The sequence below is a fragment of the Haliotis rufescens genome, unplaced genomic scaffold (genome assembly GCF_023055435.1).
Source record: "Haliotis rufescens isolate VD_foot unplaced genomic scaffold, xgHalRufe1.0.p SCAF_37, whole genome shotgun sequence".
Classification (NCBI taxonomy): Eukaryota; Metazoa; Mollusca; class Gastropoda; order Lepetellida; family Haliotidae; genus Haliotis; species Haliotis rufescens.
The window spans coordinates 105433-393790 of record NW_025964079.1 but is presented as its reverse complement, the minus strand read 5'-3'; the positions used below and the strand labels follow the sequence as shown (position 1 = coordinate 393790).

Below are 288358 nucleotides of genomic sequence, written 5' to 3'. Positions count from 1 at the left end.
GAGCTGATCAGGACACGTTGTTCACTCCGACGTCGGCGCACTCGTATAAAACGTGACAAAATCATGTGTCTTTATAGTCAGGCTCCGCTAGACCGTTTACCGGTCGTCTTGCTACTGAGTGGTCATCTTTTGGTCAAGTACTTTTTAATGTGTGTGAGTCTAGATACGACATTGGTCAAGAACCTAGAATTTTGGGGAAGTTTAGAATTTCCTTGCCCAGTCTTTAAAACCTGTGAGCGGGTCAGTACCGATTCTTTCTGGACAGGGGTGTACAGTTACGTAGAAGATTATTGTTCGCTTTGTCATGTTTGTCAAGCAGCAGGAAAGCCGAACCAGGTTATTACCCCGGCCTCTTTGAAAATAGTGTCAATTGTGGGCAAGGCTCTGGTATGATACTGTATTCTAACACGTGTCTACTGTGTCATTGTATCCGTGAAGATCCGGGGTAGAATAGGTCTTCAGCAACCGATTCTTGTCGGAAAAGGCGACTATGCTTGTCGTAAGAGGCGACTAACGGGATTGGGTGGTCGGGCTCGCTGACTTGGTTGATGCATGTCATCATATTCCAATTGCGTAGATCGATGCTCATGATGTCAATCACTGGATTGTACTGGTATAGTGCTCACAAACCGGGATTCGAACCCACAATCATAGGTTTCTGCACAGCGAATCACGGCGCCTTAGACGAGTCGGCCACCCGTGCCCCCGAGAGGGACTGGGATGTTTGAATCCCGTATGAGCAAGAAGCTAGACATGAATTTCTAGGTTTTTCCCTATTTCAGTTGGTCTCTGGTAATACCTCTAACAATCTCATTAAAATCAGATCTAAGTTCTCGCTGCCGCTAAAGAAAGATCTGAGGACATCCCATTACGGATCACGTCATAACGACCTTTCTGCGAACTTAGATCGACCACTGAAATCAGCCAATTAGAAAGCAGCTTTCACGAGCTTAACGGCACTCGGTTCAACATGGCGACTTCCATTTCAGACTACGCTTGAAAAATATGTTGACACAGTTGTCGATTATAATTTTGAAAACTGAACAAACGAACATTATGGAATGTCTTATATATGGTTGAGATTGTATGGCAGAGTTTCCCACGTACCGTGCAACGCCTCTTCCGTTCAAATGTTTATCCCATGGAAGCGAGAGATAGACGATGATTTTGACGGAATCAGTCGTACGGGCCGTAACTGTCGTTCGGAATACCCCGTGTTAACGTTTTCGAGGTTGCATGTTTAGAAAACACATTCCGACTGTCACTTTCACAATCTGGTAAGCGACGCTTTGATTGGTCGGATGAAAGGTCGTTCTGACGTGACCCGTAATGGGATGTCCTCAGATCTTTGTTTAGCGGCAGAATTTTAATGAGATTACACGTCCAAGGGCCCTTTGTAGACGGTAAAAGACAAGTGGTTAGACGATAATCCGTCCGAGAAGTTGCTGAGCTACGTGGCTTAGATAGAGGATAGGCTCTGACAAGCTACCAATTTAGCTAAGCAATACTTGTATACTGCTCATTGCAAGGCTAAGGATCACTTTGACGAGAAGGTCGTGCTAGATATATCGAAGCTGGTGATCAAGTATAACTCTATCTGCCCATCCAACGTCCTTCCTCAAAGGTAAGTTCTTTGGTCCTTACAGAGTTACAGGCCAGGTTAATGATGTAGGGTATGTTACCCGTACACCTGATCAAGGCAGGAAAGTGAGATATTGTCACGTTTATTTGCTGAAGGCGTACCGAGCTAGACGTGCCACGCAGCCAGTCAGCGTATGTTGTGACGGCCAACCTTTAAAACGCGACTTATTTAAGAAGTAAACCCTCCCCACAGTAGAACAAAACACAACCACATTTTCTTCACAAGATGTCCTTTATGCGGTAGAAATTGCTGTTTATGGTTTCTTTTAGTGGCAGACACGCTCTAAAAGATCAGTTTGCATATTGGAATGCTTATTTTATTACAAATGCAATGTGCTGACACAGGCAACCTTAAATAGAATAAAGAAATAATAAGCAAAATTGTTTAAAGCGAGTTATGAGCAAAACTCTGTCCCAAACATGAAAAAAATCACTCTGTTTTCATTTTCAAAATATTACAAGACTGAAGATAATGTAACGTGTATATTGACAATCATGTAGTTTGTTATTTTAAAGCCTGACTGAATGCTTTAGGAGTATATAAAAAGTTTCACAATTGACGTTGGTTTAAAATAATATATGAAAATTCGGTAAATGTGATCCCATCCCCCACCCTGTTAAAAAAAATCCACAAATATAGAATTTCATACTAAAACCATTTACAATGACAACATTTACATTCTCGTACACCAAATTGTTTACTTACATGAAACGTTTAAGTATCTTAACTATATAGGCTTGAGAAATTTGATTTATCCAATATGGCGGACAAAATGGCATCCAAATGTCCCTTCAGGAAAATGACCATATTTCGTCTTCATTTCGGATTGCATGAGAATTATAAATGTCAAAATTTAGGTTTCAACCAGAAACTGCATTAGCGAGCTATTTTCGCGGATGCTGTACACTATAATTGTTAATCATATTGACTAGAATTGTCAATCTTGTCACTAACTCATTAACAAATTTTTCGCCTATGCATTAAGATGCATTAAGTCACTGTCACTGTCACTGTCACAACAGCCACGTGGCATTGACTTCCTGCAAGGCTCACACAGAACTTTCTGAACAACGCGAACATTCACGTTTTACCCTGGTCGGCATTTTCTCCTGATATGAACCCAATCGCAATGTATGGGATCACCTTGACTGACAGATCAGAAGACGACCAGCGGCTCCAGTCAACAGCTACATATCCTTACAATTTCTCTTTGAGGAATGGCAGCGGACTACCCCCAACGTCATCCGATGTTTGACGTCATCGGTGCGTCATCGTGTTCAGGTCTGCACTAATGCACAAGGTGGACATACTCGGTAGTAATTTGGTTTTGAATGTGCTTTCAGAGATGTTAAAGTCATGTTGAACAAGCGGTATTGTGTCTTGCTTGACAACGGTATAAGGATCTATACCGAAACGTCGCTTTTCACAGTATTATAGAAGTTGTTATCCATAAAAATATTGTGTCTATCTTGTCATCCGTCAACTGCTAAGTAATGCCTATCAAACAAAATATATAAATTCGCAAAAAAAGTATTTCGTTTCAATCGCGGATGGAATAAGCTCATAAAAGAATCGATTACATTTGAACCATTATTTGTCGTGCCCCGGCTCTGGGGTGGATCAGGTATGTATGCATCGTACGGAATGTGTTAGCATCTCCACAGCGCCACGTCTTCTTCATCTGCTTTTCCGACCGCCTCCGTGGTCTAGTGCTAGAGCGTCCGCCCGGAGAGCGGAAGGTCCTTGATTCGATCCCCGCCCGCGTCATACCAAAAGATGTTTAAAGATAATACTGGTTGTCACTCTGTCTGTTAAACTGCAGCATGGTCTCTCAGTGGATTTTCACTATAAATCGGCATCAATCCGGACTAGTACAAGCAGCCACAAACACACACACACACACACACACACACACACACACACACACACACACACACACACACACACACACACACACACACGCACACACACACGAGAATGCACAGTCTTATTAAAATCAGACCTTAGTTCTCGCTACTGCTTAACAAAGATCTGAAGACATCCCATTAGGGGTCACGTCAGAACGACCTTTCATCCGACCAATCAGAGCGTCACTTGCCAGATCATCAAAGTGACAGTCGGAATGTGATTTCTAATCATTCAACCTCGAAAACATTAACACGGGATATTCCGAACGATAGATACGGGTTTAACGGCTGAATCCATACAATCTAGACCATCTATTAGCCGTTCCAGAATGTTCTTTTGTTCAGGTTTCAATTTTGCAATCGAGAATTTGTCAAGTATGTTTCGAAGCGTAGTCGCCAATTTGAAATTAGTGCCGTAAAGCACGAGAAAGCTGCCTTCTGATTGGTCATTCCATTGGTCGGTCAAAGTTCGCGCAAGGTCGGTCTGACGTGACCCGTATTTGGATGTCCTCAGATCTTTGTTTAGCGGTAGCGAGAACTAAGATCTGATTTAAATGAGATTCGAGAATGCACGTCGCTTTATAAGTGCAATAATCTTGGACGCGACTTTAAACCCCATTTCGCCTCTACGCATCTGCTGTTCCTCCAGATTCGCACTACTGTCCACAACTTGTCCACATCCTCACTTCCTCACATGTACATGTTCGCTCAACAACGCAACATTAAGCCATATATCTCCTCCAGATAAACATGTTTTATTTACTAAATAGGAATATTTTTAAAAAACCATGAACGTACATATTTACTCCCCAAAATTTTAGCCATATATATTTACAAACATTCCAAGGTCACTTTCCTGAGCCTTCTCCCTAACGCAGACATAATACACTGGTGGTGTTATTCGTATTGCTGTTCCAAGCATTTGCTGTTCGTTGGGCATAAGTGCACTTCTTGACATTGGACAATAAACTGACTGTTGTTTTTTGTTTGTTTTTTGCTTTTTGTTTGTTTCGACTGTTGGCATCCTCCCTCCTGCTCAGTGTGTACGCATGTCGGAAATAACACTTAATCCTCTTCGATCTGTAAAGAAAACAGATTAAAACAATAGGTTTCAGTCGTTTCAAAAATATACCTGAAACTTCAAAGCAAAAGAGATGCTAGTTTGTTTTAGCACAATGTTGACAAACTCTATCAATAAAAACTGGACAGGTGTGGTAAAAATATAACAATAAGCTCATCATTGTATAGGGCATTGTAAATTGTAAAATTGACGGTAGTGCTGCAATCTGATTGGTTGAAAAACGTTGTTAAATGGGATTGGATCCACGAAATCGTTCTGACTAATATGTCCACTTTGAAGCAATACATTTCTTGAAAAGTATCTTTTTGCTGTCAATCCCAATTTTGAAAACAATACGTCATAGCATTCCCGAATGACGTCATTTTTGCCTCACATCTGTGAGAATTCATTAGGAAAATTACTGGTTACCTTTGTATCTTACAATGTCGATAAACATTATGTGTTTTCAGATTTGTGTGTGTTGTTAAGTATATTGTATCGTAACATTATAATATCTTGATCCTCCGGATTCGAGGAGGCATCCGTGTTTCAAGTAATTGTTCCGTAATCAATAAAATTTTAATGTATCTGTAATTATTTACAAACTATGCTGTCATTAATGTGGAAAATGTGAGATGGAGAGTCGATTCGTCAATTCCAATTGGTCAATCAGAAGTTTCAAATATCAACAACCACCTCTGACTGAAACAACTGAGTTTCGATCGCATCACCGTGGAAGCTAATATTTCAAACAAAATACTTCTTCCTCAATCATTGTCGGGCGGCATTTTGAAATATTGATACGGTACGGGTGTAGGTTATAAAATGCACAGTTGTGATAACTGAGCTCGGTTCCAAATTAAATAAAATAAAATATACAGGTAATCGAGCTGTACATTGAAGATATGCGTGTCTCCTAAGTTCAGGGGCCACGTGTAGACCAGTCGTCTAAGGCGCCCCAATTCGGTGTGCAGAGTCGCGTCCCTTGGGCACGCCAGAAACCTATGATTGCGGGTTCGAATCCCGGTTCGCCCCGATTATGTTTTTAGGTTTGTCAGCACCATACCCGTGCTCGTTGGTTTCACTGAAGTGGTAAACGTCTGAGACCTGCATCACTTCGGGCTTTCCTCCCACATCAAGCTGACACGCTATCATATAATTCACATACCGTTCAAACCGGCGTTAAAAAGCCAACTCACTCACTCCTTTTCACATGTATTGCTAATTGACCGCGAATATCGGATTTGTAGAATCAAGTCACAATGTAAATCAGTTTCAGTAAAACTCTCATTTTGGAATAGGCAACATGGGATTTGATAACATTATATTTTCAAGCAATTTCCACCTTTGTATAACTTACTGCGATGGCAAAGCGGGATGGCATGTGTCTTGAGGTGATGGAGAACTTGGGTCCCGGACTCAGCCAGGATGGCGGTGGTGTTGCGTAACAAGGACCTGGGGAGTTCTTAAAAAAAACAAGAAAGGTAAGAACATAGCCTTACAAATATGTTAAGGTTAATTCTCACGATAATGTATGATCGAATTTTATAACAAGGAAGAACGCCTCCGTGGTCTTGTGGTAGAACGTCCGCCCGGAGAGCGGAAGGTCCGGGGTTCGATCCCCGACCGCGTCATACCAAAAGACGTTAAAAGATGGTACTTGTTGTTACCCTCTCTGGCGGCATTAAGGGGCTAAAACAAGGACTGGTCGGCTCGGAGTCAGTATACTGCGTCCGAGTGGGGTATTCATGTTAAACTGCGGCATGGTATCTCAGTGAGCTAGCACTATAAATCGGCATCAGTCCGGACTAGTACAAGCAGCCACACAAACACACACACGTACATGCACGTCGCTATATAAGTATATATATACCTGGACGCGACGTTAAACCCAAATTTCACCTCACCTCACCTCATAACAAAGATAAGAATGCAAGGTCTACACGTGTAGGTATTGCTTTTCACACAAGCAGACACAAGTCGAGAATGGCATTGTCCCAAAGACCGGTCCGGAATGATATTGTCCCAAAGACCAGCCCGGAATGGTATTGTGCCAAAGGGATTTTACTGAAGAATGCTTCACTAGCACCATATGATCGAAAGCAATCTGTGAATCATGTGTTGCAATGTGTGAGCTGATCTCACAACTTACCCTTCCAGAGTAGATCGTTGCTCATACTAAGTTCTTGTGTGTTTGATAAATCGAACATGTGACGGTCGTAGTGATAAAGAATGTTACGGACTCGAACATGAGTAAACATTCATTCATTTACTTAGTGCCCACAGTGTTGGAACAATTTCCTGATAACCCCCACATACACCAAACCCGTACTCACTCACCGAGAAGTATAAATCACGTTGTCTTGATCCGAATGAGAAGGAGGGGCCGCGATCTCTCTCCGATGGGGCCATTGGTATGTGGGCACCTGGCCCTGGGTTCCCCATCTAGCAATAAATGGGGTCCATTGGATGAAACCAGACATGAGTAGCACGACAGTGGATCTATATATTTGTCACCTGTAATCACCAACTGGACAGGTACCGCAATTCCTAATAATATCTGCAATTCACATTCATTAAAATATTAATGCCACCTATCAACTTTAAGGAATTTTGGCTAAATGTGAAAAAATCCAGTTGATGTATCGCCGCTATTAAATGTATGTCAGGTATATCACGCAGTATTTGGAAGATAGGTACCAGATGTTTACCACTTTGGTATGACGCTGACAAACTGATGACTACCAGGGTTAACCTGATATTCGAACCCTTGATGCTGGAATCCACGCCTGAAGGACGCAGCCCTAACATACGTCACCTAGCAGATAATATATCAGTTTATGTGTTTTCAGATTTGCGGGTGTTGTTAAGTATTTTGTACCATAACATTTTAATGTCTTGATCCTCTGGATTCGAAGAGGCTACTCTTAAAATAATCAATAAATGTATCTGCAATTGTTTGCTATCATTAATGTAGAAAATGTGAGATGGAGAGTCGATTCGTCGATTCTAATTGGTCAATCAGAGGTTTCAAATATCAATAACCACCTCTGACTGAAACAACTGAGTTTCGATCGCATCACCGTGGAAACTAATATTTAAAAAAAAAAAACTTCTTTCTCAATCATTGTCAGGCGGCATTTTGAAATAATGATATGTACTGGTATAGGTTATAAAATGCACTGAGCTCGGTTCCAAATTAAATAAAATAAAATATACAGGTAATCGAACTGTACATTGAAAATATGCTTGTTTCCTAAGTTCTGAGGGCACGTGTAGAGCAGTCGTCTAAGGCGCCCAAATTCGCTGTGCAGACTATCGTTCAAACCGGCGTTAAACAGCCAACTCACTCACTTCTTATTACATGTATCGCTAATTGACCACAAAAATCACGTGTTTGCAGAATAAAGTCACAATGAAAATCAGTTTCAGTAAAACTCTCAGTTTGGAATAGGCAACATGGGATTTGTTAACATTATATTTTCAAGCAATTTCCACCTTTGTATAACTTACTGCGATGGCAAAGGGGGATGGCATGTGTCTTGAGGAGAAGGAGAACTGGGGTCCCGGACTCAGCATGGATGGCGGTGGTGTTGCGTAACAAGGACCTGGGGAGTTCTTAATAATAAAACAAGAAAGGTAAGAAAATAGCCTTACAAATATGTTAAGGTTAATTCTCACGATAATGTATGATCGAATTTCATAACAAAGATAAGAATGCAAGGTCTACATGTGTGGGTATTGCTTTTCACACAAGCAGACACAAGTCGAGAATGGCATTGTCCTAAAGACAAGCCCAGATTGGTATTGATCCAAAGTCAAGACAGGAAAGGAGGATTTTAACATGTATGCTGTTTGACAGTGCGGAATTCTTAACTGTGGGTTTAATTGTGCAGAAAAACTTCTCTGCCTTTTATTTACTCGCGTTTGTATGGGGATGAGTTTTACGTGGTTTTTTTCACAGATCTGACAGAAGAGTTTCACTCGTTTGGCTTCCAGGGCAAAATAGGTTCTCACTGCACCACGACTGTCTGTGAGGAGACAAAGGATGGTATTGTCCCGAAGACAAGCCCGGGATGGTATTGTCCCAAAGACAAGCCGGGAATGGTATTGTCCCAAAGACAAGCCCGGGATGGTATATTCCAAGGCAAGCCCGGAATGGTATTGTCCCTAAGACAAGCCCGGGATGGTATATTCCAAGGCAAGCCCGGAATGGTATTGTCCCAAAGACAAGCCTCGAATGGTATTGTCCCAAAGACAAGCCCGGAATGGTATTGTCCCAAAGACAAGCCCGGAATGGTATTGTCCCAAAGACAAGCCGGGAATGGTATTGTCCCAAAGACAAGCCCGGAATGGTATTGTCCCAAATACAAGCCCGGAATGGTATTGTCAAAAAGACAAGCCGGGACTACCAGGGTTAACCTGATATTTGAACACTTGATGCTGGAATCCACGCCTAAAGGACGCAGCCCTAACATGCGTCACTTAGCAGATAATATAACAGTTTCCCCTCACCTTAATACTGTAGACTAAACCCAGCATATACGTGACATTGTTTCAATGTTGAAATTTGATTTATCTGAGATTCCTACGTTGAAAAACATTGTATCAACTTTGTTTCAACAGTGATCTTCGATATGTGAAAGTGTGTGTTTGGTGGTGTGTGACCACCTGGGCCCCCTTCCTAGCAATAAACGGGGTTCAGTGGGATGAAAACAGCATCATATTGGTGCCATACATTTTTCACCTGTAATCAACAACTGAACAGGTAACGAAAGTCTTTAGTATTCCTGTAATTCGCTTCCATGAAAATATTAGGAGATGCTAGAATCCACCCCAAAAGGACGCCACTAAGCAGACAATATAACGGTTTCCCCTACGTTTCATTTGTAACAAAAGGCTATTTACCACTAAAGGCTAAAGGCTATTTACCACTAAAGGCTAAAGGCTGCTTACCACTCTGGAAACACCTGCACGAAGGATTCTGACAGAAGAATGACTGTCGGAGTTAATTTTAAAAAATCCAATCTACGACAAAGGCGTGCAAATATACAAAGCAAGTTAGACCAAACCACAGGAATTAAACATGGACGTTCCCTGATGTTCCCAGCTACGTGGATACGTGCACGGGATCTCGGTCTCAAACGTCATAAAATATTCCAATATTACCCGATCACCTCTTTTCAGAAAATCTGCATTTTCCATACATCCCCTGCATGACCTGCTTGCTCCTGCTGCATCAGTAGATGGGTTCCTCTTTGGGTTTGACCTTTCAGGCGTAGTCATTGCAGGTTGTCTGCAAAAAGGATATTTTTGAATACATTTGAATATAATTTTACGGTTATTAAACACTCAGGTAGGTTATACTAACGGAAAAAATAAACGTGACTCATATAAAGTGGTGTCAATGGTATGTTTTTGAACATAACATCTTATTAGGTCATTTATCTGTTTTATCAATGTTTCATAATAACTAAGTCAATTAGAGGGGGAGATAACTTATGAGTGAGTGAGTTGGGTTTAACGCCGCTTTTAACATTATTCCAGTTACATCGCGGCGTGTCAGCTTAATGTGGGAGGAAAGCCCGAAGTGATGCAGGTCTCAGACGTTTACCACTTCGGTGAAACCCACGAGCACGGGTATGGTGCTGACCAACCTAGAAACATAATCGGGGCGTACCGGGATTCGAACCCACAATCATAGGTTTCTGGCGTGCCCAAGGGACGCAACTCGGCACAGCGAATCGCGGCGCTTTAGAGCGGAAAGTCCGGAGTTCGATCCCCGGCCGCGTCATACCAAAAGACGTTAAAAGATGGTACTTGTTGTTACCCTGTCTGGCGCTCGGCATTAAGGGGCTAAAACAAGGACTGGTCGGCTCGGAGTCAGTATACTGTGTCTGAGTGGGGTATTCATGTTAAACTACGGTATGGTATCTCAGTGAGCTAGCACTATAAATCGGCATCAGTCCGGTCTAGCACAAACACACACACGTACATGCGCGTCGCTATATAAGTGCAATAATCTTGGACGCGACATTAAACCCCATTTCACCTCACCCAATATGTAACCCTCACCTGTGAACAGTCACATTCTTGTCTCCTGAACCTAAGATGCTGTCTACAACAAGGAAGGCGTGCCTGACGGTGACGTGGAAGGAACATTGCGCTGGACGTCGGAGCCGGATGTAATTCTCCCTCAACCGGTTGCAAATGGTTCCACCCAATGCACTAACTGAATATGGTTGTCTTGTTTACGTAACGTCTTCAAAACAACGGGTTATGTTTTGGACCTGAAGTTTGCAGTGTTTCGGTGACTGTTTTCAGCCTATTAACGTTTTGATATCATTTGTTGTGTTTTCGCCAAATATAATTTTCAAGAATATACTTTCTTTGCCAGGCAGTTTATATAAATTGTCTTCTTCATATGCAGATCTAAGTTGAGGCTTACATAAACTGAAACCCGGTCATCGGTATAAGGACCTGTACCGAAACGTCGCTATTATAGTAAATATAAAGGACCGCCCCCGAGGTCTAATTGTACAGTTTTTGCCAGGAGAGCGAAAGGTCCGGGGTTAGAACCCCGGCCGCGTCATACCAAAAGATGGTAAAATATGGCACTTGTTGTTATCCTGTCTGGCGCTCGGCATTAAACTGCGACAAGATATATTAATGGGCTAGCACTTTAAAATCGGCATCATTCGGATTGTATTCCTTGGCTTTCAACAGCGGTCTCGTAGCTTTAAAGAATATTTTTGAAGTTTATTTTGTATAATCATATCCAAATGTATAATAAAGAATATTAGTGACACGAAATATTTTTTGAGACTTTTGTTGATATTTTTTAAGATTTTGCAAACTCGGAACTACTTTTTAAGTCGCAATTATAAGGGGTGGTGAAACGTCCCTGCGTGTTAAGTAGGGAGATTTTACGTTTCAAGGTTTTCTCTCATCGAATGACGGGGAAAGAAGATATTTTCACGAGTGGCGTCCCCTCGATGAGAGAAACATGATATTTCAATCGAAACATGAAATATCCTGTTTATTATATGATATTTGTGTATCTTTCTAATGGAACAGTATAGTTTTTCATCACAAACGTAAACTTGATATTTCACTCGACACATGAATCCTCTATATGTGTAACCAAACTGAACTTACTTCTACTTTGAAGGAAGCCCGGCAGAGAGTGTCTAATCAACTTCAAACCTGTATTGCAGCGGAGGAGGCACGATACATGTTCAGTATATTCGCTGGGTTAGTACTCCAGGCCATTGTATGCCTCGCCTATATTTAGCGGGGTGTCGGTGACGACCTTCAAGAAATGGGATCGACCAGTCTATGGAAACCTAGAATCGACATTGTCGCGTCGTCGCATTGTCGCGCTTTTGTAAAAACAAAAAATAATCAAAGCGCGGCGAAATGCGACAACACGACATGTGGTCAGAGTTTGGCATTGTCGCGATGTCGCGCTTTGATTAATTGGCTCACTTTTTGCTTGGTTTTGTAAGAACGACAACGCGACAATGTCCCTCCAGGATTCCGTAGAAGTCTGCATACCGTTGTCGGTAACAAAGCGTAATGACGTTGCTCTATGTAATGTCGTCCCTGGAACTGAATAACGCTGTTTGATGTAATGCACCATTTATTGTATTCAATTGTATTCAATTGGCTGAAATCAATATCGATCTGTGGAATTATTTTTCTGGCGTGATTTGAAAGGTTGTTCTGTCATACCACCACCCGGGTATACAATAACCGCTATTAAAACACGAACGCGGTGACTCAACACAGCAACACAACAAACATGCCGAGTCATAACATTCGGATTTCTTCTTTGAAAGGGGTCACGGGTGGCCCAGTTGTCTAGAGCGGCACAGTTCGGTGTGCCAGAAACCTATGATCGTGAGATCCTGATTTGCCCGGACTGATTCCAGATTTGTCAGCTCCGTACCCTTGCTCCTGGGTTTAACCTGCATCAATTAATGATAATAATAATAATAATAATAATAATAATAATAATAATAATGCATTTATTATGCGCCAGATTCCATTCACCAAGTGGATGCTCAAAGCGCTACACTATTATTACTCCGGTCAATGGATCAGTGAGCACTCGATTTTCGTTCTCAGCTCCTTGGGTAGTATACAACCCAAGCTGCCTGTGAGGCGCTAGAAGGTTCACAGCCACATTACCATCTCATCCTACCGGGTACCCACTCACTGCTGGGTGAACAGAGGCACATTTCGAACAAAGTCACTTGCCTCAGGAGACACCACATGTGGTACACGTACATCACTTCGGGCTTCGGGCTTCTGACATGCCGTGACAGAACTGAATTACTGTGTCTGTGTGCGTGTCTCCTTGTGTGTGTGTGTGGGGGGGGGGGGGGGGGGGGGGGGGGATGTGCGTGTCTGTGCATTGTACGCGTGTGTCTGTGGGTCTGTGGGCGTGTGTGTGCCTGTTTGTGTGTGTGTGTGTGTGTGTGTGTGTGTGTGTGTGTGTGTGTGTGTGTGTGTGTGTGTGTGTTGTTTCACTATTCTAATCCGGAATCCTCGCGGGGCATACGTATGTAAAGCCGTTGTTCCTTTTATTATTTTGTTTTATTATTTTGTATTTGGTTCATACGACTGACAACGTAAAACGTTAAAGTTGGAAATAAAGTCAGTTTGCTCACCTGAAGGTGGTAAGTGATGTTTCACGTTCAGAACTTTTTCAGAAATATCATGGGAATTGAAATAGCATTTTAGTTCAATGTCTCTTCCCGTCATCAAACAGAGTATTTGGCGTTTCTGTCATATAAATGTTTATCTTATCTTGTGATGTTGTATGGTTGACTACTCCACCTGTACACGGTCTTCGCAACTCGGCCATTTTACCTGATACAAATACGATGATCCGAATATCGTCTATTGATTATATATATAATGATAGAACACAGTATTTTGTATGACAATATATTATCGATATCTCACTTGAGTATAATAAATTGAACATTTGAATTTTCTAGTGTTACTGGTGGAATATCAACTTTATGATGTCCATGTGTCCAATAAAGAAATTGACTTTGATATATATATAGAATGTTGAAATCCTATATATGCTCACAGAAGAAGGCAGAAGAGGTTTACTATAACATTAAAAATAAATGGAATTCTTATAGTCAAATATCGATGATGTATAGAAGGAACTGAAGGGATTAATATAATAAAATAATATTTCAACCATGGAATTTTACAACACTCTTGCGATATAATGGCACCTGTTTTGGTTCATGTTTTATTAATAGTTTAACCAGTGCGTAAAGCAATGATATGCCCGCTTCACAAGAAAGGATCTTGTCATGATATGCAGAACTACGGAGAATTTCACCGCTGCCAGCTATTTGGAAAATATTGTTATTGTTTCGTGGAGATTTTTCACTTACAAACCTTTATATAACGATTTGGATTTGAAAATGGGGAAATGTTTATGAAAAAAATAGAAGAAGCGCAACCTACCAAATTTCGCTGGTATTGCATGTTTTTTCAAGAAATAATTAAAAATGCGGAGAAAATGTTCTTTATAAAAAGACAAATATCCAATCCCGTATCATTGCCACTCTAAGCAATCTTCGAAGTGTAGATAAAAAAACCAACCTTTTAATCGTTTTGTTGAGATTTCACCATTCCACGCGAGATAGCGAGCCTTATGAATGCTTGGCAGAGTTGCGTCCCTTGGGCATGCCAGAAACCTATGATTGTGGGTTCGAATCCGGATTCGCCCCGATTTCATGTTTCTAGGTTTGTCAACCGGGTTTCCGGTTTTACCGAAGTGGTAAACGTTTGAGACCTGCATCACTTCGGGCTTTCCTCCCACATCAAACTGACACGCCGTGATATAACTAGAACAACGTTAAAAGCGGTGTTAAACCCAACTCACTCACTCACTATACGACGACGTTAAGTACAGAACAATCACGTCAATAACCGTCGCCCACCCGTGACAACCCCTCACTAAGTCACATGAATTCGAACCACACATCTTTGACACAGGTTCCAGACAGCAATTCTCACAGTCCGTATCACCCCTGGCAACAAGGTAGTATCTGTGAGTGAGTGAGTGAGTGAGTGAGTGAGTGAGTGAGTGAGTGAGTTAAAATTTAAAGTAACATCGGCAAAATTTTCAGTAATAATAATACAAAATGCTGTATAAAACCTGTCGACAAATAGACAGCATAACAACTAGGGCATCAAAGATTTCCATTTAAAACTAGCAAGCAACATTAAAATGATAACAAAATACATAACAACATATGATAAAAACGGGACTAGAGATCATGGGGATTTACAACACCTATGCTACCTGCATGGTACCCCAGCCGGATTTACACCATCCGCCAAGTCTACTGGCGATTGTTAGAAAGTGTAGCCAATTAAATTATACGAGTATGCTATGCTTAAAACCATGGTGGGAATAAAATACCTAGAATGATGTTGTCTTACATACTCCCATACTCTCTCAGGGGGACAATCATTCACCCCACTCCCCATCAGTTATCAAATTTACCAAGACCAATTTTACGATATTAATATAATAATTACAAAGCACGATATTCAAATCGATGGAAAAAGTAATACAGTCAAGCGAGACATGCTAGACTGATTCTTTCATCGCAAGGGCTCCACGTCGGAGGGTCCTCACCTTTCAATAAATATTCATGTGTGAATCGAGAAGGGCCGACACGACATCGTCTCAGTAGGACTTTTTCAAATCTGGACAGACATCCAAGTAGGTGAAACAAATAGCTGGTTTGATATCATGAAGTTTATTTATACCTACTTGGGCGTCCCACTTGCATAAGATCTTTGATGTAACGTCTAATAACAGGCTTATAATCACTATATGGAATACGACGTGGTGTCACAGATTTGTTGAAAGCTGCTATAGATGCTGCATCAGTCATTGTGTTTTCAACGATTCCAACATGGCAGGGTAATCAACTAAAGATGATGTCGCATTGGTCAGTTGCATAGAGTTACATTCCAAAATATCAAAAATCCGCGGATGAGTCGAGATGACCTTTTTAGTTCCTGTAAGCATGACAGTGAATCGGAGAATATGACAAAATGCTGCTTGTATAGCCTTGGCATCAGCGGTGAATATGGAGCTATTATCTGGGATTCCAGAAAATATACTTTTTGATCTAACGACAGTGGCACTAGGAGTTTTGCCACCATCCTTGGACCCATCAGTAAACATAGAGCGGTAACAATCAAATTCGGATCGTAATTGGATATATTTTTGTCGAAAGACTATTTTGTTTGTTTCCGATTTTCTAAAATTAGTAAGTGTCAGTTCTACCTTGACCAGTTGCCAAGGAGGTGTAGATAACAGCTGATATGGCGCGATAATATTAAGATCTATGTAAGTGGCTACTGTATGTGGCTTAATTCTGATCTCAAGAGGCGGAGCCACTTTGTGTTTAGTTGGAAACTTTTCTTCATACATGGGATTATATGGATTATATGCAGGATTTGTTTTAGGAAAGGTACATCATCCCCTACGTGCGGACATAAATGATGATGACTATGCTTGTCGTAAAAGGCGACTAACGGGATAGGGTGGTCAGGCTCGCTGACTTGGTTGATGCATGTAATCGATCCCAACTGCGTGGATCGATGCTCATGATGTCAATCACTCGATTTTCTGGTCCAGACTTGATTATATACAGACCGCCTTCATATAGCTGGAATATTGCCGAGTGCGGCGTTAAACAGCAAACAAACAAACAAACCTAAATGATTGAGCCATAATCCAGTTTTGAGCATGAGCGATCTGTACAGATGGAGAAGGGTTTTCTGATCCCCTCCCCATTTTGTGTTTGATACGACTTTCAGTAAGTTAAGTGCTTTCGTACATTTTGGTTTTAGGTATTAAATATGTGGCAAGAATGTCAGATGACGATCGAAAATAAGTACCAGAAACTTGGCCTCCGCAACTACTTTGATTGGATTGCCGGATAGCAATAGTTCTGGGTTTTGTGTGGTCTGTATTTCCTGCAGAAATGTATTTAATTAGTTCAAGCTTTAGACAATTTAAAACCATTAACAACCGACCATTATGTATTTTATTGAGACACAATTGCAATTGCAATATTTCCAGTTGAGATATCAATTTTCTCCAATCGTCTCTGTTTTTCATTTGTTGTAGTGAAATGAGGAAAGAAAATGAGTCTACACCCCTTTTCCGCTAGTCAGCAATATTCCAGCTATATGACGTCGGCATGTAAATAATCGAATCAGGTACAGACATGCCAGCCATGGGTATTATTAGCAACGTCCCACGCCGTCACGGTACAATGACATTCCAAGCCTTTCCACCGATTCACTTTGGTCGCCTCTTCCGACAAGCAATAAAGTGCCGTGTCCCGATCCACAAAACGTTGGTAGCGTTACATCTTATAGTTACTACAGTAAACTACGGTTATAACGAACACGTTTATAACGAACTGACTTAGATAACGAACTTATTTTTTAGTCCCGGCCATTTGTTATATATATGCTGTATATATGCTTATAACGAACTACGGTTATAACGAACTAAAATAAGTGGTCCCTTTGAGTTCGTTATAACCGTAGTTTACTGAAATAGTTTGTCAGAGACTTACGAATCTCGTAATGCTACGGACGCCTTGTGGATCGGGGCGGGGTGGGGTTGGGGGGGGGGGGGGGGGGTTTAGTCAGTGGGACCAGGGAATCGTGTTTCGCAACCACTGAAAGGTCGACCTTTGTCGCAAGGAAGACCCATCTGACTTGTGACACCAGTTACCAAGATTATGTTTTTGAACATGTTCGTCTTGGCACATGCGTTTGTTTTCGCTGTACGACTTTCAGTGGGGTGAGTCCTGTTCGTCTAAAATGATGCTTGGTTGGATCAACGAAGTCTCTTAGAACTGTTTCGTAAACCGCCAGAAAGCAATTGCAGATAAAAGACACACTGTAAGCCTGACCTAGACAAATAATTACTGATGCACAAGAATTCCGGCATCAGACACCTGAAGCCTGTCATCCTTTAGGTACGGATCACGACGTCCGCTGATTGAAAACGCTGGTGAACGAGGAACATTGCCTGTGCTGATTGGGGGGTAATATGTACCAGGTCCAGGGTTTTCTGAAGCACATGTAACAGACGGCAAAAGGCGTTCTGTTGTTGAGTCAACAGTTCCGTCAATCTTGTGTTCATTTTCTGGAAAAACTCTCCTTGTCTTAAACTTAACCCGAAATTCTGGTTTGATTTTCTTGTCCGTTAGAGCTTGAGCATTGTGTGTGCTTTGGTAGATGCTTTCTTTCCCGTGTCTCTCCCCCTTCCAGCTGGCGACTGTTGCAACGGGGAGCGATGATACATGTCTACCATCATCCTTGTTGCTGTTGTTTAAGTCATCTCCGTGTATTAACATCATCCGGTTGCTGGTGTCTCGACCGCAGATGGAGAATCCAGCGCTTCTGTAAGCAGAGATGTTGTAACAAGGTCCGGGGTTGTCGTTGAGGACGGTGATTGGCCTCCTATTCTGTCCTGACGATCTCGTCGTTCCTTTTGGGTCGGGGTAGTCATAATCGGGCAGGAGCCCCTCCCTCTCCAGGCGTCTCTTCTCAGCCAGACCAGCTTTCTTCATCTCCCTGATGGCGGTCCACCTCGCCTCTGGAGTGGCGCTGGACCATTCCGGGTAGTTCATCTGTTACACAGAGATGAAACAAGAGTAAGTACGCACGGACCTTACACATGATACATTTGTCCTATTGGCATGCGTGTTTTATTATCTATCACTCCTATCATTCTCTATATGTCGGGGGGGCACGGGTGGCCCAGTCGTCTAAGGCGCCGTGATTCGCTGTGCAGAGTTGCGTCCCTTAGGCACGCCAGAAACCTATGATTGTGGGTTCGAATCCCGATTCGCCCCGATTATGTTTCTAGGTTTGTCAACATCATACCCGTGCTCGTGGGTTTCACCGAAGTGGTAAACGTCTTAGACCTGCATCACTTCGGGCTTTCCTCCCACATTAAGCTGACACGCCGTGATATGACTGGAATACTGTTAAAAGCGGCGTTAAACCCAACTCACTCACTCACTCATTCTATATGTCGGCGTGAGGAAGGGCCAATGGTCTGAGGCGCCACACTTTGCTGTTCAGAGTTGCGTCCCTTAGTTGTGACATCACCTGATGATCGTCGGCTGGAAACCCAGATGTGCCCCGATACTAATACTTGGTTCGCACTCAACCCGGGCTCGTGGCGTTCACCAAAGAGAAAAACACGGTGAGAGTTCCACGAGTGATATACAATACTGTTCAAATGGGCGTGTAATACAATTCACCAACACACAGTCGTTTGCTTTCTAGATGTATCTGTCCCATCCTTTGTTCCGCTGTATCTCTCTCGCCAAACTTCATATACTTCATATATAGGCAGGAATAGTCCCCGGTAACTCCATACATCGTATATTAGCCGCCTCCGTGTTCTAGTGGTAGAGCGTCCGCCCGGAGAGCGGAAGGTCCGGGGTTCGATCCCCGGCCGCGTCATACCAAAAGACGTTAAAAGATGGTACTTGTTGTTACACTGTCTGGCGCTCGACATTAAGGGGCTAAAACAAGGACTGGTCGCCTCGGTGTCAGTATACTGTGTCTGAGTGGGGTATTCATGTTAAACTGCGGCATGGTATCTCAGTGAGCTAGCACTATAAATCGGCATCAGTCCGGACTAGTACAAGCAGCCACACACACACACACACACACACACACACACGTGCATGCACGTCGCTATATAAGTGCAATAATCTTGGACGCGACGTTAAACCCAATTTCACCTCACCTCACATCGAAGATTGATGATTGCTGAATTATTCGACATATACTGCCGACCAAAAGAATTTATACAGTTTAAAATGGACCAAAGAGTTACAAACGTTATCAGAATGTTACTAGGATGAATTTTTAAAACAGTCGGACCCGTGAAGATCCGAGGTAGAATAGGTCTTCAGCAACCCAAGCTTGCCGTAAAAGACGACCATGCTTGTCGTAAGAGGCGACTAACGGGATCGGGTGGTCAGGCTCGCTGACTTGGTTAATTAACGCATGTTATCGTACCCCAATTGCGTGGATCGGTGCTTATGACATCAATCACTGGATTGTCTGGTCCAGACTCAATTATTTACAGACCGCCGTCATATAGCTGGAATATTGCTGAGTGCGGCGTTAAACAACATACAAACAAACAAACAAACAAACAAACAAAACGAAAACAGCCGCCGAAACACTGCAAACCGACACCCGTATTAAATACGGGTCAAATCACCACCTTATAACCATTTTTATTTGTTCTATTCAGCCGCCATCAAACATTGGGGTATTTTTACTTTTGCCCGGCAGTTTACATTCTTTTTATATGTTAATGGGGGCGGTCGGGTAGCCTAGTGGTTAAAGCGTTCGCTCGTCACGCCGAAGACCCGGGTTCGATTCCCGACATGGGTGTTTTTTAGTGTTACTCGTGGAATATCAACGTTATCATGTCCATGTGTCCAATAAAGAAATTGACTTTGATACATATAGAATGTTGAAATCCTATTTCAAGAATACATGCTCACAGAAGAAGGCAGAAGAGGTTTACTAGAACATTAAAAATAAATGGAATTCTTATAGTTATAATATCGATGATGTATAGAAGGAACTGAAGGGATTAATATAATAAAATAATATTTCAACCAGTAAATGGTATGATTATTTCAAAGTTTCGTTACATACTGAGTTGGAAGAAACCTAAATGGCAGATACAGTGACCGAGTCAATATGTTGAATTCTGTGAGGGATATACAAGCGGAATTCCGGGAGATCTTACTATAACATATGGGGCGGTCAGGTAGCCTAGTGGTTAAAGCGTTCGCTCGTCACGCCGAAGACCCGGGTTCGATTCCCGACATGGGTACAATGTGTGAAGCCCATTTCTTGTGTCCCCCGCCGTGATATTGCTGGAATATTGCTAAAAGCGGCGTAAAACCATACTCACTCACTCAATCACTCTATCTGTTAATGTATCTCTTTCTCGTTTTATCAGTCTCCCCGTTCTGTCTGCTAGTGAGCCCCTCTTACCTTTACTCTGCTTGTTGCTTGTTTATCTCCTTCCCTGTCGTTATACCGTCTTCAACTGTACAGAGTGTCTCCCTGCTTGCACGACTACCTGGCCGGTACAACAAGAGAACGAGTAGCTGCTCTCGTTCATGTTCAATCAACCGTCGCTATTATTTACACGCACAAACATTGCGTTGTCAACCTGTAGTAATTTGAGTACTGCGTCATTTGAGCGGTTGAACAACACAGATAACCTGTCCATTGATCGCGTGACGTGAATGTCTTTGTATAGAATACAACTCTGCCATGCGCTGGTGCCACGGTGGATCCAGGATTTGAAAAGGGTGGTGGGGTATATGATACCCAAGCCACATACTGACCTGACCGAGGGCCTAAGTTAACATGTAAAGTGTGGAGGGCTGCGCGCACACTCCCCAATAGCAATATTCCAGCTATATGACGGCGGTCTAATTATAGTCGATTCTGGACCAGACAATCCAGAGATTGGTATCACGAGCATAGATCCACGCAATTGGGATACGATGACATTGCATCAACCAAGTCAGCGAGCCTGACCACCCGATCCCGTTAGTCGCCTTTACGACAAGCATGGTCGCCTTTTACGGCAAGCATGGGTTGCTGAAGACCTATTCTACCCTGGATCTTCACGGGTCCTTTTGTTGGTCGTAATCTGTGTGACTGTACAGAAAGAACACTATCTGTTCACTTAAATATTCCAGAAGACTTAGTTGGAGAATTAAATGTTAAAGAAGACATCTCGTCATCAGGTATGGATATCGAAAGACACCCACAAGATAGTGTGATGGAAAAGCTAATAACCATGGTTATAATTCATTTAGAATTATGTAAAAACAATAACTTGTTCATCATCAGTGGAAGATTTGGAGAAGATAAACACCCAGGATGAAATACTTGTAAAGGAGAGAGAGAGAGGGGGGGTATCATTCTGAGCCATATGTCATTCCGAAGATTACAATGAAAATATATTCAATTACACGCAGTTAACACAATAAAAAAAGGCATAACATATTTACAACTACACACAGTTTATCAAATTCAGATACCTAAATGAAGACAGATAGTCACTAGAAGATATATATCAAAAGATGCCTTAGTTTGTACAGATACGAGGCGAATAGGAGTATAATAGTTTCCCAGGTGTGTTGATCCTGATTGTGAGTAAATTTTGTTTCAGTCCCAAATAAGAAAGATAACATTATCTGTTTCGTCTTGCATTTCAAAATCAACATATTTTTTAACGTCAAGTAAGTCAATGAGAGAAGAGAAAAACGCCTTTCTATCTGAAGTCCTACGTAGGAGATAGTAAGTCCTACGTAGAACATAGTAAGTCCTACGTAGGAGATAGTAAGTCCTACGTAGGAGATAGTAAGTCCTACGTAGGACATAGTAAGTCCTACGTAGGAGATAGAAAGTCCTACGTAGGACATAGTAAGTCCTACGTAGGAGATAGTAAGTCCTACGTAGGAGATAGTAAGTCCTACGTAGAAGATAGTAAGTTCTACGTAGGACATAGTAAGTCCTACGTAGGAGATACTAAGTCCTACGTAGGAGATACTAAGTCCTACGTAGGAGATACTAAGTCCTACGTAGAAGATACTAAATTCATAAACGACCAAGAAGTAAAAGTTTGCATTTATCAATATATGCAGTAATTGTCCAAAGTCCAAGGTTCGAAATAGTAGATTCTGAAGGAGATCTTTTACCAAGGCCCTGGACGATGTGTGCAAAATATCTTTGCGTGCCTTCCAACAAAACGCCATGTTGACCCGGGATGTCATAGAGAAATTCACATCCAAAAAGGCTGGTTTTGAGTATCATTCTCAGCCATATTTGAAATTGGATGAAGATCATAACTATCTAATCCTAGAGATCTTAGGGAGTTAATATTTTGTCTTGCTTTCTGACAGTACTTTTCAATTCTTGTGTTACAGGACAGGTTATACGTTAAAAGTATTTCCACCATTCACCGTAGAGACAGTTGTAGTAATGTGTGTATTACCAAGTTTACAATGACAGTTATACCCCTTGCGTTTTGCTTTGGTGAACACAATTATTGCACTTTTTGATGGATTATATGTTGGGCCTCACCTTGAGGCATATGCATGTAGAATATCAAGGGATGTTTGTAAGCCTCTCGGTGATGCGTTAATAAGTGAAGTATCGTCAGCAAGCAAGACTGTAGGAATATCCATACCATATGCACGAATGCCACATTGTGCTTTTCTAAGGGCTGTAATGAGATCATTTATAAAAACAAGAAAAAAACCAAGCAGAGATTACTCTGCCTTGGCCAACACCTTGTTGAACCATATATCTGTCTGATTGTTCACCTTGGTGGGAAATATAAGCATAACTATTTGTATAACAATTATGTAGTAATTTCCATGCATTACCTCTTATGCCCAGTTTATGTAGTTTGTAAAATGATCCATCGTGCCATATCGTATCGAATGCTTTTTCATTATCTAAGAAAGCTGCATAGTCTGCAGAGTCCCTTTGTATGTAATACTGAATGCCTTCGATCAAAGTAAATACTGACATAATAGCTTGTAAATACTTGTAAAGGTGTAAGCTTATTCGACTATGCTATTTCCACTGCAGGTACACTTAATTATGTTAGTAATTTCTTTCTTCGAGACTTTTATTCTATTTTATCAGATGCTCATGGTCCTATATATCTAAACATAAACAATCGTCAAGACGATACTGCCTGTCAATCAACGCCTGCTATTGACAGGCGCACGGACTCTTCATGCGACTACCGTCTCTGCAACAGCAGGAAATCATGTCAATTTCAAGACACTATCAGTGAGTGAGTGACTATGGTTTAACGCCGCTTTTAACAATATTCCAGCAATATCACGGCGGGGGACACAAGAATTGGCTTCACACATTGTACCCATGCAAGGAATCGAACCCGGGTCTTCGGCGTGACGAGTTAACGCTTTAACCACCAGGCTACCCGACCGCCCCGAGATACTGTCAACACTGACGATTTGGATACAATACTTGATAAACTAAATATGTTTAATTCTAATGTTAACACTAGAAATATTTATCGGATATTATTGAAAATGTTAACAAGGTTTTTGTTTGTACTGCACATGTGTCCTTTGGTGTAACAAATGTAAACCCTTAACCCCCTGTGAAGCGACGCCCCAAAATATGGTTGGGCAAGAAATATAAAGTTAGTCGAGGGAATATTTTCAATCCAAAACTACTTTCCATAGCAAAATAAAACGTATGAAAATAAGCAACGTTTATTAAATGTATGTGAGTTAGAGAGTAAGGTTTTTACGCCGCTTTTAGCAATATTCCAGCAATATCACGGCGGGAGACACCAGAAATGGGCTTCACACATTGTACCAATGTCGGGAATCGAACCCGGGTCTTCTGCGTAACGAGCGAACGCTTTAACCACTAGGCTATCCGACCGCCTTGAATGGAAGTACATCCTAAATGAGAACTTTACGTAACAGTTATAATCGACACAGAAATACTTTACAAACTAAAAAGTCTTTTTGGAAAATTCTACGAAAATGTTGCAACGAGTCGCAGTTACCTCCCTTGGCAAAATGAATATTTTAGAATTGAGAATTATAGTGATAATGACTCATCGACTTATGAGTTTACTGATCCTGAATCTTTTAACTTTGACCATTGTTATGTTTTAGACAAAGAATTTACATCACTGGAAATTCAAGACGCCATCATTAGACAGAAACAGGACAACGCCTGTGGCCCTGATGCAGTCGTAAACGAATAAATTATAAATCCCCCGAGGTTATGATGCCTGTGTACGTTAAACATTTTAATACAATTCTAGACACACGTGAGTTCCCTGACCAGGGGCTTACAGGTCTTATGAGACCAATGTATAAAGGGGAAGGATATCCATACAAACCGGTAAATTATCGTCCTATTAGTCTAATTAGCTGTCTCAGTAAATTATTCACTGGTCTTCTAGGGTCTAGAATAAACACTTACTTGGAAAATGAAAACATTCTTTCAGAAGCACAAGCAGTATTAAGACATTAAATATTCTACCATTGATCACATATTCACACTCCATAGCGTAATCGAGTTTTTTCAAAGTATGAAAAAAGAAAGTGTTCCGCTCTCAAGGAGGCCGTAGTGAACTTTTTTGTATTTTCATGATTCAAATAAAACTGTTTTCTATAAAAAAGACAGAAATCACTTAATTGTTTTGAAACTTATTGTAAATTGTGGAAACTAACTGTTAACACTGAGGTCCTTATTTTCGGTGGTGCTAAAATTGACAAAAGAAGGAAATGTATTTTGAATGAAAATTATTTGGATTTTGTGGATGAATATAAATATTTCAAATATTCCAAAGCAATAATAGTTTTTTTAATCTGTTAAAACTCTGTGTGAGCAAACAACGAAAGCAATGTATCTGTCTTACGTAAAGCACGTTTCCACAATCTTTCAATGAAATGCCAACTCTATCTCATCGACGCGATGGTAAAATCAATACTACTGTATGGTTGTGAAATATGGGGCTGTGATCATTGCAAACTAATTGAAAAGTTTCATGTACAGTTTCTCCGAAAATTATTACCGGTAAAGAAAAGTACACCTTTAACAATGCTCTATGGAGAACTTGATAGAACCCCACTTTGTCTAGATTTTAAGTTAATAAATTTCATTTCGAAGCTTATGTCAGGTAAATGTAACAAAGTATCGTTTGTATTGTATTGTATTTAGTCTTGTTTAGAGACTCAATTGTAACTCAACGGACTTATAAATGGTTGTCTTATATTAAAACATTTTTGGATAAATCAGGTATTTACTATGTCTGGATATCACAGAGTCTTAAAGCATCCTCCTGGTTGAAATCATATGTCTCTAAAACCCTCTCTGATAGATATTGGCAATCTTGGAAAGCGGATATTTCAAATTCTAGTAAATGCTCCTCATATCGTATTTTTAAAATCGCAAGTAAACTTGAAACATGTTTAATAAACATCCCTCCCCAGTTATCCTTTTAATAGCTCTTCTTTAGGACATCTTATCACCGCCTGCCAATAGAAACCGGAAGATGGAACAAAAACTTCGTTGAATTAGGAGATAAACATACTGTGTTTTCAATGTAGAGCTAGGTTACCTGTAGATTTAACCGCGCTAAATTGAATTTGGAACCGAACGCTCTACATTGAAAACACAGTATGTTTATCTCCATTCTGCCATTACTAAATAAAACGCGAATTCTTTGGTGTTAGCAAATATACTGAGTGAAGCGGCATGGGTTGAGTTCAGTGTTTTAAATGGGACAATGACTGAAAATAGTACTATTCTATGAATATTAGCTTCCGCGGTGATGCGGCCGTCAAACCAGCTGTTTCAATCAGAGGGGGTTTATTGTGATTTAATAGCCTCTGATTGACCAATCAGAATCGAGTAAATTCCAAATTCATGGTAGAATGATTATTTGTGTGGTAATTTTGACATCGGAGATGAATTCCACTACATCTGCAATGAACAAAGGGACATGTACATCACAAAACACTATTCCAGAAGACCAATAATGTTACAACTCCAGCAATTATTTAACCGACCCATAAGATATCTGTCCAAAAGAAACTACATAGATGTGTTAACATTACAATGAAACTTGTAAAAGTTCCGGTAAACCATTATCCCCCGCAATGTAAAATACTGTTTGTACCTCATAATATGCCGATGCACTCGGCCTGAGAGAAATAAACTGCTGTTCTGTTCTGTTCTGTTCTGGGACACGGCGAGAAAAAACGGTGCAAACGATGACGTCAGTTCTAGTACATACAATGATGTCAGTAATAGACCGGTAAGTAATCAATTGTTTTATTATATCGACATTTATTTTTAAAGTGTTACCTTTCTTCCTGTTATAAAACATTTGAACGTGACCTTCTTCAGAAAGATCGGCCTCGCAGACACCATGTTGTGCCAGCAGACGAAGTCACGTGATATGGATTAACCAATGAAATTCTTTATAGAGGTATCACAATGTTGATTTGGGAGATTGCGTGTTACCGTACCCCGACGGTGAAGAACGTTTCTCAAAATTCCATTCAAATGATTATCTGGTCCAGAATTGATCGATAACAGCGTATTTACATGCAGCCACCTCCATCATTGCTGAGTACGGCGTTCAACAACCAACAAGCTACTACTACTACTTCAGTCGCTACTACCGTTATAACACTAATAGTACTACTACTACTACTGATAATAATAATAACAACAACAATAATAATAATAGAATAATAATAATAACAGGGCTACTACACACAACTTCAAAACAGTCCGTAATGATCATTTCAAAAACGACCCGTGAAGATCCGGGGTAGAATAGGTCTTCAGCAACCAATTGCGTGGATCGATGCTCATGATGTCAATCACTGGATTGTCTGGTCCAGACTCGATTATTTTACAAACCGACGTCATATAGCTGGTATATTGCTGAGTTCGGCGTTAAAGAACAAACAAACATTTCAAAAGCGTAACTGACTTTAAAGAAAGACAGGATGCAGCTCCCAATCACAAGTAAAAACCAATGATATAATCTCAAGTCTCGTGCGAAGAGGGTAGGTAGGGTTATCCTGCCCTGAACTGCAACTGACTTCTACATTTTACTTTCTGCTCCCACCTACTGTTATGTCCTTCCTGTTAGTTTCTACCATCAACATTTTACTTTCTGCTCCCACCTACTGTTATGTCCTTCCTGTTAGTTTCTACCATCAATATGTACATAACTGCTTCTAGACTAGACTATTGTTATATATATATATATATATATATATATATATATATATATATATATATATATATATATATTGAAGACAAGCCACTTCCCTCTATACTATCAATATGAACGTAACTGCCCCGAAACTAGACTATTGCTAAATATATGTATTGAAGAAAAGCCACTTCCCTCTCAATACCAAGTGTTATTCTAAATCATTGATAATGAGTATCAGACATTAACATTAGCTCTCTGTCCCATGGCTATAAAATTTTTGATATTGGATATAATCTTATCGTAAACTGGGATTTTACATTCTGACAAACAAGAAGTTATCTTTGGATTTGCGCTTCACCACAAGATCTTAGTGACATCCAAGATAGGAAAATTCACTTGTTTAGATTCCAGAAAACATCTAAGACCTCGGTTATTTCTGAAATAAATAATTTGTCTTGAATTATTTGTTTGAAATTTTAAATAAACTTACTAGATTGCCTGATTAATCGGAGATTCTAGTTGGATTACGGATACCTTGTTATCTTCTCAGTCATATTGTCTGATTAAATAGAGATTATTAGCCGAGTGTGTTTTTGTATTGTAAATATCCTATATTAGGAATAAGAATTTTATTATGCGCGCCTTTATACGAATGTTTTAATAATCGCTTTATCATATGATACATTTTATAAATAATCGAAGTTTATTCACTATAATTCACTATAATAACTTTAGATACTGCGTAGGAATATTATGGAAGCGTATTAGTGCCACAGTCTAAAAAATATATCATCTACGTATAACATACATACATCTACGTAAATGATACTTTCATCAGATGATACTTACACTTATGTAGATAATACTTACGTACATGATACTATAATTTACGTAGATGATACTTTCATCAGATGATACTAACACTTACGTACCTTACAATACTTACGATGATACTTACGTATACTTACGATACTTACGTAGATGATGCTTTCATCTACGTAGAAGATACTTTCATCTCGGTATCAATATTTTCTGGAGTAACCGAGACTTGTTCCTGGTCAGTTAGTTTTTACCACCGGATTAATTAATAATGACCGTTTGTTGGACTTTCTACCTTGACATGTCTTTCCTGAGGTATTATCTAAACATTGCATTAAGTAAATCTTCATTTCAATATGTCGAGTTGCTGCAGAATGACACACGCCATACTCTCTTACAACCGTAATAAAGAGAGGAGAGTACAAAAATGTTCTCCAAACTACAAACAAATAAACTATAGGTCATTATTCAAAATTTTAGCGAAATTATTCATCAACCATAAGATAGTTAAAGCCGGAGGAATATCTTGATCTCCATTACGGAAATTAGGTTTAAGAGGCAAAAAGTGCATATGAAGGGCTGAGAATCTTTAAACTATAAACCTATAACCACTGGCGGTACAATTCTGCAGTTTGTGCTTTTATTTTAGCGTTAATAGTTTGACACGTTGAAAATAAACAACCAACATGATCTCAAACATTTAATAAAATTAACAGTAATAAAGTAATCACCTTTATTAAAAATATAAATGTATGTATCAGACCGGGGTTACAACTGCACGATACGATACGAGTAACGATACGTACGATAATAATATCACAAACGGAGATGAAAGTATCTTCTACGTAAATGAAGAATCATCTACGTAGATGAAAGTATTATATACGTCGATGATAATTTCTTTTTACACTGTGGCACAAATACGCTTGCATAGAATATAAAGCCTTAATGAACAACCTTATTTCTTATATAGTGCCAACTGATTTGCATCAACGGTTGTTATATAAGCACTCACGCATAGGAAAAACACTCGCTAATGAATTAGGGAACTTTCTACAATACTTTTGAGGAAGTGAAACCCACATCTATGAAAAGAGCGCACTAAAAGTAGTTCCCATATCAGTACGATATCAAACTGACACGTTCATTCCTTCTTTTATTACCGGACTCTCGACAGCATCCTTTCAACTCATCGTTTCATATGTGTATGCTGCATCTGAACATTTTCCTGTATCTGTTGTTCTCTTACAGGTCGCCACCTAAATCGCTATGAACAGCGCTGCACTCCAACAAGCTGTCTCCAACTGCATGGGGACTGCATTCAGGACGGACTTTTTCTGCTGATACTGATGGTGAAGTAAATGAAGCTTACACACATGTTTAATCATTCTTAAAGGGGGACTTGACTCGGGCAAAGTGGCAGTCCCAGCAAGTTTAATTTGATCCACTTCGTTCAGAGACCACAGTGTCTGTCTTCTGACAAATGGCGAATAGACCCCAGAGTGTAGTCCTCCTTTAAGGTGTCTGCAACGGTTACATCAATTCTAAATCCTTGTCAAAGGCTGATACATGTTCTTTAACCAGCACCATTGTTCCAAATACTCGTTTGTGGTTTTCCTGGCTTGTTATGGGTAAATATGATATGGATCTGTCTCATGTTTATGGTTTGGTCTTCGGGGTTCTGTGTTCTTTGATCAGAAATTTAACTGTGTGGGATATATGAATAGATGATGAATTATCAGGCTTCAATCACAAAATCCTCAATCCCCCCCACACAACCCTTGAAACTCCAGCCTCAAACCTCCTCACTCCCACACAACATCTGTACTCCTGCCTCAAGCCTCCCACACAACACCTGAAACTTCAGCCTCAAACCTCTCGCACCACACCTGAAACTGCAGCCTCATGCCTCCCACACAACACCTGACGCTCCAGCCTCCTGCCTCCATACAACACCTGGTACCCCAGTCTTTCGCACAACACCTGAAACTCCAGCTTCCTACACAACACCTGAAACTCCAGCCTCCACACAACACCTGAAACTCCAGCCTCCCACACAACACCTGAAACTCCAGCCTCCCCACAACACCTGAAACTCCAGCCTCCCACACAACACCTGAAACTCCAGCCTCCACACAACACCTGAAACTCCAGCCTCCCACACACCACCTGAACCTCCAGGATCCTGCCTCCATACAACACCTGGTACCCCAGTCTTTCGCACAACACCTGAAACTCCAGCTTCCTACACAACACCTGAAACTCCAGCCTCCACACAACACCTGAAACTCCAGCCTCCCACACAACACCTGAAACTCCAGCCTCCCACACAACACCTGAAACTCCAGCCTCCCACACAACACCTGAAACTCCAGCCTCCACACAACACCTGAAACTCCAGCCTCCACACAACACCTGAAACTCCAGCCTCCCACACACCACCTGAACCTCCAGGATCCTGCCTCCATACAACACCTGGTACCCCAGTCTTTCGCACAACACCTGAAACTCCAGCCTCCACACAACACCTGAAACTCCAGCCTCCCCACAACACCTGAAACTCCAGCCTCCCACACAACACCTGAAACTCCAGCCTCCAGCCTCTCGCAAAAACACCAAAACTCCATCCTCCTCCCTCCCTCACAACACCCGAACCTCCAGCCACCTACACAACACATGAAACTCCAGCCTCCCACACAACACCTGAACCTCCAGGATCCTGCCTCAATACAACACCTGGTACCCCAGTCTTTCGCACAACACATGAAACTCCAGCCTCCAGTCTCTCGCAAAAACACCAAAACTCCATCCTCCTCCCTCCCTCACAACACCCGAACCTCCAGCAACCTACACAACACATGAAACTCCAGCCTCCCACACAACACCTGAAACTCCAGCCGCCACACAACACCTGAAACCCCAGCCTCCCACACAACACCTGAAACTCCAGCCTCCTGCCTCCATACAACACCTGAAACTCCAGCCGCCACACAACACCTGAAACTCCAGCCGCCACACAACAATTGAAACTCCAGCCTCCCACACAACACCTGAACCTCCAGCCTCCTGCCTCCATACAACACCTGGTACCCCAGTCTTTCGCACAACAAAAACTGATTTTTCGGATATTTTATTTTGGGATTTTCAACTCTAAACGATCGAAGCATTGAATTTACACCTTTATTTATCTGTGTGTCATGCTTTTTAATTGCTAATAGGAATTGATTAACAGCAAAGTGTCATACTTGATTTTTCACTGTATATTGTTTCACATGTCGTTGATTTATTGGAAAATGTTTGTGGTTTTCCTGTTTTACAATTCGTTGAGGTATTTAGTGTTTTGATCAGGATTCTCTCTCTCATCATTGGGGAGGTCGGGTAGCCTAGTGGTTAAAGCGTTCGCTCGTCACGCCGAAGACCCGGGTTCGATTCCCGACATGGGTACAATGTGTGAAGCCCATTTCTGGTGTCCCCCGCCGTGATATTGCTGGAATATTGCTAAAAGCAGCGTTAAATCATACTCACTTACTCACACTCTCATCATGCCGCCACGCGGCAAGGGTTGGACTGTTTGCACCTGTTATTATACAGATTCTGACGAAAGTCAGTCGACGTGCTGCTGCGTCTCGCCCTCCGAGAAGGTTAGTAATGGCGGGCCCCGCTACCCGTTTGACTGTACTGAATCTGATATTCATGCTGCTACTACGTGCCGGGGTAGAACAGAATTCAGGTCCTGGGCCACGTACAGGGATCAGAGATGACCTGGGACCCATTAACTGAGGTAATACTCGTCAGTTACGTTTGACAACAGAGGGTGGCTCTGCAAATCTTGATTCAGTCATGGACGCCTTGAGCAGCTCAAACAAGGTTGACGTTGTCATGAAATCGATCATTGAGTTCGGGGGTAAACTTGAAAAGATGGACTCAACTCTTGTATCTGTTACTACTCATCTCGCCGAGGTGAAATCAAAATGTGAGAAATTGGAATAGGAAAATGAGAATCTAAAACAATATGTGTATAATCTTGAAGATAAGGTTGATTACCTCGAGAATCAGAGCAGAATGTAATATTATCTTCCACGGGGTAGCCAGGGCGGCGAATGGCGAAACTTGGGACGACTGTGAGAATGTAGTGAGTGAGATCATTAAGGCTAAAATGGAAACTGGGTGAATCGCATATTGTTATCCACAAAACCCACAGAATCATCCCGATTCCGGGGTAGAATAGGTCTTCAGCAACCCATGCTTGCCGTAAAAGGAGACTATGCTTGTCGTAAAAGGCGACTAACGGGATCGGGTGATCAGGCTCGCTGACTTGGTTGATGCATGTCATTGTATCCCAATTGCGTGGACCGATGCTCATGATGTCAATCACTGGATTGTCTGGTCCAGACTGGATTATTTACAGACCGCCGTCATGTAGCTGGAATATAGCTGAGTGCGTCGTTAAACAACAAACCAACCAACCACAGAATCATCGTTGGAAAAGCGATCATAGCAAAGATAGCGGACGATCATAATCGGAAACAGATTTATGAAGCGGCAAAGAAACGCAAGAGTTTCAATATGTGGATTACGGATGATTTTTCAAGATTGGTCAGAGAATAGCGGAAAAACCTTAAACCAACGATGAATGAGTGAGTTGGGTTTAATGCCGATTTTAACAGTATTCCAGATATATCGCGGCGTGTCAGCTTAATGTGGGAGAAAAGCCCGAAGTGATGCAGGTCTCGGACGTTTACCACTTTGGTGAAAACCACGAGCACGGGTATGGTGCTGAAAAACCTAGAAATATAATCGGGGCGAACCGGGATTCGAACCCACAATCATAGGTTTCTGGCGTGTTCAAGGGACGCAACTCCGCACAGCGAATTGGGGCGCCTTAGACGACTGGGCCACCCGTGCCCCCAAACCAACGATGACGAAAGCCAGGAAAGAAAATCGTAGAGCTGTTCTGCGCTTTGATAAACTGATTATTGATGATCAAGTTTTCACATGGGATGTCGACAAGGATCGTGTCATAGAATTAGAACGGCGACGAGGTTCCCGATCTGCACGTGCAGACAGTCAGCAGAATGTCAACACTGATTCACGTAACACTACATAGGAATGTGGCCGGGCCCACAACAGCGATATTGACAACGATGATGACACTGTGTCTGTGAATGATGACGTGTGTGACTGTCAATTTGTTTGTCATTTTGAGTTTATGTCAAGGAACACTAATGGTTTAAGGAGTAAGTTGGATAATGCTGAATTAATTGATTTTTGTTCACAGTTTGACATTTTTTGTCTTCTTGAAGTTTGGAGAAACTGTGAGAAAGACGTGATTGCAACAGTGTTCCCCGGTTATTGTGTTTAGATAAATTACAGAGACTACAATCCGCGAGGCGGTGTGGTTGTATGTGTTCGGTCTGAACTTGAGCGCTATATCAAATATGTTTGTCTAGATTTCACCGATATTATATTGGTAGTTTTTTAGAAAAGTTTGTTTAGTTCAGTATAAGATTACATCTTTGTATTTACATAGAGACATCCAACTGGCCCCTCTGTGGTAACGGGGGCACGGGTGGCCCAGTTGTCTGAGGCGCCGAGATTCGCTGTGCAGAGTTGCGTCCCTTGGGCATGCCAGAAACCTATGATTGTGGATTCGAATCCCGGTTCGCCCCAATTACGTTTCTAGGTTTGCCAGCACCATACCCGTACTCGTGGGTTTCACCAAAGTGGTAAACGTCCGAGACCTGCATCACTTCGGGATTTCCTCCCACATTAAGCTCACACGCCGTGATATAACTGGAATACTGTTAAAAGCGGCGTTAAACCCAACTCACTCACTCACACTACACCACAAGGGAGTTTCGCCAAAAAATGTTGGGTTGTATCAACTAGCTTAACTCGTTAAATGAATTGCTTTATCGATTTCTGTTAATAGTCAAGGCCTATATTTCTTTCAGCTGCTTCAACACTATATCGACATAAAGAAATCTCATAACGTCACTATATTGTTCCAACTGTGTATTATCTCCCGGGAATAATTTCAGCCTAATACGTGTAGCTGCAACCCCTGTCAACGTGAACTTGTTCACCATGTGCATAAAGTACATGTACTCTACCCACGACATCTCGAACTGCACAAGCAACCGCCTCTTTCATTTCGACACGGGTGTATATTATTCATGTCAAAGTAAGATCCTACTTACTTACTTATATTGGAGATTTTACGTGCGCTTTCCGACTGCAGCGTATTTCGCACGCGGTGTGTAAGATCCTTCCTTCCTTCTTTCTTTATGACGTAAACGACGGTTTTTATGTTACTTCCTATTTGCTACTCCATGAGGTGAGGTGAGGTGAGGTGAGGTGAGGTGAGGTGAGGTGAAATTTGGTTTAACGTCGCGTCCAAGATCATTGCACTTATATAGCGACGTGCATGCACGTGTGTGGCTGCTTGTACTAGTCCGGACTGATGCCGATTTATAGTGCTAGCTCACTGAGACACCATGCCGCAGTTTAACATGAATACCCCACTCAGACACAGTATACTGACTCCGAGCCGACCAGTCCTTGTTTTAGCTCCTTAATGCCAAACGCCAGACAGGGTAACAACAAGTACCGTCTTTTTACGTCTTTTGGTATGACGCGGCCGGGGATCGAACCCCGGACCTTCCGCTCTCCGGGCGGACGCTCTTCCAAGACACATGGGTACAATGTGTGACAACATTTCTAGTGTCCCCCGCCGTGATATTGCTGGAATATTGCTAAAAGCGGCGTAAAACCATACTCACTCACTCACTCTTAAGGCGACACCATTGTCTTGCTACACTTTTCCACTGTCTGACAAAAGGCGGTATCTTACTTACTTACTTACTTTGGAGATTTTACGTGCGCTTTCCGACTGATTCGTATTTCGCACACGGGCCTGGCCAGGCCATTTAATGTGTTTCCGAAAGGGGCGAAAGTGGTGTTTGCAACCCAGGAGGGGGCTTTAGGGGTTGCTTATATAAAATTTTGGAATTTTGAGATTTGGAATAGATGCCGATGGGGTTTGGGAGGAGAACTCAGGGAGCCGGGTGTGGTGGTTGTTTATGTGATTTTGATTTGGTTGTTTATAGGCTTTTTAAAATGGATGTATTAGCTCCGTTTTGATTAAGAATACGCCTAAGGCCTTGAAGTTTTCTAGTTTATTTTGTGGGTTTAGTATTGCTTCTAGAGTGAGAGCCTTGTTTAGATTGAGGGTGGTTCGGTGTGTTAGGTAGTGTGTGCAGTGTATGAGTGCGTGTTCTGGGGTTTCTGGTTGTTAAGAGTGTGGGCAGTTACCTGTAGTGTGTTTTTTAACTTTTTTGAGGTGGTTATTTAGGTTGGTGTGTCCTGTTTGGAGTTTAGTGATTACTCTGTCGATTTTTTTTATGGATAGAGAATTTTTTGTTTGGTTAGAGGTTTTCTGAGTACTTTTTTGATTTGGCTATTTGAGTTTAGATATAGGTTATGCCATTTTTTTGGTGATTTTTTGCTTGTTTACACTTTTGATTTGATCTGATTTTGAGATGAGTAAGTTTAAGCTTATTTCTGGGATTTTGAGGGATAATTTAGCTGCTTTATCGACGTTTTCATTACCGTTCATTCCTACGTGGGCGGGGATCCATAAGAATGTTATTTGTTTGCCTGCCTTAGTTAGGTCGTTGGAGCTTTTAAATATTTGGTTTATTAATTTAGGTCGGTTTTTGGTGTTTTTGTTTTGGAGGGCTTGCAGTCCACTTAGGGAGTCGGTAAGTATTAGGATTTTTTTTGTGGTTTTTGGATTCTTGATTATGGAGGGCTGAGGCCACGCCCATTAGTTCTGCCGTGAATATTGATTGATTGTTTGGGAGTCGGAAGGATTGTGTGGTTTTAGCTGGTTGTGCGATATGGACACCGAAACCTGTGTGTTTGGAGATCGGATCTGAGGATCCGTCTGTGTAAATGTGACACCAATTTGGCCAATTTTCGTGTATGTGTGCTAGTGTGGTGGTTTTAGCCATGTTTGGGTCGGTTTGTTTGTTTATTTGGCTAGCTAGTGTTGTGTCTATTTTGGGTATTTTAAGTTTTGGGGTGAATATATTTGATTGTTTGCAGTTTTATTTAAGATTGTTTATTTGGTGTTCGTTTAGGTAGTTGGTTATCATTTGGGATATTGGGGTAAGTAGGGGGTGTTTACGAGCTAGAGCTTGGTTTTTGGGACTGATGTTTTTGTTTATTAAGTTTTGGATGAGAGGGTTGGATTGGGACGCGGCCCAGAAGTTTAAGCTAAGCTGTTCCCTACGTAGACTTAGTGGCATTTCTCCTGTTAAGGCCTGAAGTAAAGTGTAGGAGGTGCCATGTTGGGTCCGTGTGATTAGTTTTAGAGCCTGATAGTGGATTGAGTCTAGTTTTTTAGATAGGGAGTTGTTTAGTGTGTTTATTTTGGCGCAGCCGTAGTCTAGTTTTGATCTAATTAGTGATATGTAGAGTGAGAGGAGGGTATCTTTGGAGGCCCCCCAGTTAGAGCCAGTTAGGCATCTTAGCGTGTTTAGGTCTTTACTGCATTTAGTTGTTAGGTTTTGGATGTGAGCATCCCAGGAGAGATGTTCATCAAAAGTTAGTCCTAAGAATTTGGTTGTTTTTTTTTAAATTTGATTGTTTGGTTGTTTAGCTGGTCCTATATTTTTTTTTATAGTTTTTGTATTAGCCCGTCGTGCCATACCATGTCGAAAGCTTTAGAGAAGTCTTAGATGCCTGTGGTATATTGTTTATTTAGTTGTCCTGTCTCAATATTCTGCTCTAGTCGGGCGAGGTTATCTAGAGTTGAGCGGCCAGGAGTGAAACCGCTTTGGTCTGGGTTTATGATGTTATTTTGGGTTAGGTAATGTTGTAATCTATTTTTAGCCATTGATTCCATTACTTTACATAAGTTTGAAGTTAGGGATATTGGTCTATATGAGTTAGTCTGGTTAGCTGGTTTGTTTGGTTTAGGGATTGGTATGACTAGGGCCTGTTTCCAGGGAGTAGGTACCTGTCCGTTTAGGTAGATGAGATTATATAGTTTGCGTAGTGCCTGGAGTAGTTTAGGGTGTTTTTTTTAATTATTTGGTAAGAAGTTAGGTCCAATCCTAGGGCTGTGCTCTTTTTCCTGTTTTGGATTACGTAGAGAAGCTCCTCCATTGTGTAGGGTTGGTTTATTTCTAGATTGTTATTGTTTGGTTCTTTTGTGGGTTGTTTTCTGTTTTAGGTTTATCTTGGAATTTTTGGCTGAAGTTGTTGTTACTGCTAACGGCCGAAAAGTGGTTGGCGAGATTATTTGCCTTTTCGGCGGGGTTTGTTGAGTTGTTATTATGAGGTTTTTTTATGTCGTTTTAAGCCTCTAATGGCGTGGATTTTGCGCCAGACCGTTCTGGCATCTGTACGGTTATTTATACCTTCGCAGAATTTTTTCCACTCTCTGCTTTTTGCTACTTTGACTAGTTTTTGAACCTGGTGGTTAAGTTCGTGGGCTATGTTTAGATGTTTGTAGTCGCGTTTGGCTTTATTAAAGGCTGATTTACGTTTCCGTCTAGTCTGTTCTATCTCCTCATTATATCCATCCCATGTCCCCATTTATAGCGACGTTAGGGGCGTATTTGCCGAGTCCCAAATATAATCTAATGGCTTTAGGCCTAGGGTGACACCAATGTGAAACAACTGAAACAAACTAAGTGATCAGTTGAGAAATGAACACGGGTTATAATATCCCTAAACGATATATATTTTTAAATAATTGATTGTTACAGGGACACGTGACATGGAATAAGTCTCTTTGTACAGATGCAGACGTGTAGGATATTGTTCCTGTATGTGGATATTCACGGATACATTCCTCGAACGTGGAAGCTGCCTAAAATTATACATACAACATTAGTAGGTTGTAACTTTGATATTTGCATTAACTTTTTGTTTTCATTCATTTGTTGTAGCATTGAACAGAATCATTCTTGTTCCTCTATGCCTTAGTTAGGAGGGGGCACGGGTGGCCCAGTCGTCTAAGGCGCCGCGATTCGCAGTGCAGAGTTGCGTCCCTTAGGCACGCCAGAAACCTATGATTGTGGGTTCGAATCCCGGTTCGCCCCAATTATGTTTCTAGGTTTGTCAGCACCATACCCGTGCTCGTGGGTTTCACCGAAGTGGTAAACGTCTGAGACCAGCATCACTTCGGGCTTTCCTCCCACATTAAGCTGATACGCCGTGATATGACTGGAATGCTGTTAAAAGCGGCGTTAAACCAGACTCACTCACTCACTCACTTTGTTGGGAAGTTGTCTTAGTTGGAACTTCGATACGCGGCAGACGTTGTTTTCACAAGTCTTTTCCTTTCTAAAAGTGTTTATGTTACAGTCAATGTGAAAAATGTGATTTACTCAGGCAATTTATAAAATGTCCAAAATATTTCAGTCTATTTACAAAATTACTGACAAATCTGTCAATTTATTTAACAGATTCACTATACATGATTAAGACGGTCAACAATAGATTAATCACACTAGGATTAGAAGCCAAACAATATAGGAATGTACTTTTAATCCTAACATTTTCAGTCACTTGGTGATATTGTCGTAACTGCTTTCGGGCGTCAAGTGCGACCCTACTACAGTTACTAAATGTAAATATACTCCAAATTTAGCTGTCCGGGGCGAGATGGGTTTGGCATGCTCAGCTTACTAAACAGAAAATAGAAGTTTTCCGATTTGGGAGAAAGATAAACTCTGTTCCGCCATCTAGACTTGTTTCACAGATTCGAAATTGGTCTCTTACCTTCCGCAAATCATGGGATAAGACAGTTAACGCAATGTTTATATCACTACAACTTCCATCTATGGATTTGTTTAATTTCTCTATTAGTGAATTCCATCTTATCACACGCACTTTGAGATGTTATGACGCCGATTGTTGGTCACGTGATTTATGGAATGACACTGGTCATGAACATGGGAATAAGTTGAGGACTTTCAGACTCTTTAAGAATACTCTAAATACGTCGACCTACGTCCGCTCTGTTTTAGACAGACAGCAACGCAGTACCTTGGCAAAACTACGCTGCAGTTCTCTCCCTTTGGAGGTTGAAGTTGGTCGCTACTCCCGTCCAAAGACACCACTACACCTCCGTTTATGTAGGTTATGTGACCGCCAGTGTGTCGAACACGAAGTTCATTTCCTCACAGAATGTGAATTCTACTCTGATCTACGATATGACTATTCTCATTTGTTTTCTCCAATACATACTTGTCTAAGAAGTTTAACCCCAGAAGACCAATTTATATATGTTATGCAGAATGACAGTCTAGCTATTCCCCTAGCCGCAGTTGCTACTGCTACGTATAAAAGAAGAAAATTTCAACTTGCATTGTAAGTAGTGCATTTCTGATCCACAAGTATCTCACTAAACGATACTAGCATAATCTCTTTATATAAAACTGAGCTATTTTTGATCTCTCGTGTCTCATAGGCCAACCGGCCGGGTGGTATATTATATATTTTGTCTTGTACTTTGAATGTATGTATTTTATACTGCGTGACACGCAAAAAAAATATCTTATCTATCTTATCTATCTATCTGTAATGCCGTTCCTGGTCATCATGGTCAATTACGCCATGACTTTGCCACTCGCCTTGTCCGCAGTCAAGGAGTGATTGGTCTAACGACGCTTACTCCAAGTTGTCTCTATCAGCATTCATACTCGCATAATTAAGAAACGCAACACCAGCTTTATATTCACATAGTTTTACTTACTCTCAGCCCATCTATCAATACAGGACAGGATCAGACTGGCCAGATTCGTCACTAACTGGGGAAAACTTAGAACGATCGGGATTCGACTCGATCGATTGCAAACCGCGCTCTCCTCTCCTAATGTTGAAGGTATCATTTTATAGTGTTCGGGCCTGGCCTGTCTTTGTCAAATGTCACAATACCTCATTTTCATTCGCTAAAAGTTAGATCTGACCATGAACGCATGTATGTCGTAATCGGAAAAATACAGAAGCCTACGTGCCAGATTGCTCATCTCTCTAATTAGTATTGATTTTGTGACTCGATCCGGATCTTCCAAATGAAATATATCGTGTTTCTCTGCTTGTTTCATTAAGTAATGTACAATAACCTGGAACCAATCCAATGATAAATATGAAATGTGAAGATTACGCTTGTGATAAATGTGAAATGTCTTTTATCTATTAATTCCTTTCGAACTAAAAGTTCTCTGTCACATACTATATGTAATGCAACTCCTCATTGCAGCTTTAACGGTTTTATTTGTTACCATTTTCTAATGTTTTTGAGATGCACTTTTAACCTTATAACAATATTATATAACATAGAAATGTTTTGAACTCGATATCATAATAATACAGATGGCCATATTTTCAGTCCATTTGTAAAATAACTGAATATTTAGTCGTTTAATAAATTTGAACATTTTCACTGTAAAAATATAAACACGACAAAATAAGCAATATTCAGGTGAAATCTTTATATTGTGTTGTAAGTAAAAATAGTGTAAACGAAAATCGCACAGTTACCAAGCAAGTGACTTATCAAAACTTCGTCACCATTACCGATGCTACCCACATAGATGCCTTGATTTCCTTTAGTTATTATTTCCAAAACTTTCCTTTTGTTGATCAATGTGACCATACGCCCTTATATACTATCAATAAAAGTGACAAATGCGCTTATGGCGCAGCACAGGTCTAGATTTCTGCTATATCACGGGTACTCACGGGGAAAAAACAAAATCAAAGGCAACAACCAGTCCCGGGGAATTGCTGTAGATCAGTGTCCCTTTAAATCACTGCATCCTAACCAAATTTATTGTATGCATTACATACAGACCTAACCAAGTATATACTTTACATACATTTTGCGTGTGTGGAGGATGGGATTGAGGGAGAATGCAAATATTTTTTCTAACTGTTTCTAATAACGAGTGGAAGATATTGGAAACGACTGAACATGATGAAGAAAGCATCATCAAATTCGTGACAGATCCCACAGGGTAACATTCAGTACGCTCATTACCTTGTGATCACGTTAACGTACGCGTGTTTCTTAACAGTTCAGAATAACTGAAAAAATGAAAATGAATTACATGTAAATTGGAGACCCGCAAAATTGCGGGATAGAATAGGTCTTCAGCAACCCATGCTTACCGTAAAAGCTGACTATGCTTGTCGTTAAACGCGAATAACGGGATCGGGTGGTCAGGCTCGCTGGCATGGTTGATGCATGTCATCGATCTCAGTTGCGTGGATCGATGCTCATGATATTAATCACTGGATTGTCTGGTCCAGACTCGATTATTTACAGACCGCCGTCATATAGCTGGACTATTGCAGAGTGCGTCGTTAAACAACAAACCAACCAACCAACATGTAAATTGGAAAGTGAGAGAAGAAATGAAAAGTCTCCGTTCAATAAACAACAGTTCTTTTAGTACTTGTGTACTGTAATACCATCTCCAAAACCTTCTCTTACTCTGTTATGGTATAAAATTTAAAAGTACGCTCTAAGTATAATTGGTACCGATTAAACAATTATTTTTTTCCATCATTGCCTTCTATACAATTATTTGTCCATTATTAGGTTCCTTAACACTAAGTAGACACAAGTTATGGATAACAACTTCTTTAATTACTGTAACAAAGCGACATTTCGCTATAGATCTTTATTACCGTTGTCAAGCAAGACTGAAAGCTAATTTCTCATGTACCTGAATGCAAACCGCATGTTTTTGAGTAACCAAGCCAGTGTCCCATCTCTCGTGTATCACAAAACACTGTGTCATAGCCACTGATTTATGACTACCATTGTCTGAAGTACATTTGACTCCAAAGGCAAATTACCCTGTAGCCATGTCTCCATAACTTAATTGTCATTACGTTTTAGGCGCTAATTCCTGTTGTTATTCCTCACCAACATTTCATTGTATATTGACTGACAGCCAACCTGGGCTACTTTATCACTTCCCGTTAATTACTGTTATTTATAGTATGACATTTTTTGCCTTAATTGTTCATCCCCTGAGCTCTGTCGGTTCGTCACCCCCAGAAGCCCCATGTCCAGAGCAACGTCATTGTATTTCCATTGTTGTTCATTACTATATATGTGCTACCATTACACTGTTACTACGGTGTTAGTCAAGCTTGGTATTCCGAGTGCTGGTGTAGGGACGACCTCGAGCAGGATGTGCCGCTCGTAGGAAACGTCCTGGGGTGAGCTGGTGCTCCGCTCACCTCTTGTACGCCTGAGCTGGAAGGTCCGCTCATCGTGGGTTTGTGTTGTCAGAGCAGGTATTCCGCTCATTGTGCAATTGTTGTTTATTGTTTACATGTTGTGCATAAAGCGTTCCGGGACGGTGATGTCGATTTTGTCCTTTATTGCCCCAAGAGCTATTTCCCCGTCAACATGCGCGTTGACAACTGTAATGTCTCGCCCTCGTGATCTAACGATATAACATTTTGGTAACCTCCCAAACACAGTGTCCCCACAGGGATTTCAATAAACCACAGTGTCCACACTGGGACAACTGAACGTGATTAATTAAGTAATTGAGGAAAGAGGGATTACCAACTAGTTCACAACATAGTCCGAAGGTTGTTGCCATCACCAAACCTGAAGGTCAAAGTGGGACATTTCACCGTAACCAATTAAAACACGGTGGTCACACTGGGAAGGGCCACACTGGAAATAAACCAACATTTCTGGGCATCTGAATACCATTATCTAATACATAACAGATGTTTCCTGGACATATTACATTTCGGTTCCATTGCCTAACCTGTCGTATACTTGATTTTAATAGTCTTTAGCAAATAAGTGGACTGTCAATAACAAATAATTCATGACATACAACTTTTCACAGCTATCACAAAAATCATTCGACCGATTAGATGACTCCTTCCCACAGGGTGGGGTGGTTGTTCAAAGCGATTCCCAGTGTGGACCCTGTGTTCAATGAGGCGTAGGCAGGTCGGTCGTTCGAATAGAGATGGATCACCACGAGGGTATTCCGAGCGATCAGAGATTTTGCTTTAACTGTGTCAATGAGATCGAAGATGATATGCATGTCTTACTATTATGCCCAGTATACGAAGAAGAACGAAGAGATATCCTAACCAAATGTCAACAAAACGTTAAGTTTCAGTATTTCAATATGCAAGAGAAGTTACACTATGTTTTAACTGACAAGGGCCTTATCTTTCATTTGCCAAAACCTGCCAAAGTATTTGATTAAAGCTTCGTTTAACTTTGTATAAATAATTGTATCCTTTTATTGTGTATATTAATGCCTGTTTGCTTTGTATGCGTTGTCTTAACTATATGTATATAGTCTCTCATAAATCGCTGGGCGATTGGTCATGGTTTAATGTTTCATGTATTTTATACTTTGTTTTATCAACTGTACCATGGGTGAGAATTAAATAAACAATTCTGTCTGTCTGTCTGTCTGTCTGGCCACACTGAGAGGTTGCGACTGTCTGTCGTCTAATAAATGGTGATCGGCGCGGTATCCCCCGCTGTATTATTGCTCGAATATTGCTGATACGAACATCGGATCATCTCAGCCTTCAGTCGGACATACAGGTAGAAAACATCGGATCATCTCATCCTTCAGCCTGAAATACGAACATCGGATCTTCTCATCCTTCAGCCAGAGTTACAAGTACAAACATCGGATCTTCTCATCCTTCAGCCAGCGTTTTTGGTACGAACATCGGATCTTCTCATCCTTCAGCCAGAGTTACAGGTACGAACATCGGATCTTCTCATCCTTCAGCCAGAGTTACAGGTACGAACATCGGATCTTCTCATCCTTCAGCCAGAGTTACAGGTACGAACATCGGATCATCTCATCCTTCAGCCAGCGTTTTTGGTACGAACATCGGATCTTCTCATCCTTCAGCATGAGATACAGATACCGACATCGGATCTTCTCATCCTTCAGCCAGAGTTACAGGTACGAACATCGGATCTTCTCATCCTTCAGCCAGAGTTACAGGTACGAACATCGGATCTTCTCATCCTTCAGCCAGCGTTATAGGTACGAACATCGGATCATCTCATCCTTCAGCATGAGATACAGATACCGACATCGGATCATCTCATCCTTCAGCCAGCGTTATAGGTACGAACATCGGATCTTCTCATCCTTCAGCCAGAGTTACAGGTACGAACATCGGGTCTTCTCATCCTTCAGCCAGAGTTACAGGTACGAACATCGGATCTTCTCATCCTTCAGCCAGAGTTACAGGTACGAACATCGGATCTTCTCATCCTTCAGCCAGAGTTACAGGTACGAACATCGGATCTTCTCATCCTTCAGCCAGCGTTTTTGGTACGAACATCGGATCTTCTCATCCTTCAGCCAGAGTTACAGGTACGAACATCGGATCTTCTCATCCTTCAGTCAGAGTTACAGGTACGAACATCGGATCTTCTCATCCTTCAGCCAGAGTTACAGGTACGAACATCGGATCTTCTCATCCTTCAGCAAGAGTTACAGGTACGAACATCGGATCTTCTCATCCTTCAGCCAGAGTTACAGGTACGAACATCGGATCTTCTCATCCTTCAGCCAGAGTTACAGGTACGAACATCGGATCTTCTCATCCTTCAGCCAGAGTTACAGGTACGAACATCGGATCTTCTCATCCTTCAGCCAGCGTTATAGGTACGAACATCGGATCATCTCATCCATCAGCCAGAGTTACAGGTACGAACATCGGATCATCTCATCCTTCAGCAGGAGATACAGATACCGACATCGGATCATCTCATCCTTCAGCCAGAGTTACAGGTAAGAACATCGGATCTTCTCATCCATCAGCCAGAGTTACAGGTACGAACATCGGATCTTCTCATCCTTCAGCCAGAGTTACAGGTACGAACATCGGATCATCTCATCCTTCAGCCAGCGTTATAGGTACAAACATCGGATCATCTCATCCTTTAGCAGGAGATACAGATACGAACATCGGATCTTCTCATCCTTCAGCCAGAGTTACAGGTACGAACATCGGATCATCTCATCCTTCAGCCAGAGTTACAGGTACGAACATCGGATCATCTCATCCTTCAGCCAGAGTTACAGGTACGAACATCGGATCTTCTCATCCTTCAGCCAGCGTTTTTGGTACGAACATCGGATCTTCTCATCCTTCAGCCAGAGTTACAGGTACGAACATCGGATCTTCTCATCCTTCAGCCAGCGTTATAGGTACGAACATCGGATCATCTCATCCTTCAGCCAGAGTTACAGGTACGAACATCGGATCATCTCATCCTTCAGCAGGAGATACAGATACCGTCATCGGATCATCTCATCCTTCAGCCAGAGTTACAGGCACGAACATCGGATCATCTCATCCTTCAGCCAGCGTTATAGGTACGAACATCGGATCATCTCATCCTTCAGCCAGAGTTACAGGTATGAACATCGGATCTTCTCATCCTTCAGCCAGAGTTACAGGTACGAACATCGTATCCTCACATCCTTCAGCCAGAGTTACAGGTACGAACATCGGATCTTCTCATCCTTCAGCCAGAGTTACAGGTACGAACATCGGATCTTCTCATCCTTCAGCCAGAGTTACAGGTACGAACATCGGATCATCTCATCCTTCAGCCAGAGTTACAGGTACGAACATCGGATCTTCTCATCCTTCAGCCAGAGTTACAGGTACGAACATCGGATCTTCTCATCCTTCAGCCAGAGTTACAGGTACGAACATCGGATCTTCTCATCCTTCAGCCAGCGTTATAGGTACGAACATCGGATCATCTCATCCTTCAGCCAGAGTTACAGGTACGAACATCGGATCATCTCATCCTTCAGCATGAGATACAGATACCGTCATCGGATCATCTCATCCTTCAGCCAGAGTTACAGGTACGAACATCGGATCTTCTCATCCTTCAGCCAGCGTTTTAGGTACGAACATCGGATCTTCTCATCCTTCAGCCAGAGTTACAGGTACGAACATCGGATCTTCTCATCCTTCAGCCAGAGTTACAGGTACGAACATCGGATCTTCTCATCCTTCAGCCAGAGTTACAGGTACGAACATCGGATCTTCTCATCCTTCAGCCAGAGTTACAGGTACGAACATCGGATCTTCTCATCCTTCAGCCAGAGTTATAGGTACGAACATCGGATCTTCTCATCCTTCAGCCAGAGTTACAGGTACGAACATCGTATCCTCACATCCTTCAGCCAGAGTTACAGGTACGAACATCGGATCTTCTCATCCTTCAGCCAGAGTTACAGGTACGAACATCGGATCTTCTCATCCTTCAGCCAGCGTTATAGGTACGAACATCGGATCATCTCATCCTTCAGCAGGAGATACAGATACCGACATCGGATCATCTCATCCTTCAGCCAGAGTTACAGGTACGAACATCGGATCTTCTCATCCTTCAGCCAGAGTTACAGGTACGAACATCGGATCTTCTCATCCTTCAGCCAAAGTTACAGGTACGAACATCGGATCTTCTCATCCTTCAGCCAGAGTTACAGGTACGAACATCGGATCTTCTCATTCGTCAGCAGGAGATACAGGTACGCACATCGGGGCTTTTAGTCTTTCAAACAGACCGTCTCCGGGACTGGGTGGAGGAAGAAGCATTTGAAAGCTGTTTACGACTAAAGAATTGTTTGTGAACATGTTATGTCCGTTTAAGTTAGCTTGGTATAACGCCACTTTGAACAGAAACATGTGTTCATGTGTAAACAATATTGCCTTGATGGAAACTTCTCTTCTACAGTAATTACGGTGCCATCTGCATGTCATGGAAACAGGAAAACAAGAGTTCCCGGCTGTTTAAATGGCATTTATAGTTCTCAGTCCATTGCCTTCTTGTAAGATAAATAGTAGAAATATCAATAGATTGTTTTTATTCTCCGCCTCCTAAGTAGAATTATTACGACAGAAACAAGCTTATTTATTTCAGAACAAGTTAAATATCACATCAAACATTTGCCATAAATATTGATTTCTTAAAGATAATATAAACCCACGATCCATTTCTCCAAACAGTCTCGGCTAATGACTTTGTACACAAATCTACATCGGACAATGTAAAGAAAAGCCAGTTAAGACAGACATGCTGAACTCTCTAAGGTTGCTAATGACATATCCCAGAAGAGGTCTTGGCGGAAGCTCCGAATGTCATGAGATCAATTAGTGCTTTTATATTAATTGTACAGCGGTCATTACCCGAACATAATGTGAATATGTGAGACTCATTATGAAGCCAAGGGGTATAACAAATTCAATGTTGTTGACGAAAAGGATAAAAGCAATAGCGGAAATGGAAGGCACTGGCTCTTCATTTCCAAACTCCGGTTGTGATATTTCTGAACCGGTCGCTGTATCACATCAGTGAGAGACGATCTTGTTGTGACATGGAGGAATACGGAAAGTTATGAGTCCGGGAGTTTGTTTTCTGGTTGTCAGGGATTCAAATTGTTTGTCTTGAATACAAGGTAAATTCACACGGCATATATACCACTGTTTTGGACAGCATACATCAAACACCTGTTAAGTATATATTTCATGACATGGTTTGTGAAAAAGTATTATTCTTGAATTGTCTCCATCCTATTGCTGGTGTCCCCCACCATGAAACATGGAGCATTGCTAAAAGCGGCGTAAAACCATACTCACTCACCAAATTGTCTCCAGATAACAATAATGTAATAAGATTTTGCAGTCATTACGTTTGTCTTTAATACATGCAGCTCCCAACAATGAGTTTGTAAAATAGATTCAGATATGACGTAATTCATACCCAGATTTAGCTGAGGACAGTTCTATATCTATAGAGACAGTTTGATAAATCAAAGCAACTCAGAGTACACATTAACCCTAAACCATGATTGTTGAATATCGTAGGTCTTGTACTTGTTATCGTAAAAGTCTAGATGTTTAAAATAAGCAAACCTAGCTGACTTCTCCCTTAATTCAGACATGTTCGATATATAAGACTATTAAATTATGGACGACCTGAGAAACTTTTTCAATTACTAGTACTTTAAACTATTTATCTTAGTACATTACATAATTGATATTAAACTTAAGTAAGTTTTGCTGAGATCGTCAGCGATCAAACTCGGTGCAAAAACATTTCGGACGTGCGTTGTAACAGCTGCAATTCATTCAAAACAATTCAAGTCATGTAAGTTGTAATGTCGAAATAACTACTGGTATATGTTTTTACCACGATTTTTCAAACGATCACATATTGCCATAATTGATAAAAGTAGTTTTATTTTTAGCAAAGTACTTTAATCACATTATTGATTTCTTTGTCACTTTGGGGGGACCTGGGGTGATTAAACATATCGTCTGATATATAGATTGAGCATTTTAAAGGACTGACATCATAACAAAGTAGACACAATTTATGGATAACAACTTTAATACCGTAAAGGTGGCGTTTCGATATAGATCCTTTCACCGTTGTCAAGTAAATAAGGATCTATTCCGAAACGTCGCCTTTACAGTATTAAAGGAGTTGTTATCCATAAATTGTGTCTACTTTGTCATCCGCCAACTTCAAAGCAATGCCTATCAAACGATTTACATCATGACTACAGTCCGGACAATACAATAACAGAAGTTGACAACGCAGTAACCGAATACATTAAATGTCAGCGCTTTACAGAGGATTTAAACAAACCATTATCTGAAAAGGAAATCTATTTATAAGACCTTATGCTGTCTAAGCTCCTGGAGAGGATGACATTGCAAGCAAATTCCAAAAGTCAACAAGGAAATTATATAACCCCCATACTGACAATACTCTTTAATAACTCATCTGCACCCTCTATAAGCCTGCAGACAAAGACAATACAGGAAACTACAGAGGAATATATGTAATAAACGTAATATGTTATTAAGTGTTTACAACAGTCATCAACTAACGACTACAGATATGGTGCAACATGGGTACCCGTCAGGCAAGCATTTTAAGTCCTGAACTATACATCATATTCATAAATCAACAGTACTTGTATCTATGTTGAAAGAGAATAGTGGAAGAGGCATATTTGTATTAACGGACACACCTAACGTCCTCGCTTTGGTTGAAAAGAAAATAAATGTACCAGATAACCTTTGTGATGAAACTGACATGAATATAGACTTAAATAAGAATAGAACCGTAGTATTTAGAAATGGTGGACCACTAAGAGATAATGAACAATCGTACTTCAAAGGAGAAAAGATAAATGTTGCTAATCATTACAGATACCTTGGTCTAATGTTTACACCTAACTTATCATGGAATAAAATCACGACGCTGTTTAGCATCACAAGCAAGGAAGGCAATATTATGTATATACCAGTATCAAAGCAATGTTGTTTTCTCACAATCATATGTTCAGACTCTATGAGTGTAGAGTGGTCCCAATATTATGTTATTATATTGGTTCCCTGTCAAATCCTTCATATACCATATAATTTGGCGTTGAATGTCTTAATCAGGCTACAAGTTTCAAGAATTTTAAATGTATTTTTTCTGTTACTTTTAACTTTTCAAAACCCCATACATCTGAACAATATAAAAGGATTGGAGCAACCATAATATCAAAAGCAGTTCGGAGACAATCGAGTGGTATCGTTGAGCAGTCGATATTTATTCCTTCGCATTTGTTACCGATTATAAAGGATTCCAAGTCATTAAGAAAGATTGAAAACAAAAGGGGTGACAGATTTTCCCCTTGGCGTACACCTTATCCACATGGGAAAACTCAGAAAATGTATTATTTCATTTTACCAATGATTTTATATTCACATTCATATTTTTAGCCAAATAAAATAATCTTCCCTTTAAGCCTGTTTTTAACATTTTCGTCCAAAGACCAGGCCTCCAGACAGCGACAAATGCTTTTGTGAAATCTATTAAGGCACAGTAGAGTATTTTCTTTTGAGTTTTTAATCTCTGTGTTAACATATGAATTACAAATACATATGAACAGTTCTTTCTTAAGCCAGCTTGAGCTGATGTTATAAGATCGCTTTCTTCTAAGAAGAGTTTTAATCGGTCATTTAGAAAACTGTTTATTATGATTCAGGGATAATACCAGAGGCGAATACCAGATTAAAGAATTCAGCATATAAGGGGCTTGTAAATCGACACTGTTAATGACATGGTCGTTTTCTACATTAACTAGACTAGCTGCTTTGTTCCGTTTATATTTCTTTGCTACCTTTATCATTTCGACTTTAGTGATATCATCATTCTAAATACTGCAGTCACTAACATTCCAGCCTAAAATATAATCATTAAAATCATCTTCGTCTTGTTTGGGGTTCTGGTTTATTTATTTTTTAAAGTCAAAGAAGCTAGCAATGTCCGGTATATTTTTCTTTTCTGTTGTACGTTGTTTATTTAATATATTCCAAAATTCTTTTGGCGATTGTTTGATATTTTTTCGAAAAGCTTCGGCCAGTTGGTTATTATAGTTTCGAATATGCTTGTCCGTGCATTATTTATGAGCTTTCGAATGCAGTCAGTGGACACCTTTATTTCTTACTGTATTATTGTTCTTAAAATAACGTTTGGCTTTGTTGAACCTTTTTCTTGCCTTTTTGCATTCATTTCCGAACCATGGTTTATATCAGTTTGACTACGGTACATAGCTTCACCACTACAGATTCTTACACTACATGCCGCATGTGCGCTATGCTGTCTCCAAGATTGTTTACGGAAAGCGGCTCGTCATGTGTTTGAGTGAGTGAGTGAGAGAGTTGGGTTTAACGCCTCTTTTAACAGTATTCCAGTTACATCGCGGCGTGTCAGCTAAATGTGGGAAGAAAAGTGATGCAGGTCTCAGACGTTTAACACTTCGGTGAAACCCACGAGCATGGGTATGGTGCTGACAAAAATAGAAACATAATCGGGGCGAACGGGGATTCGAACCCACAAGACGACTGTGCCACCCATGCAGCCCAGTGGCAAATTCATCAAGTATAGATTCGGGCTCAATTTCTTTTCTTATCTCATTTACATGTAGATCAAGTACAGTTTAGATTGCTGGCATTGCCTTAGTAGAGGTGAGGTGAAATTGGGTTTAACGTCGCGTCCAAGATTATTGCACTTATATAGCGACGTGCATGCACGTGTGTGTGTGTGGCTGCTTGTACTAGTCCGGACTGATGCCGATTTATAGTGCTAGCTCACTGAGATACCATGCCGCAGTTTAACATGAATACCCCACTCAGACACAGTATGACGCGGCCGGGGATCGAATCCCGGACCTTCCGCTCTCCGGGCGGACGCTCTACCACAAGACCACGGAGGCGGCTGCCTTAGTAGAAATCTTGGTCCAAGTTAAATAATATTCTGTATGTTGTAAGCCTTTGAATATGCTCAAATCTTACCTCAGGATGAGTAATATAATTGACATACTTATTTGTAATTACTATACCTAAACCCCCGGATTTTATTTTATTTAATCATCATCAACCTGATTTGCATCATTTTTATTACCACTATCACCAGTATTATCACCAAGGAATATTCACTTTCTGGAATACAATTTTCTGCAATGTAATTATGTTTAGGAATATCATTGGCCCTATTATTTGTCTGTTTGTAAATGCAGTCAATTGTTTGGGGTGGTCAGCAGGACCCTCAGACATATGAAAGGTAGATTTTGTTAGAATTCATTATTGTATTGTATCGCTGTACATGTGCCATTTGTAACATCAGGGGATGATATATAACAGAGTCACTTTTTTTCAAGCAAAGACTTAAAGATAATCTCGTTCAGGACTGTTAATCATCATTTCATTCAAACAGTACATGTTCTACATATAAATTATAAAAATCATGGCTTGATGTCGAGAAATATCTAACAACAAAATTGCGACTTTAATCTGACAATTGAAACTGGTAGACATGATGATATTCCATGCCAGGAAAGACTCTGTGAACTCTGCTTGAGTGAAAATAGTACCGCAACTGAGGATGAATATCACCTGGGGGAGGTTTGGGCGGGGGTGGTGATTACACTTGCTGGTGACGGAAAATGGCGAGTGGTGACAAATGGTTCGCCCCGGCATCGCGCGACAACAAACATTGGCAACAGTGAGTCCATCCTAAAGGCTTGAGCCTTGTGATCATGAAACATTATGTTAGAATCGGAGAAAAAATTGCACTTACATTTAGTAGTATGAACATTAAGTTAGAATCGGAGACTATTGTCCATCATGAATGTATATTTAACAGTAAATGTTTCAATATTCTATACTGAATACTGGAAGGTGATAGGTAGAAAGATTTTGAGTTCCGTAGAAATTGCGAAAATATATGGTGGCCTTTTCCGATGGTGTTTCTGTCAATTTGGAGCAGTGTGGTTTTCGCCAGACACGTTTCGTGCTATTTTGAGGCGTGGCTGTCTCAGCCTGACCACGTTGCGACCTGCTGTCACAGAGGGCGAGGGTTCATGTGACAACGTACAGTATCATCTGTTGTGTTAAACATGTTGGACGGGGCCTTCTCGCCTCCAGCCATGATGCTACGCTTACCTTTTTGCGAACACCTGGTATCATCACTGTTTGACAGTGATTCATAAACATATGCTCGTGATGTAGTCGGAATCGTTCAGTCGACTCTGCTTTTGGCCGATATTTATTCTGACTATGGAAAAGGTTTTGTCGCTTTTAATTAAACACTGAATCAAAAGATATGAACTTTGAACAAAAACTATTCCTAAAATCATCAATTTCGTATCATAACATTCTGTAAATAAATACATGTATGTTGAAACTATATGTCCCGATGCGTTATGATCAATCATCCTAATAAAAGGCTTACTATGCAAACACACGGTGTCGAGACACGGGCAACCTCAGGGCAAAGGAGAGTAATCGAATGAGTGTTTAAAACATAAGAGTAGATCAGTCGATCAATCGTTATTCAGGCACTTAAGAGGCCACAGGCGTTTGGTACATATGCAGACAATTTAAACTATTATTTACCAAATCGGTTCTATATAACAGTGCTTGGTATGTATACATGGACGTGTTTTTTGTCCTTAATTTATCTAGACGTTAATATCATCATCCCGTTCGGGATTACTGCTCTTACACAGCGACGTGCATGTACGTGTATGTTTGTGTGGCTGCTTGTAGTCCGAACTAATGCCTGTTTTATAGTGCTTGCCCACTGAGATGCAATGCCGCAGTTTAACATGAATACCCCGCTCAGACACTGTATACTGACAAGACCTTGTTTTATCCATCTAATGCCGAACGCCAGGCAGGATAACAACAAGTACCATATTAAAAGGTCTTCGGTATGACGCGGACGGCGATCGAACCGCCGACCTTCCGGGTCACTTACTTCGGAAACGCACGTGGTAGCATTACTAAAGTCCGTCGTTGGTCAGTTATTGATTACACAAGGCAGGGTCTGCCATTGGTCAGCTGCACCTGTTATCATGTACATGCGTATGTTGACGCCACTTCACTGAAGGGCAGACAGCACACCAACATGGACAACACATCAGCCGTGAGTTTTAACATCTCTGACATTTTACCTCCTCAGGAAATAGCCGCAGAATGCAACGCTACTAATATGTCATCTGGATGCGACGGCCATGACGCTAACCAAACTAATCATTTGTTTGATAGCATTCAGCATATCATGGAGATCACTTCCACATGCTGTGATGTTCTGAACGTACTCGGTAACGTTGTCTTGATGTTGCTGATCTGCAAGGCCACGACAAAGATGGAAGCTTCAGGACGCCTCCTCATGAACCAGGCTGTAGCTGACGCAGGAACTGGACTATCCTGGCTTGTACTGTATGGGATCATTTACACCAACCCTCACAGAAATACCCTACAGACGGCCATCCTTGTACAGCGGATCGTCATTGGCATCTTTACTAGTGAGTCTACGCTGTCATTGGCCATGACACTCTTCGCCCTCCACATAGCCATCTGCAATCCTATTCTCTACAAAGTCCACTACAAACCCAAACAAATCTCCATCTTCATGGTAGTATCCTGGCTCGTAAACATTGGATGTGGCGGTTCAGCATTGGCAGCAGACAACGTCTTCGTTCTGGAACGTGATAATATCCTATTGATGAATGTTAGTAAACAGAATGCCTGGTTTCTATGTCTTGCTGTGTTCCTTACCACCATTCTACCACTTGCAATTATCATCATCGCCTTCACACGCATATGCCTCCATATGCGCAAGAAAGAGAACGTTTCCATCACATCCGCCTCCGCTACCAAGCTTTATGTCCGTCAAGCGAAGGGCATCCTTGTCGTATATATCACCTACATAGTAACATTTATCCCTATGTGGGTTTTTGACTCCTTCAACATTAATTTTAAAAGTGACAATGGCATTCTTTTCTTCATTATTGGAAACTGCGTTATTTTCCTGAACTATGTGTACCTTGTCTTCAAGCTACCCCTGTTTCTGTTGGCCTTCAAATCCTACCGTCGAGTTGCCTACCAAATCTTCTGTCAACACCTGGCATCGGGATCTTCATCGGTGTCCTCTGACGATCGAGGCAAATTGCCACAGAGGAAATACCAGACTGCAACAAACATCAACCAAACGCTTGATGACAGTTGCCACCAACGAACTTCAGAGGCTGCCAGATCTACTCCGATACAGATGGATGAGACAACCGAGATGAAGGGGAATATTGGAAGAGTTAACCATGGCTTCACCAGCCCCTGTTCTTTGTACCATGGGGACACAGCGAGGACAAACGGTGCAAACGATGACGTCAGTTCAAGTACAAGTGAGGACGTCGGTTCGAATGCCAACAGCTCCATTGCTAACGTTTACGTCAGTAATAGACCGGTAAGTGATATATGTATATTAATTACTGATACACAAATAATTACCCATGTTTTAGCATCCTTGCCATGAGTAATCAATTGTTTTATTATACCGAAATTTACTTCATAACGTGTTACTGTACTTCCTGTTATCAAACGTTTGCAAGAGACTTTCTTCAGCAAGGTCGGCAAGCCGTGTATTGCCACTCGCAAACACCATATTGTTCATGGCAAACGAAGCACGTGATATGGATTACCCAATGAAATTCGTAATAGAGGTATTGCAAGTTTGTTTGCTGTCTTGAGAGATTTCAAGTCGTCGTACCCCGACGGCGAAGAACGTTTCTCAAAATACCAATCAACGGATTATCTGGTCCAGACTTAATTAACAGTATTTTTAACAAGCCGCCACCTGGACATTGTTGAGTGCAGCGTTAAGCAACAAACTATTTACTGCTACTTCAGTCACAACTACCATTATTACAACTATAATAATGATTATAATAAACATAAAAAACAGTGCTACTGTTCCAAATTCCAAAACCGTCCGAAATAATCATCTCGAAAACGTAATTGCTATTGAACAAATACATATAGGATCTTCAAAGGATATATGGGACAGACTGATGATAAAATGGCAAGTCTCGTGCGAGGAGGACAAGTAGGGCTATCCGGTGACGAACTGCAAATGACTTCTGCATTTTCCTTACTTCTCTAACCGCATAGTTATTTCCTTTCTATTAGCTTTCAACAATATGCCAATTCCACCAATATGCACGTAACTTCCCCTTCGTAACTCCAAACTGTATATATTGAAGTAAGGTCACTTCACTTTCTGCCACGTTTTCATTTTAAATCATTTATAATGAGCATCAGGCTTAAGCTCTCTGTCCCGTAGCTATAAAAACTTTGTATTTCGCTATTATCTTATCATAAGCTGGGATTTTTACAGTCTGATATACAAGAAGTTGTTTCTGAATAGATAAATCATCTGTCGTGAATAATGTTCTTTAAAATTTTAAATAATCAGTGAGTGAGTATGGTTTTGCTTCGCTTTTAGCAATATTCCAGCAATATCACGACGGGGGACACCAGAAATGGGCTTCGCACATTGTAACCATGTCGGGAATCGAACCCGGGTCTTCAGTGTGACGAGCGAACGCTTTAACCACTGGGCTACCCGACCGCCCCTTAAAATATTAAATAAACATGGCGGATTGCCTTATATGTCGGAGCTGTTATTTGTATTACGGTAACCTTTTCATCTTCGCAGTAACATTGTTTGTTAAACAATTACATGTGTTTGAAACAATAACACACAATCACTCACAAAAAAAACAAATGCGATTCCAAAACGGGGACAGTTTGTCATTACCATTTTGGCTCTCCCCTTCATTTGTATCATTGCTCAAAGGCGTACTCACGCTCTCCCCTTGCAAGACAACAAAAAGGGCATTAAAACATATTGTGATATAGACGATAAACACCATTTCGATATCAACTGACACAGACACGTTCATTCCTTCTTTTATTACCGGACCCTCGACAGTATATTTTCAATGAAAGCATCGTTTCATATGTGTATGCTACATGTGTACATTTTCCTGTATCTGTTTTTGTCTTAACAGGTCGCCACCTAAATGGCTATGGATAGCGCTACAATCCAACAAGCTGTCGCCTACAGGAGCCGACTGCATGGGGACAGGGTCTCTCTGCTCATACCGATAGGGCAGTATCTGAAGCTTGCACACCTGTTCGTATACACTTCATATTTAATCATTCTTAAAGGTGCACCTGACTCGGGCAAGTTGGCAGCCCGAGCAAGTGTGACCCACTTCGTTCAAACGCTACTTTGTCTGTCTGTTTTCTCAAAATGTATTATGTATACTAATCTTACAGCCAATAATTAAAACACCTAAGCCAGACTATTGACCAACAGACCCAAGAGTCTAATCCTCCTTTAAAGGGCAAGTTCACACGGAAATGAACCTATTTTTCTTGTACTTTTTCCACATTAAAAGTGTTAACCTAGTAGTGTCATAGACAAAAATATAAAAATATCACAATTAATTAACATATGTTTTGCATTAAAACGATTTATATTTTTCACATTTACCAAGTGTTCTATTTTCATAACAAAAACACCATGGCTTATGCCCCTTGCAATATGACGTCATTGGTGCCAATTGATAAACATTATGACGTCATCATGCTATGTTAGAGCCGCTTCACGTGGTGTAGGTACAGCTGTGTGATTCTAGCGTGTCAGATGCCAGCCAGCATAGTGTTATGCTGAGTCACCACTGCGCCGGAGTGTGTCGTAGGCCATGTTGTTTTACCGAAAACTGGTACTTGATATCTTTTGCGTTGAGAATAGACAGGGATCCAGTTGAATTGGCACCAATTACGTCATAATCTAAGGGGGATAACTCAGGCCTGTTTAGCTCGAAAAACGAAGGCCTCATAACGGCATATCATTTTCACACTATTGTGAGCTTCCTACTTTCACTGTGAAAAAGTGAGTTTACATTTTCAAACACAGATATTAACTAATTCTAAAATTGCGTTTTGTTTAGAAAAAGAAAGAAAGTGATTTTTGCGTGTACACTTCCCCTTTAAGGTGTCTGCAACCCTTATATCAATTTTCAACCCTTGTGAGTCGCTGACACATGTACTTCAACAACACGTCTTATTGTTTCAAATACTCGCGTGGGGCTTTGTTGGCTTGTTGTGGGTAAATATGATATGGATCTGTCTCATGTTTATGGTTTGTTTATGGAAAAGTGTAAGACCGATTATAAGGCTTACGTCACATCAACACAAACTTCAGCCCGCTGCCCACCACCCACACGATACCTGAAACTCCAGCCTCAACCTTCCAACTCAACACCTGAAACGCCATCCGCCATACTCTCGCATATACATTATTCACCCTACAAAACAACACCTGAAACTGCATCCTCCTGCAATACACCACCCATCCACCCTCACCCCATCCCCCATGCCCATGCCCCAACCCCAAACCCCCATCCAACACACAGAGAGAGAGAGGGAGACACAGAGAGAGACAGAGAGAGAGAGAGAGAGACTCAATCCTTCACCCACCCGCACATCACCTTTCTCCATCTCCCACACAGGCACCTGAAACTCCCATCCCCCAGCTCCAACACAACACCTGAAGCTCCATCCTCCACTCTTCTACAAGGGGCGGTCGGGTAGCCTAGTGGTTAAAGCGTTCGCTCGTCACGCAGAAGACCCGGGTTCGATTCCCGACATGGGTACAATATGTGAAGCCCATTTCTGGTGTCCCCCACCGTGATATTGCTGGAATATTGCTAAAAGCGGCGTAAAACCATACTCACTCACTCACTCTTCCACAAAGACCATGAAACTCCATCTTCCACCTTCCCATACATCACCTGAAATACCACCCTCAATCCTCCACACAATACCTGAAATTCCATTCTCCACCCTCTCTAACATCACCAGTAACCCCACCCTCCACCCTCCCACACGATACCTGAAACTCCATCCTCCACCCTTCCACAAAGACCCTGAAACTCCTTCTTCCACCTTCCCACACATCACCTGAAATACCACCCTCAATCCTCCACACAATACCTGAAATTCCATTCTCCACCCTCTCTAACATCACCAGTAACCCCACCCTCCACCCTCCCACACGATACCTGAAACTCCATCCTTCACCCTTCCACACATCACCCGAAACTCAATCCCCCACCCTCTCATACAACTACTTAAAATAACTCTCAATCCAACGCCTACATCTCTTGAAACTGTAGCCTCCACAATCCCACACACCAGAAGCTCAAGCCTTATCCCACACTAGATGTACATCTGAAGTTTTATACTCCTCCCACACAACATGTGCAACTGAAGCTGGAGACGCCTTCCACACATCGTGTACACCTGAAGCTGGAGACTCCTCCCACACAACATGTACAACTGAAGCTCCAGCTCGCTCCCACACGACAAGAACATCCTAAGCTCGAGACTCCTCCCACACAACATGTACAACTGAAGCTCCAGCTCGCTCCCACACGACAAGAACATCCTAAGCTCGAGACTCCTCCCACACAACATGTACAACTGAAGCTCCAGCTCACTCCCACACGACAAGAACATCCTAAGCTGGAGACTCCTCCCACACAACATGTACACCTGATGGTCCAGACTCCTCCCACACAACATGTACACCTGATGGTCCAGACTCCTCCCACACAACATGTACACCTGATGGTCCAGACTCCTCCCACACAACATGTACACCTGATGGTCCAGACTCCTCCCACACAACATGTACAACTGAAGCTCCAGCTCGCTCCCACACGACAAGTACACCCTAAGCTGGAGACTCCTCCCACACAACATGTACAACTGAAGCCCCAGCTCGCTCCCACACGACAAGAACACCCTAAGCTCGAGACTCCTCCCACACAACATGTACACCTGATGGTCCAGACTCCTCCCACACAACATGTACAACTGAAGCCCCAGCTCGCTCCCACACGACAAGAACACCCTAAGCTCGAGACTCCTCCCACACAACATGTACACCTGATGGTCCAGACTCCTCCCACACAACATGTACACCTGATGGTCCAGACTCCTCCCACACAACATGTACACCTGATGGTCCAGACTCCTCCCACACAACATGTACACCTGATGGTCCAGACTCCTCCCACACAACATGTACAACTGAAGCTCCAGCTCGCTCCCACACGACAAGTACACCCTAAGCTGGAGACTCCTCCCACACAACATGTACAACTGAAGCCCCAGCTCGCTCCCACACGACAAGAACACCCTAAGCTCGAGACTCCTCCCACACAACATGTACACCTGATGGTCCAGACTCCTCCCACACAACATGTACAACTGAAGCCCCAGCTCGCTCCCACACGACAAGAACACCCTAAGCTCGAGACTCCTCCCACACAACATGTACACCTGATGGTCCAGACTCCTCCCACACAACATGTACACCTGATGGTCCAGACTCCTCCCACACAACATGTACACCTGATGGTCCAGACTCCTCCCACACAACATGTACACCTGATGGTCCAGACTCCTCCCACACAACATGTACAACTGAAGCTCCAGCTCGCTCCCACACGACAAGTACACCCTAAGCTGGAGACTCCTCCCACACAACATGTACAACTGAAGCCCCAGCTCGCTCCCACACGACAAGAACACCCTAAGCTCGAGACTCCTCCCACACAACATGTACACCTGATGGTCCAGACTCCTCCCACACAACATGTACACCTGATGGTCCAGACTCCTCCCACACAACATGTACACCTGATGGTCCAGACTCCTCCCACACAACATGTACAACTGAAGCTCCAGCTCGCTCCCACACGACAAGTACACCCTAAGCTGGAGACTCCTCCCACACAACATGTACAACTGAAGCCCCAGCTCGCTCCCACACGACAAGAACACCCTAAGCTCGAGACTCCTCCCACACAACATGTACACCTGATGGTCCAGACTCCTCCCACACAACATGTACAACTGAAGCTCCAGCTCGCTCCCACACGACAAGTACACCCTAAGCTGGAGACTCCTCCCACACAACATGTACAACTGAAGCCCCAGCTCGCTCCCACACGACAAGAACACCCTAAGCTCGAGACTCCTCCCACACAACATGTACACCTGATGGTCCAGACTCCTCCCACACAACATGTACAACTGAAGCTCCAGCTCGCTGCCACACGACAAGAACACCCTAAGCTGGAGACTCCTCCCACACAACATGTACACCTGATGGTCCAGACTCCTCCCACACAACATGTACAACTGAAGCTCCAGCTCGCTCCCACACGACAAGAACACCCTAAGCTCGAGACTCCTCCCACACAACATGTGCAACTGAAGTTGGAGCCTCTTCCCACACAACATGTACACCTGAAGCTGTAGACTCTTCCCACACAACATGTACACCTGAAGCTGTAGACTCCTCCCATACAACATGTACGCCTGAAGCTCCAGACTTCTCCAACACATCATGTACACCTAAACCTGGAGACCCCTCCCACACATCCTTTACACCTTAAGCTTAAGACTCCTGCAACACAACATGTACACCTGAGGCTCGAGACTCCGCCCGCACACCCTGTTCACATGAAGCTGGAGACTCCTCCTGCAAAACATGTACACCTGCAGCCTAAGACTCCACCAACACAAAATGTACACCTGAAGCTCAAGACGCCTCCAACACATCATCTACACCTAAACCTGGAGACTCCTCCCAAACATCCTTTACACCTTCAGCTGGAGACTTTTCCCACACAGCAAGTACGCCTGAAACTCCATACACCCCCCCCCCCCCCCCCCCCCGCCCCCCCCCCCCATACAACATGTACACCTGAAGCTGGAGACTCTTCCCACACAACATGTACGCCTAAAACTCGAGACTCCTCCCACACAACAATTACACATGAAACCTCTACAGTCCTCCCACACACCATGTACGCCTGAAGCTCCAAACTCCTCCCACACCTGAAGCTCCAGACTCCTCCCCCATCTGAAGCTCCCAGACTCCTCCCACTCCTGAAGCTCCAGACTCCTCCCACTCCTGAAGCTCGAGATTCCTCCCACACCTGAAGCTCAAGACTCCTCCCACATCTGAAGTTTCAGACTCCTCCCACACCTGAAGCTCCCAGACTCCTCCCACTCCTGAAGCTCCAGACTCCTCTCACTCCTGAAGCTCGAGATTCCTCCCACACCTGAAGCTCAAGACTCCTCCCACACCTGAAGCTCCAGACTCCTCCCACACAATTACACATGAAACCTCTATTGTCCTCCCACACAACCTGTACACCTGAACCTCCAGACTCCTCCCAAATCTGAAGCTCCAGACTCCTCGCGTACCTGATTCTTCTTGCGCCGAACTGACACAAAGCAGCGTCAATCCCTACTCAGTCATAGTTCTGCTCATAACTGTGTACTGTGTAAATGCGACGCCATGTGCACGTCACCTGTTGCGAGATACTCATTGATATATGATGCATGTAGCATCGCCTATGATACCCGTATCAAATACATCACCATGGAATAACCATTTCTTGTTTGTGTCATTTTTAGTCACCATCAAACATGTGTGATTACTTTCTTTTGCCCGGCAGTATATGTACTGAAGTACCCGAAACCAAAATTGTATAGAATTTTAAAAACCTTACAGTATTTGGCATTTAACATTTGCCAAAGTCTGTCTGCCATATCAGTATACAATATAACAAGAACATCTTATGTTCCACTGGCTGTGATACCCCTTGTGGTCAAGACAAGCCACGCCCTTGAGTGTATTTAGTGTCATCAACTTCATGATTAACACGTAGTTTGTTGTTAAGTATCAAGAAAAATGTCGTTTGTTTGAACTGGTATTCAGCACTTTGTGAATGGGGATGTTTTAATGTTTTGTTTTTGAGATTCGCCGCGCCGCTGTCGCTCCACTTTCCTTTTTGAAACCACACGGAGCTTGGACATTTCGTTGATATCATTTCATGTGTATCTACGTTTTGGAACATTCCCCAGTCATGTCAATGGTCAAGGTCATCCTCCGAATTATAGATTGATGAAAATCAATGTCACATTCCACTAAAATGCTTTTCTGTCGACTTTGTTTAAGTTATATGCATATGGTGATTATATTGTTTGACTACTTAAGTATGACAAGGGATGACAATCTTGTAATATCACTGGTAGGTCACTGTCACCTATTTTTAATTGTTCATTTTTCGTTGTTACGTTTCATTCCACAAAGGACATTTGATTCATATGCTGGATTGCCATTTGAAATATTCATGAAATACATGTAACTGATATTGACGTTCAGATTTACTTTCTAAGTCATGCACTCAAAAACTGTTTAGTGTTCGTGATAACTCAAGTGTTGACTGTGATTGCTTCTTTGTGTACTGCACAAACTCTCTATGTTTGTCCCAGATGTTTGTAAGAGCATGAACCCATGATTTCATCTCAAAATAATCAAGGATGCGATTGGTTAAAATTGAGGATCAAGACCAGTGCAACAGGAAGTGCATCTTTCTTATTAAGTTATCTAGAGGTTGGAACTTTCTATTTTAAATATTTCTTGTATTCCAAATGTGTTTTTTTCTAAAGGAGCAAAGTTATGAAACATAGGACTTTCTGTTTTAAAGTTGACATGCCTCAGATATGTGTTTTCCCAAACCATAATGTCACCAAAAAGTGCATTTCATTTTGTTATTAATCTTGTGAAAGGCATGGTAGTTTCTGTTTAAAGAGCTCTTGCATTAGACAGTTTCTCCTAAACCGGAAGTGAAGTCATTAACCGGAAGCGTTTTCAACTTCTCAATGAAAATGCAATATTATATGGACATTTCTGTAGCGTAATTTCTGGGCATTCGGGAAAGTATGGAGCAGGTCTGATTCTGTTTTGTTCATGTGGTGCAAACACCTTTCTAGTTGTGTGAAATTTTATACGTTTGGTTTTGTATATGTGTTTTTATCATCATACTGCTTTCTCAAATTTGTCGATTCAATTTCTACCAGATTTCCCATGGATGCATCCGTGTACGCTGGTCATCGCTCAGAACACATGGTCCAGAGTACCCGGATGCCGCGGATGCATTGAAGTATAAACTTTACAAAGCGAGGTACAATCGTAAGAAAATGCAGTCCACGAGTTTAATCGGGAGTTGCTGCTCATTTAATTTTTTTTTTTAAATATTTATCCCATATTGGTCCACATGTTGGATTTCTAACACCAATATGGTAAAGAAGATATGATTATCCGTTTTCAGCACTTAATGTAAAAAACAATCCCTTAGCTCAAGGATCAATCCACTGCAGCATTGTGATTATATTTTGGCGATATGTGTTAGCTATTGACGAAAATCATTTGTTTGTCCATAACTGGATTAAACATGTAAAATCATTCTTACGCCTTCCCGTCACTTAGATGTAAGCCAGTGTTGTTCTTTGGTCTTGTGTAGTGCTTTCATAATAAGTTATTTTCAATCTCATTTCATACGGGACTGTACACAATAACACCGGAATTTCGATCATGCATAGAATGTTTCCTTGTCATCTAATCAAGGCAAAAGGTCACTTGACCCACCTCAACACCGTATGACATCTTGGTCAGCATTGGTGGGAATCCATATTTCACAAGGTCAACTGTTCACATGACTACAATGTAACACAATCGGGTGGCAGTCTGACCATCATACAAACTTTGCTAGATATCAAATTATTAGCGTATCATATTATTTTCTTACCAAACAAACAAAACACCTGCCCTCATTTTGTATTCACTATACATATCAGTGGGTGTGCAATTTACAATGAAATCATTCAATATCACCCCTCCACTGCAGTCCAAGATATTATGTAGTTAACGGAATAAGTCGAGTGGATCCGAATCCAAAGGTGCAAAGGTGCAAGTGATCTTATGATATACCGTCAATCCGTTGTCCATCCGTCCTCAACATTCAAACTTCACTCCGAATTGATACCGTTAATGATGCTGTCGTACAGGAAAGTTTGTTACAATAACATTATATTGATTTGTGCATGAGGGTAATTTGGAAGTTACGACAATGTCTTGCTGCCCTCACTCGACAAGCAGATCACATTTATTGAGCACTAACTTATTGTCATGAAATACATTTAGTGCCAACACGCGTTCTTACGTTTCGGCTAAACATTTGACTGCTTATATCCTGCACATGGACATATGATGCGTAACAATGACATGACTCAAAAATTATATTTTGACAATTGTTACATTGTCCTTTTTGCTGCATTCAATATGCCCGAAAGCCAATTGCATGGATCGTTATATAACCCAGCTGTCTGTAATATGACAAATAAAAATGATCTGAAAGTGAAATATGCTGTGTTTTTGTTGTTTCTGGTTTCGGGGCCAAATGTAGTCTGTGTGAAGAATCCGTCGTCCATTTGCCATTAGCGACAGCAGGTCGGGGTGGAAAGTGTCATGAGCATGGCGAGCTCTTGGACAACTGGACAACAGCTGTTTTTCTCCTCAGGGCAAAGATGACTGAATGATTTCTTCTTTGAGTCTATCTACCTCATCTGCCTGACTGAAGTGTGTGTTTGTGTGTTTGTTTGTTTGTTTATTACTTTGTTGTTTAACGCCACACTCCGCAATTTTCCAGCTATATGACGGCGGTGTGTAAATAATTGAGTCACGACAAGACGATCCAGTGATTGACATTATGAGCATCTATCTAGCTATGCATGTGGAATATCTTTGTATGGGTATATCATATTAAGTTTTTCCAAAGTTGTTGCTTCCTTAAGCGTTATTTCAGTTGATTCAAATTTTCGATTTGTAAATGTCAGAAAAATGAAGCATGTCATAACAAGCACCATAACAAACAGACACAAGTTGATGTAGCGACTCCTGGAAGAATGGTAGATCTGGCCTTGTGTCTGTGCGGAGTAAGCGTGTTTCACCCTTCTCAGTGTGTCGTCTTCGTGTGGTGTTGCAGCTATAATTTAGCACCCTATCTGTGCAGTAGGATGTAGACAAACATAGATTGAAGCTTGTTTGTGCGTATCATCATAACGTAAACTAAACCGTTGTTGGCCTGCCAGCATGTAGAATAGATTGCTGCTTGTGTCTGATCAACTCCAAAGCGGAGGACGCACGAGGCTTGTTCAAAATATTCGCTGGGTTAGTACTCCAGGCCACTGTATGTCTCATATACATATAGCAGGGTGTCGGTGACGACCTACAAGTAATGAGATCGAGCAGTCTATGGAATTCTATAAGGGCCTTTGTCGCATGTTCGCATTCTCGCCATTTGGTAAAAACAAATAATATTCAAAGCGCGACAACGCGACATGTGGTCAGAATGTGGTATTGTCGCGATGTCACTGTTTGCTTGGTTCTGTAAGAGCGACAACGCGACGGATGTCCCTTCCAGGATCCCATAGAAGTCCGCACGCCTTTAACGGTAACAAAGTGTAATGACATTGTTCTATGTAATGTCGTCCCTAGCACTGAATAACACTGTTTGGTTTAATACACTTGTAATGTATAGTAATCGATTATTTTCAACTGACGAACGATATGATCAGATGGATACACCCGAACATCATAATGATCATCATCAAATGGAGAATTTCCCCCTGTGTTCATGGGCCGAGAAGTGATCACATGACAGTCTATGGAAATGAACTTCGATTCGAACACACAATCATAAGTTTCTGGTTAGATGACTGGGACACCCGTGCCCCGACATCGTAGAAGAGTATATGTGCAGTGGGGTGTACATAAAAATAGAAATAGACCTGTCTGCATTTAGAATAGATTGAAGCTTCTTTCAATGTGTTATCATTACGTAAATCAAACCGATATAGACCTGCTTACATGTAAAATAGATTTAAGCTTGTTTGTGAGTGTCATCATTACGTAAATCAAACTGTAGTAGATCTGCTAACATGTAGAGTATATTGAAGCTTGTTTGTGAGTGTCATCATTACGTAAATCAAACTGTAGTAGATCTGCTAACATGTAGAGTATATTGAAGCTTGTTTGTGAGTGTCATCATTACGTAAATCAAACTGTAGTAGATCTGCTAACATGTAGAGTATATTGAAGCTTGTTTGTGAGTGTCATCATTACGTAAATCAAACTGTAGTAGATCTGCTAACATGTAGAGTATATTGAAGCTTGTTTGTGAGTGTCATCATTACGTAAATCAAACTGTAGTAGATCTGCTAACATGTAGAGTATATTGAAGCCTGTTTGTGAGCGTCATCATTACGTAAAACAAATGGTTGTAGGCCTGCCTCCATGTGGAATAGATTGAAGCTTTATGTTTGTTTATTGTTTAACGTCGCACTTATGACTTTTGAATCACTTTTTCGTGACACACAGCAATGTGGTCAGTGATGTTCGAGATCCCTGACTAACCTTGAATGGCATCGACCGTGTGTGTGTGTGTGTGTGTGTGTGTGTGTGTGTGTGTGTGTGTGTGTGTGTGTGTGTGTGTGTGTGTGTGTGTGTGTGTGTGTGTGTGTGTGTGTGTGTGTGTGTGTGTGTGTGATGTTGTTTGACATCGGCATGGGCGTGCGGCGTTAAACAACAAACAAACAATAAACAACAAAGCAATAAACACCGATTCGGGAGATGCAACAAAGAAAAACACAAGAGAGGAATTTGAGGGGACAGTACACTATTCATTCCCCACACACGCGTTGAAATCGCGTGTAACACGCGTGTGAATTTGACAAATAGACCAAATGAATAGTGATCTAAAAGAAAAGAATGAGATTTGAATCTTGCGCTAATGTTCAGCCATTGACCTGTCTTCACCAGACCATTAACACAATTTCGGCCCGTCTCAATTAGTGCCCGTTTGCACGACTAATATGCACGAACCATTCAACTAGGGTCTAGACATTGTGACTAGCCGGCAGTACAACAGTGGTGAATTGTTTCGGGATCCCACTTTCCCAAATTCCCATCAGCCCACTTCTTGTTTTGGTTTTTGTAAGAATTAATAAGAGGAATTTGGGTGGAGGACTCTAACATGAATTTTAAGAAAATATTGGAAATGAATATAAACTGCCATGTTGTCTGACTTCAGAATGTGTGATCTTAACAATCATAGGGTGTGACCATCGATACAGCATCTCATTAGGGTTTGTGATTTTTACAATTGCCCAATACATCTACAGTAAGTATTGGTGCTTGGGATATTAAAGGTACCAGTTCATAATTAGAGGAACTTGGTTGTGAACTTCATGCTATGTAGATGGGATAATTTTAGGGCTTTAATCCTTTCTCTGTAGGTTATTCTTTCACACTGATTGAAGGAAGTCACTCAACCAGTTCATGCACTTTAGGTCAACAAGAAACAGACTTGGTTAGAATACATGTTTATCTGTGACAATTTCCAGCTGATTGTAAGAGAACTTACAAGTGATGATGACTTTACATATTCAAATGTCAAGTTATGCTCCGGATGTGAACAATGTCCCTTGTAACCTGCCGTAACTATTGCAATAAACACCGATTCAGGAGATGCAACAAAGAAACACACAGGAGAGGAATTTGAAACAATATTTAACTGAACATGATACAAAACAACGCCTGCTTGGAAGCTACACCTTTGGAAATGCATTTGGAGGTATATTTAACAAGATATGGTGTCTTGCATGGTGCCTTGAAACAGCAAACACTATCAATCAGGAAACCCTGGTTGCCAGATATTTGTGCAGCCCCAAAACACTCTCTGTGTTGCATCAGGACAAAGTCACAGCTGATGATCCATTACCATGGAAATATATGGCCAACCGTTTTCAATAAAATTAACTCATTATGTCTCTGAAGCGTTCGTAAAATATATTGAGAAATGTTCTCACAAAAATGTGTCTGAAAAGCAGCTATGTTTCTTTCATTATTATAGCGAAATGTCTTGAATAAATGTTGGAATTAAAAACGTCTATAAAATATGCTGAATACTTTTCATAAATAGACTTCCTAAATGCAACATATTTCATGGTGAACGAAACCATCAATATAATATTTTGAACAATTTGACAGTACATGTATTTCCCATACAAATACACAAGATATCATCGCTAAAGACTCTAGCTAGCCGCTCCAGGTACCGAGACAGTAACGTTAAGTACACAGGTATTGACACGTTGCGTAGGGAGTTAAGGTTCTTGTGTTCTGTGAATAGTATTCATGCGTTGAACAGGTTAGAGCACACGGACCCTGGACTGGGTGACTTAATATGATTCAACTAGCTCTAGACCTCGATCTCCAACTAAACATGTCATTGTCTGTGCGTTTTATCATTTAGATTTACACAGTTTACTGTTTCTATAGACAGGGGCAATCCCCATTTCAATTCAATATCATGTAAATAATAAATATATCAAATAACCTTAAACTAGTCAACAATGAAAATGCAACAAAACAATAACATTGTTTCCGTAGGTTTTCATGCATTCAGAACACACCGTAAAAGAGGAAAAATATATGCCTCGGATTCCTCTTATTAGTTTTTGAAATCTTATAGGTAAGGGGGATAGCTTCCAGTCTACCTTTATGTTGATAAACTAACTTACGAAAAATCGCGTTTGAGGGGACAATACACTATTGCCTAGACGTTCAATCCCCTCACACGCGTTGAAATCGCGTGTAACACGCGTGTGAATTTGACAAATAGACCAAATGAATAGTGATCTAAAAGAAAAGAATGAGATTTGAATCTTGCGCTAATGTGCGGTCATTAATCTGTCTTCACAGACCATTAACACAATTTCGGCCCGTCTCAATTAGTGCTCGGTTGCTCGACTAATATGCATGAACCATTCAACTAGCATCTAGACATTGTGACTAGCTGACAGTACAACAGTGGTGAATTGCTACGGGATCCCACTTTGCCAAATTCCCATCAGCCCACTTCTTGTTTTGTTTTTGTAAGAATTGATAAGAGGAATTTGTGTGGAGGACTCTAACATTAATTTTAAGAAAATATTGGAAATGAATATAAACAGCCATGTTGTCTGACTGCAGAATGTGTGATCTTAACAATCATCGGGTGTGACTATCTATACAGGATCTCATTAGGGTTTGTGATTTTTACAATTGCCCAATACGCATACTGAGTATTGGTGCTTGGGATATCAAAGGTACCAGTTCATAATTAGAGGAACTTGGTTGTGAACTTCATGCTATGTAGATGGGATAATTTTAGGGCTTTAATCCTTTCTCTGTAGGTAATTCTTTCACGCTGATTAAAGTCACTCAACCAGTTCATGCACTTTATGTCAACAAGGAACAGACTTGGTTAGAATACATGTTTATCTGTGACAACTTCCAGCTGATTGCAAGTGAACTTACAAGCGATATTCAAATAATTATAGTTTGTCAAATTGTAAATAAAATTGTAACACAAATTATTGTCATATGCAGTCAGGTGTAGTGTCCGATGGGCAATTCTCCATGTGGGGAAATTTCCTACACTCTCGCGAAATATATACACAATGTATTGTCAGTGAGTGCATTTAAATATTACGTCTCGGCAGCAATGCTTCAGCTACAATGACCTCTATAATCCACGCTGAGACTATCATGATGTTTTAATTCAATCTGCCACACAATGCTTGAATAAGAGTTATGAATAAGCAAATAGATATTTGCACTAGTTAAATACCTGGCGGTTTTATTTTATTTTTGTAGGCACGAAACGTTATCGTTAATTGTGGTCACACTGGGCACGTATACATAAAAAAACAGATGATATGGTGCCTTGATATGCAACAAGAACTAATTTTGTTTATTTCTACGCCGCCCTGATAATCGTTTATTTCAACAACACGTATGGTTCGATGCAAGATCAAAGGCGCCGCCCACCATTTATTAGAAAACAGACAGTCGTAACCTCCCAGTGTGGCCACCGACCTGCCTACGCCTTACTGAACACAGGGTCAACACTGGGAATCGCTTTCAACAACCACCCCACCCTGTTGAAAGGAGTCATCTAATCGGTTCTCAAATAACTGTGTCAGGTCTACCGCCGCGTTAGCTATTGTGAAAGTGTCGAATGAATTTTGTGATAGCTGTGAACACGTTGAATGTCATTTAGTTTTTGATACTGAAAGTCCATTCATTTGCTAAAGACTATTAAAATCAATTATAAGACCGTATAGTCAATGGAAACGAAATGTAAGAAAGATAAATAGCAAATAGAAATGTTTAGAGATTTATTTTTTATCTGACTCCAAAGTAGACTTATTATGACAGAAACAAGGTCATATATTTCAGAACAAGTTACGTATCACATCAAACCGTTGCCAGCAATATTAATTTCTTGAAGATAATATAACCCCATGATACATTTCTCCAAACAGTCTCGGCTAATGACTTTGTAAATTAATCTACATCGGACAATGTAAAGAAAATTCAGTTAAGACATATCCAGAAGAGGTCTTGGCGGAAGCTGCGAATGTCAAAAGAAGAATCAGTGCTGTTGTATTAATTTTTCAGCTGACATTACCCGACTGAGATGTGCATATGTGAGACTCATTATGAAGCCAAAGGGTTTCACAAATATAATGTTGTTGACGAATAGGGCAAAATGGAAATCCCGTGGCGCTTCATTTACAAACTCTGCTTGTAATATTTCTCAACCAGTCGCTGTATCACATCAGTAAGAGACGATCTTGTTGTGAAATAGACGAAAGGGGAAAGTAATTAGTCCGACAGTTGATATTCTTGTTGTCAGGGATCTTTAAAAAATATAATTTGTTTAAAAAATAATAATTTTAGCACCAGGTGTTAATGAGGGATGTTCGGCTCTCCCATCCAGAGGAAGACCGAAACAAGGTAAATTCACACGACATATATAACACAAAGGTTCCCATTTAGCATTTCTTGTGTCTGAGTTATTTATTTAATCTAGTCCCAGTTTGAATATGAAGTTGATAAATCAAAGCAACTCTGAGTACACATTAACCCTAAACCATGATTTTGAATATCGGAATTCTTGTTCTTGCTATCGTGAAAGCCAAGAGGGGTGATTATACATAACGTCTAATATATGGATTGAGCTTTTTAAAGAACCTACATCATGACTACAGTTCGGACTATAATAAAATAACAGAAGGCGACAAGACAGAAAACGAATATATTAAATCTCTCTGCGCTTTACAGAAGATATAAAGAAACCATTATCTGAAGACGAAAACTATAAGAACGTGTGCTCCTTGAGATGATGGCATTGCAAGCAAATTCAAAAGGTCTACAAGGCACTACATAACTAACCCCCATACTGACAATACTCTTTAATAACTCACCAATGGGAGAAAAGTATCATCTGCCCCCTCTAAAAGTCTGGAGATAAAGACAATACAGGAAACTACAGAGGAATATCTTTAATAAATTCCATATGTTAGGTGTTTACAACAGTCATCAACTAACGACTACAGATATGGTGCGACAACAATAGTTTCACTGATGAAACCCAGGCTGGAATCAGACCAGGATATTCGACTGTAGATCAAGTTTTTACTCTACAAGCTATTGCACAAAAGTATCTATCTAAACGAAATTGATTTTTTTCATTGATTTTACTAAAGCCTTTGATTACGTTCATCATGATATTCTACTAAATCAACTAAATAATATTGGTCTCAGAGGGAAAATATTGAACATATTTACTTATGTATGCAAGATGGTTTGCTTGTTTTCGGACAGGAGAAAGAATATCAAACTACTTCAGCTGCAACATGGGTACCCGTCAGGGAAGCATTTTAAGTCCTGAACTATACATCATATTCATAAATCAACTTGTATCTACGTTGAAAGAGAATGGTGCAAGAGGCATATTTGTATCAACAGACACACCTAACGTATTCGCTCTGGTTAAAAAGAAAATAATTGAACTAGATAACCTTTGTGATGAAAAAGACATGAATATAGACTGAAATAAGAATACAACCGTAGTATTTAGAAATGGTGGACCACTAAGAAATAATGAACAATCGTACTTCAAATGTGAAAAGATAAATGTTGCTAATCATTACAGATACCTTGGTCTGATGTTTACACCAACACGGAGCTGGTCAGCATCGCAATGTCTGTTTATGCCTGTTTTTAACATTTTCGTCCAAAGACCAGGCCTCCAGACAGTGACAAATGCTTTTGTGAAGTCTATAAAGGCACAAGAAGAGTATTTTTCTCTTGAGTTTTTAATCTCTGTGTTAACAGATGAATACCAAATACATATGTCGTTAAAAAGTTTTTTTCTTAAGCCAGCTTGCTTTGATGTTATAAGATCGTTTTCTTCGAAAAAGAGTTTTAATCGGTCATTTAGAATACTGTTAGTCATGATTCAGGGATAATACCAGAGGCGAATACCAGATTAAAGAATTCAGCATATAAGGGGCAAGTAAATCGACACTGTTAATGACATGGTCGTTTTCTACATTATCTAGACTAATTGCTTTGTTCCGTTTACATATCTTTGCTACCTTTATCATTTCGACTTTAGTGATATCATCATTCTTAATACTGCAGTCACTAACGTTTGGCTTTGTTAAACCTTGTTCTTGCCTGTCTGCATTCATTTCCGAATCATGGTTTATTATTTATGGTTTGACTACGGTACATAGCTTCATTACTACAGATTCTTACACCACATGCCTCACGTGCCCTATGCTGTCTCCAAGATTGTTTACGGAATGTGGCTCGTCATGTTGCGCGCTGCGTGGGCGAGTGTTTGAGTGTTTGAGTGAGTGAGTGAGTGAGTGAGTTGGGTTTAACGCCTCTTATAACAGTATTCCAGTTACACCGCGGCGTGTCAGCTAAATGTGGGAGGAAAGCCCGAAGTGATGCAGGTCTCAGACGTTTACCACTTCGGTGAAACCCACGATCAGGGGTATGGTGCTGACAAAAATAGAAACATAATCGGGGCGAACGGGGATTCGAACCCACAATCATAGGTTTCTGGCGGGCCCAAGGGACGCAACTCTGCACAGCGAATCGCGGCGCCTCAGACGACTGGGCCACCCGTACAACCCCGTGGTAAATTCAAGTCATCCATTATAGATTCGGGCTCAATTTCCTTTCTTGTCTCATTTACATATAGATCAAATACAGTATAGATTGCTGGCATTGCCTTAGAAGAAATCTTGGTCCAAGTTAATTTACATAATATAATATAAGTTAATATAATTTACATATTTATTTGTAATTACTATACCTAAACCCCCTGATTTTATTAATCCCCCCCCCCCGATTTAATCTGAAGAAATAGAGTATATCTATTCATGTGTAAGTCATCCAAGGAATCGGATTTTGTCTCTTAAAGGCCAATTATGTCTGGGTGGGGTGATTACACTTCCTGTAACGGAAAATGGCGAGTGATGACGAATGGTTCGCCCCGGCATCGCGCGACAAGAAACATCGGCAACAGTGAGTACATCCTAAAGGCTTTAGCCTTGTGATCATGAAACATTATGTTAGAATCGTAGAAAAAATTGCACTTACGTTTAGTAGTATGGAACAATATGTTAGAATCGGAGACTATTGTCTATCATGAATGTATATTTAATAGTAAATGTTTCAATATTCTGTATTAAATACTGGAAGGTGATAGGTAGAAAAGATTTTGAGTTCCGTAAAATTGTAAAAAACATATGGTGGCCTTTTCCGATGGTGTTTCTGTCAATTTGGAGCAGTGTGGTTTTCGCCAGACACGTTTCGTGCTATTTTGAGGCGTGGCTGTCTCAGCCTGAGCACGTTGCGACCTGCTGTCACAGAGGGCGATGGTTCACGTGACAACGTGCAGTATTATCTGTTGTGTTTATCATGATGGGCGGGGCCTTCTCGCCTCCAGCCATGATACACCTAATAGGGACCTAATGTGCTTCTCGTCTTTTCAATGGCGGCAAGTAAGAGTGCACTGAACATTTGAGATGAAATTTATTATAATGTATTATGAATTTTGTAAAATGAACATTTTATTATAATGTATTATGAATTTTGAAAAATGAACATTTTATCATAATGTATTATGAATTTTGAACAATATCGTAATGGTGATTAAATATTTATCTCAATCTATTCGTGTTTCTTGGGTTGTTCCATTGTATGAAATAGGTAACAGACTAGGGATTAGCAGTGCCATGGACCGTGAACTTTTTTGTCTTAAGCTGTAGGGGAAATGGGATGTAGGGGTTTTGGGAGGTTACCAAGTAAGAGCATGTCTGGTAGGTTTGATAATTGCCGTTTCCTCGATCTTATTATTAGATATTTAAAACTGCCGACATACCCCTCCCCATAGTAGAACAAAGCAAACTTAGATTTTCCTTCTGTTTTTGTATCCACAGGACTAGAAAATGATCGTTGTGGTCAATTGTTTTAAGGGTTGGCGCTACTCTATAATAAATATTTATGATCTACCAAAAGTTTTCCTTTTCACCTTTGCAATTACAAAAATATTGAACACCCTGCTCCTACATATCCGTATGGTACACTGTTAGACGCTGGCTATACCGAGTCAATGATGAAAACAAAACCTCGTACAACTATATCCTAACTTCTCAAACTAATTTAGAAAACCATTAGAAAGTAACAGAAAGCTAATCTGATAGTGTACAATATGCATGTATGTACGTAAAATGGACGTACAATATATTCCCGTGTTGTTGTTTTTCAGGTGAACACTTGACACTGTGACGGGTGTCACCTCTCGGGCGGGCTACGCTTACCTTTTTGCGAACACCTGGTATCATCACTGTTTGACAGTGATTCATAAACATATGCTCGTGATGTAGTCGGAATCGTTCAGTCGACTCTGCTTTTGGCCGATATTTCTTCTGACTATGGACAAGGTTTTGTCGCTTTTAATTAAACACTGAATCAAAAGATATGCACTTTGAACAAAAACTATTCCTAAAATCATCAATTTCGCATCATAAGATTCTGTAAATAAATACATGTATGTTGAAACTATATGTCCCGATGCGTTATGATCAATCATCCCAATAAAGGGCTTGCTATGCAAACACACGGTGCCCAGACAAGGGCAACCTCAGGGCAAAGGAGAGCATTCGAATGAGTGTTTAAAACATAAGAGTAGATCAGTCGATCAATCTGTCTTCAGGCACTTAAGAGGCCACAGGCCTTTGGTACATATGCACACACTTTAAACCATTATTTACCAAATCGGTTCTATATAACAGTGCGTGGTATGTATACATGGACGTGTTTTGTGTGGTTAATTTATGTAGACGTTAATATTATCACCCCGTTCGGGATTACTGCACTTACATAGCAACGTGCATGTACGTGTATGTTTGTGTGGATGCTTGTACTAGTCCGGACTAATGCCTGTTTTATAGTGCTTGCCCACTGAGGTGCAATGCCGCAGTTTAACATGAGTACCCCGCTCTACTACTGGCAAGCCCTTGTTTTATCCATCTAATGCTGAACGCCAGGCAGGGTAACAGCGAGTGCCATATTTAAAGGTCTTTGGTATGACGCGGACGGCGATCGAACCGCCGACATTCCGCTCTCCGGGCAGACGCTCTGTCCACTATAGCAGAGGTATGACTAAAATAGATTATATTATGGTTCTAAGAAATGTTTTAATCTATCAGGGTAAATTACTTCGGAAACGCGCGTGGTGGCATACTAAAGTCCGTCGTTGGTCAGTTAGTGATTACACAAGGCAGGGTCTGCCATTGGTCAGCTGCACCTGCTACCAGGTACAGGCGTTTGTTGACGCCACTTCTCTGAAGGGCAGACAGCACACCAACATGGACAACACATCAACCGTGAGTTTTAACATCTCTGACATTTTACCTCCTCAGGAAATAGCCGCAGAATGCAATGCTACTAATATGTCATCTCGATGCGACGGTCATGATGCTGACCAAACTATTCATTTGTTTGATAGCTTTCAGCATATAATAGAAATCACTTTTACTTGCTGTGATGTTCTGAATGTATTTGGTAACGCTGTCGTGTTGTTGCTGATCTACAAGGCCACGACAAAGATGGAAGCTTCAGGACGCCTCCTCATGAACCAGGCTGTTGCTGACGCAGGAGTAGGACTATCCTGGCTTGTTCTGTATGGGATCATTTACACCAACCCTCACAGAAATATCCTACAGACGGCCATCCTTGTACATCGGATCGTCATTGGTATCTTTACTAGTGAGTCTACGCTGTCATTGGCCATTACACTCTTCGCCCTCCACATAGCCATCTGCAATCCTATTCTCTACAAAGTCCACTACAAACCCAAACAAATCTCTATCTTCATGGTAGTATCCTGGCTCGTAAACATTGGATGTGGTGGTTTAGCATTGGCAGCAGACAACGCCTTCGTTCTGGAACGTGATAACATCATATTGATGAATATTAGTAAACAGAATGCCTGGTTTCTATGTCTTGCTGTGTTCGGTCACACCATTCTACCACTTGCAATTATCATCATCGCCTTCACACGCATATGCCTCCATATGCGCAAGAAAGAGAACGTTTCCATCACATCCGCCTCCGCTACCAAGCTTTATGTCCGTCAAGCGAAGGGCATCCTTGTCGTATATATCACCTACATAGTAACATTTATCCCTATGTGGGTTTTTTACTCCTTCAACATTAATTTTAAAAGTGACAATGGCATTCTTTTCTTCATTATTGGAAACTGCGTTATTTTCCTGAACTATGTGTACCTTGTCTTCAAGCTACCCCTGTTTCTGTTGGCCTTCAAATCCTACCGTCGAGTTGCCTACCAAATCTTCTGTCAACACCTGGCATCAGGATCTTCATCGGTGTCCTCTGACGATCGAGGCAAATTGCCACAGAGGAAATACCAGACTGCAACAAACATCAACCAAACGCTTGATGACAGTGGCCACCAACGCTCTTCAGAGGCTGCCAGACCTACCCCGATACAGATGGATGAGACAACCCAGATGAAGGGGAATATTGGAAGAGTTAACCATGGCTTCACCAGCACCTGTTCTTTGTACCATGGGGACACAGCGAGAACAAACGGTGCAAACGATGACGTCAGTTCAAGTACAAGTGAGGACGTCGGTTCGAATGTCAACAGCTCCATTGCTAACGTTTACGTCAGTAATAGACCGGTAAGTGATATATGTATATTAATTACTGATACACAAACAATTACCCATGTTTTAGCATCCTTGCCATGAGTAATTAATTGTTTTATTATACCGAAATTTACTTCATAACGTGTTACTGTACTTCCTGTTATCAAACGTTTGCAAGAGACTTTCTTCAGCAAGGTCGGCAAGCCGTGTATTGCCACTCGCAAACACCATATTGTTCATGGCAAACGAAGCACGTGATATGGATTACCCAATGAAATTCGTAATAGAGGTATTGCAAGTTTGTTTGCTGTCTTGAGAGATTTCAAGTCGTCGTACCCCGACGGCGAAGAACGTTTCTCAAAATACCAATCAACGGATTATCTGGTCCAGACTTAATTAACAGTATTTTTTACAAGCCGCCACCTGGACATTGTTGAGTGCAGCGTTAAGCAACAAACTAATTACTGCTACTTCAGTCACTACTACCATTATTACAACTTATACTATTATCACTACTGATAATAATTATAATAAAAATAAAAATAACAGTGCTACTTTACCAACTTCCCAAACCGTCCGAAATAATCATCTCGAAAACGTAATTGCTTTTGAACAAATACAGATAGGATCTTTAAAGGATATATGGAATAGACTGTTGATAAAATGACAAGTCTCGTGCGAGGAGGACAAGTAGGGATATCCGGTGACGAACTGCAAATGACATCCGCATTTTACGTACTTCTCCAACCTTTCTATTAGTTTTCAACAATATGCCAATTTCACCAATATGCACGTAACTCCTCCTTCGTAACACCAAACTATATATATTGAAGTAAGGTCACTTCACTTTCTGCCACGTTTTCATTCTTAATCATTTATAATGAGCATCAGGCTTAAGCTCCCTGTCCCATAGCTATAAAAACTTTGTATTTTGCTATTATCTTATCATAAGCTGGGATTTTACAGGCTGATATACAAGAAGTTGTTTCTGAATAAATAAATAATCTGTCGTGAATAATGTTCTTTAAAATTTTAAATAATGAGTGAGTGAGTATGGTTTTGCTGCGCTTTTAGCAATATTCCAGCAATATCACGACGGGGGACACCAGAAATGGGCTTCGCACATTGTAACCATGTCGGGAATAGAACCCGGGTCTTCAGCGTAACGAGCGAACGCTTTAACCACTGGGCTACCCAACCGCCCCTTAAAATATTAAATAAACATGACGGATTGCCTCATATGTGTGAGCTGTTATTTGTATTACGGTAACCATCTTCGCAGTAATATTGTTTGTTAAACAATTACATGTGTTTGAAACAATAACACACAATAACTCACACACACAAACACACACAAAAAACGCGATTCCAAAACGAGGACAGTGTGTAATTACCATTTTGGCTCTCCCCTTCATTTGTATCATTGCTCAAAGGCGTACTCACGCTCTCCCCTTGCAAGACAACAAAAAGGGTATTAAAACATATTGTGATATAGACCATAAACTCCATTTCGATATCAACTGACACAGACACGTTCATTCCTTCTTATATTACCGGACCCTCGACAGTATATTTTCAATGAAAGCATCGTTTCATATGTGTATGCTGCATGTGAACATTTTCCTGTATCTCTTTTTGTCTTTACAGGTCGCCACCTAAATGGCTATGGATAGCGCTACAATCCAACAAGCTGTCGCCTACAGGAGCCGACTGCATGGGGACAGGGTCTCTCTGCTCATACCGATAGGGCAGTATCTGAAGCTTGCACACCTGTTCGTATACACTTCATATTTAATCATTCTTAAAGGGGCACCTGACTCGGGCAAGTTGGCAGCCCGAGTAAGTGTGACCCACTTCGTTCAAACGCTACTTTGTCTGTCTGTTTTCTCAAAATGTATTATGTATACTAATCTTACAGCCAATAATTAAAACACCTAAGCCAGACTATTGACCAACAGACCCAAGAGTCTAATCCTCCTTTAAAGGGCAAGTTCACACGGAAATGAACCTATTTTTCTTGTACTTTTTCCACATTAAAAGTGTTAACCTAGTAGTGTCATAGACAAAAATATAAAAATATCACAATTAATTAACATATGTTTTGCATTAAAACGATTTATATTTTTCACATTTACCAAGTGTTCTATTTTCATAACAAAAACACCATGGCTTATGCCCCTTGCAATATGACGTCATTGGTGCCAATTGATAAACATTATGACGTCATCATGTTATGTTAGAGCCGCTTCACGTGGTGTAGGTACAGCTGTGTGATTCTAGCGTCTCAGATGCCAGCCAGCATAGTGTTATGCTGAGTCACCACTGCGCCGGAGTGTGTCGTAGGCCATGTTGTTTTACCGAAAACTGGTACTTGATATCTTTTGCGTTGAGAATAGACAGGGATCCAGTTGAATTGGCACCAATTACGTCATAATCTAAGGGGGATAACTCAGGCCTGTTTAGCTCGAAAAACGAAGGCCTCATAACGGCATATCATTTTCACACTATTGTGAGCTTCCTACTTTCACTGTGAAAAAGTGAGTTTACATTTTCAAACACAGATATTAACTAATTCTAAAATTGCGTTTTGTTTAGAAAAAGAAAGAAAGTGATTTTTGCGTGTACACTTCCCCTTTAAAGTGTCTGCAACCGTTATATCAATTTTCAACCCTTGTGAGTCGCTGACACATGTACTTCAACAACACGTCTTATTGTTTCAAATACTCGCGTGGGGCTTTGTTGGCTTGTTGTGGGTAAATATGATATGGATCTGTCTCATGTTTATGGTTTGTTTATGGAAAAGTGTAAGACCGATTATAAGGCTTACGTCACATCAACACAAACTTCAGCCCGCTGCCCACCACCCACACGATACCTGAAACTCCAGCCTCAACCTTCCAACTCAACACCTGAAACGCCATCCGCCATACTCTCGCATATACATTATTCACCCTACAAAACAACACCTGAAACTGCATCCTCCTGCAATACACCACCCATCCACCCCAACCCCATCCCCCATGCCCATGCCCCAACCCCAAACCCCCATCCAACAGAGAGAGAGAGAGAGGGAGACACAGAGAGAGACAGAGAGAGAGAGAGAGAGAGAGAGAGAGAGAGAGACTCAATCCTTCACCCACCCGCACATCACCTTTCTCCATCTCCCACACAGGCACCTGAAACTCCCATCCCCCAGCTGCAACACAACACCTGAAGCTCCATCCTCCACTCTTCCACAAGGGGCGGTCGGGTAGCCTAGTGGTTAAAGCGTTCGCTCGTCACGCAGAAGACCCGGGTTCGATTCCCGACATGGGTACAATATGTGAAGCCCATTTCTGGTGTCCCCCGCCGTGATATTGCTGGAATATTGCTAAAAGCGGCGTAAAACCATACTCACTCGCTCACTCTTCCACAAAGACCATGAAACTCCATCTTCCACCTTCCCACACATCACCTGAAATACCACCCTCAATCCTCCACACAACACCTGAAGCTCCATCCTCCACCCTTCCACAAAGACCCTGAAACTCCTTCTTCCACCTTCCCACACATCACCTGAAATACCACCCTCAATCCTCCACACAATACCTGAAATTCCATTCTCCACCCTCTCTAACATCACCAGTAACCCCATCCTTCACCCTCCCACACAACACCTGAAACTCCATCTTCCACCCTTCCACAACACCTGAAACTCCATCTTCCACCCTTCCACACATCACCCGAAACTCAATCCCCCACCCTCTCATACAACTACTTAAAATAACTCTCAACCCAACGCCTACATCTCTTGAAACTGTAGCCTCTACAATCCCACACACCAGAAGCTCAAGCCTTATCCCACACTAGATGTACATCTGAAGTTTTATACTCCTCCCACACAACATGTGCAACTGAAGCTGGAGACGCCTTCCACACATCGTGTACACCTGAAGCTCCAGCTCGCTCCCACACGACAAGTTCACCCTAAGCTCGAGACTCCTCCCACACAACATGTACACCTGAAGCTGGAGACTTCCCACACAACATGTACACCTGAAGCTGGAGACTCTTTCCACACAACATGTACACCTGAAGCTGGAGACTCCTCCCATACAACATGTACACCTGAAGCTGGAGACTCTTCCCACACAACATGTACACCTGAAGCTGGAGACTCTTCCCACACAACATGTACACCTGAAGCTGGAGACTCTTCCCACACAACATGTACACCTGAAGCTGGAGACTCTTCCCACACAACATGTACACCTGAAGCTGGAGACTCCTCCCATACAACATGTACACCTGAAGCTGGAGACTCTTCCCACACAACATGTACACCTGAAGCTGGAGACTCTTCCCACACAACATGTACACCTGAAGCTGGAGACTCCTCCCATACAACATGTACACCTGAAGCTGGAGACTCTTCCCACACAACATGTACACCTGAAGCTGAAGACCCTTCCCACACAATATGTACAACTGAAGCTGGAGACCCTTCCCACACAACATGTACACCTGAAGCTGGAGACTCCTCCCATACAACATGTACACCTGATGGTCCAGTCTCCTCCAACACCTGAAACTCGAGACTCCTCCCACACAACAATTACACATGAAACCTCTACAGTCCTCCCACACACCATGTACACCTGAAGCTCCAAACTCCTCCCACATCTGAAGCTCCCAGACTCCTCCCACTCCTGAAGCTCCAGACTCCTCCCACTCCTGAAGCTCCAGATTCCTCCCACACCTGAAGCTCAAGACTCCTCCCACACATGAAGTTTCAGACTCCTCCCACACCTGAAGCTCCCAGACTCCTCCCACTCCTGAAGCTCAAGACTCCTCCCACTCCTGAAGCTCCAGATTCCTCCCACATCTGAAGCTCAAGACTCCTCCCACACCTGAAGCTCCAGACTCCTCCCACACAATTACACATGAAACCTCTATTGTCCTCCCACACAAGCTGTACACCTGAACCTCCAGACTCCTCCCAAATCTGAAGCTCCAGACTCCTCCCGTACCTGATTTCTTCTTGCGCCGAACTGACACAAAGCAGCGTCAATCCCTACTCAGTCATAGTTCTGCTCATAACTGTGTACTGTGTAAATGCGGCGCCATGTGCACGTCACCTGTTGCGAGATACTCATTGATATATGATGCATGTAGCATCGCCTATGATACCCGTATCAAATACATCACCATGGAATAACCATTTCTTGTTTGTGTTATTTTTAGTCACCATCAAACATGTGTGATTACTTTCTTTTGCCCGGCAGTATATGTTCTGAAGTACCCGAAACCAAAATTGTATAGAATTTTAAAAACCTTACAGTATTTGGCAATTAACATTTGCCAAAGTCTGTCTGCCATATCAGTATACAATATAACAAGAACATCTTATGTTCCACTGGCTGTGATACCCCTTGTGGTCAAGACAAGCCACGCCCTTGAGTGTATTTAGTGTCATCAACTTCATGATTAACACGTAGTTTGTTGTTAAGTATCAAGAAAAATGTCGTTTGTTTGAACTGGTATTCAGCACTTTGTGAATGGGGATGTTTTAATGTTTTGTTTTTGAGATTCGCCGCGCCGCTGTCGCTCCACTTTCCTTTTTGAAACCACACGGAGCTTGGACATTTCGTTGATATCATTTCATGTGTATCTACGTTTTGGAACATTCCCCAGTCATGTCAATGGTCAAGGTCATCCTCCGAATTATAGATTGATGAAAATCAATGTCACATTCCACTAAAATGCTTTTCTGTCGACTTTGTTTAAGTTATATGCATATGGTGATTATATTGTTTGACTACTTAAGTATGACAAGTGATGACAATCTTGTAATATCACTGGTAGGTCACTGTCACCTATTTTTAATTGTTCATTTTTCGTTGTTACGTTTCATTCCACAAAGGACATTTGATTCATATGCTGGATTGCCATTTGAAATATTCATGAAATACATGTAACTGATATTGACGTTCAGATTTACTTTCTAAGTCATGCACTCAAAAACTGTTTAGTGTTCGTGATAACTCAAGTGTTCACTGTGATTGGCACATGTCATCCTTTGGGATGGGGGGGGGGGGGGGGGGGGGGGGGGGGGCATTGAAGTGGCCAGGTTTTGAGAGACCATAATTGAAGTTCAAAGTCGCTGGAATTGTCATTCCGAAGGTATTGTGATGCTTCTTTGTGTACTGCACAAACTCTCTATGTTTGTCCGAGATGTTTGTAAGAGCATGAACCCATGATTTCATCTCAAAATAATCAAGGATGCGATTATATCCATTATATTCACTATACATATCAGTGGGTGTGCAATTTACAATGAAATCATTCAATATCACCCCTCCACTGCAGTCCAGGGTATGACGTAGGTAACGGAATAAGCCGAGTGGATCCGAATCCAAAGGTGCAAAGGTGCAAGTGATCTTATGATATACCATCTGTCAATCCGTTGTCCATCCGTCCGCAACATGCAAACTTCACTCCGATTCGATACCATTAATGATGCTGATGTACCAAATGTGGTCGTACGGGAAAGTTTGTTACAATAACATTATATTGATTTGTGCATGAGGGTAATTTGGATGTTACGTCAATGTCTTGCTGCCCTCACTCGACAAGCAGATCACATTTATTGAGCACTAACTTATTGTCATGAAATACATTTAGTGCCAACACGCGTTCTTACGTTTTGGCTAAACATTTGACTGCTTATATCTGGCACATGGACATATGATGCGTAACAATGACATGACTCAAAAATTATATTTTGACAATTGTTACATTGTCCTTTTAGCTGCATTCCATATGCCCGAAAGCCAGTTGCATGGATCTTCATGTAACCAAGCTGTCTGTAATGTGACAAATAAAAATGATCTGAAAGTGAAATATGCTGTGGTTTTTGTTGTTTCTGGTTTCGGGGCCAAATGTAGTCTGCGTGAAGAGTCCGTCGTCCATTTGCCATTAGCAACAGCAGGTCGGGGTGGACAATGTCATGAGCATGGCGAGCTCTTGGACAACTGGATAACAGCTGGTTTGTCCTGAGGGCAAAAAAGTGATCACTTGACCGAATAATTTCATCTCAGATTCCATCCACCTCATCTGCCTGACTGAAGTGTTTGTTTGTTTGTTTGTTGTTTAACGCAACACTCAGCAATATTCCAGCTATATGACGGCGGTGTGTAAATAATTGAGTCACGACAAGACGATCCAGTGATTGACATCATGAGCATCTATCTATGAAAATGGGATACGATGGCATGCATCAACCAAGTCAGCGAATCTGACCATCCGATCCCGTTAGGCGCCTCTAACGACAAGCATAAGTTTCTGAAAAACACATTTAACCCGGATCATCACGGGTTCTGACTGAAGTAAAGCTATTAGTTAAAAAACAAGGATAGGGAATATATAGGCCAAATATCCTTATTAGCAAAGAGTTTAGGATGCAACCCCCCAAATATACCACGTCCTTATATCTAACTGGGTTATAAAAGCACAATATGCATACATATGATTTGTTGAAATATAACTTAAACACTTACTGCTAAATAAATATCTCTGCAAGATGAAATTATTCAAGAAACATCTGCTGGAAGCAGAGCCCAAAGAACGATTCCGATCATCATACCACAAGCATGGAATTTTTAGAATTTATGGAATCGGGGTGTGTGGGAGATTTCGGGCGGTTCCTTACAGTATTTTACAAACCATTGGGCAAAATAAATATATCAAATATAAGACAGATATATTATACACTAGGCATAAAAGAAAGCTTTACCAAAACCAAATTAGTTGCTTCATTAACGCTGTTTGAATGTTGAACAGACTACCGTATTAACGCTGTTTCAGTGTTGAATACAGACCGCTACTATAAAGCTGTCACTGCTTACAACGGACTACCGTATTAACGCTGTTTCAGTGTTGAATACAGACCGCTACTATAAAGCTGTCACTCCTTACAACGGACTACCGTATTAACGCTGCTTCAGTGTTGAATACAGACCGCTACTATAAAGCTGTCCCTGCTTACAACAGACTACCGTATTAACGCTGCTTCAGTGTTGAATACAGACCGCTACTATAAAGCTGTCACTCCTTACAACGGACTACCGTATTAACGCTGCTTCAGTGTTGAATACAGACCGCTACTATAAAGCTGTCCCTGCTTACAACAGACTGCCGTTTTAATGCTGTTTCAGTGTTGAAGACAGACTGCTACTATAAAGCTGCCCCTGCTTACAACAGACTACCGTATTAACGCTGTTTCAGTGTTGAATACAGACCGCTACTATAAAGCTGTCACTGCTTAAAACAGACTACCGTATTAACGCTGTTTCAGTGTTGAATACAGACCGCTACTATAAAGCTGTCACTGCTTACAATAGACTACCGTATTAACGCTGCTTCAGTGTTGAATACATACCGCTTCTATAAAGCTGTCACTCCTTACAACAGACTACCGTATTAACGCTGTTTCAGTGTTTAATACAGACCGCTACTATAAAGCTGTCACTCCTTACAACAGACTACCGCATTAACGCTGTTTCAGAGTTGAATACAGACCGCTAATATAAAGCTGTCACTTCTTACAACAGACTACCGCATTAACGCTGTTTCAGTGTTGAATACAGACCGCTAATATAAAGCTGTCACTGCTTACAACAGACTACCGTATTAACGCTGTTTTAGTGTTGAATACAGACGGCTAATATAAAGCTGTCCCTGCTTACAACAGACTACCGTATTAACGCTGTTTCAGTGTTGAATACAGATCGCCACTATAAAGCTGCCCCTGCTTACAACAGACTGCCGTTTTAATGCTGTTTTAGTGTTGAAGACAGACTGCTACTATAAAGCTGCCCCTGCTTACAACAGACTACCGTATTAACGCTGTTTTAGTGTTGAAGACAGACCGCAACTATAAAAAAGCTGTCACTGCTTACAACAGACTACCGTATTAACGCTGCTTCAGTGTTGAATACAGACCGCAACTATAAAGCTGCCCCTGCTTACAACAGACTACCGTATTAACGCTGTTTTAGTGTTGACTACAGACCGCTACAATAAAGCTGTCACTGCTTAAAACAGACTACCGTATTAACGCTGTTTCAGTGTTGAATACAGACCGCTACTATAAAGCTGTCACTGCTTACAACGGACTACCGTATTAACGCTGTTTCAGTGTTGAATACATACCGCTTCTATAAAGCTGTCACTCCTTACAACAGACTACCGTATTAACGCTGTTTCAGTGTTTAATACAGACCGCTACTATAAAGCTGTCACTCCTTACAACAGACTACCGCATTAACGCTGTTTTAGTGTTGAATACAGACCGCTAAAAAAAGATGTCCCTGCTTACAACAGACTACCGTATTAACGCTGTTTTAGTGTTGAATACAGACCGCTACTATAAAGCTGTCCCTGCTTACAACAGACTACCGTATTTACGATGTTTCAGTGTTGAATACAGATCGCCACTATAAAGCTGTCACTGCTTACAACAGACTACCGTATTAACGCTGTTTGAGTGTTGACTACAGACCGCTACTATAAAGCTGTCACTGCTTAAAACAGACTACCGTATTAAATTTGTTTCAGTGTTGAATACAGACCGCTACTATAAAGCTGTCACTGCTTACAACGGACTACCGTATTAACGCTGTTTCAGTGTTGAATACATACCGCTTCTATAAAGCTGTCACTCCTTACAACAGACTACCGTATTAACGCTGTTTCAGTGTTTAATACAGACCGCTACTATAAAGCTGTCACTCCTTACAACAGACTACCGCATTAACGCTGTTTTAGTGTTGAATACAGACCGCTAAAAAAAGATGTCCCTGCTTACAACAGACTACCGTATTAACGCTGTTTTAGTGTTGACTACAGACCGCTACTATAAAGCTGTCACTGCTTAAAACAGACTACCGTATTAACGCTGTTTCAGTGTTGAATACAGACCGCTACTATAAAGCTGTCACTGCTTCCAACAGACTACCGTATTAACGCTGTTTCAGTGTTGAATACAGACCGCTACTATAAAGCTGTCCCTGCTTACAACAGACTACCGTATTAACGCTGTTTCAGTGTTGAATACAGACCGCTACTATAAAGATGTCCCTGCTTACAACAGACTACCGTATTAACGCTGTTTCAGTGTTGAATACAGACCGCTACTATAAAGCTGTCACTTCTTACAACAGACTACCGTATTAACGCTGTTTCAGTGTTGAATACAGACCGCTACTATAAAGCTGTCACTGCTTACAACAGACTACCGCATTAACGCTGTGTCAGTGTTGAATACAGACTACTATAAAGCTGTCCCTGCTTACAACAGACTACCGTATTAACGCTGTTTCAGTGTCGAATACAGACCGCTAATATAAAGCTGTCACTGCTTACAACAGACTACCGTATTAACTTTGTTTCAGTGTTGAATACAGACCGCTACTATAAAGTTGTCCCTGCTTACAACAGACTACCGTATTAACTTTGTTTCAGTGTTGAATACAGACCGCTACTATAAAGCTGTCACTTCTTACAACAGACTACCGTATTAACGCTGTTTCAGTGTTGAATACAGACCGCTACTATAAAGCTGTCACTTCTTACAACAGACTACGGTATTCCCCTGAAGCCTGTTGTACAGCCGACTCACTGACTAATTCTTCTCGTACCACACGCAACCCTATGAAATCTGGCCATGTGACTTTATTACGCTTATTGTGTTTTGGTTTGTATGACGTGCAAATCTGTGGGCTATCTTTTATGAAGAGAAAATTTTTTTGGACTCGGACTGTGTCTGCAGTCTTGTGGTATCGCTGGCTCAATGTAAAAAATACAACAGAATTCATGAGAAATTGTCAATCAATCCTATTTCATAGGTTGAGCTCAACTTATGTCATATGACTCACACGTATTTCACTGATAACAGGGCATGTGAAGAGAGATATAGAGACCGGCTTTATATTTTTAGCTTTACCTTATTACTTTGAATACAATGTAAAAATACCACCGAGTTTCAGAAAAAATAAGTATTATATGCCAATGTTTAAAAAATAATATGATTTGAGCAGGTCTAGATAAATTCAAATCCCTGACCAATCTAAAAAGAGTGCATAAAACATGTTTCATGTCCATTGTTTCAAACAGGGCAAATTCCTAATTACCATAAAGAAGACATCATGCATTGATATGGAATACAACACGCACACAACCATTTGTTTGAGTGGTATGCAAAATGTGTTTTTCACGTTGCGTTGTCTCCCCTTATGAACTGTAAAGTTATTTCTGATTGGATAAGCTTTTCACCATAAACCAATGAACTGAAGTGTATGTTGTTTTCCATTGCAGTATCAACACGTTCCCCAAGTTCATGGGGGTGGAAGTTAGCTAAAATGTTGCAAAAATCTATATATTGACGCATCTGAAATATGGCAGATTCAAAGGTTGCAGAAGACAGCCCTATTTTGCATGTTGTAGTCATTGGATTTCATCACAAAAAAGGATGTCAGGTAGAATTGTTTTCCTCTTTGCGGAACAGGCGTCGTTTGACAGCCATCATGTAAATAGTGGAATCATGGATTACAAGTATGAACGTATGCATGTTTTGCCTGAAATAATGCAAAAAATTACGCACATGTCATGCTTGTTTTGTCAAAGTGCGTGTCATGTGCAAGACTTTAATTGATGATACACAGCCCAGACTACCTCTGAATCAGCTGTGAATGCCCATGCAAACCAACAAATCATTGACTGATCGAGACCAAGATTAACAGCTAGTCAGCTGAAAACAAGGTTTACGGTGAACACGAGGTATACTAAGGGCTGTCAATGGTAATATTGATTTTTTTTCATATTTTATGTAATTCAACACAGTCAACAATGGCTAGACTCTATATCATGTGTATTCTCCAGTAAGTGGGGGTGTGGCCTCTGAAGACTGAGTATTGACCAGTGTAAACCCAAACATGGACCCTACATCTTGGTAGTAGTATGATGGGCAACAATGCAGTTTACCAGGCGCAGCCGAGCTCTTCCATACAGTCAATTACCTCGCTATAGTGCTACGGCTGTCTCGCTATACCGTTACTGTGCCTCACGCTAAGGTGATTCTCGCCCTACGATCCAACACCCATTTTCGGTCTTAGGGAAACTTAAACATCTTTACGATCCAACACCCGTTTTCGGTCTTAGGGAAACTTGCACGTCTTTACAATGCAACACCCCTTTTCGATCTTAGGGAAACTTACACGTCTTTACGATCCAACACCCCTTTTCGGTCTTAGGGTTAGCTTGCTTTGGGCAAGGGTTAGCCATAAATTCTTACCTTTTCAAGCGTTAATCCAGTTAATCCGATTGGTCGGTCATGTTGAAATAAACAATGGCGGGTGTGGTTTCAAGAAAAGATTAATGGGAGAGCAGACAGTGACGTCAGACGCTTGCGCAATTCATTGTTTTCTGAATTACGCATGCTTGTTAATGGGGTGCTAATGACCCGTTAAATGAGCACTGAAAATATGTGATAGCGCCTGTGGTCCAGTGGTAGAGCGTCGGCTGATTGTCTTTAACGCATTAATTAGCCAAGCTGGTGAGCCGGCGAAAAGCGTTCAACAGCGCTAACAGCCCCAACAGCGCTAATTTGATCTGAAAAAGTGCGCCTGGTAAAGTGCGCCTGGTAAAGTGCACTACTCCCATATGATGATTGCATACCTACTAAGTTTGATTTACATAAATGTATATTATATCCTTAATAAGTAAGCAAAAACTGAAGTTTAGTTGGAGTAGCTATATAGTCTTCACATACTTAAAAGGGAAACAACACTTCAAGTTTGAAAGCATTGAAATATGGATCGGCTTTTTCTTTGCGGATTCTAAATTTGCTTATTATGGACTATAAGTTTGACTGGTTTGACTCGTGTTCGGAACTATTCTCGCTGCGCTAAACGACATCTTTCAGAGGCTCAAAGAAATAGAAGCCGTTTATCATAACAAAGGTATACAATAAGGAGCTGCAGCCAAACTGACATGTGTTTTTGTTTCTGATTAATGCATACATGATTTGAAAGGGTGAAGCTTTTGTTCAACATCATATTATGAACAATAAAAAGCTAAATGTAGTATCCCTTCAGAGCATTCAAGTAAATGAACAGGTGATAACAAACTTGATCAATAAAAATATGAAATTTGAGATAAATTATCACTTAAAATGATGATTTACCATTTAAATTGTATTTTCTGATTTGCTAGGCATTGTTTTTGTATGCAGAAATATAGGTTACCATGTGTATTTTCACGTAAACTTTGTGGGAACAGAGACCATATAATAGATTATAATCTATAAAATGGTCTCTTGTGGAAGTAGCTATCAGCTGTATAGACCATTTCGACCAATCAACTGGTGATAAAATACATATAATATAGTACATTTATATATGTATTGCTATTGCTGGATATGTTTTACGTATGTAACTATTTGATCAATCTCCGCTGAGCAAATGAATTAAAACAAAATACAAATATGGTAATAACAACTGACAAAAGTTAATACTTATAATATTGGGCAGTTACATTGTTTGAGGAATGTATCCGTCAATATCCTCATATAGAATCATTATCCCACGCAGCTGAAACTGTACAGAGAAACTTCTCAGAAGTCACATGTCTTGTAACAATGTAATGATTTAAAGTATGTATTGTGTATTGCGATATTATTATCTTGTTCGTCTCTCAACTGAGCACCTAAGAATGTTTCAGGTCAAGTCTCATTGATCCGCTGATTTGGTTGGTTGGTTGGTTTGTTGTTTTACGCTATACTCAGCAATATTGCAGCTATATGACGTCGGTCTGTAAATAATCTAGTCTGGACGAGACAATCCAGTGATTAATATCATGAGCATCGATCCACGCAATTAGGATTCTTTACTAAGAAAGTGTTGTTCCAAACATAACATTTGTTACATTTGACCTCTTTCTAAATGGCAATTGTGTGTTCATAGCTTTCGCATGAGAGACATGCCAATTTACACTCGTCAGGGGTACACAAAGTACGTGATCTAAACTAATAGTTGTCAGACTTTCATTTTTGTGGAAGCCTTGGTGGCTGAGTGGGTTATGTCGCTGACTTTGTGTGCTGGCGATTAGGTGCCTCACTCTGGCAGTGTGGGTTCGAATCCCGAATGGGACTCAATCCCCAAAAGTACTAGAATCTGTACTTTACTTAGAAAGTGTTATCCCAAATGTAACATTTGTTACATGTACATGTAATACATTCACCACATCACACAGAGCTCCAGATAAGCTTTTGGTGTTGTGGGTATTTTACCCATGCATTTTAAAATCATTGGGTATCTGTAATTCTATCTGGGTATTCAAATTTCTGTTACCCACTAGTTTTTACACATGTGGGTATTTAAGTTAAATATTTAAAAACACTATTCATCTAGTCCCTGCAAACTGGTGTTGTGTGGGTTTGAGAGCTTTATAGGACTCAAAAATACCACGATACTTCCACACGAAAGTGTGATGGCAAATGATCATGATGTGACTGTCATCGTGGAGTTTGGCAAGGTTGACGGAATGCCCGTTTATAATTTCAAAATAAGTTGCTGATTTGCCAATCGAATACGCAGGGTTACTTCACAGTATTTTGATGATACGCACAAATTTTATTTTTGTAGCGCATCTGTAATGTTCGTTGCGTATTTGATACGCTTGGATTATATTTTACTGCGTATTTCTGCATTTCTGATGCGTATTTCACGCAGATACGCAGCTTATCTGGAGCTTTGATCACACCTGTATTTATTACCCATGCTAAGATTGAATAATTACCCCAGACACAAGAAATGCCAAATGTGAGCCACTGATTGCTATATATACTTGACAGCCTCAGTGGCTGGGGTGAACATTATTGAGTTATTTTGCATAGTCTTTGTCTGGTAGGTTTGAGTGGTTCTGCCACTAATTATACCTGTAATAAAGTCATTAACTGAGTTTCAAATGAATAACAACAAATACACAGGTGTAGGGTTTGATCATGACACATGGATGACAAGAAGGGAGTAGTATTTGTTGTAGAATATGCACCCTACTGTGCTATAATAACACCATCAGTCAGTATGGACATCTTGATTACCTATTTGCTTGTGCCACAATAGCCAACACCTTGTCATCACTACACCTCGAGTTTACTAATTAATTGAATCCTCTCCTGTTGATTCTGTTGGTACATTCAACCCACCTTGTTTTGCGTGAACATGTCATGATTAACCATGTTAACAAGAGGCGGTGAGGTGAAATAGGGTTTAGTGTGTATTTGTGCGTGCATGCGTGCGTGATATTTTAATTTGAAGTTTACACGATATATGGCTCTTCCCTTCAACGGGAGATTGGTCACATGGCCCCAAAATTAATGTTCATAAGCGTAAGAACAACACAATTTGACGTTTTTCACAAGACCATGTTTTTGAAATAAAATAAACCCTGATGTACTACTTCAACATTCCTGGAAGAACACCAGGGAATTCCCTAGCACGAATATATACAGAAGCGTTCTTTCTGATTATTTAGACCCTTTAATCTTGAACTCAGCGTTTTTGGGTACATTGTGAAACGTCAGAGAGTTTAACTGCACGATCGTTCACGAATATCTTCGCTACAACCCATCCTAGTGAACAAAACAAGGAAACACACATCCAAACTATTGTAATATCGACTCGATCTGTGTCTCAGCTGACAGTGATAGTCTACAGCAATCTATGAATTTACCTTAGTGTCTATTTGACACATCCTAAATCGAAATGAACAAAATATACTGCAGTTAACTGGTGCATCAATAGGTAATTTCATCCATCAAGAGTTGCATTCTAAATTTACAACACTGATGGGTGTGAGGATTGTGAGTGTGCTACTTCCAACTGACAGATGTGATATGTCTTTGGGCAGGTGGAGTATTCCTACCCGCCACTGATACCGGGGAATGCAGTCGACAGCCATGATGTCCCTGACAAGTGGAGGCACCTGCCATCCCTGGCCCTTCCTGATGGGGCTCACAACTATGTTAAAGGTAGAACACATGATTGGATGTTTGTTTGTTTGTTTGTTGTTTAACGCCGCACTAAGCAATATTCCAGCTATCCAGCGGTCTGTAAATAATTGAGCCTTGACCAGGCAATACATTGATTGACATCATGAGCATCGATCCACGCATCTGGGATACAATGATATGCATCAACCAAGTCAGCGAGCCTGACCACCTGATCCCGTTAGTCACCTCTTACGACAAGCATAGTCACCTTTTACGTCAAGCATGGGTTACTGAAGACCTCTTCTACCCCAGATCTTCACGGGTCAGAACATTTGAACAAATATTGGCCAGATTGCAATATACCGGATACCCTCCATCATCTATATCTCAGGGGCTACAGACCTACACTAACCCCTGTATCAATTCCCATGCTTCTTGCAATCTCAAATTATCTTCCCTTCAGAGCTCCAGATAAGCTGCGTATCTGCGTAAAATATGCATCAGAAATGCAGAAATACGTGGTAAAATGATATCCAAGCGTATTAAATACGCAACGAACATTACAGATACGCTACAAAAATAAAACTTGTGTGTATCATCAAAATTTTGTGAAGTAACCCTGCGTATTCGATTGGCAAATCAGCAACTTATTTTGAAATTATAAACGGGCATTCCGTCAACCTTGCCAAACTCCACGATGACAGTTACATCATGATCATTTGCCATCACACTCTCTTGTGGAAGTATCGTGGTATTTTTGAGTCCTATAAAGCTCTCGGGACTAGAGCTAGGACTAAATGAATAGTGTTTTTAAATATTTAACTTAAATACCCACATGTGTAAAAACCAGTGGGTAACAGAAATTTGAATACCCAGATAGAATTACAGATACCCAATGATTTTAAAATGCATGGGAAAAATACCCACAACACAAAAAGCTTATCTGGAGCTCTGTCCCTTGGTTTTCATCAACCAGTTTGCTTTGCTACGCTGCTCTGTTTAACGGACCAATCAGAATGCATGTTACAAACCAGCCTCAATGTTGGGATAGCGACATCAACAACATGACGGCCAGTCAACATTGACAATCTGACTGACATGCAAAAGAAAGCCCTAAAAAATCTTTTTGGTGGAAAGAATGTCTGTATGTCCATTAAAAGTGGCAGTGGCTTTGGTTTCTGGGCAATACGAGTTACTAACCTCACCATGTCCTTCTTCCTTATAGCAACGTTTGATTGGTCGGTTAAAATGTTGATGAAAATCAAGGGCGGGTAATTCGAGATTGCGAGAACCACATCTATGGATCCAGGGGCTAGTGTAGGTTACACATTCATTAAACTATTATTCTGTTGGTAAAAAAATCATTGTATTGCTTCAGGTGAACGAAACAATGCGATAACAACCTTTGTGAATGAAAATGTGTAATTTGCGAATACACATCACTAGACATGATGATTTACCTTTTCAGTTGTATTTCTTGTCATGCTAGGCATTGTTTTATCATGTGTATATGCAGGTGTAGCAGGGTGTGGAGTCATCCCACAGATGACATCCTTACCTTGTCAGCTTGCTGACAGGGTTAACCTCTTTGGTAATGTGGACAAGGCGTCCGACCTCGGATTAGAAGGTCCGTGGTTCGAATCCCATCACGGGACTCGGAAATTTTATGGCCACTACATTGGCGCCCAACGTGGGGCTGAGCACGTTCATATTAAATTTGAGCACAATAAGCCTCAGTACCCTACTATGCGGCCCCGGACGTGCCTTCTGTTGACGGGGGAGTGTGTAGCAGGGCGTGGAGTCATCCCACAGATGACATCCTTACCTTGTCAGCTTGCTGACGGGGTTAACTTCTTTGGTCATGTGGACAAGGCGTCCGATCTCGGATCAGGTCCATGGTTCGAATCCCATCACGGGACTCGGAAATTTTATAGCCGCTACACAGGGATTAGGATAACTGTGTTTATTTTCTCATAAACTCAGCTTGAAATAGCAATCAGCAGTACCCATGTCTCCTCCCAATCTACCGGTGACTAAGTTACAACATACCCAATAACATAACGGAAATGAATTTTGATGCAATAATCAGAAAAAATAGTATCTGAAACTAGTATTTTGACAGGATATAATCTGATATCATGTTATCTTAATTGCAAGTTTTGCTATGTATATTTAAAATGATAATAACCATAACCAGAGTAGCACTTTGGTATACTCTTTTTATGTATGGAATAAATTGACCAGTCCAATGCAAAACCAATGCAAAACCAATATGTTGGCACATAACAGTCAAACTAAATCAAATTCACTTTTAACGAGTCAAAGTATGGCAGTTGTGATATGTTCAGCGGTAGAAACTAACAGTTTCAGTCCACTAGTCCTTATAATGATAACATATAGCAAAACCCTTAAAAATGGCAAATTTCTACTAGTCCTCATGATACCTTTACTATTGGGCAGTTTGGCCAGTACTACAGGACTAGTGCCAATTTCTAGCCCTGATTATATGTGTCCATTCTCTGTCAACTGAAGTTCGTTTCAAGGTGTCAGTGGTGGTAATATGTTCGTGGTTGCTGTGACTATTGTGAGTTGATGCTGTCAAGGTATGTGGTAAAGTGGACCCTAGGGAACAGGGTAAACGGAAGTAAGTATCGGAGGGACACACAATTTGGCCAAAATTTATGTAAGCATTGAATGAAATATTGAATTAGATTATTAAAATAGGTCCAGGTATACAATGAACAACTTTCGTCATTACCAGATAGTGTAACAACAGGATTAACATGAGAAGGCCAATATGGATTTGTTATTCTATTGATCATCGCGAGAAGATGTAGGTAGGTTGTGGTCCGGCCTATGTTCCAGACATACCATTTTGATACAGATTTCAAGGATCAAGTTATGCATTGGCTTATCTATGAGATCGGCGTATCTACGATCATATACAGTAATGCTATGCATAGACATCTTTAGTCCATCCAAAATATAACTCCATAATTTCAGCTTAGGTCGGCAAGGGTGGAAACAGATAACTGGTTGAGCAGTTGAGTTTTTACTTGACGGTTTCTTTTTTAATTGGTTTATTACATTTTTCATTGGGTAACCAATATCTTTTTCCCTCATCTATTCATCTCTCTTTGGGTTTTTTCCCAAAGATTTTTAAAAAAATGAAATAATGTTTCAGATATAACGGCTCTAAATATAGGCAGATGATAGGATTGACCCGGAAAGTAAATTAGCTCGTAATTGTGTTTCTGATATTAGCTCCATTGTACGCATGCTGAAAAAGCTTCATTAGGTATTTACGCGTGCTGTTGTTATACATTTGAGTTTTTCATTTAGTACATGCATTTCTGTACACAAGTTAGTACAAAGTAATTGGGTTTTGAGGGGGTATTTGACACTAATACGCAGCTTATCTGTAGCTCGGCTATAATAGTTCAGGGGAAACTATACATTATTGCATTACGCATGGGGGTAGAGCAAACTTTATTTTGTTAATTCATTATTCAACTGACTCAGTTGTCTTTCTTTACTTACTTAACTTTTTTTGTGATTCCTTTCAGATACAGTATTTTTCCACCTTCCTTCACAAGATGGTGGACGCAAGACAGTGTACTGTGTGTCCTGCTACAGACAGATGGATGCCAAGGTAGGCCTGTACTTCTTGTGTTGATAAGGACTGTACTAGTTCGTCTGGGATCTCTGTGGGATAGGTCCCTTGCCACGGGGAGAATAGACCGCTGTGGAGATGGTGGGCAGAATAGATCGCTGTTGGTATGGTGGGTAGATTATATCGATTAGGGGAGAGTATGTAAAGAATAGATCCCTGTGGAGATGACGTAAAGAATAGATCCCTGTGGAGATGAAGGAAAAAATAGATCCCTGTGAAGATGACGTAAAGAATAGATCCCTGTGGAGATGATGTAAAGAATAGATCCCTGTGAAGATGACGTAAAGAATAGATCCCTGTGGAGATGACGTAAAGAATAGATCCCTGTGGAGATGAAGGAAAGAATAGATGCCTGTGAAGATGATGTAAAGAATAGATCCCTGTGGAGATGACGTAAAGAATAGATCCCTGTGAAGATGACGTAAAGAATAGATCCCTTTGGAGATAACGTAAAGAATAGATCCCTGTGGAGATGAAGGAAAGAATAGATGCCTGTGAAGATGACGTAAAGAATAGATCGCTGTGAAGATGACGTAAAGAATAGATCCCTTTGAAGATGACGTAAAGAATAGATCCCTGTGGAGATGACGTAAAGAATAGATCCCTGTGAAGATGACGTAAAGAATAGATCCCTGTGAAGATGACATAAAGAATAGATCCCTGTGAAGATGACGTAAAGAATAGATCCCTGTGAAGATGACATAAAGAATAGATCCCAGTGAAGATGATGTAAAGAATAGATCCCTGTGAAGATGACGTAAAGAATAGATCCCTGTGGAGATGACATAAAGAATAGATCCCTGTGAAGATGATGTAAAGAATAGATCCCTGTGGAGATGATGTAAAGAATAGATCCCTGTGAAGATGACATAAAGAATAGATCCCTGTGGAGATGATGTAAAGAATAGATCCCTGTGAAGATGACGTAAAGAATAGCTCCCCGTGGAGATGACGTAAAGAATAGATCCCTGTGGAGATGACGTAAAGAATAGATCCCTGTGGAGATGATGTAAAGAATAGATCCCTGTGGAGATGACGTAAAGAATAGATCCCTGTGGAGATGATGTAAAGAATAGATCCCTGTGGAGATGACATAAAGAATAGATCCCTGTGGAGATAATGTAAAGAATAGATCCCTGTGGAGATGATGTAAAGAATAGATCCCTGTGGAGATGATGTAAAGAATAGATCCCTGTGAAGATGATGTAAAGAATAGATCCCTGTGAAGATGAAGGAAAGAATAGATCCCTGTGAAGATGAACGAAAGAATAGATCCCTGTGGAGATGAAGGAAAGAATACATCCCTGTGAAGATGAAGGAAAGAATAGATGCCTGTGAAGATGATGTAAAGAATAGATCCCTGTGGAGATGAAGGAAAGAATAGATCCCTGTGGAGATGAAGGAAAGAATAGATGCCTGTGAAGATGATGTAAAGAATAGATCCCTGTGGAGATGAAGGAAAGAATAGATCCCTGTGGAGATGATGTAAAGAATAGATCCCTGTGGAGATGATGTAAAGAATAGATCCCTGTGGAGATGATGTAAAGAATAGATGCCTGTTAAGATGAAGGAAAGAATAGATCCCTGTGGAGATGAAGGAAAGAATAGATCCCTGTGGAGATGATGTAAAGAATAGATCCCTGTGGAGATGATGTAAAGAATAGATCCCTGTGGAGATGATGTAAAGAATAGATCCCTGTGAAGATGATGTAAAGAATAGATCCCTGTGAAGATGAAGGAAAGAATAGATCCCTGTGGAGATGAAGGAAAGAATAGATTGCTGTGGAGTCGTTGGGTAGAATAGATCGCTGTTGGTATGATGGTTAGATTATATCTATTAGGGGAGAGTGCGTAGAATAGATCCCTGTGGAGATGACATAAAGAATAGATCCCTGTGGAGAAAACGTAAAGAATAGATCCCTGTAAAGATGAGGAAAAGAATAGATTGCTGTGGAGATTGTGGGCAGAGTAGATCGCTGTGGAGTTGATTGGTAGATTATATCTATTAGGGGAGAGTACGTAGAATAGATCGTTGTGGAGATGCAGGTTAGAATAGATCCCTGTGAAGATGAAGGAAAGAATAGATCTCTATGGAGATTTTGGATAGAATAGACTCTGGTGGTTAAAATTAAAACAAGGACCCCTTGACTTACATGTATATATTCGCCCACTGACAAGTGTGTTTGTATTGTGTTTGTACCTGCTGTTGTTGATCTGTACAGGACCTGATCAACAGGACAGCGGATGTGACTCGCAGCACGGTCCAGAAGAGTGTGTGTGTCCTCAGCAGGCTGGTAGGTAGTGCTGGTGATCTACTTGTTCCACTTGAGTTTGGAGGTACACACTAGTGTTAACATTGATGCCTCTATTAACGCAAATGAATATTAAAAAAAATATGTCAAAACAATGAAAATAATAACCTCCCTGTGGGCTGATTAAGGCAATGCAATATTCCATCTGTTTGTGTTTGTTCCTAGCCTCTGTATGGACTGACCAAGGCAATGCAATATTCCATGTGTTGTGTTTGTTCGTAGCCTCTGTATGGACTGATCAAGGCAATGTAATCTCCATCTGTTTGTGTTTGTTTGTAGCCTCTGTATGGACTGATCAAGGCAATGTAATCTCCATCTGTTTGTGTTTGTTCGTAGCCTCTGTATGGACTGATCAAGGCAATGTAATATTCCATGTGTTGTGTTTGTTTGTAGCCTCTGTATGGACTGATCAAGGCAATGTAATCTCCATCTGTTTGTGTTTGTTCGTAGCCTCTGTATGGACTGATCAAGGCAATGTAATATTCCATGTGTTGTGTTTGTTCGTAGCCTCTGTATGGACTGATCAAGGCAATGCAATATTCCATGTGTTGTGTTTGTTCATAGCCTCTGTATGGACTGATCAAGGCAATGTAATATTCCATGTGATGTGTTTGTTCGTAGCCTCTGTATGAACTGATCAAGGTAAAGCAATATTCCATGTGTTGTGTTTGTTCATAGCCTCTGTATGGACTGATCAAGGCAATGCAATATTCCATCTGTTTGTGTTTGTTCGTAGCCTCTGTATGGACTGATCAAGGCAATGTAATATTCCATCTGTTTGTGTTTGTTCATAGCCTCTGTATGAACTGATCAAGGCAATGTAATATTCCATCTGTTTGTGTTTGTTCGTAGCCTCTGTATGGACTGATCAAGGCAATACAATATTCCATGTGTTGTGTTTGTTCATAGCCTCTGTATGAACTGATCGAGGTAAAGCAATATTCCATGTGATGTGTTTGTTCATAGCCTCTGTATGAACTGATCAAGGCAATGTAATATTCCATCTGTTTGTGTTTGTTCATAGCTTCTGTATGGACTGATCAAGGCAATGCAATATTCCATGTGTTGTGTTTGTTCGTAGCCTCTGTATGGACTGACCAAGGCAATGCAATATTCCATCTGTTGTGTTTGTTCATAGCCTCTGTATGGACTGACCAAGGCAATGTAATCTCCATCTGTTTATGTTTGTTCATAGCCTCTGCATGGACTGATCATGGCAATGCAATATTCCATGTGATGTGTTTGTTCATAGCCTCTGTATGGACTGATCAAGGCAATGTAATATTCCATCTGTTGTGTTTGTTCATAGCCTCTGTATGGACTGACCAAGGCAATGCAATATTCCATCTGTTGTGTTTGTTCATAGCCTCTGTATGGACTGACCAAGGCAATGCAATATTCCATGTGTTGTGTTTGTTCATAGCCTCTGTATGAACTGATCAAGGCAATGCAATATTCCATCTGTTTGTGTTTGTTCGTAGCCTCTGTATGGACTGATCAAGGCAATGCAATATTCCATCTGTTTGTGTTTGTTCCTAGCCTCTTTATGGACTGACCAAGGCAATGTAATCTCCATCTGTTTGTGTTTGTTCGTAGCCTCTGTATGGACTGATCAAGGCAATGCAATATTCCATCTGTTTGTGTTTGTTCGTAGCCTCTGTATGGACTGACCAAGGCAATGTAATCTCCATCTGTTTATGTTTGTTCATAGCCTCTGTATGGACTGATCAAGGCCAAGCTGGAGCTGATTACACATGCCTACTTCGATGAGCGGGACTTCAGCAAGGTGGAGCTGCTACAGCAGACCTTCAACAACCTCAGCCAGTCCATGACCGACAGCTTGCTGGATGGGTCACAGGTCTTTCTGGGTAAGTACTGTCCTTATATGCTTGCATCTAGGAGCCACTGTTTCCTATGCTGAATTGCGTTCTTTAGGTGGGTTTGGATCCTGGGTAGCCCGGATCTTGTTTCCAGGTTTGTCACCCAAGGTCAGCTGTATGGTTCAACCTTCAAAGATCTGCATTACCTTGGACCTTCTTTCAGCATCCAGCTGACACATTGTAATGTAACTAAAATAATGTTAAAAGCCACTCACTCACTCCCTCCCTCCATTTCACAAAACACCTCCATGTCATTTCCTAGAAGGAGGCCAATCCAAATCCATTTTTTTGGCTAAGAAAATGTAATCCCACATATGTTTCATATGATCCCTGTGGATCAAACCTTTGGCAATGGGAGCCATGCCAATTTACAGAGGGGTATATGATCTGTTTGTGATCTGGACTAACAGTTGTCAGACTTTCAGTTTGTTGAAGCCCCGTGGCTGTGTGGGTTAGGTCGCCGACTTTGTGTGCTGGTGATTAGGTGCCTCACTCAGTGTCAGTTCGAATCCTGTCTGGGTCTCCTCCCAAAATAATACTAGAATTTGTACTTTATTAAGAGTAATTCCAAATATAACATATGTTACATTTTTGTTTCAAACAAGTATTTTGGTGACTTACCTTTGTTTTTGTTGGTAATACTTTCAGGCCTGTCTGCTAGGGATGTGGTGATGAAGTTCAAGCACAAGATTGTCGTACTCTTCAAGCTGCTGCTGCTGGAGAGGAAGGTTTGTTTCTTTGTTTCTTTATCGTTTAACGCCGCACTCTGCAATTTTTCAGCTATATGACGCTGGCCTGTAAATATTTGAGCCCGGACCAGACAATCCAGGGATTGACATCATGAGCATCGATCTATATGCTTGGAATATGATGACATGCATCAACCAAGTCACCGAGTCTGCCCACCCAATCCCGTTAGTCGCCTCTTTCAACAAGCATAATTGCCTTTTACGACAAGAATGGGTTGATGAAGACCTATTCTACTCCTAATCTTGATGGGTCTTGAGAGAAAGGTAGAACAGCTGATATATTGTAGTTTGATTACACCACAGCCAGTAAACAAATCCCTTACGATACCCCTCTGCATTATGATCTGAGGAAACCGCCTCCGTGGTCTAGTGGTAGAGCGTCCGCCCTCAGAGCGGAGGGTCCTGGGGTCAGTCCCAGGTCGTGTCATACCAAAATATGTTAAAAGATGGTACTTGTTGTTACCCTGCCTCGATTGACATTAAGGGGCTAAAACAAGGACTGGTCGGCTCGAAGTCAGTACACTGTGTCTGAGTGGGGTATTCATGTTAAGCTATTGCATGGTGTCTCTGTGGGTTAGCACAATGAAATTGGCCTTTGTCCAGATTCGCACGCACGCATGCACGCACGCATGCACGCACGCACACACTTTGGTTAATTTCATTGATATTTTATTGGTATTTTGGTTAATAATGTTGCTATCACGTTGGTATTTCAGATGTAGTTCTGCTAACATCTTAGTTTATGTGCTAAATAGTGTCCCTTCAACGCTTAATATGTTCTGTTTCAGATTCTGTTCTTTGGCTCACCAGTAGAGAATCTAAGCGGAACTCTGCTGTCTGTTTTGGCTCTCTTTCCAAGTAAGTCACAAGTGGATTAACAGAAAGAAATGCTTTGTACGAGGGGCGTTCAATAATTTTTGCAACTCCAATATAAGACCAAGTCGCAGAATATCTTTTGCACTTTTTTTTTCAATATAATCTTTAGTCACCTCAATACACTTTTTCCATTTATCCTTCAAGCTTTTAATATCACTTTTATAGAAATCTGCAGATGGGCCCTCTAACCACGCCTCTGTGGCAGCCTTTATGTCCTTGTCATCCTGGAAGCGTCTTCCACGTAGGGCAGATTTCATTTGGGCTGTAGGGTGGGTGATTTAACTGTACAGCCCGGACTTAGCCCCCAGTGACTATTTCCTGTTCCGGCAAATGAAATCTGCCCTACGTGGAAGACGCTTCCATAAAGGCTGCCATAGAGGTGTGGTTAGAGGGCCAATCTGCAGATTTCTATAAAAGTGGTATTAAAAGCTCGAATTGTTGAAAGACAAATGGAATAAGTGTATTGAGGTGAATGGAGATGATACTGAAAAATAAAAGTGCAAAAGATATTCTGCGACTTTGTCTTATATTGAAGTTGCAAAACTTATTGAACGCCCCTCGTATCATTTGCCTGTGTTTGTTTGTTTGTTAGCCATAGTCAGCAGTATTCCTGTAAGAGATAGCAGTCAGTAAATAATCCAGTCTTGGCCAGGCAGTCATTGATAGTATAAGCCTTCCCACACCGTCAGGGCCATCTGGTCTAATAGTTATCCTAACTTTGAATTCCTGTGAGGTTAGTCAGAAATAACTGACCACAGTCACTGTGATATGGTTGGAACATTACTAAAAGCAGTGTAAAACACTCACGAACGAAGGAACGAAAGCAACAACGAACGAACGACAAATAATTTAGGATATTTGTTTTGAGGCGACATTGGTTGTGGAACCACATGCTCCTGTGCAAAGTGCTGGTCAAAACGCAAGCAGAATTGGGTAAAGTTGGTCGTGGAGAGTTGTTGGATGGGAGACCTGAGAGTTTCTAGGGAAAGTGACTTTTAATATTTAAAATATGCCTCTGTTCACCCAGCAGTGAATGGGTACCCAGTAGTATGAGATGGTATTGTGACTGTTAACCTTCTAGCCCCTCACAGCCAGCTTTGAGCACGCTTTACCAGGTGGATTATCACATTACTAATATCCATTTATTATTTTATGTTAATTATTATTTTTTACATGTTTATCAAAGACATTTTATAGAATCAGGGCACCTGTTTCTTTGGCATGAAATTTGTCCTCATTTTTAACATCTGCTTTCAGATATGGTGGAGTTTGGCTTAGATGAGTCGGTAATGAAACAACTTAGGGAACTGTCGCCCACATTAGGCATGGCATCCTTAGACAGTGAGGGGGATGAGAACGAGTCGTTTCTGGAGGTCAGGTACTCTTCTGAGAAGGATGTTAAGAATATGTCTGATATTACGATGCACATGAGGAATGAACCGATTAAACGCAGTAACAGTGTCGAGCCTCAGTCACCAACTATACCAAGAGATGGTAGTTTAGTCATGTCAGGGATTGCGTATAATAATGACAAGGACATGCAGGACTCTTTTCATGGGCAAGTGCAATCGTTGGATGGACAGAGGTCTAAGGCTTTGAAAAACTCTGAAAACGAACAGCTCAAAATGGCTGTCGGACGTGATCTGGTAAAGAGCTCAAAACCAACACGATGCTCCTCTGTTGACGAAGATCCAAAAGTTCACGACCATGCCAAAGTGCACGACCTCTCCAAAGTACATGACCTTTCCAAGTATAAGGGTGATGGTGGAGGATCATCAAAAGATGATCCAAGTGCTTCATGTGATATTCAAGACTGTTTTCAAGATGAAGAAAATTTTACTGCATTTGGAAGCCCGAAAGATAAGGGTGCGATTGTGTATAGCAAGGAGGACAGCCCCCTACAGCACATGCCAAGCATAACTCAGATAGAGGCTGTACAGACTGGAATAACAATGCCAAACAGTAGCGAGAAAATGGAGGAATACTCACGCGAGGTTGAACTGGCAAGTAGCCCTGAAAGCCCTCAGCCTGACCTGAGGAGAGACTTGCCACTTTCTCTGGAGGACAAGGAGACTGTGCTTTCTCTCAGGAAGACAGACAGCTTTGAGGACCTAGATTCTCCAGAAAGTATCAGTAGAATAGACAGGGAAGATTGTTTCTCCTGGGAAGATGACCGCGTTCTGTTGTCCATCGAGCATGAACCAGAAATCAAAGATGGCATAGATTCCAAGGGAGATAACTCTGCTAATGTTGGTTCTGCATCTGCCGCTGGGCCTATCCTGCAGACGGACGGTAGTTTTGATGAAAAGAGTTCTGTGTCGGAGAGTGATAAGGGAAGTGTTTCCTCTGAGAAAAGTGTAACCCGGCGGTCTGGTCGCCATGGTAGCCCAGGAGTGAAGGCTGCCGCTCTGAAACATAAACTGACTGCTGCTTTTGGGAATTTACACATTAAAGGAAAAGGGAAGACTACTGGTCAGATTGAGATGAAACCGATGTCGAGAGAAGAGTCTTTGATTCAGCAGGATGACTATGGTTTTCCTCTTGCTGTTTTCACAAAGGTAACTGTCAGATTCACCCCTTCATCACTCCTTTAATTATGCTATGCCCAAGCCAAAACGAGCCCCAATCAGACCTTGTCCTTTATTCAGGCCTTTTTCACTGGGTACAGCGTTGTCCTGATAAACTTAGCACCACTCGCTCCACATGGGACCCAGAATGACCCTGTGCCTAGTGAAATTGACAAATAAAGGACAGGTTCTGATAAGGGGATGTCTTAACCCATGTCATGAGCATAACTTAGTAAGTGAAGAAAATGTTACAATTCATTATCAAAGTGGGGCGGTTGGGTAGCCTAGTGGTTAAAGCGTTCGCTCGTCACGCCAAAGACCCGGGTTCAGTTCCCAACATGGGTACAATGTGTGAAGCCCATTTCTGGTGTCCCCCGCCGTGATATTGCTTGAATATTGCTAAAAGCGGCGTAAAATCAAACTCACTCATTATCAAAGTAATTAGATGTGTTCATATGAACGAGAATTAAGATGTAGATAAAAACAGTACAAACATAGGGTATCCTAATTCTTGGGTCACAAACTTGCTCATACTTAGATGTATTCTTGACGTCCGAAAAAAACAGACTTTATGGCTCATTTACCCATACTTATATATTTAGTATCATGCCAGAAGTCCAAAATTTGGAAGTGTAAGAAGGGATAAATGGCTAGGTATCAGCCATTTCAACATGTCTGATCATTTTCACCTAAGGGGAGTACAATTGAGGCTCTTCAAATGAACCGGGATTTATTAGGTTATCCAGGATTCTAAACTAAGTAGCCCTGGGTCTAGATCGTGAAATGATCTTAGCCAAGATAAATCTTAACTTAAGTTCAAAGATAAGATAGATAGATTTTCAAAACTATTGTACACCTGTCACAGTTCGTACAGAGCTATAATACCTATCGTAACTCTGACACTCATTTGTGTTTATTATTTTAAAATCAGTCCAATAATTGCAAAATTCAAAGATTATTATGGTGAAAATGTCTATTGTATATTGATTAGTAAATTTCATTCAAATAAACTTTTTCTGCAAAAATATATTGGAAAGTGAATTTTGGACAATGTTCAAAATATGCTGCCATACTCTTTATACAAATATACTCAAGAAATATTTGATGATATGTATTGCCTTGTTAAATCAATAAATACTACACTGTATTGTTAAAATGCAATTGTTAGAACTGCTTGTCCCACACCATTTAAGATGTAATAACCGATGAGAAACGCTTATGGTTTTGCACTTAGTCACATGTAGACTGATAGAATTTTATAAAATGCTAAAATAAGACTTTAAACCATTGACACAAATGCGATCCAGAAAATATAACAGCTCTATACGAAAACTAACATTGAGCAAGGTCTCGCCAGGGGAATACAAAGGGAAACCACTCTCAACTAGAGAATGTACTAAGATTTAGCTGCTCCTGAGTTATCAATAAGGTCACGGTCATTACTATAGCCTGCCGACACCTTCTCCAAATTAGCGAAAAAGGTATGTTGTTTAACACTTCTTCAGCATGGATTCAGCTAGAAAGATATTGTAAGCTATCAACTCCATAGTTATGGGATCGCTGTTGTGATTAAGAACATTTCTGACGTGAATTTTTTTATGCGTTCTTTGTGTTTTCGACGTGTCAGTTTGAATCAAACAGTTTAGCTAAATGAAATGTCAATGTTTGAACGTAAAGCTGATTATTTGTTTGAAAAATAGTATTTCTTCATCTCTGATGAAGATGAAATATACTTTCGACAGGTATGGGGCTATCTTATATTTATGGCAATCTTAGGATATCTTAATGCTACGTAGGTTTTGAAAATAGACTTCAATAGTCTACGATTTCCCACGATAATTTTAGGGCTACGATAGTTTCGATAATCTAGGCCCTGGCAGACAAGTTAGGAAAAGATCATATTTATATTTGTCCTGACTCATACACTAAAAGCACCCAGCCGCCCCCTCTTCCATAGGATACATGTTTCGGCTGTTAAGTAGGGAAGTGACAGAATGACGAATACACCGGCTTAGTCAGGTGGTTCCTGGTGCGCCTTGGCGGCTCAGGTGTGCGTTCAGGGGAGATTTGTTACTGTTCTCTGTGAACACAGCACAGGAAGTTTCCACTACATTCCGAAAATGAGATGAGATAAGCCTTTTAGTGTGAGTTTGGATAAGTATCAATGATATTTTACTCTTAAAGATACTTACTAAATATTAAAACCTCTTCCTATTTATTGGTTCTGTTATCAGTGAAATATGAGTTATCTCTGCAAAGCCATCCCTCCCATAGTATTAGTTGTACATACTAGGGCCGTTACGATTCACTCGCGTATTCGGTGAATCGAACAGTATCCATTCATGGATTGAATTGTAGCCACTAGAATCAAATATTTATGAACATGCAATCATGTGCGTTTATATACCCTGTACCTAAAAACATCCATAAGAAGATATGATATGCATAGATTTGTTCAAAGACAACACTCTTATAATATTTCATTTGACAGTATTGTGGTCACTGGTCATTGTAGCATTTGAGCAGATACTGGTACCTGGACAAGTGCAGTACATAAATGTATAATATATATAATTAACAAACCATGTCAAATATTTTATGTTGTTAATGTTTCACTGAATATAACAAATAATACATCAACTGCTGACTTGTTATTGTATTCGTGAATTGATATTCGTATTCATTACCCTATATCTGTGATATGAATCGTATTAGCCTCATAGTGTCTTCATTTCAGCCCTAGTACATATATTAACATGAGTTGGACAACTTAATATTCCAATTTGGGAATTTATAAAGACATTTGCTGCAGACTGGGGGCAAATATCAGCCTCTGAGCAGGTCCATATGAAACCTGGTGCAGGAGGACAATGACTGTATCTTATAATGGCTGACACTAAAATCTCATGAAAATGTTGCTACTGGCCAAGTTTGGGCTGGTAGATTCAATTATTGGCACAGTATGTCCATGTGTTTTATACTGTTTGTCCATGCATGATTTCAGGGCAGTGTCTGCCACCCGTACTTGAGTCTGCAATATCATGACATTCTGCAGGACGTCAACATCAGAAGCTTCTTGATTGGCGCCACCAACATTCTGTTTAAACAGAGGAGATCCCTGATGGACGTCATTGTAGAGGTGAGTCTTCATCTTGATTGGGGCCACCATTGTACTGTTAAAACAGGAGATCCCTGATGGACGTCATTGTAGAGGTGAGTCTTCATCTTGATTGGGGCCACCATTGTACTGTTAAAACAGGAGATCCCTGATAGACGTCATTGTAGAGGTGAGTCTTCATCTTGATTGGAGGCACCATTGTACTGTTTAAGCAGATCCCTGTAGACGTCATTGTAGAGGTGAGTCTTCATCTTGATTAGGGCCATCAGTGTTCTGTTCAAACAGAGGAGATCCGTCATTATCGGGATAGATGTCATCCTTTGACCCAAAAATCCTTGGGCTGTCTGCCGCTGTCTGGCGATGATAAACTGTGTTTCATGTGGCAGATTGGCGAAGGCAAAGTGGAAATCCTGGACAAGGAGCTGCAGCGGTACCTACACCTCACAACAGCCGACCTCCGCTTTGCCGACTACCTCGTCAAGATGGTTGTGGAGGACAAGAATGACATCTACCTGGACGGGACAGGTAGGGAGCATGCATTGCAGTTGCTCTGCATTCTGTTTGTCATCATGACAGCCTTTAAGAGATAAGACAAAATTATGTTTGGGTATGTCATTTCAAATCTATTTCACCAGCTTTGTTTCTCCGTCACCCCTGAATAGATTTGCGGTGTAGTCGCTATTTTTAGCACCTGGTTCAAGCGATATAGAAACCAGCAACAATCAGTTCTTGTTTTACTGGTGGCCCAGCCGTATGAGATGCATCAAGTCGCTATGCAGGGTTGTGCCTCTTGGGCATGCCAAAAAACCTACGATTGTGGTAGGGCAGTAACGATTCACCGATACCTACGATACATCATTTCTTAGTTACAGACTTGTATCGTCAGTTTGTGAGATCGCTATGTGCTATTAATAGAACAGAAATCAATGGCGTAATGGCAGAAGTAGCATTGCAACACCTGTATCCATGGCAGAACATGAGGATGTGGTGGTAATAGAGGACACGCCCGCTACATATGGTCTTCAGTTTGGTTTTGAAAAGTCCTCAAATAGAAAATAGGTTGTATGCAGAGATTTTAGAGTTGTATTTCAGTAATTTCATCGTTTCTTACTATTTGATGTGGGGTATCATGATGCCAGTGGTATCGTCGGTCTGTTTTGTGATGTGTATCATTTCGCGTGAAATGTATCATTTCGCGAGATGTCAGGCAGCACTCACCTCTAGGTTGTGTTTTCGAATCCCAGTTTGCCCCGTTCATGTTTCTAGGTTTGTCAGCACCATACCCATGCTGGTGGGTTTCACCGAAGTGGTAAACTTCTGAGACTTGCATCACTTCGGGCTTTCCTCCCACATTAAGCTGACACGCCCTGATATAACTGTAATACTGTTAAAAGGAGCATCAGTCCAAACTCATTTATTTGACTACCATGAGTAATAAACACCCTGATATCATTAACTGACTACAAAGAGACTTGCATCAATGTTACACCTCAATGTGGTCATTTGATCATCTTCCCCAGGCAAGGGAGTTAACTGACTGTAAAAGTCCAGTTTCTATTGTGGCTATTATGAGTTATGTCCCTTCTATGCCCCTCCTATTGACCAATCAGATTCTACCTCTCATATAACTTGCATTTGCTTCAAACAAAATGGCAGCACCCAGTGAAGGCGATCTGATTGATGATAAGGATATGTATTGTAATAAAACGGGTCTTACCTCATGAAGTGCATCAAATCAATTGTGCACCTTGATTAAAAACTTGAAAAGATCAGGAAAATGTCTGTCAACGCCAAGTTGACGGTACACATAATTTGAAAATTCTGCAGTCGAGGGAAATCTTCATGTTTAAATCCATGTGTTTACGAAACGGTTGTCCATTTTGTTACATGATATTGATTGGACTATGCATGGACTTGTTATTCCAGCCAAAATATAACTCCACAATTGCAGCCAAGTTCGGCAAAAGTGGACTTTTATAGTCAGTTGACTCCAATGGCTGGGGAAGATGTCATATGATGGGAGAGGAGTGTAGTGTGTTGAAACTGTGAAGAATTGATGATGATCATATCAAATATATCACTATTAGACCCATGAAGATCTGGGGTAGAATAGGTCTTCAGCAACCCATGCTTGCCGTAAAAGGCACCAATGCTTGTCATAAGAGGCGACTAACGGGATCGGGTGGTCAGACTCGCTGACTTGGTTGATGCTTGTCACTGTATCTCAATTGCATGGATCAATGCTCATGATGTCAATCACTGGATTGTCTGGTCCAGACTCGATTATTTACAGACCGCCATCATATAGCTGGAATATTGCTGAGTGCAGCGTTAAACAACAACAAAACAAATATCACTATCAATATTAGTACCTCTTCAACATGTTTTGCCTGAGGAATATAGATCTGCAACCATGCTAATCGCCAGTAATGTTGGTAAGGGTGTTAATGGCAATATGCAGCAGCAGGTCCTTAATTGGTGTTGTTCGGTCGAGCTCTGAGTATTACTTTCTGATCCTAGTAGCTAGAGGCTTAAGATTATCTTTGTACAGCATTCGAGAAAATTTGTGAGTAAAGATGAATATTGATAGATATTTGTGACCTGATTTGATCAGGTTCAAGTGGTTCAGGATACATATATTTGGAAGGAGAGTTTGGGGCATTAAGCATGTTTGATCAAATGTGGATGTGGCCCATTTCTTCTAGTTACAACTAAAGGTTGTTTTTGCAAGCATTTTCATGAGGCTTATGTTTTTAGACCCCTGGAAGAAGTTTAGAACAGGTCATTGATACAGAGATGATGCTCTTTTGGACATGGGCCCACTCCCCCCTCTTCCCCACTCTGTAGGTCCACACATTCCTAGCAGTCCGATTGAAGAAGCACCCAATCTTAACCCATCTCCCTGAGGTAAGCGTGTCCACTTGCCTATATAAAAGCCTAGTTTCAAACCCTTCCACATCAAGGCAACTAATTTTGGCTCGACCCTGGCAACACCTCGCCTAGATCAGGAGTTGTGCCCCTTGCAATGAAAAAGTCATATCCAATCAGGTCGCTGTCCTTATCTTGTATAGCTTCACAAAGATGGCGACTACCATAGGCGACGATTTAGTTGATCAGGTAACAAAAAACATTGACGGTTTCATCCCTGACACAAAAACATAGGAGGGGTTAAAAAAAAGAAGACATATTCTTGTCAACAAAGACAGGCAGCAGTAAATCACTTTCATACGAAAGTGTACAGTGATGGATGTTGATTTTGTTAAAGGTTCTCTGATTGGACTATTGATATGTGACATAGTTACAGGAAAGTGGGCTTGATGTGGCAAGGGTAGAAACAAGTGTTCGATGAAAAAAAGGCGAGTGGCCGTTCTTGCCTCGGGAAGATGTCCCTAACCTTGCCGTGTCTATGTTTAACTGGGCCATTACAATTAGTTGGAACATTTCCAATATACAATACATATCTTCATGCACACTTAATAAGTCTTCTGCATGTGTCTTCCGAGGCAGAATAGGACCCCAGTATCCCATGCTTGTCTCCCTGTGGGGATTCCATGACAGAATAGGTCCCCAGTATCCCATGCTTGTCTCTGTGGGATTCCAGGGCAGAATAGAACCCCACTACCCCATGCTTGTCTCCGTGGGATTCCAAGGAAGAATGGGTCCCCAGTACCCCATGCTTGTCTCCCTGTGGGATTCCAAGGAAGAATGGGTCCCCAGTACCCCATGCTTGTCTCCCTGTGGGATTCCAGGGAAGAATGGGTCCCCAGTACCCCATGCTTGTCTCCCTGTGGGGATTTCATGACAGAATAGGTCCCCAGTATCCCATGCTTGTCTCCCAGTGGGATTCCAGGGCAGAATAGAACCCCAGTACCCCATGCTTGTCTCCCTGTGGGATTCCAAGGAAGAATGGGTCCCCAGTACCCCATGCTTGTCTCCCTGTGGGATTCCAGGGAAGAATGGGTCCCCAGTACCCCATGCTTGTCTCCCTGTGGGATTCCAGGGCAGAATAGAACCCCAGTACCCCATGCTTGTCTCTCTGTAGGGATTAGGTGGTTATAATGTGTGAACTGTCTGGCTGTGTGTCATTGTGCCTTAAACTAAAGACATGGTTGGTTGGTTGGTTGTTTTTTGTTGTTTTACTCCGCGCTCAGCAATGTTCCAGCTATAGACAATCCAGTGATTGATATCATGAGCATCGATCCACGCAACTGGGATACGATGACATGCTTCAACCAAGTCAGCGAGCCTGACCACCCGATCCCGTTAGTCGCCTCTTACGACAAGCAAAGTCGCCTTTTACGGCAAGCATGGGTTGCTGAAGACCTATTCTACCCCGGACCTTCACGGGACTAAAGACATGAATTGATGCTCTTGCTCTCAACCACTTGTCTGCCTGAACCAAACTTGATGTGGCCGTAATATCTCTGACTGCAGTAAAACAACATTCACTCACTAACTTACTAAGTTCTAACAGATGGTGGATATACATGTATACCTTACAAGCATTGTTTTTCTTTTCTTTATTTATTTTTTGGGCATTTACAGAAGGATATTTAAACTTATTGTAACATGCTTATTACAGTTGGATATTTAGTTAACTTTGATGCAGTGGAAAAATGTATGTATTTGCTGACACTAACGGCTGGTGGCGTGTCTATTCAATTGCACAAAAACTCTATGATGTGCTTGCTAAATTTTTAGTCAGTCAGCTTCACTCACTCACTCACTCACTCACTCACTCACTCACTCACTCACTCACTCACTCACTCACTCACTCACTCACTCACTCACTCGGTAACTCTTAGCAGCTCACTCACTTATTGAATCCCTCAATTTACATTTTTTATGCTGGCTCAACACTGACTCCCCAACACCAATACACAGTTGATCCTTGTAGACACATCCACATGTCAAGCCAAAGAGTCCCCTCTGGTTGCCACACCCTGTCCACCCCACCCTGTCTGCCTACCCCATGTGCACTGTTGTTGATCCTTATTGGCTATGTGATAGTCTCCTTTCCAGAGTGGGAGGGTGGAGACGAGTGGATCCGTGCTCAGTTCCGCCTTTACCTGCAGTCTCTGCTGGCTTCAGTCATCAATGAAGGTGAGTGTCGGGGAAACAGGGGAAATGTATGTTGGAGATTTAGAGGGGACTGATATTAAATAGCTACGCGATAAATAAAAAATGAAGAACAAGGCATGGTTTATTTCACGATATGACATTTTTAGCTCACCGGGTCTGAAGGACCAAGGTCAGCTTATGTCATACCTTGGCGTCCGTCCTCTGACCGTCGTCTGTCGTCCACCTGTTGTCCGTACGTCAACAATTTATTCAAACGACTTCTTCTTCTGAACCACTAATTGGAAATTAACGAAAGTTGTCAGGAAGCATCCCTAGGTGGTGGGGATTCAAAATTGTACAAATGGTGGGGCTGATCCCCCAAAGGGGCTGAGGGGCGAGGCCATATAGGGGTAATTTGGCTATATTGTTTTAAACAACTTCTTCTCTGGAACTAAGAGATAGATATGAACCATATTTGATTGGAAGCATCCCTAGGTGTTGGGGATTCAAAATTGTACAAATGGTGGGGCTGACCCTCCAAGGGGCTGAGTTGCGGGGCCAAATAGTGGTAATTTGGCTATATTGCATTAAACGACTTCCTCTCTGTAACTAAGAGATAGTTATCAATAATATTTGGTTGGAAGCATTCTCCGGTGGTGGGGATTCAAAATTGTACAAATGGAGGGGCTGAGCGGTGGGGCCAAATAGGGGTAATTTGGCTATATTGCTTTAAGCGACTTCTTCTCTGGAACTAAGAGATAGATATCAACCATATTTGGTTGGACGCATTCTCCGATGGTGAGGATTCAAAATTGTACAAATTAAAGGGCTGATCACCCCCAGAGTGCTGAGGGGCGGTGCCAAATAGGGGTAATTTGGCTATATTGCATTAAACGACTTCCTCTCTGGAACTAAGAGATAGTTATCAACAATATTTGGTTGGAAGCATTCTCCATTGTTGGGGATTCAAATTGGAGAAATTGAGGGGCTGAACCCTACCCCCAGTATTTTGAGAGGAATGCACATATGCTACCAGGACTGGACCTTCTGTTCATCTGTCCAGCACTCCCAAAAGAGTTAGAACCTTGACCATAACATGCAAACAGATATTATCCCTACCCTATAATAAACAGATACATTGTATACATTTGGTTGTTATGAAAAAATAATACCTCTAATATGATTTATCCTGGATCATAACATGAAAACGGTTCAGATCTTTATGTTACATTTGTATCACGGGAACTCGATGATAGCGTGTATAACATAATATATTCGTATAGAAAAATAATCACAACCCTCTATATACACATAGACAAGGAGTGACACCCAACATATTGGTCCTCATTCAAGATTTCGCACTCGGTTAGAATCACAGCTCGATATTGCATGAAATATGAATGTCACTTATTTCAACCTATTGGCACCTGCTAAAGAAACCATAGGCTACACAATCGTGTTCATCTGTGGTCACCTTGCGAAATCTTGAATAAGGACCAAGATGGCAGGTGTCTATATGTATATAGAGGGTTGTTATTATTTTTCTGTACGAATATATTATGCTATACACCCTGTCATCGAGTTCCTGTGATTTGTATCTAGAGAAATACACGTTCATGCTGTCAGATTTGCCATCCAATGCTGACAGTCAAAATTACGAAATATTTGCAGTATTCTAGATACATGTACAATGCAAATGTATATTTGGTCATGACTGCGTAAATATCCAGGTGAGTGATACAGGCCCTATGGGCCTCTTGTTCTATCATGACGTCATTTGTGGAGACTCAAACATATGCTTGTAACTTGATGACGTCATAAATTTGACGATGCTATTTTTGAGAGGATAGTGAGTTGTTTCCCTCAGATGTAGCTCGGCAATGAAGTTAAACACCATGGCTGAAAGATCACACCCAAGAGTGGGCAAGATATGGCAGCGTATAATGAAAGAAAAGGTACAGACAAATGTCTGTCTATTATCCACTTGTTCATTGTAATGATGTTTGCGGGAATATAAACTTTACCCCCCTGTTCATAAAATGGACTTGTCCAACATTGTCGAGATCGGATCATTCATTAATCATCATTATTTAAATACTCACTCTCTCATGATGCTGGGACCGTCTCCGTGGGCTAGTGGTAGAGCGTCCGCCCGGAGAGTGGAAGGTCCGGGGTTCGATCCCCGGCCGTGTAATTTCAAAAGACGTTAAAAGATGGTACTTGCTGTTACCCTGTCTGACGCTCGGCATTAAGGGGCTAAAACAAGGATGGGTCGGCTTGGTGTCGGTAAACTGTGTGTGATGGGGCATTCATGTTAAACTGCGGCATGGTATCTCAGTGAGCTAGCACTATGAATGCGGACCAGAGAGAGAGACACACACACACACACACACACACACACACACACACACACACACACACACATGCATGCACGTCGTTAAATAAGTGCAGTAATCTTGGACCCGATGTTAAACCCAATTTCACTTCACCTCACCTCACCTCACCTCACCTCACCTCACCTCACCTCACCTCACCTCACCTCACCTCACCTCAACTCATGCTGCTGGTGTTGTGCTTGTTTCAGATACCAAACTTCTAGATGATTATGGCTCCAGCTTTGTTCAGGCATGGAAGATGACCCACAACTTCAGGGTTTGGTCTAAAACTGATCATGCTGGTCTCAAGGAGTTCCCTCCTGGGTAATCAGCCAATCCTCATAGTCATCTCATGTTTGTGTTGTATATATATCCCCATGTCACATGTTTTCGAGCCCCTATGCAATACCTAACCACGCGCTTAATGACGTAATCAAGGTAGACACTTCAAAGCTCACTGAAGAGCATCAAAATGTTTGCCACTTGGCTCTGAAGGTATGTTGCCATTTAAGCTATACAAGGTAAGATATTCAATAGGTAATGTAAACATACCTCAAAACTTACTTTTTCACTAATGCAATTTTCATCCAAACTTGATCTGATGATAATTTGGCATCAAAACGATCATATGCACCGATGGTGTATCGGCTGCCGTCTGTAAACTTCCTGTCAGTAATGTCATGTGACTGACCATGTTGTGCATCTATTTTTAACTTGACTGTAATGAAGGATCTTCCCGAGGCAAGAGAGTTAACTGACTTTAAAAGTCCAGTTTCCACTCTTTCCGAACTAGGCTGAAATTACTGGGCTCGATCGTAGTGCCACCAGTGGCTATTACCAGTTATGTCTCCTCTAAGCCTCTCCTATGGACCAACGAGTTGGCGGTGCACATGCTTTGCAAATCCTGCAATCGACCGAAATCTGCACGACAGTTTACGAACCAGATATCGATTTCGGTGCGTGATTTTGTTTGGACTATGCATAGACTCGTTAGTCCAGCCAAAATGTAACTCCATAATACCAGCCTAGTTCGGCAAGGGTGGAAACTGGACTTTTATAGTCAGTTAACTCTCTTGCCTCAGGAAGATGGTAATGAAGGGGCTCAAAATCAGGGGACGGTAACAAGAGGGCACCTGATTGACTCATCTCGCTTGGCGAGGCATTATCATGAGTAAATTGACAAGATGAGGTCATTCAACTTTCCAATTGTAAATAGACCAGTGAAGATCCAGGGTAGAATAGGTCTTCAGCAACCCATGCTTGCCGTAAAAGGTGACTATGCTTGTCATAGGAGGCGACTAACGGGATCGGGTGGTCAGGCTCGCTGACTTGGTTGATGCATGTCATCGATCCCAAATGCGTTGATCGATGTTCATGATGTCAATCCCTGAATTGTCTGGTCCTGACTCGATTATTTATCATATAGCTGGAATATTGCTGAGTGCAGCGTTAAACAACAAACCAACCAACAAATTGTAAATAGAAATAGTGCTCTCAAAGGTAAGACTTAATTTAAGTGTCTCCCTGTTGTTATTAGACAAGGGAAACGAGGATACTACAGAACTGCTGAAAGTCCAGACAGCTTATGCCATAGCAAGTTGTCTGCCCATCCTTCTGTCGTAAACATATATCTTTTAAACTTCTGCAAATACAAGGTCTATGCCGCTGCAACTTGCTGGATGATCCCAGCAATGACGTTTCAAATATCCTCACACAATTCCAATTCATTGCGTGGGACATCAGACTTGTGTGGGATTGTTACAAGATGGCGATCTGGGCCTTGTTCCACAAAGTGACTGTAAAGCCAAAACAATTATAAGTCCCATACTTTGACTTTGACTTACAGCAGTCTTATAAACCTACTGGCTGTTTGTGTAACTCGATATGGAGTTTTTGAAATTGTGTTAACACCTCGTAGGAGGTATTACAACGATTGTAACACCTCGCAGGAGGGCTTACAATCATTGTAAACCCTTGATAGAACAAAAACTATGAACAGCCTACGAGACGCACGTGCAGATTTCGTGCCATTGCGAGACGCTCGTGCAGATTTCGCACCATTGCGAAACCCACGTCCTGAGGTCACCGGTTTCATTGAACCGAGTTCACGACTGCAGGCGATATTTCATCTCCGATACAGGCTATACATTTGAGAGTTTTTATTACAGTTATTTAATTAAAAACATTGTCTATGCGATGAGTCGGTTTATAAGTTGGACAAACCATGTCTCCTCGAGATTAGTAGAGATTGTAAACCCTCACATTCGGGAACGTCCCTCATTTGAGGGTTTACAATCTCTAGTAATCCCTCGGAGACATAGTTTCTCCTACACGTAGCCCCTGCCAATCAGACTGCTAGATTCTCTGATACTTTTGTTGACATTGACATGAAAACATTCTCTCCATATTACAAACCGTGACATTGCCAGATGTTGACAATTGATGAGGAAGATTTGGGTCAGCATATCAGCTGTAATTGATGAACACAACGGACATACCCCTCGTGGGGATTACAGTGTACAACTGGTCACTAGCAGCCTATGCTGGTCGTAAGAGGAGTCTTAATGGATCAGGTGGTTAGGCTCGGTGACTTGTTGATTGCGTGCTATCATCTGATGGCGTGGATCATTGCTCGTAATGTCAGTCACTGGATTGTCTTTTCCTGAGAACAAAACAAACACACACACACACCAGAGTTACCTTGGGGTGAAAAACTCTTATTCAATGTCTTTCTTTCAATTTTCAGACATCCATACCAAGGGCATTTGAATGTTGCAGATCTCAGAGTGAGGCTGTCCCAGTAAGTTCCAGTAGGAAGTCGTTATTTTTAGTCATTTCATATGCTGATTGGTTTGTCTGGTTTAAACTAGTTTTATAACTATGTGCTATTGCCAACTTTTGTCATATCACCATAACTCCCTGCAGTAAGGGGCATATCACCATAACTCTCTCCATTAAGGGGCATAACACCATAACTCCCTCTAGTAAGGGGCATATCACCATAACTCCCTCCAGTAAGAGGCATATCAACATAACTCCCTCCAGTAAGGGGCATATCACCATAACTCATTCCAGTCAGAGGCATACCACCATTACTCCCTCCAGTAAGGGGCATATCACCATAACTCCCTCTAGTAAGGGGCATATCACCATAACTCATTCCAGTAAGGGGCATATCACCATAACTCCCTCTAGTAAGGGGCATATCACCATAACTCCCTCCAGTAAGAGGCATATCAACATAACTCCCTCCAGTAAGGGGCATATCACCATAACTCATTCCAGTCAGAGGCATACCACCATTACTCCCTCCAGTAAGGGGCATATCACCATAATTCATTCCAGTAAGGGGCATATCACCATAACTTCCAGTAAGGGGCATATCACCATAACTCATTCCAGTCAGAGGCATACCACCATTACTCCCTCCAGTAAGGGGCATATCACCATAATTCATTCCAGTAAGGGGCATATCACCATAACTTCCAGTAAGGGGCATATCACCATAACTCCCTCCAGTAAGGTGCATATCACCATAACTCTCTCCATTAAGGGGCATAACACCATAACTCCCTCTAGTAAGGGGCATATCACCATAACTCCCTCCAGTAAGAGGCATATCAACATAACTCCCTCCAGTAAGGGGCACATCACCATAACTCATTCCAGTCAGAGGCATACCACCATTACTCCCTCCAGTAAGGGGCATATCACCATAACTCCCTCTAGTAAGGGGCATATCACCATAACTCATTCCAGTCAGAGACATACCACCATTACTCCCTCCAGTAAGGGGCATATCACCATAATTCATTCCAGTAAGGGGCATATCACCATAACGTCATCCAGTAAAGGGCATATCACGATAATTCATTCCAGTAAGAGGCATATCACCATAACTCCCTCTAGTAAGGGGCATATCACTATAACTCCCTCCAGTAAGTGAGTTAGTATGGTTTTAACCAGGGGTCCGGAAAATTTAAAATCCCAATCGGACATTTGCATGTAGACCACGCCCCCTTCAAATAGCGTATTTTAGTACGACTTTTCACACACATTACAAGTTTACATATTCATAATATGACAAATTATGAATTGTTTCAATTTAAATTGTTTAATTCACTGGACAATTAATAACAATTAATATCATTTTAGATTTACATGGAAAACATACGTTTGTTTCTGTTATAATAGCGATCTGTTAACGTAGTGAACGGTCTAATTAATATTCATGAGTTATATTCGTGAGTCTGCTCAAGTGTACGCGTTGTAACATTTGGATCGAGACTATTATCCCATATTTGGTTATCACGTGACCTCACGGGAAAAGGTTTTTTTTAAACTAAAGATTTTTTTAAAAAACAAGACAGATAATTTAATCACAAATACTAAAATATCGTTGATAGCAATAGTTATTTGAATACTTTTTTCATCTGTACTTAATTATTGACCATAAAAAAATTGGATATCGATTGTCCGAGAAAGCAAAATGGCGGTCAATCAAGATTCAATATACGACTAGCTACTGAAAACAATAAAATCTGCAAATCCTCATTGTATGTCAAACAAGTGAAAGTCGTTAGCCACGACTTACAAAATGATCGTCCAGACTTTGAGGGTTTGGCAGATCCGCTCTACTGATCTGCATCGGTCGACTGGCTGTCATCACGCTTTCGCTTCTTGTCTGAGGTTACGTATCGTAGCATTGTGAGGATAATGAGGTACATCGATGATGCAAGGTATTAATGTACAGTTGTAAACACCTTTCACTCAAATTAACAAGATGTTCTCAGTAATTAATCCTCGATTAATCAGTGTCAACTCAGTTTATTGCCTATTACAGTGATTGACCGATTGGACTATCATGTAGGTACGATGTATTTACAGCAATCAAAACAAACAAAGCTTGTCAGTGTAGTTAATCTTCATTGTGTTGCAACTGCAGACAGAAACTGCTCAGTCCTAACTGTTGATCATGTCCGGTCAAAATTTAAGAATGTCCGGACAATCCTTTTTAAAATGTCAGGTAAGCAATATTTTAAAACGGACATTTGAGATTCCCAATCGGACATGTCCGGCGCATATGACGGTTTCTGGACCCCTGGTTTTAACGCCGCTTTTAGCAATATTCCAGCAATATCACGGCGGGGGACACCAGAAATGGGCTTCACAACCCTCCAGAAAGGGGCATATCACCATAACTCCCCCCAGTAAGGTGCATATCACCATAACTCCCTCCAGTAAGAGGCATATCAACATAACTCCCTCCAGTAAGGTGCATATCACCATAACTCATTCCAGTAAGGGGCATATCACCATAACTCCCTCTAGTAAGGGGCATATCACCATAACTCATTCCAGTAAGGGGCATATCACCATAACTCCCTCTAGTAAGGGGCATATCACCATAACTCCCTCCAGTAAGAGGCATATCAACATAACTCCCTCCAGTAAGGGGCATATCACCATAACTCATTCCAGTCAGAGGCATACCACCATTACTCCCTCCAGTAAGGGGCATATCACCATAATTCATTCCAGTAAGGGGCATATCACCATAACTTCCAGTAAGGGGCATATCACCATAACTCCCTCCAGTAAGGTGCATATCACCATAACTCTCTCCATTAAGGGGCATAACACCATAACTCCCTCCAGTAAGGGGCATATCACCATAACTCCCTCCAGTAAGAGGCATATCAACATAACTCCCTCCAGTAAGGGGCATATCACCATAACTCATTCCAGTCAGAGGCATACCACCATTACTCCCTCCAGTAAGGGACATATAACCATAACTCCCTCTAGTAAGGTGCATATCACCATAACTCATTCCAGTAAGGGGCATATCACCATAACTCCCTCCAGTAAGGTGCATATCACCATAACTCATTCCAGTAAGAGGCATATCACCATAACTCCCAGTAAGGGGCATATCACCATAACTCCCTCCAATAAAAGGCATATCACCATAACTTCCTCCAGTAAAGAGCATATCACCATAACTCATTCCAGTAAGGGGCATATCACCATAACGTCCTCCAGTAAAGGGCATATCACTATAATTCATTCCAGTAAGAGGCATATCACCATAACTCCCTCTAGTAAGGGGCATATCACTATAACTCCCTCCAGTAAGTGAGTGAGTATGGTTTTAACGCCGCTTTTAGCAATATTCCAGCAATATCACGGCGGGGGACACCAGAAATGGGCTTCACAACCCTCCAGAAAGGGGCATATCACCATAACTCCCCCAAGTAAGGTGCATATCACCATAACTCATTCAAGTAAGGGGCATATCACCATAACTCCCACCAGTTAGGTGCATATCACCATAACTCATTCCAGTAAGGTGCATATCACCATAACTTCCTCCAGTAAGGGGCATATCACCATAACTCCCTCCAGTAAGAGGCATATCACCATAACTCCCTCCGGTAAGGTGCATATCACCTTATTCATTTCAGTAAGGGGCATATCACCATAATTCATTCCAGTAAGAGGCATATCACCATAACTCCCTCCTTTTAGAGGCTTGACACCATAACTCCCTCCAGTAAGGTGCATATCACCATAACTCACTCCAGTAAGGGGCATGACACCATAACTCATTCCAGTAAGGGGCATATCACCATAACTCATTCCAGTAAGGGGCATGACACCATAACTCCCTCCAGTAAGGTGCTCATCCCCATAAATCCCTCCAGTAAGGGGCATGACACCATAACTCATTCCAGTAAGGGGCATATCACCATAATTCATTCCAGTAAGGGGCATATCACCATAACTCATTCCAGTAAGGGGCATATCACCATAACTCCCTCCAGTAAGGGGCATGACACCATAACTCATTCCAGTAAGGGGCATATCACCATAATTCATTCCAGTAAGGGGCATATCACCATAACTCATTCCAGTAAGGGGCATATCACCATAACTCCCTCCAGTAAGGGGCATGACACCATAACTCCCTCCAGTAAGGGGCATATCACCATAACTCCCTCCAGTAAGAGGCTTTCCTCCCACAATAAGTTGATGCAGTGGGATGTTAGAGAAATCACTACCCCAGTTCCTGCTACGGAGTTACCTCATGGTAAAAGTGGAAGTCTTTCATAAGGAAATGCCACTTGTCCTTAGACATAGACTTATGTAAATTTGAACCCTGTGTGCCGCTGTGAAACACTGCTGTGAAGAGCTGCTTTCACTCACTCTCACTCACTCACTCACTCACTCACTCACTCACTCACTCACTCACTCTGGACACACTGTGATATAAATGAAACAATGAAGTCTCACTCACTCTGTTGCAGCAACCTGCAGAACACCGAGCGTGGCAAGAAGATCAACGCAGCCGTTGTCCAGACAGGGAAGTACATGGTGCAGACAGGCAAGGCTGTAGGTATGTGCACCACACACAGACATCCTCCCAGCGTGTTCCAGCTCCTTAGTTATAAAAAATAATAATATAATCTATTTAAGTAGTTCCAGCAAAGATATTGGTATGTCCACCACACATAGACGTCCTCCTACTGGACATTCCAGCCCCTTCGTTAAAACAATAATGGTAATCATATTAATATAATCCATTTACATAACGCCAAGTTCCAGCAAAGATATAGGTATGTCCACCACACATAGACGTCCTCCCACTGGACATTCCAGCCCCTTCGTTATAACAATAATGATAATCATATTAATATAATCCATTTACATAGCGCCAAGTTCCAGCAAAGATATAGGTATGTCCACCACACAAAGACGTCCTCCCACTGGACATTCCATCCCCTTCGTTATAACAATAATGATAATAATATTAATATAATCCATTTACATAGCGCCAAGTTCCAGCAAAGATATAGGTATGTCCACCACACATGGATGTTCTCCCACTGGACATTCCAGCCCCTTCGTTATAACAATAATGGTAATAATATTAATATGATCGATTTAATAAGCACCAAGTTCCACCAAAGATATAGGTATGGTATAGGCACTCCAAGGTTGTTCTGTGCCCAAAACCCCTGTGGGGGTTCTCTGTTAGGATTAGGTTCCAACAACCCAAAAGGGGACTTAATGGCTTGTGTGTCTTAGTTGATTGCAGGACATCGCACTCTGACGGCATGGATTGTTGCTCCTAATATCAATCACTAGAGTGTCTGGTCCATTTTTAACATGCCGCTGTCATTCAGCTGTAACATTGCCAAGTCTGACATTAAACAAAAAACACTTACAAATGTTTTTGTCTCTCGGCATCAATTTCAGTAGATCTCATTGTCCCAATCTCGATCATTATTTGCTGAGTTTACTAGAACAAACGACCCGTGAAAAGACCCCGGGTAGAATAGGTCTTCAGCAACCCATGTTTGACATGAAAGGTGACTATGCTTGTTGTAAGAGGCGACTAACGGGATCGGGTGGTCAGGCTCGCTGACTTGGTTGATACATGTCATCGTAACCCAATTGGGTGGATAGATGCTAATGATGTAAATCACTGGATTGTCTGGTCCAGACTCGATTATTTACAGACCGCTGTCATATAGCTGGAATATTACAGGCCTTAAACAAGTACTAGACCAAATAAAATTTTACTTGACTCGTGCTTTGGGCCAATGACTTTGTTTGCAATCTGTTAGTCTTGCTAGAAACGTTACTAAGGGATGGTTTCAATGAGCTGCACCCTGGCTGATATCGTCTATTGTACCCAGACAGCCTGATTTGTATTCTTGTGCTGGTCTAGAGGACCAAATATAATTACCGTATTCGATGTAATAAGCGCCCTCTCTAATAAGCGCCCACGGCAACATTTGCTGAGATATTGGCTAGTGAACAATCCCAATTAGCACCCCTTCCGATTGATCAATGTACACAAGACTTATTTATTCGTGTATAATACGCTCTCATGTTATATATGCACCCTTAATTATGGGCATTTAATTCTGGAAAAGTATATCTGTCGTACATAAACATTTCAGACTGTCAGCATAAACCTCGAAATTTATCTTTCAACTCTGTTTTTTTCACCAAAATAACATTCTAATAAGAGCTCCCTATTTCTAATTTTGAGAGCGCCCTGGGCGCTTATTACGTCGAATACGGTATATACATTAGTTGCTATGATATAACTGCAATATTGCTGACCTTCATCGACACTCATCCCGAAAATATAAACAGCTGAAATATTTACCAAAAAAATCTATAGTTCATCCACTGACATGTCATTCATCGCTGATTTTCTTCCACCAGGGGGCGCTTTAAGTAATGCAAGATCAGCCCTGTCGTCATGGTTCAGTGGTTTCTCCGCGGAGAAGTCCCAGATGTCGCCGTCAGAGTCAGCGGAGACAGTGTCGGAACCGGAGTCCAGCTAACCCCTCCAGGCGTGGTGGCTGTTCTTGTTTATGCATATTACTTTATCTGAGGTCTGCTCATGTGGTTGTTTGTTTACAAGGTCAAAGAGACATCAATGGCTCAGTTTGTAAACCTTGTAACAGTGTCACTGCATACTTGTAACTATTGCAAGTTGCAGTTTATTACTCATTCCAATACTGATATTGTGTATTTTCACACGTCGCTTACAGTATCATATATGATAAAATAAGGATGCAATAAAACATCTCTTCTGTTAAAGTCAGAAATCGATGCAATGGTAAAGGTATCATAAGGACTAGTAGAAATTTGCCATTTTTCGGGGTTTTGCTATATGTTATCATTATAAGGACTAGTGGACAAAAACTGTTTGTCTAGTTCTGTAAAACCCTGTTTATCCAGACATACTGTTCTCAGTGAAAACATCCAGGTAAACACATGGCTGTGTGAATGAATCCTAGTGTGTACTAACGTCGCTTCAAATACAAATTGACCTCGATAGACAAAATCCGGGGAGTGATGATTCTGGATTAACAGGGTTCAAACTAACAACAGTCAGTGTATTTTTGTTTGTTTTTTTGTTGCTGTTTTGGGTGGGGTGGGATGGTGTGTTCAAATAAATAGCCACGATAGACATGTAGCCCATACATCCCCATTGGACCTGGGCCCACTTGCACAAAGTGATCTTGGCCCTAAGACTATTGTAAGCCTACCGGGGTATGTTAAAGTATGGGAGTTACGATCATCTTAGCGCTAAGATTGCTTTGTGCAAGTAGGCCCAGGGGGAGGGGACATTTTGAAACATTTGAAATAAAAGTAGGCGATATTATACAGTATGAAAAAGATAAGATGGATGCGAAAGTGGATAGGAGAGGGGGAGATAGAACAACAGTCAGTGTCAGTAGTGTCTGGTGTTGCTTGGGTGATGATAAAGTGGGACTCACATTGAGTACTGTGGAAATAGGGCTTGCCATTATGAGAGGAGCTCGAATTGTGATTACAGTATTTTAATTAGATTCATATAAGGAACCGAGCCAAAGAATGCTGTCAGAACACTTTGTGTGTTTCATGTTCATCCCTGAAGGGACGGCTTCAGTTCCCACGGGTACATTTTCTTAAGTTGTTATTTTTTTTAATTCCGAAGGAGGCCCATTTTGCCATAATATATAACTTAGCCCCTTTGTACTGTTGTCAGCGAAATACAGGTTGTCTCTACAAAGCCATAAACTTAGCTATTTGTTATTAGCATAAATGGGTAAACTTTAAAATCCATTTTGGCAATTTTTTAATGATGTTTGCTACAGATTTGGGGCTGAATATCAGCTTCTCAGCAGGTCTAGATAAATCCCAGAGAGTGGTTCAAACATGAGAAGATGCCGTGGGTGGTTCAGTTGTTTTTAATGCCGTAATTCTGCGGTAAAGAGTTTCACCCGTATGTCATGCCAGAATCCACTGATTGTGGGTTTGAAGCTGGGATTTGCTGGTTCTTGGTTTTGTTGCACCATTCCCATCACTTGGCTTCGTCATCCCCAACGGCGTTGAATATCCATCACTTGCATTCCATGACTCAACCCTACACATTACCACGTTTCAAGTAGGGCTGGGACGAGTCCAAATTTACTACCCGGGTACCCACCCCCCTATTACCTGACTCTAACCGGGTACCCACTGTAGGTCTCAAGAGATAGGTACAAAATGTCCGATTGGGAATTCTTTTACCATAGCCCTGGCAAAACGTATTTAGACACATGCATTAAACAACCTGGCCATGCATACACTGAAGTTGAATTAAGTTAAATATTTATTCAACCATATGAAAAGTCAGAAGGAATGGGTGCATAGTCAGAAAGAAATGCGAACATTAGTGACTTGTAGTGTAACCATAGAGTTCTAGATAATTTTTGTCATTAAACAATATATCACGTGACTAACCACGGGTCCGGGTAGTCCTGTGGGTACCCGGGTCCCACTCAGTACACACCCACCCGGGTACCCGAGTTACCCGTCCCAGCCCTAGTCAAGGAGCCCCTTATTCTGTGAAACCAAAGACGCTATGTTGATACAAAAGGCCACAACCATATTGCCAAAATCCCCACATGTCCTGAAGTGGTGATTTGGATGCAACCACCTATTTCCCCACCTGGCCTTACAAGCCTTGCTGTGACAGAGTTCTGCAGTAGACAAGAACCATGATTGTAGTTTAAGTTTAATGTTGAAGATTAATAAACATGATCTTGTCCTTCTCTTCTAGTTTTAGAACAACTGAGTTGAAATTGAAAGCAAACGATCAATAAAAAAAATATTCTGCAGAGGTCAAAGTTTGCCATAATATATTTCTTTGAGTTTGACAAATGTTCAATATTCAGAAGTTTTTAGCATAGTAACCATGACACATTGTGGCAGTCGTTCAACCATTAAGGCTTAACAAAATAAAAGAATGGGTTCTCAGGCAATGGTTTTTTAAAATATAGTGCGGGCGGGCGTTGTCTGTATACACTTTGTCACACTTTACTGTAGACACATTTGTATCATTGATAGTATTGTACTTCAAACATAGCTGAACCACATGCTGATAAAACATGCTTCTATAAGACAACTTCATTTGTATATGTTCGTGTGCGTATATAGGAGTGAATGGACAAAAATGTGCAATGACTTGTGTTTCTTCAACTTCTAACTCGCTGTGCAGAGTTGCGTCCCTTGGGCACGCCAGAAACCTATGATTGTGGGTTTGAAACCCGGGTCGCCTCAATTATGTTTCTAGGTTTGTCAGCACCATTCCCGTGCTCGTGGGTTTCACCGAAGTGGTAAACACCCGAGACCTGCATCACTTCGGCATTCACATTAAGCTGACACGCCGTGATATAACTGAAATACTGTTAAAAGCGGTGTTAAATCCAACTCACTATTATCTGACCTGCTCACCATCTTGTTTTAAAAGTTGTAGTGTCTGGGAAGAGATTGATAAACATGATGGTCCTAGCATCTGTTATTGTTAAAACTTTTTGATGGATGGCCTGAAACTGCGAACAGTGTTATGTGGACTAAGGGACGGACAATTGGATATCTTTGGGATGCCTGGGATTTTGTACATATAATCCCAGCCCACCCCCACCCCCACCCCGCATCCAAATAGGAAATAGTCGGCCCCTAAGACTGGATGCTAAGTCATATAAACACTCTATCTCTGTACTGAGCTGCAAACAGTTTTATGTGGACTAAAGGGACCGACCATTGGATATCTTGTGGATGACTTGGATTTTGATGTATAAACCAATCGCATGATAGTTTTAATGAAATAGAAATTCAAATTGACAAACAAAGAAATTAAGCAGAGGTAAGTGTATTCGGCGTCACGACAAGCGTCACTTGTTTGTAAACATAACAGTCATTCGGTTGCGAGTTCAACTCCAAGCATGATTGTGGTCATCTGTCACTGTGGGGAGTTTTGACTGGTGGCAGCGATAGTATAGAGAGCTCTGCGAACGGGATATCGCTGTGAGAAGCTTGCCTCTCATACTGACCCTACACCCTCGCAACAAAAGCCAGCTCAACATCACTGTTCACACCAACCCTGTTCCAGTACCAGGGCCGATTCTCCTACCTACCCCAAATTATCCTCCACTCTCACACCATCCCAAAATATCAACCCCTGAGGATCCTGATGAGTAAGACTACAGGTCCCCAGGAAACTAGGTTTGTCGTAAGAGGCGACCAAATGGATTGGGTGGTCCGGCGCGGTATCTTGGTTGATTGCGTGTCATGCGAGTGATACTCATGATGTCAGTCACTGGATTGTCTGGTCCAGATGCGATTACTTACAGACAGCCGTCATATAGATGCAACATTGCAGAGTACGGCAAGCAAACTATCTCAAAATAATATCTTATCAACACGTAAGGACAAAGATGATACATGTTTCAGAAGATAAGGCATTTAGACATGAAAGTTGTGTATTTGAAGATAAGGTAATGCTTATGCTTAATCTTAACCTATTCTGTGTGACCTTGACCTCGTGAATGACCTTGACCTTATTATGGCTGACCTTATTCCAAGTGCAATGAGTATGTTTGCTAACAAGCTTTATCACATTTATACCACAATGAAACCAGATGCATGTGGTGACAAAAGAGGTGATACTGTTTGTGGTCTTGTATTTATGTGTGATATGTATGTTTTAAGTGTATTAAGTCATAATTACAACATTCCTGCAAAAAAAGGAAATCACTTCAACACATTTGATGTACTTATATTTCTGTACCTTTTATCAACTTGTATATTGGTTGTATGTGTGTATATTCTGACATTCATCTAATTGAAGTGAGATCTTTTACCCTAATATCACACCCCTCTGCATGAAGATCCGAGGACACCAACAGAGAAGGTTGCATCCCCTGAACTTTATTTGTTGTTTAACGCCGCACACAGCAATATTCAAGTATATGACGGCTGTCTGTAAATAATTGAGTCTGGACCAGACAATCCAGTGATTGACATTATGAGCATCGATCCACGCAATTGAGATGCGATGACGTGTATCAACCAAGTCGGCATGATTCAGAAATTTTGATCACTGCCACAGAGCACCTACCGGGTAAATGCTCTCCATAGTAACCCTTACAGGTGTAGACGAGAAGGCACTCAAAAACAACAGGATAATTGCCGTAAAAGGCAACTATGCTTGTCGTATGAGGTGACTAACGGGATTGGGTGGTCAGGCTTGTTGACTTTGTTGATGCATGTCATCGTATCCCAATTGCGTGGATCGATGCTCATGATGTCAATCACTGGATTGTCTGCTCCAGACTCGAATATTTACAGACTGCCGTCATATAGCTGGAATATTGCTGAGTGTTGCGTTAAAGCACAAAAAAAACAAAAAAAAACAAGAAGATGTATGAAATATCCACAACAATTGACAGTGCGGCGTTATTTTTCACATTTGGAGTTCCTCGATTATATTCGTTTTGAAGAAACAGAAATTAGATATGCCTGTCTGAATGCTATGCTCATTCAAACCGAGGAATTAGAAAGTTTGACACTGATTGGTTGGTTAGAAAGTTCCCGAGGCGACCTCCTACTGAGGTGTCCTCAGATCTTTTCACAAAGTGAGGTTTCATGTTGGAGAAAGAAATATGATTTTAATGAGATTGATCATGACATGTTATTACTTTGACCTCAGATCACTGCCTTGTTTGCAGTGGTTTCCAGTTTGGGGTTCAACATCAGGTCTGTTCTGATTTGTATTTCATGCAAAATACAATACATAGTTCTTGTGGAACAAGTAAGAAGGTTAGGGAGAAAAAATGTCATTTGATGCTGTATAACAAGGATATTTTGATATATATATTTGGAATTGAAAATATATATCAAAATATCCTTGTTATAGAGTATGGTAATTGCTAATTACTTAGAGAGAAGGCTATCACAAGCCCAACATCTAATGTAATATCTGTTTTTGGTACTGGGAATAAAGTTGTTTCAGTTATTTTAGCAGAAAAAAAGTTATACTATTTTTTATTCTTTAGAGTAACATGTCAGAAGGCTTTGTGCCCTTTGTAGGTTGTTTTCTGTTGAAGAGATTCTAAACAGTGCATTTGATCAATTATTATTGAAAAGTTGGATGTTAATTTGTTTGATTTTTGAAGTAATATTATCTACTTTTCTAGTCTCTCAAAACTAGATTGGTCGGAAAAACACAATTAATATAAACCATACTAGTTTCAATTTTTTTGGCTTCAGTCTGTCAAATTCATGTGGTCAGTGAAATCCGTAAATGGAAAAATACAACAGTTTTGCTTAGTGATGATGTTTTGGATTTCTACATTGGTAAAGGTAGCTCATGAGGTTCGATTCTCTTCAGACTGCGAACCAGATCCAGAACTGTTGCCAGGACAATACCTTCGTCCACTATCATAATAAATACTGTTGGTAACAGAAAATATGGTTTGCAGATGATTGACTGTACATAGCACTTCAGGTGTCCACAGGGAAGAATAGTGATACTGAAATAGGTTAAAGTGGGTTAGTTTCAGATTGCCAAGCAACAGATTAACAGTGATAGGTAAAATATACAGTGAGACTATGATGGGAGAAGCCCAGGGTATGAAACTCCCAAAAAATTTCAGCCAGACCACAGGACTGGCTAGCCCTGACCAAAACCTGCCTGCCCACTATAATCATATGTTTCTCAGGATAAGCTAACAGGATTTCTTTTTGGTTACATTTTATCATTCATCTTTACATGTGAATTAATGCTTATCATCGGGAAATATTTAGAATATTGTCACATATGAAATATAACCCGACCGTCGGGCAGGGGGATTTGAAAATCTTGCAGCCCGAGTTGAAATCAACCCGTCTGGACGGTCGGGCAGGCAGGTATTTCGAATACTGAGAAGCCAACAGCAGGCATGAGGTCATACAGGAAATCTTGCTTGATAGTCACAAGTTTGGTTTCAACAGGGAGATTTTAGTGTCCAAAATTTATGCTGGCCATTACCGTAATAACAGGATTGCTATACTTTGTTGCTGGGTCTATTTCCCGCAATTTGGTTTTAGTGACTTTTGTATGATTTAATAAAAGATCAATCTCATTAAAATCAGATCTTAGTTCTGGCTACCGCTAAACAAAGATCTGCGGACATCCCATTTCGGGTCATGTCAGAACGACCTTTCATCTGTCCAATCAGAGCATAGTTTATCGGATCATGAAAGTGACAGTTGGACTGATTTTTGATCGTGCAACCTCGAAAAACACACAGAGCGTATTCCGAATGACAGTTTTGGGCTTTATGTATTCATACAATCTAGACCGTCTATCTGCCATTCCAGAATCTTCTTTTGTTCAGTTTTTAATTTTGTCATCGAGTATATGTCAAAATATGTTTCGAAGCCCAGTCGCCAGTTTGAAACTCGTGCCGTAAAGCTCAATTAAGCTGCCTTCTGATTGGCTATTTTCGACTTCTTGTTAGTCATTCCATTTGTCGGTCAAAGTTCACGAAAGGTCGTTTTGACGTGACCCGTAATGGGATGTCCTCAGATCTTTGTTTAGCTGTAGCGAAAACTAAGATCTGATTTTAATCAGATTGATAAAAAGTGTTTTTTCAGGTGATCTCATAAACATGCTGTTGAGTTACCTCCCTTGCATGTCAATTCATTTTTTTACATGTACTTGAATTTGGTGGAAGTAAAATTACTTGTTAAATCTTTGTTGCATTACTTGTGGATTTCTTATCAGCAGATGCATAAATAGAATGAAAACAAATATGTCAAGTACTTATAGATAGATCTCATTTTAATGAGATTGGCTCTCAGTCTAAGTTCTCGCTGCCGCTAAACAAAGATCTGAGGACATCCAATTACAGGTCACGTCAGAACTTTCACGAACTTTGATTGACCACTCAAACGACTAACAAGAAGTCGAGCTCAGCCAATTAGAAAGCAGCTTTCTCGAGCTTTACGGCACTCGTTTATGACGTGACCCGTAATGGGATGTCCTCAGATCTTTGTTTAGCGATAGCGAGAACTTAGATCTGATTTTAATGAGATTGACTGAGAGCCATAATGAAATAGCCGTATAGAAAAGGTTAGAAATACATCTTGGCTAGTTCAGAGTATTGAGAGGTAAATATCAGATAGTTTGTGATTCTAGAAAGATACCGAGGGTACTGACTGAGCTTTTTCACTCACACATCTTAAAAACAGCACCAGTATTTTCTAGAAATGATTTCAGTCTGTTTTTATTTTACTCCATGCAAATAAATTGGAGAAGTATTTTGCATCTCAGTCCATAGTGATATGTTCCATGTATTTAAAACATCATTCCTGTCGGGTCGAAGTAAGTAGTTGTGATTTTAGTGCCTCGCACATCCTAAGAGTTATCTCCCCATTATGGTTGTTGTCGTGGAGATTTGGCATAAATTTTGTAATATATTTACAAACCTTCATTCTGGTTATGTGGTTTGAAAAGTAATATTGACATGTTGATACTGAATATCAATTAAAATTATGACATTAATGAACTATTAAATCATGTTTGTGGTTGTCTTGGGCACTGCTGTAGATTGTTTTTTATCAGAATTCAAAATATTGATGTGTTATGATGTTGATCATAATTGTTCAAGTTTAATGAAATAAATATTAATATATTTCCCAAACTTGTTGATATTTCCTGTATGTCCTGCGACACACTAAATAAAACATTTTAATGGTTTGTGCGTTTGGGTTTTCATTTTGAAGGAGTCAAGCATTTTTGTAAACCAAATGTATGTTTGTTTGTTATTTGTTTGTTTGTTGCTTAACGCTGCACTCTGCAATATTCCACCTATATGACGGCGGTCTGTAAATAATCGGGTCTGGACCAGACAATCCAGTGATTGACATCATGAGCATTTGTGTAATTGGTATAAGATGAAATGAATCAACTAAGTCAACAAGCCTGACCACCCGAGGGGCCGTCTGGTAGCCTAGTGGTTAAAGTGTTTGCTCGTCACGCCGAAGACCCAGGTTCAATTCCTGACATGGGATGGGTACAATGTCTGAAGCCCATTTCTAGTGTCTGTCCCCCATCATGATATTGCTGGAATATTGCTAAAAGCGGCGTAAAACCATATTTACTCGCTCACTCACTGACTGACCACCTGATCCCGTTATTCATCTCATATGACAAGCATGTTTGCTTCTTACAAGACCAATTCTTATCCGGCTCTTGAAGGGCAACAAGAATGGATTTGGTGGTCACTGGCTGGGCGGATCCAGCATTTGTAAAATGTAGGGGTCCAAAATATCAAGATTCTCTCAGTCAATTTTACTGCCCAGAAACATCCAACTCCCCCCCCCCCCCCCATCGATAAGCGATTTTGTTGGACTATGCATAGACTTGTTAGTCCAGCCAAAATGTAACTCCATAATACCAGCCTAGTTTAGCAAGGGTGGAAACTGGACTTTTATAGTCAGTTAACTCACTTGCCTCAGGAAGATGTCACTCAAATGAAATAACCAACAGATACAGCATGCAATAAATATACATTTATTTCACACAATATTTTCTATCAAGCTGAATGCATACATCTTTTGTCTGATGTTCGATTCAAGAAGAGGGACTTGAAGGAGTTCTTGCCCGCTATAAGACGGCGGTCTGTAAATGATCAAGTTTGGACTAGAAAATCCAGGGATTGCATCAATCTACACAATTGGGATACGATTATATGCATTAACCAAGTGAGCGAGTCTGACCATGTCTCTTTCGACACAGGCATAGTAGCCTCTTACTGCAAGTATGGGTTGCTGAAACCTATTCCAACCCAGATCTTCGCAGGTTTTGTCATACAACACACCCCGCAACTTACCAAAGTCGTAAGTCTTATCTCCTTGTGATAACTGGGCCCACTTGTAAGAATCAATCCTATTGACTATTTGAATACAATATGTAACATGTCCACTTTCTGCATTCAGAGGGCGTTGGGGTAGCCTAGTGGTTAAAGCGTTTGCGCGTCACGATCAAAACCCGGGTTTGATTCCCCCATAGGTACAATGTGTGAAGCCCACTTCTGGTGTCCCCCGCCGTGATATTGCTGGAATATTGCTAAAAGCAGCATAAAACCATACTCACTCAGCATTCACAAGAACTATTTGACTTTTGCCAATGTAGTAATTTTTCAAATCAAATAAAAAAGATTGAAGTGGCCTCTTGTCGTAAAATGGGAATTAATTCCTTTTTGTTTCTATTACCCTGTATCTGTGGCAACTCGTCTGAGTCAATGATGCTAGGCCAGACTGCTTCATTCTAGCCATTGGTTGACTAAAACATGTCGAACACCGCCACATACGCCGTGATTAAAAAGTCCTACCAGCAGACACCTTCCTGGTTGTGCTTCATCATTGTGACCAACTCGTGCTATTCCGGGACAAGCCAAAGAGAGACTCATGCCCCTCTTGTGGCCATTTTTTCTGACTGGGTTCCGTCTAAGCTCAAAAGGGCATAGCTAAAAGAATTGTCAACTCGTTGCGTAATGATTCACGTATATTTTCCCCAATGTCATAGATCCAGATGCTATTTAAAACATATTGGAACTTACGGTATTATATAGCATGTTAGAACACATTTAACTGTACGTTGGGTATTTGTTTAGATGCAAGACATATGTAAAGTAAAAAATGTTCCTGAGTGATTCTTTGACCGAGGTACTAGAAGTCATACTCGCAGTTTGTTTGGTTTGTCGTATTTTTGCACATAACATTCATCAATAGGGGGACGAGTCTTAACGAGGTTGCGGAATGGGGCGAGTGGTGACGAATGGTGCTTCATCAGACCATGATTGACCATACTTTACTGAACCAAAAATGTAAGGGATCATGAACATTTTTGGGTTATTATCATGAAATCGCCTGCTCATTGTCCACTACGAAACAACATTCACAAAACTATTCATGATCCTTAACTTTTGGGGTTCAGTATATGAACATGATATGGGATAAACGTGATTTGAGAGTGTTATTCTGTATTCGATGTCCAGGAATTCCATTTTTGCTGACAGTTAGCAAAAGATTTTAAATGATTTGCAGCAAACACCCAATAACATCTGCATCTCTGGCAACATATAAATATTATTGAACTAATATATACAAATGATTGAATGTTTTAATAGCACTTGCTTCGTATCTAGACCTACCATATTCGACGTAATAAGCACCCAGGACGCTCTCAAAATTAGAAATAGGGGGCTCTGATTAGAATATAATTTTGGCGAAAGAGTTGTAAGATCGTAAATCATAAATTTTGTGGTTTATGCTGACAGCCTGAAATGATACAAAAGAAAAGTCTGTGCATATTATACACGACAGATATGTATTTCCAGAATTTAATTGCCTGTAATTAAGGGTGCGTATAACACACGAGTGCGTTTTATACACGAATAAATAAGTCTTGTGTACATTGATCAATCGGAAGGGTGCTAATTAGGATTGTTCACTAGCCAATATATTAGCAAATATCGCTGTTGGCGCTTATTACGTCGAATACAGTATTCCAACCAATGTGAAACAATCATAATGTCATCATATGTTTCCATGACAAATGACCTCTTCGTTATCAGAATGCAGAAAACAAATAAAGCAAAGTTTAACAATATGGGTTATAATCAAAATAAATGAATATACATAATATGATACTCAATCGTGCCAAACGCAATGTCTTCTCAATAATCAACTATCTTCCTGAGGCAAGGGAGTTAAATGTCTACAAAAGCCCAGTTTCCACCCTTGCCAAAGGACACCATAAGCCGTAATGACATAGAATGGTTAGTACAAAAATATGGCTGATAACTTTCACGTTTCACACTCACATCAAAATGGCAAATTCATCTCTGCCCTAAACATATCACCAGAAAATCAACCACTATCATTGACTATCAACAAAGGGGCAATGGAACATCACCCATAGCGGCACGGATATATAATGACAAAAGAACCGTCTGGATCAACAGGTTTCTCCATGCACAGGAGAGTAAGTCTTCATATATTAAATGAATGTTTAATTTATTTGGCCTTACCATGGAGGAAAGCAATCGCCAGGATCATGTCTCAGTCATATCACGTAGGTTCAGTGAATGCAAGCACATATTCGTTCAGAATATAGTGTGGGGGCATGGGTGGCCCAGTTGTCTAAGGCACCGCGATTTGCTATGGCGGTCTGTAAATAATCGAGTCTGGACCAGACAATCCAGTGATTAATATCATGAGCATCAATCCACGCAAATGGGATCGATGACATGCATCAACCAAGTCAGCGATCCTGACCACCCGATCCCATTTAGTCGCATCTTACGACAAGCATAGTCACCTTTTACGGCAAGCATGGGTTGCTGAAGACCTATTCTACCCCGGATCTTCACGGGTATTTTTTTGTATGAAAACAAGAAAGGTGTTTGCATTGCATGCAAACACAGAAACGGTGCCATCCCCATCTTTTCCTGAATGCCCCCAAACATTCCCACAAGACATGTATCAAGAACCATCTTAACATCACAAAATTAGGAGACAGCAGACTTCGCCATTGGTCTATCTATGTCAATTGCAGTACAACTTTTTACTTCTGCCTTGGGAAAACATACATCAAATGCAAGACACCTTTAAAACGGATTATCCCTCTAGCTACCATAATAAGAAAGTCATACATACTTGACGATCAATTTCAGCCAATCACACGCTATATTATTTCTAGCTGCGATTATCTCCAGCTGAAAACATGGGTAAAAGCTCTGGCAAACATGTCATACAAACGCTGGGGTTGATTCAGAATGCAAAGAAGCAAGACTACCTTCAGAATGACTATTCCAGTGACCTGACCTTCAATGAAGGTCACGTAAAAACCTTACCACTTCAATGACCCACTCTGAGGATGATATGTGCCAAATTTCATCCTACTACAATGAACACTTCTTGGGTTATAGTGAACTTAATACATTCTTTAGCATATGACCTTGAGAGTGAATTTGACCTTTAATATCAATTTCAAGGAGATTCCCAGGGCTATCTTGCCTGTAACCCAATATGATGATCCTCAGTGGAATTCAACATATCCTTCTCGATGTTAGGTGGTAAACAAACTGTATTTCAGGCTATGGCAGTGTTCGAAATACCTGCCTGCCCGACCGTCCGAGACTGGTTGATTTCAACTCGGGCTGCCAGATTTTCAAATCCCCCGGCCCGACGGTCAGGTTATATTTCATATGTGAAAATATTCTAAATATTTCCCGATGATAATCATTAATTCACATGTAAAGATGAATGATAAAATGTAACCAAAAAGAAACCCCGTTAGCTTATCCTGAGAAACATATGGTTATAGTGGGCAGGCAGGTTTTGGTCAGGGCTGGCAAGTATTTCAGCTAGCCAGTCCTGTGGTCTGGCTGAAATTTTGGGGAGTTTCATACCCTGGCTATGGCCTTGAGGATGACCTTGACCCTTGATAAGACATGTATCAAATACAACCCACAAATAACATAACAACTACACCCTTAAGACTTTATAAAACTATTTGCAGAAAAAGCATTTTAGTGATAATGGCAGACATACTTTACGAATAACCTTCACTGTGATCTTGACGTCATATGTAGGTCACTCGCAACAACTTCCAATCTCGGCCCCACCCTAAGAAAGAACCATAGTATCCCCTGGGCCAAAAAGGCCCCATATCACACCTTGTCCTTTGACAAAACTAAACTGATAGAATGCCGAAGCAGTCTCCATCTTTTTAAAACAAAATGGCAATAATTAATATAAACAAGGAAACAAACAAACTTTACAAGAACAAAAACATACACTGAAACAAGTTTAACTGAAGTCATAATGACTTAATTGAGTCAGAAACTGCTCCCAGTCTGTCCTGCACTCTCCCCATTATGACGGAGGGCAACATTAACTTGACAAATGTAGTCACAGTTATTAGTCTCAAAACAGTTCAGCATAAGACTTAGAGATGGGAATTTAATGATTACATGCACAATTTCTCTCACAATTCCTCCTCATAATACAACAGCAAAGCTTGGTCTAAGTTCATCCCCGACTTTTGCAAGTAGTCCCTGGCCTTCTGAACATTGTCAATCTTCGTGACATCGAGGAAGTCTGAAATGAGACTGCCCATCACCATCTCTACAGTGTCGTCTTCCGGTTCTGCAGCTAGTGACCTTGCAGTTGCAAGTTCAAGGTCACTATCATTATTGTTGTTAGTGTTATTTGTTGTGAGGCTCCCAGCTGCGTAAAAAAATGAAAAGAATTAGTGAATAACAGCTTCAGTTTCAATGCATAATTCCAGTTTAGAAGGAAAAAAAGCATTCATTCAACCTTTCCTCATAGTTGAGATGTTCAAAGAAGATACATGTCTGTATTATTTTACAAGTAATGGCCAGTGTCTGCTGGTAATACAGTGATCGCTCGCTATTGCGCTCTTCGATAAAGCGCTACTTCGGTTATTACGCGCGGTAACGCATGGCTCCCAAAATTTATGTACACTTTTATTACTGAGAGTTTTACACAGACATAATTGTATTGTTGTTCGTTGTTCATTTGCACATAACGCTTCTCATTGCATAATCAACCGTTTATCGCTGAATGGAGTTCTAATAATCTGTTTGAAAACATCCGCGGCAAGTCCCGGAAATACGATTGTTCAACTAGTTAACTTTTCACACTATACATCCTTTGATCTTAGAAGCGCATGCATGCAATAAAAGAGAACCACAAGCGAAGTTTATATTCTTAATTAGTGGGCAATCCAATTTAAGGCTAAACTGTCACACACATGTAGTTGCTGTCACAACACGGCGGTCATTCATTTCGTAATCGCGCTTTCGTAACATCGCCTGTTTTTCCCCGTAGTTATAACAAGCGATTTCATTGGATTAAAATTTGTTTCTAATGACGCTTTCTTGCCGAAATCTGCTACAAGTTTCGTGATTGGTCAATTTTGAGCACGTGACCTCAGGCAGCCAATCAAGCTGTGATACCAAGCTCGTGTTTGATAAATTTCAGAAGTTAGCGAAAGATTTTTTGTTAAATCGTGTTATTCTGAACGTTTTAAGCAGGAAATCACGATATATATTAAAAATATGGAACTTCGCGAATGTATCGTGCTAGGTTACGAGCTGTGACAAAGATTTTTCATGCATATATTTTTGCATTAATCGTTGTGTCCGAGCCAGAGACCATATAATAGAGGGACGGCCCTCTAGCCTATGCGCGAAACCATCAGTGCTACGGCTTGTACTGCGCAGCCTGTCCGGAAGCGAGCAGAAACGCGTTAACTGCAGTCATCGCTGTCGCCTTTTTTTCCCATGCAAAAGATATATTTTACTAAACAAAATTACACTCATGTATTTCTTAACATTGTTAACATTACAACTGAGATTTGTTGGTGCCCTAAAGCATGTCGTTGTCACTGTATTTGATGACTGTGATCACGCTTTGTCTTTGTCCGAGAGAACAAAATGGCGCACATGTAAAATCGGCAAAAGTGCAGATTTTGATTTTCAATAACGGCCTCTAATTCGCAATGAAAGTCCTTGGTTACCAAGGTGTATAAAAAGGATATATGTTAAAAACTGGCTTAGTGCCATTTACAAATTTAGGGCGGATGCGATATTTCAGATTTTGACTCCAGAAATGGGACTAAATCTGACTTTTCCCGAAATAATTACACCACAACTCTTAATTTCCGCATGCTTTCAGACGAATGTGTTCCTATCATCGGTCCTGAATTAAATAGTTTTACATTCATCACGATTTCCCCTTTGGCTTGGTACCAAAGTTATTTAGGTACGATCGGTAGTTTTTTTGGTATGATTTTTGGCGCAAGGCCATATTTTACGTCACATATTTTAAATTAAATTACCATATAGCAGACGAAATAACATGCATTTTGTCTGTGATTATCATCCGCATATATCTTTTGAAACATTATACAAAGTGACTTATATTGTATGATATTAGAATTGTTTTTGTAAGACGCGTATTTTTTTTACCTTTGCTTTCGCCATTTTTTCGTAAGTTTAACTTTGTTTCAGTTAGGCTTCTATCACATATCGCGCATATACTACATACTACAATACTACATATTTGTTATCTTCTGAAGATTTTGTCTGTATTAATCATGACTACATTTAATCAATTATTTATTTTATGCCGTGTAAATATTGATTATGAGCAAAATGATCTTGGCCTAAACCCAATCATAATAATGTAAATATGATGAAGGTACTACTTACTTTGTGTATTTACACAACAATGAAAACATCATACAAAAATAAAAATCCGTTACATGAAATATTTGTATTATAAAATTATCATTTGCTTTGTAAATGCCAAGAAAAAAGAAGGATTATATCGGCAGTCGTCGGGAGAGAAGTTCCAGACAACAAGGTCGAAGGTGTCAAACTTATCTCGCTCCGGCAAACCCTATTATCACTGCTAGCCCCAAACTGGCATTAACCAATAACATTTGATTCTTTCGAAGCCCATTGTCAAACACATCGAAAATTCATTTAACAACGCTCGTAGTTTAATGTGTATTTTTAATTCATTGGAACTATTAGCATTATAAAATAGTAGCGAATTTACATGAAATAAAAACATTAATATGGCGTCATTTTTTTTCTGGCTAATAGTAAAGCATTTACACCAGTCGGTGATCATGCATTTTTGCAAGTAAATCTAGTCTGGACTTAATATAAGATATGAAGTTAATCTGGAGATATATTTTGTGAACATCGGGAATAGGGTGATATGTTACAAGTGTCTTCCCTGCTTCTGAATGAGTTTTATTTACACTTCCTGAGTTCCTGTGCAATTTACCGGATCGTAGTTTTCTGTGGCGTTCGTAGTAGATTTGGTATATTTGTTTATTTATAATAGTTAACAATTGCAGCATAAAATGAGATATGTAAATTGAAATAAATGTCCCGGAAGACACACATGTTCAGCAAATAGTTTGCAGCCAACTGACATGTGCTAATGAGAGATATCATACAAAAATCTTGGTAATCCGCTAAGGGACGTCCTTTTATTGGATTGTCGCTGGTCGTAGTCGGAGAAATCTCGGCTAAGGGAATTAACTCTTACCCCGGATATTATGTAATATTGTTTACGTGGTTACCAGAATGGTCAGTCGTGAATGTCTGCGCATCTATTGCGCATCTGCAGCGGTACAGAGAGGTTAACAGCAGGGTGTCGGGGTGTATCAGTTACATGCCAGACCGTAGCGCTGATGGTTCATGATAAACTGTTGGTGAGGGCCGTCCCTCTATTATATGGTCTCTGGTCCGAGCCGAGAATTCAAGGCGACGAAAGCCGAGATATCATTTGACTTACATTACACGCGATCGCACGAAACGATGGAAATAATAACTTAGATGTAAGTTTGATTACTTTTAGTTGATTTTATTTATCACTTTGTATAATATATTTAAAGATTTGCTTAAAATAGTCTTTATTTTGCTCTTTGACATGTTCGATGCGGACCCGTTGTCGAAATGTGTGTCCGAGAATTTTATTTTCAATAACATCGCGGGAAATAGTGAATAATTTTTAATTTATTGATAAAAAATGATAAATTAGGATGGAATACGTATTTCAGACATTGTGAAATATGACAGATTTAATAAATGAATGATATTACAGGTAGATCTAGGTCCATAAAAATATATACTATTTTGACGTGACGTGAGATAAACACATAGGCCTATTGATGATTTGAGATTTCCCGAGCGCGCTCCCCCGCCTCGGCCTCGGTTAAACGGCTCATCGTCTATAACGCCCACCAATTATTTGGACCCCATTGGTAGCGCAATAGCGAGCGATCACTGTAGAGGGTGAGTGTCAGGATGTTATCAGGACATAAACGACCAGTTGCAAGAACAATGGGCGAGGCGAAGCTGTCACAAGTCCTTTAGGCTAAAAAAAATTAATATTCTTGGTTCTCAGGCACCGCCCGCATCATCATAAGTTTGCTGCATGTTTCGTTTTTATTTCCATTTTTAAATAAATTTTTTAAAAATCCTTAAATATTCAAAGTCCAACGGTAGTCAAATAGTGTATTCCTGTATTTTACTCATTAAGGAATACATTTATGTAGGGAGGCCCTTTCCCAGGTTGATTGTACACAATTGTTTATTGATTACACAACTGTTTATTGGTTACATACTAGTTTGAACAATCAAAAAAAAAAAAAAAAGACACCGCCCGCCCGCACTATATTTTCAAAAACCATTGCCTGAGAACCAATTCTTTTATTTTTTTTAGCCTTATCTGTCTTAGGGCACAGCCAAATACTCAAGTTCTACAAATACATCTACACGTAAAGAGTGGACAGTTTGGCAGACAGGACTTTTCACATTTCCACTCAAGGTCGAGGACCCTACAACCCAGGCATCTTTGTAAATTTTGTGGAACAAGCATTTAGACTCGCATTGCTGCAGACCATGTATCAGTCGGAGTACCTATCAGGAAATAATTGTACGACACGTGACCCAAATGATGACTGCAATGCTCTAATATGAATGAGAGGCTTGTTTTGCATTGCACATGGTATTCACCAAGACTAGGGCTGGGATGGGTAACTCGGGTACTCGGGTGGGTCCTGAGTAGGACCTGGGTACCCACATGACTACTAGGGCTTCAACGAGTACTCGGGTATGGGTCGGTTTTAGTGGGACTCGAGTCCGTTATCAAGGACTGGAGTACTCGATAAGGGGAGATCACTCTGTTTTAATATTGTTTGAATAATGTATTCTTTGTAGAAAGTAGATGTACATTAGAACAATTGAGAATGTCACATAAAATAGACGTAATTATTGTTTTTCCTTCCTGACTTTAAGAAATTGAATGTATCAAGGCGATTATTCCTTCTTTGCTCCAATTCAAATGCCAAGTGTATTCCCTTACACAGATTAACAACTGATTAGCTGGTATATATGTGCTATTTCAGTGCTTACAAATCAAGTGACAGGTCGACAGTTTGGTACAGTTTGAAAACGTGACCAACTCATGAATGAATGAACTTATAGTACTACATTTCCATATTTAGCGGCCTTAGTCTTGCAGCCCAGCAGCTGTGTATACGTGTATGTCACGTGATGCACATTATCGATTTTCTTCTTGCGAATTATAGTTCGTGCTTGTTCGCACGTGTCGAATGAAACGCTGATCGTCAGAAAAATTTGGTTTGTGTTCAATATGTATTGTAGTATTTGTAGACGTGGCGTAATGTTTTTGAAGGTCGTGATTAAGATTAGTGTAGTTACAAGCAAACATTAACACTGAACACTTCCATACACTTTGACAGATAAACAAGTTCCGTGGACGCTTTCTATTTACATTTCAGTGCAGTTCAATTATACTTATAACATGTTTTAATACTTTTAGATGGCAATTTTGATCTAATGAACCAATATTCTTAAAGGACGTCCTATTTTCGGGTAATCAAGTATGAGTCGAGTTCCACCCCTCGGGTACTCGAGTCCAAAAATTAGGACTCGTGGAAGCCCTAATGACTACCTGGACCAAAGGTTAAGTCATGTGATACATTTTTGTTAAATGGCAAAAATTACCTAGAAATCTATGGTTACACGATAAGTGACAAATGTTTGCATTTCTTTCTGACTATGCACATATTCCTTCTGACTTTATATGTTTGGATTATGATAAACATCAGTCAACTTCAGCATATTGACCTTTTTCACACTTCGCTACTTCCGGTTTGAAAGCGACGCTTGGAGAGCAGAAGGTGATGGCTGGATAGCACATGAAACACATGGAGATGTCAACAAGGCACGCAATCGGGACAAACTGTAACAATTTAACCATCCCGGTACATTTATCGTAAGTATTGAACATTATTCTTATTTTTATTGACAAACTATTTTACTGTTATCTGGTCTCCTTACCGATATAAATTTGAGTCTGGACGTTCTGTTGTGATTTCAATTTAAAATATCCATGACCACCTGGTAACTCCCAGTGTAGTTTATGGTAGCTGAACAGACTTAATACAAATGCTACTGAGAACTTGTAAAGAATAATTCATTGTTTACACCGACGATCTCAGCTTCGGGGACAGTACTATGACAGCGCGTTGTGAAATTAATTATGAAATATCTTCAAATATTTGTATAATCCTTAACCTGTTAACATTTGTATACCGTTTTCCATGTAATAAGCGCCCACGGTTGATATTTGCTAATATATTGGCTAGTGAACAATCCCAATTAACATCCCTTCAAATTGATCATTGTACACAAGACTTATTTATTCGTGTATAATACACACTCGCGTGTTATATGCCCCCTTAATTATGGGCAATTAAATTCTGGAAAATATAATCTGTCGTGTATAATACGCACAGACCCTTCTTCTGTATCATTTCAGGCTGTCAGCATAAACCACGAAATTTACGATCTTTCAACTCTCTCTTTTTTTTCACCAAACTTATACACTATTAAGAGCCCCCTATTTCTAATTTTGAGAACGCCATGGGCGCTTATTACGTCGAATACGGTAATCCTTGAAAGAGAGACAAGGAAGAGATGCAGACAGGGGAGACTGACATAAGGAGGAGAGACAATTAGGAGAGACACTACTAGGAGAGACACTACGATGAGATTCCCACATAATCATGGCAGGCTCTGATTATGATCCTTCCTGGCTTACCTCCGCTCGCTGCAGCCTTAGAACTTGCATCCTCTTGCTCTTCTTTCTTTAAGTATTCAAAGATTCCTACCGCATTGTCATAGCCCTGAAACAGGTGAGGTGAAGTGAAGTTTAACGTCTCGTCCAAGATTATGACACTTATATACCGAAGTGAATGCATGTGTGTGTGTGTGGCTGCTTGTACTTGTCTGGACTAATGCCGATTTTAGTGCTAGCCCACTGAGATACCATGCCGCAGTTTAACATTAATACCCACTCAGACACAGTATACTGACTGAGCCAACCAGTCCTTGTTTTAGCCCCTTAATGCCGAACAAGTACCATCTTTTAAAGTCTTTAGGTTGACGGGGCTAGGGGGTCAAACCCCGGACCTTCCGCTCTCTGGGCGAATGCTCCAACACTAGATCACAGTGGCGGCCCCCCCCTGAAAAGAGTAACTAGCTTGTTGATCACCATTAACTCATCGGGTCTAAATGATGAAGTTGGCAACAGTTTTGATGCAGGCTGTCAGATACCCACAAGTGACCAATCTTAGTGCAAAAATTAGTATTGGCACCAAAATATCGATCTTTTAACGTTTTTTTGTATGACACGGCCAGGGATCGAACCCCAGACCTTCCGCTCTCCGGGCAGATGCTCTCACCACTAGACCACGGAGGTGGTCGTTGAAAGAAAGGATCTCCTATAAAAACTACGCAGGCAAGTTAACTTCTTCTCGGAGATCATCTACCAACTTAGTTCAAATATCATTAAAACTAAAACATTTTCGATGATAGTTACGAGGCAATTACTAGGCTGCTGTTTTCTGTAAACAAGCTTGTAACTGTCTGGTAGTTCGGGGCACTTATAAAGATTACTTACTGATTGGTTGAGTAGTCGGTCATGGTGTGCATATTTTTTTGGAACAGGGGGTTAAATACGGGGAATACGGTACTCTCTTTTATAGATACCATCAACATTATGGAACATTTAATTATTCACATTAATCATTATTATATTTCCTTCATATTTCAGGAAAATACATTTCGTGATTACATAATTACAAAGGATGATTATCGCACTCAGCAATATTCGAGCTATATCACAGGTCACCCTGTAAATAAATATATCTGATTCTGAACTGACAAGAATGAGGCAATCTGTACTCTGACAACAATGAGGCAATCTGAACTCTGACAACCACCAGGCAATCTGAACTCTGACAACAATGAGGCAATCTGTACTCTGACAACCACCAGGCAATCTGAACTCTGACAACAATGAGGCAATCTGTACTCTGACAACAATGAGGCAATCTGTACTCTGACAACAATTAGGCATTCTGTACTCTGACAACAATGAGGCAATCTAAGCTCTGACAACAATGAGGCAATCTGTACTCTGACAACCACCAGGCAATCTGAACTCTGACAACAATGAGGCAATGTAAGCTCTGACAACAATGAGGCAATCTGTACTCTGACAACAATAAGGCAATCTGTACCCTGACAACAATGAGGCAATCTGTACTCTGACAACAATGAGACAATCTGTACTCTGACAACAATGAGACAATCTGTAATCTGACAACAATGAGGCAATCTGTACTCTGACAACAATGAGACAATCTGTACTCTGACAACCACCAGGCAATCTGTACTCTGACAACAATGAGGCAATCTGAACTCTGACAACCACCAGGCAATCTGTACTCTGACAACAATTAGGCATTCTGTACTCTGACAACCACCAGGCAATCTGAACTCTGACAACAATGAGGCAATCTGTACTCTGACAACAATGAGGCAATCTGTACCCTGACAAAAATGAGGCAATCTGTAATCTGACAACAATGAGGCAATCTGTACTCTAACAATGAGGCAATCTGAACTCTGACAACAACCAGGCAATCTGAACTCTGACAACAACCAGGCAATCTGTACTCTGACAACAATGAGGCAATCTGAACTCTGACAACAATGAGGCAATCTGTACTCTGACAACAATGATGCAATCTGTACTCTAACAACAATGAGGCACTCTGTACTCTGACAACAACCAGGCAATCTGAACTCTGACAACAATGAGGCAATCTGAACTCTGACACGATGAGGCAATCTGTACTCTGACAACAATGAGGCACTCTGTACTCTGACAACAATGAGGGAATCTGTACTCTAACAACCACCAGGGAATCTGTACTCTAACAACCACCAGGCAATCTGTACTCTAACAACCACCAGGCAATCTGTACTCTGACAACAATGAGGCAATCTGAACTCTGACAACAATGAGGCAATCTGAACTCTGACAACAATGAGGCAATCTGAACTCTGACAACAATGAGGCAATCTGTACTCTGACAACAATGAGGCAATCTGTACTCTGACAACAATGAGGCAATCTGAACTCTGACAACAATAAGGCATTCTGTACTCTGACAACAATGAGGCAATCTGAACTCTGACAACAATGAGGCAATCTGTACTCTAACAATGAGGCAATCTGAACTCTGACAACAACCAGGCAATCTGAACTCTGACAACAACCAGGCAATCTGTACTCTGACAACAATGAGGCAATCTGAACTCTGACAACAATGAGGCAATCTGTACTCTGACAACAATGATGCAATCTGTACTCTAACAACAATGAGGCACTCTGTACTCTGACAACAACCAGGCAATCTGAACTCTGACAACAATGAGGCAATCTGAACTCTGACACGATGAGGCAATCTGTACTCTGACAACAATGAGGCACTCTGTACTCTGACAACAATGAGGGAATCTGTACTCTAACAACCACCAGGGAATCTGTACTCTAACAACCACCAGGCAATCTGTACTCTAACAACCACCAGGCAATCTGTACTCTGACAACAATGAGGCAATCTGAACTCTGACAACAATGAGGCAATCTGAACTCTGACAACAATGAGGCAATCTGAACTCTGACAACAATGAGGCAATCTGTACTCTGACAACAATGAGGCAATCTGTACTCTGACAACAATGAGGCAATCTGAACTCTGACAACAATAAGGCATTCTGTACTCTGACAACAATGAGGCAATCTGAACTCTGACAACCACCAGGCAATCTGTACTCTGACAACAATTAGGCATTCTGTACTCTGACAACCACCAGGCAATCTGAACTCTGACAACAATGAGGCAATCTGTACTCTGACAACAATGAGGCAATCTGTACCCTGACAAAAATGAGGCAATCTGTACTCTGACAACAATGAGGCAATCTGTACTCTGACAACAATGAGGCAATCTGAACTCTGACAACAATGAGGCAATCTGTACTCTGACAACAATGAGGCAATCTGAACTCTGACAACCACCAGGCAATCTGTACTCTGACAACAATTAGGCATTCTGTACTCTGACAACCACCAGGCAATCTGAACTCTGACAACAATGAGGCAATCTGTACTCTGACAACAATGAGGCAATCTGTACCCTGACAAAAATGAGGCAATCTGTACTCTGACAACAATGAGGCAATCTGTACTCTGACAACAATGAGGCAATCTGAACTCTGACAACAATGAGGCAATCTGTACTCTGACAACAATGAGGCAATCTGTACTCTGACAACAATGAGGCAATCTGTACTCTGACAACAATGAGGCAATCTGAACTCTGACAACAATGAGGCAATCTGAACTCTGACAACAATGAGGCAATCTGAACTCTGACAACAATGAGGCAATCTGTACTCTGACAACAATGAGGCAATCTGTACTCTGACAACAATGAGGCAATCTGAACTCTGACAACAATAAGGCATTCTGTACTCTGACAACAATGAGGCAATCTGAACTCTGACAACCACCAGGCAATCTGTACTCTGACAACAATTAGGCATTCTGTACTCTGACAACCACCAGGCAATCTGAACTCTGACAACAATGAGGCAATCTGTACTCTGACAACAATGAGGCAATCTGTACCCTGACAAAAATGAGGCAATCTGTACTCTGACAACAATGAGGCAATCTGTACTCTGACAACAATGAGGCAATCTGAACTCTGACAACAATGAGGCAATCTGTACTCTGACAACAATGAGGCAATCTGTACTCTGACAACAATGAGGCAATCTGTACTCTGACAACAATGAGGCAATCTGTACCCTGACAAAAATGAGGCAATCTGTACTCTGACAACAATGAGGCAATCTGTACTCTGACAACAATGAGGCAATCTGAACTCTGACAACAATGAGGCAATCAACCCAGTCCATGTTTGTCCATCCCATCCAATGTAATTTCCTCCATATACAGACAGACTGCTGGGATACTATTGCAACGACCTGTGAAGATCTAGGGTAGAATAGGTCTTCAACAACCCATGCTTGCGGCAAAAGACGACTATGCTTGTTGTAAGAGGTGACTAACGGGATCGGGTGGTCAGACTCACTGACTTGGTTGATGCATGTCATCGTATCCCAATTATGTGGATTGATGTTCATAATGTCAATCACGTGATTGTCTGGTCCAGACTTTGTTAACAGACCGAAGTCATATAGCTGGAATATTGCTGAGTGCAGTGCTAAACAACAAACAAACAAACAAACAAACAAACAAACAAACAAACAAGCAATTGCAACCCGTGTCCCTAACAATGGGTGACATTAACTGGATGAACTAGATCCATAAAAATTGTAAACACATTGAGGATCAGAGACTACTGAATCTAACAACAACAAAAAATATCCCCCAATTAGCATGTCAGGGGCACTTGGCTTGGAATTCTAGATCCATCCCTGGTCACTGCATGTTTTCCAGCAAGGGACATGTATTTTTTTCATTTATCTCACCACGTACAAGCTTGCATTAGTTTGAAGATTTAAAGTGTTCATTAGAAGCTGTTCCTGTCAAGGTTGGATGGTACGCTATATTATCGCCGTAGTTAATTCATCATGGATCATAATGGCGTACGCTTACAGACCTATTACATATGTCATACGCAAAATGTTCTTTGTTCAACTTTTATGACACATTAATTAGTATTGATCGATGCTGATTTTCTTTTCTGAGTTCGGTAAACAAAGTACCTGTCATTAGGGACTCAAGGGCGGGCAACTCCATATTATCACTGTATGGCTATTTTGTGGTGTAATACGTGTGGATAATGTGGTTTACATCACTTCCTGTTTTGAATTATGCATAATCAGTATGCATACGAACTAGGTTGGGTCAAGGGACTTCGCTAAACAAATGGGTTCTTTTCTAATCTATTTCGAATGCAGGTAGGGGGTAATTCCACTTAAAAAACATTCCAGAAACCATCATAAAAAGTTAAGGTGTACACTTACTAGAAGCCGTGACATACCACAACAGTCCTGTATTCGATCAACTGTTGAAATATCGTGCTTAGATTTGCATAAGTAAACAGTCGACAGGGTGTGTAGATTACGAGATTTACCGATACCACAATAATATAGAGCCCACGATAATATAGTGTCATATACTGTACCTCAGAGCCGGGTGGGCAGGTCACCTTTAACACTCGTCTCCAAACATCTCGGTCCTTCTGCCTCTGAGCCTGAGACATAAAACAACAAACAAGTCCTCAACTAAACAACAAACATGTCCTCAACTAAACAACAAACATGTCCTCAACTAAACAACAAACATACATATGCTTGTCTGTCACAATGCTCTCACTTAGGGGTGAAACGATACATTGGTGCATATCGTGTGTTTTCGTGTTACGATACGATCCACGATACGTTTTTTCTGTATTGATACAAGACGATAGACTTGGTGAAATGTATTACTTACTACTTGTTTAATGACCCTTGCCGTTTTTGTCGGTCAGATATTGCAAAATGTGTTGTAATTAGCATTTTAAGTTCACAACTTAAAATAGCTGCTACAAACGTGTCTTCAGCTAGCTTTTCTTTTTGAACCTGCTCTGAAATACTTCTGAAAAGTTTCCATGCGATTTGACGTAAATATGCATCTCGGGACCGTATTGTATCATGACCTTGCTGTATCATTTCACCCCTACTCTCACTGCGATCATCCTGCTTACAAACTTTCATGGCTGCCTTGCCATATGAACAATTCAAACATGGCATCAGGTTTTCGTAGGGACATAATTCCGATTCATGATGTGATTCCCTTTGGTGTTCTTCATTTTTACCACTGTGAGACCAAGATTTATCATCAAAAACTTACTTCCACAGGAGAGGTTGATCAAGCAGAATCTCCCCAGAGATCTCATATGCATTTGCATCACAATGCTTTGCAGACAATTGTGACGGCATTGGTTACCATGACATCACAATCAAATGACATCACTCGTATCTCTGTCACTGAGATTCAATAGCTGTACTTTTCACACACAAAGCAATCCCCACCCCCTCGCCAGTATGAGACCAGTATACCACTCCCCCTTTACCTCTGAGGACAAGTATATATCCCCCCCCCCCCCACACACACACACACACACTCACCTCTGTGGGGCCAGTATATATATCTCCCCTCTCCTTCCCCGACACTCACCCCTGTGGGGCCAGTATATATCTCTCCCCTCTCTTCAGCTCGTTTTATACGGATCTCCTCCCGGACTTGTGCGATTCTTTTCATGTGGTCCTCAACACTTTCCTCTGAAGAAATTAATAAAATCTAAATATATTTTACATTTGTATACTTATCCTGCATTACTCCTTAATGCATTCACTGCTTACCTTACGACAACAAAAAGACAGCGCAAGGCGATGATTTGGGGTGAAGAAATTGTTTTTATAAGGTCCATCGCCGCTGTCATGTGACCTTGATGCCAAGACACCTTCCTCACATCATTGCCTGTCGCCCGAGCTTAAAAAACATACTTTTGAGGTTACTGAAGCCAAAGTGGGGAGGCAAGTCTGCGACGGGTGGGTCCTTAAACATGGTAATGCAGGATAAGTATACAAATGTAAATTTTGTTTAGATTTTACTATATTTTACACTTATCCTGCATTACTCCTGAACGCATCTGTATCGGACGGTTTGGAGGCAGGAGACCTTCAGAATGTCCCAAACCTCAATAATTCACCCCCCAAAACAACGACACGTTTGTCAATAATCCGTGAGGAAGAAAAAGCACAGAAAAAACGCCATTACGGTAGGGTCGTTCAATCTTCTTACAGAAGGAACGTAGGAATTAAAGGGTAGATCCCTATACATAATTAGTAATAAATAGAAACAATCTAAACGGCTAATTCTTTACCTACTGTCATCAAGCCAAAGCCTCATAGAAAAGCTTTCTTCCACTGGCCAAGCATCAGCGACTTGCGGGGAGTAAAAAATATCCTTTCTACTTATCCTGATTTATACTAATTGCTTACCTTACCTCATTTCCGAAAGGTAGTGGAAACTTCCTGTGCTGTGTTCCTGGAGAACAGCTCACCTGAACACACCTGAGCCGCGCAGGCGCATCAGTTCCACGTGACTAAGCCAGTATTCTTGTCACTCTCCCATTTCCCTTACCTATCGGCCAAAACACACGAGGGGATGAGGGGACAGCTCAGAGGGTTACTCTAGCGTATGAGTCAGGATAAGTATAAAAGATATTTTTACTATAAGAAATACATATATGACCTTATCCTGACTCATACCGTATATGACCGCGTATAAGCAGAATTTTGAGGACCAGAAAAAAGATTCTGTAGAAAGGGGTCGGCTTATCCACGGGATACACTTTCATGTTAGTATTTTTCAGATCGTGATCTGTCAGAAACATCGCCTGAATGACGGTCCGATAGATCACAACTTCCCGAAAGTTTGGAAGTTGCCACGACTAGAGCCATACTTATTGCTTGAATCACACAGAAGGTGGTGGGTTCAACCTGTGTGCGTGATTCAGATGGTGATGTAACATGAAAACATCCTGATGATGATCTTACATCTAGTGGGGAACCACCTCCTTATTGATGAAATACGGAGTGAAAACTGTTTCTGTGGATTTGATAAAGTGCGCAGAGAAAAGATTTTTCCAGCTTACTTTAAACGATTATTGTGTTAAGAAAAAGTCATAAACTTATCACAATGATTCTCAATCATGTTCTGAATTGCAAAGTAAAACAGGGGAGCATGGACTCTAGGTCAGTGGCTATGGTAACCTGACGTCAACAAGTCGGCGCGATCGTGGGTGAGTGTAGAGGTCTATCTTCAGGTAGGAATTGTAAGTCGTTGTGCGACTACTAAATGTCGGAATTGGTGAATTCCTGCAACATCATGAGTGGAGAAATCTCTGAGACAGTGATTTGTGAAGACAGTGTCTGATCTCAAGAAACGACCTTCCATAATGGTTGGATGGAGCAGTTGCTGTGATGTGCTAGGGTAGATTTGGCTCTCACTAGGTGTGGATTGGATGCTGATGGTGGATGGAGCCCTGCTGCCTAGTAGGCTCTCAGAATGACTGCTCTCATCCAGAAGGAGATGCTTGTTCTGGATATTTTCATATTTGACATGATTACAGAGCACACACACTAAAAATTATAAACTATTCAGTTGGCGCGCAAATGGGAGAATGATGAGTGTGAGAACTTGGTCACGTGGTTCTGGTGCGCATGCGCAGGTTAAGGGTGCGTTCAGGTGAGCTGTTCTCCAGGAACACAGCACAGGAAGTTTCCACAACTTTTCTAAAACTGATGAGATTAGTTATTAGTATGAGTCAGGATAAGATAAAATATACATATAAAAAAGGCCTTAGTATTTAAAAAAAGATAGTGCAGGCGGGTGATGTTTTGGTGGGTTTTTTTTGGGGGGGGAGGTGGGGCGTGAGGAGCTTTCTCTTCAAACTAGTATGTAACCAAGTTAACAGTTGTATACAATCAACCTGGGAAAGGGCCTACATACAGTCAAGTCCCGTTAATCCGACATTGTTGGTTGCATATGATTAAGTCGGATTAACGAGTATTACGTTAGTATAAACGTTCGTGATTGAAGATTGGAACTACACAATAGATAACGATATGAACACGTAGGAAAAGGAAAAATGAAATATTCAGATTTTTGTGTTACATTGTCAGCGGAATATGTTTTCTAATCATGCAACCACTAAAGTTTAACACAAAACTACTGTTACGGACTGTATGACTGATTCAAAATTGACTGATTTTTAAAGCCTAGTCTGGAATGGAAGTGGCTAATTTGAAACTAGTGTCGCAATGCTTAAGAAAGCTGCTTTCTTAGTGGCTAATGTCGACTTCCTGTTAGTAATTTCATTGGTCGGTCAAAGTTCGCAAAAGGTCGTTCTGACATGACCTGTAATGGGATGTCCTCAGCGGTAACGAGAACTTGTATCCAATTTTAATGACATTGAAGTAATCTAGGCATGTGATTAATCCTGTTTTATTTATTTAAAGCAGTAATTGTTTCTTGTTAAGCAAGTTTATCTCTGCAGCCGTTGTAATATGCAGCTACTCGCCGACTCGTCTCGCATCAAAACACGGGGCTGTGTACTCGTGGGCGGATGACCACGGAGTACGCTGATCACTGTGTCGGATTAACGAGACTGATTAATGAGTGATTTCAGTAATTCGTTGCAAATTAGGTGCGTGGGAGTCGGAGTGCGAGACTGTCTGATTAACGGGTATAAATAGCATTAATTAAATTGGTTCCCATCATTTGTGTCGGATAAAGTTGATTGTCGGATTAAGGAGTGTCAGATTAATGAGACTTGACTGTGAATGTATTCCTTGATGAGTAAAATACTTGACTACAGTTTCCAGTATTTTACAACCGTTGGACTTGGAATATTTAAGGATTTAAAAAAAATATTAAATTGAAATAAAAATGAAACGTGCAGCAAACTTTATGATGATGTGGGCAGTGCCTGAGAACCAAGATCAGGGATCTGGAAATCGGTCTGTGCACTGGACTTGTCGGATTGTGACTGCAAAATGTCCGATTTGAATAGTGCAAACCAGACATTTTACAATTCGGTCAACACAAATCACACTATTATTTTTTCTAGCCTATGGAGTCAAGACTTTTTCTGAACCAAAGTTTTCTTGTTTGTTATTTAATGACGTTTTCAGCAATATTCCATCTATATGACAGTGGTCCGTTAATAATCAAGACCAAAATAATGACTGACATGACGAGTATCGATCTACGCAATTGGAATACGTTGACATGCATCAACCACCCAAAGCCGTTAGTCACCTCATAAGACAAGCTGAAGACACTGCTGAAGACTGATTCTAACCTGGATCTTCACAGGGAATAAAACAGTGACCCAGCATGTCAAAGTGTGAGGAGACGCCGACATATCCCATCCAATACTTTAACATAGGCTTACGATAGTCTTAGCGCTAAGATCGCTTTGTGCAAGTGGGCCCTGAAGCAATCCAGACAGATGAAATACCAAGTGTCAACCCCCGTTCCTGTTTTCTTCAGGTATTCAATAACCATGTCTAGTATGTCTAGCACCAGAATGGTGATTTTAACTATGTTACCATTTTTTAATTATAACCATAATGAGCCCTCTGGTTGAGTTTGTAATTTGTAAATTGTCTTCACAGGTAGATGTAGAGATAATGACAGAAATGCTATACAGCTACGGATGTGGAACAAGACAATTAAGCACTAAATAGAACGTGGTGTTCTTAAAAGTCATTTTAGCGAATAGGCTCGAGATTACAGTAGCATGAGAGTCAGATTTGTTGTAAAAGTGTGAGCCTCACACCAAATGAATGAGAGTTGACAGGTATGGATATGTGAATGACAACTTCAATGGAAATCGGTTGTAAGAGGCGACTTGGAGGATCGGGTGGTCATGCTCGCTGTCTTGGTTGATACATGTCATTGTATACCAATTGCGTGGATCGATGCTCATGACTAGACGGTCTGGTCCAGACTCGATTATTTACAGACTGCCATGATAAGCTGGAAAATGGCGGAGTAAGGCGTTAAACCACACACAAACAAACAATCAATGCTAATCCTACTTGTTGCTGAAAGATCACTACATACCTAGTTGGTTGGTTGGTTTGTTGTTTAACGCTGCACTCAGCAATATTCCAGCTATATGACGGCGGTCTGTAAATAATCGAGTCTGGACCAGACAATCCAGTGATTGATATCATGAGCATCGATCCATGCAATTGGGATCGATGACATGCATCAACCAAGTCAGAGAGCCTGACCACCCGATCCAGTTAGTCGCCTTTTACGACAAGCATAGTCACCTTTTACGGCAAGCATGGGTTGCTGAAGATCTATTCTACCCCGGATCTTCACGGGTCACTACATACCTAGAAGTAATGGAGGAAGTGCATTGGCAGCTACAGCTCCGCCGACCTCCTCCTGTTCCGTGTCATCGGCTGGCGCACCCTGGCGTTGGAATGTGATGATGTACTCAATCATGGCTCGGCGGTTTTCATATATCACATATTCATTGAAGTCAACTGGTCGACCCTGCAAGAAAGATGCAGTAAAAGTTGACATGACGCACTGGCAGAATAGTCTCTCATGAAACATCAGAACAGACCAGAACAAAGGCTATTTCTCTCACACCAAGATGTACAAACGGGCATGAGTGGCAAACAGTGGTCAAATTGCTTTTTTCATCAAGGTACAGTCAGCACATTACTCAATTACCACCTCAGCCACAGCTATATCATCCCTCGATGACAACCGGTAAGTACATTACTCCATGACAACCTCAGTCTGTACATTAATCAATGACAACCACAGTCAGTACATTACTCAATGACAACCACAGTCAGAACATTACGCAATGACAACTGCAGTCAGTACATTACTCCATGACAACCACAGCCAGTACATTACTCAATGACAACCACAGCCAGTACATTACTCCACGACAACCACAGTCAGTACATTACACCATGACAACCACAGTCAGTACATTACTTAATGATAACCACAGTCAGTACATTACTCAATGATAACCACAGTCAGTACATTACTTAATGACAACCACAGTCAATACATTGCTCCATGACAACCACAGCCAGTACATTACTCCATGACAACCACAGTCAGTACATTACTCGATGACAACTACAGCCAGTACCTTGCTTGATGACAACCACAGTCAGTACATTACTCAATGACAACCACAGCCAGTACATTACTCAATGACAACCACAGTCAGAACATTACTCAATGACAACCACAGTCAGTACATTACTCAATGACAACCACAGCGAGTACATTACTCCACGACAACCACACCCAGTACATTACTCAATGACAACCACAGTCAGTACGTTACTCAATGACAACCTCAGTTAGTACATTACTCCATGACAACCACAGCCAGTACATTACTCGATGATAACCACAGTCAGTACATTACTTGACAACAACCACAGTCAGTACATTACTCAATGACAACCACAGTCAGCACATTACTCGATGATAACCACAGTCAGTACATTACTCAATGACAACCACAGTCAGTACATTACTTGACAACAACCACAGTCAGTACATTACTCAATGACAACCACAGTCAGTACATTACTCGACGATAACCACAGTCAGTACATTACTCAATGATAACCACAGTCAGTACATTACTCAATGATAACCACAGTCAGTACATTACTTGACAACAGCCACAGTCAGTACATTACTCAATGACAACAACAGTCAGTACATTACTCGATGATAACCACAGTCAGTACATTGCTTGACAACAACCACAGCCAGTACATTACTCAATGACAACCACAGTCAGTACATTACTCGATGATAACCACAGTCAGTACATTACTTGACAACAACCACAGTCAGTACATTACTCAATGACAACCACAGTCAGTACATTACTCGATGACAACCAGTCAGTACATTACTCCATGACAACCGCAGCCAGTACATTACTCCATGACAACCGCAGTCAGTACATTACTCGACGATAACCACAGTCAGTACATTACTCAGTGATAACCACAGTCAGTACATTACTCGATGATAACCACAGTCAGTACATTACTTGACAACAACCACAGTCAGTACATTACTCAATGACAACCACAGTCAGTACATTACTCGATGATAACCACAGTCAGTACATTACTTGACAACAACCACAGTCAGTACATTACTCAATGACAACCACAGTCAGTACATTACTTGACAACAACCACAGTCAGTACATTACTCGATGATAACCACAGTCAGTACATTACTTGACAACAACCACAGTCAGTACATTACTCAATGACAACCACAGTCAGTACATTACTCAATGACAACTACAGCCAGTACATTACTCGATGACAACCACAGCCAGTACATTACTCAATCACAACCACAGCTAAACAGTCATAGACCATCTATTTGAGAGGTACATTACTGCCCTGGTTTAGCTGACAAGGTTCACAACAACCTCACCCGAACAGAGTCATAGAACCTCCATCCTCCTGCTGGGTCTTCTTTTGGTGGTTCTCGCTTCAAGTCTCGTTCCATTTCACCCCGAGGATATATCTACAATTGAAAACAATATGTCAGTAATGTGTGCAATCTGTTTGGCTGAGAAACGGTTATAAAGGGATTCAAACTTAGAAATCTTTAGTACTTTACATTAAATTTCAAGGCATATTAAAAAGTTAATTGAGAAACATGACAAAAGTCGCATATTTTCAGTCACACCTTTGAAAAACTTTGTTTTTGACATAGTGACATGAATACAGCATATAGTCATTTTAATATATTTGTCAGAAAACACTGGAAGTGTATGATTGAACAACGTTACTTATCACATTTCTGGTTATACAGTTTCGAACATTGCACATTTAGTACGTAGGAAATGCTATTAAACTTCATAAACACGACAAGATGTCTTGTAATCCAGATTGCAAGGCGACAGATGACAGACAGTACCCCATGAGCGAACAGACCAAGGGCACATTCCACAAAAGGAAATATTAGCACTACAACTATCGTTAGGCTATGTATAGGAGTTGGCATCAATAGATATTTTCCAAATCTATTAATGTTTTTAATCAAGGTGCTCATGTGATTTGATGCACTTCGCGAAGTAAGACCTGTTTTATCACAATAGAGATTTTGATTATCGATCAGATCGTCTTGACTCGGCGCCAACATTGTGTTTGAATAAAATGCTGGTGATGTGAGAGGTAGAATCTGATTGGTCAATAGGAGGGACATAGAAGGGACATAACTTGTAATAGTCACTGGTGGCGCTACGATCGACCCAGAAATTCCAGTCTAGTTCGGCAAGGGTGGAAACTGGATGTAAAAACAGCTGATAAAGTCACTTAGCTCCCTTGCCTGGGGAAGATGGGAAATGTAGTGACAAGACTGCAACAAGCCAATAGCAGGGTTAGAAATTGGCACTAGTCCTATAGTCCTTGCAATACTGCCCAATAGTAAAGGTATCCTAAGGACTAGTAGAATTTTGACATTTTTAAAGGTTTTGCTATATGCTATCATTATAAGAACTAGTGGACTGAAACTGTTAGTTTCTACCGCTGCAATAGCCTGCAGGACCCGTGAAGATCTGCGTTAAATAGGTTGTCAGCAACCCATGATTGCCGTAAAAGGCGACAATGCTTGTCGTAAGAGGCAACTAACGGGATCGGGGGTGATGAGGCCTGCTGTCTTGGTTGATGCATGCAATCGATCCCAATTGCGTGGATTGATGCATGATATTGATCACAGGATTGTCAAGTCAAGATTCGATTATTTACAGACCGCCGTCATATAGCTTGAATAATTGCTGAGTTCGGCGTTAAACAACAAACAAACAAACAAAACAGTCTGTTGCGTATTACCTTGGCCTCGCCCAGCATGACCCGACACATGAGAATGTACTTCACAGATGACCTGGACACATACTGAACACACTTCTTGGGGTTGTCGCTGAAGAAAAACACAAACACGACAAAGGTAATGTTGAACAAAACCATGACACAGTGAATGCTGTTGCAAATCCCTTCATTGTACGCATGATGTACTGAACGAGACATCCTGCATCCTATACGCAAAAACAAGTAAAATGGACACAAAAATAATACAGTGCATCTAGTGGGACACAGAAGAATATAACTATAACACAAACCCACAGTAAAATCATTTATTATGAACCCAAAAGGACCACTAATTTTTAGTTGGTTATCACTGTAGTTTGTTATATAATAAGCATAAATACACAGTTATAGAAACATAACAATGATAATAATAATAATGATGATAACATACAGCAAAATCCTTAAAAATGACAAATTTCTACTAGTCCTTATCATACCTTAACTATTGGGCAGTTTGGCAAGGACTCCAGGACTAAAGTACTCATGGAAATGAAAAAAACCTGTTTTGATGGATTTAATAATCGACACAAAGCATTAGGTAGATGTAAATATGAAATAACAAAACAACTGGAAAAGTACTAGTCTGGATTTGCTCATTTTATCTCAGTGCTCAATACAAAACGTACTTTACAGGAGGTAATTTGTAGGCACTCAACATTCAAAAATAAAACTAAGTCCAAACTGACATGGCAGAAACAGGCTATAGGCATTATGCAAAGTAGCCTGGAAAAAAGTTATCAAAACAACAATAAAAATAACAGCTATGTCCATGTATATAATAATAATGACATGTAAGTTGTTGTTTGAGAAGGGAATATGTTACTTTTACGTTCTGATATTTTGACGATGATTCACTATCCCACAATGCCACTCACAAATCACCAACCACTGACAAATCACATGCACGTGGGTTTCAAGCACCTGTTTTCACCTGTCGTCAAGGTGTCATAGGTCATGGACATTCACCTTGATCTACTAACCCCTGGTTAAGCTCAGTTTCACAATAGTCTGTTTTGTTCATATTTTTACACACTTTTATGGGTAAAATGACATAAAAACCTTTGATACGCTGTATTTGCACCAAGGCAAAATTAGTACTAATTGAGTTGTTTGAATATTTACCGTATTCGACGTAATAAGCGCCCCGCTCTAATAAGCACCCATGGCGATATTTGTTAATATATTGGCTAGTGAACAATCCCAATTAGCACCCCTTCCGATTGATCAATGTACACAAGATTTATTTATTCGTGTATAATACGCACTCGTGTGTTATATGCATCCTTAATTATGGGCAATTAAATATCCTGGAAAAATATATCTGTCGTATATAAATATGTCAGGCTGTCAGCATAAACCACGAAATTTATCTTTCACCTGATTTTTTTGCACCAAAATACCATTCTAATAAGAGCCCCCTATTTCTAATTTTGAGAGCGCCCTGGGCGCTTATTAGGTCGAATACGGTATATATTTTGTATATTAACTGCATTTATTTAAAATCTGAGATCAAGAAACTTTTTTTTTCAATTCCGTGCGTACTTTAGTCCTTATCATACCTTAACTATTGGGCAGTTTGGCAAGGCCTCCAGGACTACAGCCAATTTCTAGCACTGCATACAGCACATATACAGCAAATGACCGGGACCCCAAAAACAGTTTGTTATATCCATCAGTTTGTTATATGCGTGTTTGTTATAAACTTAGTTTATTGTATACAGTAAAGTATGTTTATAACGAACATGCTTATAACAAACTGGTAGATATACCGAACTGTTGTTTTGGACCCGTACATCTGTTGTATATGTGCTTATAATGAACTAAGGTTTTAACAAACTAAATTTAGGGGTGGCTTTTAACCGTAGTTCACTGTAATACGAAGTCGAATGCTTCACAATTTTCAAGTGTTCTAGCTTTGTTTCATTTGGGGTTTTCCGTATCTATTTCAAACTGGCGACCTCTGACCATGTACAATCTTACATCACTTTCGGTAGTGTGCTGTCTCCGTATTAATCTGGGTCAAGCGGGTGCTTCAACAATGGCAATATAACAAGAATTGTGACAGTTGACATGGTAGAGTGGGCAATTTTTAATGTGGCTTCAAGTGCAATTTCAGCAAACAAATATGAGAAAAAGTTATATATGATATTTTATATTAGTCTAAAATTAATAATAGTCTGGTTTCACAGGCACCGCCCGCAACATCATAAAGTTCGCCATATGTTTCGTTTTTATTTCCATTTTATAAAAAACAAAAAAATCATTAATATTTCCAAGTCCAATGGTAGTCAAATACTGTATTCCAGTATTTTACTCATCAAGGAATACATTAATGTAGGGAGGTCCTTTCCCAGGTTGATTGTACACAATTGTTTATTTGGTGACCCATCTGTTTGTTTGGTTACATAATAGTTTGAACAAAAGAGAAAAGAGACACTGCTGGCCCGCTGGGACTATATTTTCAAAAAACATTGCATGAGAACCACTTCTTGTATTTTATTAGCCTTAAATACAATAAAAAGAAGCAGGAACATAGTTGTTTTATTTGAATTAATATTGTTATATTTGATTTTAAATATTTCTACCATTATTTTGCAGCTTTTGATCTTGTTATGCCTGAAGTGTATAGTGTGAATGGTTGGGTGTACAGGTCTTGACAAGCTGGGCATACTTGTACACCCACACCCAAAGGAGTTTCAGATTGCAAAATCCTGTACACCCTACCAATGATAAATTTATCATTATTCATATTATATCATTCTCATTCGATGAAATAGTCATTTGTGACCATAAGAAGTCCCGCTGCCACACCCCAGTTTGTTTGTTTGTTTGTTTGTTTGTTTGTTGTCTAAAACCGCACTCAGGAATATATCAGCCATATGACGGGGGTCTGTAAATAATCGAGTCTGGACCAGACAATCCAGTGATTGACATCATGAGCATCGATCCAAACAATTGGGATAGGATGACATGCATCTACCAAGTCAGCGAGCCTGACCACCCGATGCCGTAAGTCCCCTCTGACGTCCAGCATAGTCGCCTTTTACGGCAAGCATGGGATTTCATTCTTCCCAAGATCTTCACGTGTCCACACCCTAGTTATGATATTTAGTTCCTGGTGTTTACCTGAAATAGATGCCTTTTCCAAAACATCCACTCATCCCGAGCCTGGCATCCAGCCCCTCTTCACAGAGAATCATCTTGTTGGCCGCAGACCCGTGGTACAAGTACCGGGCGTTTACATCAAAATCTGAAAACGACACCATGGATACAGAAGAGAATTTATACTCATGTTCTCATTTCTTTTGTTTAACTGTAGGTGTATTGCCCAATATGCCTCTCCTTTTCCCTTACAAGTGTATGTGTATAATATAACGTTATCAGGCTGCCTTTTTTCAGAGTACAGTGTTCCCGTTTATTGGTAATTACCAGTGTTTTACTAGTGAAATTAGGCGTGGACTGCCAGTCCCTATGGACCAACAAATAAAATTTTGTTTTGTGTTTGTTTGTTGTTAATGCCGCACTCAGCAATATTCCAGCTATATGACGGCGATCTGTAAATAATCAAGTCTGGACCAGACAATCCAGTGATTGACATCATAAGCATCAATCGACACAATTCGGATACGATGACATGTATCAACCAAGTCTGCAAGCCTGACCTCTCGATCCTGTTAGTTGCCTCTTACGACTGTCACTGTATTTGAATCTAATGACACCCGAAATCTTCAACTCCTACTAGGACTGGGACAGGTAACATGGGTACCCGGGTCGGGTGGGTACTGGGTAGGACCCGAGTAACCACAGGACAACCCGGACCAGTGGTTAGTCACATGTAAATAATCAATTGGGATACGATGACATGCATTAATAAGTCAGCGAGTCTGACCACCCGATCCCGTTGGTTGCCTCTATTGACAAGTATACCGGTAGTGGCTCTTACAACAAGCATGGGTTGCTGAAGACCTACTCTAACCCGGATCTTCATTGGTCAGACAAATGAGAAGCTGACGACCTAGGAACTCGGCGTGACCCTCCCCTGGACTCAACCACTCTAAACACTGGCACCTGGCCTGGTTAGTAAACAGAGAAGTGATGACACGACTAGGGTTGTGACGGGTAACTCGGGTACTCGGGTCGGGTGGGTTCTGAGTAGGACCTCTGTACCCACAGGACTACCCGGTGATATATCGTCTAATGACAAAAATTATCTAGAACTCTATGGTTACACTGTAAGTCACCAATGTTCGCATTTTCTGACTATGCACCCATTGCTTCTGACTTTTCATATGGTTGAATAAAGAAATAACTTAAGTAAACTTAAGTGTATGCTTGACCAGATTGTTTAATACATGTATTTAAATACGTTTTGCCAGGGCTATAGTAAACAAATTCCCAATCAGACATTTGTACCTAACTCTTGAGACCTACAGTGGGTACCTGGGTAGGGTCGGGTAATAGGGGGATAGGTACCTGGGTAGTAAATTTGGACTCATCCCAGCCCTAACTCCTACCATCAAGGCAGCGACGAGGACTTAATCAAGAACTCTGGTAAATGAACACATGATGAAAGCATACAAAATCAGAATCTTTTTTGAATAAAAGTGACAACTGATATATTTAGGGAGATCTTACCTCTTCCTCTGCTCTTCATTAAAAGCTCCTTTTCTCCCTTGTACCGATCCAGGAGATGAACATTCTGGAGACGCTCCATCTTCTTAACTTCAAGGTCGGCGATGTGGAAGTCACGGGCTATCGTCTCGTACTCCTCTTCCCCGGGCAATATTTCTACAAGCTGGAACAATTCGCCTGCCATTCCATCTGGAATTCTTGATCTCTCCCAATTCACAGGGAATTCATCATCGGCAAAAGGAAAGGGATTCTTGAAGTCTATTCTATGATTCTGAGGTATTCTAGTGTTAGCATGTGCTCGTGTTTTCCGCCTCTGAACATGATGGTCTGTAGGGTCTTCACCACCATTGCTCGGATGTAGACTGCCGTCACCAAACAGTTCACTGTCACTGTCAGGTATAGCACCAGATCTGTTGGAAGAAGGAGGTGCTCTGTGATCAGGTTTTATAATACCCCTTCGAATGAGTTCTTCAATTTCACGGGAAACTTCCTCATCTTCACCAATGTTAACAGTTTCAACAGGTCTTAAACTTCTTTTCCGCATTGGCAGATTATAGCAGGTGCTACTTTCTCCATTTTGACTATCTTCCAACATTTGTCTCCGCATTTCCTCTGCCATTTCAACGCTCCGCCTACGACCGGATGGGTGAAACTGTTCATCATCACTTCCTTGTGCTGACATTTGTCTACGCATTTCTTCTGCCATTTCAACGCTCCGCCTACGACCGGATGGATGAAACTGTTCACCATCACTGCTCTGAGCTCCATCTAACATTTTCTTTCTCATTTCCTCTGCCATTTCAACACTTCTCCGCCGACCAGACGGATGATTCTGAGTTGAATCCGTTGAATCCTCTGCATCCTCTATAACCTGTCTCCTCATCTGTTCTGCTAGTTCAATACTGCGTGGTCTGCCAGATGGGTGGCTACCACTATTGTAATTATCTCCCCCTGAGGCCATGGCATCTGCATCAGGTGATGAATCAGTCACAAACCGTCTGTTCTTTCTGGAATGTTGTCTCCGATTACCTGGCTGATCAGCAACTAAGTTTTCCTGAAATTATTTGTTTTCCATTCTGAACATGCTGAAGACACATCAAGTACAATGTCAGATTAAATTCAAGGATTACAGAATTGTTTAAATATAATTGTAGTTATTAAAATATAATTCCAGATACCAAATTGCCCATATCTGTCCATAAAAGATCAGTTTCCACCCTTGCCGAAATAGGCTGGAATCATGGAGTTATATTTATTTTGGCTGGACTAACGAGTCTATGCCTAGTCCAATCAAGATCATGTAATGAAATCAACATCTGGTTTCGGAAACAACATGGTGACTGATGTGCAGATTTTGGTCGATTGCAGGATTTGTAATGTATGAGTATGAGTACTGTCAACTGGGTGTCAGCAAACATTTTCCAAATCTTTTCATGTTTTTAATCCAAGTGCTCATGTGATTTAATGCACTTCGCAAGGTAAGACCCATTTAACAGAACAAAGATCTTAATTATCGATCAGATCGTCTTGATTGGGAGGTGGAATCTGACTGGTCAACAGGAGGGGCATAGAAGAGACGTAACTCATAACTGCCCCAGGTGGCGCTACAATCGAGCCACGAAATTCATGCCTTGTTCGGCAAGGGTGGAAACTGAACTTTTATAGTCAGTTACTCCCTTGCCTAGGGAAGATGATCCAACTAAAATTTGAAGATGAAGGTACTAGTCCACTAACAAGTGCATAACTCCACATCACTGATGTGATAAGCAGAGTGATTTCAGTGTGTTTTCAGAGTTCTCAACTCCATGGGGAGTATACAACTGTTGGTAAAGCGTGGTACTTACATGTGGAAAATCTATGACAGGGTCGGCGTCACCTGACTGTGTTCCCGTGACAACTGTTTCTTCACAGAGGCTCAAGGCTAGAGCACGCTCGAGATCCTCTTCGAACTGAGCTAGAAAAAGTAGAACATAGTAGGAATTTATTTTACTGGCATCTTGTGTCTATTGAAACTCTCTCCTAATAATGTTTTAATGGCTTTCCCATTGGATGAGAGGTGAGTGAGTTATTATTTAACGTGACATCGGCAGTATTTCAGCCATATCGTGACAAGAACTGACAAATAACACATAGATTTAAATGGAATGAATATCTGTCAGCGCTGGTCACATGACCACAAGGCTGTATCTTAGATATAATATAAACACTGACTGACTAACACATAGATTTAAATGGAATGAATATCTGTCAGCGCTGGTCACATGACCAGCAGGCTGTATCTTAGATATAATATAAACACTGACTGGCTAACACATAGATTTAAATGGAATGAATATCTGTCAGCGCTGGTCACATGACCACAAAGCTGTATCTTAGATATAATATAAACACTGACTGACTAACACATAGATTTAAATGGAATGAATATCTGTCAGCGCTGGTCACATGACCACATGGCTGTATCTTAGACATAATATAAACACTGATTGACTACTTTCACATTCCGAAATGTGAAGATGCGGGTTAGAATAGGTCTTCAGCAACCCATGCTTATCATAAGAGGTGACTAATGGGATCAGGCTCGTTGACTTAGTTCTTGCAAAATGTTCAAAATGTAGAAATGTTTACAAAGACAAGACTTTCACATGTCCTCAGCCCCGTATCCCATCTGCTTATACAAATTTGGTCACATATGTAGTCTCTCTGCTTATCAGTGATGTACAGGGAAAACAGGATATATCCGGTATAGTATTTCATTAACTTCCTTGACCCCAGCTTGTTATTTTTATAACAAGACGTCACTTCCCCAGCAAAACAGACTGGAAGTGAAACAATACATTGGTTCATCATGTTTTCATGTGACGATACAATACACGATACATTTTTTACTGTGTCGATACAAGACAATACACTTGCTAAAATAAATTACTTACTACTCTTTTATTGATTCCCTGCGCTTTTGTCAGTCAATATTGCAAAATGAGCTGTAGTTTACATTTTAAGTTCACAGCTAAATATAGCCGCTACCAACATGTGTCTGCAGCTAGCTTTTCCTTTTCAGTCTACTCTGAAATATTTAGTGTCGAGAGGATTCCATGCGATTTGACGTATATGAGTATCGTGATATGTATCGTACCATGACCGATGTATGGTGATACGTATCGTATATCATGACCTTCATGTATTGTTTCACCCCAAATACAGACCATGATTCCTCATCAATCATGTCAGCCTCCTTACATGGAAATACAAGATGCAACTTTTTTACAAGAAATATAAAAAAGGTGTTATAAACACCATGATTTTAAATTCAATCAATTTAATTTTAGTCAAATATTATTTGGGAAATTATTTTATGACATAGAAGAAAGTACAAGAATCATTTCAATACATTACATCACAAGTATAAACTTTATAAAGAAGTTATACATAATATCTACCAAAAAGGATCACATTGTTGAAAATATTAAACATAAAAATAATATTATTTTACGAAACCTCCGGTTATATCATTTGGTTGTTTGGATTACTTACATGTACTTTGTTTAAAACACATTAATATGCATTTTAGCTCACTATTTAAATACAAAAAATAAAAATTGGTGAATTAATCATGATTTTGATTGATTGTATTTTCCTTACACTGGAATAACTATGAAAAACTGTTTCTAAAAAACAATCAGACTTTCAAGAGAGCAATCTAGTGAAATGTCAGCAAATGTTCTTCCTTGTTCTTGCAAAAGCCTGACTCAGCCACAAGTTGCCTACAGTGAGTCAAGTTAAGGAAGTCCTGACCGATTTCCTCAAACAGGCCCCACACAAGGATGGTGGCAAATTCTTACGTTTTATCATAACCTCAACATGTCCCTGATCAGGGCTCGATTTAACAACATATACATGTACATGTGCATCCTATTATTGAAAAATAATATTAAATGTAGCTTAATATTGCACGTAAAAATACTTCAAATTTGTGGTTGGTTGGTACTTGTTTAATGCCGCACTCAGCAATATTCCAGCTATATGACGGTGGTCTGTAAATAATCGAGTCCGGACCAGACAATCCAGTGATTGACATCATGAGCATTGATCCATGCAATTGGGATCGATGACATGCATCAACCAGGTCAGCGAGCCTGACCACCTGATCCCGTCAGTCGCCTCTTACGACAAGCATAGCCACTTTTTACGGCAAGCATGGGTTGCTGAAGACCTATTCTACCCCAGAATCTTCATGGGTCAAGGAGGATAATTCAAACTTAAACGAAATAGATTATTTAATCGAAATTTGTACCATCAGGGCCCACTTGCACAAAGCGATCTTAGCGCTAAGATGATCTTAACTCCCATACTTTAACATAGGCTTACAATAGTCGTAGCGCTAAGATCGTTTTGTGCAAGTGGGCCCTGGATTAAATTAATGTTGTTATTTTTGTTTTGTTGACACAGAAGCCAACACATATACACAAGAAGCATCTCAATCGGACAACTAACCTTGTTATTTTCTTTGTGAACATTTATTACAAAATGCACTATTTTTTGTAAACATAACAGTGTTTGCTGTTCTCATCATGCTCATCTTTCACAGTTCCTATCGCTGATTTTTTGGTGATTTGTTAATTGACTAGTTGGTGTGCATGAATGAATAAGAGTGAGTGAGTGAGTGAGTGAGTGAGTGAGTGAGTGAGTGAGTGAGTGAGTGAGTTAGTTAGTTCGGTTTAACGCTGCTTTTAACAGTATTCCAGTTATATCACGGCGTGTCAGCTTAATGTCGGAGGAAAGCCCAAAGTGATGCAGGTCTAAGACTTTTACTACTTTGGTGAAACCCACGAGCGCGAGCAAGGGACGCAACTCTGCACAGCGGCGCCTTAGACAACTGGGCCACCCGTGTCCCCTGAATGAATGAGTTTTTGAACACTCAAAGCTGAAAAAGAAGCTTACAATGATGATGTCTCTACAATCACCAGAAGCTCTCAACTAGGAAGTTTTGATTAGGTTTCAATAATGTTTCTCGTCATTACAGAACATTCGGGAAACACCACAAATTTTAGTTTTCAGCTAACCATAAGGAAACATTCTCAAAATGTTTTAAATTTTTGTGTGTTAGCTGGGTAATAGCCTTCTCAGTTTCTGAAACGGGAATAGTGCAATCTCATTAAAATCAGAACTTAGTTCTCACTACAGCTAAACAAAATCTGAGAACATCCGATTACGGGTCACGTCAGAATGACCTTTCATCCAACCAATCACAACCTTGCTTACCAGATCAGGAAAGTGACAGTCGAAAAGTGTTTGCTAATCATGCAACCTTGAAAATTTAACATTGGGTATTCCAAACGACATATACAGGCTTTAAGACTAAATCCATACAATCTAGGCCATCTATTTGCCATTCCATAATGTTCTTTTGTTCACTTTTCAAAATTTGTCAAAATATGTTTGAAGCGTAGTCGCCAGTTTGAAACTAGTGCTGTAAAGCATGTGAAAGCTGCCTTCTGATTGGCTAATGTCGACTTCAAATGGTGAATATAGCTCTAGACTCAGCAGAGATACAGCCTATTCCCTTCAGTAAACTTGAGATAATAAGCAAACTCAAAGCCTCCATAGCCCAAAAATGGCAAGCCCAGGGGGATGCAAGTAAGATCCACAGATGGCCATACAAAATTCAACCCAAGATTCACTCAAAGCCATACTCATACTCAAATGAAAGTTGAAGTAGCCATCTCATGCCATGCACTCGATCACAAAGATCACTATGACAACGTATGCCCATCTTGCAATGGACCCGAATCCATTGCTCACTTGTTACTGGAATGGCAAGACCATGTCCCAGCCCAGCTCCGTTACAACAAGACTTGCATTTAGATCTCCTTAAACCAAGAGATGCAAGAGCGAAGCCTAAACTAACTCTTTTTCTGAGAGATAGACAGTTACTCAAACGTATTTAAACAAGAGCAGCCTAAGAAAATCTATCAGTTTCAAAAAATCTAAAATGAAATCATATCAATACAAGAATAGAAATCTTATCAATATAAAAACAGAAATTTTATCAATACTAAAACTCCCAATAGAAATTTGTACTCTACTAACACACATAAGTCCCAAAGGACAGGTCAGCCGAAATTGCTATCATGAAGGGGTGCTAGGGATTAGAGTTAAGGGTAACCTTTTCTAACCCTGACGAGTTAAGGGTAACATTCTCTAACCCTGACGAGTTAAGGGTAACATTCTCTAACCCTGACATGTTAAGGGTAACCTTTTCTAACCCTGACGAGTTAAGGGTAACATTCTCTAACCCTGACGAGTTAAGGGTAACCTTCTTTAACCCTGACACAGGCCCAAGGATTGAACTCAGCATATTCTCAGCAATATGACGGCAGTCTGTCAATAATCAAGTCTGGACCAGACAATCCAGTATTCAACCATGTCAGCAAGCCTGATCACCTGATCCTGTTAACCGCCTCTTACAGTGAGGTGAAATGGGGTTTACAGTCGCGTCCAAGATTATTGCACTTACATGGCGACGTGCATGCACGTGGGTGGGTGTGGCTGCTTGTACTAATCTGGACTAATGCCGATTTTGTAGTGCTAGCCCACTGAGATATCACGCCACAGTTTAACATGAATACACAGACTCCGAGCCGACCAGTCCTTTATTTAGCCCCTTATGTCGAGCGCCAGGCTGGGTAACAACAAGTACCATCTTTTAACATCTTTTGGTATGACGCGGCTGGGGATCTAACCCCCGACCTTCTGGACGTCCTGGGGTCCTACAATTAACCTTGTTGTTACAAATATAATTTCTAAGTGTGCCTTTCAGTAGGGCTGCAACGGTTCACCAATACTTCAATTCGGTTCGATGCTCGATTATTTCCATTCGATTCGATTATTTTCGATTCGATTCATTAGTCTAATAATATACAATGATTCATGTATAATATGCATAAATAAGTAACAAAAGGTGTATTTACTTTAACTTTTTTATAGAACAGTGCAACACTGTGCACCAACAGGACAAACTCATCACCTCAGACTGTGAGGTCAATCAGGTCATCAGGGATGATCATGTTTTTTGATAAAAACACAAGCATGTCCACTTTGTCACTACTGAGGGAAGCCCTCCGAGTAATCACAACATCCCCGGCTGTTGAAAAGACCCTCTCACTAGCCACACTTGAGCCCAAACCTTAGATTTTAGATGACTTGGGGCTGGTGACAGCACGTCATCTGGCATGCTTTCAAAGGGAGGGCACTCTAATCTATTTGCGTTTTCAAGAGACAGTTGTCAAAAGTTTCAAACAAATGCATTTTTTTACATTTTCACTTTGTCAATATGAATGCGTCTTTTAATTTTTTTCGCCAACGAGGTAGGTTATTTTTGTTAATTTTAAATTTATTACAAAAATTGGAATGAACCGAATCGAAATCTAGGCATTGTAAATCGAATCGAGACGACAAGTACCGGATCTCGGTACACCGAACCGAACCGTTGCAGCCCTACCTTTCAGGCACTGAGAACTTATTTAAACTGTACCACAAGTCCCTTACAACAAGGACTTTCAAACCCTAAACTACCTTCAGCTTCTCTCTCTTCTTCCTTCTCCTCGTCTTTGTACTTCGCCAACAAATCAAAATATGCTTGTTCTTCTGGGGTCCTCTCATTTGCCATCAAACCTGAAACAACCATCACAAACCATGACACCTGGTGTCTTTCACAAATATAATTACCGTATTTGACGTAATAAGTGCCCCGCTATAAGCGCCAATGGCGGTATTTGATGATATAGTGGCTAGTGAACAATCCCAATTAGCACCCTTCCGATTGATCAATGTGCACAAGACTAATTTATTCGTGTATAATACGCACCTGTTTGTTATATGCACCCTTAATTACGGGGAATTAAATTCTGGAAACATGTATGTGCATGCATAATAAGCACATAATTTTCTTTTGTATCATTTCAGGCTGTCAGCATAAACCACGAAATTTACGATCTTTCAACTCTTTCACCAAAATGATATTCTAATAAGAGCCCCCTATTTCTAATTTTGAGAGCAGCCTGTGCACTTATTACGTCGAATACGGTATGTTGGTGAAACCTTTGTGAAGTACTGTAACTACACCTAATGAGCCATATGTAAGCAATAAAACTATCCAATGGGAGGATCCCTCCTGATGAAATGAGTTCCTGAAAACATAGCCAGGGAAAAATATATACGATGACTTTTATACATTTGAATGAAAAAGATAAATCTTCATTCAACTTCAGTACATGCATGATCAGATCATTTTATATGTGTATCTATATACTCTTTGCCAGAGCTCTTAAAAAACAATTCCCAATCGGACATTTTGTACCGAATCTGGGGGCTTACAGTGTGTTCCTGGGTAGGTTTGGGAAATAAGGGTTCGAGTATCGGGGTAGTAAATTTAGACTTGACCCAGGCCGAATAAGATTACCACAGCTGCCTTGAGGTTTGCTGCTTCGTTTATTAATCTAAGGACTCCTTCGACAAACATATCTGCAGTAAACATGGTAAATGTACGACTGTGATGCTTCTTATAAACGATTTTTGATACTGACTTTTCTCTATTATCAAAATGGTTTATAGAAAGGAGACAGACATGCAATTACCGCGGACAAAGACTGTTGCAATATCGAGTAATGACCGCTCCCTATCACACCACTGTCCATTACAATAACTGATCCCTGTACATCCGGGCTTTTAAAGATCATGGCATCCGAGAGTGAATGTGTCAAGTCAGACCTGCTTCTTGTTTATCTGTAATTAGTGTTTGGATAACACAGAATATTGAAACAAAGACAACTTTGGCACAATAGTTTATGAGTGTGTCCCATGCATACTAATCACTCTCTTCTTTCATTTGGAAAGAGTGATTAAACTATAAAGATTCTAGATATAGGAAGCTTATCTCCGGAAAGCTCTGAATACAGACCATACAGACCACCTATAGTATTAGCAGATCAGTAGCTGATTAAGCTTGTAGTTGTTAATTTATTCCGCTACTCAAGCATTCTAGTTTTTACATTTTAACAAGATGTCAAAACATATTACTCTCACATTTGCAACATGATGCCAACTTAGATCAAGGAAGGGCTATCATAATCGAGTATTAAACCAACTGCGTCGATGTGTTTCGGTTCGGAGTCCTTCAGCTGGTGTGTCGAACCTTTTGTAAGTTTTCTACCATTTGAGTGACAGGTCAGAAACTTGGTCTGAATATGTTCTTCGGGATGGGTAGAGTTGTATCCTATCGTGATAGCATATGTATATATATACGTATATATATATATACCTTGTGTCGTGCGGAAATCCGCAAACAGAAAGTAAGTTCGGTCGCGACAGACGGAAGTCTGGGAGTGTTTGATCGCTAAGCTCTGTGTCACTGTTTTCTCTTCGTGCCTCCCCTTAGCACGGAAAATACGGTGTTAGGAGCTAAGGGTGATAACACACCAGAGTTACTTCCCCTGAATCTTTATATCGATATAACCCGTAACATACTTGAATATGTTTTCATTAATAAATTACATTTGCCAAATAACATGTGAAATTCACATACTATACGTGAGATATTTACATGTTTAACCTTTTTTAAATTGAGTTTTAATTTACAAACTACAGTAAGATGTTTATAAGGAAAAGGATAACGGGAAGAAAATGTACTTGTAAGTAGTTGAGGGAAAACATCTATGTGTCACGTCCATGTGTTCGGATTTGGACAGCGGATGCTAGCTGGATTTTAAAGATGCCAAAGAATAAATTCAAGAAAAAGCCAGGTTCATCCCTTGGTATACACATTTTGCTTATGTAGTTCTCTCACTGCTATGTGTCGATCATGTTTTTCACAGTGACAGCTCTTTCTGTTTGGAGACATTACAGATCAAATTGCAATACCCTCTCGCTTCACGATCCAACACCCCTTTTTCCGTCTTCGGGAGACCCGTGAAGATCCGTGGTAGAATAGGTCTTCAACAACCCTTGCTTGCCGTAAAAGGCGACTATGCTTGTCGTAAAAGGCGACTAACGGGATCGGGTGGTCAGGCTCCCTGACTTGGTTGATGCTTGTCATCGATCCCAATTGAGTGGATCGATGCTCATGATGTCAATCACTGGATTGTCTGGTCCAGACTCGATTATTTACAGACCGCCGTCATATAGCTGGAATATTGCTGAGTGTGGCGTTTAACAACAAACCAACCAACCAGCCATCTTAGGGAAACTTACACGTCTTAATGATCCAACACCCCTTTACAATCCTTAGCGTTAGTTGTGGGTTAGGGTATGGGCTAGCTGTCTCTTTAAACAAATTAATCCAATGTAATTTGAGGTAACTCTGTACAAACTTTTCAAGTTTCGAATTTCACAGAAAATCGCTAATGCACATGCATATAAACAATCAGGTATTGATGACGTGGTCAATGAGCGCAAATCTTTTGGTAGGGTGTTTGTTAATTAGATTAGCTCTTTAGACTATCTTAAGTTCAAGCTGGCAACCTGTGTTTGATCCTCAATGTTGCGCTGGTTGAAATTTTGAAAAGTGCACCCAGTATTAAAAGTGCACTACTCCCATTTCATAAACTAGGGCCATTAATTATCTCATTTTTAACATTTTTATGGTGCATCACTGCAGTAGCACAGATAGGACAGTGAGTCCCTTATATAGTCCCAGACAGATTGTCAATTATTAGGGCTTGACTGAATAACCAGCACTATTCAACTTTGGTGAGAGTAGATGATCTTAAACATGTTAAAGGGGCACCGATCTTCAGCAATATTCCCTAGGACTGGTTGTTGCCTTTGTTATTGTTTTTCCCCCGTGAGTACCCGGAGGATATTGCAGAAATCTAGACTAGTTTGCGACCTGTGCTGCGCCATTCGTAAGCACATTTGTCACTTTTATTGATAGTGTAAGGGTGTATGGTTACATGAATCAACAAACTGAAATACAGTTTAGTCTTGAAAATAATAAGGAAATATAGTTATCTTTGCATCGGTAATCATGGTAATGGTGACAAAGTTTTGATAAGTCACTTGCTTGGAATTGTGTGATTTTTTGTATAAACTATTTTGACTTGAAACGCAAAGTAAATATTTCACCTGAGCATTGCTTATTTTATCGTGTGTATATTTTAAAGTCAAAATGTGTAACATTTTCACTTAGGCAATTTATCAAACGCCTAAATATTTAGTTATTTTACAAATTGACTGAAAAATCTGACCATTTATGTTGTTATGATAACAAATTCCAAACATTTTCATGCTTTTAATTTCATCCCCCAGAGAAAATGATAGGATTAAAACAGAGCTCCAGATAAGCTGCGTATCTGCGTAAAATACGCATCAGAAATGCAGAAATATGCAGTGAAATAAAATTCAAGTGTATCAAATACGCAACGAACATTACAGATACGCTACAAAAATAAAACTAGTGCATATCATCAAAATGTTGTGAAGTAACCCTGCGTATTCGATTAGCAAATGAAACTTATTTTGAAATTATATACGGACATTCTTGCCAAACTCCACGATGACAGTTACATCATGATCATTTGCCTTCCTTTCTTGTGGAAGTATCGCGGTATTTTTGAGTCCTATAAAGCTCTCAAATCCACTCGACAACAGTTTGCAAGGACGAGACTAAGTGTTTTTAAATATTTAACTTAAATACCCACATGTGTAAAAACTAGTGGGTAACAGAAATTTGAATACCCAGATAGAATTACTGATACCCAATGATTTTAAAATGCATGGGTAAAATACCCATAAGACCAAAAGCTTATCTGGAGCTCTGATTAAAAGAAAACGAACTTCAAAGTACATTTCTATATCGTAGCATAATTAGCCTATTGTGATGTTTTAAGCCCTTTTGAACCTCTTAATAATTGGTAGTCAATCTGTTAAATAAATAGACAGATGTTTCAGCATGTTCAGTCAATTTGTAAATTACTGAAATATTCAGACATTTTATAAATTGCCTAAGTGAAAATGTTACACATTTTGACTATAAAATATACACGATAAAATAAGCAGTCTCCTCTCCTCATTTTAATTTGGATCTATTTTGATCTTAAAAAATAATTCCACAGTGAAGTGATAGGTTCTTCAAACATGAAAGAATACTAGAGTCCTTTTTTCATGTTACGTATTTTTATTGACATAACATGCAGTTTATTTACAGACTATATAAAAATATTGTGAACAAGTATATGACTTAGATAACAGTGAATTGTTTGCACATAATTTTTCGCAGTTGTTATTTGTGAACAAATATATCATCAGTCCAAATATTAACAAATTTTGTAAAAACAATAAGAAAATTATACATCCTATTGATTTTGATCACCATGGCATCTACAGGATCTACAACCGCTACTATTGAGGGTATATTTGCGTTCTGTGAAGGTTTTCTTTCGCTTGCTTCCCGAATCAAGGTGGTTAAAAAATGAAGCTTCGCTTGGGTTTGCCTTCAATTGAGGTTTCATCATGTTCATGTAGAGCGGTATTGGATGGTATGGAAGATCTGATTTTAATGAGATTGTGCATACACCAGCTTTGTCCTATAGGCTCAACCAATCTCTATAACATTTATATGACCGCCTCCGTGGTCTAGTGGTAGAGCGTCTACCCGGAGAGCGGGTTCGATCCCCGGCCGCGTCATACCAAAAGACGTTTAAAGATGGTACTTGTTGTTACCCTGTCTGGCGCTCGGGATTAAGGGGCTAAAACAAGGACTGGTCGGCTCGGAGTCAGTATACTGTGTCTGAGTGGGGTATTCATGTTAAACTGCGGCATGGTATCTCAGTGAGCTAGCACTAAATCGGCATCAGTCCGGACTAGTACAAGCAGCCACACAAACACACACACGTACACGCATGTCGCTCTATAAGTGCAATAATCTTGGACGCGACGTTAAACCCCATTTCGCCTCACCATGCTCACCTGTAACATTTAGGGTATCTGTAACAGACAAAGTAGACGCAATTTATGGATAGCCACTTCTTTTGATACTGTAAAGGCGATGTTTCGGTATAGATCCTTATACCGTTGTCAAGATTTCACTTAAACATGTTAAAGGAAACTAACAGAAGCAGTCCACATTCGCCGCCACTCGCCATCAATCAACAGAGATCAAGGCTTTTTCATCCCATCCGCCTACTATGAACTCATTAAGCATTAACCACTACACCTATGCAATTAATTCTGTTAAATTGGCTTCGTGTCCCACTGGCTTCCACCTATGTGTTCTCTGTCCATCATGTTGTGACAGTATCCTTCTGTTGTCATTACTTACTCATGTTATCCTACTCATGTATGCAATTGTTGTTATTGTTAATCCTCTACAGTGAATCCTCCACCTACTATATATATTCTGTACAATGTTCCTCATTCAGTCTTGCTTGACAACAGTATAAGGATCTATACTGAAACATTGCCTTTACAGTATTAAACTAAAGAAGTTGTTATCCATAAATTGTGTCTTCTTTGTCATCCATCAACTTCTAAGTAATGCCTATCAAACAATTATTCTGTAACATGCCCCATCTCATGAAAATCAGATCTAGGTTCTCGCTGCCGCTAAATAAAGATCTGAGGAGATCCCATTACGGGTCACGTCAAAATGACCTTTCGCGAACTTTGACCGACCACTGAAATGACTAACAAGAAGTTGACATCAGCCAATTAGAAAGCAGCTTTCTTGAGCTTTACGGCACTTGTTTCAACCTGGCGACTTCCATTTTAGACTACGCTTAGAACATATGTTGACACAGTTCTCGATTAAAATTTTGAAAACTGAACAAACGAATATTCCAGAATGTCTAATATATGGTTGAGATTGTGTGGCAGTGCTTCCCACGTACTGTGTAATGCCTCCTCCTTTCAAATATTTATCCCACGGAAGTGAGAGACAAACGATAATTTTGACGGAATCAGTCGTACTGGCCGTAACTGTCGTTCAGAATAGCCCATGTTAACGTTTTCGAGGTTGCATGATTAGAAAACACATTCCAACTATCACTTTCACAATCTGATCAGCCATGCTTTGATTGGTCGGATGAAAGGTCGTTCTGATGTGACCTGTAATGGGATGTCCTCAGATCTTTGTTAAGCGATAGCGAGAACTAAGATCTGATTTTGATTAGTTTGTAACAGGCCCAGACAAATTCGGCAAGTTGTCTGCAATAGTGAGTTACAATTTCTGCAAATCTTTCCCCAATATAACCAGTAGGAATCCCTCTGAAAGTGTAGACCCGTGAAGATTCTGGGGTAGAATGGGTCTTCAGCAACCCATGCTTGCCGTAAAAGGTGACTATGCGTGTCGTAAAAGGCGACTAACGGGTTTGGGTGGTCAGGCTCGCTGACTCAGTTGATGCATGTCATCGATCCCAATTGCGTGGATCGATGCTCATGATATCAATCACTGGATTGTCTGGTCCAGACTCGATTATTTACAGACCGCCGTCATATAGCTGGAATATTGCTGAGTGCAGCGTTAAACAACAAACCAAACCAAGACCCTCTGAAAGTGTGTGTACAAGCGTGGTGCATTGTGTTTCAGTGGAGCGGAAGAAGGCCCTGAGGGAGGCAGCTCGGGAAGCCAAACAGGAAGAAGCCAAATCAAGCCTGAAGGGAAAACAGAACTACTCTGTAGACCAGCTTCTGGACAAGGTGAACTGTAGCTTTGATCATAGGAGTCCGTATCTAAAAAATAGACGCCCTCATGCATATTCATGACTGGGCTCACGTGTGGAGATGGTCATGAATATGCATGAGGGCGTCTATTTTTAGATACGGACTCCTGTGCTTTGATGTATAAGAGGGAATTATCTAGGATTCCTAACTAAATCCCCATGGCAGACAGTATATAGGAAAAATCCCAAATTGGAATAAAAAAGTTGCCAAGTTACATTGTCATAATCATAAATGTTTTTTCAGGGTGACTTTCGAGGCATTTCAATGACAACAGGACCAATAGACAAGAAGAGGCTTTAATCATGTTAATGTTCACTTTTACATTTGTGAATGAAATATTCAAATACACCTGCATTTTAAAAAATTAAGGACTTTTAAAAAGTCCCATTTGTGAAATTTTGAACAAAATTACTCATTTTTACTGACAATTACTTCAGAATTGGGGCCAGATGTCAACCCCTGAGCAGGTCTAGATAAATCAGCGTTAGAAATTGGCACTAGTCCTGTAGTCCTGTATCATAAGGACTAGTAGAAATTTGCCCTTTTTAAGGGTTTTGCTTTATGTTGTCATTATAAGGACTAGTGGACGAGAACTGTTAGTTTCTACCACTGATAAATCCCTGGTTAAGCAAACAGTGAACAGAAGTGTTACAGGTCCGTTTGGTTGGTGCCTTAACTGGTCCAGTCACATTTACTGATCAGGAAGTGTTTTTTGCTAATTAGGTGGTGGGCTTTGGACTATATGATCATGGAGATGGGTAACTTGACCTTTTTACTTAACCAGCCAAAAAAGTGTATTTACTGGTGCTCAAAGATGGGCCTACACCATGTTGTATTCCCCCTTCGGTCGGGTATCCTAGTGGTTAAAGTGTTCACTCGTCACGCCTAAGAACAGGGTTCGATTCCCGAGATGTTTACGATGTGTGAAGCCCATTTCTGGTGTCCCTAAAACATCGATGCTTTATTAACTAATTGCTGCTCATAAATACTTCCAATGTCCTGGGGGGGGGGGGTCGGGTAGCCTAGTGGTTAAAGCGTTCGCTCGTCACGCCGAAGACCCGAGTTTGAATCCCTACATGGGTACAATGTGTGAAGCCCATTTCTGGTGTCCCCCGCCGTGATATTACTGCAATATTGCTAAAAGCGGTGTAAAACCATACTCACTCACCATTCACTCCAATGTCCTGGAGAGAGATACCAATGATTTTGTTCTCCGTGTTACAGATTTTGGAGAGTTTGTATTTGTGAGCAGACAGATTCAATGTGTACAATGTGTTAAGTCCTGGTGTCTATTGACGAAGGTGATACAAGACCCTACTTTCATAGTGAAGGGGGTCCAACAATATGAGGGGGAACGGGTGGCCCAGTCGTCTAAGGGCGCCGCGATTCGCTGTGCAGAATTGCGTCCCTTGGGCACGCCAGAAACCTATGATTGTGGGTTCGAATCCCGGTTCGCCCCGATTATGTTTCTCGGTTTGTCAGCACCATACCCGTGCTCGTGGGTTTCACCGATGTTGTAAACGTCTGTGACCAGCATCACTTCGGGATTCCTCCCACATTAATCTGACACGCTGTGATATAACTGGAATACTGTTAGAAGCAGCATTAAACATGTTAAACCCAACTGACTCACTCACTCACTCCACCAACATGAACATGGTACTGAATGTCTATTCACAGGCAGAAGACTGCATTGACAGGTTTGAGTTTGAAGTGGCCCAGAAGTTCTGCCAGCGAGCATTGGAGCTGGAGCCCGATCACATCCGAGCCCTAGAGACTGTAGGGACGCTGCTACTGGAGGTCGGCAACACTGATGGCGCCAAGCAGGTAGGTACATAGTTGGGGGGACTACTAGGAGCATCCCCTTAGGTGTGCCAGAAACATGATCGACAATTTGAATCCAAGATTCGCCCGGTTTTTGTTCCAAGGTTTGTCAGCACCATACCCGTGCTCATGTGTTTCACCAAAACGTTAAAGGTCTGAAGAAAGATGTGCCTCACTTCATGCCCTCCTCCCACATCAAGAGACCCGTGAAGATTCCGGGGTAGAATAGATCTTCAGCAACCCATGCTTGCCGTAAAAGGCGACTATGCTTGTCGTAAAAGGCAAATAATGGGATTGGGTGGTCAGGCTCGCTGACTTGGTTGATGCATGTCATCGATCCTAATTGCGTGGTTCGATGCTCATGATATCAATCACTGGATTGTCTGGTCCAGACTCGATTATTTACAGACCGCCGTCATATAGCTGGAATATTGCTGAGCGCAGCGTTAAACAACAAACAAACCAACCAACCAATTAAAATGCAGGTCGTGTCATCACTTCTCAGTTTACTAACAAGGCCAGGTGCCAGTGTTTAGTCTGGTGGAGTCCAGGGGAGGGTCATGCCGAGTTCCTGGGTCATCAGCTTCTCATTTGTCTGACCCATGAAGATCTGGGATAGAGTAGGTCTTCAGCAAGCCATGCTTGTTGTAAGAGCGACTATGCTTGTCATAAGAGGCAACCAACGGGATCGGATGGTCAGACTCACTGACTTGGTTGATGCATGTCATCGTATCCCAATCGATTATATACAGATCACCGTCATATAACCGGAATATTGCTGAGTGCGATGTAAAACAACAAATGAAACAAAACAAAAAATCTTGTTTGTCTGTTACGTTAAATGATGGATGAGGCACTGCAACTGAGCTACAGATAAGCTGCGTATTTGCGTTAAATACCCCCCAAAATATTCAAAACCCAAATACTTTCAATTAACTTGCATACAGAAACGCATCCATCAAATGAAAAACTCAAATGTATAAAAACAGCATGCGTAAATATCCAATGAAGCTTTTTCAGCATGCGTACAATGGAGCTAATTTTCAGAAACACAATTACGAGCTAATTTACTTTTCGAATCAAGCCTATAGTTAAAAGATTATTTTATTTTTTTTTAAATCTGAAAATGTTTTTACCTTTGAGCATGTTGAGTAAAAACTCAATTGCTCAAAAAGTTATCTGGAACTCTGCTGCAAGTACCAATGGTAAGGGGGGCACGGGTGGCCCAGTCGTCTAAGGCGCAGCGATTCGCTGTGCAGATTTGCGTCCTTTGGGCACACCAGAAACCTATGATTGTGGGTTCGAATCCCGCTTCGCCCCGATTATGTTTCAAGGTTTTTCAGCACCATAGCCGTGCTCGTGGGTTTCACCGAAGTGGTAAACGTCTGAGACCAGCATCACTTTGGGCTTTCCTCCCACATTAAGCTGAATGCCGTGATAAAACTGGAATAATGTAAAAAGCGGCATTAAACCCAACTCACTCACTCACTCATCAATGGTAAGATGTTCACACCCTTACTTCTTCCAGTGTTTTGGGCGGGCGGTGGAGGTGAGTCCGGAGGAGGGTCACGCCAAGTACATGTACCTGGGCCAACTGATGGAGGGCGCCACCGCGGTGCAGTGCTTCCAGAAAGGCATTGAGCTGATGGTCAAGGAGAAGGGAGAGAGGGAGGCCAAGGAGGTGAGACCACCATTGTCAATAATTGGCCTTCAGCAGTAGAAGCTAACATTTTTAGTCCACTAGTCGTCATAATGGTAACATATAGCAAAACCCTTAAAAATGGCAAATTTCTACTAGTCCTTATGATAGCTTAACTATTGGGCAGTTTGGCAAGGACTACAGGACTAGTACCTATTTCTAACGCTGGTCTTGCGCACACCACATTTCTCCATCACACTTCAAAACAAACAGACATTTTGCAGAGTCCAATATGTGTCACAGCTTTCTGGGACAGTGAAACTATAAATTTATTCATGTTTAGTGATGAAGTACGTCCCTTCTGATAATATAATATAACTATTTCCCTCGACATTACTTACCAAACTCAATTTGACAAGACTGGCCAAAGATTGCAAACATTTGTTACAACTGTGTTTGGGATGTCGTCAGGTTGCAGCAGCATGCCGAGGAGCGGAAGACACCACCATCACAGACAGAGACATCTCCAACGCCTTCTGCTCCATCGCAGAGATATACATGACAGACTCGTGGTGTGTACTTGCCCCAAAACAAAATTTTCTCCTTCAAATTCCTCTGCTTGACATTTGTTCTTGGAAGAAACGGGACCCCTAATACTGTATGTCTTGAAATTAATGCGTCTCCAGATGAATGCGACTGCGGCCCCCAGCCAAAAATGCGACTCAGTATGAATTTCTAGTGTTTGAATGACATTTTTAGAGACTTGTTACAAGGGCTGCTCAAGAAACAGTGATGTGCAATATATATAATTGTTTATTTTTTACCCAGATGGTATTTCAGCTATCCAAAATGTGAAGTGAGCCGTCTTTTTGCGTCATTTTGAGATATAAATGTGATGTTTAATCACTCACGTTTTTTGCATTTTATTCAAGCTCACATCAGTTTCAAGATTTACAGTAATTAATTTCAAGGGTCCTTATAGGAAATATGAGGGTCCTGCAAAGTAACGGACTTTTTACTTATCCTGCATTACTCCTTAATTGATATCACTTCTTCAAGCGGAGACCTTCAAAGGCCCATGTTCGATTCCCCAATTTTTCTGGTGTCCTCTGCCAACAACCAACCAACAAGCCAACCAACCAACAAACCAACTGTCCATCCAACCCAACAACCACCAACACCCACTCACCCACTCACTCACTCACTCACTCACTCACTCACTCACTCACTCACTCACCAACCCACTCACCAACTCACTCACTCACTCACTCACTCACCCACCCACCCACCCACTCATTCATTCACCCACCCACCCTACCCCCCTCATCTTAGTTCAAGATTGATTATTTTCATTTATCCACACGGTTTAGATTTAAGCGCTGTCGTAATTTCAGTTTTGACGAAGATGCAGAAAACAAATGTAAAGAGAATGTGGAGAAGGCGATTGAGACAGACGGAGAAAACCCCGAAGCCTATCAACTGAGAGCCAGCTTCATGCTGTCTAAAGACAAGAAACAAGTCAGTTTAGTGTTATGCTATTCATTACTCTTGCTCCATAGTCTAGTGGTAGAGTGTCCGCCTGGACACCCCAATCAGGGGTTTGATCCATGGCCATGTCATACCAAAAGATGTTAAAAGATGGTAGTTGTTGTTACCCTGCCTGGCGCTTGGTATTAAGGACTCACAGAGTCAGTATACTGTGTCTTAGTGGGGTATTTATGTTAAACTGCGGCATGATATCTCATTGGGCTAACTCTATAAAATCGGCATTAGTCCGGACTGGTACGAGCAGCCACACACACAAACGTGCACCCACGCAATAATCTGGGACTCGACGTTATGCTCCATTTCATCTTACCTCACCTCACCTCACCACACTTTTGTTCATGAAAACTTCTTTGTGATAGATATTTTGAATACTAACAAATAACAATACAGTTGTGCCATATTAAGCATTCTCTTCTCTTCTGTCCCGTGAAGATTCCGGGGTAGAATTGGTGTTCAGTGACCCATGCTTATCGTAAGTGGAGATCGGGTGGTGAGACTGGCTGACTTGGTTGATGCATGTCATCGTATCCCAATTGCGAGGATTGATGCTCATGATGTCAGTCACTGGATTGTCTGGTCCAGATTTGATTATTTACAGACCGCCGTCATATAGCTGGAATATTGCTGAGTGCTGCGTTTAACAACAAATAAGCAAAACTCTTGTCTCTTCTATTATAAGAAAACAGCTGCGTCACACACACACACACACACACACACACACACACACACACACACACACACACACACACACACACACACACACACACACACACACACACACACACACACCACACACACACCCCACACACACACACCCCCCACACACACACTTGGACGCAACGTTAAACCCAATTTCACTTCACCTTTTCAGAACATATATCAGAATTAAGTTTTGAGATGAATTTGCTCAGTTTTGTCAATATTGTTGTTAAATTGGTATGTGACTGAAATGACCAAAGTTGAATATGTTCAATAAACAAATATTAATTTCATGTAAAGAGGTCAAACATCATTGAAAGTAATCCTTTCTCACAGCTGGTATTAACATTTTAAAACTTATTTTCTTGCGAGTAGGAAGCGAGAGAAGATATTAAGAAGAGTGTGTCGCTATGGTTACCAAAGGTGCAAGCGCTGGATAAAGGTGATGTCCCTGATGAAGAATTTGACCCAGTTGAGGTAAGGACAATTAATGAAATTACTGTGATGAAAAAACTGCACAATCTCATTTTTTAGGATTATGTTAAGTGAAGGATAAATTGTTTTTAAAGTGATTGATTTTTAAAACAAGTTTCATTATCTTACAAAAATGGATTTAGACTTGGAAGGGTAGTTGACTGTGTGCCCTTGTGTGGCCTGGTGTGGCCAAATGTGGCCAAATGTGGCCTAGTGTGGTCTAGTGTGGTCTAGAGTGGCATGGTGTGGCCTAGAGCGGCCTTGTGTGGCCTAGAGAGGTCTTGTGCATCCTAGAGTAATCTTGTGTGGCCTAGAGTGGTCTTGTGTGGCCTAGGGTGGCATTGTGTGGCCTAGAGTGGCCTTGTGTGCCCTAGAGCGGCCTTGTGTGGCCTAGAGTGGTCTTGTGCGGCCTAGAGTGGTCTTGTGTGCCCTAGAATGGTCTTGTGCGGCCTTGAGTGGCCTTGTGCGGCCTAGAGGGGCCTGGTGTGGCCTAGAGTGGTCTTGTGTGGCCTGGTGTGGCCTTGTGTGGCCTAGAGCGGCCTTGTGTGGCCTAGAGTGGTCTTGTTCGGCCTAGAGTGGTCTTGTGTGGCCAAGAATGGTCTTGTTTGGCCTTGTGTGGCCTAGAGTGGCCTTGTGTGGCCTAAAGTGGTCTTGTGTGGCCTAGAGTGGTCTTGTGTGGCCTAGAGTGGTCTTGTGTGGCCTTGTGTGGCCTAGAGTGGTCTTGTGTGGCCTAGAGTGGTCTTGTGTGGCCTTGTGTGGCCTAGAGTGGTCTTGTGTGGCCTAGAGTGGTCTTGTACAGCCTAGACTGGTCTTGTGTGGCCTAGAGTGGTCTTGTGTGGCCTGGATTTGCAAAGTGTGGTCTTGTGTGGCCTTGTGTAGCCTCAAGTAGCCTGGTGTGGGCTAGGGCCGTCTGGTATGGCCTTGTGGCCTTGTATGGCATCATGGAGCATAGTGTGGCCTAGTGTTCAGGTAGTATAGTTTGATGCTCATGTTTTTAGTTGCGGCTTTGCCTTGTACAGACTTGATATTGCTGAAATAGTGTTGACTGTGGCATTATTGGACAATTACTTGCATTGAAATACCCCTACCGCTTTGTAGTATTCTCATGCCTGTAGCCATGGTAACTTGTATTTCCAGACTGTTTCGCTGACCTTTGATGCCAGAATGGCTGCAGGGAAGATTCTAATTGAGGTGGAGGAATTTGAGGTAGGTTACTCATGTGTACACCTTCTTTTATACATGATAGTATTCCTCCATGGAGCCATTTGCTACCATAACTTTGGAAGTGACATCACTACATCAACAATTAAGATCAAAACAAAAGGATGGTCCAGGCAGTCTATTCACAAAGCTGTCTTAGCGCTAAGATTGACTTCAAGGTGTCGTAGCTAAAAACAGCTAAGTCTATTCTCCAAGCTGTCTTAGCGCTAAGATTGATTTCAAGGTGTTGTAGCGAAAAATATCTTAGATAAGTCTATTTTGAAGCTGTCTTAGTACTAAGTTATCTGAAGTTGACGACAAAAATTAAGACAGGGTCAGACCTGTATTAGGAGCTTACAATAGGTACAATGGGGCCAAAAGATGGCATGTTGAAGAAAACAATTCAACAGTATGGGTCTGCTGTATCATTTCTTTCATTACACAAACAACAGATGCAACCAAACACTGCTGAAAATTGTGTGTTTACCGATTATGAGTCGATAACAGATGATAGCTTATATTCATTCCATACCAAATTTTGCTTGAAACAACACCCCAGGTTTTTTTTATTTCGGTTAAAACACTAGCAGCGTATATGCATACTGTCGCAGTGACCTTTTCTTGCCAAAGGCAGTTAGTTTATATGGAGAGTGAGAGTGGTTTCCCTTTGACTACGAGTACAACGAGTACAAATAATCTCAACATTGTGCCTAGCAAGTATAAGGGGAAAGGTGTTTGCATCACCAAAAATTTATATTCCCTTGAAAAAATCTATGATTGGGTCAATATTGACTTGATGTCGAATGGACTGAAAACCACCGATCATGCTGTGGACAAACTAAAGCATGGCATATTAGACAGCTGGATTTTCACAAACCTTCTGCAACTTTCTTTGGAGTAGTGAGTGTGGTGTGGGTCTCATGACAGAATGGCCAGTTGTTTGATATTACAACCTTGGTCTTCAGCAACCCATGCTTGCCGTTAATGGTGACTATGCTTGTCGTTAGAGGCAACTAACGGGATCAGGTGTTCAGGCTCGTTGACTTGCTTGATGCATGTCATTGTATCCCAACCCTGTAGTTCGATGCTCATAATGTCAATCACTGGATTGGCTGGTCCATAATGTCAATCACTGGATTGGCTGGTCCAGACTTGATTATTTACAGACTGCTTTAATATAGCTGGAATATTGCTGAGTGCGGCATTTAACAACAAACAAACAAACAAACATAGACTGGGGGCATGGGGGGCCTAGTTGTCTAAGGTGCCATAATTCGCTGTGCAGAGTTGTGTCCCTTAGGTAAGCCAGAATCCTTTGATTATGGCTGGGATGAGTCCAAATTTACTAACCGGGTACCCATCCCCCTATTACCCGACCCTACCTGGTACCTGCTGTAGGTCTCAAGAGGTAGGTGAAAACTGTCCGATTGTGAAAAGTTTGACCATAGCTCTTGTAAAATGTGTTTAGATATATGTATGAAATGACCTTGTGTATACACTAACGTTGACTGAAGTTATATTTTTATTCAAACATATAACAGTCAGAAGGAATGGGCGTGGTAGTCAGGAAGAACTGTGAACATTAGTGACTTGTTTAAACATAGAGTTTTAGATACCTTTTGTCGTTAAACAATGTATCACGTGACTTACCACGGTCCTGTGGGTACCCGGGTCCTACTCAGTACTCACCCGACCCGAGTACCCGAGTTACCCGTCCCAGCCCTACCTTTGATCATCGGTTTGTATCCCGGTTCACCCCGATTATGTTTCTAGGTCTGTCAGCACGACATACACATCCAGACTTGATTATTTAGAGACTGGCGTCATATGGCTGGAACTTGCTGAGTGCGGCATTAGACAAGAAACAAACAAATACTAAAGCTGTTGTTCACTTGCTGTTCTAGCTGGCGTGTGAGGTGTTGGAGTCTCTGCTGGATGAGGATGACGAGGTGCCGCCAGTGTGGTACATGCTCGGCTGGGCCAACTACCTGCAGGGCCAGGACTTCAGGGAGAATGCTAGGTACTATCTCACCAAGGCCAACAAGGTAAGGCACCCAACATGTCGGGAACGCTAGGTGCCATCTCACCGAACATGTCGGGAACACTAGGTACCATCTCACCGAACATGTCAGGAACACTAGGTACCATCTCGCTGAACATGTTGGGAACACAAGGTACACCCAACATGTCGGGAACACTAAGAACGCTAGGTACACCCAACATGTCGGGAACACTAGGTACACCCAACATGTCGGGAACACAAGGTACACCCATCATGTCGGGAACACTAGGTAAACCCAACCTGTCGGGAACACTAGGTACACCCAACATGTCAGGAACACTAGGTACACCCAACATGTCAGGAACACTAGGTACACCCAACATGTCAGGAACACTAGGTACACCCAACATGTCGGGAACACAAGGTACACCGAACATATCGGGAACACTAGGTACACCCAACATGTCGGGAACACTAGGTACACCAAACATGTCGGGAACAGAAGGTACACCCAACATGTCGGGAACACAAGGTACACCCAACATGTCAGGAACACTAGGTACACCCAACATGTCAGGAACACTAGGTACACCCAACATGTCAGGAACACTAGGTACACCCAACATGTCAGGAACACTAGGTACACCCAACATGTCAGGAACACTAGGTACACCCAACATGTCGGGAACACAAGGTACACCGAACATATCGGGAACACTAGGTACACCCAACATGTCGGGAACACTAGGTACACCAAACATGTCGGGAACAGAAGGTACACCCAACATGTCGGGAACACAAGGTACACCCAACATGTCGGGAACACAGGTACACCAAACATGTCGGGAACACAAGGTACACCAAACATGTCGGGAACACTAGGTACACCAAACATGTCGGGAACAGAAGGTACACCAAACATGTCGGGAACACTATGTACACCCAACATGTCGGGAACACTAGGTACACCAAACATGTCGGGAACACAAGGTACACCCAACAGGTCGAGAACACTAGGTACACCCAACATGTCGGGAACACTAGGTACACCCAACATCTCGGGAACACAAGGTACACCCAACATGTCGGGAACACAAGGTACACCCAACATGTCGGGAACACAAGGTACACCCAACATCTCGGGATCACTAGATACACCCAACATGTCGGGAACACAAGGTACACCAAACATCTCGGGAACACAAGGTACACCCAACATCTCGGGAACACAAGGTACACCCAACATCTCGGGAACACAAGGTACACCCAACATCTCGGGAACACAAGGTACACCCAACATCTCGGGAACACAAGGTACACCCAACATCTCGGGAACACAAGGTACACCCAACATCTCGGGAACACAAGGTACACCCAACATGTCGGGAACACAAGGTACACCCAACATCTTGGGAACACAAGGTACACCCAACAATTCGGGAACACAAGGTACACCCAACATGTCGGGAACACTAGGTACATCCAACATGTCGGGAACACTAGGTACACCCAACATCTCGGGAACACAAGGTACACCCAACATGTCGGGAACACAAGGTACACCCAACATGTCGGGAACACAAGGTACACCAAACATCTCGGGAACACAAGGTACACCCAACATCTCGGGAACACAAGGTACACCCAACATGTCGGGAACACAAGGTACACCCAACATGTCGGGAACACAAGGTACACCAAACATCTCGGGAACACAAGGTACACCCAACATCTCGGGAACACAAAGTACACCAAACATCTCGGGAACACAAGGTACACCCAACATCTCGGGAACACAAGGTACACCCAACATGTCGGGAACACAAGGTACACCCAACATGTCCGGAACACTAGGTACACCCAACCTGTCGGGAACACTAGGTACACCCAACATGTCGGGAACACAAGGTACACCAAACATGTCGGGAACACAAGGTACACCCAACATGTCGGGAACACAAGGTACACCAAACATGTCGGGAACAGAAGGTACTCCAAACATGTCGGGAACACAAGGTACACCATACATGTCGGGAACACTAGGTACACCCAATATGTCGGGAACAGAAGGTACACCGAACATGTCGGGAACACTAGGTACACCCAACATGTCGGGAACACAAGGTACACCAAACATGTCGGGAACACAAGGTACACCCAACATGTCGGGAACACAAGGTACACCAAACATGTCGGGAACAGAAGGTACTCCAAACATGTCGGGAACACAAGGTACACCATACATGTCGGGAACACTAGGTACACCCAATATGTCGGGAACAGAAGGTACACCGAACATGTCGGGAACACTAGGTACACCCAACATGTCGGGAACACAAGGTACACCCAACATGTCGGGAACACAAGGTACACCAAACATGTCGGGAACAGAAGGTACACCGAACATGTCGGGAACACAAGGTACACCAAACATGTCGGGAACAGAAGGTACTCCAAACATGTCGGGAACACAAGGTACACCAAACATTTCGGGAACACTAGGTACACCCAACATGTCGGGAACACAAGGTACACCCAACCTGTCGGGAACACAAGGTACACCCAACCTGTCGGGAACACTAGGTACACCCAACATGTCGGGAACACTAGGTAAACCCAACATGTCGGGAACACAAGGTACACCAAACATGTCGGGAACACAAGGTACACCGAACATATCGGGAACAGTAGGTACTATCTCAGTGCACCGAACTTCGAGAACACAGTGTCGAGAACACAGTGTTCGAAATAAGCGCCTGTGGTAGGTAGATCTTGTGTCAGGCCTGAAGTTTCAAATTTGTATGGGTCCTTATAAAATTTAATTGTCACAATAAACTGCCTTTTTTTTAAATGAGGTCCTGAGCTTCTAAAGTCTGTGGGTTCTGATGGCAGCCTGGCAAATTCTTTATTTCAGACACTGCTTGAACATGTTGATAAGCTACAAAATAGCTCATGAGTCCTTGAAATTTGACAAGAACGCTTGTAAAGACTTTGATTTATCATAAAGAAGTTTAGTATAAATAAGTACTAATCAATACGAACAGTACGCACATACTGCCAATTTTCATTCAAAACTATAGATGACTTTTTAAATACATCATTAAGTCATCAACTAAAACCATTGTTGTAAATTAATGTTTTACAGAGGTGTGGCCTTCGATTTAATTCACTTGTCTGACCCAAATTCAATTGGGCTTCTGTGATATGGCTTCAATATTGTGACGGTGACATACACTCATTCACACTTGTGTTTCCTTGGTTACAGGTGTATGCCAAGGTGAAGTACGAGGATGCTGATCTGTTGAAGCATATCACAGATTTGTTGGAGGAGCTTGGACCAGGTGAGCTGCAATTGTCAAACCGATGGCTCCATTTTCTTCTGCCTAACGGGGCTGTTGGGTAGCCTAGTGGTTAAAGCGTTCGCTCGTCATGCCGAAGACACGGGTTCAATTCCTAACATGGGTACAATGCGTGAAGCCCATTTTTGGTGTCCCCCGCTGTGATATTGCTGGAATATTGCTAAAAGCGGCGTAAAACCATACTCACTCACTCTGCCTAACAGATGCCTCACTTAACATTGCTTGGTTTCTAGAAACTGGAGAGGTGGGGTAGCCTTGTGGTATAAACGTTCAAAGACTGTATATGGTATAAATCTGGCACTAAGACCGTTTGAGGTATGAATCTGGCACCAAGACAGTATTGGGTATAAATCTGGCACCAAGACAATATTGGGTATAAATCTGGCATGAAGACCGTCTTGGGTAACGGTCTGGCAACAAGACCGTATTTGGTAAAATCCTGGAACCAAGGCTGTATTAGGTATAAATCTAGCACCACAACTGTGTTGCGTATAAATCTAGCAACAAGACAGTATATCGTCTAAATCTGGCACCAAGACCTTATTGGGTATGTATTTGACACCAAGACCATATTGGGTATAAATCTGGCACCAAGACCGTATAGGGTATAAATCTGGCACCAAGACAGTATTGGGTATAAATCTGGCACCAAGACCATATTGGGTATAAATCTGGCACCAAGACCGTATAGGGTATAAATCTGGCACCAAGACAGTATTGGGTATAAATCTGGCACCAAGACCATATTGGGTATAAATCTGGCACCAAGACCGTATAGGGTATAAATCTGGCACCAAGACCATATTGGGTATAAATCTGGCACCAAGACCATATTGGGTATAAATCTGGCACCAAGACCGTATAGGGTATAAATCTGGCACCAAGACCATATTGGGTATAAATCTGGCACCAAGACAGTATTGGGTATAAATCTGGCACCAAGACCATATTGGGTATAAATCTGGCACCAAGACCATATTGGGTATAAATCTGGCACCAAGACCATATTGGGTATAAATCTGGCACCAAGACCGTATAGGGTATAAATCTGGCACCAAGACCATATTGGGTATAAATCTGGCACCAAGACCGTATAGGGTATAAATCTGGCACCAAGACAGTATTGGGTATAAATCTGGCAACAAGACCGTTTGAGGTATGAATCTGGCACCAAGACAGTATTGGGTATAAATCTGGCAACAAGACCGTTTGAGGTATAAATCTGGCACCAAGACAGTATTGGGTATAAATCTGGCACCAAGACAATATTGGGTATAAATCTGGCACCAACACTGTATTGGGTATAAATATGGCACCAACACTGTATTGGGTATAAATCCATACACAACAGCAGACACGCTTGTCTTTGAGTCCATATTGTTTCCTTCTACAGGTGAAGGTGATGAAGATGATGATGACGCTCAAAATGGCGTCAACGACGTTGAACCAGACAGTACTGATGATGAGGGCGAGGCTATGGAACACTAGACTGCATGGCCAATGTACACCGTTTGTTGTATCAGAAATGTAATGATAGTAATTAAAAGATTATGTAAATATCACCAAAATGGATCTGTCCTGGGGGTGCTTGTATGTGGTCCTGCCCAGATTATTCGTGTGGCAGTATGTATTGCATGCTGTCTTGGCTTTGTATCATAAGCTTGACAACAACAAAACTGTTCTGGCATGCCTTAAGGGACAGCAATGAAATTGGGACAGCTTTAACACCTTTTTCAGCCTTCTGTAAGTACACTGGGGGGGGCTACGGGTGGCCCAGTCGTCTAAGGCACCGCACTTCGCTGTGCAGAGTTGCGTCCCTTCGGTACGCCAGAAACCTATGATTGTGGCTTCGAATCCCGGTTCGCCCCGATTATGTTTCTAGGTTTGTCAGCACCATACCCGTGCTCGTGGGTTTCACCGAAGTGGTAAATGTCTGAGACCTGCATCACTTCGGGCTTTCCTCCCACATTAAGCTGACACGCTGTGATATAACTGGAATACTGTTGAAAGCGGCGTCACACCCAACTCACTCACTCACTCTCTGTAAGTACACGCATGACAAACATAAATCAAGACAACCAGTAGTGATTTCTAAGTCAAATCTATCCATCTGGTTTGTGGAAAAAATGATGCTTTGGAGTAGTCTAGCAAATGTTCCCTAGGCCACATGAAAAACGTGTTGATACCCTGAGTGAAGGTTGAAGCTTTATCTTGTGGCTTAAACAGTTTATTCAAGATATGATGTGATATTTTGCTAATTGCTAATGTACAGAGGCTGCTTGTTATGGGTTTACATGAAAGTACAGAGCTCCAGATAAGCTGCGTATCTGCGTGAAATACGCATCCGAAATGCAGAAATACACAGTAAAATATAATCTAAGCGTATCAAATACGCAACGAACATTACAGATACGCTACAAAAATCAAACTTGTGCGTATCATCAAAATATTGTGAAGTAACCCTGCGTATACGATTAGCAAATCAGCAACTTATTTTGAAATTATAAACGGGCATTCGTCAACCTTGCCAAACTCCACGATGACAGTTACATCATGATCATTTGCCATCACACTTTCTTGTGGAAGTATCGTGGTATTTTTTAGTCCTATAAAGCTCTCCAACCCACACGACACCAGTTTGTAGGGACTAGATGAATAGAGTTTTTAAATATTTAACTTAAATACCCACATGTGTAAAAACTAGTGGTTAACAGAAATTTGAATACGCAGAAAGAATAACTGATACCCAATGATTTTAAAATGCATGGGTAAAATACCCACAACACCAAAAGCTTATCTGGAGCTCTGAAGTAAGACATATGTTAGCGTTACCAGCACAGCCAGGGTGTAGAGGTTTGCAATGTACAAAAAACTGCATCCTGGGTCTCGTTCCACAAAACGATTGTGGCGCTAAGATGATCCTAACTCCCATACTTTAACATAGGCTAAAACTGTCGTAGCGCTACAGCCGCGTTGTGGAATAGGGCTCTATTCAAGAAACTGCGAGACATGGACTGCCCACGGTTTGTTCAGTTTAAGTCAAGATCTGGACTGTGGAGTGCAAAGTTATCATTTCTGGTTTGTCAGCACCAGAAAATGGGGCAGTAGGGTAGCCTAGTGGTTAAAGCGTTCGTTCGTCATGCCGAAGACCCGGGTTCGATTCCTGACATGGGTACAATCTGTGAAGCCCATTTCTGGTGTCCCCCGCCGTGATATTGCTGGAATATTGCTAAAAGCGGCGTAAAACCATACTCACTCACTCACTCAGCACCAGAAACTTTTGTTTCACCAGAGTGGTAAAGTCTTAGCGCCTGCATCACTTTGGGCTTGCTACCCACATAACCTGACACACTGTGATAGCTGAAATACTGTACAGAGTGGCCTTCTGTGCATCTCACTGATGAGGATGCAGCGACTGTTACAGGCATTTGTAGGGCTGAGACTGAACTGTCTGGGCGTGGCACTGTCTTATTTATCAGGGGGCACGGGTGGCCCAGTTGTCTAAGGTGCCACAATTCACTGTGCAGAGTTACGTCCCTTAGGCACGCCAGAAACCTATGATTGTGGGTTCGAATCCCTGTTCGCCCCGATTATGTTTCTAGGTTTGTCAGCACCATACCCGTGCTCGTCGATTTCACCGAAGTGGTAAACGTCTTAGACCTGCATCACTTCGGGCTTTCCTTTCCACATTAAGCTGACACGCCCTGATATGACTAGAATACTGTTAAAAGCAGCGTTAAACACAACTCACTCACTCACTCACTCTTATTTATCAATGGTTTCCGTAAAACAGTAAAACGTTAATAAGCCACCTGATTCCGATGCTTCTATAAAATGGGTTTGTTTGCACCAGTTTGTTTGTTGAAGTTTGTTGATGCTATGAAGTCAGTACAAATATTGGTTCATGTGAAAGTTTGTTGAGAAATAAAGTTGTCAAACAGTTTCAAAAGTTGTGTTATTTTGCGGTCATTATTAAAATGGGCTAATAGGAACCTAGTCAGGCCACATTACACATTCCAAGTACCATATTGTTTGTAAGAGGCGACCAAGGGATCGGGTGGACAGGCTCGCTGATTTGGTTGATGCATGTCATCGTATACCATTTGCGTGGATCGATGTCAATCACTGGATTGTCTGGGCCAGATTTGACCAACATCTTTTTTTTTGAATGGCATGGCCAGGGGACTGATGTATTAGACTCAAGGCAGATGCTCTATCCACTAGACACAAGTGGTCAGACTGACATCGTACTCAGACAATGTTGCTCATTATATCGACCACTGGTTTGTCTGCCTTGATTATTTACAGGCTGTGGTAATATAGCTTGAATGAGCTGTGTCATTGATTAAAACATTTAGCAGTGATGTATCAACTCAAAAGTATCATGTTATATTGATATATTGATTAGGTTTAGAAGAGGTCTTCAGTGACCCATTCTTGTAAGAGGCGACTATTCTTGTAAGAGGTAGGGTGACGGGTAGCCCAGTCGTCTTAAGGCGCCGTGATTTGCTGTGCAGAGTTGTGTCCCTTGGCCACATCAGAAACCTATGATTATGGGTTCGAATCCCAGTTTGCCCCGATTATTTTTCTAGGTCTGCCAGCACCATACCATGCTTCTGGGTTTCACAGAAGTGGTAAACGTCTGACACCTGCATCACTTCGGGCTTTCCTCCCACATTAAGCTGACACGCCATGATATAACTGTAATACTGTTAAAAGCAGGGTAAATCCAACTCACTCACTCATAGGCAAGTCTCACAGGAATATCAATTAGGTCAGGCTCACAACCTTGGTTGATGCATGTCATTGTATCCCAATTGTATGGATCAATGCTCATGATGTCAATCACTGGATTGTCTGGTCCAGACTCGATTATTTACAGACCGCCATCATATAGCTGGGTGCAGCGTTAAACAACAAACAAACAAAGAGTGTGTTTGTAGTAATGCAGCTCACTCACTCACTCACTCACTCACTCACTCACTCACTCACTCACTCACTATACACTACAGACACTGAGCAACTATTGTATAATTTTATGATGATGATGGTGACTGTGTACAATGAGGGTACATTTACATCAGCAGCGATTTGGCCAAGAGGAGGATGCCTAGGTGTAGAACGCTGATGGTGTGCCATGGAGCTCCACAGGGCTCCCCAACCTCATCTGGAATACACAAATATCAATACATTAATTCACTTGTATTTGTTACCAATAGCTGCCCTGATATAACTGGAATACTGTTAAAAGCAGCGTTAAACCCAACTCACTCACTCACTCACTGTTACCAATAGCAATTATTGCCCTTCTACATAAAGTATGGCAGACAGCCTGTGCTTTGTTTGTTTCTCACTCAGCAATATTCCAGCCATATGATGGCGGTCTGAAAAACGATGGAGTCTGGACCAGCCAATCCAGTGATTGACATGATGAGCAACGATCTGGGATACATTGACGTGCATCAACCAAGTCGGCAAACCTGACCACCCGATCCAGATAGTCTACTCTCCATTTTATGTACTGGGGGGATAAGTTTGGTATTCTAATAATTTTCATGTGAATTATCTGTACCTTTTCTCCCAATACCGATTGTCATATCTCTCCTACTTTTGGGTGCCATCGTTCTGCTATTTCTTTTATCTGTGTTGCCCAGCTACATGTACGGGCAGCAACTCACCAAACACTTCCCTCTCAAAAATAGCGTCCAAAAGTTGCGAGCACATGTTCGAATCTCCAGAAATGTGCAGAGTTGCGCCCCTTAGGCAAGCCAGAAACCTATGATTGTGGGTTCGAATCCCGGTTCGCCCCGATTATGTTTCTAGGTTTATCAGCACCATACCCTTGCTCGTGGGTTGCACCGAAGTGGTAAACGACTGAGACCTGCATCACTTGGGACGTTCCTCACACCTTAAGCTGACACCAGGGTCCACTTGCACAAAGCGATCTTAGCGCTAAGACTATTGTAAGCCTATGTTAAAGTATGGGAATTACGATCATCTTAGCGCTAAGATCGCTTTGTGCAAGTGGGTCCAGGGATATAACTGGAATACTATTCAATTCAGCGTTAAACCCATCTCACTCACTCAATCACTCACTCACTCACTCAGAAGGCGACTAACGGGTTCAGGTGGTCAGGCTCGCTGACTTGGTTGATTATGCATGTCATCGTATCCCAATTGCGTGGATCGACTCTCATGATGTCAATCACTTGATTGTCTGGTCCAGATTTGATTATTTACGGACCGCCGTCATATAGGTGGAATATTGCTGGGTGCAAACAAACAAACCCTCACAAGGTGCTACTTACCCAACACATCTATTGACGTCGTACTGTAGATAGCAAGCCTTTCATCACTGCTAGGCATGATCTGACATTTATATTTTGCAGTGTCGTTGCATTGTGTACTATGGAGGTTTAAGCTCACAGATCCATTCGCCATAGACAATTCAGCTCTGGCTTTAAGGTCAAGGCCACTTCCTTCAAGTTGGGATGTATTCCTGGAGATGCTGAAGCGGGCCAGGGCCTTCCACGACCCATCAGCCCTCCTCATCCTGTCGATTGTCACCGACAGCGCTTCACCCGTATACGTGCATTTCAGATCAACGGTGGAGTTGCCCCGCGTAGGTGTAGAGTCCGTCGTCGTGATGTTGACCGTGTAGTCGCTTATATCTGCACCAATGGACACTGCAGCAGACAGAAATTGTTGATAATATACATGTATATTATATTGCCTACACTAATGTTGTATCATCCCGTATCTGTCGAAGATCCGGGTTAGAATAGGTCTTCAGCAACCCATGCGTACCGTAAAAGGCGACTAAGCGCTTGTCGTAAGAGACGGCTCGCAGACTTGGCTGATGCATGTCGTATCCCATCTGAGTGGACCGATGCTCATGATGTCATTCACTGGATTGTCTGGTCCAGACTCGATTATTTACAGACCGCCGTCATATAGCTGGAATATTGCTGAGTGCGGCGTTAAACAACAAACAAACAAAAAACAAAAACTCAATTTGTCGAGAGGATAGTCAACAGCCATTACGTTCTTTACGTTTTCGCGGTCTCTAAGTACCGGTTTTATGTGTTATGCCTAACCCATATGGTCACGGGTTCGAATCCAAGATTAACCCTGATAATAATTTTTGGTTTGTGGTCAGAATACCCACCCAGGGGTCCGCCCCTTCTGAAAACCAAATGTAATATATTGTAGGCAATAAAATTGACTGAGAGAGGAATTTGTTATTTTGGACCCGCCCTTGCAAAGTCTGTTTCCGTTCACATTTTCCAGGTGAAAGAAATCACGCTTCTCTCAAGACAATATTCATTGATTCTTTTGAACACATGTTGCGTTGGCCAAGGAAAAATCTATGTTGTTTAGTGCAGTCTATTCATCACAGTAATATGTGTAGGCTTAACGCTCTTTCTGTCTATTTCCGATCAATGCTTAAAGTTACAAATATATGTGACATGCCATGCCTCCGCGTGTCTGCCACCACAGGTCGTATGGGACGACGCGGTTCACACAAGATACACCGTCAGGAAATAGTATTTGCATGAATCAACACGTGACATCGTTGGATTCCCAGCTGGGATTTCGCACCATTTCACCATCGTGGCGGCTTATTCCAATCGCATCATTATTATATTACGTTTGACATTTATATAGGCTATTCGTCAGTCCTTCCATTGAGAGACCTGTCAAAATGACAATTTTCACGAGTGCAAATGTCAACTTTTTCAGGTCACGAGATGAGATAAAATATGTCATGTGCCAAAAAAAAGACATATTCTGTTTATTTTGTATTTTCATAACGATGTTCATTATCTTGCTCTGAAAATTATAATGTCACTGATGCAGACTGAAAGTAATTCCGACATAATCGGTGAAATATTTCGAGTGAAATATCAATTCTATATTTTCAGATAAATATATTCAGTATTTTATCACTTAAAAAACACAAATGCTTATATGTGAGTGAGTGTGAGTGAGTTGGGTTTAACGCCGCTTTTAACATTATTCCAGTTATATCACGGCGTGTCAGCATACTGTGGGAGGAAAGCCCGAAGTGATGCAGGTCTCAGACGTTTACCACTTCGGTGAAACCCACGAGCACGGGTGTGGTGCTGAAAAACCTAGAAACATAATCGGGGCGAACCAGGATTCGAACCCACAATCATAGGTTTCTGGCGTGCCCAAGGGAAGCAACTCTGCACAGCGAAGCGCGGCACCTTAGATGACTGGGCCACCCGTGCTCACTGAGTATATCTGATATTTTGTTTCTAAAATGTAACTCTGGCTTTGTTTTGTTTTATTGTATTTTGGTAAAATCAGGAATAACGCCGTAAGAAGGTTTACAGTATAACAAACAGCTGCCACATCTTGAACAGGTCTTGTATCAGTTAATGAGGGTGCTGCATCCAGCCCCCGAATACCAACTAATATCACCCCTGCATCCCTAATACTACTTAACACAAATCTCAAGGACCATGAAAAGGGTGTGATTTGAAGTTAAATTACTGAAAAAATAACTAAAAAATAAAATATTTGTACACCTTTATACACCATTATATCTTTTTAAACGTTGCATCTGAGAACCAAATACGATTTTATTTGCATCTCCCGAGTACCACACTACCGAGTACCGAATATCCTCTAAATAGACACCTGAATCTTGGTACAAAAAGGGCGGTCGGGTAGCCTAGTGGTTAAAGCGTTCGCTTGTCACGCCGAAGACACGGGTTCGATTCCCAACATGGGTACAATGTGTGAAGCCCATTTCTGGTGTCCCCCGCCGTGATATTGCTGGAATATTGCTAAAAGCGGCGTAAAATCAAACTCACTCACTCACTCACCTGGTACCAAAACGGGGTAAACAGTCTCATCAATAAGCTTTGGTAGCGTAATACGTGTTTGTATGCGCGTAGTGCCTATATCTTCGGGAATAGTTGTATATATGTTACACACAATCTGTGCAACTGTCCATTGCGTGCATTGGGCAGGCCGTTTGCTCAATGCGTGCAATGGGCAATACAGCTTGACCAATGCACGCAATGTGCAAACAATTATCTGCTCATTGCATGCAATGGGCAATAGTTGCGAAAGAAAACTAACTCTCCAAATATTTCACGCAATGGGCAACCAGCTTGCTCATTTCACGCAGTGGGCAGGTAATTGTTCTGCCCAAAGCACGCAATTGAAATTGGTATTGTTTTACATATCTTGTTTTTAACAAGCATCACTATATGTTTTAACAAACTCTCTTAATTTGAGTCGATATAATTATTGTCCTTATAAAATAACTTGGTCCTTTTGACTTCTGTGAATAAGATTTTAAAACTCATACACGTTACTGGACCGCCTCCGTGGTCTAATGGTAGAGCGTCCGCCCGGAGAGCGGAAGGTCCGGGGTTCGATCCCCAGCCGCGTCATACGAAAAGACGTTAAAAGATGTTACCCTGTCTGGGGCTCGGCATTAAGGGGCTTTAACAAGGACTGGTCGGCTCGGAGTCAGTATACTGTGTGTCAGTGGGGTGTTCTTGTTAAACTGCGGCATGGTATCTCAATGTACTAGCACTATAAATCGGCATCAGTCCGGACTAGTACAAGCAGACACACACACACACCATGCACGTCGGTATACAAGTGGTCTCCGTGGTCTAATGGTAGAGCGTCCGCCCGGAGAGCGGAAGGTCAGGGGTTCGATCCCCAGCCGCGTCATACCAAAAGACGTTAAAAGATGGTACTTGTTGTTACCCTGTCTGGCGCTCGGCATTAAGGGGCTAAAACAAGGACTGGTCGGCTCGGAGTCAGTATACTGTGTCTGAGTGGGGTATTCATGTTAAACTGCGGCATGGTATCTCAGTGTGCTAGCACTATAAATCGGCATCAGTCCGGACTAGTACAAGCAGTCACATACACGTGCATTCACGTCGCTATATAAGTGCAATAATCTTGGACGCGACGTTAAACCCCATTTCACCTCACCTCACCATACACGTTACTGTCCATCGCATGCATTGGGCAAGCTGTATTGCCCATTGCGTGCATTGGGCAAGTTGTATTGCTCATTGCGTGCATTGCGCAAGCTGTATTGCTCATTGCGTGCATTGGGCAAGCTGTATTGCTCATTGCGTGCACTGGGCAAGCTGTATTGTCCATTGCGTGCATTGGGCAAGCTGTATTGCTCATTGCGTGCATTGGGCAAGCTGTATTGCCCATTGCGTGCATTGGGCAAGCTGTATTGCCCATTGCGTGCATTGGGCAAGTTGTATTGCTCATTGCGTGCATTGGGCAAGTTGTATTGCTCATTGCGTGCATTTGGCAAGCTGTATTGACCATTGCGTGCATTGGGCATATGGCCAATGCACGCAGTGGGAAGTAGCACGGATTGGGTGTAACATATATACTGTTCTCATATTCCACATGATATGTCTACATTTCTTGTAAATATTTCACGAGTTAATTACTGGTTTTACATGGGACCATTATTTGGTGCCACTCTTCGTGCATGACTTAGTAGATTTCTGATTCTAAGAATATAACATGGGCACGTCTCTTGTTTACTTTCGGGAACTAAACTACCGGATGGTGGCTAACATTGATTATTGTTTGTTTGTTTGTTGTTTAACGTCACACTCCGAAAACGTAAAGAACGTATGGCTGTTGACTATCCTTTCGACAGATAGGAGTTTTTGTTTTTTGTTTGTTTGTTGTTTAACGCCGCACTCAGCAATATTCTAACTATATGATGGCGGTCTGTAAATCATCGAGTCTGGACCAGAATATCCAGTGATTGACATCATGCACATCGATCTATACGTAATTGGGATACGATGACATGCATCAACTAGGTCAGCAAGCCAATCCCGTTAGTCGCCTCTTAGGACAAGTTTGGGTTGCTGAAGACCAATTTGAAACAAATACGAAAAGGTTATTCGCGGGTGATGTATTTGATGCGAGTGTCATAGTTGTGTTTTTATACCTAAGGTTTGTAGTGTTTCAACATTTGTAATGTTTTGGTCCAATCTAAGGAAGCCTACAGGGCATTTTTTTAATGTTTTTATTGAAATTTCAAGATACTGGCCTGATATCGTTATGTTATATTCAAGGTAATGTCTTGAAATTTTAAGATTATAACTTGAACTTTCAACTTAGTATCTTGAAATTTCAAGATGCTATGTTGAAATTTCACGATACGAAAGTTGAAATTTCAAGATAATGATCTTGAAATGTCAAAATAATTATCTTGAAATGTCAAGATAAGTTGAAAGTTTAACTTAGTATGTATCTTGAAATGTCAACTTCGAAAATTTAAGTTAGTATCTTGAAATTTCAAGAAAAAAATGAAAAAACAAAACAAATGGCCCTAAAAGGCTTCCGTACCAATCCGATTTTCAAGCATAGACCTTCTTTTACCCGACAGTTCTGTTCTGCCGGGGATACCAATACTCAGTGTCAGTTTGTCTGTTTGGCAGAGAATGTGCCGCACTGACAGCTGTTGTACCGATATATCAAGCTCACAACGTACATCACTCAACATGTGTTGCCATAGGCAAGTCTCGGTGGCACGGGTGGCCCAGTCGTCTAAGGCGCCGCGATTCGCTGTGCAGAGTTGTGTCCCTTGGGCACGCCAGAAACCTATGATTGTGGGTTCGAATCACGGTTCGCCCCGATTATGTTTCTAGGTTTGTCAGCACCACACCCGTGCTTGTGGGTTTACCGAAGTGGTAAACGTCTGAAACCTGCATCACTTCAGGCTTTCCTCCCACATTAAGCTGACACACCGCGATGTAATTGGAATACTGTTAAAAGCGGCGTTAAACCAAACTCACTCACTCACATAGGCAAGACTCACGAGAATCTCAATCATATGACGCGCATGTATTTGTGAAGTGAGTGAGTGAGTATGGTTTGATGTCGCTTTTAGTAAGATCCCGGCAGTATCACGGCAGGGGACACCCGAAATGGGCTTCACACATTGTACCCATGTACGGAAATCGAACCAGGAACTTCCGCGTGACGAGCAAACGTGGCTACGCCAGCGCCTAGCTTTTGTGCAGAACTTAACGCAAAGCAGAAGTTAAATAGAGATTTGAATATTTATACTCCACCAAACACGCCACATTCTATAGACTTCCGTGCCAACCTCTTCCATATGAGGGCGGTCGGGTAGCCTAGTGGTTCAAGCGTTCGCTCGTCACGCCGAAGACCCGGGTTCGATTCCCGACATGGGCACAATGTGTGAAGCCCATTTCTGGTGTCCCCCGCCGTGATATTGCTGGAATATTGCTAAAAGCGGCGTAAAATCATACTCACTCAATCACTCACTCTTCCATATGAAAGTATAAGCAGTACACATGCATACCTGTTCTTGCAACAAAATATCTCCAAAAGAAACTTCTGTATTTTTGTGACTGAGTCAACTTATATTTAAACAATTTTACATGAAGAAACCTAGACTTATTTCTAACGACCTTGAGTGTTTGAGTGCCACAATTATCAAGGCTTCCCGAAGGACTTGTAAACACAGATGCGGCCCTGTTTCTTTTGGGAAGACGTGCTTTGCGATGTAATGTGCAGGGCTTGCCAAAACATGTGCACGTTTACACTGTATATGCTAGACATTCATGTTTATCTCACCTTACATTAAATAACAAGCTTCTGGTTGGTTAAGGAGCGGGCAATTATTACCCCGCTCACGTACGTCTCTGAGAAATCAATCGGAAAGGTAGCTTGCTTGTCTAGCATGAGTATCGTTGAACTGAGATGTCTTGTGTTATATAGTCTGTTACAAGGATGTATGTATCTCAGATAGTGTTGTTATATAGTCTGTTACAATGATGTATGTATATCACACAGTGTTGTGCTATATAGTCTGTTACAAGGATGTATGTAGATCATATAGTGTTGTGTTATATAGCCTGTTCCAATGATGTGTTTATCTCAGATAGTGTTGTGTTATATAGTCTGTTACAAGGATGTATGTATACCAAATAGTGTTGTGTTATATAATCTGTTGCAAGGATGTATGTTTATCTCAGATAGTGTTGTGTTATATAGTCTGTTACAAGGATGTATGTATACCAAATAGTGTTGTGTTATATAATCTGTTGCAAGGATGTATGCATATCAAATAGTGTTGAGTTATATAGTCTGTTACAGGGATGTATGTATACCAAATAGTGTTGTGTTATATAATCTGTTGCAAGGATGTATGCATATCAAATAGTGTTGAGTTATATAGTCTCTTACAAGGATGTATGTATACCAAATAGTGTTGTGTTATATAGTCTGTTACAAGGATGTATGCATATCAAATAGTGTTGTGTTATATAGTATGTTACAAGGATGTATGCATATCAGATAATGTTGTGTTATATCGTCTGTTACAATGATCACTGTTGTTGAGTGGTGCGTAGCAATTTAGCAATATTCCAGCAATGTCATGGCGAAGAAATACCAACAATACGTTTCACACAATGTACATGCAGGAAATCGAACCCGGGCCTTCTGCATGAGAAGCGAGCGTCTTAACCACTAAGCTACCCCGCAGCCTCATTATTTTGGGGAACAGTGTGAAATAGTACCGACTGACTGACTGACTGACTGACTGAAAAACAACATTCTTCACACGCCGAGCCTCACAGTATTACAAACAAGCCCATGCCATGTGGCATCCCCCAGACAGTAGATGCTGGAGGTTCAAGGTCAAATGAGCGTAAAACTTGGCGATGACTATCTGACACGCTCCTCTCCTATGAAATGTTTAGACAATGGCATATAACGGCACCCGGGTCACGCGAGAATTTCACCACGTGATAAGTCATGTCGACATGTGTGTTTGTTTGTTTGTTTGTTTGTAATGACTGATCAGTGTCATGTTAAACATTCCATACAGTCTGTTAACCCTTCGTTAATCTTGGTCGACTGATACGCGTGTATTGGAACTGTAATGAGCAATGGCTCAGATAACGTCCTTGCTGTTGCTCTGGTATACAAGTATACAGTGAGAGTTGAATATGTTCAGGGGCGGAGGGGAGGGGCGTGTGAACGAGGTCATGTCGACCCGGTGATAAGCCCATGCGTTCATTTTACTGTGAATAGCGTCATCTCTCACCTGTCTTCAGATTAACCAGTTGAGCCGTGACTATATGTATCCATTTTCATAACTATTGGTACCGCCTCCGTGGTCTAGTGGTAGAGCGTCCGCCCGGAGAGCGGAAGGTCCGGGGTTCGATCCCCAGCCGCGTCATACTAAAACACGTTAAAAGATGTTACCCTGTCTGGCGTTCGGCATTAAGGGGCTTTTACAAGGACTGGTCGGCTCGGAGTCAGAATACTGTGTGTCAGTGGGGTGTTCTTGTTAAACTGCGGCATGGTATCTCAATGTACTAGCACTATAAATCGGCATCAGTCCGGACTAGTACAAGCAGACACACACATACACCATGCACGTCGGTATACAAGTGCAATGATCTTGGACGCGACGTTAAACCCAATTTCACCTCACAACTATTGTCATCTCTTTGTATAGACGTGGCTATATTTATGAGCATGGGTATGTATCCATGTGTATAATCTTGTTGATGTATGGTATAAAACCCTACAAGCATCTACAGTCAAATACCGTTGTGTCGAAGTTGAAGGAACCTACGTAAATACTTCGAGTTAACCGAGGTTCGACACAACCGAACATGATAAATAAATAAAGAATACGCATGCAGTGACCAAGCTTTTACATCGAGACAACCATAAGTTCGACACGTCAATGTTCGACACAACGGTATTAACATGTGATACAGAAAACTCTGAACCCAAATAGCGCACCCTCTCCATATCAGACCTTTCCTATTTTTTTTAGAAATTGGCTTGTTTTGTTCTGACATATGCATTCCTGTTGAAAACACACGACAAAAGTTCTTATACCAACAATGTTATTAAAATCGGTAGCGAGAACATGACATTGAAATATTGTATATATGGATATTTTAATAGCCAACATCAAATCGTGTCATATGTAGCTATGGTAAATATGGTAGATATGATACACGAACTCAGTGCAAATAAGTATACTGTGGCACAATAGATCGTGAAATGCACATCAATGACTAACCTGTGCCGCAGAGAAGTACTATCCAGAAAAACTCCAGCACCATTACTGCGCAGTGCTTTCCGCGTTGCGAGATCTCCCAACTAAAACTTGTTAACGGCCCACTGAGGATATAGTCACTATTAGCTGCTTCATGTGCGAGCGCTGTGCCCGGTGATAGAAGTACACATCCACCAGCTGCTACATAGTTTTGAACGATGGCAAAACCATCGACACACTAACTCTCACCATACCAGGGCACCGTATATGGAAGCTCCCGATGCAGGTTCTGCAGTGCACGGGTTTTATTGGACTGTGCATCTTTACAAATAACAACAAATCCTGCGCGGTTTCACTAAGCGAAGAGGGTAGCGCGGCGCTCGGTTGTTATCGGCCATTAGTATACGTGGTAACGGTGAATGTCAGGTTTTATGCACGGGGATAGTTTAAGCTCTCATCTGAAGGTCAAATTTAAAAAAGAGAATTGTACAGCTTGGTAGCAAATGCTTTCGACTTTCTTCATGAAGTATAATATCCGTGTGCATATGAATATATAGACATACTTATCTTTTATGTATTAATATTCTTTATGTAACGAAGCGGGCTTTTCTTAATTTTTTAGGCGTATATTTCCTCATTGCCATAGTGATGTAACATTTGCACTAATTGTTAAAAAAACCCAAACAATTATAGCTCTAGATGAGATCACTTCTTCCCTAGGGAGATATAAAAAATATGATCCTTGACATTTTGAGGAGGAACCAGCAACGGGGTCAGTAAGATGGATTGAAAATGGATTGTGAGCTCTTTCTTGGGAGTTCTGTGTGATGCCTCAGTGCATTCGACTATTTTATCTCTGGGTTCCAGAGCTCCCAAGACCCCAAGAGTTATCTATCTTTTCAGCTGTGCGTCACATAGACTAAAATCTAGTCTCTGAAATGAACATATCGTACATAAAAAAACAGTTGTTTAGTTATCTTAATAAAAATATAATAAAAAGGAGCCCAGTGACTCTCTTCATTTTCCTGATACTGCAGTGATCTAGACTTGCCAAACATTATAGACTTGCATGGGCTGTATTTGATATATATTTGTATCAGGGTCTGTAAGACAGACTATGCGTCACAGATCGCGCTAACGAACAACAATTCACAGACAGACTGGGTAGCTCGATCACTTTCTCTGGCATATGGTATCAAACTGGTGACGTAGAGAGCACTTTTTAAACTATGTGAATGAAAACATATCAGGAGGAATGTCAATGTTTTATTTCATTGATAGAAACAAACATGTCATTCATGTGTGTGCATAACGTTTTCGGTTGGTACAGAGAGGAGGGGGCACGGGTGACCCAGTCGTCTGAGGCGCCGCAATTCGCTGTGCAGAGTTGCGTCCCTTGGCCACGCCAGAAACCTATGATTGTGTGTTCGAATCCCGGTTCGCCCCAATTATGTTTCTAGGTTTGTCAGCACCATACCCGTGCAAGTGGGTTTCACCGTAGTGGTAAACGTCTGAGACCTGCATCACTTCGGGCTTTCCTCCCACATTAAGCTGACACGCCGTGATATAGCTGGAATACTGTTAAAAATATTCCTGTTATGTAACGACGTGTCAGCTTAATGTGGAAAGAAAGCTAAAAATTATGCAGGTTTCAGACGTGTACCACTTTGATGAAACCCACGAGCACAGATATGGTACTGACAGACCTAGAGAAACATAATCAAGTTTGTTTTTAGTCCTGGTGGTATATGTGTGATCAAGGCCGTAGTTAACTTTTTTTGACAGGGAGGGCAAATATTTGTACAAGTATCACTTGTCCCCAACTTACAAAAATCCAAGGGGGCAACTGCCCCCCCACCCCCCCCCCCCCCCCCCCCCCCCACCCCCCACCCCCCCCACCCCCAATCTAAATAAGTTTTGATTGGGGTGATGTGGTGTTTAGGCTATGAGGCGATAGCTCATTTCATGTGTTTAGAGCCTAAACGTGTTTAGACAGAACACACCAGATGTGCGTACCGTTTAGGATTGACGCGCATTCCTAAACATGTCTTTATGTGTTTACATTCTTAACACATTATTTTACAATGTGGTTTAAGTAGTGAATTATACTAATTTAATAAGTAATATTTACTAACCTTCTGCATCTACCTAGGAGAGTAATTTCGTTGTTGCTAACCTTCTGGTCGCTGTTACTATTTAAGCTGGTAAAGTGAGTGAGTGTGGTTTTACGCCGCTTTCAGCAATATTCCAGCAATATCACGGTGGGGGACATCAGAAATGGAATTCACACTTTATACCCATGTGTGGAATCGAACCCGGGTCTTCGGCCTGACGAGCAAACGCTTTAACCACTAGGCTACAATGCCGTCCCTTAAAGCTGGTAAAACAGTTCTGTGCGTATGACAGCTAGGACGTCCCCGATTTCGGTTGTATCAGAGGTATTAGATGACACGGCTGTTCAATTTGCTCCGAGGTAGAGAAATGAAGTTGAAAAATATCCTGACGGACCATAATCAGGTGAATCGAAAGTTTCTTCAACTTCCTCTGAATCTGTAGGGTCAGAGGTAAACCTTGGGGGTGATAAAGCCTGGCGTATGGCAGCTGGATCAATCAAAGGACCCATGTCATCATCCCGCGTGTCATCGTCGGAGGGTGATCACGACTCGGGGAGGATTAAGGTCCGTGGAAAGTAAGACTCTAATCTGTATGGAACGGTTCCCGAACTGTCGGGTTGGTCTTGATTGTCTTCTCTAGGGTCCTTATCCCAGCTGTCATCGGTAGCCGAATTTGAGTGCTTCTCAGACGCTCAAGAGTCCATGGGCTTTGGCTTGGGCTTAGAAGAACCCATACGGGAACCTTGCGGTGACCGTGAGGATCTGGTAACGGACGTTGGCTTGGCTCCTGTGTGGTCCGTGCGGGTTCCATGCGATGACCGTTGAGATATGCTGTGCTGCGACGGCTTGTTGCTCGTCTGGTCAATGTGGAGGATATAGTGAGTGAGTGAGTGAGTTGGGTTTAACGCCGCTTTTAACAGTATTCCAGTCATATCGTGGCGTGTCAGCTTAATGTGGGAGGAAAGCCCGAAGTGATGCAGGTCTCAGACGTTTATCACCTCGGTGAAACCCACGAGCACGGGTATGGTGCTGAAAAACCGAGAAACATAATCGGGGCAAACCGGGATTCGAACCCACAATCATAGGTTTCTGGCGTACCCACGGGACACAACTCTGCACAGCAAATCGCGGCGACTTAGACGACTGGGCCACCCGTTCCCCCTCTTGTTGTTGGACCCCCTTCACTATGAAAGTAGGGTCTTGTGTCACCTTCATCAATAGACACCAGGACTTAACACATTGAACACATTTTCTGGCGTGCCCAAGAAACGCAACTCTGCACAGCGAATTGCGGCGCCTTAGACGACTGGGTCACCCGTGCCCCCCTGGAGGATACATGGGTGGCTCTCCTCGCCACGGTCTTGGTGACCGTGCGGTGACCGTGCCGTATGTGATTCTTGGTGAAATAAAGCTGACTGGCTTCCAGCTCTCTAGCTCCCTCATACGGTGGTACGGCCGAGGCTTATCCAGCGGCTCCATAAAATCCACCCCCGACCCCCACCCATATCAAATGGTTGGTCCCTAAGTGCTAGAGGACTCTAGCACACACATGCAAAGAAATGAGGTTTTCCGGCATTGACAAGCTAAAGATCTAGATGTTGATTGGCGTTCCTAATGTCTTGACAACTACTTATGTGTGGTTGACAGTGAAGAGGACTTCTGTTGAAAATTCTGGAGATTAGTTTGTGTGATTGCAGCCAAAATACATGATTTATGGCAATGATATAATAGAGGTAGAGATAGAGGATTTAAAAGAATTAGAGGATTCTGGCATGCCCAAGGGATGCAACTCTGAACTGCGGACTGCAGTGCCTAAGATGACTTGGCCGGGCCCATGAGACAAGAAAAATCACAACAAAGTAGTTGGTTATATTAGAGATGAGGTTTTTAGAGGATTCTGGCATGCCCATGGGATGCAACTCTGCACCGCGAACTGCAGTGCCTAACACGACTTGGCCGGGCCCATGAGACAAGAAAAATTACAACAAAGTATACTAGCCACATAAAGAAACTGTGCACGGAGAAAATATATTCTGGATTGAAATACAACACAGCAAGAACAAAATGATGCAGACGCTGTAGCAGCTGAATGATCAGACCATAAGAAAATGTCAACGGGACCTGAACAACATCTGTTACGATGACGTCAGAAGATCAAAATGGAGTAGGGGGTCAAACGACAAAGTCACAAAGTCAATAACGGGTATGACCACCCTGTGCGTGAATCACAGCAGTGCATCGGCGACGCATGGAGTCCACCAAATGGGCATGGAAGGTCTGGGGAATGGCCTGCCATATCCTCCTCAAATCCTGTGCCAAGTCACGGACGTTATCTGGAGGATGTGGAAGACGACGCAGACGGCGCTCCATTTCATCCCACACATGCTCTATTGGGGAGTGATCTGGAGAATTTGCAGGCCATGGCAGTAACATGACATTGTTATGGTGAAGGAAATCCATTGCGACCCTAGCCGTGTGAGGACGAGCGTTGTCCTGTTGAAATGTCAATCCCGGGCCATGACGTTGCAGGAAAGGAATGACCACAGGCCTCAGAATCTGATATCTGTAGCCAACACCGGTGAGATTGCCCTGAACAACCACCAAAGGGGTTCGGTGCCGTGCTGTTATCCCACCCCAAATCATCACAGAGCCACGTCCAAAACGATTCCTCTCCACAATACAGTTGCGTGCATAACGTTCTCCCAAATGCCGGTAGACACGTTGGCGCCCGTCACTGTGGGAAATGTTGAACCTCGATTCATCTGTAAAGACAACATTTCTCCACCATATTCGAGGTTGGCGAACATGATTTCGACACCATCTTAGACGGTTGACTCGATGACGGTGTTTCAGAATGGGACGTATGGCAGGGCGTCGTGGTCGAATCCCGTACTGACGTAAACGATTCCTGACAGTGTTGGGGTGGATACGGCGCAGTCCAGTGCCGTTTGGAACCTGTGTCGGAGATGTGTAACTCGAATCCATCTGTCCTGTCTTGGCGTCGTTACTCGGGGACGTCCTGAACGTGGGTGGTCGGCAACGTCATTTGTGTTCTGATAACGCCTCACCAATGCCGATATCGTGTTACGATGGCATTGGAAATGTGTTGCCACCTGTTGTTGCCTCATTCCCGCTCGGATCAATTCCAATGGCTTCATGACGCTGTGCAGCTGTCAATCTTGGCAAGATTTGCTTATGATATGCTTGTGTCTGCGCCTGAGAAGTTTTGAATTTTTGAATGACCACAGATCATGCTTTCCAAAGTGACAGCGTATTTCGAGTTGCCGTGCTGTGTACAGCTGCACAGGGTGCGTGCAGTAACACATTACACGTCCATAGGCCCCCATCAATGACGTCATATCGCATGGCACGTGCATGAGCGTTTGAATGTCTCCAATAATTGCTGTGTTCAAACCTATATTTCATATATGAACGGTGTGCCCTTATATCTATATTTTCTCCGTGCACAGTTTCTTTATGTGGCTAGTATAGTTGGTTATCTTAGAGATGAGGTTTTTAGAGGATTCTGGCATGCCCAAGGGATGCAACTCTGAACTGCAAACTGCAGTGCCTAACACGACTTGGCCGGGTCCATGTGAGAAGAAAAATCACAACAAAGTAGTTGGTTATCTTAGAGATGAGGTTTTATTTGATACAAATATGGTACAATGATACAAAATTTGTCACTCCTTTTTATGTACAATACTAATGTGAAATATGTCTGGAATGTAACTATTGCACCATTATTACTATTTATAGCTAAAATGGATAGAATTATCCCATGTTATCAGAAATCAGCGGGCCACAGTAACTTGATAATGCCCTCATATTGCTTGACGAGGGGGCATTATCACGCCGTTGTAAGGTGACGTGATAGGATAGGGATAGGTGACATCAGGTTGAATTGTGACGTCATCTGGTTTGTTTTATGACGTCTCTATATTTGTAAAAGTGGTCATTGACATTCGTGTTGATTGCAGTAAATGTTTCTAAACCGATATTGTATTTATCTTTTTAATTGATAACAAATTCCATCCATTTTAGCTATAATATCGGTAACGCTATTTTTCAGGGCATTATCATTTGCAGAAGCCCTCGGTCTTTTCAACTGGCCTCCTTCATTGGGCCGTTAATGAAAGACCTTAGGTTTCTGCAAATGATAATGCCCTGAAAAATAGCATTACCCTTATATTATCACTATATAGTTTGAGCTAATGGGTTTGGCTGAACCCTTCTTTGCACAATATATCAGATTTTTCACTAGCGCCTACCTGGGAGGCAAACCTGAACTGGTCAAAGACGTTAACCACTTTGGTGAAACCCACCAAACTGGGCATGGCAATGACAAACCTAAGAATATAAACAGGACGAATCAGGATTCAAACCCACCTGTGTCATCTAAACATTTTGAAACCCTGAAACAAAAAGCAAGAATTGCTCGCCACAACTGCTTATCCCACGATGATGACCCTGAATGAATGTCTCTTCAAGTCACAATATTTCACGGCAAGGGGTATCTGCAACATTGAAACTTGTGTATGGTCTAAATAGACACCCACCTCTGTCAATTTTCTAAGCTCCCAAAGCTCTTATTACCACAATTACGGTATCACCATTTCTATGGAATAGTAAGAACAAACGTGACTTCCTCTCAAGCTCCACAAACCCATGGAGTGAGTGAGTGAGTGGTCCGTGCGGGTTCCATGCGATGACCGTTGAGATATGCTGTGCTGCGACGGCTTGTTGCTCGTCTGGTCAATGTGGAGGATATAGTGAGTGAGTGAGTGAGTTGGGTTTAACGCCACTTTTAACAGTATTCCAGTTACATCACAGCGTGTCAGCTTAATGTGGGAGGAAAGCCCGAAGTGATGCAGGTCTCAGACGTTTACCACTTCGGTGAAACCCACGAGCACGGGTATGGTGCTGACAAACCTAGAAACATAATCGGGATTCGAAGCCACAATCATAGGTTTCTGGCGTGCCCAAGGGACGCAACTCTGCACAGCAAATCATAGTGCCTTAGACGACTGGGCCACCCGTGCCCACAAACCTATGGAAATCTGTGTAATTCTCGATGTAAATACAGCGTTCTTGTGTTAGGTTGGTCTACAATTATGGGATATAATTGTGCTGCATGTGATTCAAATGAGAAACTCCCATTGAATGAGTACCTTGAACTATGCCCCAGTTACAAGTGCATGATACAATTCTGTCCTGAAATCCCATGGGCCCTTTGCCTGTGATGCTATGAAATATTGTAATGATCACTATCAAGATCTACACTTGAATTGAGAAAAAACACCACATAGGGACCAGTCATATTTATTACAGGCGACGTGGGGGTGTCAGATCTTTTTAAAACTCTAATTTTATGAAAATAATTACCTTGCTAAAAGCTTGTCATATTTTTGGATGACCCACCCCATATCTTTATAAGAAATTGTGACCCTCCCTGAAAAAGACAAAATGCAAAAGCACTTTACATTTTATTATAAAACATCCATTTTGCCATGACCCTCCTCAAATATGTGTACATGTATTATGTTTCATGACCCTTCCCTAGAGACTTATATTTTTGGTGACCCTCCCCTGATTCCCTCAGACTCCCCGACCCCAGAATAAATGACCTTATATATTTCCATGTAAAATAGCCATTGTTCTTAATCATATCATGACTTGACTGTGTATGTGTTTACAAAGTGACATACTCATATATAAACAGAAACTGAAGATCTAATGATGTGTTTGTTGTTCCATGGCGCTAGTTATAAGACTATCCATTCAATAGCTCCATCTGCCCTTGTTTCATTAACCATCAAGTGCAGCCATGAGGTTATCTCATTAAAATCAGATCTTCATTCTCGCTACCACTGAACAAAGATTTGAAGACATCCCAGTGAGGGTCATGTCAGAATGACCTTTCATCTGACCAATCAGAGCATCGCTTATCAGATCATGAAAGTGACTGTTGGAATGTGATTTTTGATCATGCAACCTCGATTAAAATCCCACAGGGTATATCTGGGTATTCATAAAATCTAGACCATCTATTAGCCATTACAGAATGTTCTTTTGTTCAGGTTTTAATTTTTTAAATGGAGTATATGTCAAAATATGATGCGAAGCGTAATTGCCAGTTTGAAACTCGTGCCGTAGAGCTCGATTAAGCTGCCTTCTGATTGGCTATTATCAACTACTTGTAAGTTGTTTGTCATTCCATTGGTCGGTCAAAGTTTGGGAAAGGTCGGTCTGACGTGACCCGTAATGGGATGTCCTCACATCTTTGTTTAGCGGCAGCGAGAACTAAGATCTGATTTTAAGGAGAATGAGCCATGAGGAGAAACTGTTCGTATATCAACACTGTAGCAGGTATTTATAGTATCTTGACATACATTTTAAAATTAGGTCAATCCAAAAGATTGAGTTAGTGAGTGACTATTGTTTTATGCCCCTTTTAGCAATATTCCAGCAATATCATGGCAGAGCCACCAGAACTGGGCTTCACACATTGTACCAATGTGTAAAAGATTGATGGAAGTTCAGGATATATGGAAACAATCTCCTTAAAATCAGATCTTAGTTCTCGCTGCCGCTAAACAAAGATCTGAGGACATCCCATTAGGGGTCACGTCAGAACGATCTTTCATCCGACCAATCAGAGCATGGCTTACCAGATTATGAAAGTGACAGTCGGAATGTGATATCTAATCATGCAACCTCAAAAACTTAAAACTCCGAATGATAGTTACGGGTTTAATGATTAAATCCATACAATCTAGACCATCAATTAGCCATTCCAGAATGTTCTTTTGTTCAGGTTTCAAATTTGTAATCGAGAATTTGTCAAAATATGTTTCGAAACGTAGTCGCCAATTTGAAATTAGTGCCGTAAAGCACGAGAAAGCCTCCCTTCTGATTGGTCATTCCATTGGTCAGTCAAAGTTCGCGCAAGGTCGGTCTGATGTGACCCGTAATGGGATGTCCTCAGATCTTTGTTTAGCGGTAGCGAGAACTAAGATCTGATTTTCATGAGATTGGTATGGAAATAAAGAAGGGTGGGGCTTATGTGTTTTTCATGTGTATAGAGTGACACAATCATGGTGCAACCAGCAAATATTATACCACAAATACGGAGTGAAGCCACCGTAACATAAACTTGAAACAACAAATAGGTTGAATCTGTTTACATAAACACAAAATTATCGACATAAACACCTAAATCCCTACAAAAATAAGCTACCACCTCATTCATCAGCTGTAGAAAACCACCACGTAATGTTTGCTGTCATTGCCTACCTTATTCTCATTATGTCATAAATTTCGGGCACATTGGCCAAGCAGATTCTGAAACTTCCATTCAGCATATGGTTCTTATCGTCACAAAGAATATTCTCTTTTCTTAGTCAAGTGTTCTTCCCTAAAAACTGAACAAGTGGGGACAGGGACCCCTTCAGCATAAAAAAAATTTGGAAAATGAGACACTAAAAAGAGGAAATTTACATTCAATAACAGCTGCAACAGATGCGTGAGTGATGTAAAAATTTTTGAGACAGTCAGTAGCCGCAATAACTATATATAATAAACCTAGCTACATGAACGTGCCCTATGTCCCACTGAGTGTAAAAATTATGCATCAATCATAAACTTATTGCATGAATCCCGCAAAGGTCACAACCTCGGCACAACGGTGCTTAAGTCATCCAATTTCTGTGTTGACAGATGAATAGATTGTATACATTATCATTTATAATAAAACCAAATAAATATATAATATAATTTTTTAAACTGACTGAAATCGTCACTCTGCTTAACAGGGGAGGACACCATAAATAAAATCAAACCAAGTCCACGATTCTTTTCGGATTAGGAGGTTATGTACTGTGTTTAAGGGGCATATAGAAGCTGTCCTGACAATAAGACAGGGTTCACTTGCGGAATTCAACTTCTTTAGTTTTTTAACTAACGTGATGTTTCAGCACAAGTACCACAGACTCTTGCTTGACAAAGGGTAAAGCATCCTTCATTGGTTTAAGAAACAAAATTTTAATTTTGGGGGAATTTCACAAAAACTTTCAGAAAAACAGTTGAGGCTTGAGTAGAATTCCTTATGCAGTTACAGTTATTTTTTTGAAACTATCAATATTCATATTGTGACAATTTGATGTTTTCACTATAAAATAGTACACATTTCCAAGAATCAGACTGACAAGCATGGTTTGTTTTCACACAAGTCTTACATATGCGTCAATCTGATTCAAAGCAAGTCCTGGCAAAGCAGACACTAATGCAATGAATTTCATACAGGAAGCATAGTGGAGTGGGTTAATCTTTTGGGACAGTTGTACCTTCCACTGAAGAAGGTTTTTATACCATAAACAGTTGATCAGATACAAAACAGTTTTAGTAAGATGACTTAGTTACCGTTCAGGATTTTTCAAACCATGACATCATTATACAAAAGGTTATCAAAAGATCTGAATGTATCTTGAAACATGAAAAGGATTTGACAAACTTATTCAATAGAGGAATATTTTATTATTTCTAGCAACCCGTTCCAGAAAGCAATCATTGTTTCACAACTGTCATATGTCAATTATCCTGAACAAATCTTAATGCCTGAGTCCGCACCATGGCCCGTGTCCCACCATGGCCTGTGTCCCCACCATGGCCTGTGTCCCACCATGGCCTGTGTCCCCACCATGGCCTGTGTCCCACCATGGCCTGTGTCCCCACCATATCCTGTGTCCCCACCATAGCCTGTGTCCCACCATGGCCTGTGTCCCCACCATGGCCTGTGTCCCACCATGGCCTGTGTCCCCACCATATCCTGTGTCCCCACCATATCCTGTGTCCCCACCATATCCTGTGTCCCCACCATATCCTGTGTCCCCACCATGGCCTGTGTGTGTCCCCACCATGGCCTGTGTCCCACCATGGCCTGTGTCCCACCATGGCTTGTGTCCCCACCATGACCTGTGTCCCCACCTGTGTCCCACCATGGCCTGTGTCCCACCATGGCCTGTGTCCCCACCATGGCCTGTGTCCCCACCATGGCCTGTGTCCCACCATGGCCTGTGTGTGTCCCCACCATGGCCTGTGTCCCACCATGGCCTGTGTCCCACCATGGCTTGTGTCCCCACCATGACCTGTGTCCCCACCTGTGTCCCACCATGGCCTGTGTCCCACCATGGCCTGTGTCCCCACCATGGCCTGTGTCCCCACCATGGCCTGTGTCCCACCATGGCTTGTGTCCCCACCATGGCTTGTGTCCCCACCATGGCCTGTGTCCCCACCATGACTTGTGTCCCCACCATGGCCTGTGTCCCACCATGACTTGTGTCCCCACCATGGCCTGTGTCCCCACCATGACTTGTGTCCCCACCATGGCCTGTGTCCCACCATGACTTGTGTCCCCACCATGGCCTGTGTCCCACCATGACTTGTGTCCCACCATGGCTTGTGTCCCCACCTGTGTCCCCACCATGGCCTGTGTCCCCACCATGGCATGTGTCCCCACCATGGCCTGTGTCCCCACCATGGCCTGTGTCCCACCATGGCTTGTGTCCCCACCTGTGTCCCCACCATGGCCTGTGTCCCCACCACGGCCTGTGTCCCACCATGGCCTGTGTCCCCACCATGGCCTGTGTCCCACCATGGCTTGTGTCCCCACCTGTGTCCCCACCATGGCCTGTGTCCCCACCATGACTTGTGTCCCCACCACGGCCTGTGTCCCACCATGGCCTGTGTCCCCACCATGGCCTGTGTCCCACCATGGCTTGTGTCCCCACCTGTGTCCCCACCATGGCCTGTGTCCCCACCATGACTTGTGTCCCCACCATGGCTTGTGTCCCCACCATGGCTTGTGTCCCCATCATGACCTGTGTCCCCACCATGGCTTGTGTCCCCATCATGACCTGTGTCCCCACCACGGCCTGTGTCCCACCATGACTTGTGTCCCCACCATGGCCTGTGTCCCCACCATGGCCTGTGTCCCCACCATGACTTGTGTCCCCACCACGGCCTGTGTCCCACCATGGCCTGTGTCCCCACCATGGCCTGTGTCCCACCATGGCTTGTGTCCCCACCTGTGTCCCCACCATGGCCTGTGTCCCACCATGGCTTGTGTCCCCACCTGTGTCCCCACCATGGCTTGTGTCCCCACCGTGGCCAGTGTCCCCACCATGACCTGTGTCCCCACCATGGCTTGTGTCAACCAGGTGTGCAGCTATACCACTTGAGATCTCCGAATACCAACACACTGCACATACACATAGTATATTATAAATATGTAAAAAAGCCTATCAAATATGCAAATTGATCACATCCTTCTAAGAAAACAAAACATTCAAAATTAACAATGATTTCATATCATAATTCATATCATATCATGTACTTATGATACTGATCACAGCCAATGAAATTGTTTGATTTAATGTGACAAACACAACCTATACAAAATTGACCACAAATCAAAACAGCATCAGATAAAAACACTTACCGTATTTCCTCAATTAAATTCCTGGACATTTCTTTCAGAAACTCTTTACCCCTGCCATCATAATAATGGGGGGAATTCCGTGCATAAAAACTACCCAACGTTAATTGTGGCCTGCCACTTAAATGAGGAAATACGGTAATACCCCCTGAGGCTAGTAGTCTGAAAAATTGACCAGTCCTTATGAACAGGAACCTAGTAAAATCCTAGATATTTTATATATTTGTATACTTATCCTGCATTACTCCTTAATGCATCTACTGCTTGTTCTTAACAGAAAGAAGAGCTGTGTGAGGTCTTGCTGAAGAAGAAGTTGTTTCAACTAGCTGTGAAGACAACCCTATCACACAGCTCCCACGTGACCACGGAACTGATGAAATCATGAATCAGCACATTTAATCACTTTAACATATTAAAAAACATTTAACTAAATCATCTGGAGACACGTTTCCGACAGAAACTATTAACTTCTCAATGTTTGGATAACAAATGCAAATTGTTCAACAAATTATGTGCTATCAGATTAATATTTTAAGGTGCACCTCCCTTTTCAAAAGTTCTGTATCTGTGCTTGCATTGTATCCATGGGAATAGAACCCAGGTCTCAGGCATCAGGAGCCAACCACTGGGCCATCAACTCTCACCCTTAAGTTAACCTAACTTACTCTTAATACATTTTGAGACATGTTAACTTGTCTGTAGCAGTGGGCTTGTGTTAATTTCTGATGCTGTAAATGGATGAGTAAGTCCGTTAAGTTCCATATCACAGTGTCTCCCACAACCAAGACAACCAAAACATCAGAGACAATCACAGGAAGCAGACAGAATACTGTATCTGTTCTCTGAACAAAGACCATCGTTAATGGTAGGATGTTAGGGCAGATCACATGATGCATACGGTCAAGTCACATGACACAGAGGACAAGGATGAGTCACATGATATGAATAACTAATCACTTTGATCACATGACAAAGGGAGCCAATCAGACTCGGTTTTCACTTGCTTGTGTGACACTGTCCACTCGGGAAATAACTTGGTCAATAAATGGCCGCTCCATTACATTCACGGTCATCAGATAGAGAATCATATCTTCCACAGACTTGCTGAAACTGACATAAAAAGAGGGAAAATTTCAATATTTTACACACTAAACCACTTTTATATAAGTTACCCAAATCTCCTTAACATATGAACCGTAATAACACAACGATACTGTTTAAATATTTGGTTCACAGATTTAAAAAAAAAATCAATTTGGTATGTGATCAAACAGAAATCAACATGAAATTGTAAAATTATGTTTAAATGTCATATCTAAGACATATTTAAGGCCAGAACTGTTTAAGGAGTAGTTAGGGTGTCCATAGATTCAAATTATATAGCAGGAAAACTTAACGACATAAAAACAAAATGAACAAAATAAATCATGTGAGCTCTCTTTTTGATTCTTAGTAATTCTATTTACTATTAGTTAAGGCTGTTTGCTGGTGTTTTTTGTGTGCATTTTTGGCATTAACAGAGTAATTGAACTGTCCTGTATCTGGAGCCCTTTAAAAAGTCTTTCAAAGTCATCTGATGGATAACATGATGTTTGTTTGATGCTTTACGATGCACTCAGCAATATTCCATCCATATGACAGTGATTCGTAAATAAACGAGACTGGCCCAGACAATCCAGGGATTGATATTGTGAAGAACGATCCACGCCATTGACACATTGACACGCCAACAACCAAATTACCGAGCCTGACCACCTGATCAATTTAGTCCACCTCTAACGATCAGGATAGATTGCTGGGGACCTATTCTAACCCTGAATGCATCACTGAGAATTCAAGACAAACAATTAAACTGTCGATGATACAGACAAGAATTGTAGACAATGAGTTAAACTGTCGATGATACAGACAAGAATTGTAGACAAAGAGTTAAACTGTCGATGATACAGACAAGAATTGTAGACAAACAATTAAACTGTCGATGATACAGACAAGAATTGTAGACAAAGAGCTAAACTGTCAATACAGCTGAGAATTGGAGACAAAGAGTTAAACTGTCGATACAGCTGAGAATTCAATTCAAAGAGTTAAACTGTCGATGACGAAACCAAGAATTGTAGCTCTGCAACGTTCATTAAACTACAACATCACTGCACTGCATCTCATTGTGGAAGTCCCATGGCTAAACTCTTTGTGTATTGACAAGTACACTTGAAAACCACATAAATCACATACCTTGAATTTTCAGGGAACTTAACATTGCGTCCGAGTGAAGCTAGTGCGATACTATCCCCTCTTTGGTATGCCTTCTCGAAGGGAGACTCCAGGAAGGCCATGGCATACAGCACACAGCCCAGGCTCTGTCAACAAGAGATGAAACTTCAGGAATTGGTTGACATGACATGCATAATTTCTTACATTCAATATCTCTTATCTTACCTCCATGTCAGAATGTTGTGATCTCATTGGTTCACATGATCTTGATAAAATACTATGAAATAATTTCTGTGGGGGAGAATAAATCCCTTATGCCCCACCATGAAGAAAACTGGCTTCACAGGGATTTCTGAGTGGTAGAATATATCGCTTATACCCCGCCATGAAGAAAACTGGCTACACATGTATTTCTGAGCGGTAGAATAAATCCTTTATACCCCACCATGAAGAAAACTGGCTTTACAGGGATTTCTGAGTGGTAGAATATATCGCTTATACCCCGCCATGAAGAAAACTGGAAACACATGGATTTTTGAGTGGTAGAATAAATCCCTTACACCCCGTTACGAAGCAAAAAGCTGCACATTGTTTTACGAGTCAATGAAAGTCACGAGACATAGCACAAGTTAGCCTCAGCTCAACCAAACAGCTGTTTTCTATCAATTATTAATTTATTTTAATTCTTTTACAATGGCAGATTAAACATGGCAATATAAATTCTTTGTAGCAGTATGACTTGGAGTATATGTGGAATCAAACCTAACGTGTGACGCATAATATCACATATAATCCCGAGTCATACTGCTAGAACTTATAATCTAATCATAAAAGAACAGAGTTAGGCCCTCACAAATTCATTTGGGTTCTCCTCTACGCCAACCATTTGATTAAAATAATTTTGCTTGCAGTGAGACTCATACAGGAAAACTTCCAATCTGTTATTCCATTACCTTATGAAACATTACATGCTGTTCTGAGTTTCCTGACATAACTGGGTCCTTAAGTTTTGCTGCTGTATAATTTGAATCTATGGCCTCCCTATCTCCTCATTAAACAGATCTGGGGCCCTGATATTGTATACTCACCCAAATGTCTGTTCTTTCATCGATATTAGCGTTAGAGTCCACGTTAAACAGTTCCGGGGCTCTGTACAGCATAGAGCACCTCTCTTCTGCCGTGTCCTGGAATAACATACAGGTTAAATAGGTAGTTGTCATGGCAACCCTACACAGGACACCATGGCAACCCTGCAAGGCCACCATGCCTTTACAAAAACTGCACAATGATCGAAAAAGACATTGTTAATAAAAGGGGATTATTCCATGGACTGATCACCATATGGTACCTCACACATAAAGGAATTATTTTTACTTAAATCAATTAATGTTCAATACATTTAGATGCTGTTTAAAGATTTTCAAAGCATTTCCAAAATGTTTTGGGGAACTCGTGACCCCATCCTCGAGTATCCAGGGTACTATATCTCCATTCTATATTGATAAATACCCTAGACCCAATCGCTACCACAGCTTGAGTCGTAAAGTATGATGCTAAACATAGCACTCCAACCAAATTAAACTCAGGAATGAGAGAAATTATGGGCTTTGATAGAGATAGGGCGATGGAAGTGGTGACATTACTTCTGAAAAGAAGCTACGGTGGGTTCAGGATATTATGTTTCTCATAATGGAAAGCTCTTATAATACCCTGGATAACTGAGGATGGAATGACCCCTGCAGTGCTAGGCCTGCCATGTTAAACTGCAGTGTCAGAAATAACTGCTTGCCCGCCGGCCAGTGGCTGGTAACTTTTCTGTCGGACTGTGAGAAATTTTCCTCCACCTGCCCGACTGTCTGGCAGATAATTTTAAGACGACTTTAAAACTCCTAGAAGATTCTCAAGTCATTGTTAGCATTATTTCAACTGAATCAAGACATGATTTGTCTCTTACTTTTTGCACTTTTTCAATATTTACAACATCCGAATTCGGGCAGGTAACTTTGAAGATTGGCTGGCACCACTTACAGATCACCTGCCTGACTGTCTTGTACTTTGTAGGGTTCAAAAATTATTTCAAACACTGTGACACTGGATAGCATGGATACTAACCTGCAGTGCCCGAGCCTCGCGGAGATTCCTTACATCCACCCTAGCTTTGGCTGCTGAGCCCAGATCCATCAACACTGGGGTTTCGTCATCTGCTATCATGATGTTGGCCGGCTTCAGGTCTCTGTGAGTGAACGAGTGAATTTTGGTTAAAATCTGCTTTAAAAAGAACTGCAGTGTGTTGGCTTGATGTGGAAGGAAAGCCCACTGGCACTGAGCCAGCCAGTCCGTATTTTATCCCCGGAATACCGAGTGCCAGGCTGGATAACAAGTACTATCTCTTACATCTTTTGGTGACACGGACGGGGATCGAACCCCCGACCTTTAACTTTCCAGACAACGCCCTATTTATTACACCACAGAGGCAGTATATGAGACCCAGTCAACCAATTTATTGAGGGACCAAGGGATCAAACCACAAGCAGACGCTCTATCCGCTGCACCACAGAGGCAGTATATGAGACCCAGTTACCCAATTTATTGAGGGGCCAAGGGATCGAACCACGGGCAGAGGCTCTATCCACTGCACCACAGAGGCAGTATATGAGACCCAGTCAACCAATTTATTGAGGGGCCAAGGGATCGAACACCGGGAAGATGCTCTTTCCACTGCACCACAGAGGCAGTATGTGAGACCCAGTTACCCAATTTATTGAGGGTCGAAGGGATCGAACCACGGGCAGACACTATCCACTGCACCACAGAGGCAGTATATGAGACCCAGTTACCCAATTTATTGAGGGGCCAAGGGATCGAACCACGGGCAGAGGCTCTATCCACTGCACCACAGAGGCAGTATATGAGACCCAGTCAACCAATTTATTGAGGGGCCAAGGGATCGAACACCGGGAAGATGCTCTTTCCACTGCACCACAGAGGCAGTATGTGAGACCCAGTTACCCAATTTATTGAGGGTCGAAGGGATCGAACCACGGGCAGACACTCTATCCACTGCACCACAGAGGCAGTATATGAGACCCAGTTACCCAATTTATTGAGGGGCCAAGGGATCGAACCACGGGCAGACGCTCTATCCATTACACCACAGAGGCAGTATATGAGACCCAGTTACCCAATTTATTAAGCGACCAAGGGATCGAACCACGGGCAGATGCTCTATCCACTGCACCACAGAGGCAGTAAATGGCAGCATGTGAGTGAAAGACTGCAATATCACCTGTGTGCATATGGAGGGTTGAATGAATGTAAAGCTCGGACACCATGACAGATGCCCAAGAACATTCTCCACAGCTTGTCCTCCGCCATCTTCTCAGACTTGGCCGTGAGGAACTCCATCTTGTCTTGTAGGCCGCCTCTCTGTGGGTGAGAGAGTGAAAGGAAATAAACTTTTTTTCAGATCTGTGGGTAGTGATGAGCATTCTAACCCGGAACCCGAAATTTTAATGTTTGAAATGAAATGTCCAAGGCCCTGTTCCACAAAGCGATCATAGTGCTAAGCTGATTGTAACTCCCATACTTTAACACAGGCTTATGATCAACATAGCACAAAGATCGCTTTGCGGAACAGGGCCCTGGACGTTTCATGTCAAATGTTAAAATTTGGGGGCATTGAACACTCGATAACACCTGTAGATCTGAATACACATGTTTATCAACATTTTTTTGTTTGTTTTTGTTTGTTCAAACTAATATGTAACCAAATAAACAGCTGTGTATCATAAACCTTGGAAAGGGCCTCCCTACATTAATAAGCATACAAACTCCTTTTGCCGCCATAACACGAGATGCGCAATAAAGCACATTCGTCACCACTCGCCTCTTTCCGTAACCTGCAAGAAGACTCGTCCCCCTAATGATGAATGTTGTTTGCGAAAATATGACAAACCAATCAGAACGCGTGTATGATTTCAAGTTCTTCAAAAAAGAACCCCTCAGAAATAATTTTTGATTTTACATATGTCTTGCATCTAAAAATATACCCAACAGTTAAATGTGTTCAATCATACTGTATAATTCTGCACGTCCCGATGTGCTTTAAATTGCATCTGAAATACATATAATATATGGGGAAATATATTTGAACCATTATGCAACGAGTTGACAATTGTTTTAGGTATGCCTGTTTGCGCTAAGACAGAACCTGATCGCAAAAATGGCCATGAGAGGGGCATGATGTCGCTATTCAGCTTGTCCCTGAATAACATGAGTTGGTCACGAATGAGTAAAGCAGTGCCCTTGTAAAGGGAAGTAACTGCGTGCCATATTGGATCGCATTGTTGTGCGCCAGACTTTAGGATGGTGCAGGTGGTGCCAGAGAACCAAGACTATTATTTTTTTTAGTAAAGTAAAGTTATTCTGATATATATTGATCAAACTTAAAACAAATTAATGTGGTGTCCATTTTGCCTGGGACGAACAAATTCAAATTTCAAATTTGAGATTGAGAAAGAAAAGATATTTATCAAAAAAGTATTCATCATCTTATTACACAGTAAAAAGTGAAAAGATAGCTGGGATTGATGTGAATCCCTACTAATGGTTTTCATCCAATCAGAATGCAGCATGTGTGTGCGCACATAAACACACACGCAGACACACTCACACGTGTCTTTTGGTACAACAGAGCCCGGGATCGAACCACTGACTTTCCTCTCTCTGAATGTGGGAAGTACTATCCTTCTACCTACCCTATAATACGGCATGACGATGAACACCTCACTGGTGATGTCGAACCACCGACTTTCCTCTCTCTGAATGTGGGAAGTACTATCCTTCTACCTACCCTATAATACGGCATGACGATGAACACCTCACTGGTGATGTCGAACCACCGACTTTCCTCTCTCTGAATGTGGGAAGTACTATCCTTCTACCTACCCTATAATACGGCATGACGATGAACACCTCACTGGTGATGTCGAACCACTGACTTTCCTCTCTCTGAATGTGGGAAGTACTATCCTTCTACCTACCCTATAATACGGCATGACGATGAACACCTCACTGGTGATGTCGAACCACTGACTTTCCTCTCTCTGAATGTGGGAAGTACTATCCTTCTACCTACCCTATAATACGGCATGACGATGAACACCTCACTGGTGATGTCGAACCACTGACTTTCCTCTCTCTGAATGTGGGAAGTACTATCCTTCTACCTACCCTATAATACGGCATGACGATGAACACCTCACTGGTGATGTCGAACCACTGACTTTCCTCTCTCTGAATGTGGGAAGTACTGTCCTTCTACCTACCCTATAATACGGCATGACGATGAACACCTCACTGGTGATGTCGAGTGTTTTGGTGTAGTGTCCGACAGGCTTCATGCAGTGAGCTTCCAGGGGCACGATGTTGTTGTGGTGAAATGTTCCCATGATCTCCACCTCTTGCATGGCCACCCGTTCATCATCCTTGGAGTGACACGTGATTCTCTTGAGGGCAAACAGCTTGTGAGACTGTGCCTCTTCTATCAGGTCAACATAACTGAACCCTCTGAAGAAGACATTGGAAAACATAGCACTTAATTTTTGGTCTTGACTTTGAAGCTTTAGGTAGTGAGTGTGTGTTTATTGTGTTTATTGAAGCACTTTGCAACATTCCAGCTATATGACGCTGATCTGTGTATAATCGAGTCTGGACTAGACAATCCAGTGATTGATATTGTGAGCAACTATCCACATCATCTCATTACAATAACACACAATCAACCAAGTCACCAAGCTTGACCATCCAATTAACCAAGTCACTGAAACCTGACCACCCAATCAACCAAGTCACCGAGCATAACCACACGATCCATTTGGTCGCCTGTTACAAACAGCATAGGTTCCTGCATGGGTATATATTCCCATCACTTCATGGGTGCTAGTAAATTGCAGTGCAGTTATTTGTAATTGCAATATCATGAGAGAAAATAATTAGTTACACTTTTTAGTTTGTGTTGACCACCCGATCCCGTTAGTCGCCTCTTACAACAAGCATAGTCGCCTTTTACGGCAAGCATGGGTTTCTGAAGACCTATTCTTACCCAGATCTTCACGGGTAGGATTAACTTCTCATCTTAATCCCCCTTATGTATGATAATTGTTGTTACTGTTAATCCATCACCTACCACATATAATTCTGTAGCATGTTCATTATTCAGTCTTTTTTGACAACGGTATAAAGATCTATACCTTTACGTCACTTTTAACAGTATAATAAAGAATTTTGTTATCCATAAACTTTTGCCTACTTTGACACAAACTTATATCAGACCCCAATTTTAAAACCTGCGACCCCAAAATTGAAGTGTAAATCAGATCTTGATCTTGTTGTCATTATTACCCTTCTCCAAGTCTTGACCGAATGTAGAAGTTCCTGTTGTCAATGTTGATTGATTCTTTGCCACAAATGCAGCCCATTTTTAACATCAAACTCAGTCCGAGTGTATTCATACGTGGTTGCTTGGCAACTATTCTTTATGAAGATGCTCCTTCATTTCACATCCTGTTATTTAAAAAATTAAAAGCATAGTCACAAAATAGTACCAAGGCAGGTAAATGTGTATCTCGCATCGTATTGTCTTAGAATGTTATCAATGCATTGATATATTGTGAGCAATGACATGTTAAAGAATAGTACCAAGGGAGGTAATGTGTATCTCGCATCGTATCATCTTTGAATGTTATCGATGCATCGATATATGGGGAACTGTGACATCCCTAACACATAGTACCAAGGCACTGCTGCTCACTAATTACCGTATAAAGCCCCATGCTCCAATCAGCACACACTGGTAATGTGGTCTGTGAGTGAGGACAGTAGGAGCTCAACAATGGTTAACATTGTTCAAAATGCTATTCTTTAAACTTCATTATGGTAACATACATAAATATCCACATTTGGTATGCAGTTTTGGGATAGGCCTTGTAAGAAATCTAACCTTAACATCAACAACACATGGTTCGAAATTAACATAACTCTGCTATTCCGAGACTTGCAAGATTCAGAAGGACCAGTGATTTCCTTGTAGACTACCACTTTTACCATTTATGTACATGGCAGATCATTTCTGCAGACAGGTGAAAGTGTAAATTTAATTCTAACCCTGCAGCAACAAAGATGAATGTAGATGATGGTCCCTAAATGAAAAGGAAACTGTCAAGAATTATCATTATTTGCCACAACTGATGAAGATATTTTCAATCTGAAAAAAGTAATTAATCTTCTCAATTAATTTAATGCCATGACCAAATCAAAGTTACATTATGTGACATATTCATGAAGATTCAGCTCTTCTGGCCTACTGATATCTGATTTTCAAAATTAAATTACTGGCATTCATGATCAAATTTGAGGCCAATCACTGCCAATTGTGTGTTGCCACACATAAGACCAATGTCCAGATGCCACATTGTGGAATCATCATGATTAGAAAGGAGACAATGACAAATACTTCCTGATTAAATATTTCCAAGTTGTCTTCTAAAGTAAAATCAGGTATGACATATGCTGTCAAGAAGGAAACAACCGCATGTAATGCCAGATTCTATTCAGGGTAATAACCTTAAGGAGACAGCATAGATATAATCAACTGCTTCAATAAACATGCTTGTAATGGAAATATGTCACAAAATCATACTTGAAACTTGACACTTCATGCTGATAACGTCCATATACGCCTTACTGTTGAAACGAACTCAAATATTGATTTATCATGAAAAGACAAACCTATAAATAAATTTGACCCAGAATATAGTAAATCAAACACCGGATAACGGATTTCAAAATGGTTACATAATTATACTAATTATAACCGACAGACATTATATGCATAAAATTAAACGCTATCTAGCAGACGAATTTAGGGAGGTGATCAACTGCTCATACGCATATAAATATAAAAAAAGGTTTCTGTTGTGAACGTAAAACGTTCCGACTACCTAAAAAGACACATCACTTAAAATCCATATGGGGCATCACTAATTTAGATACATTACAAACTATATAAGCGGCATATAATCTAAAACGACACTTACACGAACATATATTGATTGTTACAGCATTGGCTAACCAAATGAAAACAAGCACCTGTCTTCTGCTACCGGAAGTGACATTGCATAGTCTATTACCGACTAAACTGCTTAACTAGTGTAAATTTGTATGGCATTTGAAGGGCCAAAAAAGTCATTTAAATGATATTTTCTTTTAGATTAATATATGTGACAATAACTTTATACATTATGCTAATTGTAACACCCACAAGTATTGAATAAATGACAAGAATTACAACATGATTGAAGGAGTTGTAACAAGTGGTACACCTTATATTATCGGTCTCGCGAGAGTTCATCTTGGACGATAAAGATGGCTGACCCAAAATATGCTAATCTTCCTGGGATTGTAAGTCATAATTTTCAAAATGATGTTCAAGAATTATGTACTGAACTTACAGTTTCAAATGTAGTGGCGTTGTTTTAAGGATGGTGAAACAATTAGTGCTGTGCATCACCAGTTATCACGGTACAACCCAGCCGATTTCAAGTTTCTCGCTATGTCAATTGTCATTTCAACAGACAACACTTTAGTCAAGTGACTCACCTGACATATACACATTTAGTGGTAGTTATTTAGCAGATTACTCATATTTCCTTGTTTCCGACAGTTACCGGGCGCTAATTGGCTGTTGTTCCCGCTCCACTGATCTTACATGCCTCTTCGTTTTCGACCCGTAGCCCAAGGATCAGTTCTGTAGATTGCCCCCCAAATCTATCCTTATCCCTGGATCCCCATTTCCTAACAAACATACTTTTGCAATCATTAGGATTAGGGGCACCCGATACCCTCTTCCGATAAAACCCCACTTCATGTCCTTCAGTTTAGGCAGCACTTTACTATCCTTAGGGTTAGTTTTGAGTTGGGGTATGGTAGGGACAGGCCAGGTAGCTCGAGTATCCGGCTCAACAGGGATGGGGGGGGGGGGGGGGGGGGGGGGGGGGGGGGGCGTCCAGAACCCAGGAACCCACAGGATTATACTCGGACCCTGTGGTACCACGGCATTCATCGTATTGTGGCATTTGTGATTTCTGGTAGTGCACACGAGAAAAACGTCTTAGCTGCCATTTACTAATGCAAATCAGTAACCAGGAAGTGCTCGCTTCGTAACAGTTTCAATTTCTGTGGAATGTTACGTCTTCTGTGAGTAAGGATTTATAAACATGTTGATACTTACTTCTAGTATCTTTTTAATATTGCCTTACACCCATCTATCTATGGACTACGATATAACCCACTGTTTCCCAAGTGAAATTTCTCTATCGACCTGAACTTGATCATCTACATATTCCTGGTGATAAATAAGGTAACGGAAGTGATGTAGTCCGCACATTTTTCCCACTATGTGGCCACAATTTGTTTGGAGATAATAAGGGCCTTAATGCCCTACTTAGCAATAAGTTCTTCACCAGTAGCCAAATGATAAATTCATACTGTTGTCATTTAAGGAGTGCTATTATGTATGAATTGTTAACTTTTATCATTTTTTTCCATGTATTATGGACAAATTATTTTCTTCCATTTTTTAAAATAAAAATCTTGAAATATCATTTCTGATATTTTGTTTTTGTTTTGATATTTCTTTTCTTAATTTTTGTTAAATATGCATTGAATACCTATTAATTATTACACATACTAAATTTTACTAGTGCTGTGTTTGCATTTGTCTGGATAAAATCACTGAAGTCAGGCATCATCATACTTAGTGGTCGATAGAATCATGTCCTGTTTTTGTCCAATTCGGACCTCCAAACACAACTTGTCCCTGTACCACGATATGCTGGAGTACTCTCCCTTGTCACACCGAGCACGAGGCCAACCTCTCTATCTGCACGACTCATGTAAATAATTAACTTTTATCGGTAAGATACATGATATAGGCATAGTTAGATAAAATAAATGACATCTGACATAGAGAACAGGAATAATCATAAAGCTTACCAAGTGTATTTTGTTCCGTTTTGTTCCGTTTAGCGTACATAACAAGTAAGGTGATACACCAGATACACCGAGGTTGCTGGCTACATGATCAGCGTTTAGTCACATGATGCATTGTTTAATGACAAAAAAATCACTACTATAACTACTGGTTACCTACAAGCCACTAATGTTCACATTTCTATATGACTATGCACTCATTCCTACTGACTTTTAGGCCTAGATCTTTGAATAACAATGAAGCTTCTGTCAACTTCATTGTGGGTATTATGAGATAATTTTATATTGGTATCTGATTAGTTTTTGCCAAGGCTCCAGTAACACAATTCCAAAGTGGACATTTTGTACCCAACTTGAGACCTACATCGGGTACCCGGGGATTAAATTTGGACTCATCCCAGCCCAAGGGAATGGGTTACCTTTATCACCCTTTTAACAAATTAAATCAATGTAATCAAGTTTTGATTTTCATCGGGGAAAATGGCTACTGTGGGAGTGGACGAGGCAGCCTGTGCCCAAAATGATAAAACCTACTAGCTGGAACTTGACTACAACTTAGTATAAGGATGACTTTTCTGTAGATTGTGATGTTGTTATTGGACTATTGCTAGCTGAGCTTACTAGAATTTTACTAGACTGAGGCTTTTCAGACTGTGAAGGAATACAATCAAGTGCTGATCACTTGGTAAACAAGCACTTATTTTCTGTGATGGCACTTGTGGTCATGTCACAATCTAAGGTGAAGTGTTGGCAAATTAGATTATACCATTAACTTATCTTAGTTCAAGCTGGCTGGGTACAATGTGTGAAGCCCGTTTCTGGTGTCCCCCGCCGTGATATTGCTGGAAAATTGCTAAAAGCAGCGTAAAACCATACTCACTCACTCACTCACTCACTAGTTCAAGCTGGCTGGGTACAATGTGTGAAGCCCATTTCTGGTGTCCCCCGCCGTGATATTGCTGGAAAATTGCTAAAAGCGGCGTAAAACCATACTCACTCACTCACTCACTAGTTCAAGCTGGCAATGTGAGTTTGATCCTCTTTGGATTAGTTGTGTTAGAGTTAGAGTAGAATACCCTAAATTTTACTCTCAGCCCTCATATCCTTTTTTCAGATCAAGCACCCTTTCAAAATATGATTGTTATAGAAGTTGCTCTAAAGTTGGTAATCTTGACATGAAATGTATGTCCTGGTCTCATGTTGCAGGACCTCAACTCTCCAGATGTCTTTGAGACGAATGAGCTGCCTGAAGATGACCAGGCTATTCATAAAGATGCCGTAAGTTGATCTCTAGACGGAGGTGGGGGGCACAGGTGGCCCAGTCGTATAAGGCGCCGCGATTCGCTGTGCAGAGTTGCGTCCCTTGGGCTCGCCAGAAACTTATGATTGTGGGTTCGAATACCGGTTCGCCCCGATTATGTTTCTAGGTTTGTCAGCACCATACCCGTGCTCGTGGGTTTCACCGAAGTGGTAAACATCTGAGACCTGCATCACTCGGGGCTTTCCTTCCACATTAAGCTGACACGCCGCGATATAACTGGAATACTGTTAAAAGTGGCGTTAAACCCAACTCACTCACTCACTCACTAGACGGAGGTGGGGGCGGTTGGTTAGCCTAGTGGTTAAAGCGTTCGCCGAAGACACAGGTTCGATTCCCGACATGGGTACAATGTGTGTAGCCTATTTCTGGTGTCCCCCGCCGTGATATTGCTGGAATATTGCTAAAAGCAGCGTTAAACCATACTCACTCACTCACTCTTTTTGAAGACTGCGCTTATGTCAAAGGCAGAACAAGGTCCTATTCCACAAAGCAATCTTAGTGCAAAGACTGTTGTAAGTCTGTGTTTAGGTATGGAAGTTAAATGTTTTTTGTGTAAGCGGACACAAGTTCCCAGTACCAGATGAGATGAGAGGATGAGAAAACAGATCAATTGCTATCTGTTAGTTTCATTATTCCACAAAGTACTGATAGAAAGATGAAACTAAATCGTTCAAATATATGTTAAAGGATACACCATTTTGCACAAATATTGAAAACAAGGGGGATAACTCTAGTCTGCTTTGTAAAAAATAGAGTGATCTCCCCTTCCCAATATGAGCCACTGATAATGCACTTTCACCCTTTCCTTTTGCAGACAGATTTAAGTCCTGACTGTGTAGAGAAGTTGCCTATAGACACCAAGGCTGCCCACGGTGTTTTCAAGGGGAAAGAGGCCAGCTCTTCTGGCATAGGTAATCAGCCCAGATGTAACATGTTTCAGAGACAAATATGTTTGGACGGCATAACGACACAGAGTGGAGTTCATTGTGTCCACCTTTAAGATGGTTGTTTGTTCCTCGCTTCATCCTTCATCCTTCACCCTGTTGTCGTCATGTAGTCCTTGAAGTAGGCTGGCTATCGATATAGATCATAGATATCGATAATTGTTGAATAAATATCTATCAATTATCGATAAAAAGTAACTTTGAGCAAATATGCAAAAAAGTCCAAAAGAAATCACCACACTTCATGCCACTGGTGAGTGGTAACACATTTATGCATGCATTACTCTGTGGACAATTTCGTGTGACAAAAACAGTTGCTTTCTTTGACAATAACAAATCTTTTTGGTAAATTTAAATTTTATTTCATCACAATTTTTTATGTAAGATATTATCGATGACACAATTTTCAAATCGATAATCGTTAATATTTCTTCCCATCGATGATAATTCTGATTAACAATCATTTTAGCCAGCCCTACCATAAAGTCTGTTAATGCTTCTCCTTGTGGACTCTTTAGCAATTGGGGGCGGTCGGGTAGCCTAGTGGTTAAAGCGTTCGCTCGTCACGCCGAAGACCCAGGTTCGATTCCCGACATGGGTACAATATGTGAAGCCCATTTCTGGTGTCCCCCGCCGTGATATTGCTTGAATATTGCTAAAAGCGGCGTTAAACCATACTCACTCACTCACTTTAGCAATTGAATCCACTCATATGTTGACTTGATTCAATGAAACAAGGGGAGGGGTCTTTGTACAGACTGTGAAATTCGCCATCTTCTTTGTCGGTCACAAGTCACCGATTAAAGAAGATAAAAATTTGAAAGATGGACTCCAGATAATATTTTCAGCCATTGTGTAAATTGTTTGCTTATTCCGCATTACTCCTTTATGCATATTGCTGCCGCCATTACATTTCTGTGAAAGTAAGAATCCTGAATGTATCTGCAAGCAGTGATTCAGGGCTCCACGGATAAAGTCATCGTCTGAACGTTGGTTGGTTGGTTGGTTGGTTGTTTAACGCCGCACTCAGCAATATTCCAGCTATATGACAGCGGTCTGTAAATAATCGAATCTGGACCAGACAATCCAGTGATTGATATCATGAGCATCGATCCACGCAATTGGGATTGATGACATGCATCAACCAAGTCAGCAAGTCTGACCACCTGATCCCGTTAGTCGCCTTTTACGACAAGCATAGTCACCTTTTACGGCAAGCATGGGTTGCTGAAGACCTATTCTACCCGGGAATCTTCACTGGTCCATCGTCTGAGCGTATGTGTGGCCTATCTGTTTCAGACTTCTCGGACAGGATCAGTAAGTCACGGCGCACTGGCTACGACGTTCATCAGGCTGAATATGAAATAGTAAGTTGACTGATTAATACCGCCCTCGGTGTCGTTGTACAAAACAACCTTAGCGCTACGACTATCGTAAGCCTATGTTAAGGTATGGGAGTTAAGATCACCTTAGCGCTAAGATCGCTTTGTACAATGGCACCCTGCACTACTTTTATATAATCATTATTAATTGGTATGAGGTCAATAGGTTTATTGCTTGGACGCGATGATTGAAATGTGTTTACTTGATCTGAAGATTTATCAAGTGGGAAAAACGTGAGCAAATTCGATTTTGTTTCCACTCTTGACGAAGGCTTTTCTTGTCTCTATTCGGGGTGCAGAGTAGTTTCCCTTGGATGTGCCTGAGATCTATGATCGTGCATCAGAGCATGCTCCTGTGTTTCACCAAAGTGGTAAATCTTTAACACCTGCATTCCTTCAGGCTTTCCTCCCACATCCAGCTGACATGCTGTGTTACTGAAATACTGATCACACAGCATTATTTTGTGTGTTTGTTTGTTGTTTAACGCCACACGCCATATTCCAGCTATATGGTGCCGGTCTGTTGATAATTGTGTCTGGACTAGACAATCCAGTGATTAACATCATGAGCATCAATCCACACAATTAGGATACGATGACATGCATCAACCAAGTCCGTGAGCCTGACCACCCGATCCCATAAGTAGCCTTTTACGACAAGTATAGTCGCCTTTCATGGCAAGCATGGGTTGCTGAAGACCTATTCTACCCTGGATCTTCACTGGTCTCAAACGGTATTAAACTCACTCACTCATGTTTCTAATGCGTGAGTGAGTGAGTTGGGTTTAACGCCCCTTTTAACAGTATTCCAGTTATATCGCGGGGTGTCAGCTTAATGTGGGAGGAAAGCCCGAAGTGATGCAGGTCTCAGACGTTTACCACTTCGGTGAAACCCACGAGCACGGGTATGGTGCTGACAAACCTAGAAACATAATCGGGGTGAACCAGGATTAAAACCCACAATCATAGGTTTCTGGCGAGCCCAAGGGATGCAACTCTGCACAGTGAATCGCAGTGCCTTAGACGCCTGTGCTACCCGACTGACTGAGGATGCTGCCTTGTAAAGTTGCACCAGAAACCAAAGGGAATTGTCAGCATCTGGAACAAATGTAGCTGACGGTCCCAGGGCATACGACATTTTAATATTCAATTTTAGGGAGGAAGCCTTGACATTGCATTTGAAATGCCCCAAGAGTTATCTCCCTTTTCCAGCTGGAACAGGGGTCAACGGCCAGGGAAACTCCTCAGCAGAAGTACCAACGCCTACAACATGAGATCCGTGAGCTTGCAGAGGAGGTGAACAAGATCAAGGTCAGTTGTGGGTCATTGTTTAAAGTTGTTCAACAGACACAGTCACTTGTTCAAGTAGTTCTCCGTGATACAAGATCACGATCATCGCTTGTACAACATTTGTAGTCATTTTTATGTGTAGGTCCTTGTCCACATCATTGTGGTGATTCCAGGTTAGACGTAGCCCCCAGCAACCTAGTGTGCGGAGGCATCATAAAACAGCAACTTGTAATGACTCCTTTGGGGAATCTGAGACAGGAGAGGCTTCTGGTGAACAGTGCTTGTAAGATTCATCAAACATGAATTTGCTGATAGTCATCATGACCCAATGGTGTGCTCTTGCATTGGCTTACCTGGGCCCACTTGCACAAGCGATCTTAGCACTAAGAATGATCGTAACTCTCATGCTTTTACATAGGCTTACAATAGTCTTAGCGCTAAGATCGCTTTGTGCAAGTGGGCCCAGGTAAGCCAATGCAAGAGCATACCATTGGGTCATGATGACTCTATTAGCAAATTCATGTTTGGAATATGTGAAGTAGGTTTGATGTGGTGGTGTTACATTGCTCTAGTGTTGAAGCAAGCACCTGCATGTATTCTCCAGGAATATGTGAAGTAGGTTTGATGTGGTGGTGCTCTAGTGTTGAAGCAAGCACCTGTCATGTATTCTCCAGGACTATGTGAAGTAGGTTTGATGTGGTGGTGTTACATTGCTCTAGTGTTGAAGCAAGCACCTGCATGTATTCTCCAGGAATATGTGAAGTAGGTTTAATGTGGTGGTGCTCTAGTGTTGAAGCAAGCACCTGTCATGTATTCTCCAGGACTATGTGAAGTAGGTTTGATGTGGTGGTGTTCTAGTGTTGAAGCAAGCACCTGTCATGTATTCTCCAGGACTATGTGAAGTAGGTTTGATGTGGTGGTGCAAGTGTTGAAGCAAGCACCTGCGTGTATTCTCCAGGACTATGAAGTAGGTTTGATGTGGTGGTGTTACCTTGCTCTAGTGCTGAAGCAAGCACCTGCGTGTATTCTCCAGGACTATGTGAAGTAGGTTTGATGTGGTGGTGTTACCTTGCTCTAGTGCTGAAGCAAGCACCTGCGTGTATTCTCCAGGACTATGTGAAGTAGGTTTGATGTGGTGGTGCTCTAGTGTTGAAGCAAGCACCTGCGTGTATTCTCCAGGACTATGTGAAGTAGGTTTGATGTGGTGGTGCTCTAGTGTTGAAGCAAGCACCTGTCATGTATTCTCCAGGACTATGAAGTAGGTTTGATGTGGTGGTGTTACATTGCTCTAGTGTTGAAGCAAGCACCTGCATGTATTTTCCAGGACTATGTGAAGTAGGTTTGATGTGGTGGTGTTACATTGCTCTAGTGCTGAAGCAAGCACCTGCGTGTATTCTCCAGGACACTGTGAAGGATGAGAAGTCCACGGAGAAGCTGTCGCCAGTGCAGATGGGGAAGCAGCTGGAGTACCTGCAACACCAGCTTGTGGACCTCCACCTGGAGAAGCTCCTGGGACCTGAGGCGTCCGTGGATCTCTCCGACCCTCAGGGAGCGCTCAGAAAGTAGGTCGACATCACTCACAGTTTAACAACGGCAATATGCACTCAGACCTGAAATAGCCCATTTTTTTAATAGGTCACAAAAAAAGACATGTATGAACATTAACCTTTGAAAATGCAGAAATGTCCTGCTGAGCATGTCTATATCTTGAATTTAGCTATCTGTAACCATGGTAACTCTGCATGCTAGACATGCAAATTTGTCCAATATTTTTTCACAATTAATCATAATTTGTAAAATAATTTGGAATTTGTGGATAATAGTTAGCATGATTAGAAGTTGACACTGAATAGTAAGTTTAACTAGTCTGTAAATCAGTCCAGACAGGTTGTTGTGTAATATTATGTTTACAATATCATATTCCCCTGTGTAGGCGTTTAATGAGTCAGATTGATGCATACAAGCCTGTTCAGGCAGCCAAGAATGTGCCAGCCAATCAGCAAGGAGGACCAGATCATGTGACTTATGAGCTGTACTACAGACCTGAGCAAGCTCAGTTCAGTAAAAATGCTCGGGTAGGTAATTGTAATCATCGGTACATAAGGGTTGATGCTTGTTTGCGTAAAAAATAAGTGTGTGAGGTTACCGGTATATCAGTAAATTGAGGTCGTCTTTCCACGATTTTTTTCATGCTTGATATTTCGGATGATTTCAATTTGGGATCTTTGTCATGTATTTAATGTTATATACTTGCCAAATGCCTTCAGTGCCCAAGAGAGAGGATCCGGGGCCCCCAGATGGCTGCATATTTATTGAATGAGTAGCGTGATACGTATCACAACACGACCTTGTGCATTTCAAAATATTGTGATACACTTTAAATCTCAAATACCCGTCCCTAGTAAATAATTATAAAAAATAGAAATGTGTAATATTTTCATGGCTATCCACATAAAGTTGTTATAAAATTTGGCGACCCCTTTTTTTTCGCTGTCATGTTTTTATGACACCACGAATCCGAGTGGTGCAAAAGTAGGGCTGGCTATCGATAAAGATCACAGAGATCAATAACTGTTATCAGAATATCGAGCAATTATCGATAAACATCAGAGAAGTAACTTTGAGAAAATATGCGAAAAAGTCCGAAAGAAATCAACACATTTCACATCAATGGTGAGTGGTGACACATTTATGCATGGATTACTTTGTGGACATTTTAGACATTACAAAAACAGTTTGCTTTCCGTCTTCGGCAATTGACATGATTGACAAAAACAAGTCCTTATTCGTATATTTATGTATGATATTGTCGATAATACAATTTTCATATCGATAATCGTAAATATTTCTCCCCATTGACTATAATTCTGATTATCGATCAGTAAGTGGTCTGTATCGGTTACAGATGGCAAGTCTAGAAGAGAGGCTGGAACGTCTGGAAGCTGTCCTAGGACAAAATGGAGATAAGATGGTAAGGATACGATGGCTCTCAGATTCTGGAGTATATTGTCAAATCTTTTCATCATACAGGAGTGAGATAAGGGCGAAGACAGGTAGCTTCTCTCAGAAGAACCAGATTGGAAGAATATGTCCTTTTTGTCCATTATTGTCATACAATGCGGCACCTTGGATCAAATAGTCAGCATTGTCAGACGACTTGGTTGATTGCGTTTCTTCATAACTTGATGGGGGCGGTGGGGTAGTCTAGTGGTTAAAGCATTTGCTCGTAAAGCTGAAGACCCGGGTTCGATTCCCCACATGGGTACAATTTGTGAAGCCCATTTTCCTGTGTCCCCCGCCGTGATATTGCTGGAATATTGCTAAAAGCAGTATAAAACAATACTCACACTCTAACTCATAACCAGATGACATGGGACTTGCTTGTAGTACCAATCACTGATTTGTCTGGTCCTGGCTTACTTACAGACCTCCGCATGTAGCTGGAATATTGCTGAGTGTGGGGTTAAACAACAAACAACCAAAACCAATATTGTATTGATGTAGCTATAGTGTATTGTTTTGAATGTTCACAATGTGTAACCATGGGCCTGAGATCTCCCAGGTCATTCATTCAACACTGGAGAACATGGCTGGCCCAGTTGTCTATGATGCCGAAGTTCGCTGTGCAGAGTTACATCCCTTAGGATGGGTTCGATCCTTGTATGCCGGCGTAAGGTTTCTAAGTTTGTCAGCATCATGAGATTGCTTGTGGGTTTCATCAAAGATGACAAGGCTCCGCAATTCACTGTTCAGAGTTGCGTCCCTTGGGTGCGCCAGAATTCTATTATCGTGGGTTCCAATCTCGGTTCACCACGATTATGTTTCTGGGTTTGTCAGCACCATACCTGTGCTCGTGGGTTTCACTGAAGTTGTAAAACATCTATACCTGCATCACTCTGGGCTTTCATTCCACATTAATCTGACACGCCATGATTTAACTGCAATACTGTTCAAAGCAGCCACAAACAAAACATAATCACTCAACATTGTAATGTTTCAGACACTGCTGACAAATGACACTGACAACAAGAGCGTTGTGGTAAGTTATTGTATGATGTCATATGTATTGGACACTGTTTACCAGTATATGTTCGAGCACTTAATCAGAAGGTAGTGGGATTGGGAGAAGTGTAGGCACTCAGAGTTCAGTCTCTAATCGTATACTTTAAATCATGAAATTAATGCGTCTCCAAAAGAATGCGAACGCTGGCCCCTTGCCAAAAATGCGACTCAATATGAATGCGACACCCCCTCCTCTCAAGCATCAGTGGATATGTTATCTAAAGAAAATGTCCTCTGTCAGGTTTACCGGAGAATCCTCGCATGAATCCAACCTTACATTAATCCAATCACTCACCAAATAGAACTGCTTATTAGCGCTGAGTAGTGTACTTCCGCTAAAACAATGCATGCGCGCTGGCTCGTGTCAGCCTTTGATGCAGTCGTAAAGAAAAAAGGCACTGTGTTGCGTTGATGGCGTCTGTCTGGACTTGCAGGTGTGATCAGTGATGACATAAGTAAGTAGAACTCTTGTCATGACCCCAGCAGTGACAATTCACAGGATGTAATTAGTGTTTGAATGACATTCTTTATATACTTGTTACAAGTGCTGCTCAATAAACAGTGATGTGGAAAACATAGTTGTTTGTTTTCAGCGTATGTCTAAGTTGGTATTTCTGCTAAACAAAATATCTTATTCAGTTATTGTTGATATAAATGCGATGTTTAATAATGCGAGCCAAGACCTATCGCATTTTTCGCATTTAATTGACGCTCGCGTTAATTTTAAGATTTACAGTATATATTCGTATATCTTATCTCCATCCAGGAGAGTCATGGGGTGTGTTGGAGACAGTGGGGTAGCCATGTGGATGAAGTGTTGAGTCATCACACCAACACTTTGGTTTGTTTCCCGAGATGGGTACAGTGTGGCCCATTTTGAATCCTCTGCCATGATATGCCTGGAATATTGCTGAAAATGACAGAAAACCTCACTCGCTCATTCGCTTACATTCTCAGGCATGTCCTCGGAGCTAAAACTTGATGTTGAACTATGAACACAGATGATTTGATGTTATCAGCTACCATCTTAATAATATGATCTCAAATCTTCCATTCAGTCGTCACATCGCTGACAATGGTCACACATTGTAATCTTCATCTCCTGGGCCCACTTGCACAAAGCGATCTTAGCGCTAAGACTATTGTAAGCCTATGTTAAAGTATGGGAGTTACGATCATCTTAGCGCTAAGATCGCTTTGTGCAAGTGGGCCCTGTTCTGTAGATCGGTAGTGTTTATTTAGTCTACCATTATCATGATGACTTTGAAGAATGTGTGATTCTGATTAAAATGAGGTATCACTTTTCTGATTGATACCTCTAAATTAGGCCTTTTACTTGAACATGTCGATAGCCTGCATGTTGAGCCATAAAAAATGGCTGCTGATAAACCATCAGAACTGAATATGTTCGATATCGGAACATTAAGTAAGTCACAAGAAGAACATCCAAGCAACTATGCTTGATGCAAGATGTGGCTAACGGGATTGGGTGGTCAGGCCCGCTGACTTGGTTGATGCATGTCATCCTATCCCAATTTCGTGGATCGATGCTCATGATGTCAATCACTGGATTGTCTGGTCCAGACTTGAATATTTACAGACCGCTGTCATATAGCTTGAATATTGCTGAGTGTGGCGTTGAACAACAAACAAACAAACAAACACCATACTTGCATTGTTTGTTGCTACGAGCAGCCATGTTGTAGCCTGTTGTAGCCTGTTGTTCCTTGTGCAGGGAGCCGTGAGTGTCCTCAACTCCAAACTGTCGCTGCTGGAGCAGAGTAACCTGGAACAGGTGGACATCCGCTTACAGAGCGTGCTGCAGAAACTCACACAGATAGCAGAGAAGAAGGCCTCACAGGAAGACGTGGAAAAACAGAAAAAGGTAGCATTGTTTGCTGATCATAGGGGTCAGGTGTCACAGTGGTCTTTTGCACTGCAGTTTACTGTGCATACTTGCATCCCTCTAGATCCGATGTTGGTTCGACCTGTGAAGAATAGGTCTTCAGCAACCCATGCTTGCTGTAAAACGTGATTATGCTTGTCGTAAGAGGCGACTTACAGGATTGGGTGATCAGGCTCCCTGAATTAGTTGATGCATGTCATCGATCCAAAATTGCATGGGATCCATGCTCATGATATCAATACACTGGATTGTCTGGTCCAGACTTGATTATTTACAAACCGCCGTCATATAGCTGGAATATTGCTGAGTGTGGTGTTAAACAATAGCCTATGATTGTGGGTTCCGATCACAGTTCGCCACGATTATGTTTCTAGGTGGGTCAGCACCATACCTGTGCTCATGGGTTTCACCAAAGTGGTAAAATCTAAGACCTTCATCACTTCAAGCTTTCCTATTAATCTGACATGCCATGATATAACTGGAATACTGTTCAAGGCAGCGTTAAACCCAACTCACTCACTCATTTCACTCTTATTAGCAGGAATATAAGGATCCACTGTTTATGTCCACCAACACCCCAGCCCCTACACCCCAATTTGGAAATTCTTAAGTGTCTTTATACTAAGCATGAAGTACTGTTTGTTCATTATGAGTGCATCCAATTGCACAATACAATCTATCATCGAAACTAGTCAGGTAGCCTAGTGGTGTAAGCGTTCGCTCGTCAAGCCAAAGATCCGGGTTCGATTCCCAACATGGGTACAATGTGTGAAGCACATTGCTGGAATATTGCTAAAAGCGGCGTAAAATCAGACTCACTCACTCACTTATTAATGCTTTCATGTTTTAAGGTGTCCGAGTTATACGAGCTAGTCACGAAGTGGGAGAGTGTTGCTGATTCTCTTCCCCAAGTAGTTGACAGGATGGTGGCTCTCAAAGATCTCCATGAACAAGGTACTATTCTGAGGAGTGGAACACTCTGCTTAAAAACTTTGGGTTATATTTCTCATGACTGAAAACCTATTAGTATTTCTTCATGAGACCCGTGAAGATTCCGGGGCAGAATAGGTCTTCAGCAACCCATACTTGCCGTAAAAGGCAAGTATGCTTGTCGTAAAAGGCGACTAACGGGATCGGGTGGTCAGGCTCGCTGACTTGGTTGATGCATGTCATCGATCCCATTTGCATGGATCGATGTTCATGCTGTCAATCACTGGATTGTCTGGTCCAGACTCAATTATATACAGACCGCCGTCATATAGCTGGAATATTGCTGACATATGTTGTATGATATGAAACATCAATAGTCAAGACTTTATGATTTACCATTTGATGCCATGTAGATTCAATGTTAATGAGTGTGCCATTATACAACAAACAAAAAATGTGATTATATTAGGACTGGCTAAAAAGACCGATAATCGGAATTATCGTAGATGGGAAGAACTATTAACGATTATCGATATGAATTGTTGTCATTGATAATCACAAACATAAACCATTGGGATGAAATAAAATTGGATTTACTGAAATAGACATGTTATTGTCAGTCATGTCAATTGTCGAAGATAGAAACCAATTGTTTTTGTAATATCTCAAATGTCCACAAAATAATCTATGTATACTGGGTCACTATTCACCAGTGTCATGAAATATGTTGATTTCTCTCAGGACTTTCTTGCGTATTAGCTTCTAGTTACTTTTCCAATATTTATCAATAATTGATTGATATTTAGTTAGCCATTATCGATCTCTATAATCTCTATCGATAGCCAGATTGACAAACAGAAAATAATTTGGCAGGGGTAAGAGTATTCGGGGTCAGGGTAGTCAACACTTGTTTGTAAACCTAACGGTCAGCCGGTTGGGAGTTCAAGGCCAAGCATGATTGTGGCCACCTATCACAGTGGGGAGCTTTGACTGGTGGCAAAATAGTATAGAGAGCTCCGCGAACAGGATATGGCTGTGAGGAGAATCTCAACAGAACCGATGTAACACAGTTTCGTTTATTGTTAAAGGGCAAGTTCACACGGAAATGAACCTATTTTTCTTGTACTATTTCCACATTAAAAGTGTTAACATAGAAGTGTCATAGACAAAAATATAAAAATATCACAATTAATCAACATATTTTTCGCATTAAAGCTATTTATATTTTTCACATTTACCAAGTGTTCTATTTCAATAACAAAAACACCATGGCTTATGCCCCTTGCAATATGACGTCATTGGTGCCAATTGATAAACATTATGACGTCATCATGCTTTGTTAGAGCCGCTTCACGTGGTGTAGGTACAGGTGTGTGATTCTTGCGTCTCAGATGCCAGCTAGCATAGTGTTATGCTGAGACACCACTGCGCCGGAGTGTGTCGTAGGCCATGTTGTTTTACCGCAAACTGGTACTTGATATCTTTTGCGTTGAGAATAGACAGGGACCAAGTTGAATTGGCACCAATTACGTCATAATCTAAGGGGGATAACTCAGGCCTGTTTAGCTCGGAAAACGAAGGCCTCATAACGGCATGACATTTTCACACTTATTGTGAGCTCGCTACATTGACTGTGAGAAAAATGAGTGTATATTTTCAAAAACTGATACTAACTAATTCTAAAATTGCGTTTTGTTTAAAACAAGAAAGAAAGTGATTTTTGCTTGTACACTTCCCCTTTAAACAATAAAATTCACTGCCATATTTATTTCCCAGCTCTACAGTTCAGCCAGGCCTTAACCCACCTGGACACATCTCAGCAGGAGATCAATGGCAGTCTCAAGGCCCATACAGACATGCTGGCACAGGTACGTGTCTAGGTGCAGAGACCGCCTCCGTGGTCTTGTGGTAGAGCGTCCGCCCGGAGAGCGGAAGGTCCAGGGTTTGATCCCCGGCCGCGTCATACCAAAAGACGTTAAAAGATGGTACTTGTTGTTACCCTGTCTGTTGCTCGGCATTAAGGGGCTTAAACAAGGACTGGTTGGCTCGGAGTCAGTATACTGTGTCTGAGTGGGGTATTCATGTTAAACTGCGGCATGGTATCTCAGTGAGCTAGCACTATAAATCGGCATCAGTCCGGACTAGTACAAGCAGCCACACAAACACACACACGTACATGCACGTCGCTATATAAGTGCAATAATCTTGGACGCGACGTTAAACCCCATTTCACCTCACCTCTAGGTGCAGATTCAGCATTGCTCCCCAGAAACCCATGCTGGTGGTAAGAAGCGACTAAATGATCAGGGTGCCATTGTACAAAACAACCTTAGCGCTACGACTGTTGTAAGTCTATGTTAAGGTATGGGGGTTACGATAACCTTAGCGCTACGACTGTGGTAAGTCTATGTTAAGGTATGGGGGTTACGATAACCTTAGCGCTACGACTGTGGTAAGTCTATGTTAAGGTATGGGGGTTACGATAACCTTAGCGCTACGACTGTCGTAAGTCTATGTTAAGGCATGGTTACAGTCACCTTAGCGCTAAGAACGGCACCCAGGTGTATCAATCACTGGATTATCTGGTCTAGATTCAGTTATTTACAGGCCATCGTCATATAGCTGGGATATTGCTGAGTGTGGCTTTAAACTGCAGAAACAGACCAAAAACACCCAAACAAACATGTCGCTATATAACGCGACGTTAAACCACATTTCACTTCACCTTGTATGCCTTGACGTCAAAAATATCTCTAACAAAATTTACATGATTTTTTCCTACCTATCAATATTTTCTTCTTTAATAAATCTGTGAACATGTAAACAAAAGAAATACACAAGTCTGGCAAAACGATGAGTTAGTGTCTGTATGACCTAAAATATCTCTAAATAAATTATACATTATTTTTTCAATCTTATCAGCCAGAATGATTCATAAATAAATGTGCAAACCAAACAATACAGAAGTCTGGCTTAAAACACATCGGTGACGTCATTCTATTGTTTGAGCGCTCCATTATTACATTAAGTAATACGTTACCACTGTTATACCGAGGCTGTTGTCTCCCACAACTGCTGCTATAGCGAAATCTACCACAGAGATCTCAATTACCTCATGCAGCACGTGCGTAGCCACCTAGCTGCCATGTGACACCCTTCACTCTTGTCTCCTTCGTCTGCTTAGCAAGACGTGTTTTCTCCTGCTGAAGCGTTCCTTGAAGATTTGGTGATATTTATTATAGTTTATTCTCTAATAAACTGTGCTTTTATGGGGCGTTGCGGTAGCTACGCTTGGTTATAATTTTCCCGCCAAACGGAAAATTTTTCCCGCCCTTTTTTCTATATACTTGCGGGGTTCGCGTATGCACGTTGTGTTTTACGTTTCCCCTGTTCTTGTATGTTTTGGGGGTTAACATAACTTATTTCTTTAATAAAAGTTATATGTGTATGTTATATGTTCACATTGCTCGTTTATTTTCTTGTGAAAATGTTCGTTTGTGAATCATTGTGGTGCGTGCGTTGTAACCATGTTTTGTTCTTTGTTTATAGCAAACAATCAATGTCTGACATGGATATGTCCCCAGTATCCACCCCCTCTACCCCTGCTCCTCGGAGTTATGGGGTGTGCAGAAAGTTTTTGTCGTCCCGGGATCCCCACGATCGTTGCCCGCGGTGCAGGGTTCCTTGCGGGGACACCCGGTGCATCCTGTGCGAAGGTCTGGGGCCTGCGGATTTTGAGCGGTACCGGCTGTACGTACAGTCCGTCTCCACCCCTGTGGTGGCCGGTTCGTCCGGTCGGGGTCCCCGTGCGGGTACCACCTCCTCGGCTGCGGCGGATCCCCTTGCGGCCCTCGGGCTGTCTGGGGATTCCGTCGCCGCATTGTTGTCGAAACTTGTGGATTCCAAGCTGGCGGCCTTATCGCAAGATAGGCCGCTGGCTGTTCCGTCCCCGGCCTCTTCGGTGGCCGCGGGGTCGGACGCGGGGTCCACCGGTAAAGCGGCGGATCTCTTGGCGGCCCGTGTGCTGTCCGGGGATTCCGTCGCTGCATTACTTGCATAACTTGTGGACTCCAAGCTGGCGGCCTTATCTCAGGATAGGCCGCTGGCTGTTCCGTCCCCGGCCACTTCGGGGGCCGCGGGGTCGGACGCGGGGTCCACCGGTACGGCGGCGGCTCCCGTGGTCACCGGTCCTTCCCCCGAACCGTTGCTCCCGCTATCGGTTTAGGACCGCGTGGCCATGGTTTATGACCTCTTTGAGGACATGCTCCGGCCGGTACCGCGGGGAATCCACGACTGTGGGTTCCTCCGAGGTATACGATGAGTCTTCCGACACGGCTTTCCCCGCATCAACCTTGCTGCGCGGTTTCAAGCCTTCCTTGGAGAACGCCTTCGCGGCGGCCTCCGGTCGGGGTCTCCCGTTGCCTCCGACGTCGTGGAGAAAGGGTTTATTCCCGGTACATGACCTTGCCTTTCCCGAGGCTGGTCCTACCGCGGAGGCCCATGTTGAGCGGTTGGGTGTCCGTGCCCCACCGGCTGCTACGGTAACGCAAGCTACCTTGCACCAGCTGGACGCCCTCGCTCGGCACTCCATGTCTCACGGAGACACTTACTTGGCTGCAGCGGCCCGTCTGGTCGAAGGTTCTCCCACGGACCGTGTCCAGCGCATTTACAACTGCCTGCTCAGTTTAAATGCTTCCCTGGAGTACGTTGCCGAGGACTCTCGGCTCACACTTGCTCTTGTTGGGTCCCTGCATAGGCGCCTGGGTGCCGCTCCTAACCGGAGCGCGCCCCAGGCTGCTGCGGCCGGTAGGTCTAAGGGGTCGGGTTCTTCTTCCTCTGGGAAGTAGCCCCGCCCTGAGGGCTCCGGTATGGGCAATCAGCTGCCCTTTCGCGGGAAGACGGGGAACTGGGGGAAGCCCAAGTCGTCGACGGACGGCAAGGGCCCCTCCAGGTGACTCTCATTGGAGGGGTTCGTATGCCGACAGCGCCAACTTCGGTTGGCCCTTAGGCGAACCCGAGTCACTTGGCCCTGGACAGTTGCGCCTGTCGCAACCTGTCAGGGCCCCCTCTCCTTCCCCAGTGGGAGCCAGACTCCAGACTTAGTGGGAGAATTGGGAACAAGTGTTCGACGACCCGTGGGTGGTCAACACGATTCGGTACGGCTATCGGCTTGATCTCAAAGCGAATCCGCCGCTCACCGTTGCCCCGTTGGCAGGTTTCGATTCGGAAACCGATCTTCCCATCCTCGCCGATGCCATCGGCAGGTTGGTGGAGAAGGGGCAGTACGGGAGTTAGCTCTACCAGAAATAACACCGGGGGTTTACTCCAGGATATTTCTCGTTCCCAAGTAGGACAGTGCCGAACTCAGAATGATTCACACGTCCGCTCCCTGGCTGTTCACCCGGTTAACCACCCCCATAGTGGGGTTCCTCCACAGGAGGGGTGTCCGGTACTTCGCGTACCTGGACGACTCGCTAGTAGCAAATCGAATGACGGACACCCTGTCACGCCATCTCGATTTCGCACGTCGGCTCTTGGAGCAATTTGGGTGGATTATCAATCTCCCCAAGAGCGAGTTAACCCCTTCTCAGAACTTGCTGTTCATCGGAGGTCGGTTCAACACGGTGTCCCATCGCCTCTTTGTCCCCCCAGACCGGTGGCACAAAATTCAGGCGATGATTGCCAAAGTCTTAGCGGTGCAACAGACTGTTCACTTTTGGGAACAGCTGTTAGGGCTACTTGTATCAGCCCAGGACTGCACCGCACGGGGTCGTCTCCAACTCCGCCCGCTGCAACGGTTTTTAATCCAGTTGTTAGCAACGGAGGTGAACAGTGCGACCGTCGCCCTCCCGGATCGGCTCCGACCGCATCTGGAGTGGTGGACGGTCCCTTACATTGTCTTATCAGGAGTCTCTATGCGGCCCTACCGGGCCACGTTGACCCTGTATACAGACGCCTCTCTAGTGGGCTGGGGCGCCCATCTAAAGGGGGAGGTGAGCTCGGGGCTGTGGTGCTTAGACGAACTAGGTCTTCACATCACTTGTCTCGAGTTCAAGGCAGTGATCAACGCAGTCAATCACTGGAAGCATCGTCTCGTCGACGCCCGGCTCATGCTGGCGACCGACAACACGACGGTAGTGTCCTATGTGAACAAACTGGGGGGAACCCACAGTCACTCGCTACTCGATCTCACGTTCGAGTTTTACGCTCTGGTGGACAGTGTCCCGTGCCAGATACGCGCCCGTCACATCCCAGGTGTGCGGAACGTACTGGCCGATGCTCTATCGAGGCCTCAGGATCCGAGCCCCACAGAGTGGATGCTGAACCCAGTAGTGTTTCAGTGGCTGTGCGAACGTTTGGGTCGTCCGATGGTCGACCTGTTCGCAACGCGGTTCAACAATCAACTCCCGTTGTTTGTATCACCAGTCCCGGTCCCGAGGGCCATCGATCACGATGCTCTCGCGTTAGACTGGACGGGCTTGGTCGCTTATGCTTACCCGCCGACAGCGTTGATACCACACATTCTAAGCCGGCTCCGAGGAGTTCGCTGTCGAATGTTACTGATCGCGCCCATGTGGCCGAACAGATCGTGGTACCCCGACTTGCTGACCCAGGTCACGCAGTCGCCACTTCCACTGCCTGTGAGACCGGATCTCTTGATCCACCCTCACACCCGTCAGCTTCATCCAAACGCAGGGCAGTTCAATCTGCACGCGTGGATGTTGTCACCGAGCGTCTGAGGAGTAAAGTTTTTTCTCGCCGGGCGTCTCGGGCATACGTTAGTATGCATCGTGATTCTACCCAGAAGGTGTATAATGCACGTTGGGTTATTTTCACGAAGTGGTGTTGTAAACATCACATTCATTCGCCAGATAAGGTATCTGTGCAGGATATTGCTCGTTTCATGTCTCACTTGCGAGAGACCCGGAAACTCTCCGGGGGTTCCATTGCCAACTATGTCTCGTCCGTTGCTACGGTACGGGACGTTGCTATGGGTACCAGTCTCTCCAAAGAGCCGGTGATACGGGGTATTATCGAGGGTTTCAAACAGCACGATCTTAAGAAGGGCCGCCTTCGGGCACCGGCCTGGGATCTTTCCCTAGTGTTGCAATCACTTACGGAAGCTCCGTATGAACCCTTGCATAGTGCTTCGTTCCGGCATGTGACTTGGAAAACAGCATTTCTCCTCTCCTTTGCCACGGCGGCACGTGTATCCGAAATTCATGCACTCGATGTCGCCAAGGTACGATTCGATAGGGGTGACGAAGGAGCGGTCCGCCTGGGCCTGCTCATGGGCTTCGTCGCCAAGAATCAGAGAGTCGGGCAAACGGAGAGAGAATTCACTGTAAGATCACTCAAAGAAATCTTACATCCTGCTGATACTGAGGACAGAGCGCTGTGTCCGGTTAGGGCCCTTAAGTATTATCTTAAGGCTTCGAATGAACGTAGACAAGGGCGTGACCGTCTGTTCATATCGTGTAACCCTAATCGCACGGTTGACATACCTCGCAACTCGATTGCGTTGTGGCTTCGTTCTGTCATCAATCTGGCGTACCGGTCTCGGGGGTTACCGGTAGCGGGGTCAAACCCGCACGAGATCAGGGCGCTAGCGGCAACATTTGCCCTACACTCGAATATCTCTGTTCGCAGAATATTACGAGGTTGTTACTGGCGTTCTGACTCGGTTTTTGCCAATCATTACCTCAAACAGGTCGCTGATGCCGTCGTGGAGAGTGTGCACCGTCTTGGCCCGCGGATCGCGGCGCAAGCGGGCACCTAAGGGGTGTGCCCAGCGCAATTCCGAACTCCTCAGGCGTCTGACCTTGCACGGTGGTCAATCTGGGTCTACTCCAATGTTCCCACTGCCGTGGATACAGGAGTTGGGGTCCCGCAAACCAGCGCACTCACACCACAGGTGAGGGCGGCTTTTTGTGTGCTTTGTCCTTATTTGTATTTTGACAATTATGTCTTTAATTGTCTGTCGTGTATCCCAACCTTGTGATGCATGCTTACAAATACTGGAATTAGGTCACGCGCCTAATGCATACTTTAAGTAGGCTTGCTCTGGGATATACGGTCTGAATGAAATTAATTTCCCTCTTTTCGACTGTTTAACCTGATCTAAGATTAAGCTCACGCGGATACAGTGTTCTCATCCGCTGCGGCGATGAAATACCTATCCAGTGGGGCCGTTTGGAGTCACCAATCGTTTTGGCAATGACGATTGAGCCTTACGGTATGCGCTTGACAGTGCTTTGGTATTCCTATAGGGTAACGCCTAGCTAGGTGCATGCGCATCGAGTGCTTCCGCCTTGGTGTTTACTTCCGCTGGTCGGAAGGAACGCTAGCAGTCAGGATTCGGGTTGTAGGTGCTCCCCACCGCCTACTGTGGTAGTCAGCCTCGGTATAACAGTGGTAACGTATTACTTAATGTAATTTGTAGAATTTTCCTATTCGGAATATTCTATAAGTAATACGTTACCACTGGGCTGCTGCCCGCCCGTCCGTCCCCCGAGCACTTGCTCTCGCAGGAGACAAGAGTGAAGGGTGTCACATGGCAGCTAGGTGGCTACGCACGTGCTGCATGAGGTAATTGAGATCTCTGTGGTAGATTTCGCTATAGCAGCAGTTGTGGGAGACAACAGCCTCGGTATAACAGTGGTAACGTATTACTTATAGAATATTCCGAATAGGAAAATTCTACAAATTTTTAGGGAACGGAGAGATGATAGTGTTCTCTGCCGCTGTTGCACCTGCTCCGTCGCGAGCTGATCTTCACAGTGCATGTTGTATGACTCTTCCGAATGTGTTTTCAAAGTGTAGGAGTAGAGATGTGTTTTAAGTTGGGGAATATCCTCGTAACTCTCCATTCCTTAAAAATAATGGGCCTCCATCCCTGCGGGTCCCCTGCTCCCTTATGTTTGAGGAATGGGGAGTGACTCGGACATTCTCCTCTTCATAGTGATGTGAGGGTCTGTAGCAACCATGTTATCTTACAGCTCCAGACAACGTTCAAGCAGAACACCGACGCCATTAAGAAGAACTGCGAAAGTCTAGAAGGCCGAATAAAGACCCTGCAGAAGTAATGGAATGCTGACCATGACGTTGTCTTATTTATTGATGTGCAATCTTCTCCTTCATCTTTCATGCCACTGGTTTGGAAGGGGTTTGTTACAGTTTGATACAGATATGTATGAAGAAGGCCGATTTCTTGGATCAGTTAAGGATGAATTAAGCCTATTTAAACTAGGCTTAAAAGAATAAAAGTCTTGGTTCTCAAGCACCACCCGCATCATCATAGAGTCTGCTGCATGTTTCAATTTTATTTCCATTTTTAAAAAAATATAAAAATCCTAATACGTAAAAACAATGGGATCCATTATAGCAATTATTTCCCTTTATATGTGCACTGCTTTACTGAACATCATGTATTATGGCCATGGCGGCAATAGGAGTTTGTATGCTTGTTTATGTAGGAGGCCCTTTCCCAGGTTCATGGCACACAACTGTTTGTTTGGTTGCCCCCCCCCTCCCCCCCCCAAAAAAAAACAACAACCCCAAAAACAAAAAATCAAACAAACAAAACCACCGCCTGCCCGCGCTATATTTTCAAAAGTCAATGCCTGAGAACCAATTCTTTTATATTTTTTGCCTTGCCTATTTTTCTTCATAAATTAAAGAACTGAAGAAGGGTATTTCAGTGATGGTATTTGTTTCGGTTACATTGTCTAGTTTTGTATATGTTCTGTTATTACAGTGTAACATATTGGTTTTATTCATCAAAAATTTCAAAAAGTTTGTGTGTGTATTAACAAGACAAATGAAGGACTTCAATATTTGTATCCCTGTCAAATTTACGTAGCCAATCATTGGTAAAGCACCTGACAAGAATGGGGGCCATGAGTTGGACATTGATCATACCACAAAATGAGTTCTCATTGATAAGGCTTAAAAAAATAAAAGAATTGGGTCTCAGACAATGACTTTGAAAATATAGTGTGGGCGGATGGGCAGTGTTTTCTTCTTCTTTGTTTTTCCTAGTTCAAACTAGTATGTAGCCAAATAAGCAGCGAACCTGGGAAAGGGACACACATAAACAGGCACACAAACTCCTATAGCTGCCATGACCATAAAACGAGATGTACAGTAAAGCAGTGCCCATGTGAAAGGAAGTAACTGTGTGCTATATTGGATTGCAGGACTTTTTAAGTTTTACCTTACCTGACGCCACACAGTGCTTTAGCTTCCCTACCTTATACAAACAGACAGTGCTGGAACGAAGAGACAATTTAAGCAGACTACAGCCTATACCTAGGCATCCACGAGTTATCCCCATTTCTGATTAAATGCAATGTTTTTATACTTACCTGACGCTACACCTATAGGCCCACCCAGACTCCCTCCTCCTCCGCCTTACCGTTGGCGCCACTGTGTACTCTACGTCTGATGTCATCCAGTGAAGAATATGAGGAGTAGGGGCCAAGGGGGATAACTCGCGGATGCCTAGGCACGGGCTGTAGTCTGTTTAAACTGTCTCTTCGTTCCAGTACTGTCTGTTTGTATAAGGTAGGGAAGCTAAAGCACTGTGTAGCGTCAGGTAAGTATAAAAACATTGCATTTAATCAAAAATGCTCATTTTTGTTTGGAATGGAAATATAAACGAAACATGCTGCAGCTTAATGATGATGGGAACGGAGCCTGAGAACCAAGACTATTATTTTGTTTAGCCTAAGAAAACAGGAGTGCTTGCTGCATTGCAAACATTGCCAAAATATGTCCTACATTTAACTTGTCTTGTATTTGAATATGTTAGTGTGTTCACGATGCCTCATGAATATACATTATGTCATGCATTTATCAGCAGTGGTTGAAAACGTACTCAGTGACCTTCCCAGACCATGGTAAACTTGATCTGAATAAACGTGAGTACCGTATTCGATGTAAGCGCCCCGCTCTAATAAGCGCCCACGGCAATATTTGCTAATATATTGGCAAATGAACAATCCCAATTGGCACCCCTTCCGATTGATCAATGTACACAAGACTTATGTTTTCGCGAATAATACGCATTCGTGTGTTATATGCACCCTTAATTATGGGCAATAAAATTCTGGAAAAATATATCTGTCGTACATAAACATTTCAGGCTGTCAGCATAAACCGCGTTATTTATCTTTCCACCCTGTTTTTTTCACCAAAATAATATTCTAATAAGAACCCCCTATTCTAATTTTGAGAGCGCCCTGGGCACTTATTATGTCGAATACGGTATGTTAGAATGGTTAACTACATAACTTTTAACCTCGTATTTGTTTTGAAAAGCAGTTTATTATAAACATTATGATTAGTATAATATGAGTTATTTTGCTGTTCTATATGCCAGTATGTATGTTTCCTTTATTATGGCAAGGTATCTAATAGTTGTCTTGAATTGTTTGATAGGCATTACTTATACCTGTCTTGCTATCTGAATGGTAATGGTTTCTGTAATTTACCTAAAGAACAGCCTTTAGCTTATAATCCCTATTCCTTCTTAATATCTGCACATATTGATAAAATGTAATGTTTGTTTGTTTGTTGTTTAACGCCACACTCAGCAATATTACAGCTATTTGACGGCGGTCTGTACATAATCAAGTCTGGACCAGACAAACCAGTGATTGACAACATGAGCATCGATCCATGCAATTGGGATCAATGACATGCATCAACCAAGTCTGCGAGCCTGACCACCCGATTCCGTTAATCACCTCTTACGACAAGCATAGTTTCCATTTACGGCAAGCGGGGGCTGCTGAGGACTTATTCTACCCCGGATCTTCAGGGGCCTAAAATGTAATGGAATGTAATGTTGTACTTGGACAGTTATTACAATTTAAGGAGCTTCCAAAGCAAGTGGGGTCATGGATAGCCCAGTTGTCTAAGGTGCCTAGGTGGTTATGAAGAGTTGCATCCCTTTGAGACAGCAGAATCCCGATCTTGTTTTAAGGTTTGTCAGCACCATACCTGTGCTCGTGGGTATCGCCAAAGTCTGAGACCTGCATCACTTTAGGCTTTCTTTCCACATCAAGCTGACACGCTGTGATATAACTGGAATACTGTTCAAGGCGGCGTTAAACCCAACTCACTCACTCATTCCAAATCAAGTAATTGATATACATAACCGTTCCACTGTCACTAAGGAAGCATTGTAATTGTGCACTGAAGTCACCTTGTGAGTGTCTACTTAATGTGGGGGGCACGGGTGGCCCAGTCGTCTAAGGCGCCGCGATTCGCTGTGCAGAGTTGCGTCCCTTGGGCACGCCATAAACCTATGATTGTTGGTTCGAATCCCGGTTCGCCCACCGATTATGTTTCTAGGTTTGTCAGCACCATACCTGTGCTCGTGGGTTTCACCGAAGTGGTAAACGTCTGAGACCTGCATCACTTCGGGCTTTCCTTCCACATTAAGCTGACACGCCGCGATATAACTGGAATACTGTTAAAAGTGGTGTTAAACCCAACTCACTCACTCACTCTACTTAATGTATCATCAGCCAAGAAGAATGTCATTTATTGCAGCACACAAATTAAAAAATTTCTGTAGCCCAAGATCATAGGGGTATTATGATTGTTAGTGTTGGTATGTACATAAACTCCCAATGTGCAGGTCCCTGTAATATACATCTGTTGTGTTTCATGGTGCATTTCTGTGTCCTTGGTGAAGCCTTTATTGAATAAAGCTTTATTCTCATCGATGAGTGTATGTATTGCCTGAACTGATCGCACTGTGGAGATTTATGTATACCGACCCGCCCAAAGGTGATATGGATTTCATGGCTCAACGATGCAAAAGTTTGCTATCATGTTTTGTAGTAGAAGAAGTTGCGAACAACACACAAACAAATAAACAGACACTTCAGACAGGCAGATGAGGTGGATGGACTCAAAGAAGAAAACATTCGGTCAAGTGATCACCTTTGCCCTGAGAAGAAAACAGCTGTTGTCCAGTTGTCCAAGAGCTCGCCATGCTCATGACACTTTCCACCCCGACCTGCTGTTGCTAATGGCAAATGGACGACGGATTCTTCACACAGACTACATTTGGTCCCGAAACCAGAAACAATAAAAAACATAGCATATTTCACTTTCAGATAATTTTTATTTGTCATATTGCAGACAGCTGGGTTATATAAACATCGGGCATATGGAATGCAGCAAAAAGGACAATGTAACAATTGTCAAAATATAGTTTTTGAGTCATGTCATTGTTACGCATCATATGTCGATGCCGTATTAGGTATATGCAGTAAAAAGTAACAATGTGCGGTGGCAATAATAAAGTTAAGTTACCGTATTCGACGTAATAAGCGCCCCACTCTAATAAGCAGCCACGGCGGTATTTGCTAATATATTAGCTAGTAAACAATCCCGATTAGCACCCCTTCCGATTGATCAATGTTCACAAGACTTGTTTATTCGCGTACAATACGCACTTGTGTGTTATATGCACCCTTAATTATGAGCAATTAAATTCTAGAAAAATATATCTGTCGTACATAAACATTTCAGGCTGTCAGCATAAACCACGAAATTTATCTTTCAACTCTGTTTTTTTTACCAAAATAATATTCGAATAAGAGCCCTTATTTCTAATTTTGAGGGGCCAGTCAGGTAGCCTAGTGGTTAAAGCGTTCGCTCGTCACGCTAAGACCCGGGTTCGATTCCCGACATGGGTACAATGTGTGAAGCCCACTTCTGGTGTCCCCCCGCCGTGATATTGCTGGAATATTTCTTAAAGCGGCGTAAAATCAAACTCACTCACTCTAATTTTGAGAGCGCCCTGGGCGCTTATTACGTCGAATACGGTAATGCTAAATAAATGTGATCTGCTTGTGAAGCACAAATCAATACAATGTTATGGTTACAAACATTCCTGTACGACCACATTTGGTACATCAGCATCATTAAACTCTGTACCCAGATTCGACACCTCTCTCCGTCATCGATTAACGGTATCGGGTCGGAGTGAAGTTTGAATGTTGCGGACGGATGGACAACGGATTGACAGATGGTATATCATAAGATCACTTGCACCTTTGCACCTTTGCACCTTTGGATTCGGATCCACTCGGCTTATTCCGTTACCTACATAATATCTTGGACAGCACTGGAGTGGTGATATTGAATGGTTTCATTGTAAATTGCACACCCACTGGTATCTATAGTGAATACAAAATGAGGCCTGATATTGTAGTTGTTAGAATATATTATAAGACGCAAGTAATCTAGCGACGTTTATATGAGGGTCAGACTGCCACCAAATTGTGTAACATTGTTGTCACGTGAACAGTTGACCTTGTGAAATATGGATTCCCACCAATGCTGACCAAGATGTCCTATGGTGTTGAGGTGAGTCTTGATTATCTTGATTAGATGACAATGAAACTTTCTATGTATGATCGAAATTCCGGTGTTATTGTGTACAGTCCCGTATGAAATGAAAGTGAAATTGACTATTTATTAACACACTATACAAGACCCAAAGAACAACACTGGCTTACATCTGAGTGACGGGAAAGCGTAAGAATGATGGGATTGTTTTTTTACGCAATCTCATTAAAATCAGATCTAAGTTCTCGCTGCCGCTAAACAAGAACCGAGGACAACCCATTACGGGTCACGTCAGAACGACCTTTCGCGAACCTTGAACGACCACTGAAACGACATACAAGAAGTCGACATCAGCCAATTAGAAAGCCGCTTACTTGAGCTTTACGGCACTCGTTTCAACCTGGCGACTTTCATTTCAGACTACGCTTGAAAAATATGTTGACACAGTTCTCGATAAAAAATTTGAAAACTGAACAAACGAAAATTCCGGAATGTCATATATGTGGTTGAGATTGTGTGGCAGTGATTCCCACGTACTGTGCAACACCTCCTCCGTTCAAATGTTTATCCCATGGAAGCGAGAGATAGACGATAATTTTGACGGAATCGGTCGTACGGACCGGGACTGTCGTTCGGAATACCCCGTTTTAACGTTTTCGAGGTTGCATGATAAGAAAACACATTCCGACTGTCACTTTCATGTTCTGGTAAGCGACGCTTTGATTGGTCGGATGAAAGGTCGTGACCCGTAATGGGATGTCCTCAGATCTTTGTTTTGCGATAACGAGAACTAAGATCTTATTTCAATGAGATTGTTTTTTTACGTTAAGTGCTGAAAACTGATAATCATATCTTTACTTTATTTCATATTCACTTTAGAAATACACCACACAGACTATTTTGGGAACACTATTTTTAAATATAAAATTAGCAGCAACTCTCGACATCACTAGTGGTCTGCATTTTCTTACGATTGTACCTCGCTTTGTAAGTTTATACTTCACGGCATTCAGGGCATCCGGGTACTCTGGGTCATTTGTTCTGAGCGATGACCAGCGTACACGAATGCATCCACGGGAATTCCAGTAGAAATTGAATCGACAAATTTGAGGAAGCAGTATGACGATATAAACACATATACAAGACCAGACATATAAACTTTCACACAACTAGAAAGGTGTTGCACAACATAAAACAAAATCAGACCCGCCTCCACACTTTCCCGAATGCAACGGAAATGTTCTATGCAATTAGGTACTTTCAGTGAAAATTTATGAGCACTTTCGGTTTATTTACATCACTTCCGGTTTGAGAAAGCATGTCTATTGTAAGACCACTTTAAAACATATAACAGAAACTACTGTGCCTTTTACAAGATTAATAAGAAAACGAAATGCACGTGAAAGGAAGTAACTGTGTGCTATATTGGATCGCAGGCTTTTTAAGTTTTACCTTACCTGATGCTACACAGTGCTTTAGCTTCCCTACCTTATACAAACAGACAGTGCTGGAACGAAGAGACAGTTTAAGCAATCTACAGCCTGTACCTAGGCATCCACGAGTTATCCCCCTTACTTACCTGACGCTACACCTATAGGCCCACCCGGACTCCGTCCTCCTCCTCCGCCTTACCGTTGGCGCCACTGTGTACTCTACGTCTGATGTCATCCAGTGAAGAATATGAGGAGTAGGGACCAAGGGGGATAACTCGTGGATGCTAAGGCACGGACTGTAGTCTGTTTAAACTGTCTCTTCGTTCCAGTACTGTCTGTTTGTATAAGGGAGGGAAGCTAAAGCACTGTGTAGCGTCAGGTAAGTATAAAAACATTGCATTTAATCAGAAATGCTCATTTTTGTTTGGAATGGAAATATAAACGAAACATGCTGCAGCTTAATGATGATGGGAACGGAGCCTGAGAACCAAGACTATTATTTTGTTTAGCCTAAGGAAACAGGAGTGCTTACTGCATTGCAAACATTGCCAAAATATGTCCTACATTTAACTTGTCTTGTATTTGAAATGTTAGTGTGTTCACGTTGCCTCATGAATATACATTATGTCATGCATTTATCAGCAGTGGTTGAAAACATGTACTCAGTGACCTTCCCAGACCATGGTAAACTTGATCTGAATAAACGTGAGTACCGTATTCGACGTAATAAGCGCCCCGCTCTAATAAGCGCCCACGGCAATATTTGCTAATATATTGGCAAATGAACAATCCCAATTGGCACCCCTTCCGATTGATCAATGTACACAAGACTTATGTTTTCGCGAATAATACGCATTCGTGTGTTATATGCACCCTTAATTATGGGCAATAAAATTCTGGAAAAATATATCTGTCGTACATAAACATTTCAGGCTGTCAGCATAAACCGCGTTATTTATCTTTCCACCCTGTTTTTTTCACCAAAATAATATTCGAATAAGAACCCCCTATTCTAATTTTGAGAGCGCCCTGGGCGCTTATTACGTCAATACGGTATGTTAGAATGGTTAACTACATAACTTTCAACCTCGTATTTGTTTTGAAAAGCAGTTTATTATAAACATTATGATTAGTATAATATGAGTTGTTTTGCTGTTCTATATGCCAGTATGTATGTTTCCTTTATTATGGCAAGGTATCTAATAGTTGTCTTGAATTGTTTGATAGGCATTACTTATACCTGTCTTGCTATCTGAATGGTAATGGTTTCTGTAATTTACCTAAAGAACAGCCTTTAGCTTATAATCCCCATTCCTTCTTAATATCTGCACATATTGATAAAATGTAATGTTTGTTTGTTTGTTGTTTAACGCCACACTCAGCAATATTACAGCTATTTGACGGCGGTCTGTACATAATCAAGTCTGGACCAGACAAACCAGTGATTGACAGCATGAGCATCGATCCATGCAATTGGGATCAATGACATGCATCAACCAAGTCTGCGAGCCTGACCACCCGATCCCGTTAATCACCTCTTACAACAAGCATAGTTTCCATTTACGGCAAGCGGGGGCTGCTGAAGACTTATTCTACCCCGGATCTTCAGGGGCCTAAAATGTAATGTAATGTAATGTTGTACTTGGACAGTTATTACAACTTAAGGAGCTTCCAAAGCAAGTGGGGTCATGGATAGCCCAGTTGTCTAAGGTGCCTTGGTGGTTATGAAGAGTTGCATCCCTTTGAGACAGCAGAATCCCGATCTTGTTTTAAGGTTTGTCAGCACCATACCTGTGCTCGTGGGTATCGCCAAAGTCTGAGACCTGCATCACTTTAGGCTTTCTTTCCACATCAAGCTGACACGCTGTGATATAACTGGAATACTGTTCAAGGCGGCGTTAAACCCAACTCACTCACTCATTCCAAATCAAGTTATTGATATACATAACCGTTCCACTGTCACTAAGGAAGCATTGTAATTGTGCACTGAAGTCACCTTGTGAGTGTCTACTTAATGTGGGGGCCACGGGTGGCCCAGTCGTCTAAGGCGCCGCGATTCGCTGTGCAGAGTTGCGTCCCTTGGGCACGCCATAAACCTATGATTGTTGGTTCGAATCCCGGTTCGCCCACCGATTATGTTTCTAGGTTTGTCAGCACCATACCTGTGCTCGTGGGTTTCACCGAAGTGGTAAACGTCTGAGACCTGCATCACTTCGGGCTTTCCTTCCACATTAAGCTGACACGCCGCGATATAACTGGAATACTGTTAAAAGTGGTGTTAAACCCAACTCACTCACTCACTCTACTTAATGTATCATCAGCCAAGAAGAATGTCATTTATTGCAGCACACAAATTAAAAAATTTCTGTAGCCCAAGATCATAGGGGTATTATGATAGTTAGTGTTGGTATGTACATAAACTCCCAATGTGCAGGTCCCCGTAATATACATCTGTTGTGTTTCATGGTGCATTTCTGTGTCCTTGGTGAAGCCTCTATTGAATAAAGCTTTATTCTCATCGATGAGTGTATGTATTGCCTGAACTGATCGCACTGTGGAGATTTATGTATACCGACCCGCCCAAAGGTGATATGGATTTCATGGCTCAACGATGCAAAAGTTTGCTATCATGTTTTGTAGTAGAAGAAGTTGCGAACAACAAACAAACAAATAAACAAACACTTCAGACAGGCAGATGAGGTGGATGGACTCAAAGAAGAAAACATTCGGTCAAGTGATCACCTTTGCCCTGAGAAGAAAACAGCTGTTGTCCAGTTGTCCAAGAGCTCGCCATGCTCGTGACACTTTCCACCCCGACCTGCTGTTGCTAATGGCAAATGGACGACGGATTCTTCACACAGACTACATTTGGTCCCGAAACCAGAAACAATAAAAAACATAGCATATTTCACTTTCAGATAATTTTTATTTGTCATATTGCAGACAGCTGGGTTATATAAACATCGGGCATATGGAATGCAGCAAAAAGGACAATGTAACAATTGTCAAAATATAGTTTTTGAGTCATGTCATTGTTACGCATCATATGTCGATGCCGTATTAGGTATATGCAGTAAAAAGTAACAATGTGCGGTGGCAATAATAAAGTTAAGTTACCGTATTCGACGTAATAAGCGCCACACTCTAATAAGCAGCCACGGCGGTATTTGCTAATATATTAGCTAGTAAACAATCCCGATTAGCACCCCTTCCGATTGATCAATGTTCACAAGACTTGTTTATTCGCGTACAATACGCACTTGTGTGTTATATGCACCCTTAATTATGAGCAATTAAATTCTAGAAAAATATATCTGTCGTACATAAACATTTCAGGCTGTCAGCATAAACCACGAAATTTATCTTTCAACTCTGTTTTTTTTACCAAAATAATATTCGAATAAGAGCCCTTATTTCTAATTTTGAGGGGCCAGTCAGGTAGCCTAGTGGTTAAAGCGTTCGCTCGTCACGCTAAGACCCGGGTTCGATTCCCGACATGGGTACAATGTGTGAAGCCCACTTCTGTCGCCGTGATATTGCTGGAATATTTCTTAAAGCGGCGTAAAATCAAACTCACTCTCTAATTTTGAGAGCGCCCTGGGCGCTTATTACGTCGAATACGGTAATGCTAAATAAATGTGATCTGCTTGTGAAGCACAAATCAATACAATGTTATGGTTACAAACATTCCTGTACGACCACATTTGGTACATCAGCATCATTAAACTCTGTACCCAGATTCGACACCTCTCTCCGTCATTAATTAACGGCATCGGATCGGAGTGAAGTTTGAATGTTGCGGATGGATGGACAACGGATTGACAGATGGTATATCATAAGATCACTTGCACCTTTGCACCTTTGGATTCGGATCCACTCGGCTTATTCCGTTACCTACATAATATCTTGGACAGCACTGGAGTGGTGATATTGAATGGTTTCATTGTAAATTGCACACCCACTGGTATCTATAGTGAATACAAAATGAGGCCTGATATTGTAGTTGTTAGAATATATTATAAGACGCAAGTAATCTAGCGACGTTTATATGAGGGTCAGACTGCCACCAAATTGTGTAACATTGTTGTCACGTGAACAGTTGACCTTGTGAAATATGGATTCCCACAATGCTGACCAAGATGTCTTATGGTGTTGAGGTGAGTCTTGATTATCTTTAATAGATGACAATGAAACTTTCTTTGTATGATCGAAATTCCGGTGTTATTGTGTACAGTCCCGTATGAAATGAAAGTGAAATTGACTATTTATTAACACACTACACAAGACCCAAAGAACAACACTGGCTTACATCTGAGTGACGGGAAAGCGTAAGAATGATGGGATTGTTTTTTTACGCAATCTCATTAAAATCAGATCTAAGTTCTCGCTGCCGCTAAACAAGAACCGAGGACATCCCATTACGGGTCACGTCAGAACGACCTTTCGCGAACCTTGAACGACCACTGAAACGACATACAAGAAGTCGACATCAGCCAATTAGAAAGCAGCTTTCTTGAGCTTTAAGGCACTCGTTTCAACCTGGCCACTTTCATTTCAGACTACGCTTGAAAAATATGTTGACACAGTTCTCGATAAAAAATTTGAAAACTGAACAAACGAAAATTCCGGAATGTCATATATGTGGTTGAGATTGTGTGGCAGTGATTCCCACGTACTGTGCAACACCTCCTCCGTTCAAATGTTTATCCCATGGAAGCGAGAGATAGACGATAATTTTGACGGAATCGGTCGTACGGACCGCGACTGTCGTTCGGAATACCCCGTTTTAACGTTTTCGAGGTTGCATGATAAGAAAACACATTCCGACTGTCACTTTCATGTTCTGGTAAGCGACGCTTTGATTGGTCGGATGAAAGGTCGTGACCCGTAATGGGATGTCCTCAGATCTTTGTTTTGCGATAACGAGAACTAAGATCTTATTTCAATGAGATTGTTTTTTAACGTTAAGTGCTGAAAACTGATAATCATATCTTTACTTTATTTCATATTCACTTTAGAAATACACCACACAGACTATTTTGGGAACACTATTTTTAAATATAAAATTAGCAGCAACTCTCGACATCACTAGTGGTCTGCATTTTCTTACGATCGTACCTCGCTTTGTAAGTTTATACTTCACCGCATTCAGGGCATCCGGGTACTCTGGGTCATTTGTTCTGAGCGATGACCAGCGTACACGAATGCATCCACGGGAATTCCAGTAGAAATTGAATCGACAAATTTGAGGAAGCAGTATGACGATATAAACACATATACAAGACCAGACATATAAACTTTCACACAACTAGAAAGGTGTTTGCGCAACATAAAACAAAATCAGACCCGCCTCCACACTTTCCCGAATGCAACGGAAATGTTCTATGCAATTAGGTACTTTCAGTGAAAAGTTATGAGCACTTTCGGTTTATTTACATCACTTCCGGTTTGAGAAAGCATGTCTATTGTAAGACCACTTTAAAACATATAACAGAAACTACTGTGCCTTTTACAAGATTAATAAGAAAACGAAATGCACTTTTTGGTGACATTATTTCCGGTTAGGGAAAACACATATCTGAGGCATGTCAATATTAATCAGAAAATTATATTCCGTTTAAATGCTATCACTTCGGGTCAGAAGACACAACGCATACCCTAAGCAGTGCTACTTTAAAACAGAAAGTCCAATGCCTCTATAGCTACACAATAAAACCTTCCATGTTCATAAGAAATCACTGCCCAATTAGGGTGGCTTTCTAATGATTATGGCAATGGTTTTGTCGTGTCTATTTACATGCTGGGTTCGAATCCCGGTTCGCCCCGATTATGTTTCTAGGTTTGTCAGCACCATACCCGTGCTCGTGGGTTTCACCGAAGTGGTAAACGTCTTAGACCTGCATCACTTCGGGCTTTCCTCCCACATTAAGCTGACACGCCGTGATATAACTGGAATAATGTTAAAAGCGGCGTTAAACCCAACTCACTCACTCACTATTTACATGCACTTCCGGTTTCATAACTTTACTCCCGGGTTAAGTAAAGGAATAACATTGCTCCTTCAGAAAAACGCTTTTGGAATTCAAGAAATATTTAAAACAGAAAGTACCAACCTCTAGATAACTGTAAGAAAGATGTATGCACTTCCGGTTGCACTGATCTTGATCCTCAATTTTAACCAATCGCATCCTTGATTATTTTGTGATTAAAACATAGGTTCATGCTCTTACAAACATCTTGGACAAACACAGAGGGTTAAAACTTTGTTCAGTACACAAACAAGCATCTCAATACCTTAGGAATGACAATTCCAGCGACTTTGAACTTCAATTACGGTCTCTCAAAACCTGACCACTTCAATGCCCTCCCAAAGGATGACATGTGTCAATCACAGTGAACACTTGAATTATCACGAACATTAAACAGTTTTTGAGTGCATGACTTCGAAAGTAAATTTGAACGTCAATATCAGGTACATGTATTTCATGAACATTTCAAATGGCAATCCAGCATATGAATCAAATGTCCTTTGGTGGAATTAAACGTAACAACGAAAAATGAACAATTAAAAATAGGTGACAGTGACCTACCACTGATATCACAAGATCGTCATCACTTGTCATACTTAAGTAGTCAAACAATATAATCACCATATGCATATAACTTAAAGAAAGTCGACAGAAAAGGGCATTGAAATGTGACACTGATTTTCATCAATCTATAGGGGCGGTCGGATAGCCTAGTGGTTAAAGCGTTCGCTCGTCACACCGAAGACCCGGGTTCGATTCCCGACACGGGTACAATGTGTGAAGCCCATTTCTGGTGTCCCCCGCAGTGATATTGCTGGAATATTGCTTAAAGCGGTGTTAAACCATACTCACTCACTCACTCACTCATCAATCTATAATTCGGAGGATGACCTTGACCATTGACATGACTGGGGAATGTGCCGAAACATAGATACACATGAAATGATATCCACGAGATGTCCAAGCTCCGCGTGGTTTCAAAAAGGAAAGTGGAGTGACAGCAGCGCGGCAACACTCAAAACCAAACATTAAAACATCCCCATTCACAAAGGGCTGAATACCAGCTCAAACAAACGACATTTTTCTTGATACTTAACAACAAACTACGTGTCAATCATGACGTTGACGGTACTGAATACATTCGAAGGCGTGGCCGTAAATTATAAAATGAAGTCGTTTCATATCAAAATCTAAATACGTTTAAATGCTAAATACATTCATTTTTGTAAATCTATTTATATTTCATGAGCCATATCCCATTTATTGTTTCAGGTGCTTCAGTACATAAACTGCCGGGCAAAAGAAAGTTTACACTCATGCTTGATGGTGACGAAAATGAAACAAACAAGAAATGGTTATTAGATGGTTATGTATTTGATTCCAGTACCCTAGTCGATATTACATGCATCAGATCAATGACTATCTTACGACAGGTGACGTGCACACGACGTCTCAACGAAAATGGGGTTGAAATTTCACAGTACGCAGTAATGGGCAGAGTGAAGCAGGTATTTTTAGTGTACACTTTCTTATGTCCGGCAGTTTATACCAATGGTGTATATTTCATAGTATACAATAAAGCTATGTATAAGTGAGTGAGAATGGTTTAACGTCGCTTTGTGTTTCAGTTCGGTGTGGCAGCATGTTGTGAGAGAGAAGCAAGAAAAAAACACTAAATACATCAACGAAGTGCGAAACACGAAAATTACAAACATTTTCTAAAACATCAACGAATTGTGAAACAATAAACGGTGAATAATCAAGTATGACACTTTGCTATTAGTCAATTCCTATTAACAATAAAATAGCATGCCACACAGAAACAAAAGTATGTGTACGTCTAGTGCTTCAATCGCTTAGAGTTGAAAAAGCCAAGATAAAATCTCAGAAACATCACTTATGGCTTATAACGCACGAATGGACCTAAATATGAACATGTATACTTTGCCAGTATGTAAACACAGTGACATTTCTAAATCAATATATCAGTATCAGGGAACTCGTTCGCCTTGTTGTTTTCCAAGCGTCGGTGGGATGGTTAATCAGGCGGTGTGTGTGTGTTGATAAAGGGTTATAGCCCTAGGTGTTACGTGGGTAGAGTGGTGCTGGTGTGGGAGGAGTCTCGAGCTTCAGGTGTACATGTTGTGTGGGAGGAGTCTCGAGCTTCAGGTGTACATGTTGTGGGGGAGGAGTCTTGAGCTTCATGGGTACAGGATGTGTGGGAGGAGTCTCGAGCTTCAAGTGTACAGATTGTGAGGATGGAGGCTTGAGCTTCAGGTGTACATGTTGTGTGGGAGGAGTCTCGAGCTTCATGTGTACAGGATGTGTGGGAAGAGTCTCGAGCTTAAGGTGTACATGTTGTGTTGGAGGGGTATCGAGCTTCAGGTGTACATGTTGTGTGGGAGGAGTCTCCAGCTTCAGGTGTACATGTTGTGTGGGAGGAGTCTCGAGTTTTAGGTGTACATGTTGTATGGGAGGAGTCTCGAGCTTCAGGTGTAGATGATGTGTGGGAGGAGTCTCGAGCTTCAGGTGTACATTTTGTCTGGGAGGAGTCTCGAGCTTCAGTTGTACAAGTTGTGTGGGTGGAGTCTCGAGCTTCAGTTGTAGATGATGTGTGGGAGGAGTCTCGAGCTTCAGGTGTACATTTTGTCTGGGAGGAGTCTCGTGCTTCAGGTGTACATGTTGTGTGGAAGGAGTCTCGAGCTTCAGGTGTGGGAGGAGTCTCGAGTTTCAGGTGTACATGATGTGTGGGAGGAGTCTCGAGCTTCAGGTGTACATGTTGTGTGGGAGGAGTCTCGAGCTTCAGGTGTACATTTTGTCTGGGAGGAGTCTCGAGCTTCAGTTGTACAAGTTGTGCGGCAGTAGTCTCGAGCTTCAGGTGTGGGAGGAGTCTCGAACTTCAGGTGTACATGTTGTGTGGGTGGAGTCTCGAGCTTCAGGTGTGGGAGGAGTCTCGAGCTTCAGGTGTAGATGTTGTGAGGCAGGAGGCTTGAGCTTCAGGTGTTTATGTTGTGAGGGTAGAGTCTCGAGCTTCAGGTTTCCATGTTGTGTTGGTGGAGTCTCGAGCTTCAGGTTTCCATGTTGTGTTGGTGGAGTCTCGAGTTTAAGGTGTACATGTTGTGTGGGTGGAGTCTTGAGCTTCAGGTGTACATGTTGTGTGTCGAGGTTTGAGGTCCAGGCGTGTGGATGGGAGGTTGGAGGCTGCAGTTTCAGGTGTTGTGTGGGAGGCTGGAGTTTCAGACGGTGTGTGGGAGGCTGGAGTTTCAAGTTGTGTGTGGGAGGCTGGGGTGCCATGTGTTGTGTGGATGGAAGGAGGCAGAAGTTTCTAGGGTTGTGTGGTAGGCTATAGTTTCAGGTGTTGTGTTGGAGGCTGGAGGTAGCATTTGCAGGTATTGAGTTTGAGGTTTGAGGCTGGAGTTTCAGGTGTTGTGTTGGAGTGAGGAGGTTTGAGGCTGGGGTTTCAGGTGTTGTGTGGGAGTGAGGAGGTTTGAGGCTGGGGTTTCAGGTGTTGTATTGGAGGGTTGATGATTTTGGTAATGTGATGGAAGCCTGATAATCGATGATATCAGTTTCCCGTATCTCTTCACGTATACATTAAGTTCAATTTCAGCTCAAAGATCTCGGAACCCCAAAGAACAAACCATAAACATAAGGCATATCAATGTAATATTCACCTATAACAAGCCAGCAAAACCACACGCGAGTATTTGCAACAATGAAGCTGGTTTTTGAAGTACATGTATCATCCTTTCACAAGGATTAGGAATTAGTGTAACCGTTGCAGACATTTTAAAGGAGGACTACACTCATCGGTCTGTTGGTCATTTGTCTAGTCCAGGCGTATTTATTATTGCCTGCAAGATTGATATACATAATAAACTTTGAGGAAGCAGACAGACAAATTAGGGTTTGAACGAAGTGGACCCCACTTTCTGGGACTGCCAATTTGCTCGAGTCAAGCTCCCCTTTGAGTATGATAAAACAGAATGCGTGTACAATCATGTGTGAAAGCTTCATTTACTTCCCCGTCAGCATCAGCAGAAAGAGTCTGTCCAGAATGCAGTCCCCATGCAGTTGGAGACAGCTTGTTGGGGTGTAGCGCTGTTCATAGCAATTTAGGTGGCGACCTGTAAGAGAACAACAGATACAGGAAAATGTTCAGATGCAGCATACACATATGAAACGATGATTTCATTGAAAGGATTCTGTCGAGAGTCCGGTAATAAAAGTAGGAATAAACGTGTCAGTTTGATATCGAAATGGATTTGATTGTATATATCTCAATATATTTTAATACTCTATTATTGTTTTACATGGGGAGTGAGTGAGTGTGTTTTACATCGTTTTTAGCAATGATACAACCATACGTAGAACGTTCCCTAAACCATTAGATAATGGTTTTCCTATGAGTGAGTGCTTATGTAACCAACCATCGATGCAAATCAGTTGGCACTATATAGTGAGTGAGTGAGTTTGATTTTACGCCGCTTTTAGCAATATTCCAGCAATATCACGGCGGGGGACACCAGAAATGGGCTTCACACATTGTACCCATGTCGGGAATCGAACCCGGGTCTTCGGCGTGACGAGCGAACGCTTTAACCACTAGGCTACCCGACCACCCCTGGCACTATATAAAAAAATAGGGCGATTCACTCAGGTGTTATATTCCTACGTCTTAAACTTCGATTATTTTAAGAATGATATCATATGATAAAGCGATGAGTATCCTCGTGTGCTTCCGTATCAAAAAATCCTATATTAGGATCACTAAGGGTTTATATTCCTATGCAGTTTCTGAAGTTATTATAGTGAATTGCAATCTGACTTAAACTTCGATTATTTTAAGAATGACATCATATGATAAAGCGATTATTACCCTCGTGTGCTTTCTTAACCTAAAACCGCCTCCGTGGTCTAGTTGTTGAGCGTCCGCCCGGAGAGCGGAAGGATCCGGAGTTCGATCCCCGGGGGCATCATACCAAAAGACGTTATAATATGGTACTTGTTGTTTCCCTGGTCGGCTCGGAGTCAGTATACTATGTCTGAGTGGGGTATTCATGTTAAGCCGCGGCATGGTATCTCAGTGGGCTGTCATTATATAACCGGCACACGCCAAGGCTAGTACAATCAGTCAATGATGTTATTATTAACATCCGAGTAAAATTTCAGAACCACGGGAGGCAACGCACGCACTTAACTATAAGAGTGTAATATTCTTGGACGCGAAATTAAACCCTATTTCACCTCCGTATCATAAATATCATATATTAGAAATAAAACATATTTTTAAAGGCTCGCATAATAAAATTCTTACTCCTGATATAGGATATTTACGATACAAAAACACACTCGGCTAATAATCCCTATTCAACAGACAATATGACTAAGAAGAGTATAAGGTATCCGTAATACAACTAGAATCTCCGATTTATCAGGCAGTCTACCAAGTTTATCTAAACTTTCAAACAAAATAAAGATAAGGTCAACACAAAAGAAACATAAAAATAATAAGATTATTTATTTATTCCAGAAGTAAATGTTTTCTTGAATCTAAACAAGTGAATTTTCTTGGATGCCACGACGACTTTGTGGTGAACCGAACATTCAAAGAGAACTCCTTGTATGTCCGAATGTAAAATCCCAGTTTATGATATTACTTTGTTACACAGTGGCTTTTGCTTGGTAATAGAATCTCCGTTAAATGTCTTCAAGATAAGCCATCCCCAGCCCTCGGCATAAGGACCAGGACTGAGTCTGTTAATGGTATGTCGATTTGTACACTACTGCCTAAAAGTTAATTCCCCTAACACGCGTTGAGAACGCGTGTAACACGCATATGACACTGGTGTGCAACGGGTGTGCAGCGCGTGTGCAACCCGTCGAGCACGCGTGAGTCACTCGTTGCACACGCGTGTGCCATGCGTGTAACACGGGACCGGGTTTCAGTTGACGTTGGAAAATATATTAAAAGATTTGTGAGATAAATCAAAACAGTGAGATGTGAATCTTGAGTTAACGAGCCGCCATTGACCTGTGTTCACCAGACCATGAAGACAAGGTCGGCCCGTCATAATTAGTGTTCCGTTGTTGGACTTTTATGGCATGAACCATTCCAGAAGGGTCCAGTCTAGCCATTGTGGCTACCCGACAGTAGAACAGCAGTGAGTTTAGAAGCGAGTTTATTGCTAGGGGAATCCCCGAGTTGACACGATTGTCGCGGGTTGGTAAATGCTCGCCATAAGTGAAGTGATTGTTTTTGGATTGCGGACATATTCGTTTTAAGTTTTGCCCACGTTAGTCATTGAGGGTGACTATGAATATAATGTTTTTCGTTCGCCAAATTCATGCTTTAGATAGTACAATTATGATAGAACAGTCATCACTACTTATGTCTTATTATTTCACGTAGGAATATATCCCATTTTCCCACACCCCACTTTCTGTCTGGTATTTTGTAAGAATTATTAAGAGAATGTTTAGTGTGGGACTTAACATATTTATCACTAATTCTAACAGGATATTGGAAATGATTATGGACAGCCATGTTGTCTCACTGTTGATAGAATTTTAGATCTTCACAATCACCGGGTGTGACTATGTAGGCAGAATCTCGTTAAGGTTTGTGATTTTTACATTTGCCCAATGACCATGGTGAGGATTGTTGGGGATACCAAAGGTGACAGTTTACTATTAGAGGAAATTGGTTGTGAGTACTTATACCATTTGGATAGGATATCTTTAGGATTTTAATCCTTTCTTTCTTTCTTTCACGTTGATGGAAGGAAGTCACTCAACCAGGGTCATGACAATGGTTATGCGCAAGGCTCGGAATCAAGAAAAGATCACTAGAGGTGTTGATGCAGGCTGGACATGCAGCATACAGCATTTCCAGTGTAGGCTGGCACCTCGTGTTTGTTTGAATCGGTATGTAAAACCTTGGCCATTCACAGGTGCATTTGTCTATTTACAATGAAGTTGTTTGGTGTTCCTAGTATTTATATACTATCTCACTGATTACTTGTTAACTGGTCACTGCAAGTGCCTTAATTATTTAAGTTTCAGTGAACTGAGTTTATTCACATGTTAGCTTTCAAAGGTTGTGATGGATACTTATAAAATCCTCAGTTGAGTTTACTCACTAACTGCTCTGAGCGATTTTTGCATGACTTCTGTGCTTGTATAAACACAGTAACTGCTAAAAGCGGCGTAAAACCATGCTCACTCACAGTAACTGTTAATCCTCTGCATTGTGCTGGCAAATTGGGGATAAACCTGTGACGATCAAACTTAGTTAGAATCCTTGTTTATCTGTGACATCTTCCAACTGGGGACATTTTAGTAAACTTGAAAAGTGATGACGAATTTTAATATTCATATTATTATAGTTTTTCAAATTGTAAATAAAACTTTGATAAAATTGTGCTACACTCATTGAAAAAATGTATTGTCTGTGGGTATATGTCACGTCACATCAGCATTTTTTAAAGTTATATTGCGGCGAAATAATTGCCAGCTTTTGGGACTACATGTAACATGGCTGCTTTTATATTTCTTATACAGGTGCTTGACTGCCTCAGTAGTGCATGATCAATTAGAATTTTTATTGTGTATACATATCAGTCAAGATTGCAACAATAGATGAATAAATTAAATAAATCTGGACCGCAGTTACCGATTAACAACAAGACATAGAGACAGGCAGTCGATATATAACAAACGTTATGGTCCTATTAAGACGATTGACAGTTAGAACGTTGGAGTAAATGACCCTATATTGTAGGGTCAATCGCTTTTGACATGTTTAAACTCTCTTTAAGGCATGTATCATAAATCTGTTATATGTTTCTACTGTTAGAATGTGTCCTGATCACCATCAAAAAACACCATTCATTGCGTGCTTGTAACAACCACCTGTGTTAACATAACACGCACATATCATCAAAGAAAAAACGCTGGTCGGAGTAACGCGAATAATTTATTTCTGAAAGTCGGCGTAACGCGAATGAACCGAATTGGTACCTTGATATTCAACAAGAAATAATCTTGTTTATTTCCAGGCCATCCTGATCATCGTTTACTCCTACTTCATGCATGGTTAGAGGCAAGATCAAAGGCGCCGCCCAGCATTTATTAGGCAACAGACAGGGTTGTCTGTTTCGCTTCGAACCACAATCCCCACCCTGTCGGTAGGGTATATCTAATCGGTGAGCACATAACTTTGTCAAGTCTACCGCGGGGTTTGATGCGGTGTCAGTGTCGAATGATTTGGTGATAGTTGTGAAAATATGCGTTGTATATCTTTGTTACTAACTATCCTCTTATTTGCTAAATTAAAACGGATATAACCAACAGTAAGTTAGCCAACTGGCATATCCACTGTCTGCTACATTCCTTATATAGGCTAAACGGTCATGTTTGTGTGTTCTAGACGTAACATCCGAAGACTAATAAAGTAAATTTTAAGACAGTACAGACTATGGAGCCGAAAGGTAATATGTCCATAACGCATCTGCTGTGTATAAGAGGATGTCTATGACCTGAAATGTTATAACGTTAGATCGCGAGGGCGAAACATTAATGTAGATACACGAGAGTTGGGACACTGGCTGTGTAACACCAAGACACGCGGTTTGAAATCAGTCACTGACATAAGAGATAATGTTAATATAACACACAATTTTGCTTTCATATGAAGCATTATGAGAACTGGGGAGCCAATATGCAAGTATTACACGCATTCACTCACGGAAGAAATTTATAGTTGATATTGTATATTTTTCAATCAGTCTGAACACATGTATATCAAAATAGCAAATAAACAAGTCCATGGAAAATGCTTTGTTGCACTTTAATGTCTTTTGCTTTCACTTAGACATTCATAACAGTAAGAGAAGGTTTGGGATTCCTCTTGAAAGTACTAAAATAACAACTGTTGTTTACTGACCAGAGAGTTTTTATGATAAAAACATTGACAATAAATTTCTTCACTCATTTTCCAATGTAGTTCACTTCAAATTTCTTCTCTTTTGCTAAACTGTTAAGAAAAAATGTTAACACGATCCGAAGGTAATGAGCCTGTTGAATGTTACCCTGTGAGATCTGTCAAATCCTTCACGGATTTGACGCTTTGTACAGGTTCAGCCATTTCCAATTTCCTCCACTAGTTATTGGAAACGTTCAGGAAAATATTTCCTTTCTCCCTTAATCCCATCTTTCATGCATGTAAAACATATACTTAGTGAGAGCTTTCTATAATCCATACAATAAACTAATGTTCATTCATTATGATATTGATGGGTGTAGGGAACAGTCCCTTTGAAATTTATGATTTAACACACGCACATTTATGTACAGTTTGGCAGATTATAATAATATAAATATAAAAAGTCATCACCACTTCCCAAGTTCACTACAATGTCACCAGTGGGAAGTTGTCGGAGATAAACACGGATTCTAACCAAGTCTGATCTTTTTTTACCATGGAATGCATGAACTGGTTGAGTGACTTCTTTCCATCAGAATTACACACAGAGAAAGAAAGGGGGGGTTAAATTTATTACATTACGTTACATTATTGAGTATAGTAAAGATTTATAGGTATATATGTTGACTATTAATTATAAATGATGTATAAATGTTTGCAATATAGATAAAATTAAGCCCATATATATTAGTAATGTATAGCTTTGATAGGTGTAAAGCACAGCAGGATATAGTAATATAAACAGTTAGGCTGTATGAGGGGCCTGCTAAATAAAGGAAAACTGAAGTGAAGCCTAGCTTCAACATTGATATATTTGTATGTTAACATGTTTGATAGCGCTTGTTCAAGAAACTTATTCTCCAGGAAAAGTAATTAAGCATTAAGAAACCTGACAGACACTTTTGACGTTCAATCCGTAATCTGTAGGTTTGTTCATTGGGACAGGACGTCGTTCTTTCTGAAGTATTGTTTTCACACAACAGCCGATAATCCCTAAGCTTACTCTGGTCCATTCGCCTTATTCAAAAATATTGAGAGAAGTTTCAGCTCTAGTGACCAACTCAGAGAGTTGGCTTCTTTCCCGGGAATACCTCTGCCTTCTGGCTTCAAACGACCAAAGCAATCTAGTAATCTAGGCTTACATACATTTACATTCATACATAATTTACATACATTTAATCATACATGCAGCCATACATACCATGCGTACACACAGCCATGTAATCATACGTACATGCTGAAAAGGAAGCGTGTGTATTGATCTGTTGTCTTAATCACTGACCCATCAAGAGTGTCAGTCGCCAGGCATAAAATCTTTTTTATTGTGATAACTGTCACACCTGATCATGACTTATTTGTCTGAATGTTACGCCTGAAAACAAGGGGTGAACCTTTACACAGTAACTCGGGGAAACAATTTCTGTGCTATAGAATCAAAGTACCGTTGTGCTCATGTGTATGGAGTACATATATCTCACGATGATGTGTCATTCCTTAACCAGTACGATGTATGGCATTAGTATATACACTTAAAAGTAGACACATGTTAACGATAATAATGACAGAGAGATAAATAAACGCAGGTCGGGTAAGTATTATTACCTTGGTTAATTATAAGTTGCCATTTTTTAAACAGTTTTTCATAAGATGAAAGAAATGATGGTGCAGAAAAACAGGCTAGCAATTAACACTATAGCCGTGATGCAAATGCGTTTCTTAATACAGTCCACAAAGAACAATATATAGGGCGCCTTTTTACTATTTATTCGTTATATGATATCAATAATTCATATATGGATACTAAAGAATGAATTTATATCACACATTTGATTTTGTTTTATCATGAAATGTTTATCAATATGGCAAATCGGTTTTTAGATATCAATAACTGAATTTATTATCAAATGTACTTTATCATCTAAAAAATCAAATGTGGTATTGTATCTATAGCCTTCGTCTCCGTGAGCTTTATGCCCATTTTTTAATAATTCGTGAAGATAGATACAGTATCGTAACATTTGCATATATAGTCATATTCAGATGATGTCCCTACATATATACTGAGTCAAATTAAAAACTTCACATTTTTAAAAGTAATCCCATATATGATATACAACGGACAAATGTATCAGAGAAGGTAATGTTTAATCATTAATGTCCAAAGAAGGATTTTAATTAACGGTGGTAACCATAATTTGTTCCAAGCACCTACAGTGTTCGGTAATAACATCAACAGTTTAAATCATAAATCCCAAGCACGAGAATCTGATGGCACACAAGTTCAGTAGCGTGTATGGCCACCATGTGCGTTGAAAACTGCCACACAACGCCTCCGCATGGACCTTGTGATGCTTGTGAACACATGATCGGGAAGACGACGCCATTGTTGCTGCAAAATGGTGCCAAGATCTTGCAAATTCTGTGGTTGGTTCTGGAGAGTGCGCAGACTTCTGCCAAGAGCATCCCAGACGTGTTCGATGGGATTGAGGTCGGGAGACCTTTACGGCCAGTCCATGACGTTGACTCCCGCATTCTGAAGGAAATTCCTTGTCAAAATTGCTGTGTGGGGTCTGGCATTGTCGTGTTGGAAGATCAAACCGGGTCCATGTACATGTGCTGTCATAAAGGTTAATTGGTTGGTTAGTTGGTTTGTTGTTTAAAGCCACAATCAGCAATATTCCAGCTATATGACGGCGGTCTGTAAATAATCGAGTCTGGACCTGACAATCCAGTGATTAATGTCATGAGCATCGATCCACGCAATTGGGATCGATGACATGCATCAACCAATTCAGCGATCCTGACCACCCGATCCCGTAAGTCGCCTTTTACGACAAGCATAGTCACCTTTTACGGCAAACATGGGTTGCTGAAGACCTATTCTACCCCGGAATATTCACGGGTTTGCCATAAAAGGCAGAAGTTTTGGTGCCAGTACATGGTCCCGGTAAGCAGCAGCGTTGATGTTGCCACGGATGACAAGAAGCCTGGAACGTGCATTGCCACAGAAAGCACCCCACACCATGACACTTCCGCCTCGAAATATGTCAACTTCCTGCACACAACACTGGGCGTAACGTTCATGACGGCACCTCCACACCCTCGCCCTACCATCAGCAAATCGAAGATTAAATCGGGATTCTCCACTGAAGACGACTTGATTCCAATATTCCTCTGAGTCCATCGTAAGTGTCGCTGTGCCCACAATTGACGTTGACGTCTGTGTAATTGAGTCAGAATCGGCCCGCAGTATGGCCGTCGTGCTTGAAGGTGAACAGTTCTCAGACGGTTTCGAACAGTTTGCGCACTCAGTCTACCCCTAAACAGTTCATTTCTGGTTGATGTAGCCGTCAAAAATCGGCTACGGAGGTGACGTCACCTCTGCATGTGACGTCACACGTGGTCGACCTGGCCGAGGGCGATCAGCGGCGGTACCCGTTTGCTGTAGACGCGTCTGTAAATCACAAACAGTCCGTCGACTACAACCCATCGTCCTTGCGACTTCAGCTACGGACGTTCCCGTCTTCAACATGCCGAAGGCACGTTCACGTTGCACATTTGAAAGACGTGGCATGACAAATGGCCGTAAAGACTTTTTTTTTTGTGTGTTTTTCTTTTTTTTTTATTAATGACTGCTAACAAGTATGGCTGAAAACACGTGCGGTATTTTGGCCACGTGACCAGTTGCACGTGGAAAACCACTTTTGCCACTATAGTGCTGTGCACATGATTTTGATCGATTCACCTGCACAAAAACGGGTGTTATCTGAAGACAATACGTGGCCATTACTGTTTAAATACACAATAAGGGCCCACAATGATAACTGGTCAAAATGTTAAAATTTTAGGATTGTGAAGTTTTCAATTTGGTTCAGTATATGTAAAGGCAAGCTTCTTCCCTTTGTTTAGTCAGCAGCTGTCCTCCTGGCTATGAATGTGGAACACAGGCTTTAGGGTTACATATGAATCTTGTTATCATTGTATTTTAATTCGATTTGTATATTATTATTTACTATCGTACTTACTTCATGTTTTAAATGAGACGTTTTATATTTACGGTACGGTAATTAGTAGAACCCTCTCCCTCAAGTGTATCCTCCATGATATAACCTACTCTCATTAATTAAATGCTGCCCTTTCCCAGCGTCACGGCTATGGAGCTGAGACAAAGAGACCCAACCATCATAAAATAATTAGGGTCCAATGAAAACAATGCTCCACCAAACCTCATAAACATGATCACTGAAAGTCGTACAACAGACTTTTAATGTCAAATCACAAAAAACCATTTGAATAGCTATAACATTTAACAGGATCATGTATTCTCTTAACACCATCGGAAAACATTATGTAGAAGCCACAACAGTACTCCTCATATTTTCCAACAAAATCACATCTAAAAATGAGACATCAGCAAGCACAAAAAATAAAATGTGTGTTAACATTTTTCGTCAGGAAATCAAAACGTTATCGCCTTGTTACCACGTCTAGGTTCAGCCTGCATGTCGGGACGCAGAGTGTGATAGACTGAAGTCGGAGAAGTATTTTGAACTGGATAGATTCAGAGACACGGATAGAGATGAAGATTACCAAGTATATAAACAGCACAGACGAACCTTTAAAGAATTATGCAAACAGAAACAAGATGAATTTCAGCGTTCACTCAGAGATAGATTTAATGAGATAAAAAGTGATAACAACCAACTGTGGAAGGAAATCAAGAAAATAAAATGTTGCAGGAAAACAAACAGTATCAGTTCTTGGGGATGGTTTTCATATTTCCAGAATCTATTAAATTCTCCCCGTTCGAAGTCATCTATTGAAGATTTAGTAAAATCAGACATATCACAGCATGACAATGATGTATGTGAGGCTTGTGAACGTGGATCGTCTGAAGACGTAAACAGAGAGATATCTAGTGATGAAGTGAAGACAGCCATTATCAACATGAAATCAAATAAGGCACCAGGATGTGAAGGGATCTCTTCTGAACTATTTCTGAATTCTTTGGATATTATTGTTCCTTTATGTGTGCATCTGTTTAACGAGATAATGAAATCAGGTGTTTATCCGGAATCATGGTGCAGAGCAGTTATATGTCCGATGTATAAAGATGGAGATACGAACAGTGTGAATAATTATATATAGAGGCATTTCATTATTACCCGTTTGGGGGAAAATATTCACAAAAATGATCAACGAACGCCTGCAGCTATGGTGTGATGACAATAATATATTATATGAAAACCAGTTTGGTTTTAGAAAAGGACGCTTAACAGTGGACAGTATTTTCACATTGTATGGAATGATACAGAAATACCGTATCAAAATCAACCGGTGGAAGATTTTATTGTCTCTTCATTGACTTCAGTAAAGCGTTTGACTGTTCACCATAACTTGCTTTGACATCGGCTTATGAAATATGGTATCCATGGAAACGTTCTAAAATTCTTCGAGATATGTATTCGAAACTAAAAGCTTGTGTGAGAACTGATAATGGTTTAACTGAATATTTTAACTGTTTTATTGGAACACGACAAGGATGCATGATCAGCCCGACACTCTTTTGCCTGTTTATAAATGAATTGGTCAACAAACTAAATCAATCTGACTCTCGTGGAATATTCATCTCAGAAGAAGAACCAAATATTTGTTCTTTATTATACGCCGATGATGTTGCCAACACTGCCGATACCACTGGAAGATTACAACAACAGATCAAATGTATAAGTGAATTTTGTAAAAAATGGGGACTGTCTCTAAATATGAACAAATCAAAGATAATCGTTTTTAGAAATGGTGGACGTTTAAGGAACTATGAAAATTGGACTTACAGAGAAGAAAAGATAGAGACTGTTTCATCTTATACATATTTGGGACTATTTGTCACTGCTAAATTGCTATGGACAAAAGCAACGGTAACACTTTCACAACAAGCAGAAAAAGTATGTCATTATATCTATAAAATAACTATGTGGAGGATTACCAATCACTACTGCAATCAAGATGTTCGAATCCATGGTTTTACCAATATTAACATATGGCTCTGAAGTTTGGGGTTTCCAATACTACGAAACTATAGAGATGGTACAGACTAAATATTACAAACGGATTCTTTACCTACCAAATAATGCAAGCAATGACGCTGTTCTTGGTGAAACTGGAAGACAACGATTATATGTGTATTATATTAGTAAATGTATTAAATATTGGACAAAATTAATCTCTATAAACACTGATTGTCTACCGAAGCAAACGTATTTAATGATGTACAAATTAGATGAAGCTGGCCGTATATCATGGGCAACATATATAAAAAACATTCTTTTCAAGTATGGATTTGGCTACGCCTGGATAATTCAAGATGTTGGAGATCCGCAAATATTCATTTCACAATTCAAACAACGTATCGTGGACTGTGGTCAACAACGTTGGACTGAAAACCTATCTCAAAAATCAAAACTTAAAACATATTTAACTTTCAAATCGGTATTAACAATAGAAATGTACCTTCAGGAAGTAAACAAGAAGACCTATAAAGAAACCCTAATAAGATTCCGATGCAGCTGCCATAAACTTATGATCGAAACTGGACGTAATACCAATATAGAAGAAAACAAAAGATTTTGCCCACAATGTCAAAAATTGGAAGTCAACTACATTGAAAATGAATATCATTTCCTCCTTATTTGTACTTCATATTCAACATTACGTTTACATTTTATTGATACATATTTTCACACTAATCCATCATATGAAAAATTTGTAAATCTTATGTCTTCTAAATGTAAATACACTATTACACAACTTGCTAAATATATCTACCACGCTTTTAGATTACGCGAGTCACTCACAATTCACTGATATATTATTTATGTATTATATTAATTTCATGTATTTATGCATACACTTTATTGATATCATGTATGTTCTATGGGCCTATGGCCTGAAACTTGGAGGAAATAAACTCTAGAGAACGTCCAGGTTCAGCTAGACATGGATCCTACTTTGGACAAAAGTTTGTTCTCCCTCTAATGGGTGTGTCACGCGTTGCACACGGGTATCACACACGTCGCGGACGGGTTCGAGTGACCAACGGGGTGCACACGGGTTGCGTAACGCGTTTCCCATGCGTGTAAGGGGAATGAACTTCAAGGCAGTAGTGTAGCTATACATAGTGATACATGCACACCCAGGAAGTCAGTTTACAACGCAGTTATATATAGTAATACATGCACACCAAGAATGTCAGTACACAACGTAGCTTTAAATAGTGACATATGCACACCTAAGATGTCAGTATACAACGTAGCTATATATAGTGATACATGTAGACCGAAGATGTTAGTATAGAACGTAGCTATATATAGTGACACAGGTACACCCGGGATGTTAGTATACAGCGTAGCTATCTATGGTGACACATGCACACCCAGGTTGTGAGTATACAACGTAGCTATATATAGTGACACATGTACACCTAGGATGTCAGTATACAACGTAGCTATATATAGTGACACATGTACACACAGGATGTCAGTATGCAACGTAGCTATATATAGTGACACATGGACACCCAGGAGGTCAGTATACAACGTAGCTATATATAGTGACACATGTACACCCAGGATGTCAGTATACAACGTTGCTATATAAAGTGACACATGTACACATAGGGTGTCAGTATGCAACGTAGCTATATATAATGACACATGTACACCCAGGATGTTATTTTACAACGTAGCTATATATAATGACACATGCACACCCAAGATGTCAGTTTTCAGGGTAACTATATATAGTGACTCATGCACACCATGGATGTCATTATACAATGTAGCTATTTAAAGTGACACATGTACACCCAGGATGTCAGTATACAACGTAGCTATATATAGTGACACATGTACACCCAGGATGTCAGTATACAACGGAGCTATATATAGTGACACATATACACCCAGGATGTCAGTATACAACGTACCTATATATAGTGACACATGTACACACAGGATGTCAGTATGCAACGTAGCTATACATAGTGACACAGGTACACCTACGATGTCAGTAAGAACGTAGCTGTATGTAGTGGTATATGTACACACAGGATGTCAGTATACAACATAGCTATATATAGTGACACATGTACACCCAGGATGTCATTATACTTAGCTGTATATAGTGGTACAAATATACAGGGAAATTCAGTATAGAGCGTAGCTATATGTAGTGGTAGATGTACATATGGATACACAGGATGTCAGTATACAACAGAGTTATACATAGTGACACATGTACACGCAGGATGTTAGTATACAACGTAGCTATATACACTGACACGTGTACACCCAGGAGGTCAGTATACAACGTAGCTATATAAAGTGACACATGTACACACAGGATGTCAGTATGCAACGTAGCTATATATAGTGACACATGTACACCCAGGAGGTCAGTATACAACGTAGCTATATATAGTGACACATGCACTCCCAGGATGGGAGTACACAACGTAGCTATATATAGTGACACATGCACACCTAAGATGTCAGTTTTCAACGTAGCTATATATAATGACACATGTACACCTAGGATTATATATAGTGGTACATGTACACCCCGAATGATAGACTAAGTATATAATGTAGCTATATGTAGTGAAAGGTGTACACCCTGGGTGTCAGTATACAACGTAGCTAGATATAGTGGTATATGAACACCCAGGATGTCAGTTTGCAAAGTAGCTATATATAGTGACACATGTACACCCAGGATGTCATTATACTTAGCTATATATAGTGACACATGTACACCCAGGATGTCAGTATACAACGTAGCTATATATGGTGACACATGTACACCCAGGATGTCAGTTTGCAAAGTAGCTATATATAGTGACACATGTACACACAGGATGTCAGTATACAACGTAGCTATATATAGTGACACATGTACACCCAGGATGTCAGTATACAACGTAGCTATATATAGTGACACATGTATACGCAGGATGTCAGTATACAACGTAGCTATATAAAGTGACACATGTACACACAGGGTGTCAGTATACAACGTAGCTATATATAGTGACACATGTAGACCCAGGTTGGCATTATACAACGTAGGTATATAAAGTGACACATGTACACAGAGGATGTCAGTATACAACGTAGCTATATGTAGTGACACGTGCACGCCAAGTGTGTCAGTATATGAAATAGGTTTACCTGGTGACACCTGCACAACCAGGATGTTAGTATATAATGTAGCTTTTTATAGTGACACATGTACACCCTGGTTGTCAGTATACAACGTAGCTATATATAGTGGTACATGAACACCCAGGATGCCATTATACAATGTAGCTATATATAGTGACACATGTACACCCAGGATGTTAGTTTACAACGTAGCTATATATAGTGACACACGCAGTCCCAGGACGGGAGTACACAACGTAGCTATATATAGTGACACATGCGCATCCAAGATGTCAGTTTTCAACGTAGCTATATATACTGTCACATGTACACCTAGAATTATATATAGTGGTACATGTACACCCAGAATGATAGTATATAATGTAGCTATATGTAGTGAAAGGTGTACACCCTGGGTGTCAGTATACAACGTAGCTGTATATAGTGGTACATGAACACCCTGGATGTCAGTTTGCAAAGTAGCTATATATAGTGACACATGTACACCCAGGATGTCAGTATACAACGTAGCTATATATAGTGACACATGTACACCCAGGATGTCAGTATACAACGTAGCTATATATAGTGGCACATGTACACCCTGGATGCCAGTATGCATCGTGGCTTTTTAAAGTGCTACATGTGCACAGCCCGGTTGTCAACACAGAACATTATGTTTCAGACAATGTGTATAATGGACAATGAACAGATTTGTCACTTAATTTGTAAAATGACTAAAATATTTAGACATTTTAGAAATTGCCTAAATGAATCAGAATTAACACATTGAGTGCAACATGTATATTGGTACGTATTCACATTGGGTGTTAGTGTAGATCATAGCAGGATGCGCATTCGCCTGAATAGCATGTCGCTGAAAAGAATGCTCCGTCACAATCGCGTTAATTATGAGATGATGTTGTGCAAAAATAATGTAATTTGACCTTGAAGCAACCCGGAATGGGTATATGTGAGTGAATCATGAACATTATTGGGCGTTTTGCTTAAAATCAAGTGTCCAAAATGTAAACAAATGTGAAGGCGAATTTACACAAGTATTGTCACTGCTGACTGACCCAGCGTCCAGGCAATCAACAAACAATGGGCAGTCCGTGCAGGGTCATTGAAGCACTGACCAGTTCTCACAGCAAGGAAGACGGCCTACGATATCCAAAGTGTGGAGGATACACGCATTGACATTTTCAAAGCAATACACAGACGGCTTGGACAACGTGATGGAATTTATTTTGAAAATGAACTGTTTGAAACATACACTGATGATAAAGAAAACGGAACGAAGAGAGGAAGAGTAGACATGAATAGTCGACGTGATTCCCCAAAATGGACGTCCACCAAAACGTGTTCACAGAGAGCATTCCAAGATGTCGGTGATTGAGAAATGTGCGTCTGGTGTATATTGCCTATATGACTTTTTTTACAAACACAACCCCCTCCCACACACTGGAAAAAAAACAAGCACGCAGCAATTGCAAGCCCGAACCCCGCCCGACCCACATGGAGACAGTTCAATGGAAAAACAACGAGGTAAAGATTTTCCTACATTTATCTATACCACGTCCAATTTTCATTCTTTAAAAATCTGTTGTCCAGAAACTCTAAGCATTGTGGCCGGTTTTACACAGTTGATCGTGTTGTTTCCGCGGAGACATCCTAAGGTGTGAAAAGCGCAGCAATATGTTGTCGAAAAACCACGTGGTGACCAATTTTCCTTTGCACAAGTCTGATATTTTTGGCAGTCAAGACATATAACTCAACCGATGTCTAATATAATTCAATGTTTAGCGTCATGTAAACATTTGTCCCATGAACCAGCGCGTGTTCCTTCATTCAAAAATCATTTCTTTGTTTTGAAGAAACACAACCGTGTAAATACAAATATCACAAAACGTAAGTTATGCTTTTATTTAATATAATTTAATAGACACTGTGATTTCACACAAAAAATCCATGTTGTAAAACAACCGTGTAATAAAACCTGCGCCCTTGTCAACACCTATCGTTGGATATTTATGATCAGTCAGACGGGTGATTGGTAAAAACAATGAGGGTAGGGGTGGGGTAATTGTGTTAGGAGGGTCACTTCACCTGTTAGTGACAGCTTGGTGTGTCACTTGTAACAGGACAGGCTTTGGGCACATTTAGACACCTAATATTTCCATGACTTTGCGTTGTGATTTTTTTATCAAGGAGATATTGATGCCGAAAATACTAAAGAATGTGTCTACGGTCCCTCCGTCTGTCCTTTACGACCTCAGTTCGTTGGATGTAGGGAGGTGATTCACGACAAAATATAATCAAGTTTCAACAATTTATTACAGAAAATAAAAAACACACAACAAAATATAAACGAACAATTTCAAATTAGTCAATACTATTCCTAACTAAAATTTACATTATTAAGCCAAAATTCCTACTTACTTATACCTTAAGAATAAAACCCAGAAGCAGCCTAAAGCAGACGAACAAACCCCTAACTAAGCCACTTTAATAAATAATCACTACAGCATCCTTAAAGGGGCACTGATCTAACGCAATTCCCCGGGACTGGTTGTTGCCTTTGTTATTGTTTTTTCCCAGTGAGTACCCGGATGTATAGCAGAAATCTAGACTAGTTCGCGACCTCTGCTGCGCCATTCGTAAGCGCATTAGTCACTTGTATGGGTAGTAATAAGGGCGTATGGTCACATTGATCAACAAAATGAAATACAGTTTTCGAGATAATAAGGAAATGTAGGTATCTTTGTGGGTAGCATCGGTAATGGTGACGAAGTTTTGATAAAACACTTGCTTGGTAATTTTGCGATTTTCGTTTACACTATTTTGACTTGCAATACAAAGTAAATATTTCACCTGAGCATTGCTTTTATATAGTGTGTATATTTTTTTACTGTCAAAATGTGTAACATTTTCAAATTTATTAAACGCCTAAATATTCAGTTATTTTACAAAGTGACTGAAAAACATTTCCATCTGTATTATTATGATAACGAATTCCAAACATTTTGATGTTTAATGTCATCACCAAGAGACTGAAAATGTTACGTTGAAAAGTACATTTCTATGTTGTTTGGCTTCTAATCCTACATAATAATCAGTTGTGATGTTTGTAGGCCCTTTTGATCGTCTTAATCAATCTGGACAGATTTTTTAGTCAAAATGACTGAAATATTTACACATTTTATAAATTGCCTGAGAGAATCACATTTTACAAATTGAAGGTAATATATACACGCTTACAAAGGAAAAGGCCTGTGAAAACAACGTCTATCGCGCATTGAAGAATTTCCCAACCAAGACGTAGAGGAACAAGGACGAATCGGTTCAATGCTACAGCAAATGAAGGAAAACAAAATGCAAATACCATAATTACAACCTACCAAATTTATGTGTATAAATTTTAGGCAGCTTCCTTTTTCGAGGAATGTATCCATGAATATCCACACAAAGGAACAATATCCCACTCGTCTGCAGCTGTACAAAGAAACTTATTCGTTGTCACGTGTCTCTGTAACAATCACATATTTTAAAAGCTATATATCGTTTCGGGATATTTTAACCCGTGTTCGTTTCTTAACTGATCACTTGGATTGTTACAGGTG

At 41.4% G+C, this 288358-nt stretch overlaps 7 protein-coding genes across 51 annotated transcripts; 3 read left to right on the top strand and 4 right to left on the bottom strand.

Moving 5' to 3' along the window:
- Nucleotides 1–4557: 4557 nt before the first annotated feature.
- LOC124140443 (extensin-2-like) lies at nucleotides 4558–20894 on the bottom strand. 3 transcript variants are annotated; one of them, XM_046507999.2, is made up of 6 exons: nucleotides 20729–20884; nucleotides 9779–9905; nucleotides 8123–8227; nucleotides 6950–7054; nucleotides 5970–6074; nucleotides 4558–4629 (listed from the first exon to the last, which is right to left on the bottom strand). In XM_046507999.2, the coding sequence occupies exons 2-6, from the start codon at nucleotides 9893–9895 to the stop codon at nucleotides 4615–4617; spliced, it is 447 nt and encodes a 148-aa protein (XP_046363955.2). In that variant the 5' UTR covers nucleotides 9896–9905; nucleotides 20729–20884; the 3' UTR covers nucleotides 4558–4614. The 3 variants fall into 3 exon arrangements, with proteins under 3 accessions (XP_046363955.2, XP_046363956.2, XP_046363954.2); XM_046508000.2 differs by lacking the exon at nucleotides 20729–20884 and adding an exon at nucleotides 11768–11910; XM_046507998.2 differs by lacking the exons at nucleotides 4558–4629; nucleotides 5970–6074; nucleotides 6950–7054; nucleotides 8123–8227; nucleotides 9779–9905 and adding an exon at nucleotides 17424–18321 and having other exon boundaries at nucleotides 20729–20894.
- A 68251-nt stretch (nucleotides 20895–89145) lies between these two features.
- LOC124140444 (late secretory pathway protein AVL9 homolog) lies at nucleotides 89146–127411 on the top strand. 2 transcript variants are annotated; one of them, XM_046508002.2, is made up of 15 exons: nucleotides 89146–89332; nucleotides 93765–93885; nucleotides 97413–97498; nucleotides 99742–99813; nucleotides 101543–101699; nucleotides 102360–102439; nucleotides 103249–103318; nucleotides 104594–105894; nucleotides 108908–109042; nucleotides 109408–109546; nucleotides 114044–114124; nucleotides 116667–116781; nucleotides 119204–119257; nucleotides 123768–123856; nucleotides 125701–127411. In XM_046508002.2, the coding sequence occupies exons 1-15, from the start codon at nucleotides 89252–89254 to the stop codon at nucleotides 125820–125822; spliced, it is 2703 nt and encodes a 900-aa protein (XP_046363958.2). In that variant the 5' UTR covers nucleotides 89146–89251; the 3' UTR covers nucleotides 125823–127411. The 2 variants fall into 2 exon arrangements, with proteins under 2 accessions (XP_046363958.2, XP_046363957.2); XM_046508001.2 differs by having other exon boundaries at nucleotides 89147–89332; nucleotides 114032–114124.
- Nucleotides 127412–138843: 11432 nt separating this feature from the next.
- Nucleotides 138844–174874, bottom strand: LOC124140447. The gene is made up of 12 exons (XM_046508003.2): nucleotides 174775–174874; nucleotides 173031–173129; nucleotides 167300–167409; nucleotides 165459–166509; nucleotides 163950–164073; nucleotides 160788–160875; nucleotides 159385–159477; nucleotides 157272–157434; nucleotides 152530–152633; nucleotides 151496–151564; nucleotides 146023–146107; nucleotides 138844–139575 (listed from the first exon to the last, which is right to left on the bottom strand). The coding sequence occupies exons 2-12, from the start codon at nucleotides 173122–173124 to the stop codon at nucleotides 139334–139336; spliced, it is 2223 nt and encodes a 740-aa protein (XP_046363959.2). The 5' UTR covers nucleotides 173125–173129; nucleotides 174775–174874; the 3' UTR covers nucleotides 138844–139333.
- Nucleotides 174875–175137: 263 nt separating this feature from the next.
- LOC124140448 (probable assembly chaperone of rpl4) lies at nucleotides 175138–194800 on the top strand. Of its 2 annotated transcripts, none has more exons than XM_046508004.2 (11): nucleotides 175138–175267; nucleotides 180037–180146; nucleotides 181851–181997; nucleotides 183523–183675; nucleotides 184105–184205; nucleotides 185028–185151; nucleotides 186256–186357; nucleotides 187492–187560; nucleotides 189459–189599; nucleotides 192822–192897; nucleotides 194309–194800. In XM_046508004.2, the coding sequence occupies exons 1-11, from the start codon at nucleotides 175225–175227 to the stop codon at nucleotides 194401–194403; spliced, it is 1161 nt and encodes a 386-aa protein (XP_046363960.2). In that variant the 5' UTR covers nucleotides 175138–175224; the 3' UTR covers nucleotides 194404–194800. The 2 variants fall into 2 exon arrangements, with proteins under 2 accessions (XP_046363960.2, XP_046363961.2); XM_046508005.2 differs by having other exon boundaries at nucleotides 175149–175255.
- A 3136-nt stretch (nucleotides 194801–197936) lies between these two features.
- LOC124140449 lies at nucleotides 197937–208312 on the bottom strand. Its single transcript, XM_046508007.2, has 3 exons — nucleotides 208031–208312; nucleotides 199224–199601; nucleotides 197937–198082 (listed from the first exon to the last, which is right to left on the bottom strand). The coding sequence occupies exons 1-3, from the start codon at nucleotides 208071–208073 to the stop codon at nucleotides 197991–197993; spliced, it is 513 nt and encodes a 170-aa protein (XP_046363963.1). The 5' UTR covers nucleotides 208074–208312; the 3' UTR covers nucleotides 197937–197990.
- Nucleotides 208313–217934: 9622 nt separating this feature from the next.
- On the bottom strand, nucleotides 217935–231001 carry LOC124140464 (serine/threonine-protein kinase 16-like). Of its 41 annotated transcripts, none has more exons than XM_048381275.1 (9): nucleotides 230926–231001; nucleotides 229232–229393; nucleotides 228157–228397; nucleotides 226116–226255; nucleotides 224942–225062; nucleotides 223918–224013; nucleotides 222851–222975; nucleotides 219590–221725; nucleotides 217935–219543 (listed from the first exon to the last, which is right to left on the bottom strand). In XM_048381275.1, exons 2-8 carry the CDS (start codon nucleotides 229339–229341, stop codon nucleotides 221599–221601), a joined length of 960 nt encoding a protein of 319 aa, XP_048237232.1. In that variant the 5' UTR covers nucleotides 229342–229393; nucleotides 230926–231001; the 3' UTR covers nucleotides 217935–219543; nucleotides 219590–221598. The 41 variants fall into 41 exon arrangements, with proteins under 41 accessions (XP_048237232.1, XP_048237235.1, XP_048237233.1 ...); XM_048381278.1 differs by having other exon boundaries at nucleotides 217935–219278; nucleotides 220265–221725; XM_048381276.1 differs by lacking the exon at nucleotides 230926–231001 and adding an exon at nucleotides 230529–230587.
- Nucleotides 231002–231232: 231 nt separating this feature from the next.
- Nucleotides 231233–254045, top strand: LOC124140451 (dynactin subunit 2-B-like). Its single transcript, XM_046508010.2, has 13 exons — nucleotides 231233–231289; nucleotides 234086–234157; nucleotides 235015–235111; nucleotides 236444–236511; nucleotides 237739–237837; nucleotides 239218–239378; nucleotides 239750–239891; nucleotides 240722–240787; nucleotides 241817–241855; nucleotides 243614–243763; nucleotides 244636–244738; nucleotides 246491–246582; nucleotides 253714–254045. The coding sequence occupies exons 1-13, from the start codon at nucleotides 231254–231256 to the stop codon at nucleotides 253798–253800; spliced, it is 1212 nt and encodes a 403-aa protein (XP_046363966.1). The 5' UTR covers nucleotides 231233–231253; the 3' UTR covers nucleotides 253801–254045.
- The last annotated feature ends 34313 nt before the right edge of the window (nucleotides 254046–288358 follow it).

Bases quoted from the DNA above. Each gene is read 5' to 3' on its own strand.
- LOC124140443 (XM_046507998.2), bottom strand. From the start codon at position 18,321: ATGAACTACCCGGAATGGTCCAGCGCCACTCCAGAGGCGAGGTGGACC.
- LOC124140444 (XM_046508001.2), top strand. From the start codon at position 89,252: ATGGCAGATTCAAAGGTTGCAGAAGACAGCCCTATTTTGCATGTTGTA. The intron at 99,814-101,542 runs GTAGGTAGTGCT...GTTTGTTCATAG, and splicing joins TGTGTGTCCTCAGCAGGCTG to CCTCTGTATGGACTGATCAA. The intron at 102,440-103,248 runs GTTTGTTTCTTT...GTTCTGTTTCAG, and splicing joins TGCTGCTGCTGGAGAGGAAG to ATTCTGTTCTTTGGCTCACC.
- LOC124140447 (XM_046508003.2), bottom strand. From the start codon at position 173,124: ATGGCAAATGAGAGGACCCCAGAAGAACAAGCATATTTTGATTTGTTG. The intron at 159,478-160,787 runs GTAATACGCAAC...TTTCAATTGTAG, and splicing joins TCATGCTGGGCGAGGCCAAG to ATATATCCTCGGGGTGAAAT. The intron at 152,634-157,271 runs GTATGTAGTGAC...TAATTTCTTCAG, and splicing joins ACTTCCTCCATTACTTCTAG to AGGAAAGTGTTGAGGACCAC.
- LOC124140448 (XM_046508004.2), top strand. From the start codon at position 175,225: ATGCCAAAGAATAAATTCAAGAAAAAGCCAGGTTCATCCCTTG. The intron at 175,268-180,036 runs GTATACACATTT...ATTGTGTTTCAG, and splicing joins AAAGCCAGGTTCATCCCTTG to TGGAGCGGAAGAAGGCCCTG. The intron at 183,676-184,104 runs GTGAGACCACCA...GGATGTCGTCAG, and splicing joins GAGAGAGGGAGGCCAAGGAG to GTTGCAGCAGCATGCCGAGG.
- LOC124140449 (XM_046508007.2), bottom strand. From the start codon at position 208,073: ATGGTGCTGGAGTTTTTCTGGATAGTACTTCTCTGCGGCACAG. The intron at 199,602-208,030 runs GTTAGTCATTGA...TGTCTGCTGCAG, and splicing joins AGTACTTCTCTGCGGCACAG to TGTCCATTGGTGCAGATATA. The intron at 198,083-199,223 runs GTAAGTAGCACC...TGTGTATTCCAG, and splicing joins GACGTCAATAGATGTGTTGG to ATGAGGTTGGGGAGCCCTGT.
- LOC124140464 (XM_048381235.1), bottom strand. From the start codon at position 220,321: ATGGTGGGGACACAGGTCATGGTGGGGACACTGGCCACGGTGGGGACA. The intron at 220,159-220,205 runs GTGGGGACACAA...GTGGGGACACAG, and splicing joins AGGCCATGGTGGGGACACAG to GCCATGGTGGGACACAGGCC. The intron at 219,544-219,589 runs GTGGGGACACAA...GGTGGGACACAG, and splicing joins AGGCCATGGTGGGGACACAG to GCCATGGTGGGGACACAAGT.
- LOC124140451 (XM_046508010.2), top strand. From the start codon at position 231,254: ATGGCTGACCCAAAATATGCTAATCTTCCTGGGATT. The intron at 235,112-236,443 runs GTAATCAGCCCA...TATCTGTTTCAG, and splicing joins GGCCAGCTCTTCTGGCATAG to ACTTCTCGGACAGGATCAGT. The intron at 236,512-237,738 runs GTAAGTTGACTG...TCCCTTTTCCAG, and splicing joins ATCAGGCTGAATATGAAATA to CTGGAACAGGGGTCAACGGC.